Below are 255369 nucleotides of genomic sequence, written 5' to 3' on the forward strand. Positions count from 1 at the left end.
GACCGTGTTGTTGGCCAATAGCGGTTAGCAACGTCTTGACTACTTGGCCTGCCAGAACTGACGCTGACGCTCAATTTGTGGCACTAAATTTTACATCATTATTTTAGTTTATTAGCTGTTTTTCTTTTTCTGTGTAAAAAGCTAAACATACCACTAATGCAGGGACTTAGTGCTTTTATTTTAAAGGCTTTACCAGGAATAGTTTTGTTGTATTATGTTGGCTAATCTAGGAAAGCCATTTTTTGGTGTATCTGACCCTGTACTAAACCATATGGTAAATACATGTGTATATTGTGAGTGCACTTTTGTTTAGTACTCTATGCAAGCAATTTTAGTAATCACACCCAGCCAGCCACCAGTCTCTTCTTGCATTGTGGATGTCTGCGTGTCTCTATTGTGTATGCGCATATTGTGAGGAGTGTGCTCTTCCAGTCAGAAAAAAAGCCATCGATGCAGTCCTCAGAAGTAGCACATCATTAATAACGGAGGGACCTTTGAAGATCCTGCATAAATGTCTAATTAGGTTTGGTAACCTTTAGGAAACTCAAGTGGGTGAATACTAAACAGGCCCGGAGATCTTGTACTGCATGGCAAACTAAGCACTCAACATGTGGGAGAGAGCGCTGACATTGAGTCAGTTTGTTCCCCCGCGTGAAAGGGCATGCAATTTACGCCACATTACAAGCACGTCTGAACTCATTGGCCAATTTCTGGCCAATTTATTGTAGTTAACCATCCTGTGTACACGTCATCATGGAGGTGGAACAAAAATATGCCGTTTTTTTTTTTTTTTTTTGTCATGCCCTTTAAGCTGTGTGGATCATTGTTTTGCATAACTGTGACAAGCCTGCGTGGCATTTAGCAGACCCTAAAGTCTGAGAATTCGAGCCACCAGCCATGTTTGTACCGATGGTGTTAGAAGGATGTGACCTGGAAAATACTACCATGAAAAAAAGCACCTTGGCTGGTTTACACTACACTGTCCTTGTCTCTGTCTTATAACACCTGTATTAAAAGATGACAGCACATGACAATAAGATGCTGCCATGTTGTGTTTTAATACACCTCCCACTGCTAGTTAAGCTTAAATTTTTTAACCGCAGGTTGAAACCTGCTGTCTCACTGTGACTCTGAAGACTAATTACAGTGTAATATTTTTGAACTGAAAGACAGTAAATTGTTGGAAAACTAACATAACAACAGAGTAATACATGAGATTTAAGTGAATGCAAATTACGTCAAATCATTTTTTTTATTATCCTATCTCAATATATTGTAGTCTATCGAAATTTCTATTAGCCTACTTATTTAGTATTATTTATATTGCCATTATACATATGCACATTACTGCTTTTTGCACTTCTAGTTAGGAGCTAAACTGCATTTCCGTTGTCTCAGTACTTGTACTAGATTACAGCACACAAAATACAATATAACTCTTCCCAATTAATAGGGTGCAGGGTTTTTTTAATCAGAAGTAAATCTAGGTTAGTTAGTTAGTCTGTGTCTCCAGTTTTCAGGATGTCCAGATTTATCTAAAATTAAATACAGAATATCCCGGTCTTGATACCTCAAGCTCCCTGCTATAAAGTAATATAAACATACACATCCCAAGACATACATCACAGGCACTCAAACATATTTATTATGTACACACACACACACACACACACACACACACACACAGAGTTGTCAGAGCACAGTGTAAAATCAGAGGGGCTGTTAATGGAGGCGGACAGCTTGGCTGCTGTTTCATCAAAGTGCAGAGGAAATGCAGATCTGTGTCCTGCAGGATGCAGGGAATTGGATCAGCTTCCTTCTGTCTGCTGAATTTGAAATACATACCAGCAGGGATTAGACAGCCTTTACCACCAAACAGTGACTTTCTAATGGCTGTCCACAGGAAATATTTACTCACTGTCTCGCATGTGTTGATACACCCATCAGGAGCCCAAACTCATCCCCTGGCCAGATAGCTTTATTTCGCTGCCAGCTATGGCGCAACCTTGAGGATATTTTCTGTATTTGATTGATACAAGAAGCCCTGAGCGGCTCAAACTTTTCTCTCCGATTGTGTTTTGTATCTGGTTTATGATAATAGCAATACAAGGTAATACTGTAACAATACCACTGGGCCTTAATCTGGCAATGCTTTTTTTTTTGTTACAGGTGATATGAGGACACATACTGTGAGAAGATGTCCTTAAATTGTCCTAATGCCATATTGTTTGCACTAAGCTATCTAGTCTTCTAATATGTTTGCATTATGTTATTGTGGGCAATGTTACAAACAGTGAGCAGGGCTACTCTAAGGTTTTATAAAAATTTGATTTTTACATGACATTTGCATTAATGTAATAAAGCATTGATTTGTGTTTTACTGCACTTGTGTAATTTGCTGCATAAGCCAAATGTCTGTCGAATTCATCTATAAACAGCAGTTTTTCAATCGATTTTCCAGAAAATGTATCATATCACAATATTGAATCAATATATAGGCCCATACCAGTGGTAGATGGAACCTAAATTACATACATTTAAATTAGAAGCACGTATGTTGGTATTTTGTGATCGTATGGTTAAAGATTCAAGGAGTTATTGGTCTCATACTCATATTTCTCAGTATATAATATATCAATTAAATAGCATATACATCATATAATTAGGATATCCCTTATGTCCTGTATTCCAGCATATGTGATATAAGTACCACTTTTACTAATACTACTTCTTTTACATTGAACACTCTTCAAAATAATTTTAAGCCAAAATGGGGGTCAACCTTGAACAAATTGAAACAGAAGCAAACTCAACTGATTTCGCATCTTCAATATGTCCTGAGTAAGGAAAAAAAAGCCCCGAAGAATCCCATTAGGGGAAAGACACAAATGTAGCCTATTCATACACCTATTCATTCTTTTTCTCACGTGAATAGGGTAACATTTTTAACCTTTAGATATCACCATGAAAATTACTGAGTTAATTACTTACATCAAGACAAACAAAAACTGTATTACAAGTTTTTTGAAATTGTTTGTTAACATGGTGCATTATCATTCAATTACGTATGTGCTAATTTGCATAAATACCACGACAGATCTAAACATTGGGTATAGCCAGGTGAAAATGTCTTGTTGAATCTTGTTGTCATATAACAGTGAAAGATTTAATGTTAAGGTCTGAATGGAGCCCATTTAGTTTGCTTCTGTTGCAATTTGTTCAACCTTTTTTTCATAAAATGACTGGACTATTATATGTACAGATGAGAGAAAAACTTAAAATAGACATCAACTAAACCCTATTGACCTTGCAGGCACATTACTTTAACGTCCTAAGGCACCATTCTCCTATTAGAATTATTTGTGGTGTTGCATATTTGTTTTTCAATTTTAACCTCTAATTACCCTGAAGAAGAAAATCTATATAGCAGCTACCCATTTAGTGTGTGAGACGACAACAAAAACAAGTTAGAGTTCACGCCATTATAGGTGTCAAAACCAGGTATTTACGAAGACTAAATGCTGGAGCTACAGCAATTCCATCACAGCGTAGGAGCAATCTACCAGATGTTTTGTCATTAGGTATCAAGGCAGCGCAGTTCATCTCCACCATTCAACAAGGACAGGGTTTTTACAATAGCATTTAAGCGAATCACTTTAAGGCTGATGTTATTTTAGGAGAATCCATGTCAGCCCTCGGGAACCATACATGAAATTTTATCACGTTCCGCAATCTGTCTGAGGCATCTTTTTACTTCAAGGTGAAGGTCAGGCAATAGAGTGTCAATTATCTTGTTTGTTATACATGTATTCCATCAACTGCAGCCACAAATACAAAGTTTTACAAATTAATATAATCACCTGAAATACCATTCTTACTCCCACGCCTCATTTCATTCTGCTTCTCTCTCCAGAGAACAACAAAGAGAAGGTGTCAACTAGTTTTCACATATTGATGGAGTCGGAGGTCTACAGAGACCTCTAATTTTCTGAGTGAACGGTCCCAGAAAGAGCTAATGATATGTTAATGCTGAATGGCAGACTTTAGGGAGGCCAAATGACGGCAATCCCAATTACCTCTGAGGGACGTGCCTTGTGTGGTTTTGTCACGCAAACAAACTCTGTAAATACAAATAACGTGCGGAACATTGGCTGAAAGGATTCCGGGGTGGCTGACAAAATGTCATGGATCTGAGAAAAGAATTGAGGAACCAGATACCATGCGACTTATTCTCTTACAACAATTACGCCTCCACACTTTGTTTAGCTCTGAAAAAAAAAGAAAAGAAAAAACACAAAAAATGTGCACCTCACCGTGAGAGAATTACATCTTTTGTGTCCTATGAGAACAATTATAACCGTGCATTTCTTACCTTCCCAAATATATCACAAAACTTTCTTTAAATATATATTGCAGAAAAGTTTTGATTGTTCCCCTTTCTTTGTAACGTTTCCTCCACTCCGGTTTGGCACGAACACAGCAATGTCATCATGTTTACTTTAGCAGCAGTAGCTGCGTGGGGTGGAAGCAGTGGGAGGAGGTTAGTTTTGAATGGCACAAGATTGAAACATGCCATAGCGGATATTTTGAATTCCCAAGCTCACCTACTTGTACATATCCCCTTGTGTGGGTTTACCTGTGAATGTATCTGTTAGTATGTATGTGTTCCTGTTTGGCTAGGCTTAGCTGGAGATTGCTTTCCCCCCATCTCCTCCTCTAGTGTGTGCAGCATATGGCCATTGTGATGGAGGGTAAAAGGAAATGACAGGCCATTTGAAGATGCTCTAGTCCCTGCATCATGAATAATGCAGAGGGTGCAGCGAGCAGGTTCTCAGCGCAAGCTTCAAAGTTTATCGGCCTCCCGTGTCTCCCTGGGAGAGAGACTACAGTGCTGCGGGGGAGATTAGACCGACTGAGCTGGGACCTGGTCAAACTCAATTAAATACAACCGGGATAATTCCATCCTCTCATTGTGCCATTCGATTTTATTAGAAAAATAAACCCGGCATGCTTACACCTTGAAATGACAATAGAAAGGGGAAACGTCCAATGAATTATTAAGCAGGGTGTCGACTGTGTGCTTTAGTTGCTTCATGCAAAAATATGTAAATAAGTGGATGGCAGAAGACATGATCGATGATTATTTCCATTAATTATGTCAGACAAACACCGTCAGATCAGCAGAGAGAGAAATCTCCCACAGTGGATTTGGACTTAGCGTGCGTTTTTTCTTTTCTTTTTTGGAGCTCAAGGACGTCCGCCTGATTTAAACACAATGGTGGTACTAAAATGCACAGAAGTGGTGTTAAACCTTTGTTGATGGGTTGTAATAGTCCAATTGATAGATGATATATTAGTCACCCTGATTTAAATGTATAATTCAGATGAAGAGGACTAATAACCCCCCCCCCCCCCAACACCTACAGTAAATCCTGCTGTTGTGAAAGTATGCATGTTTCCTTTCACACTTTCCAGAGTCTTTCGAGATCTAATTAGCCCTGAAGCCCCTCCTAATGGCAGATCTAGGCCTACAGAAACACCCCCCTCCACCAAGGCTATTGTTGCATGTAACTATTTTCCGTGTCTACATGATGAACTAACACTTATGCCACCCACCTATTCAGTGCTATATCAAGCCAGGCTTGGCTAATGATGATAAACCTACGTAAAAGTACAAAGTGCTGCTAATTAGGCCTATGTCGATTATGGCTCATTAATGCTGATGTTGCCCTGACATGTTTTTGCCAATCATAGCTGGAGAGGGCTCCAGTGCATCATTTTCTAATTACTTTAATTCTTCGTTGTACTGGTTTTTTAAGCATGTTTGTATCTGCGGTCATGTTTGAATCGAAATCAGGGGGAAATGACCCACAGTGTACAAAAACTGGGCTTGCATTTTGCAGAGATTGGACGGTCCACTTTCTCTTATTGTATTTATTATGAGACCTTGCTCCAAAAGATTTTCTTTCAACCATCCAAGGCGAAGAAATTGGATGATGTAATAAGGTTTTCTTCCAGGGTGAGATTTCAAAGCCCAAAATGTAAAAATTGACAGAAAAGTATAACTAGGATAAAAAAAAAATCTGATATATAATTGTCCTTGGACCAAGAAATAGCAGACTGGAAATAATATGCATGACTTAAACAACTGTGTGTCTATGGTATGTAAAGCCATTAAAGGCAGGGTTGGTAATGTTGAAAAGCTAGCAAGATTTGAAAGTAGCATATCCTGCAATGCTGCGTTGCTGCTTCAGAGCAGAGTGGAGAAAGGACAGCAATTTCACTTATCAAAGTGTTGGGTTGGCCGTGTAGCTCAGTTGATAGAACCTGCACCCATATGGTGAGGGTCATTCCTCGTTGCAGAGGCCAAGGGTTCGACTCTGACCTGGGGTAATTTTCTGCATGTCTTCCCCTCTCTTTCCTCTTTCATGTCTAAGCTGTATTAAAGGCAAAAAGGCCCCAAAAATAATCTTTGACTAGCAATGTGCCGATGACACACATTGAGCTCAGGCTTATACACAATAGGTTGTAGAATATGCTCAGTGGGCCAAGGAGGCATTTTATTGGTTCTTTCTAGCGGCCCGCGAGGCAGTGATTGGTGGGTGTTCTTACAGAATTACAGCAGCTAAAGATGACATTGTTTTTCGCTTTTTTAGAGGCCATAAGTTATTTATCACTGTCAGGGTGTAAAGACCATTTCAAACAATATATTAAAAAGTGTATATTAGAAATAGTCACCAACCCTGCCATTAAATGTGCAGATAAATGTGTATGAAGTGATGTAAAACCTCGCTTCTAATGGAAGAATTTTAAATGCAAGTTCTCAAAATTATCTTGTTGTTTCTGAGACATCTTCATATTTTCTCCAGTCAGATTTTCCTCCACTGGCTCCACTTCATAACTCTGGTCAGTTTCCTTGGACATCATACATGGATCCATTTAGAGTTATTTTCCAGTTATTATCCTACATTTCACTTCTTTTACACCCTATTACCCTAATCTTGCCACTTTGACCTACTTTTCCACTCCTTGTATTCCCCAGGCGCCGCAGGAGCAAGCTGTTGCACTCTCACTCACTCACACACATACATCTCAAGAGAATTATTTATATTGCCCAGGTCTGGGACCAGTCTAATTTGTGTGAAACTATAGAGTACACAAACCTCAGGTCTGACATTTCTCTTGCTGCAGGCAGGCAAACTGTGAGCGCTGCTGAGAGAGACAGAGAATAAAACATGGTGCTGCAACAGCCTTTGATCCTCCTTTCCCCCCTTTTCTCTTTTTCAAAATACCAGTGTGGAGTCGTCCAGTTAATGGCGGTGCAGGGGCCCCATTTCTCTGCCATTACTTATTATTATTTTTGTTCTGCGTATGAGCAAGAAAACGGAGACAGACTTTCTTTGGAGTTTTGTTTCATGCTGCGTAATCGCAGAAATACATATTCACCCGTATGCATTAACATGCAAGGACTTAGTCCCCAGTTGGCTTAGAGTTAAGCTCAATTTTCAACTCATTCCTCAGCCTCTGTGCTAGAAAGTGTGGTATTTTATACTGAAGGTAGAAAGACACACCTATAGCATGTTTTTTCACCTTAATATCTATAACAAATTCCTCTTATGACTGACTGCCTACACATAAAAATGCTTCTGTTTATGGTTGTTAGTGCATTACATTATGGCTTACAAGCAAACATCACACCCCGTGTTAATCTTCTTTTCTTTTTTTTTTTTAAGTTTTACACAAACACATAATTAAAGAGATGATGCTGTTAATAACATTAAAGTAGCAATATTGCTGTTACAAGAGAGTAATTGCATGACAAACGATCTCACACACCTTCGTCGCATGTGGAGCCAAAAGGCTACTGCAATGAATGATTTCTTTAACGGGCAGCCAAGAGGTCAAACTCCATTAGCGATGTTCCAGCAGACAATCTGAGGAAAAGTGTGTTCCTAATCTTGCAGAGAGTCTCTGAAAATGGGCACCTCTCTGTCAGGGCAATTTGTTGATGATGCATGGTTATGATAAGAATTGAGTGAAGTGTCTGTCACTGCCCAGGGCCTCCAGAGCCGAAGCGCCCGGGCCAACACGAGTAATCAACCAAGGTCCAGATTGAGCCCCTGATAGCAGAGGGTCCCTGATTGCTCATAAGTACCCCCAGGCAGCAGCCATTTTAAAATACTTTCTGTTGATTTTGATTGACAGCTGGTCAATCAAAATCAACATCTTGTCGCAGCTTCTATCAGTGCTTGAGTTTACATCAGATGTTTTATCAGTGTTTGAGTCTATCTGCTTAAATAAAAGAAATCTCATCTCTCCATATGTGATATACCAGCTGTATCTTGCTATAATATCACTAACATCTGTATTGGTATATTACTAGTCTTCCCGTTTCCACAACGGTAAGAAAACAAATGGCTTATGAGGAAATAGAAAAGAGTTGTATTTGAGTTTTATCACATTTCTAATGGTAAAGTACAGTATAGAAGTTTTAAAGTGAGCCTATGTAACTGTTGCTGAACAACCACTGTAACTGCAAGTGACAATTATGGGATTCATTTACTCCAACTTGTCAAAAGCTCCACTCCCATTTCTCCCATTTTTAGACGTTTTTCGATTTTTTATTAAATTATTTGAATTATGTATAAACCTTAAACATTCCATGTTTTTAGATCTCATTTGAAGATTAATTTGTATAGCTTGGCAATTTTCCAGGAATGTATTTTATTGTAATTATTGCACCTATTTTATATCTAACATCATTGCCTTTTAGACCTTTATCTCTACTGTAACATTTTAAATGTCCTTATTTTTAATGTCATTACCATTTTATGTATTTTACTATGTGACCACATATCAGCATCCCTTTTACTTTTATACTTTGTAAATCTCTGATTTTTCAAAGATTTTTCAAACATTAGCTAACATTAGCCACCATAAGCAACTCATACCAGACAAAGTAAGCATAGCAGAAAAGCGGTAGAGTGTATTTAACTGAGCGGTGCACGTTATGGCTTATGAATTCAACTTTTTCTGTGATAGGAAAAATGTGTTGTTTGTTCTCCCACATGTAACATAATTTCGTAATTTTAGATTTAATTGTAAAAACATTAAAAAAATTAGCATTTTTCCTTTATTTTTAGGTTTCCGGGTGTTTTTTGTACATTTTACTAACTTAGAAAGTGTTAACAAGCTAAGATTGCAACTTCAACCGATTACAAATGTATTTCGACTACAAATGTTTCCCCAAGAACTCTTCTATTTGCTTCGTCTAGCTCTTACAAGTGTGGTTTTGAATTTGCAATGCAAGAGGCTATCATGTACAGTAACCTGTGGATATGTAACAAAGAACACTCTACACATCTCTTCCTGTAGCTTTGTGTGAACTGCATCATAATAAGCACACACCGTGACCTTGGTTACTCCTGACTCGCACTTAAAGCAATCTCAGATGTTTTTGTTTTTGTCAGGTTCAAAGCTTTGGAAAATATGTCAATACCTGTAAGAAGACGGCATATTTACCAAGCAAAGATGCATAACAAGTTCATTGCAGTCTCTTGCATCACTGTGAATTATACTGTCAGTTGTATTCATGAACCTCGTCAGTGCTTAGATGCAGCAACAGCTATTGAACCCAAAACTACACGGTTGTGGGTCATCAGCTGAGTTCCATTTGCACGCTTGTAAAAAGTTATTGCTGAGATTTAAAAATGAAGAACCAGCGCAATTTGATTCTAATTTTGATATGTACTCTTTTGCGGCAGAAATTTCAGCAGATTATATTCAATAGTACGTTTACAGATATGAAGTAAAAAATGCTGAACAACTGTCATTTCTTCACTACCACCTTCATAGGTGAATACAAGGTAAATACAAGCAGGCCATGGCCCAGTCCGAGCCCAAATATGGTACCATGTCAGTATTGATGGAATGTAACCAAGCACATTTACTCAAGTACTGTGACAGGAACCTTTACCAAATATACTAAATACTATGATTTTTTTATGACTTTTTCAGACGTACTATACTATGACTCTTATACTTTTTTCAACATACTATACTATGATGTTTTTTTTTTACTTTTTTTGACATACTATAATATGAAAATTTTAGGACGTACTATGACTTTTTTCGACATACTATACTATGACGTTTTTCAACTGGGCTCTTTCATTTCCCATGATTTTCGACATACTATACTATGATTTTTTATGAAATTTTTTGACATACTATACTGTGACTTTTTTTGAAATTTTTCGACATACTATACTATGACTTTTTTGTACTTTTTTTTGACATACTATACTATGATGTTTTTTGACATTTTTCAACATACTATACTATGACTTTTTTGTACTTTTTTTTTACATACTATGCTATGACTTTTTCCCGACATACTATACTATGCCTTTTTAAGTCTGTTTTCGACATACTATACTATGACTGGGTGTCTGTCTGTGTGCAAAACTAATGATAGATAACAGGTGAATTGACACCTGAAGAACTAGCTCACCCAGATAAAGTGCTGACTGCTGAAACTTCATAATAAGAGGTTGAAGGATCAAACCCCAGTTCTGTCTGGAGTTTTTTTTTTTTTTCATTTTCTGTCTGACGTTTTTTGGACATACTATACTATGACTTGTTTTACTTTTTTCGACATACTATACCATGACTTTTTTTTTATTTCTACACACTATATTATGACTTTTTTTACTTTTTTGACATACTATAATATGACATTTTTACAACATACTATGAGTTTTTTCGACATGCTATACCATGACTTTTTTTCGACTGGGGTCTTTCATTTCCCACGTTTTTTCGACATACTATACTATGATTTTTTTTGACATTTTTCGACATACTATATTATGACTTTTTTGTACTTTTTTTTGACATACTTTACAATGACTTTTTTTTTTGACATTTTTCGACATACTATACTATGACTTTTTTGTACTTTTTTTTGACATACTATGCTATGACTTTTTTCCGACATACTATACTATGACTTTTTAAGTCTGTTTTTGACATACTATACTATGACTGGGTGTCTGTCTGTGTGCAAAACTAATGATAGATAACAGGTGAATTGACACTAGCTCACCCAGATAAGGTGCTGCTTTTTTTTTTACTTTTTGCGAGATACTATACTATGACTTTTTTTTTTACTTTTTTCGAGATACTATACTATGATTTTTTTTTTACATAAAATACTATTCTGACTTTTTTTTCGACATACTGTATTTTTGACTTTTTTCAACATACTATACCAGACTTAATTTTTTACTTTTTTCGACATACTATAATATGAGATTTTTTCAACATACTATAATATGAGATTTTTTCAACATACTATAATATGAGATTTTTTCAACATACTATTACTTTTTTTTGACATTTTTCGACATACTATGACTTTTTTGTACTTTTTTTCAACATATTATAGTATGACATTCTTTTATTTTTTTCGACATACTATGACTTTTTTGTAGTTTTTTTCAACATACTATACTATGACATTTGTAGGACTTTTTCGAGATACTATACTATGACTTTTTTTTCTTTTTTTCGGCATACTGTACTTTGACTTTTTCAACATACTATACCAGACTTAAACTTTTACTTTTTTCAACATACTATAATATGAGATTTTTCAATGTACTATTACTCTTTTTGACATTTTTCGACATACTATACTATGACTTTTTTTTGACATACTATACTATGACATTCTTTTGACATACTTTACTATGCCTTTTTTGTACTTTTTTTCGACATACTATACTATGACATTCTTTTACTTTTTCTGACATACTATACTATGACTTTTTTTTGACATACTATACTATACTATGACTTTTTTCGACATACTATACTATGACATTTGTAGGACTTTTTCGAGATACTATACTATGACATTCTTTTACTTTTTTCGACATACTATACTATGACTTTTTTTTGACATACTATACTATGCCTTTTTTGTACTTTTTTTCGACATACTATACTATGACATTCTTTTACTTTTTCTGACATACTATACTATGACTTTTTTCCGACATACTATACTATGACATCTGTAGGACTTTTTCGAGATACTATACTATGACATCTATAGGACTTTTTTGAGATACTATACTATGACTTTTTTTTTCTTTTTTTTCGGCATACTGTACTTTGACTTTTTACATTATACCAGACTTAATACATACTATAATATGAGATTTTTTCAATGTACTATTAAATTACTTTTTATGACTTTTTCAACATACTATTACTTTTTATGACATTTTTTGACATACTATACTATGACTTTTTTTCGACATACTATACTATGACATTCTTTTACTTTTTCTGACATACTATACTATGACTTTTTTTTGACATTCTATACTAGGACTTTTTTCAACATACTATACTATGACATTTGTAGGACTTTTTTGAAATACTATACTATGACTTTTTTAGGACTTTTTCGAGATACTATACTATGACTTTTTTTTTACTTTTTTCGGCATACTGTACTTTGACTTTTTATACTATACCAGACTTAATTTTTAACTTTTTTCAACATACTATAATATGAGATTTTTTCAATATACTATTACTTTTTATGAATTTTTTAACACACTATTACTTTTTTTGACATTTTTCGACATACTATACTATGACTTTTCAACATACTATACTATGACTTTTTTGTGCTTTTGTTCGAGATACTATACTACGATGTTATTCGACATAATGTTATATGACTTTTTCATGACTTTTTCAACATACTATGACCTTTTTTGACATTTTCAACATACTATACTATGACTTTTTTGTGCTTTTTTTGCCATACTTATACTATGACATTCTTTTACTTTTTCTGACATACTATACTATGACTTTTTTCCGACATACTATACTATGACATCTGTAGGACTTTTTCGAGATACTATACTATGACATCTATAGGACTTTTTTGAGATACTATACTATGACTTTTTTTTTCTTTTTTTGCCATACTTATACTATGACATTATTCAACATACTATTTTATGACCTTTTTTTTTTTTTTTTTTTGACAAACTATACTATGACTTTCTTTTACTTTTTTCAACATGCTTTACCAGACTTATTTTTTGACTTTTTTCGACATACTATAATATAATATAGGAGGGTTCGGCCGATAGTCAAACCTCGGGTTGAGGAGGAACAATGCGGATTCCGTCCTGGTCGTGGAACAACGGACCAGCTCTTCACTCTCGCAAGGATCCTGGAGGGAGCCTGGGAGTATGCCCAACCGGTCTACATGTGTTTTGTGGATTTGGAGAAGGCGTATGACCGGGTCCCCCGGGAGATACTGTGGGAGGTGCTGCGGGAGTATGGGGTGAGGGGGTCTCTACTCAGAGCCGTCCAATCTCTGTATGACCAAAGTGAGAGCTGTGTCCGGGTTCTCGGTAGTAAGTCGGACTCGTTTCAGGTGAGGGTTGGCCTCCGCCAGGGCTGCGCTTTGTCACCAATCCTGTTTGTAATATTTATGGACAGGATATCGAGGCGTAGTCGGGGTGGGGAGGGTGGTGCGGTTTGGTGGGCTGGGGATCTCATCGCTGCTCTTTGCAGATGATGTGGTCCTGATGGCATCATCGGCCTGCGACCTTCAGCACTCACTGGATCGGTTTGCAACCGAGTGTGAAGCGGTTGGGATGAGGATCAGCACCTCTAAATCTGAGGCCATGGTTCTCAGCAGGAAACCGATGGAATGCCTTCTCCAGGTAGGGAATGAGTCCTTACCCCAAGTGAAGGAGTTCAAGTACCTTGGGGTTGTGTTCGCGAGTGAGGGGACAATGGAGCGGGAGATTGGTCGGAGAATCGGCGCAGCGGGTGCGGTATTGCATTCAATCTATCGCACCGTTGTGACGAAAAGAGAGCTTAGCCAGAAGGCAAAGCTCTCGATCTACCGGTCAGTTTTTGTTCCTACCCTCACCTATGGTCATGAAGGCTGGGTCATGACCGAAAGAACGAGATCCAGGGTACAAGCGGCTGAAATGGGTTTCCTCAGGAGGGTGGCTGGCGTCTCCCTTAGAGATAGGGTGAGAAGCTCAGTCATCCGTGAGGAGCTCGGAGTAGAGCCGCTGCTCCTTTGCGTCGAAAGGAGCCAGTTGAGGTGGTTCGGGCATCTGGTAAGGATGCCCCCTGGGCGCCTCCCTAGGGAGGTGTTCCAGGCACGTCCAGCTGGGAGGAGGCCTCGGGGAAGACCCAGGACGAGGTGGAGGGATTATATCTCCAACCTGGCCTGGGAACGCCGATCCCCAGTCGGAGCTGGTTAATGTTGCTCGGGAAAGGGAAGTTTGGGGTCCCCTGCTGGAGCTGCTCCCCCCGCGACCCGACACCGGATAAGCGGACGAAGATGGATGGATGGATGGATGGATGGATGGATATAATATAATATGACTTTTTAATGAATTTTTTCACATACTACTTTGACTTTTTTCAACATACTATGACTTTTTTTGTACTTTTTTTCAACATACTATTATATGACTTTTTATGACTTTTATACTATTACTTTTTTTGGGAAATTTTTCGACATACTATACTATTCTTTTACTTTTTTGACATTCTATACTAAGATGTTTTTATGCTTTTCTTGGACATATTATCCTATGACTTTTCTTAAAACTTTTTTCAACATACTATATTATGACTTTTTATGCTTTTCTTAGACATACTATTCTGACTTTTTTTTTCCCGACATAGTATACTATGATGTTTTCATGACTTTTTTTGACATACTATACTATGATGTTTTTAGGACTTTTTTAGAACTACTATACTATGACTTTTTTCAGCATAATATATTATCATTTTTTATGACTTTTTTTCGACATACTATACTATGACTTTTTTCAGCATACTATACTATGAATTTTTAGGTATTTTTTTCGACATACTATGCCATTACTTTTTCACAATCTTTTTCGACATACAATACCAGGACTTTTTAATGATTTCTTTCAACATACTAGACTATTACTTTTTTATAACTTTTTCTGACATATGACGTTTTTATGACTTTATTCAACATGCTATAACGTTTTCATTACTTTTTTTGACATACTATACTATGACATTTTCAAGACGTTTTTGGAAATACTATACTATGACGTTGACTTTTTTCAACATACTATACTATGACTTTTTATGACCTTTTATGACCTACTATACTATGACTTTTTTTGACATACTATACTATGACTTTTATCATCTTTTATTACATATACTATGACTTTTTTTAATCATTAGGATTTTTTATGACTTCATGACTTTTTCGACTATACTATGACGTTTTTATGACTTTTCAACATACTATACTTTGAGTTTTTATTGCTTTTTTTAATGACATACTATACTATTACTTTTTATGACATGCTATACTATGACTTTTTGACCTTTTTTTTGACATACTACATTATGACTTTAATGACTGTTTTATGACACACTATACTATAACTTTTCTTGACATACAATACCATGACTTTTTTATATTTTTTACTACATACTAAACATTACATGACATTTTCATGGCATGGCTTATTTAAAAGTGCTGTATTATTATTATTATTATTAGTAGTAGTAGTAGTAGTAGTAGTATTAGTATTAGTATTAGTATTACAGAATATTATTTTATTCACTGACAAATACATGTCATAGCATTACAATTTTATAATTTGTCGATGCTGAGCCAATTTTAGATACTTTGTTTACTAATTGGTAGATTGGTAGTATAGTTCGGGCATTAAATCAGCCAAATATTTCCGTAAAAAGTAACTAGTAAGTATAATTGTCAATTAAATTTAGTGGAGTAGAAGTATAAAGTAGCATAACATGGAAATACTGTGTATATATATATATTTATATATATATATATATATATATATATATATATATATATATATATATATATATAAATTATGTCAAAATTGTACTTGAGGTATAGTACAGAACTACAGTGAGCGTACTTACTTTTCATTACCACCTGCAGGAGATCTCATTTACATAAAACTGTCAAATAAATATATAAAATCTGAAAAATATTATGAACATTTTTAAAACTCTTTTGGCAGTTAGGGGAGATTTTGTTTAGGAGACATTTGGAGTCATGAGCTCGGTATCTCCTGGTTCTATTCAAAAAATGATGAAGATAGTGTCATTCTTACCATACATGCACATTGTTGTACGTGTTTCTATGTCATGAGGTGCAGCATTTGAACACAACTTTAATGGAGCTTTCTTTGACTGCATGACGAAGGCCTGGCTAACTTGTAAAGCTCCTCAGATGGCCGACGGTGAGCCTCACAGTCATCACACATGCCTCTGTGGAGCTTCTCGATCAGGCCTTTCAACTACAAAAGCCTCATCAAAAAGATATGAAAGAAAAAAATCCCCTTCCCTCCCACTCTCTGGTTCCTTGAGCTCCCCAAATGCACAGAGCAAGGTACCATTTTTATTTTAATCATTGATTATTTTTGTTAGTAGTTGTTGTAGTTCATTATCAGCAATAATCTTTATTTACTCTATGTTCAAATGGACTGAAAGAAATCCCTTCAGTCTTTTAAGGAACTGAACTGTCAATTTTATTTTCAGCAAAAAGGATAAAAACATCATTTGCACAATTCTGCCTCTTCAAAATAAATAGTAATACATATTGGTTGTACATGTCAACACCCAATTGTAACATAATTTGTTTAAGCTGGAAAAACAAATTATCATACAATGTGTCCTTTCAACATCAATTAACAAACAAACCAAAGACATTATTGATTTCATTTCTGAATGGCAATATACTGTATGCTGGACTCTGCAAACTACAGAAGCAAAATCCATTTACTTACAAACTTCACCCAGTTAAGGACTGTCACTTCAGAAACAAATTATTTTTTCTAGAGTCTAAAAGGCGTGAATCAAGCACAACAAGGACTGATCCTTCAACATAGCTTCCTCATGTAGCAGATGATCCCCAGAAATCCCCCCTCCCCCCCGCCTCATACAAAAGCAGAACAACCATATCCTGACATTGTATAGCTCAGAAATCATACATTGGACTTGTCAATAGAAAGGTGGAAGAAAAACAGACTCTGACAAACACTACATTGCAACATCTGCAAAATGTATTGTTAGGAGAATAAGAGAAATTATACTTACTATACTCCTGTTTCACCCAGCGGAGCCACAAACTGACGTGTCATTCTTTTTATTATTTGCACAACTTAATGTCTTCACATCACTTCCTTAGCACATCAACTACGTGTTCAAACTGTATGAGTGCAGCTGTACTTTTCATATGTGTTGAGAGATATGAGTCCATGAATAATGTGAAAAATGTTTATGAAAAACAGCTTCTCATCACCCTGATCCCCAACCAAAAAAAACAACAACAAAAAAAACACATAAATTGTGATTAGCCGTCAGGGGACACAGCATTTCATGAGAAACGTTTTTTTTTTTTTTTTCAGCACAAAGATAGCACAAAGGAATGCATCAAAGCCAGAGTGCTGGGCCTGCGCCCATCGCTGGAATGAAAGGACAGGTGCCCCACCGTAAAAATGCTTCAATATGTATGCATTCTGCAGTCAATGTTTGGACTGGAGCCCAAAATCTGAACCCTTTAATGTCTTTTGCACACAAGGTCTCCTCCTCAGTCAAGCCACTTTTGAAGTCTGTGTCAAAACTCACCATGTCACGCTTTTAAAAAAATCCACACAAGGAGGTAAACAAACCAAAAACCTTTTGAAGTCAAAGTGTTTTTTTTTTCAATCTCTCTTGTGTTGTCTTTGAATTTATTTCCTCTGATGCACTAAGGCAGACAAAATCATTTTCTCTGACAATAAATTACTCTTATTTTTTATTTTTTTCCATAAGTCTGAGAAATGTTAAGAGAGACATTTAGGGGCTATGAGAAGACACTGGTGCCGTCACTGTTGCCATACAGGTCAGCCAGCTTTTTGAAGCGTGGTCCCCAGTTGCTGAGATAGTCATAGTTCTGATCTGAGTCTGTACTTAGTGACTCCAAAGAGCTTAGTGACTCTGCAACAGAGCCGCTGCCTTCAAAAGCATATGTCTGCAGAGAGTCATACGGGGGAGCTGACGGGTCCACATCAGCATCCTTAAGTCGCTCCCAAATAAACTCTCGAAACACCACGTTGTCTGGTAGGGATTTATAGGACGGGCGAGTAGTTGATGGGTAATGAAAGAAGGTGGGAGTATCTGGTGTGACGTCGCGCCTAACGTTGGGATCTCTGATGACGTTTAGGTTGCGGAGAGTAACCATGTCAAAGGCCTCTGTGTCCTCCTCGCCCCCACCCTCGTCGTCGTAGCGGACAATGTTCTCTCTGATGTCCCTCTCCTCCTCGAGAATCAGAGGCTCCTTCCTCCTCCGACGCATAGTCACAATTAGCAGAACCATCACTGCAGAGAAAGGGAGAAGAGATGTTGGAGTCAATATTGACTGACAACGTGCACATTTTCTGTGCCAGTCAGCTGGAAAGATACAGGGATATGTAACTTGCTGAATACAGTGTGAAATTGATTTCCAACCAGGGGTGCATGTACACCAGGGGGTACTGCTGTACGTAACGGATAATTGGTTAAAACATCCAGCTTCAATCTCTCCAAATGATACTGGTAAAAATGCAAACTTAAACCACTCAAGCATCGACAGTTAAATTGTATGGTACATTATTGAAGCTTAACAATATCCACTTTTACGTAATTGTCAGTGATAAATAACATCATGTTTAAAATCGAATTTAAAAAAAACTAATTTGAAACATGACGGCGGTGTCAGTGAGCGGGGTATTTGAACTCATTTGGCAGGGCTGTGACAGAACATCTGACTAAAACTGTTAGAAAACCACTGCACTATGAATCCAATTAGAGTTTAAAAAACTAAACCTGCAATGTAATATATTATGACCCTCTGTGGTTTCCACCACCTACACTTTGCTTCTAGACTTCTGCTTCTAGAGTACAAAACTCCAGCAAACTGGAATCTCTGTCCCTCTGAGATCTTACCAGAAGCCTTCCTCCAGTCCCTGTTCCCTCTCCCATACATTATTGCTGAAAATAACTCTACGCCCAAGCAAACTGGCAAATGTCTAATGATGTTCTATCCATCAATGTCAAACTGGTGCCAATGAAATATCGCTCCGTGGGCCCATATTTCTTTTCCTCCTCAACGTCGAGCTCCTGCAGGCAGCCGAGAAAGAGGCCCAGGAACCGAATTCAAACACCACTTCACAACCTCTAATAAGGGAGCAAATGGAAGAGATGGAAGGGAGGGAAGTGTCACATGGAAAGGCTGCAGGAGATGAATGGGTAGCTTCCTGTTGGCTATTTGGTGACTGCTGGTACCATGCTGCAGTTTTTGTCAAAATACTTGGAATGGTCCCTCCAGTCTAACAACCACTGCTAATAACTGTGACATTTTTTCTCAGTGATTTAAGACAGAACGGCAAACATTTCTGTGGAATATTGTTTCCTTTAATTTCAGGAACTCGAGTCATTCTTTTATTCAATTCAGTAGGGCTTCTCCAAAGGAAATTACAAAGTGGCACATTGAAATGGAATATTCTTAGTGCCTTCCAGCAAAGCTCTTTAGGGTTTAATGCCTCGAAGGCAGCCACGATGCATCACGGACTGGAAGCGGGCCAACATCCAATCACGTCCTACTAGGATGAGCAGGTGGATGGCCGGGCATACAATAGTGAGTTTGTGTCAGGTATCAAGGGTCCTTTAAGAAATGATTTCCAGCCCAGACAGCTAAGCAAAGACACAAAACCCTGATACAACTCTTCATACCACATTTACTGATGATGTACACTAAATGAAAAACAGAAGCGAGGGAGATCAATTTAGTGTTACAAAGGCTTTTTGCTGTAATTTAATTGTTTAAAAGATTTACCCGGCCCAATCGATACTGAACAAGGTGAGTTTTCTGTGCTGCCCTTTTCTTACATGCATCATTGAATGCACTTTCTCATTAGAGTATTTTTTTCTCTCTCCATGCTGTGTGATTCTGGTGAAACTGGGACTGATTATTCACTCATTTTGTCTCTGTGCTGCAGTGCAATTTCTAAAAGAGGTATCAATCAGCAATTGTCTAAAAAGAAAAGAGGATTTATTTTAAAACTTTTCTGCAACAGTTGTGGTTATGTTATTTGGTTATGAGCAGTTGGGGAGGATGTATTCAGATCCTTTACTTAAGTAAAAGTACTAATACCACACTGTAAAAAATACTCTTTTATGCATTTAAACTCAGTTGGTACAATGTCACGTACCTCAATGCACTAATCAGGATTTAACAACAGTTGTTTAATTGCTGCTTATGTTGCCAGGGCACTGTCAATAAAATCTGAGTTTATTCACTGTTTAACTCAATTAATATATACAGTGTGTATATATATATATATATATATATATATATATATATATATATATATATACTTTTCTAAACTTAGATTTTTGCATACTTAAACATCATTCCTATTCAATGTCATAAGAAATACTAAAGTTTTCAGGAGCTTTAAAGCACACAGAGGTCGCTGAGGTTGAAAAGGATGTCCCACAATAATTAGGTGTGCTCAGTCAAACTATCAATACAAATAACTTGTCAACTGATTGTTATTGAGAAATTAGTGTAGAGTCAATTGTTTCTTAAGGCCATTCAGAACTCTTTATTTGACTGGACAGAGCATCCTGCCACAGTTAGGTTCTGATTAGTCTCGCATTGCCAGACCTTCCTCCACAGCGCTGTGGAGGAGATCTGAGGAGCAGTTAACCATAGTCCTCAGAAATCCACCGGAGTTTAAAATTCCAACTACGGCTGAATGATTAATTGCATTTGCAATTAACATAACACCACTAACCTCTATCACCACTTTAAAAAAACACCACAAAGCCATGTACAATAATTGCATGGCTAAAAAGCCTAACACCAGTGTGTCAACTGTCAAGTAAGTGAAACACCACCCGACAGGGATCACTGACTGCATAACTCCGTATGAACATACTTCAGTAACAGAACATGGAAATTACTATAATACTACTATAATAGCAGTAATTTTATTGCGAAAGAAAGGATGCACCTCAGTACTGTGACCAAGCCTGGGCTGACGGCTTTGATAAATACACTGGATGAGCGGTACAACATGCCCTCCGCACATATTTTAGCCCGGTGGCCATACCAAAGCTTACACAAAAACTGTAAACAGAGAGTCACAGCGGAGCTGAAAAAAGGAGTATTTTCTGCTGCTACAACTGACGTGGTCAAACTGCAGGATCACTGTGGCTGGCACTGCCATACTCGTTGTGCACATACATATTTAAAGACTGCCCAGTAAAGTTCACAGACAGTGTTTAAAAAGTGCTTTTATGCATGATTACTGACTTTAATATTAACGTTTACACCAGGCTTATTTGTCAGTGCTTTATGTTGTCATGGTAATTATTACATTGTATTACAAGGCTGGACGTTTAACAAATCAGTCACTGTGATTAAAGTAGTTTATAAATAAACAATGTCATTCAAATAAATTCATGCATCGCCTAATTTAATCAATATAATCACAGTAAGGGACAGTTTGTTTAATCCATCTAATAGTGTGTTAGTCATACAATCATTTTTTTGTCTTTGTTAAATAATACAGCAGATAATGAGCTTAAAAAATGATAGCATTTTAAAACGCAATCATAAAATTGGTGAAAAAAATTGGAATTAAGATTATTTTCCAAACTCGTTCAGCCCCAATTCCAACACAAAGAAAGCAGAAGGTAATGGATATCCGGCTGAAAGAAGGACATCCGGCGGAATTACCAGCCAGCACCGGAGCAATCCCGGAAGTGGAACGTTGTGGACATAGACTAGCTTCATTTGAACCATCACTAGCTCTCATGCGACCTCATCAACATGACAGATATCACTCTCCTGCATGGATGACATTGCAATAAAATGCATTATACACCGCAACTTGATGAGGGGCATAGAAACAATCAGAATCCTCAAACACAAATGCTCCAAGTTATTGGCATCTTTATCAGTGCTGCTGTATGTTTGCTGCATGAATCAAACATATTTTATGGTTTCTTTGTTGTCGCTGATGCTATCTGTCACACTGTGTATCTGTCCAGATTATGTGCTTGTGCTTCTTTATTGTCTTGTTTTTATTTTGTTCTATGTATCCTTCTGCAAGCTGTTAACATTTTTGTTCCTCCCAATTCCCTAACACAAGGTCTTTTTAGCTTTTGCCAGGCTGTCATTATGAAGACAAATCTCTTAATTGACTCGCTAAGTAAAAAAAAAAAAAAAAAAAAAAGGCCCGATTACCTTTTCTTCTTTTATTTTTAGCATGTCAACCAGTGTGATATCAAATAATTACACAGTTTAAACACACAAATGTGCAGCTTACAATGTGCACAGTGGAGCTTAAAGATCAGATCTAGAAAAAGAAACTGTCTGCCATCTGAATACAGACACATAAATAGAGACACAGACAGAGGGGCTAACGCGGGAGACAGACGGTAAAATAAAAGACAGATGAATGGACATGAAGATTTATAGAATGAGTCAGATAAGCAATACTCAGACAGAAATAACTGTCTGGAGATTTGGAGTGCTACGTAATGTCCTAATTGGCCCTCTGGAGGATTGAGCCATACCTGACCTGTTCTTGGGGGAAACAGGCACTGGATCTTAACAAGATAATGATCGTATCAGTGGTTTGGATGCATCATCCAAAAGTGACAGTATCATTAAAAAAAGGTTTTAAATGACATTTACAAAAAACAAAAACAGTTGTACCGATGCATTTTCAGAAATATTTCTGCGAGGAGTAGAGGACAAGCTTTGTAATTAAATCTAAAAATATCAACCTATGATTAATGACCACTTAGCTTATGAGTACGTAGAGCCAAAGCTAATGTGCATGCAGCTCCGTGTGGATTAAAGGCAGGCAGGTGGAAACTGCACACTTTGAATCAACTGTTGTGATTGAAGCTAGACACAACTGAAAAATCCTGTGGCGCTCTGAAGCGCTCTCCACTCGCACCATTGTACTGTAGTTATTAGACTGGCGACAGCTAACTAGAATCATTGCTGCAGGTAAGAGTGTGTGATGCAGGAGAAAAAGAAGCAGATTAGGAGTCTGTTCAATTTTGAGGTAATTTTTACTTTTCTTTTTTCAACATTTTAGAGGCAGATACTGTACTTTTCGCTTCCCTATATGTATTGTATGTTACTTTGCAGATTCAGATTATTAATACAAAATATAAATCAACTTATAGCTTACAATATAATATTACACGTTAAGATACCCAGAATTATGTAAAGTAGTTGACATTAGCTCTAGCTTTACCAGCTGTAACATTAACGAGATGAAAACATTAATGTATCACTAATTAGAATCCAGTAATATAATATATGTTTTTCTTAAATGAGCCATTCTGCATCTCAGTACTACTGAAGTATTACTAGTTGTACTTAAGTAAAAGATCTGAATACTCCACCATTATTTAAGACAGCATCTGAGAACGACAGCAGCTTGGGTCTTATTCTGGCTCGTGTCTTATCCAAAACAACACAATCACATGCAATCACAGCCTCAATTGCTACCTACAGATTGAAAGAGGTCTTGATGGAAGAGCATCAAGGAAGATCAGAATAAAGGATCACACATGGGCTGTTAATACAAGGGAAGAAGGAAGGGGGGGAGGGATATGCACAAAGAGGAAACAGAGAAAAGAAGGAAAGAGGCTGATCCAATTGAGCAAAACAGACTGATGGGGACAACTAAGGACACGCACGCACGCACGCTCACACACACACGCGCGCGCAACACACACACACACACACACACACACACAAACGGCGACTTGGAGGTATATTAAACTGGAGGCCATTAGTTCTAAGCCTGTGGCCTCAGGCCATGCCGTGCAGAATAGAGCCAGCTTTCATTAGCGATGCTGAGTTCAGGGTTGCAGCGCCACATATTTCCCCCTGTTGCTCTTTTGAAGTTTTCATTTACCAAGAAAAGTGTTCTCTGTTGCAACACAAGGAGGGCAAACTTCAAGGGATGGAATAAAAAGCAAAGTTGACCCCATCAAAGAACTCATTTCGGTTATGCCGTTTAGATCCTCTTCAGCTTTCAATGAAGATCACCTAAGCGTTAAACTACGACGCTTTGTCTGTGGGTTTTATGAGCAATAATGCAGCCGGGATGTGACGGCTCAGTGCTGCATCATCTTTAAGGTTATGTTAATTAATTCTCATTTACAAGTCTCTTTGCTTACATCTTGGTGTTACACTAGAAAACAGAAGTAGACGAGTGCCTGTCCTTGAAAGTACAGTATTCCATACAGTACTTCTCTCTATGACCTCGATGAAATACTATATACAGTATACTACTACTCTATATAAAATATACTGAAAAGTATCTGGGGGAAGGCCCCATGAGAAGCTACTTTTAGGAGGGAAAATGATTTAAAATCTAAACTCTAATCACTGATTCAGGCTGCCTTCCTTCAGGTACTGCATTCCTCTCAATGAAATTACACTATATTTTTCAGTATAGTGTGCTCAAACGCAAGAGGAGCACTGTCACATAAATTACACATAATCATAACTGCCAAAAAAAGGGTTAAAAAAAACCCTTACTTGATTTTTATACTTACTTACTTGAACCTTATGTTTATTTAAGTGTCCAATCAAGTAAATGTAATACCGTCACATCCAGTCAGACAAATGTCTTTCATTTGTCAAACAGAATTAAATATCTTCAATAAAGTCAAGGTAAAAGCCTTGGGTGACCACGTATTCCATCAGACCCATAGAATATGTTTGTATTATCTACTGGGTACAGATAAAGACTCAGGCAAAAATAGAAATACTCCTCCAAAACCCAGTATGCCGACTCTAGTTAAATGCTCCTGTTGGCAGGATTTCAGTGGTATTTTACTTGTGAACAGCCAGGCTACTATTCAGAGCTGGTTGACCTCAGTCACATGTATCTACCAAAGAGGAAATATGACGGGAAGATATCTCCCTCCAGGTTTGACATGTGCAAGACCTCAAAATGCAACTCTGTTTTTGGCAAAGCTTTCCTCACACATTCACCCGCCTATTATGCATTTTGCATAATAGCGAAGATGAGTCTGAATGGGTTGGTAATACTGAGGTAGTGCAGCACTCTATATCTGACATCTATTTATCTTAAGTCTGAACTTAAATCCAAACTGTAAAGATTGTTGGCTTAAATATATTCCAGCTGCAACAAAGCCTGCAAACTACTTCAGACAGACAACTCGAAAGTAATGCTAGTCTATTTAAGATATCAACGTGCTGCCCACTCTTTTGATTTGCTTAGGGTCTCTACAAAAATTATTATGGGTCAGAGAAAGAGGAGGGCTTGTATTTTTTCTTTCTGCTGAAAGAAGAGTAGTCTGAATTTTATTGGAGAGCATGCAAGGGTTATTATCCCAGACTCATTCCTCTAAGAAATAATGATCATCTGATCTTAACATATCAGGCTATAGCATCATCTGATTCCATTCATATTCTGTTTTATTTCATAGCCTAATATTCAAAAATAAAGTGGCTGGAATATTTGTACATTTGTTATTCTTGTCATTATTATATCATTTTGAGATATTGGAAAGGAGGGTATTGTGTCTGTTTTGTTTTTCCTTTAAAAGTGCCCATATTATGCTTTTTGGCTTTTTCCCTTTCCTTTATTGTGTTATATCTTTTTTGTGCACGTTATAGGTTTACAAAGTGAAAAAGCCCAAAGTCCACCCCAAAGGGACTTACCATCTCCAACAGAAAACACTGTTCACAAACTGTTCCAAACAGCTCTGTTGTAGTCCAGCCTTTACTTCAGAGACAAACGTGCATCACTTTGTAAAACGCGTTGTAATGCTAGCCTAGCTGCTAGCATGGCACTCCCTCATGCTCTGCTTCTGACTGTCTATTAGTCCTTACCTAGCTGCGCATGTGCGAACAGAGAGCTCAACACACAGGGTGAAAAGAGGAGCTGTTTTTGGAAAAGTAAACCTATTTTGGCACAACCTCTAAATACAATTATAAACCTGAAAATGAGCATAATATGAGCACTTTAAGTCAATGGGAAGGTCCAGAGAAGTTATAAGTAACACTGGGTTGGTTCTTGGTTGGTCTGGGTTGTTGTCTGTTATATTAGCTGTTAGGGCTAATCGACTTGGCTACATACACACACTTCAAGCCAAAACTATTGTGTTCCTGCTTTGTTGTTAGAAATGTGAGACTGCAGCAACTCTCTACAAAGGCTACACTGATCACTGCTTCACTTCTCAATGCATAATATTTGCTACAGTAATATTAGGGGTGTTGAAGTGAATCATTGCATCGATGCATCGCGATGCAGACCTGGACGATTCTGCATCGATGCAGTGACAGACCATCGATTATTCTCTAATGATGTTACTTGTTGATTTTCCGGTCGCTGCTTTTTTTGTTTTTGCCTTTTGTCTGTTGTCTGCTGCGTTCAGACTACGCTACAATCAGGAAGTGTATTTTTCAAGAGCAAATACAATGAAAAAGGGGAGTTCATATATATCTGATGCCTGGAATTTGTCGATGAAAACCATGTGTAGCAATATATAATAATATTGAGGAGGTGACGCATCGTGACGCATCGTGATATCGAATTGATTTGAATCGTTGACAGGATAATTGTAGTCGAATCAAACCGTGAGACCAGTGAAGATTCACACCCCTAAGTAATATCTACAGACAGTCGATGCCTTGGCCTTTCAGGTGGAATTTGTATGTTTTGCAACATCAGTAGCTAATAGCTGCTGATACTGCTGGTTGTTTTATTGCTATACTGCAGCTCTACTACTAGTTGTCTTAGCTTTTAGCTTGTTGCTAATTACTTATTATGTGCTGTTGCCATCTACCAATATGTTGTAATTGTATTGACATTAAATGCGAATTAAGGCATTAAACTGAACTGAGGTACATTTTTTTTTGTTGTTTCTTAATAGCTGAGATCTGAGGACAGTGAGCAGTGGTACAAGTATTGTACTTCAGCACAATGTTGAGGTAGGTATACTTTACTTGGGTATTACTATTACAGTATATACTAATTTATACTTCTACTCCACTAAATGTTAGAGATAAATATTGTTTTTCTTGAGGGAATTACTGTAATTGTTGGGGCTTTGTAAATTATAGAGTGTGGTCTAGACCTACTCTATCTGTAAAGTGTCTCGAGATAACTCGTGTTATGATTTGATACTATAAATAAAATTGAATTGAATTGAATTATAGAATGAACTGCCAAACTGTATATAAAACACTTGAAATAAGTTCCAACTTGCCAAAATAAAACAGTAAAATTCTTAAGCATATTGATGAGTAACTACAATTAAATTATTGAATAAAATGTCTTAATATCTGACAGGGTTAGTGGCCAAAGCTGTGAAAAGATCACCTCTACAATAATGATCACTCTGAGCTTAACACTAACCTCTTAAGCTATATAAAAAAGCACATATACAGTAATTGTTACCTCTGACACTGAGGTCGTATAGATCTTACCCAGAAGTGTGATGATGCAGCCTAAAATAGCCAGGAGGGCGCCGGTGCTCAGGCCAGTCGCGGTGTAGGCCACAGCTCCACAAGACAAGGCTACGCCGTCAGAGTCACAGTCACACACTCGCACTGAGAGTGTGTTTGTGCTGCTGAGGGCAGGACTTCCGCTGTCCACAATCAACACCGGCAGCCGATACACAGCTTGCTCCCGTCTCCTGAAACCGCCTCGCTTCGTCAGTATGGACGCTGTGTTGTCTGCAAAGGAGAATAACAACATACATCGGTCACTACTTTTAAGAAAGTAGCCTGGAGAGCTACCGTAATTTGCTTGTTTATTGGTTTCAATTGAACACTGAACTGCATATTATACATCATATATATATATATGACTGGCAGGAGGCTTAGCTTCTATTGTGTAATGATTGCTGTGCAGTTTGAAATGATTTTACAGTATTAAAAGCAGGAATGCCAACAGATGGTGTCATTAACACAATTCATTATATGGCATACTGCAGCGCCTCTCCCGGTCTTGACCACCTGTTGGCTAATAACAGCTTTGGTTTGGTGGAAAAAAATCTTATATGAAATCTTGTCTCCCTTAGCGTTATGAGAGAGAAAGAGGCAGCCAGAGGAGAACAATATGTTATTACACCAGCTAAAAAAAAAAAAAGAGCCATTTCATGACAAATACTTCAATAGATTGAAAAGCACTTTCAAATTGAGCCGTCACACTTGAACTGTAGATTTTGCCTTGAAGGAACAATGTTCAGATTGCTCTTTGAATCTAAGAAAAAGGTAAAAATGAATATAGAGATGGGTTATCTTGTAAATGCCACATTAGACAAATCAACAAAAATGTTCTAACGGGTTAGGAAAAAAACACAGTTGGTTGGTGACAACAGTGATGGGTTTAAAATAGGGCTGTAACGGTTCCTGTATTCGTACCGAACCGTCACAGTACAGGGGTCACGGCCCGGTGCACACAGCTGCACGCAGAATACACGGTATTTAGAATGATGCACGTAATGTGGAACCAGAGTTCACAAGCATGCAAAACTTTTAGCCGTACGCTGTTAGCAACATGTACTGAGGTTAAAACACCAGATCAATGGGCAAGTCAGTCACACTGTAGTCTATGTCCACGATGTTTCAATTCCGGGATTGTTCCGTTGCCGTCGGAAATTCCGCCGGATTTCACTCTTTTCAGCTGGATGTCCAGTACCTTCCGCTGTCTTTGTGTTTGAATTCTAAACTCTGGTGGATTTCTGAGGACTATGGTTAACTGCTCCTCAGATCTCTGCAGGGTAAATCCAGACAGCTATCTAGACTATCTGTAGAATCTGAGTTTTCTGTTGCACGACTAAAACAACTTTTGAACGTACACATGTTACACCACTGTGGCTCTGTCGGGTGCTTAGCGCCGCCCATGACGATTGTGATTGGTTTAATAAAGAAATGCCAATAAACCAGGGCATGTTTTTCTCTCATTCTTTAAATATAGCCAAGATGGAACTGAAACACATTTTTTTTTTCCAGCTGTACTGAACACGCACCGAACCATGACTCCTAAACCGGGGTATAAACCGAACTTGTGACTTTTACTTACCATTACCATGGGGCGTCAGTTTGGTTTGAAATGTGCTGGGGACAGAGACGCATTTGCAAGTGCATTTTCAGAAGTGCTGGGTACAATGACGCATTGATTTTTTTTTTCTCTTTCATGCAGGTCATGTTTTGAAAGACGCTGTCCTGTAGCTTACTAATGTAAATGAATAAAGATGTATACAAAAATGTGATCATGTCCGACACGTTTTATGAAGAAGAAAGCCTTAAGTTTTCCAAAAAAAAAAGTTGTTGCAGTGTTGTGAAAAGAGAAGCGTGTAGCCAGCGCGGCAGCAGAACGGCTGTGTCTGTGCCTGCCCTGTGGGGATAGAGATTTTTGTGGATTTGTTGGCATCTGTCGCTCAAGAATTATATGTGTTATGAACTTTTTTTTTAACTAAATTGAGCTCGAGGTTTTCAAAAAAAGTGGTGAGTACAAAATGACTCATGACGAAATCTGATAGGTACGTGTACCCACCGTCCCCACCTATGACCATTACACCCTTGATATGTATGTAATCTCAACATATTGAAACCAAGGTAAACTTATGTTCACAAAGAACCTTTCTTTATCAAAACTCTCAACTCTCTTCCAGCCAACTAGCTCTTAATCTGCTTAGAGGTTACCATTAAACATCCAGTTCATCATGTAACACAGGGCTGCACTCACATGAACTACTGTGGCACAACGTGGCTGCTGCTGCTACCTCTGAGATGTAACATGGCAGCCTTAGCCAAGCTCAAACAAAACACTCAACGCAGGGCATTTACCTGTATCAGCTCTACATGTTTTTATGATGGAGTCGGGCACAATTCTGATGTGTTTTCAAAGCTATGTGCAAAGTTTTCCTACATGAGCAGCTCCTTTTCTTCATCCGCCCACTGCCTTGCGTGTAGGTGGTAAGCAAATCATTATGGTACAAAGGCAGTTTTCAGCCTGTGTGTTAAGGTTAAAGTTATTCTGTGATATAGTACATGGAGACCTTGATGTGGTGGATTGTGGCACAAATCGCATATGTGCTCCAGTTGCAGAAGGAAGTTTGTTTTTGCATTCAATTTTGATGAACAATTACAAAAAAAGGATAGCGAGGGCATTGTCATGGCAGAATTATGGTTTCATTTGGCACGGCTAGGCACGCTGCAGGGCACCAGTGACTCTGTACTTCTTCTCCAGAGTCAGATTGCAGAGTAGATTATGTCCAGATGCAGGACAGATATAGAGAGCCACAGTGAGCAATGGCCAAAGTGTCAATTGCATTGCTGCCAGGCTCAATTCGAAGGAAGTAGGCAGCAAATAGACCTTACCTAACTTGACCAACACCCTTTACAGACTCCGATGGCCCCCTGGCAATTTTCTCAGTGGAGTTTTTTAATTTATAAGCTGAATGCAAGTGGGTTGATCTGACACGTGGAGCATTGACAAGGACGTAGACGGTTAGTAGTTAAGTTTAAATTGGTGACTGACTCTAGGGTTTCTGCAGCAAGTTAAATTTAAAGGTGGAGTCTGTGATTTTAATCCAATACACTTTTTTTTGGTCATATTCAGCAAATATCCTCACGGTTTCTTGCCATAAACATTCCTTCTGTTGATACGGGCCAATTTAAATATCCCATCCTTACTGAGGTTTAAATTTAATGATGGGGGACAAAATCCACAGTTCTCGTTTGGTGCATAAATGTATGCAAAAATCCACTAAAAGCAGTGTTATTTTGGAAGATATCAATTTGATTAGCCTAACTCAGAAAAGCTTCATATAATATATATTTTTCAGATAAACCAACTTACATTACTGACAGAAAAATATCTGACATTTTACTTTTAATATCTTCTAATGTATTCTTTTGATAAAACAAAATTCAGTGCTTTTTAAAAAAAAGATTTGCAGATAAATAAAGAATACATTTTAACTACAGACAATCACAAAATAACAGTAACACCATGTAATTCTGAGGAACAACAGACCTTTGTTATCTCGCAGGGTGAAGTTGAGGTTGCCGGCAACAGGTGCAGCCAGGGCGAAATAAAAGCGGTGACCACTCAGAGGTTCGTCCTTATCCACTGCACTGATGGTCTGAATCACCTGAGGACAACGACAATATATTCAAGATTAGTTGCCTTGGTGATGTTCATCCGATCTCACTGGCTGATTAGGTGTTAACTGAAGCTGTAAATTGTGTGCATGCAGTATAAGAACTATGGTATCAATTTAAGGAAAGCCTTGTATTTGCATCACTTTTCACTCTGTCTTGGATTTATTTGCATGGAGGCATCAATCTTTCTTAAAAGGCCGAGCAACAGTGAGAGTGAACTGGAGAAAATCAACTTGATTCTGATTGATGGAAGATTTTTTTTATTTATTTATTTTTTTTATGTTTGGCTGCGGTTTTGTGTCATTTATCTCTTTAAGTACAGTAAGTGCTTATTTGGCAAGAGCTTGGCAACCTCTTAGGGAAGTGTTTTCTTTTGGGAAGTGATTTCTTCGGAACAAATCATTGTCTAGCGACTACTACTCTCTGTCCCAGCATCTATCTATGACATACATTTAGCCAAATAACAGTCTGATGCAGGAAAAAAACAATGGCTTTCATAGTTCCTTTGGGCAATAAACAAAACACATTAACTGGCTCTCTATCAAACTGTGGAAATGTCCTTTTATTGTTACAGTTACACATCTATTTTTGGTAGCCATATGTAAAACCCAAGAAATAAAGAATAAAACAAAGTTTTTTTATTTTAAGTAGAATAAATAAAACAATAATAGTCATATTACAATAATAGTCATATAGAAACAATGAAAACTAATATTTTTTTGGGTGATGGTTGATGATTTTCAATAAGCCATCACTTAAAAGTAAGTCCTATACACTTCACTTTGGCACATTCACAACTTGTGGATAAATTTGGCTTTATTGAAACTATATTATCAATGTTTTCGGTATCACCAGTGTGCGATTTGTGAAAAAAGCAGAGGGAGATGTTTTTTGATCATACAGAACAAAACAAAACATGCAAGAATTAAATCCCCATTGCAATACCATGGATATAGTGCTACTCGGCCAGGCATGCCAAAACACTTAAATATGCACTTCAATATTCAATGGAAAACACAGTGCTTTCAAGCCGGAGAGCGGAGTTCACTTCGCGGCGAAAAAAAGAATACTTTCACCCAGGAAACGCTTGTTTGTTCCGCGGGAGTGTTTTAATCCAAACCACGATCTTATTCCTGAACTTAACGAGTTGTTTTAGTGCCTAAACTTAACTTCATCGCCGCATGACGCTCACTTTTTCTGGCTAAACTTAACTACCATGGCCCCTGAAAGGAGCGTCCTCTGGCGGTGCCTGTACCCAGCTGACAGTCACCTATTGGCGGCTAAACAACTGCCGCTGGTACCCGGCGTCCCGGAGCTCTGTAGCAGCTAAATACAACCAGCAACTGAAGCTCAGATTTTATCGCTTTATCGCACTATAGACTGTTCACGTTACAGCGCCTCACTTAGTTTAAAATACTTCTATTTTAGGTATATAATGATCTATTGGTGAAGTAGCACTGATCACTTTGAGAAAAAATAAAAAAATAACTCAGCAGAGGCAGGGATATGTAGACCAGAAAGGGGGTAATCCCATGCATCTGCCCCCCCCCCGGCAAATCGCACCCTGAGTATCACCCTGTATTTACCTCAGTAGTGACCATTTGATAAAGTCTTACTATATATTATAAATACAACAATTACACAATGAAGTAACAAACTTATCATATTGACAGTTTATAATCAGAAAACGTTGTGTTCCTTGACAATTTTCAGGTTTTGTACAGAATTTGTAGCAAAGCTACCTTCACCATTAATGCACATTTCTTTTTTTCTGAAAACTGCGGTGCACCCTGGGAATAATTATTTTTACATACATGTTAACATACTTAAACTAAAGTGCAAGAAATATTTTATTAGGTTGACTCACTTCCCAACAAAATATCACAGGTTAAAATGTTTTTTACCCCTTGAGAAGGGGTAATAAATGTTACACATATTCTTCTTAGTCTATATTATTATTATATCTAAATCACAGTCACATGTTTTCTGCCTGCATAGACCACCATATAATAAATATGTCAGGTACTCAATGTCAAGTCAGTCCTCTGACTGTTACTGTTCAAAATGAATGCATATGCTATGCAGTCAGGCATTCATTATTACAAGTATGAAAATGACTCATGTTAATAACTGCTCTTGCTCGAGGCGATGCAAGAAAAACATTCATATCTGTGAGTAAAACAATTGGATGCTATTTGTTTCAGCCCACTTTATTTTGCCTCTGAACCAGGGACTAAACAGAATCTGCCTCCCTTTTTTATAGACCAGTGTTGACAACTATAAATAATGCAGGAAATCATTATCTTATTACCAAATAAACCAATTTATTTACACCTACCATCATGTACTGTAATGATTTTTTATTCATACAAACATGGTATCTGCAAATAAAATTATCTTTTTTGAGCAAAAAAAAACCACTATGCTTTAATTTCTTCTGTGCAGCAACACTTAGAAGGAAAAAGAAAAGAAAAATCTTCCTCGGTACATGCTGTACAGGAGGAGCATATCACACACAAACATGCCATATGGACGACAAATGATAGCCACCAAGACGGCCATCAAAGTGAGAGTTACTGCAGCAGTGTCCTTATAAATTTAGATCAAGTCTCCTGAATCCTTTGTAGGCAATCTAGAAGCTCAACCCTGTGACAACTCACACCCGTGGATGGGTTCCAAGAGATTCTTAAAAGCAATTCACATTAAATTATCTCATCTTACAGCCACAAACAGCTCTGCGTCAAACATTGAGACAAAAACAAAATTATGAAAGAATAAAAAAACGGGGGGCGAGGAAGAAGACTACTAAACTAAAAGACCAATGATCCATCAGTGCTGAGAAATGGATTATCAGTTGTCAGCTGTGATTAAATGCTGCTGGTTACAAGCTGTCAGGTATTAGGAGTTGGTGTAGGTGGCATACAACATCCTGCCAATTATTAAAACTGGCAGGCTGGGGGAAAATCATGAATATTTTACTCTGTTTCTTAACTAAATTAAAATAGTTTCTCCTTCATCAGCAAAAGTAATCACAAAGTATGCTTTTTCTGTTTACTGTTAGGCATTGCAGCGCAAGGGAAATGTATATGCGGAGCAGAAATGCAAAGAGGTTATCTGCTCTAGGGCAAGAACATTTGGCATATTTGTCTGCATATACAGACAGGAGTGATGTTTGTATAAGCACCACATCAGTGACACAACTTCTGAGCACCTAGACATGCAGTGTGTGTATGCACGGCTGCATATCATGAAAGCTGCTATTGATTCTGGGATCACAATAACTCACATGCCTCTCACTCTGTTATGGAAATTTCACATCTAATAGAAACCTTTCCTTGTGGTTCTGTACCGCCGATGAATCCTATACACAATTTGAAATCTTTGATGTCCTTAGAATATTGCAGATGGATTCGGAGCTTATCTCTAGGAAGGGATTCATTCCCCTCTGCTGAGGAAAAGGACTGTAAATCATCCTTAAATCAAACACTTTGTAATGTATAATGCCTTTCATTAGTGTGGCTCTGATGCAAGGCGTTCCCGAGAACCTTTGGTGGGGAATTCTCTAATGGCTCGAGTAGCAGACAGAAGGAGAGAGGCATGGATGTAGACAAAAATTCTCGCTGAAAGACATTAACGGCAGCGGCAGACTGGTGACTGTGGAAGGCAAGACTGAGGAGGCTTCTGAATCGCAGAATTAAAGGTTTTTGGAGTTTACACATAGCTGCACGTCAGATCACTGATGGATATAAATGGACAAAGGTGTCTCTGTTTGTCGCTTTGGAGGACGAGGGGGAGTAGGAGAATGTGCAAACAACAGAGGCATGCACACACATTTCTGTATTCATATTCATTGCTACCGCAAAGATTGTCGACTTTCAGTGACAGGCATTACATTTTTCATTTTTATCTTAAATACAAAGATATATGCTGTGTGTTGAAAACCTTTGGGACGGTGGGTGTGCGGTCACGGAAGGCTTGTATCCAGTGGACGCACCGACAGTTTTGTTGTCTACTTGTAGTACTTAGAATTCCTCATGGGGGCGTCAGAAACTACGCACTATAGCTTTAAAAATCTGATAAATATGTATGTGTCGATATTATTCTTTTTAACATAAACAGATTTTTTATTTAAATTGTGACCAAGATACATATCGGGCGGAACATTTTACAGTTGAAAAATCTACTTGTGGGGGCTCTGTGGTGGACAAAGTATGTACTTCCCCCCCCCCCCTTACATACCAGCCAACATATATACTGATGCTGATATATCTACAATAAGATAACATTGACCTGGCTGATTTATTGATTTACCTCTAATGTCAACTTGCAACCCCTTATCACAGGTTGCATACTCACAACCAAAGAGGGTGTTGACACAGTTTGATGAATATGTCATAAGAGTAGCGTAGTGCAATGGTTCTTAAAGTGGGGTCCGGGGACCCCCAGGGGTCATGACAGAATGTATGACTGTTTTGGTCATGGCATTTATATACTTTCTGTAATAAAACATCTAAAAGCAAAAATCCTATCAGATGGAGACCCTGGGACAAAATCTAATGAAATGGGGGTCCGTGGTCTAATTTCTGTCAGTTTGGGGGTCCTTGATGTCAAAAAGTTTGAGAACCACTGCCATAGTGTATGGTCGAATGAGAGAGAGAGAGAGAGAGAGAGAGAGAGAGAGAGAGAGAGAGAGAGAAAGAAAGAAAACGTGATGGTTGATGCGCTAAGAGCAGACAGCTGTTGCCGATCAGAGCAGAGGAGAAATTAATAGTTGTCAAGTGGTAGTTAATGTACAGTTTAGGTTTCAGTGTGTCTATGAAGAAATGCTGCTGGAATGAGCAGCAACTTCTGCCTTGGAGGTAAAACAAACTCTCCTCTTTGCTTGCTAACTACAGTCTGGAAGCTGAAGCAGGAAAGTTATCTTATGACTGACATTTGAGGCTGTGCGAATGTTCATAATAGTCATGGGATGTAACCTTGGTCTGGTCTGTTTAACAGGAGCACTAGATTTTTTTTTTTTTATTCTTTTTATTTTCGTACTAACAGCTGTGTTTTTATGCCTTGTGTAAAGCACTTGAATTGCATTGCTGCTGAACTGTGCTATACAAATAAAATTGCCTTGCCTTGCTTAGATGAGATGAGCAATCCAGAACAATAAATTGTTGAAAATAGCATGATTATAATGTTAAAGCAGTCCTCAATTAGTGTGTCAAACATGTTTTCCTATAATTAAAAATCCCCTGACCAATGACCAATGAACACTGTAGCATAGTTTGCTAAATGAAAATGAAATATTTTTTAAGGACTGTTTACGTTTATTCTCCACTCTAATATGAAACTTCAGGTATTATTTCAGCCGGATTATGACACAATGTGCCCCTAGGCACAGACGCGTAAAAGCAGACCAGGTAGATAGCACAGTAACTAAATTCACCGCCCTCTATCAACCAGTTTCTGTTAATCTAATGGGAATGGACATTTGTAGCCAACACAAGCTTTTCTTGCTTAAAAAATGACGATAATACGCTAAACAATATTATATCAGCAATAAAAAGGACATCCATGATTTTTGCAAGAGATGGGCCTCCTATGAAACAAGAAATGCATAGTTCATAACGGCGACATAACACAGAGGCTCTGGCTTAGGGGCCCCCTGAGCCCTTGGGCCGGAACCTGTTAGGCCCTTCCATTGATCCACCCATGGGTATTATACTGATGAGTTTCAGCTATTGTCAAAAAAACACTGCTGTCTTTAATTCCAAACCAAATACAGAATCTGTTTTTTTTTTTTCTTACTTCAGTCTAGTAATTTGGACGCACATTTCTCCAGACATCGTACCACCTGGATGATTGAGCTGAAACGTCACAGACCAAATACTGACTGTTCACTCAGTATATCCACAAATAACATCCTGCCAACTAAAATGTGTGTGTTCTCACCGGTGTGCAGTTCAAACAATCAAGATTTAATTCTCCCAAACAGCTGAAGTATGTTAGTAACTACAATGACCATAATTCATTGCACCTATGACACAAAGCATCTGTGCGGTGTGTCTGTACAACTCTAAATGGAGAGACAGTTAGAAATGTGGCCTCTATAATGAGGAAAGAAATGTCAGCTAATGTAGCATGGCTAGACTGAGAGGCTTTGGTGTGTGAAAAATCTGAGAGATAACAAGCTTGAATAACACTTTTCCCTTTTTGACACCAGCAAAGTAAACACTGTGCTGCATTTTAAAATCTACTCCTTTATTTCTATTAAATCTAGAGTCTAGTTAGAAGTGTTGTGTTGTCTCATTGTCTATAAGTGTAACAATCAACTAGTCACACTGATAAGTCATGAAGTACTGCAAGATCAAGCCAGGCAGTTGAAAAGTTGAACTAAGAGTATAAATAAGCATTGCATCAAAAAGGTTGCACTCGTTGCCATAGTGACAAGACAGCTGTCACCAGGGGGTTGTGTTGGAAGGAAGGAAGAGGTGGGTGAGGTTTTTTACACCCTGCCTATGACATCGACGCCCCAAACATCACCCACATGTGCCACGTGTAACTTTATACACCGACGGATCAACAGCACGCGTTCACACATCCCACCCTGCTTTCATCACATACACAAACGCACAAATAATAAGTAATGGCAATCAATATGTACCATTCAACAAATGTCATCTTTGAATCTCTTTTCATTCTTTATAAGCCATTTTTCTCATTTCACATTGATTATCTGAATCATTTGCTGAGATTTGTTTTAACACGTTTGTTGGCATGATCCTAACAAGCCGAAGCGGCTGAGGCTAAAGTGATCTCCTGGTGAGATCTGATATTAAATTTTCTCCATGTTCTGTCTTTTTATAGAACAGACAGTATGCTGCCAAACGGTGATGTCTTCCACTTCCCTTTGCGCCTTGACATATCTGTTTTCATCTCCCACCTTGATAACACATATAGTAAACTGATAATTTGGATGAAGACTGGAGGTGTGAAGATATTTCTTGTTGTTTGTGTGATTAATGTTGACAGTTAAGGTAATAGTTAAGAGGTGGTAAGTAAAGCAGTTTTGATCTGGGGTTATTCTTGATTCTATAATTATTCTTTGTCTTGGTTTTATTTGAGGGATAATCGTGCACTAAGTTTTGGAACAATAGTTCTTCATTTATGGAATGCAAACAGGAAGTATAGTGTTGCAATGGGCTACAACTTTAGCCTATATTTGTTGAAATAATGGTACAGTAAATGGCACCGTTAAAAGTCATGCTGAATTAGCTATCAGAAGTTCCTGTTTGGAATTTACCCATGGATATACAGACAATTATCACTGGATAATTTTGATACTGAATAAAACTTTAAAAAATCCTAATGATTCGCAGGAAATTCTGGAGTTATAAGGAGCATCTTTTTTCTATGATTTCTAAGCTAATTTATGGAAAATCATTCACATCTGCAAAGGATGTGAATGTGTGTTCAGATTTGACAGTTATGACTCAGAAAAAGTTTAATTGTGATGTTTGATGCATATTGCGACGCAAAACCAACTTTGTTTTAGAACATATGTAGAATGTCTGTTGCACCTCATGCATGATCTTTTCCTCACGCCTCTCCCTCCAAACGCACCTTTCAGCTCTCTCACAGTTTGAAAACCCCTGTTCTTGACCACCCCAACACTCATGAATCTCTGGAGGATGTTGACCCTCCTCAGGGATGCTGCAGGAGCGCAGGGAGGGGCAGAGGAGCAGCACAATGCCAAGTCCACTCATGTATGTAATGGGGACACTGAAGTGATTGTACAACGTGCCCCCCCATAATATCCCCACTCCCCCTGCAACCTCCACCCCATCATAATATCAATTAATATTATGGCAAAAGACAGACGCACCGATGATCCGTAACAAGTGGCATCTCTGGAGAGAGCCAGTGCCACGAGACGGCCTTAATTAGGCCTGAAAAATGGCAGGTTATTCCATCCCTGCACTCCCTGTTAATCTGTGCTACAGAGCCACAGAGTCAACCCCGTCCCCAACTGGCAGTTGTTATTATTTCATCTTTGTCGCAGCTGTGAATAAGCCAATGGGCGTGACAGCTAGTGGGCGGCCTAAGGTTTTTAACAAAGCTTTCCAGGGAAGTAGACAACTGTTTGCTGCTCCAGCCGGACATACAGTACACAACAGGAGCATTTTCAATTAATTAGGAATCAGGGAGATGGCGGAGCGCACATCTGACAGGTTACGAGTCCACCCAGTCTGTCTGCTAGCCGACAGCTAGTTGTAATTCAAACTGGGTTTGCGTTCAAATGTCAACCTCTCTCCTTCCCTTTGCTCTTTATTTGTTTTGGGGTGTAAATTTCCTCATGAAATTTCCATTTTGCCTGACTTCATTATTCAGTCTGAAGGTGCAATCCCACTGGTGCACTTCAGTGTTGCCCAAACAGAAGGCTGTATTTGAATGGGATTAAATAGAAATTGGATTTTGTGAAAAATAAAAATGTGAACAAGCGCTTCTTGTCTGTTGTAGTCATTTACTCTGACAATAGGGTGAAGGAGATGATGAAGCACAGAGGGATAACATCTTGTACCCAGGGCTTGTTTGTATTTTATAATGATGTTTCAGAATTACATTTATCTTTAAAATCCTGTTCTGGATGTCTATCTTCAATTATCTTGTTCTTGTTTTTATGTTACGTGTGGTGAATCCAAGCAAATTTCCTAACTAACTAACTAACTAACTAACTCATGGACGGAATATGAGACAATGGGCCCTTGGGCACAGACATGTAAGGTGCCCGCCACCCTGTCCAAACTCAAATAGTCTCAAAGAGTCTATTTTTAGTAAATTAGCATTTTTTTTGCGTACTTTGTGAGTGTTTTGCATTTGAGTTTAGTCATTTTGAATCTTTTTGTTCTGGTTTTGCATCTATTCTAGACGTTTTACTTTTCTATGTGGTTATTTTGTGTCTCATTGTAGTAATTTGCATCTAGTTTAGACGTTTAATGTTTTTATGTGCTAGTTTTGTGTCTCTTTGTAGTCGTTTTGCATCTATTCTTTAGACATCTTATGTTTCTGTGGTCATTTTGTGTTATTTTAAGTCGTTTGTGTCTCTTAGTGGTTGTTTTCCGTCTATTAGTTTATATTTTATTTTTATTTTATTTAGTCGTCTAGCGTCTTTTTGTTGTAATTTTGTGTCGTTTTTTTTTCCAGCAACATAACTAACAAACTAACTAACTAAGGGACCGTTTGGTATTTATGGAATGGACCACCGGAGGAAAATAGGGGAGGGTCATGTCTTTTTATTATTTGTTGAGGGGAGGGTCATCCAACATTTTTTTGTCCGGGGGGGGTTACTCAACTTTTGTTTTCATAGAAACAGCGACATTTCAAAGTGGCTTATTTGGTGCATATTTTTCCATGTAGCACTTAGTCTCGGCCCTCCTTCGCTACCAGATGGGTCTGACCCATGAGTTTGCTGTGGGGCACGGGGACCACTGCCCCCTTGGTGGCTGAAACAGATAATTGCATTGTTTAAAAAATGACCAGATATTTTATAAATATCTTAGCTAAATAACACAAAACAACTAAATGGTGGTAGGTAATACATCTGATTTCATATACTGCTTTAGTAAAAAAATATTTCCTGGCTGATGATGCAAGCAGCAGGACGCAAAAAACGAATGTTGCTAGTCTGGACATCTTACCATGCCAAGGTTGCAATAAAGGTTTCCTAAATGCCACATTTGATGTCAGCTTACTAATTGATTGCAGGTTTTGTGTAGATTTGGACTTACGTTTATTCCACTTTGTTTAAACGGCGAAGTAGAGGAAGCCTATGAGGAGTCCATAGCAACCAGTTTGTGTGTTGAATGTTACCCAGAGTGCTTTGCTGAATGGTCTCAATGTTTTATTGTTTTATTTCATGTGAATACTAGTTTACTAGAGGAGTAACTTAGTATTTGAAGTAATGCAGTAATGCAGGAAGTGTGCATTTAGTTTCCATGCTTATTGTGTTTCCCCAACAATGTTAGTGAGTAAATCTACTGAAATGGCCACCACACCATAACAGAGGAGTGGGATGCGTCAGATCAGAATGCAGAGGTTAAATCACTATGTTGTTGCTGTAAAAAATCAATGGTAATCTGTATATCTTTGCCAAGTGCAAACCAGTGCAGAAGGTATCAATAAATTGTTGGGGGAGGGTCATGCCTTTTTTCCAAATCATTTTGGAGGGTCATAAAAAAATTAATACTGGCAAGAGGAGGGTCATGTCTATTTTGACTAAAGGTCCCAAAACTCCTCTGGTGGCCCCATAAATAAATAATAAACAGTCACTAACTAACTAACTAATTAACATTCCCACACACAACCCCAGACACACAAAAACCATAAGAATGTCAAAACTTGCTCGTACCTATAGCAGCTCATTTTATGACTGTGCCACTTTAAGACTTAATGGACAGAATTTGAATGCAGCACATCTCTTCGCCAGTTGGATGAGGACATAGGCCTCAGTCACCAACAGCTCCTTGCTGTACAGCAGCGTAGCTCCTAGCTATACCTAGGGGGGACCTCACAGCTCAGCTATCACTGGCATTGAGTAAGCAATCTGTCTGCTTCAGCTGAGTAATTACAGATTTGCTGTACCTTTTCCTGCTGATGATGCTGTCATGGGCCATGGCTGTTGCTATGTCCTGGGGGCCGGTTTGATTGTTGGGGAATTACTTTGTTTCAGTATTGTCATAGGCTCTGTGCCATAATTTATCAGGTGCCAGTGGGGAGAAATGTACAAATTATCTGTTAAATTTGAATTGATATATTGATGGGTGATAGATGGTTGCTAGGGTTGTTCTAAATGTGATATTGCTGAGAAACAACACTCATCTCAAGATAAGTGGCAGCATCATTAACAAAAAATAGACATTCAACTGTGGTAGAAATACATTTTTTAATAATGATGGCAAGCAATGTAGGGGCAATGTTTATTGCAGCAAAATTCTGTACCAAAAGGCTTGTAACTGATTAATGTGATTCAGATTTAGCAACATCTCAAAATACCTTAAGGTAGGTTGAATTGTATGTACTCAACTTCATTTAGTTTTTTGGCGATTTTAAGTCAACAAAACAAATCACAAACACCCAGAAAATACAACACAGCAACAACCCACAAAAGCTTCACCTGTAAGGCTGCACATTGTGGTCAAGCATCATGCACACGGAAAAAATGCACACACGATTTCATTCATTTTTGCAAATGAAGTCATTCGCTATTTTTGTTCAGCCTCCCGTGAGCACGGTGACAAACAACTCAGAAATATGAATGCAAATAGCATATTTAAAAGGGCCTAATAGCCATTTTCCAATATAATGCATCATTCTGATCAATTGTACTTATTCAGGTCTACACGCCTCCTTTACCCTCCGCCTCTGATTGTATTTTCCAAATGCCAAAAGCAGACGAATCGCTGCCACGGACACACAAGTCACTTAGCAACAATGAGGCCAAATGCTAAACACAGGAAAAATGCGATGCATGGCTGACGACTTTTTTTCCCTCCTTCTTATCCCGAATCACCAAATCTTCTAGCTCTCAAATCTCTCTGTTGGTGATTTTGTGATGCATTTTCTGCCCTGCTGCCCTACTGTGGTGATCATCTAATTACACAAAGCCTCACAACGAAAAGTCAAACTGCGGCAGAGCACCAATCCATCCCAGCATGAGGTATCACATTACGGCATGATATTATTGTGGATTAAGACCACAGGCAGAGTCAAGCACTGTCATTAATTTAGTTTGCTTTGAAAAGTATGGAATGAGAGTAACTCTATCTCTAATGAATGATAACACCTACAATACCTGCTATTAGATCTTAAGGATGTGTTTCCTCCTAATGATGCTGTTTCCCTATACAGACCTCGAGCTGAGAGGTGGATATGTGCACAGTGGACTTGTTTTGAGGAACAAGAAAGAGTTTTAATGGCTTTGAGAGTCAGCAGGCTGTTTTTGTGAGTCAAACTTCAAGCGAGCATGGAGAGAAAAAGGAAGGAAAGCTAAACCGACTGCAGAGATCTTCTTGGGTCTTACCTGTCCTGGCATGGCGTTCTCACAGAGGAGGGTTTCATAATCTATTGCAAAGACCGGGGCATTATCATTTATGTCCAGCACTGTAATGAGAGCGATGCCTTTTCCAATTTGGGTTGGGTCCTCTGAAAGAGAAAGAGAGAGAAGAGAGTCCCTGTTCATGTCAGAGCTTTCAGCAAACTTTCTTTTAAATACTTAAATTCTGCCTTAACTTTGCTGTGATCCAGTTGGCCAATTTATGGAATATTGATCTTTCTCATGTGTTTTAATTAATCGCAAAGTAGGAGGGAAAAAAGTGCTGCTGTAATGAAATATGCAGCGTGCCTCCAACAGCTGGCGTCCTTACCCACTCTGCTGTGGATCAGCCAAAGTCATTACACTCGGTGCTGGCTTTTTGTCGGGGAAGGCTGCGTTTGCGGACGAGCCATCTTGCACTGTGGGCTTCACGCCTCTGTCTGCCTGACACACACTGATGGCTAAAGTGCTGCGTCTGAGTGCAAGATGATGATTTAGCCTGGCGTCGCCGCCATCGCGGCCAGAGATGACGCGCTGACATTCTGGCCGGCTGATTTGATGGTGATAGAAAGGACGTGCGAAGCCTCGGGCCACAGGCTTCTTGTCATTGCCGTGGTCTGGCCAGAGTGGATGAAATGTGAGTGACTGCAGTTCAAATGCACAACATCCCTCAACCGAAGAGTCCCTGCACACTCTTCAGTTACAAAGAATCTATTTACTATAAATACTATCATCAGGCGTACAGGGCAGTGGATTCTCTAGCCAGTCTGTGAACTCAAAGATGTTTTCAGCTGGAAACAGCGCCCGAGTGTCACTGTGTGTCAAAAGCCAGTACCTCATGCATGAGGGAGTGTTGTGACATTTCATATGGCTATTATTATATGCTGCCTTCTCTTTGTTGCTATATCAGGAAAGAGCTCACATGCGGAAATCAACCAAATAGTGCGTCTGTGTGCTGTTAGATGTAAATAAAAACACATCTTTGAAGCAATGAGTGATAAAAAGGTTTTGAAGAAAAATGAATACCCTTTTTCAGTGTTGATTTTGAAGATGTGAAAGCAGAGGAACTGCCAGGCTGACAAGCTGGTTGTCTATTTTAACTTACACTGATGTGATGCAGCTGTCAAGAGCGCTCTGTGGATCGTGTGCTGATGATTGTTGTCCATTGCGTTTGCATGACGGTAATGAAATCATACGAAGGTTGGGGGAAAAAAAGACACTTGTGTCCTTCGAGCATTGAGAGATGAACAAAAACGCAGGCGGCACTTCTTCACATCACATTAACATAGTTCACCAGTGGGTGAGATCGCCCAGCCTTAGTCAGCATCTCGTCCCCACGGCTCAGGGACACATGGGGGTCAAAACGACCGTCCTGTGCGTGAATTAACATTCACCGACAGCCCTACAACAACCCCAACAACTGTATTGCCCTCTGCACAGAAGGCTATGGCACATTATAGAGAGGATAACAGGACAGATAGGATCTCAGGTTTCATATAATTTCTTACAGTGACACTAACAAGTAAACTGACCATTCTCTAAACCCCGGTGGCAGATTTACTATCGAAATTCTTAGTATTTCTTGAATGGGTCCTCAATTTTAAACAGAAGTAGAAAAAAGCAAACCACTTATTTCTAGCCAGCAATTTTGTAGGCTGAAATGACAACGGATGCTAGCAGATTTTATCAGCTGTAGCTAGCTAGGTATTTAAGCTAACATTAACTCCATTAGTTGGTTTAAAACTCATGACTTTTACTGTTGTTAGCTTCTATTTAACTTATAAAATGAATCTAAAATATGTACTTGATGGCTACATGCATGATTAAGGTAAAAGACCAAATCTGCATGACCCTGGCCTAGGGTTCGCATCTTCACCAGTTTGTGATTCATGAAGACATACAAAAAAACATTTCTCTTTATTACTACTTAGCTACTTAGTCCTAACGTTAGTATTATGTTATGTACCATTGGCTGGGCTTGCTGGAACTGCTAACGTTACTCTAAACTAACTAACAAAGGATGAGTGGGCAAATGCTAGATTTAAGCAGGGCTTTTATAAACGTGCCTAACCCCACTAATGAATGTAGTTAGCTTATGAAATGCTCCTTGGCCTTGGAAGTAACATTTGGTTACTACTGTGTGTAGTAACTGGACAAGCTAACAATTGTACATTACATTAAAGCAGATGAACATACTGTTTGAACCATTCCCCACACTTTTGTTCTGTTTCTGGTTTTGGCAAGGCTAAAAAAAGACACCACCCCCTCTGAACTCTTAAAATGTTGAGTATCACTCTTACTACAAACCCACCAGAGCTTTAGCAAACCGTCAACTCTGACTGGTACATTTACTGTAAATGACTGGTGGTGTGTGCTGTAAGTAAACTTACGGCTCTCGATGGCAAAGATAGTGAGGTTATGGACCAAGTTGGCCTCTCGGTCCAGAGGCTTGGCTGTGCTGATGACACCACTGAGAGCGTCCACGTTAAAGAAGCGTTCCAAGTCTGTGTTTCTGTCAATGGAGTACCTGGACAAAAAAACACAACCATACAGCCAACATACTTTTAAAAAATTGCTTTTTGATAGTGGTATTGATTTGACATTTTAGTGTTTCCTCTACTTGTGAGAGAAGATTATGATATTTTTCTTCCATCAAACTGTGCAGCAATCACGCTGAAGATTTCCAGTTGATACAGAGAGAACTTCAATCAATCATCAATGAAAAAAAACTTTATATAACATATAAGATGTTTTCCAATATAAAAAGTGCAAATAATTAATATAAGTGTGTACTTTACAAATTCATGAGTAAAACTAAACCATATTAAATTGTGATCAAATTGAGGTCTGTCTGTTTGTCCCTCAGCACACAACACGGATCAAACCATTTCAATACACAGCAACTCATATTTCTAGAAGAAATTACAACTTCAATTAGCCTACATCCAAAGGGTATTATTGCAATGTAATTTGACTCTTGTGGCTGCATTAGTTCCACAATAATTTTAATTTTAACAGATGTAGTGAAATATATTGCAGACGCTGATAACAGTCAGGAGCAAAAAGAGGCAATTTACAGGCACAATGGTGCAGTAATTTGATTTTCTGATTAAGATTACTAACAGTCCTAACAGACCAAGCCTGAATACCATACAATATTCATTCAATTTATGCATAATTGGTTGGGATCTTGAGAGTGACACTGCACAGATTGGCAATGTGAGTCCTTGTTTTGAGTCACAAATGCCACGACACAAGTGTTGAGCCTTGACCCTCCAGCAGGACGCCCTTCTCTCGTTCACGATGGCATTTCACTTTTGCAAATGTTGCACTCCTTGCCCCTTTCACCATCTGGCATTATCTTTACAACAGCCACATGGGGGACCTTAGGGGGTCCACGGATTCTGTGTTTGCAGATAATGTGGATCAGTTAAATGGATTATGAGCACATTATTCTTCTTGATTCTTCTGATTTGGGAGCTTTATTTGGGATTCTAAGAACACATATGTTCTTAAAAAACATCTCTGGGAAATTATTTTTTTATTAAATTTTCTGAATTGAAGCAAATTATGACTGGAAGAGTTACTTGGCTAAGAGATTCATGAAATAGCATGTGGGCAAATCGTTAGTACCTGATGGCATTGTTGGAGGTGTCTGGGTCATGGGCAGAGACTCTCCCGATTGATGTGCCCACTCTGGCGTCTTCCGAAACAACCATCTTGCTAAGCGGTGTGGAAAAGACGGGTGGCTCATTCACATCTTCCACCATCACCTTGACTGATGTTGTGTCGCTAAATGGGCCCAAGCTCAAGAAGTTGGAGTCAATATTCCTGTTTGTGGCCTCGATTCTCAGAAAGAAGCTGCTCTTTGTTTCAAAGTCCAAAGACTGGAGAAGACAGAATATATAAAACGTGAGATGATCAATTTTGTTGTCAAAATAAGAGAGTTGGCAGAAAATGTTCAGTTCTTTGTTTGGAATTGATTTTAAGACAACACCGCTATGGTTACTCCACATTTCTTAGTCAGTCAAGGGTTAAAGAACAGTTCATGTATGTAAATCTGTAAATCATTCATACAATGCTGAGATAACACCGTAGTCCCAGTTAATGTGGATTATTAAGAGCAATTTCAATTTAACACAGTCAGATTTAAACAAAGTAAATTGCTGATGCATTAAAAACACGATTGATATTAAGAAAGGCACACAACATGATGAAAAGGAATTAAAAAAACGCTTGTGAAAAATTTCACCTTTTTGTCTGGCTTATTGAACTCCCATTGCAACATGTAATGTACTGCGGGAGAACATTGATTTGACACTTTCGTTGTCAGTGACTCTCTCTGATGTTGTAATTGTCTGAGTTTGGTGCAAAACAAACAAAGAATCAAATTGGTCCATCTGACAAGGCTGCTAGTGTCCAAAAATGTCTCTCCCTCTCCCACAAAAGAGCTGCAGCAACGAACTGTCACATCCATGTGGCCTGAGGAACACATTTCCAGTCTCTCTTAAAACCATGAAATGTAACGTGTGAGCCATGAGCACTGGAACATCCAAAAGTGAGGCAAGAATGTGCAACGGATTTCCTGCGTAAATTAATAAGTGGTTTTGTTACACATTTAACTTGAGATGTTTTATTTGATTCATGTAGGCGGATATCAATGACATTATTTATAGCATCTTGGTTCCTATGGTGAGAGGAGTATATTTTAAGTGGTAAAGTGTCTGTTTCCTTCATCAATCCTTACAGCGATCCTTATACTGCCTAGTTGTGAAGACTGGAGTTGCTGTGGAAGTAAACCTTTAAGTGACCATGGAATGTTAACTCCGATCAAAGGGGCTGGAGATAATCAATGCTGATTTGTCACTAGTGATTATCACTTAATCCAAAGATGCAGGGGACATTTCACAACAGGGGGAGATGGGTAAAGAGGGAAAGGAAAGGGAAACTAGGAGAGGCAGTTGTCCTCATATTTTCCAGTAAAGAAGCATATGAAATACTGTAATTACATTACACACTGAGTGTACTATCCAATACACTACAGATCCAAAAAGACAAAAGTCCAAAGTTGGAGTTACTCTATATTTCCAAATCCCGTGAAAAGACAAAAAGCAACAATGGTAGTTTCTATCTCTTAATAATTTCTGAGTCCCCCACCATGTCTGTGCACTCAGTCTCATGTCCATTCATTCCAACTAAATACTGTATATACTTATACATATATAGCTTCATTTCTAAATATAAACGCTAAGATAGCTCCTGAAACAGCAGAGCACTCTGGGTCTTAAAATTTTTCAGGAGTCAATAGTGCATTTGTTGGGGACTGTTTTTAGCTGCAGGTGAATAGACATTTGGTGCTTGAGTAAATATTTACAGCTGCATGACAATGTATGTGGGATGAAAATATATTGCAGTGCTCAGGTTAATGGTAATGAAGAAACACATCATCAAGTAGAACAGTGTGGCTCATTAATGTGTTTTTGATAACAATGGAGCTCTATGGCACAGAGGATTTAGCTATGTCGGGCTGCACTGTAACTGTATGTGGAGTAGTCACACCAGTTCAGTCAATATTCCAAGCAATATTCAATGCCACACCAGCTGCTCAAGTACAGGGCTTTACCTAACAGCCGGAAAATTTTTACCCTGTCTCACTGACTTTCAGGAGGGAGGGTGTAGTCCCATTTATGGGCAGAAAGTCACGGTACAAAGGTTTCAGTTTCTGACAAAACCAGAGGCTGTCTTTGTTTTTATCAGTTTTTATATGCAGTACCTTCAGAAGGATGATGACCCCGTCTTGTGTGTTCTCATCTGTTGTTATGTTGAACATGCCAGGCCCGTCGCCGTCCATGATCCTGTAGTCCATCTCTGCGTTGGAGCCTATATCAGCGTCGGCTGCTTTGATTCTGGCCACCACAGATTGCACCGGCAGCGACTCCAGAACCGTGTACTGATAGTTCTCTGAAAGAGGAAGGACAGGAACGGATGCTGGTAATGGATGTGCTTATTTCACCACCAACTCACCTTCAAGCAGCTCAGCTTTTCTTATACCCCTTCAGCTTTGATTCGCCTGTGTTGCTCCGCAATAAATTCATGTTCCATAACACTGACAGGTAGCAGTAGTGACACACATGGAATAAAGCACTCCACTTTCACTTCATACTGCAGCATAGGCAGTGGAGAAGGCAATAGAAAAGTGAAATATACAGTTAAGAAAGCAAAGACCAATTTCAGTTGTCACATTTCTGCAGCTGGAAGAATATATTTAGGGAAGAATATATTTAATAAAAAAAAAATTAAAAAACGTCAGTCGAGTCATGCTTAGATCCCTTTGGTACCTTTCACAGGATGAAATGTCCACTTGAAGATTCTATTACTCTGAAACTCTCCATTGTGTTCCCTGAGCTTTAGTCCGACCCTTCGGATTTAAAGTACTCTTATAAGAATAAAGAAGGGAATCATATTCATAATTATAATCTCCACAATCACCATGGCAGAGCTCATTACCAGACCTTTCTGTGTTCCTCACAGTGTCTCCCTCAGCCACCGTCTAAATGCTAATCTGCCTGACATTGTTTGCCGCCATGTAATCTTTATAATGGCTTTTTAATTTGCCGTGGAATAGCAGCTCTTTTAAAGACCGAAGAATTGCTTTCCTCCCTCCGATTTGCCCCATGCACCTACATCTTTCCCCCCACCCAGCCTGTCTTCTCATGCAGCTAACCTTGGCTTCTGTTCCCCCGTTTCCTCCAAGGACTAGCTATAGCTGCTGGACTCTCTATCATCTCTGAGGCTCCATAATGGTCTATCCATTCTGACCCATGACCCTGCAAGTGCGACAGCAGGAGCAAAACCCCAAACTCCTCCAATGTCTCCTTTTTCTCTGAGTGACAGTACTGGCTTAAAATGGCATTGATGACTTGTTGTGAAAACTTGAACATGTCTTCCCCCCCAGGGGACTGCAAATTGACTCTGCTTCATGGCTTTCCAGTGGTGAGTGCAGCAGCCAGACAGGGCCTGGACTATCAGCGGTAAACCGATTGCCGGCGCTTCGGATTATCATGAGAAGCACTGCATGCCTTTGAATCTTAAAGCTGGGCCTGGAACCCATTTGTAGCCTGTGAAATAGGCTGACAACAAAAAAACGGAGCCTGATTGATCCTGGTATCCAACGCAGAAGCAGCCCCCAGCTCTGATGAAAAGTAAAGCAGGGAGGTGCACACCTTGCAGCACACCTTGTTTTTTTCTTTTTTTTTCGTAAAATATTTACTGAAAATACAAATGCAACCAAGTCACAAAGATAAAGAGAGAACGTTAGGTTAGGTTGGGAATGCTGTTAAGAAAACTGATGGAAGTGTAATGTGTGTTTTGCTTCTAAGATTTCTGAGTACTTTTTGTTCAACTTTATTCTACCACCCATTACAGGAAAAGTGTTCCTACAGATAATATAGCACATTTAATATTTTCCAATGATTTCTGGGTGAGATATCAGCGAAAGCCTTTTTTGTACCACTGCATTCATTGCAAAGTATGCCCTCATTTTGTTCTCTGAGTTCAAGTGGTTTTTAAGCGATAATAGATCTCTAAAAGCCTAACTTAGCTGGAACAAAAAACACGTCTAAATGAAACAAAGAGCTGGTGGTTTGATTCTGATTGCTGAGTAGCTGTTGAACACATGGCATGTACTGTACATGACAAGCTTAATTGACCCTGTACGGACAATCAGGAACAGGAGTCTTACTGTGAGTGAACCGAGGCGGGTTGTCGTTGACATCGGTAAGCGTGACAGTGACAGAGGTGGTGCCAGAGAGGCCACCCATCTGGCCGACCATGTCTTTGGCCTGGATGACAAGCACATACTGGTCCCTCGTCTCCCGGTCCATGTTGGGCAGAGCTGTTCTAATGACACCTGAAGAGAGAGGGAGAGATGGAGAAAAAGATGCTTTAGTCAGACATACTAAACCCACAGATTAACTCAAGTACCCCTCCATCAACATGTTCCAAATGTGTTCATTTAAATTGATTTTAAACAGGATGTTGTCTAACACTTATTTAAGTGTGGATAGCTTCCCAAGGGAACGCCTTGGGATCCCCCAGTCAAATCTGGTTAATGTGGCTCGGGAAAGGGAAGTTTGGGGCCCCCTGCTGGAGCTGCTGGAGTTGCTGGAGCTGCTTGCCCTGCAACCCGACCCCAGATAAGCAAATGACGATGGAGGGATAGCTTACAATAATGTTTTTTTTATACATAACTGTAAATGTTTGGTTGATTTAGTCAATTTAGCATTTATACTACTACCATTTTGAGACAATGCGGCTCCACATATCAATCATTTATCCTTGAGCTAAGTATTTCAACTGTTTATCCATTACTTTTACCTAACTTTTTTAACCATTACTAACAATTAGCTAACAATTTGAAACAATTATCCGTTACTTTTAGCTAACAATTTCTTCCCCTTATCCTTATCCGTTACTTTTACCTAACAGTTTCAACCGTTTATCCACTACATTTAGCTAACAATTTCAACCATTTGTGTCCAGCACATTTAGTCAACTAGTTCAACTGTTTATCTAGTACTTAGTAGACATTTTCTTCTATCTAAGCTAATTTAAAACTTTCAAACATTATCCATTTCAGCTCTAAAATCTTACAAAAATGGGAATCACTGTTTATAATAGTTATGTTTCTGTTATTTTCAAAAGCATAAAAAAGCCACAGTAGCAAACAAAATGTGACTAAAAGACTTCAAAAAAATTACACTTCCTGCCCTGAAATTATTTCAACTACCAAGCTAGGTGACAAGTACAGGAAGGCTCTATTCACGTCAAAATGGATGGTCTAAAAATATAATTTCAGATTGGAAAAACCTGTTCACATCAATCTTTGAAGTAGTGATTACAAGAATACATGACTTGAAGTTAATAGGTGGAAGTCCATCATGGCTAGTACCTTGTTTACACAACAGCAATGAATTGTGACTCTTCCGTGCCTTCAAATGTGCTGTCACACCAAATAGTTTAGTCTGACATATGATGAGGTTAATGTTAAGACTCTGTCAGAAAAGTGAGCACATGCAAGGGGACATTTTAGCTGCCAGGGGAGGCATTATCTGTCTGTCCTCCTGTCATGATTGATCTGTCATCAGAAAAGGATCAGAGATGTGACAACACTGGCATCAAATGACTGGTATTTATCTTCTTGCAAATGAGCTGCTGTATGAAATAGCTACTGCCAAGCCAAGATGTGGTACACATGCATAAACTAATATGCTAAAATGCTTGTAGAGAAACCTTTTCATTAATGACAGTTTTCTAATCTCAACTCCATCTATGGACTACAAAAATGATAATTCCGGAAAAATGAACACTATGCATTAAAAATGCAAAGAAAAAGTGTCCTAATCCCTCAAAAGCAATCACTGTTGCGTCCAAAGTTAATGACTTACCACACAATGTGTTTAATTCATTAAATGGCACTTATTAAAGATTAATACAGAACATGGAAGATTGCAAAACACACAAAGCCACAGCACACAGTTCCTAAATAAATGAATCATTTTTGTGCTTTATCGCATTCCCAGCCTGATGAAGCATATCAAAGCGGAGCTCTTGCTTAGATTTAGTACCTGAAGAATTTCTAATAATCCTTTAAATCACCCAGAAATTTGACGTGTACTTGAGGTCCAATCTCTCGAGGAAGAAATAAAAAAAAAAAACACTATTTATTTGTTCATTACAGGTGTTGTAGAATCTCAATCAGCTCTGCCCTTGACGAGGACTGTGTTGTTTTTGGATGAGAAATCACCAAGAATGGGTTTTTGGAGAAAGATGTCTGATAAACGGCTATCACTAGCATGATTAAGGTCCGCCAGCACTATGTGTATATTAGGTTTTTGTTTTCTGTTGTGACAGACTGTTATGTCTCTGAAAAAGACAGTTGCTGTAAAATGCTACGTAAAACTTTCCTCCCCAACCCAACTGCATGCCTGACTAGGATTGGGCATCGTTTTGATTTCAACAATTCTGATTCCAATTTCCGATTCGTCCTTTCCTTTCCTTTCCATTTCTTATTGATTCTTTTTTTGAGGGGTGGAGTTGAAACGGGTCACATGCTTATTTCACAGATAAGAGGAACATTTTATTTTGATTCAACGGTGGTTTACAATTTTACCAGACTTTTTCAATGTAAATGTATGAGTAAAGCCACACTAGAGTGGCGCTAACTGTTTTCCGTGGCCTAACCCTAACCCTAACACAACAAGCACCTGGAGGTACGATGGTCGCTACGGAAAACAAAACTAACTCATGTTAAACTTGGAACTGATGATCGGATTTGAAACCAAATGTTTCCAAACTTTTCCATTGGAATAGTCATTTTTGAAACGATTCCAAGTTGGAACCGGTTCTCGATGCCCAATCCTATGCCTAACCTAACCGTCATTCTTGTTTTATCATGAGCAAGGATTTCTTAACATTTAAAGTCTGGTTCTCACAAGAATAGTACAAGTACAAGCACACTTACTCACACTCTCTTTTACTTTATCTCTATCTCTCTCTCTCACACACACACACGCACACACACACACACACACACACACACACACACACACACACACACACACACACACACACACACACACACACACACACACAGTATTTGCAATTAAGCTTGATTCAGCAACAAATGAGGAAGGACAAACAAATCAAGAAAAGTGGGTCAAAAGACTTCAAGAGAAAAATGAAGATGCATTTTGACCGTCAACCGCGGGTGTACTTGAAAATAAACAATTCCATTAAGTGTTTAATTTTCTCTCTCTGTCATCCTTTATTAATGTCATTACAGTCCCTCTGGCTGAAAACTGTTATTGGCTGCTCTAAACTAAATGGCTCAGTTAGCGAAATTATAGTGAGCTGTCCACTTTCTTTTCTCCAAAGTCCCTGCCAGTGGGCTTACAGTGGGATGACGGTGGTCAATAAAGCAATAATCTTTGGCTGTTGATCTGCAAAACATGCCATTTCAGTCCTGCATCAAATAATGAACAGTGGTACGTTGTCATGTAGCAGTGGGGTAAAACAAGGCTTCCTTTCTATCCCTTTGGTTAAGCCTTGTCGACAAAGTCAAAACATGTAATCTGTTCCTTTTTTATGCGGAGAATTTAGGCATCTATCTCAGTGCTGTAGATATTCACCCATCTGCTCCGTTTATCCCTTGCATCCATCTTTCATCCATCTTTTCATCACTTTGCTGTTGCTTCTTCCAAAATGTAACTTCGTAGCCAATTAAAGAGCACCACCACTGCTCTGGTGCCTGCTGCAGCGACACCTGTAAACCCTGTTTACTTGAGTTGAGTTCAGAAAAGGTTACTTCAAGCCTTCAATCCAGCGAGGCTCCCATAATACTAGCTAGACACAAAGAGAAAAAAAACGTATCTGTTCTCTGCTCCATACAGTACATCTCCACCATAGGGACAAAGCATGCATGTCTAGACTTAAAAAGAGGCATCTTTTAACATTCTGGGAAGAAAAGCTGAAGCTGGATAATGGTTGGATTATAATAACAGCTGCAACGGATGGCTCCTAAAAGGTGAAATAAACTAGAAAAAGATGTTAAGCTTGTGCAGCCAGCGGTGAGATAAATGAAACTAAACCACAGATAGGCTTCACACACAATTTATATACTTATTTAATATCAGCTTGGTGTGTTGGAGCCTAAAAGATATTGGCTGTGGTTAATGATGCCATGAATCCTGATTTTAGCATCCTAAAAAAACAACAACAGAGACATGTTTCTCCTCCCGCCTGGCCAGAAGCACACATACTTCTCACCGAGCGACACTGCTAATCCACATGCCGATGTTGCGAGACTGTTGTTTGTCTGCTGGGTGCCAGCCCCCTCGCTCTCTATCTCTGTTACCCCGTGCAGTGCTGGTGTCATTCCTGGGGAGAGGCAATGATTAAAATCCTTCTGTCGCTATCACGGCGCGGCTTCGCATTGCGCCGTGACTCCTTGCCTCCGGTGCAAGCCAGACGCATCGTAGCCGTGCATTTATCTAGCTGTCTCCACAACACTGGCGGCAGACGGGTGGGCCATGCTCCCTGCTAAAGCCCAGATACTTGACATTTGTCTTGGGAAGAGGAAATAAAAGTGCAGACTTTGGAGGAACCCTCTGGCTCTGCATGCAGCTATGAGAGGTACTGATAGAGGTGATGAACACTTAAACATAAAGGGTGCAGTATGTGATTTGCAGAACCCTGAGGCAGTCCACTTACAAAGAATAGATCCCATAACACAAAAACAGGCCACACAAACAGGGAATAAAACCTCCAGCCAAGGTAGTTTATTAGTTAGTGACATTCAAGCATCATGCTCTAATCACGGGTCACTATACCTGCTCAGTGGGAGAGGGCCACAACACATCGAAGTGTCTATAGAAACATGTTACAGAACATAGGATCGATTTTTTTTTTATGTTACGCTGAAAGGAAGTGTGTTCATCTGCGCACACATCCAGGTAGTGTGTTGTTGTTGTTTGTGATTAGAATTGAAAAATTGCATCTCCCTCTCCATATTACAGGAGACAGCAAGATTTATATCTAGCCTTCAGCTGTAATGTTCTCGATTTAGTGCAGTCGCCACCACAAGAGTCTCAAACAGAGCCACAACAAGAGACACACTTTTAAAGAAGAGGGTAAAGAAAAAAGCACAGTAGGTTTAAAAAAAGGCAGCGATGGGGACTTTGAGACTCGGACTCGAGTCACACTTAAATCGCACACAGACTTCCGACTTGACCTTAGACTCGTCCTAAGTCTTCAGACTCGACTCTAACTCGAGATGTGGGACTCGTGAACAATTTAAATTTTTAGAAAATGTCTGATGTGCTGAATGTTATTCTCCTCCCTGCTAGCTTTTAACCTACCTAAGTAACAAGTAATACGTAACGTATCTGCTGCGTGCGGCCATGCGTGAGAGAGGACAACAAACACGTCAACCACACCGGCAGCTGCTGTGCCATTCATCAGAAGCTTTGGCTTTAAAACCTTCATATAACAAGGCCCAAACAAAAGAAGCGCTGAATGCAAAATATGTCATATAAAGGATTCTGGCCTCCCCACATCTAATTTGAAACCCTATAGGTTAGCAAACATGTTTAGCTCAGCATTGCCCATCTAACATTTTTAATTGTTATTTATAAAAAAATTTAAGATTAAAGGTGCAGTAGGTAAGCCTTATAAAACTAACTTTCTGTCATATTTGCTGAAACTGCTCCTATGTTCGAGTAGAACTACATGAAGCAGGTAATTAAAAAAAAAAGAAATCCGGCTCCTCTGGCACCACCTACAGCCTGTAGTGCGATTTGCAAAAATCCACGCCCCCTGTTCAGATGCACCAATCAGGGCTAGGGCGGGTGTCTAACTGCGTGTCAATCACTACTCACACACATTCATTCTTCCTTGTGGGGGGAGTGGCTTAGGAGACCGTTTTGGGCTTTAGCAAAAGCGGGGGAGGGACTGAGAAGTTGTCAATGTTAAAATTTTTGGGCTAAATCGTGAATAATGGCAGGGGCGAACCACGGGGCATCTTCTGCATACACAGAGGCTGGACCTCCTGAAATGATGATTGCCCTGTAGCCCTGTTCTCTGATAGCAAAGGCCGGGGTCTCTAAAGGGAGGATCTCAGAGCGTACGCACATCTTCGCAATCCTACTTACGGCACCTTTAAAAGGCACATTAATCAACATGAGCACATAATCAAACATGTAAATGTGCCAGATTTAGCCATACAGGCTAATTTTCATCTGCTGTCCCTATGTTAGCTTGCTTCTTGCTTTAGCTACGGCCTACGTGAGGTTAACGCTGACTGAAGTTCACTTAATGTTATGAAAAGTTGAATGAGCATTTTTATATATAACTATGCAGTGTTCTAAGCACCCTGGATGGAACACAGCATTTGATACAACACTCCTAACTACGAGAGACTTGACTTGGACTGTTAGCTCAGAGACTTGTGAGCATCTCTGTAAAAAGGCCACGCTAATATTTTAATCACAGGAAGCCCGCTGCTCCTGACCTCTGCATCTAGGATTGCACCTGGCCTTTTGTATTTATTTGAGCATTTCCGGTTTAATTAGATTCCCAGGATGAGAAAAAGACAAAGCTCTGTCCGTCCAGGCTTCTCTCACCTGAGTGCCTGTCATATTCAGATGTCGTACTTGTGTCGCTCTGAGAGGCAAGCCGTGTCACATCTTAAACCCCCTTCAGAGTGTAATTAATCCTCTCATTCAGGCACCTGGCATTTTCTACTGACTAAATTCTTCTCTTGTTATTCCAGCCATTGAGGCCTGTGAGCATGCATGCATGCTTAGCAGTGTTAATGTGCGGGGATAATTGTCTCTAAAGGACTTGCCATGTCGCCAAGGTGTACGGAGCTGGAGGCAGCTGTTCAAACCTCCTTGAGCCTGCCATCAATTAGAACAGCATTTATATTTTCAGCTTCACCTTCAAACTAAACTACAAGCTATCAATCAAAATATATAACAACATTTCTGTCTTAACTAAGCACCTTTAGGCGCAGCAACTTATGTATTTTGCCGACATTATGTATTGCTTGGAAGTTATTGGAGCTATTCAGGATTAAGTACTTTTCCCAAGGGCACCTTGTAGATTCAATTTGGGATTAAGAACCAGAGTAAAGAGACTTGTTAGATGAAAGAGAGCCAGGATGCTACCCACCTAACACTGGGTCACACGCATCCTATTCCCCCCGCCCCCCTGACCATTAGCTCTTTGCCACTTAATCGCTAGTGCAGTATTGCAATGTGGAGCTTAGAGTGTATTTCAGCCCAGGCACTTTGTCAAAGTCACCCTCTGCTATGGGCCAGGCGTGTGCTGCAAATGGGACTAATTAGTAACTTGCAAAGACAGACTCATCCCACAACACTCAATCCTGGTCTGCTGTCTAAAAAGCGGGTGTCTCACCCCCAGAGTGTATTCTGTAAGATACATGGTATTGACAATATGTTAAAAACTAACAGTTAACACAAACAATGTGGTCCCTTTCACAACCAATACAGAAAGCGGACACAATATTTACCACCTGTAGAGATTATAAATTTAAAGCGAGACTAATTTTGTAAGAAAAGACTTCTAAAAAAAGAGTCAACTCAATAGGTGTTTTTTCTGTTACAGCCTTGGGTCTGTTCTGACCAGAAGCCTATGGTAGTTAATGGTTAGCTAACTTACTATATTGTGACATTGCTAGGTTAGTTATCTGACTTCATGACTCTATTCTACTTGTACTAGTGTTAGACTATGTTTTTAACATGCAATAGATAAACATTTTAATGGTATTATCACAAAATTAAAAAAAGCAACAGACTCAAGAGAATCTTGGCAAATAAAGGACAATTCAGTGTGTCATTATCTGGTGGCCATAGTGGACGCTGTTCAGCAAAAGTTAGTTTTAGCGTTTTACTGCTTATACAGGTATACATGTAACTTTTCATTTATTTCTTCTTTTAAAATTCGCAAAGTACAGCTTTAAAATACGATCATCTGGGTAGTGAAATACACAAACCTTGGAGTGTATGCTTTAGATAGGAATACAAGATAACAAGTCAACTGTACAAGCACATTTTCTGTTGTTGTTATTAGGGTTGGGCATCGAGAACCGATTCCTACTCGGAATTGTTTCAAAAATTACGATTCCAGTAGAATCGTTTCTTTATTGAAATCGTTTGGAGGATTTGGTTTCAAATCTGATCATAGGTGCCAAATTTAATATGCGCAAGTTTTGGTTTCCGTAGCGGCCAGGCGCTTGTTGTGTTGTAGCCTTGGAGCACAGTAAGCGGAGCTCTAGTGTGGCTTTATTTTACATTGAAAAAGCTGTAAAACTGCAAACCACCATTGAATCAAAACAAAACTTTCCTCTTAATTGTGAAAATAGGCATGTGACCCGTTTCAACTCCACCCCTCAAAGAATCGGAATCGAGAATCGATGAGAACCAGAATCCAAAGGAAGAATCGGAATTGGAATCAGAATCGTTAAAATCCAAACGATGCTAAACTCTAGTTGTTATTGACATTTCTAGAAACCTGTCTAAATTATTATGTGATGGAAAATCTGGAAAAGTAAAACGGCGTCAAGATGCAAACAAATACATGTAAGGGGCCGTCACTCTTAAGATGTTAAGATGCATTGATAGAAGCTTTAAGCACACTGCTCAATTTGAAACAGAACATAGGCAGATTTGACATCTCTGCATCACATCTAATCCACCACGCTGCTTGCTTCCCAGTATGTACACAGTGGACAGAATGGCATGTAAGAGAAGTTAACTGTGATTAGCATCACAATCTATTACAGAATAACACAGGCCACTTACTGTAAGCAATCATAACCCATTAAAGCTTTTGAAATATCAACCTTGGGGTTTAAAGAATCCACTTAGCTTAATGAAAAACACGTCAGCAACTGAGGCTGTGAAAGTATGAGCTCTGGTCATTGAACTGAATGGCTCTAAGAAAAACATGATATGAGAGTAATGGGGACTTTATGGGGTAGACATGCTGTTTGAACATCACTTAAGTAAATGTCTGCTCTTGCTCTAATTGGTATTGGTGTGATGAAGTCTCACTCGAGACTCGTCGATGGGTTCAAGCGTTCTTGCTAACTTTGTTAAAGATCATTGAAGAGCCGGGGGCAAGTAGTCAAGTTTCTTTCAGTCCCTGTTGTAGAAATTACTGCTTGGACACAACATGATAAATGAGGCCCTTTTCATCGTGATCATTTTTAATTCATCTAAAAATAAGAAGTAGCAGAAAGTTGCAGAAAGTTGCATTTGGATAATTTGATATTAGTGCTGTGATTTTTCAGAAAATTTCAAATAAATAAACCACCAATAGACAAATACAAAAGTCGGCAAGTTTTTAAAAGGTGCTACAGAGTAAAAAGTTGATGACACAGCAGGATCTTTTTACAGAAAACCAGCATTTCATAGTGGCATACATTTCTATTTCCCCAAGGTAGTTCTTCCTGAAAGGTAACTAAATTAAGATGAAGACGAAGCTAACCGGGGTGAACACTTCCTAATATTTTTCTCAATTACAGTTGTGTCTCATAATTTAGCAGGGAGCAATACGGGGAATCTAAAAAGAAATCTATCAAAGAAACTTCCACAAACCAACAGAGACTTCCAGACAGTATCAATGCTGCTATAAAAGCCTGCAGGACTCCCCCCTCGACACACAAGTTGCTCTTCCATAAGCCGTGTTCTCACATTATTGGTATTAAGGTTACTCTTGTTAAGCAACATGTCTTCATGCTTCCCCGCATCGAGTTCCACATGGAGTCACACCTCTCTGACAGCCATCCATGCTGTTCAATTCTGACACCAATATTGCCTCTCATAACCATGCCGTGGACGGAAAGACAGCCAAGTATAATCAGCTGTGGTCAGGAAGAGATGGACAGCAGAAAGCCGAAGCGATTGCAGGGGCCCACGAGTTGCGTCTGGGTGCACATTTAGGTGTGTGTATGTGTGTGTGTGTGTGTGTGTGTGTGTCTACCTCTTGTTTGACAGGTTAATAAACCAGCCATTGTCCTACAGAAAGAGTACCAATGTGGGATTTATCTGTGAGCTTCAAGTTTTGTGCTTAAAGCAACATTCTATTCTTACTCCTAAAAAGCAATTGCAAGTCACTCTTGTCCACACATTGGAAGAAAGTTGGGGTTCAGTGTCTTTCTCAAGGACACACTGGGAGCCAGAAATCCATCCACCAACTCTACAATATTGTCTCTACTGCCTGAGCAACTGTATACAATACCCTTTTAATTAGCCTGTGTGGCCTCTGCAAAATGGCAGCAAGAAGGTATAACACTTTACCAATTTGTATTCTAAACTGTAAAAGGAATGAGAGAGGAAGAATATCAAATCTAGCTAAAATGTAATTTGTCCCATCCATCCATCCATCCATCCGAGGTATACAATCTCTCCAGTGCATTCTGGGCCTTCCCTGGGGTCTCTTACAATTTGGACGTGCACCGGAAAATCTCTAATGGTAGGTGCCCAGGAGGGATCCTAATCAGATGCCCAAACCACCTCAATTGGCCCCTTTCAACGTGAAGGAGCAACAACTTGGAGTAGTCCAAGCTCCCACCAGATGTCTTGAAGCACAAATAATTCACAAGTTCCAAACCAAACTCATCTTAAGGAAGGTAATCACAGCCTTCTAACACATTAATTAGCCCACAGAAGTTTTAGCTTCTAAGCAGCCATGAGGAATCACTTCAAATCAAAGATTTACAGCCTCAGAGAAGTCCCAGAGGAACTGTTGGAGCTTAAAGATTATCCATGAGAAACTTTTTCATTTAGAGTGTATAAAACATGTAAATGTGCGCCCCAAAACATGGAAACACGGAAATGTTCCCTAATGAAAGCTTCAGCGGGAGGCTTCATTAGTCGAAGGTCTCTAGAAAGCGAAAAACAACATAGAAATTCTGTGATACTGCGCAGACTTCACAGCTAAGTGTGCTGGAGTCTTCCTCAGACACCACATCCATTACGCCAACACAGTATGAAGTCATTTTCTTTTTTGCGATATACATAAATTTTTTTTGAATGCTCCATTTTCTTTCGGTGGTTAGGCTTATTGAATGTTTACAGTGAACCTTACAGGTCACTGTGGAGTTTTTGTTGTCGAACATCCTTCATATTTCTGTCTGCCCGAGTGTGAAAAATAACTGACATAAATCTCTGCATTGCAGTGGCTTTCACCAGTTCATGAATTAGAACTACATTCATAAAATTCCCGGCATGTGTGTATGTGTTGCTCTCGAAGCAGAGTATGAAGCCTGACATTATGGGATGGCCCATATTTTTCTGTTTTCTTGCAAGAGTGCTCTGCATGAAGTAGCCGAGCCTCGGCAGGGCAGTGGCTAATGAGCCAGCTATGAAGATGTAGCGAGGACTGCCGCTGCACTTCTCAGGATAAAACGCTCCACAAGTCAACAAACTACCTCACATCTTATCTTTTTATTTCAGCCCTTTTCACAGCCTGCTTTATTTAACAGTTTTCTGATTGCTGTTATCTTTATTGCACTAAGTGACGATACTTAATAGAATTAGGTTGTCAGCTGCATTCTTTGAAACTTTAATTTGTTGATGGCAAAAGAAAAGTGTTTCCATTGTCAGTATATTCCACTGGTTGTTTTCAGGGCCTTTAAATGACTCACTGTTGCCACATCTGTGTACTGTATCACCATCATTTTGTCTGACACATGTTGTACCTTACCGGTCTTAGGCTCCACTGAGAAGTATGGCTGTCCGTGGGTGATGCTGTAGACCACCCTGGCACTGTTCCCATATGTTGGGTCATCTGCATCTGTGGCTGCCACTTGCACTACCATGGTTCCTGTGGGCAGACAACCCATCATTAGTTTCCCAGACAGCATCCAGAAGCCAAGTCAAACAGAGCTAAATGTGGAAACAGTGATCATATCAACCGAGCGCGTGACCAATTCCACTTGAAAGTGGGAAAAAAAAAGGGAGAAAGCAATCAAAATGTGACTTCTGAGGCGGTAAATAATCTCATTAGTCAATAACTGTCTTCCTTTGTTGGGGTTGATGTTTACTTTAGTTTTGTTTTAAGTTTCATTTTTTACACAAAATGCCCAGTTTTAAAGCAGTTCTTCAATTCAGCAGGACCAAAAGAACGCAACATGTGCTGGGTTCTGGCTCTCGGCCTCAAAAGCCGCTAAACAAATAACACTTTCAGTTGTTGCCATCGTTTGCAGTGATGCTGCAGCAGGATTAAAGTGTAATTTTGAGCCTTTAGAGATCATTTCACTGCCATTGTTTTCATTTCCCTCCCGCAGATCAGTCAGCAGCATCTTTTCCGGTAACTTCAATCTGTTGATTCTAATTCAGCAGCCAAATGGGTTCTGCAACCAAGCTCTGCTCTGTTAAACAGACACTTCACCCCCACCAAAAAAGAAATTATTATGTATCTCATATCATATATTTTTTTAGAAGAGTCAAAGAGTTTGAACTTGTCCTCCAGCGATGTCATAGGAGGACACTGTATCTTTGTGTTCCACTAATTAGGACTGAAAAAAATCTCTGTAGAATTTTATGAAACAAAGTTTCAGAAAAAGGCACAGTTGGGAAAATCTTTTTTCCTTCCTTTATTCCTTTTTTTTCTTCCATCTTACTATTTTATTTTCCAGGTAAAATATGTGTACATATGCACAGATGGTAAGCCCATTCAGTTACAGATTTTAGGGTCCACAAACTGCTTCTGGAGAAGATGTTGATCTACAGAGAGGAAAATGTAACTATAAAAACAAAATCAAATCTGAAGGCGAGAGCCAGCATAGCAGATTTGTTGCACACACATCTCAAGTGTTATTTGTTTAGAATGACAAATTCTGGTGCTAGTACACAGTGGAAGGCAGATATTCTGGTTAAGATGGCTGAATATGGCTCTTACTACAGTGAAAAAGGGGTAGGGGTCAATGTCATTTAACCAAACCAACGCAAGTTATCTATCCAAAAAGGGTGTACTATGCCTGGAATCCATACAGTAAAACATATATAAGAGAATCCCTTAAATTACCAGAAATGAGTCCTTCATTTACCCCTGAAAACATACACCTTCATTAAAACCTTAGTTGTGGATAAAGGTATTTGGTATGATAGCTAGAGATCCCTTAATATCTGCATTCATTTAAAAAAGGTTAAAAAACCACAAATCCCTTGGAAAAAAAAAACAAGCACTTTATTGACAAATTAAGTATAATTTAAGAGATGTATGACTTTGCCTATAATTCACACAAAAACACCTTCATTTAAAAATCCTCAATTAATAATTAGATAATAATTATAGATAAAGAAACTAATTGATTAATTCATTAAAACACAAGTCCAATAACAAGTACAAATTCCTGTGTTAGTATTATGTAATGCACACATCAGTTAGCCATAAAGCTACCTTTGCTAACACAACAGCATCCACTGAGCCAAGACAGTTAACGACAGTAGCTAAGGTTTTATTGACAGGGAAAGAATTGGACTATTGAATAATGGAAAATATAACATTTATTGTACACTGTAAAGTAACGATTGCCATATAGTTATATCCCCTTAGTCTCAGGAAAAGTGGAGTACTGCAGATAAAGTTATAAAACCCAAGATATAAAGCCGGATTTTGTTTTAGTGCCCTGTAGTGCCCCAGAATCCCCTAACTTCCTCCCAGCTTACAAGAAGGAAATTTGTTTTCAAACTCGACTGTTAACTCGGCTGACAATTGTTGTTTCTGTGTGCAGTACAGTATTGTCCTCTGCCACTCTTCCTCGAGGCAGAGAAGAAGACAGCAGACATGACTCCTTGTGCATTTCTTTTTAAACATACCGACTGAACGCAGTTGATGTGACTTGAGCTGACAGCCGTGGCTAGGAAGGTAAAGGCACAGAAGCGTTTGAAGATTTCCCAGAGAAAACATAGTCAGCGACAATCATTGGCAATCAATTTCAATAGGTCGGTCATAAATTAGCCTTGTTGCTCCAACTGGGCTCATTTAACGGTTGCAGATTTTTCATGTTAAGGAATTGATATCCATCTAATAATAGGGAGGAAAGGCAATTAATTGCTAAATGATCACAATCAACCATTATGGTTAAAGCTATTGTTTGCTGTTAGACTGTACGTCAGGGTTGGACGCCTACTGCACACTTTGCAGCGGTGAAATCATCAACAATAGACATTGTTGAAATAAACTTCAAAATGAAAATACATGCTTGGACAAAAAAAAAAAAAAAAAAAAAAAAAAGCTGCTTGAATATTTCACTTTAACGACTATGTGCACATATTGTAGAATCTGACAGAAATTGCTGTCCTGCAAGTTGGTGATATTTTACTTTGAAGAAAACATCCTAATAAAAATCTCACTTTGGAACATGAGATGTTTTTTACAGGCTTTTTACAGAATGAAAGTGATCATGGAAATTGAAGATTAGAGTCCTCCATTCTGGCCATAAAGCAGAATTAACAGGCTCTGGCCCTGGATGTGAACAATATAATAGAGAAGCTTGGAGAAGTTATCACCAGGACCGGCTGTAGAAGGACACCTAGATTATATCATCACCTCTTAGTCATGACAGGTTATATTACAGGTAGTTTAAAACACCAAGGTCAAAGGATGACTGTATAGAAGAGAGCTCGGGTGACGTCTAAATCTATATTACAGGTTGATAGTTAAAATCACGTCACAGAGTGCTCTGTGGACAAGGCTGTAAATTAACATTCAATATGGACTCAGATAGAGCACAGTTTCTGTTTTTCTTTTTTCTACAGGTAGTGCAACAAACATGTTCTAACAATATTGTCAGAATGAAAGGTAATCTCAGCCGGGTGAGCCGTATGTCAAAAAAACACCCTGAAATTTCAAATTAGTTTTTTCTGCTCCACGAAGCTGTCATCTGCTACTCAATTTGCCCACGTCTGTGTCCCTTCAATATTTGTCCATCCTCATTGATGTGATGGATCTGATCTTCACATTTTTTTCATTTATTCCCCGCAGCTGTGTAGAAAACAGGTTTCCTAATCAATTACGCATCTTGGGTGAGCAACTGTCATCTGCCAGTAATGAAAATAAATGTGGCATGCTTAAATCTGAATGGGCGACAGGTATTCTTCAGCCCCTTGCGCATACAGGCTGCTGCATCCAACTGTCAAGTACAATATGCCTTTCTGAGTGCACACTCTCAATGCAAATTTGAAGAATGTGACCTAGAATGTAACTTTAATATTAATACAAGCCGCATGTGCTTTCAAATAAAGGGCCATCTTCTGCATGTAGAAATACAATGTGACTAAAAGAGAGCAATATGAAACCAAATATTTGACTTGAAAACTGAACTGCAACACAGATACATTAACAAAAATCTATATTCAAAGATTCCGTTTATGCACTGTAATTTTGCAATGCCTTGATAAGTATTCAAAGCTGCCACCGTTGATTAAGTTGATTATATTGGTGCACATTCACACATGCTCCCTGGTGCTTCAGGGATTATTGCTTAGAGTTCAATTCACTTTCATGTATTTGCCAAGAGAAAACGAATTACAGTACTTTTAAGAAGAAAGTTACTAACTACCCAAGGTACCCTCAGTGGCCACTTTATTGCATACGTCTGTACAATCTGATGCAATCAAATACAACTGTTCGGCCATAAAACCTACTTTTATGATACCTTTAATGTTTAGGTCAATGACAAAAGGAGGACAACAAATTAGAAGGTAGTACTAGAGTGCAGAGTGCTGGAACAAGTTTTAAGATCCTTTACTCAAGTAAAAGTACTAATACGAGGACTATGAGTCCTGCAAATATATGTGAAATATTATGAGATAATGTTTTTCCAGCTGATCCAAGAGGGTTTTTCAAAGTTTAGCAAAAGAAGTAGGATAATTTTCTGAACCCACAAAGGAACACTTCATCTGTCAGTTTATCTCAAACATTTATATTCAAAATCCCCAAATTTGGAGCGGGAAGGGGATGAAAAAGTCTAATCGGAAAAGTAATGTAGTTAAGTAAACAGTACAATATTTGTCTATGAGATGTAGTGGAGTAGAAGTTTAACATTTTCATAAAATGTAAGGTAAAGTACAAGTACCTCAAATGTGCACTTAAGTACAGTGCTTGAGTAAATGTACCACCTTTGAATGCGATCTAAGTAATAAGCATTTCATCTCATTTACACATTTCAGATCATGTCAAAAACTGAACATATGAGCTTCGCAAAGATAGATGTTGTGTTGGACTGCTTTAGATTGTACAGGTGTACCTAATAAAGTGTATATATGGCACTGTGGCTCCGTTAGGCGCTTTGCGCCGCCAATGACGGATTGTGATTGGTTTAAAGAAATGCCAATAAACCAGAGCATGTCTTTCTCCCATCCCTGAATGCTGTGTTGACCAGCCAGACCCTCCTCCGCAGCGCTGTGCAGGAAGGTCTGGCAATGTGAGACTAACGTGACCCTAAATAATGAAAAGAAAAGTATTTGGATCAACTTTCCCAAAGTCCTTTTTCATTTCTAGAATGAAATGATTCCTTGATCTCCGCTGGCATGAATTAGACAGGAACAATGACAGCTGGATAAAGACCTGGTGAGTAGTAAATTCAAGAGCTGTGGCCTTGGGTTGACATTACATTCTCTATGCTTGTAATGAGCCCTCAAACTGCTCCTTTGGCCCTTCGCTGGGCAGCTGGAGAGAGCCAGGTCCCGCGATTGTCACACCTCCAACTGTCCTCGAGCTCTCTTGTCGTTTATTTGACATCCCTGCTGTGATTAAGACAAAAGCCTTCAGAGATCCTCGGGCCATAAGGTCTCCGTGTGTATGGACGAGCACTGCCTCTAATTACTTTAATTAATTGAATTCAAGATTTCCTCTAAATTGAACCCATTCATCAGGGGTGCAGAGCTGTGACCATTAATGATTTAAAGACATCTATAAAGGAATTATGAGGACAAGAGGTGCATGGCCCCATTCCTGCTCTTTACTACATTGGTGATTGATTTGAGCAGATATTTACAAAGGGAGGCGATGCATTTTTCTCCTGTTGTTCTCTCAACTTGCGATGAAGACCTTCACAGGAGCTGGCAGAGTCAATAAAGTGGTGAGGGTGACCCTGTGCCTCGGCGCTCGTGGTGTGAACGCATTCCTCCTCTGTGGTTGATGTACCGAGTTGCTGTCTTATCTCGGGTTGGACACGAGACTCCAAGCCCTTGTACTCTAATCCTCTGGTTCCTTAAGCCTGAGCTCTGTACCCCCCGTTGACAGTCGGCTGTGTAATCCTTCAGAGATCTCCCTCCCTGTGTAGTGAGCACAGCATTGCTTCCCTTGGAACGACTCCCACTTCCACTGCATGCCTTCTGACATTTTCATTTTTGACTTTGAAGGTTATAAAAAAAGCCTTTATAAAAACATCTTTCTTTTTTACTAATTTCCATCTGTATGGTGCCATGCATGTTTGAGGTTTCCAGGTGATGCTGATACACACAATGAGGATTTCAGTTCTTGATGTCTACAGGTTTGAGGAATTGCTGTGTGTTTTAATTTACCATGGTGGTAAAACGTTGAAATTAAATTGGCTATAATGGATAATTTTCTATTAACATGCTTACTTAATAACCCACAGAAAATGATCCTGTGCAGTTTCCCTCAGTTCTACGGAGCTTTACAGCCTTATCTGTAATTATTTTGGTTTTTTAGCCCTCTACCCTAATGTTTTGCATTGCTCTCACTGGTCTTGGTTGTTTCTAAATGCAGCAGGCAACTTTTCAACATATCAATTTAAAACGGTGATAATATATTAGCAGGGTGTTTCTAGGATTTAAGGACATTGGGAGCTTAGCCTGGACCTCTGGATGGTCCCCAGGACACATTTAAAAAAGCAAACAAACTCTATTTGCATGCTTTACTATGCACTCTGGCACCTTATTCAAATTCAAAGTACATAATCACTGAAAAATTCATGTGTACCTCAAAAAACTGGTGTTTACTACACCAGATTAATTATGAATTTTCATGTTAAAAATATCAGTGGTTAGTAATTAGTATTGAATAGAAACACTATGACTATCACTATCAATAAACATTTATTGTTGTCTTTCAAATTACCACTGCACGCAATAGGATAGCGCTACAACCAACCAGAGCAATGAAGAAGGTAGCAGAGCTAGTTGATAGATTAAACTTTTGACGTATCCGGTCGGCAAAAATCCGAACACATCTTCCTTTATTAAGAATGATTTCAGTGCCGTTCTTTGTTCTTTTCTCAAAGACTCCAAGTCTTCCAGAGACACGGCCAAAGCCGATTCGAAAGACCGCTGTTTGCCAGCAGCAGCAGCCATAAGCCCCTCCTCCACCGACTCTATACACGATGTGATTGGCCGGGCCAGAGTTTGGTTGTTTCAGATCGCAAGCCAATGGAGAGTTGCTAGACTGACCCTGTCTGCAAATTATATTTGCTGCCGCTAGGGTGCGCCTAGATTTCTAGGCTAGGAATGTAGTGCAAGTACTCTCCTTTCTACAATTTGAAGGTACTTGTACTTGAGTATTTCCATATTGTGTTACTTTATATTTCTACTCCACTACATCTCAATGGGGAAATATTGTACTGCATTTATTTCACAGCTTTAGTTATTTTGCAGATCAGGGTATTTTTACAAAATAAATCAACTAATAAATGATGATCTATTATTATTGATTAAACTACCCAACAGCATCCAGACATCACCAGGAACAACTACTGTCTGTCGCACGGCATGAGAGCTACGTCTGTTTTTATAAAGTCTGGATGAAACCAAAGACTGTATAGCAACATCAGAGATTTTTGTGTGCAGAATTACTCAAGTGTCTCTACAAAAAGGCAAAAAAGAAATGTCATTCAGGTCACCATATAGACTGGTACCAGAATATGTTGAATGTCCTTTTAATTCACTAACTTAAAAAAGATGGGTATAGTCTTAGGGGCCATCCTCACCGCCACACTTTTTGGTTTAAACTCACGTTTTGCATCGTTTTGGCCGATCGTCCAAACAAATTCTGTAAACGCACTGCCTAAAGATGCACTCTTTTGAAACCTGGTCCCAGGGTGAAAAAATTCGAAAACGGCGCCCTTGTGTCTTTGTTTGGATGGTGAAGCCGCACACTTGCGTATCAATGATGTCATTGCCACACCCCTAGACCTCTAGTCTTCAACCTCTTATCACGTGACAACATCTCATAACAACAACAATGGCGGACTACATGCTTGTGTTCCTGCTGGAGAAGATATTGAGGCTATTAGGGTTACTAGCAAGGGGGTAAGTTTCACTTCAGAACTTGAACCTCCTATTGCGCCATTTTGACACTACAAAGAGATCACCTCCCGTTAGCATTCCACTGACTAGCATACATTTTGGTGTCACTTTGACAGTAAATAACTTTAAATCTGAAGCGTTTAAAGACTCTATTTGTCCAATGTTTATTTCTAAAGAAACACGACAATGTATAAAAGGCTCCATTACCTTGTACCTCACGTTATGGCTCCGTAGCAGGCGTTTTTATAAAAATAGGCTAACGATTGTGTCATAACCACGCGACTTACTGTTGCACAGTAGAGGAATTACCGTATAGTACAGGAGAAGCTCACAGGCAGTTTGGACTTACATTAGCTGTTTAGGTTTAATTACTAATGTTAACTAGCATGTTAGTGATCAATAATTAGCCTGTGCCCATGTTATCTCCTTACATATACCTATGCTCTCCGTCTCTATAAGATTGGGAATGATTGATATTTCTCTTGGCACAGCTACCAGAAGACTTACAACTTTCAGACACGTTGCTCACGTCACATTTACGTTGTCTCTGTCAGTTGGAGGCTGCGCAGTAAAGCGATCACCGGAAAAGTGCTTCTAATAGCCTTCACTGGTCTCCGTCCAGATCAACGGGGTCTATTGGTCCATTTTATATATGTCAATGGTTACTAGAGCAAAATATACTGTGGGTCTATACTGCACGCAAGCTTTATGCGCATGCTCCGCCTCTTTGTCTCGGTTTTTTGGTGAATTTCTGTAGCAGAAACAGCGCCACCTATAGGCCTATAGGATCTGTTTGGACGCATATATTCTTGAAACGATGCCAGGGAAGACAGGGAAAAAAAAGATTGTTTTGGTATGTGTGGATGTGGCCTTAAGTTACTCAGGCACTTGCTAAATGATGCTTGTTGATCTAGCAGATTTGAACAAAGTTATGTTGATTGTGTTAACTAACTAATCTACTAATAATCTTCTTAACATTGTGAGAGGACCGGCTCCCATTCTGATAATTATTATTCAGATTGCAGAATTAATTTTGTTTTTGTACAGGTTTCGGTATCAAATATCTAGAATTATTTTACTTTCCTCTCAGAGGATGCATTGTGTCATTGCATTTGAATACATTTTAATAAATGGCTACTATTAATAATAATCAGGAACACCTCAAAAGAAAATACATATAATTTTTCATTCATCTACAGAAGGCATGTCCAAAGTCCAGCCCGGGGGCCAATCACGGCCCGCGGCCAGATTTCATATGGCCCGCAGCCTCGGTTTGTGAAGGACAAGAGCAAGAGTCATATGTTGTAAGCTTACATGTTAACAAACTTTGCATTACTCATAATAAGTCATGTTTAAAATGACCATGAGGTTAAAATATTTATCAACTTCAAGTTTTTTTTAGATTTGATCACGTGTTTACATTGCCATTTAAAAAAAAAAAGATAATTGTGACAATGAAAATAAAAATAGTTATAGATCAGTCCATTTGTATGTAACTGTATGTCAGAAGGGACCATTGGTCCCCGGGCATCTTCACATTTTCAAATCTGGACAGACACCCCTGATCTACAGTAATCTCTAGATTCTAAATTGTGTTTGTATGTTTTAAATCAAATGAATTGCAACATACCACAAATCACAGTTTTTCTACCAACTGACACCCAAGTTCATTCCTGCCTCCATCCCATTACTCATAGTTCACTTGTGATTAGACCAAAGCTCCCAGCATGCCTATGAGCACCTTGGGAACCCCTGGGAGGAGCTGGAGGAAGTTATGGACGTCTGTGCTGCTCTGAAATGCATTTGTCTGCTGACAGGTACCTGTACGTACCGACTAGTATGAACTCTGAGCCCAATTTGTGGAAAACATGCCCATGGCCTTCGAGCCTGATTCAGACCTTAAGTTAGGTTGAGTCATTATTTAAAACATGCGTCAGTCATCAGCATTGCTAAGCCTAGAGGTCTTTCCTGGCATGTGTGAGGTGATAATCATGTAAATTAAGGCACATCAGACTTCATTATAATACACTGACTTAAAAACACCAACAAAAAAAAAATAGCATTTTATGCCCAGCACCATCCATTTCTTATTGACCAAATGTAGTTTAATTAGCATTAAAACTGAAAAATTCATACTAAGAAAGCCCTTAAAAAAAACTGAAGAAGCGTTGGAAAGTGCTATGTTAAGTACCATATAAAGAGCTCATACAACATTGCTTTTCAATATGGAGGTCACTCTCTCTGTTTCTCATACACCTGCTAAGTTAAAAAGCCTCAGGATGTTGTTGTGGCTCATTTGCATTTACTAGCATCTTGAGTTCGAGCATGACCCGTTCTAAACCTTGGAGGAAATCTTGACCATGCAGCAAGAAGCAGTAAGTTAAAGACAGGGTCTGATATGATGGCTTCCTTCAGGACTGTATTTAAAATGGATAGTTAAAATAAATATCTGCAGTAATAAATGCTAATGTGATCTGCGGAATATAAGCTGCTAAGTCCTTAGACAACTTAGACAACTACAACTGTTTAATGTTTTTAGCCATGCTAGCAGAGTGGCTGTGTAAATGGCAATGTTGCTCGGTCGATGCAACACTTTTGTCTAAACAACTATTGGATGGATTGCCATGACATTTTGTACAGACATTTATGGTCCCCAGAGGGTAAATCGGATGAAATGTCAATTTGTTCAATACCTTCGACTCCTGATTTGTTTTTCCTTCTCTTTTTCATGCTGTTATTTTACTCTCAATGTTTTTCATGAAGTATTTTAAATTTCTAAATGCGCTACATTAATCAATTGCCTTGTCTAACATTTCAAGGGTGACTTGGGAGTACAATGCATATTTTTTGTACACCATCAGATGTACAAAAGGTATTCAAAAGCTCAAGACCTCACAAGGAGAAAAGCATTCCTAATTACTTCTGTAGAGTAGGGCTGGGTATTGTTCAAATATTTTTGATAGCAGTACCGATACCAATACTGTGACTTTGATACCAGTTCCTGACAGATACTTTTCTCGACACCAATTTTAATAAAAATCCATTTTAACAATAATAAATTACATTACACATTACAGCACAAATCGTTTTATTTATTTTTCAGCTCCTACAACCAGAGAGTGTGGAACGTAGAGCTTTTCCTGTGTGCCTCTATGACGTAACGTTAGCCAATCACCAGCATTATTAGATCTTGGTAGAAGAATGCTGCATACTTACTGGCTTACTGACGCTGATGAGATTTACTCCTTAGGTATTGAAATTTGGTATTGAATGACAAGGCATTTTTCAATACGCGATACTAAGGAGGCACTTTGGTCGGTGCCTAAAAAGTATTGAATTTGCTACCCAGCATTATGTAGAGTATTCATGAAAAGAACAAAGTCTACCATAAACCTGCATGCTCTGGCTAAGGGATGCAAAAGTCCAAGTAGTTTAACCTGGACCTCAATTGACGTGGATCTCATGCATTAGAACTGCAAGCAGTTTGAATTGGGTCCAATGTGATTAACACAAATTGAGTCTTACAAAGCGAACACGCTGGATTCAAATTAATATTGCAAACTTCCCTATTCCCCCCATGACCTAAAGACTGAGAGAGATGAAGACAAATTCAGTGAGGTGGAAAATTATCAAATGCAGTTGTCTGAGTGAGGGCAAGTCAAAGAGAAAGTGAGAGTATAACAGGGAGTAGAAAAGAGGGATAAAGTAAAAGGATGGGAATAGGGAAGAAATATAAGAGGGAACTATATGGGATTACATATAAGAGAAATGGGGAAGCTTACCTAAGGGTGACATCTCTGGTACCCCTGCCAAGTATGGTCCATCAAGAAACTTTGGCTCATTATCGTTGATGTCCTGGACCTTGACCACAAATTCAGACCTGGGCTCTACGGGTATATTGGTGACTCGGTCTACAGCTTGAGCTTGGAGGGTGTAGTAGGGCTGTGCCTCCCGATCAAGGCGCTTTGTGGCGTGGATGTCCCCTGTGTTCTCATCAATGGTGAAGATGGAGGTGGCGCCCTCGCCAGTTAACACATACTTCACCTTGCCATCTCCTTTGTCCACATCTGAGTGTAGCTGAAAGACAAAAGAACATCAGAATAAGGCGACCATATAAGAAAGTAAACCATCTATTGGAGAAAAAATGATTTCAATATTTTAGTGGTGATGATCGACATAAAGAATGACTTGAGGGCATTTATCTTAAAGGAATGTTCCGCATCTAAATACTGAATAACGATTACACACCTGAGGGTGATACTTCACATTTCCTATTCAGAGATAACAAGCTAAATTGATTGGACTGGGATTTAAACTAATTTCACTCATCTTATTTAATATATTGTAATAATATTTCAAGGTAAATACTACTAAAATATTTACATGCAAAAGTTGTATGAAATACTAATTTACACATTGTGAATTTCACTGCTGATATGCACACACAAGCAAACACACATCATGTTTATTGGACAAACATCCAAATAAAATCAAAAGATCAAAAACATGCGGCATTTATGCATGATTCATTATGTTACAAAATCCCCTCATTTTGCTACAAAATAATTAAGTGAAATGAAATGGGGCCACTTACTGCAATGCCATTGTGACTAGTTAACTAATGTAATGGTCATTATGAATGATCAAACTAGCCATTTTCCATTAAAACCTCCAGCAATAAGTAGCTCATCTCATGTTTAGAAAACTGACATACTTCAGTTCTTACAAAATACAAATACAATACTTTGTATTTCACTTATTTTCTGTCTATAAACCAAAAACAATAGATCATACTTTTTTCCAAAATAACACCTCAGGAAATATTCATGATCTACATTTTGCCAAAGCATAATGCAAAGCGCAAAACATTTTATGCTAAAAAATACTTTTGCATGAGAGGAGACCCTATATTGGCCCTCATTGGCATCTTTGCTTTTACACCAATGTCAGGTGTAGATTTATTTATTTTTGGCCACAAGTAGTCCAATATTCAAACAGCCTTTTGAATATCAGTGAATGAATGCTCTGTTAAGTGAATGCTGGACTCAAAATCTTTCCATTTTGTGCTTCTTTTCATTCATGTTCTACCCTTTTGGAATAAAAGGAGCACAGATGGTTTGGTGGATGTGAATGTTCTCTGTGCAATTTCTCAATGGCATCTGTTTCAAATGACTTCTGGATATTAAAGCTGAAATATTTTCAACAGTTCCCTTTCATTGCCATTGAGAACCACCTACTGTACTACTATTAGCAAAACTGATTATATTTTTTTTCTCCCTCTGAGAATCAATAGCAAGAGCTATTAGCCACATAAAACAACATTGTCTTAAAGGTGCCCTGCCACACAAAAACGTTTTTACTTGTATTTTTTGAAATATTTTAGGTTGATATGTGTTTGTGTTATGTTGTGAATGTGAAAATGAACTGCTACCTCCTCTGTCAGCTCTAGCCACTGAAAAGAAATAAGCGGATAAATCAGGCCAATTACAAAAGCTGGTCAGTATGACGTGGTGTTGCCTGAGCTCATTACTATTCATGAGCTCACCTAGTTGCGCTGGGTAAAGGATGCTGATAGCCAGGCTCTCATTGGCTAGCTGTTAGCCAATCAGAGTCAAGCAGTTTAGCTCGTTGAATATTAATAAGAACTGGCACAAATCAAGTCTTCCTGTAGGCTTTCTATACCACGCTAGAATGGCTTGAAACAAGGTAACCAAGGCATTTTTTACACAAAAGTTTTTACAGAGTCCATGGTAGAACTTCAGACATTACCACAAAGTAATGAAATACGTTTGGCAGGGCACCTTTAAACAAGTGGCACACCAAATAATGGTCAATTTCACATTTTCAAATCAAATCGATTCAACTCAAAACATGTGGGTAACCACTATGAAAAATGAGTTCTGTTTCTTGGAGTAGCTAGAATATTAATAGGAGTTATTATATAGTACTCTAAAAACAGACAGGCAAGATCCTTTTTTATCATTGAACGTGTGCAGTCACTACAACAACCTTCTTTGTATGGCAGAGTTTTAATCTCAGGAGAACAAGTCATGAGTACAAAGATGACCTTAAGACCCCTCCTCAAAGTACAACTCCAACAAAAATAAACCTTGAACAACTCTAAAGAAAGAACACTTGAAGCTTTTCGGAGCATTAAAATTACCATGACAAGTAACCAGCCTTGAATAATCCTGTTTGAAGTCAGAGCTGTCTGATGGCCATCAACCCCTTCAATGTTCTGAACAACAGAGGGATCACAGAAACTGCCATATATGTCACGGGAAGGCCATTGTTGGTGTGTAACGATGGACAGATGGACCATTTTCAACTGTCAGCATTTAGCAGAGTGCATATTTCTGTCTTTACCCCATCACCTACAACATGACAAAACACCTCAATTAACAGCAAAGGATGTAGAGCAAGCTTTAGTGGATTTTTTCAGGGAATGTTTTTCTTGATTTGGTGTTAAAAGTGTACGGAATAAAGCGTCAATTGAAGCTGTAATATCTACACTTCAATAACACAGCTTTTCACCTTGGTTCAGATTTCTCCATTTCAAACTCCAATGAGCACTTTAGTTTCCAATGAAGAGATGATCAACGCTTCCAGGAGCCGGACTAAAACCACATTGCTCCTCATGTATATGAGGTTCGCCATTCAGTTGAAGTCCTTGTCAGACTGGTCTGTTTCCTCAAGGAGCCTGAAGCGTGTTCCTGAACTCAAATTGACACAAAACAGGCGTGCTACCAATGGCAGCCAGAAAACAGCCAGAGGTTTTTGTATTTCAAGGTGAATTTCCTCCGCTGTCGTGCTTTTGGGATAAGGGTAAGGAATAGAACGCGTGCGTCATCATTTGTGTTCCGGAGATCTTCGCTGTATTCCTACCACTGAATGATCCACAGTTGCGTTCAGCAGCTAACTGGTGCAGATGAAAACCATCAAGGTAAAAGCCTGCCCTGACGCCTAGTCGTCTGATGGTTTGTCACATCTCTTTGATGCTACGTGATTTTTAATATCCTTAGCACACCTCAATAGCTCAGGAGCACACAAAAAAGTACAGCTACTGTATTACTCTGTGCAGAAATAGTGAGATTATAATTGAGCAATTCAATTATGTTTTATCATTTTTATTTTTTACTGTCGACAAAAGAAACAAATGAATAAGTATGTGCACACAGTGTACAATGTTTTTCAATTAAGTACTGGCTTCTCTTGTTTTTTTGTGTAGCCTATTATACAAGATTTCTTTTTATAATACAATGTACTCACACACGATTGTTGTTGCAACTCTTCCTTCAATTTATCTGTAAATGTCAACATCTCATTATTGGATAAATAACAATGGTATTTCAGGTTCCATGCCAGCGCTGCAGGGGTGGAGAATGATTAGGTCAATATCATATTGGCGGCACTGAAGGAGTACATGGTGAACAGCGGATACGACACCAAAGGTCTTATATTATATTAATGAAATCCATCAGCCCGCTGATGGATGCTGCGTTAGGGGTATGATGATTGCATTGGTCGTGTCCTCAAGCCTCAGCATACATATGTCACCTCTCTTATAGAGCTCAGCGTGTTTATTCACCATCTCCTGCTGTCAGAAGCAAACTTGAGGTAAACTGTCAGTCGTGGAGAGAGTCAACATTTAATTTTGAGGAAGCCATCCGTGGCCGTTTGTTTCTGGTAAATGCCATGGACAAGAAGGACAAAGCTGACAGGCCACAAAGCATGCAAGCCGGGTCAAGGGTCAAGCAAACTATTTGGTCTTTTCAGTGGACTGTTTGCTCCATTTCCCATTCTCTGCCTGGCAGTGGGACACAGTGCAGCAACTGTCGCCACATATTCCATTTCTAAATCTCATCAACACTGAGGGCTAAATAAAATATGTATAGCTTTGCAGGGCTTATTATAAGCATACCCTGGTCAAATACTTTTCTCTCTCATTAATTTAACCCATTTTAAAAGCTCCACTGCTCATTTTCAGATGGTATTTGAAGTTTCAACTCTCTCTTTTACTGAGCACCATAGTTGCTTCACTTGCAAAAATGTAAAGACTCCTCTGTAATTCTTTTCTTTGCTTCCCTTGAGGTGAGTGCAACACAGCATGCAGCACGGCGGTGTAGCTCAAAGGCACTCCCAGGGATTGCGAGGGAGGGGTGGGATCTGAACACGAACCCTTCTGAAATCATTGCTGACACTTATCATCACTTTGTATGCAGGCAGTTCTCCAGGGACCAGCCTGTTAGCTTTGTGTTTGCTTGTTTACCGTGTAGCGAGAGAGAAGGGTAAAAAGCATAAAAGAACCCATAACAACCCACTGATACATGCCTGTCCTATCAATAGCACTGCTGCACAATGTGTTCAAATTGTTCTTGCATTTGAATTTTTATTTTTGCCATTCTATGCTACATGACAAGTCATGTTGGGAAGTGTGTAATTCTATTTTGTTCCTCTTTACGCCCAATTGGCTTGGCTCTGTGCAGAGCTGCGGGTAGAAAAATATAAATAAAACTAAAAATGCTCAAACCCCAAGATGTATGTTTAAATGCTTTGTATTTGCACCTCCCTTGAGAAAGAACAAATTCTCCTATTCAGTGGACTGTGCTCAATCCAAGATGGATACAAAAGTCCAAACCTACAGGCAACCTGTGAGCAATACTGGATTCGGTACACCAAAACAGCCTCTGCCGCTGCTCAAGAGCCCTTAATCAACAATCGCCCTCAAGATATTTCACAGAGCAGCTGAACGTCGGGGCTTAAAGGGGTCTCTACGAGCAACGTCTGTATTACAAACCCCAAAATAAACTGTGAAACATGGATGACTGCACTCTGACATTGTTTCCTGATGTTGCACAAGAAACCTACACATATGCCTTCCCACAGTGTAAATCATATATCATGTACTATATAATTATAGTTATTATATCCAACAGAAATCGTGAATTTGCCAGCGAATAAAGGTTATTACAGAACACAGCAGGGAGTTCAGACTCATACAATAGAACATATATAAAGCACACATAAAGAAAGACAGCAGACGGATGTAAGAAGGGTCATTCTGCTACAAAAGAAGAGCTGAAAATGTAGATGGGGGCTTTGGTGCAGCTGTCACTGACATGCTTGGCTTTTCATATATTCACTCGGACATGTGCTAGTGAGTAGCCATGGTGCTGTGCTCTCTGAGAGTCTCAGCCACTCAGCCTCGCCTTTTCCTTTCAAGTTGAGATTTGGGGAATAAGCGCTCACCATGGAGAAACTGTTTGCTATCACACATGGGTGTACAGATGCATGGGATCTGTACACATAGGCTTATAGTTATAATGTAATGATTCTTTATGTTTCACTTATTAGTCTTTTCTCCATTACCTTTTATGTTCTTCGTGTTCTATATTTGTATGTTTTTAATTTAAACCTTAATGCTTTTGACAGTGTGTGTGTGTGTGTGTGTGTGTGTGTGTGTGCGTGCCTGCGTGCGTGTTGTCTGATTTCATTGGATTGCAAAGCACTTTGACACTTTGTTTTGAACGATTTGCATTATTGTTATATTTAATTTCCTTATCACTAAACAAACATGATTACATGTACAGTACTTGTTTTGGATTATACCTATTCACAATTTGTGAGGCAATTTAGGAGACTTACTGAAATACAGATATCTCTCAAACTAAAAGAAAAAGAAAAAAGTATTGTACGTATTTTTTTTTTTTTTGAGCAGCCGTATTGCTTTCTGACTCATTTGAAGTCTATTTTCCCAGAATACCTACAGCATAAGTTATTTCCTTTGCCAGATAAAAACCTTCTAAAACACAAAGCTATTGGATGCAGGGGGAGGCATTTTTCTTTTTAGCTTAACTTTCCTACATATCTGATGTTTACATGTCATTTTAGTTGTGGCAGTCTGCCATGCTAAGAATTACACTTAAAGATGTGTTGAATAATCATCAATATTTTTTGTAATTTATTGAACAAAATCAAATAAGGAGAAATTCTATTTTCTGTCTTGAATAAGCTGCTTCTAAATGAATGAAAAAGGCTTTAATAGACTGCTAAATCTACACAAACAGATGTGTTTGATGGCTTGACAGCAGGTACAAAGCAGGCGCAGACAGCTTTTTTTTTTAGAGGATAAATATGAAAATGCAGAGAGGCAGTTTTCGGCGCGGATAAGGCAGGGTTCACTGCTCTCTCTCTCAGACATGGTGACTGTTCACATACGAGGATCGGCTTTCAATCAAAGTCAGAAATGATTTTCTGAATTCTGACTGCCATTTATACACTTTGTCTCCATCCAGCAGCGGCAGCTCATATCTGCACCTGCTGGCTGAGTCATAACACCAGAAAGATTATGGCTCTGTTTCCATGTTGGAAGAATACATTTGGGTTTTCATAGAAATGGGATTGAACAATTTTAGTCAAGATCTCAAAGGCAAAACAATGGTATATACACCCATTTTCAATCCAAGTTCTGATCCGAGTATTTATTGAATTAGTTTCTGTCAGTATTTTCACATTAAATCACATAAATGTGGATGTCAGTTGTATTCATTTGTAGCTTGTGGTGCACAGGTGGCTCTGTTCGACAAACCAAAACAATCAAGTCTGACAAGAAACAATGGAGCAGGCTGTGTTGGTGAAAATAATAGTGTATCTGCAACTCCAAACTTTAAATAAAGATATCTCTAATGACATGACAATGATTTGGTTAAAATCTATTAGAATATATCTTGAATTGTTCTTCTTACCAGCCAGAAAACATGTGCAAATATCTTAAGATATAAATCTAAAAAATGGTCAGATTGTAATTATAAATTAGATGTCCAATATGTTCTCAGAGATGGTAAAGTGAAGTGAAGGTTAAACTTAACAGAGAAAGAAAGCAGATTTGCTACAGCATTAAGGTCTGAAGATTGGACCATGAAAGATGCTTGAGCTGATTATTTAGCTGTTATTTTTATCTGAAAAAGGCAGTTCTCATCCTCTCAAATATGGAGATTTCCTCCTTTTTTATATAAAAATAAACTGAATATTTTTGGGGTTTCGATTAACAAAACAAGGCATTTAAAGACATCACCTTGGACTTTGAGAAACTGGGATTGACATTTTTCTCTATTTTCTTACATTTTATAGACCAAACGATTAATCGAATCAAATTAATTGCAAATTAATCGATTATGAAACTAATGGTTACTTGCAGCCCTACGCATGCTACATATACAGACACATAAAACACAGTTTTACAGCAAGACATGCAGCATCTATCTCATCTAAGCTGCTTACGTGTTGCCCAAAATGAGCTTTCAAATATATTTCAAATGTGACTAAAATATAGTTTAATTTAATTTAGCGCAATACAACAGTGTTTGGAATAGCCCTTGACATACTGTCCACGTTAATTAAAGACATGCAGGAGTGCTTCCCAGGCCCGTCAATCTGGTGCCCCGTTGGCTTTTGTGGTGTGCCAGCCTTGCCCCTGTGCCGATTTGTCATCCAATGACAATGAAAGTAATCAAGCTAGCAATCAGGGCAAGCTTTCACTTATTTGTGTGTGTGTGTGTGTGTGTGTGTGTGTGTGTGTGTGTGCCCTCATCACAGAGATGCACATAAATGGAAGACAGGAATAGGCATCCCTTTCAAAGTATTATGGGAGAGGGAATCAAAGCTCTGTTGTCGCCAAAAGGCTCCTTAGATGCTATCGCTGTAACTGACTATTGAAGGACGAATCAAAATGAAAATGTGAACAGTAAAGAGGAAACTGTATTTCCAATCATGCAGAAAACAACAGAAACCTTCCGGATGCAAACATAATTATTCAACATAAGGTTAAAGTTTGTATCAATGTGAATGAAGCACCTATTTACTACATTATGCTGAAAAAAGCATACTGCATTTAGATTAAAAAATAAATAAATTTAGTAATTCTTCCATGAGCCTCTCAACATAAACTAACTAACTCTCAACTAAATATGGATGTATTGAACATTTTTTCAGAATAACCTGGACTATTTGAAAATAAATATGTATTTGATGTGAATAGTTGAATTCAGGATTTGTGATTGATTATATATACATGTAGAATTTAGGTTTGCCTAGAAAACATTGTTGCAAAATGCCTTTTATCAGAATTTTTAAGTTGTCAAACAGTAATCTAACTAGCAATCAATACATAAAATAGGCTGAACTCTATAAAACAACAAAGATTTACTCAAAGTTACTTTTACTCAGGTTTAGTAAAAGGGGACACAACCAAACTCTGATACTCACACATTGATTGTTTTCCAATGGAAACAAACAAGGAGGAGTTACAAGCAAGCCTGATATAGCTCATTAAGCCTATGAGGACCAGGGTTATTAATTGACAGTGAGATGGGCCAATCGACCAAATTTAAATAGTGGAGAGGATGTCTGTCTGCTGGGACTGAGAATTCAATCTCAGAGTTTATGTTTGCAAAGTATGCTCCACTAAAACAGTAGAGGTTTGGTGACATTGCTACGGGCTTATACATCGCACAATTGCAAAACTACATGCAAAAGTGACAAAAAAAGAGCTGCTAGGGACGAGTGCAGGGCATACATACAGTATTGGAGGCCACAGTGGGCTATAAATATCACTTGACATACTGTTCTGAACCTCTGGTCCCAGGCTCACAGTTTCAGGCTCAAATGCTGGCTCATCCAGTGTTAACAGCCCAGTGAATCCACCGAAAAACTGCCTTCTACAAAATCCCTATTGACTATACCCCTAGGTAATGGTTTATGGATATTTGTTTATTAATATATCACAATTTGACACATTATAGTTTGTATATCAATGGTATGATTTCCTCCTGAAATGTACCTATCTTTAACTTTGAAAAACTTAAAGAGTCAATATTATATTTCTTCTCAGCGTCATAACTGTACTTTTGGGGTCTACTAGAATAAGTTTATATGCTTTTATACATGTGAACATATTATGTTTCTCGTACTGCCCATTGCTGCAGTGCAGTGCCTCCACCTGAAACGCTCTGTCCGAGCTCTTGGCCCGCCTTCCTGAAAAGCCCACTGGTCACTTGGTCCGCTCTGTTGTGATTGGATAACCAAATTCAAACAAGCCACTGGGCGGTCTGTGCTTGCTCAGGCAACACCTATGGGCAGCACATATGAAAAACTGGGCTGGCTTTCTCAATCAATGACATCATTATTGAGGAATTTCAAAGAGGAATGTGGGCGAGGCGTTTTTAGACAATTGGGAAAAAGTCTGTGGGAGAGAAAGCTCCATTTAGAATGAAATGTGTTGTTTTTTTTTTTTACTTTATACATCTAATACATACACAACAAACTATACAGTATAACACACTAAAATATGGGGAAGAAAACACAATAGGGCCCCCTTAACTGCTTTCAAATGTGCTATGATTAAACATGTAATTTAGTGTTTTAGTAGCATTTGAATTTAATGTAAAAAAAAAAAAATGTACTTGGACCAAAGTGCAGCAAGCCAAGACTCAATTAAAACACTGTATTTGTGATATGTTCATGTAAAATGTAGTGAGGTTGCAATAAAAAAGACAGGTGCAATAAAGAATGATAATTAAGTTAGAGTTAAAACAAGAATATAAAGGATATAACATTATAAGTATACTGTATGTAATATAAGGAAATCATATACTGAAGTATAGTGTGTACTCAAGTGTATATTGGTACAGTACACTTACATTTCTATATGCAATAAAATTACTTTTTCTCATTTTGAATCTTAATGGGCTTCTAAGAACTAAAAGGGAACTCGGAGTGGGATTTGGATCCTCTCCATGAATGAGTTTTTCCTTGGGCCATGCTACAACCTTCCACCAAGTTTCATGAAAATCTGGCCAGTAGATTTTCCATAATGCTGCTGACAAACCCAACCGAATACATAACCTCCTTGGTGGTGGTAATGAAACAGGACACTACCTTTAACATCCTACTGTTAAAATTAGATGACAATCTAAATGGGTATCTATACAGTATCTCTATTATATGGAGGCTATAAAAATGTCTTCTAGAGTCTGTTAAATAAGGTGAAAGTAAGAGAGAAACTAAAGATGCAGATTTCAGCTACTTTGGGGGCTACCACTCTCAGATGAAGCCTAATATCCTTGTTCATACAGAATTTGTTGTTCTCATAAAAATAATACATAATTCTATTGAGAGATGTTACAAAAATACAAAAACAAAGCAAAATTTCAGTTTGTGCATGTGTCTCTTTTTGTCAGCCTACATTATATTCTAACCAGATTGTGACGGCTTACTTTATACTCAACTCACTCTTCTCCCCTTCATTGTGCATGGCTCTGAATTGATTCTTTTCTGAGTTCTATTAAGCTTAAGTGTCCTTTTAAAAAATGCTGCACTTGTCTCATTTTTCTGCAGAGCAAACTTTATGTAGGCTAAATGTATTTAAGGTTTATACAAGAAGATCAAATACTTGCTAGAAAGACAGAAATAATATAGAAGAACATGACCATTCATAAATAAATAAAACACCCTCGCTCCAGGTCAAAAATGAAATGCTTTATTCATGAGGCTAATAGTGCTTTGAGTGTAGGTGTTTCATGATTAAGATTTTTTTTAGATTAGAAATATGAGTGAGTACAGTAAGGGTAGCCTCTCTTTTGGCACTCTAGAGAAAACATGTTGTGCAGAAAATAGGACAAAGTGAGTTTCAAAAGATGTTCAGCAGTCAAAGAATCAACACAGCTCCAAAGTAATACAAACTGTATGTTCATATTGTGTCAGCTGTGTAAGGTAAAACCTTGACTTTAGTCTGCTCACAATAACAGCAGTCCACTTTGTGTGGTCACGTCTATGAAGTTATGTTCTACAACTTTGCAAAGAGCTCCATTCTGCCAACAAAAATGACAGGCCTTTCCAAAGTGGCCGCTTCCATCTGTCTTGCAGCCGCTCTACATTGGCTGTCATATGAAAAAGGCTCTGGCAGTTTTTTAGAACGACTTAAAACTGGCCAAAATGAGGAGGGTATTTCCACTGTACCGTATAGTGGAATTCACTCTACTTTTTGTGTAAAGCTGACCTTAAAGCAACTCCAGTTATGAGGGCCTTGTTATATATTTTTCAGATATCTATGTGTCAATTTGATGATGTGCTGAAAAAATAATCCTTATCTTCAAAGGAAACAAATGACACAGACAAAAGGTTATTCATACAAAAGAGAAATTATAAAAATAAAATAATATACGGTATCCTCACCATCATTTAAATGCCTCTACTTCCCATGTTTCCTTTGGTGATTGTGACAGTTTTCATGTCATTTGATATATTTTTTGAATGCTTGGGGAAGCATAATTGCCTGTTTGTTTACTCTTGTTTTTACACACACTCTCCACAGCAAACACATTTCAATTGTGTTTGACACACATTATTTTGATTAAAAACATGTTCAGTGAAGAGTACTCCTCGCTCCCACCACTCAGAGGTGACGGCCTGATGACAGTAACATCAATAAGCTTATTTTAGGCACTATTCACCCACATGGATAAGGATGACAGACAAGGACAATGAACAATCCAAATATTAGAGATGTGGATCAGGTAAATGATAACTGCCTTATTATTACCCATAAATCACACAATTTTAAAATTTGTAGACTGATATTACTTTACCATGTGTTACTCCAACAGACAAAAACCTGGTTCTTAGGGTTTAAGACAATGGTTAGGACACTTTCTGTCAACTGTCTAAAAAAGTGAATGCAGCTTTATTAAAGATAATTTTTATGGGCTTTTCCGCCTTTAATGATAGGACAGAAAGACATGAAAGGGGAGAGAGACGGGGAAGACATGCAGAAAAAGGTCACAGGTCGGACTCAAACCCTGGACCTTCTGCATCAAGGAATAAACCTCCACATATGTGTGCTTGCTCAACCAACTGAGCTAACCGGGCACATAAAGCTGCCCTTTGTAACTGGAGTGAAACAGCGATGGGATGGGGACAGGCTCAACGTTTGGATGAGCGGGACGTGAAATGAAAGGGCAGGCCTCCTCAGTGTTGGGAATAAATACTGTAGTCACCAGTGGGAAATGCGCCATTTGTTTAATGTGCCATTTCCGAAGTGGAACCCTTGTAATAGTACAGACATGGCAACCTCACCGTGTATGCCACCCCTCTGGAATTCGATCAGAGCTAAAACTGTTTACCAATGTTTAGAGTTTGACATTTATTGAAAGTGGCCTTTAGTAAAAGTCATAGTGAAAGCGTGAAGAGGTTTTCTGATGAGCCTGTGAAGCTTCTCCATCTTCTGAGCCAATAAGACAGAAACTGGCTTGTTAATGGAGCAATATATCAGTCAGTCCCATCAGCTGAGGAACAGGTACCCTCAGAGGGCTCAACTTTCAAACACTTATTTACTTAGACATATGCAAATTATTAGTGCAGCAAATTTATTATTAACTATATTTGAATTAAGGCTTGAAAAGTAAGGTTTGGGAATGCACCAAGAAACAAGAACACAAATGTTTGTGGAAGATAAAAAATACATTAAAGTGTTTATGTGCATCTGCATGTGCCTTTGTGTGCTGTCGGCCATGCTAGTGGCATGAGTATACAGTAGGGGAGGTTGTTGGTCAGTTGGGGTGGTCCAGACTGGGATAGGCATTGATTGCCTCTACATTTTGTACAGACATTCATGGTCCCCAGAGGAAGAATCCTACTGACTTTGGTGATCTCTTAACTTTACCTCACCATGAGGTTATAATTTTTCATTATTTATTGAAATCACTACAACTATTGGATGGATTGCTGTGAGATTTGGTACAGACATTCATGTTCCCGTTAGCCTGGGAAATCCCTGACGAACTTCCGGGAAATTTGAGATTTGCTCTGCAGGTCAGTCAGGCCAAGAGCCCATTCAAGCCCATTTCCAATTTTAGCTGCTACATCACCCGGATCGTTGGTCTGATTGGTTGAAGGACTATCCTATTGCGTCCAGAGGCATTTGAGCGGCGTCCATTGGTGATGCCCCTTTGGAAATGAGCTGTGAATGAACCTTCCCCAGACCCACTCTCAGTTACAACTGAGAAGGGTCTGGTGTCAACCAGACTATGTTCCCGTCAGAATTAATTGTAATAACTTTGAACTCCGAACCTGAAAATTTGGCCACTACATTTGGAGGAAACACTGAGCAGTGCAGACACCCTGGACATTCAAGCAGTATGTATGTTTCCTTTGTGGATAAATGTGGTATTATGGGCTACTGTGTTCCATCTATTGCTCACATGACATTTGGGAATCTCGCTGTCAAGAACAAGTCAATTTTGATTTTGTCTGCCGCTTGTGGGAAACCAATGTGTTGTTTCCGTCGCCGTGTCGCTGCCTTAAGTACCCCAGGCAGTACAAGAGCGAGCATGACATCTCTGCTGTATGTGCCACCATCTGCTCAAAAGAACCAGAGGCCAATGAAGAGTCAGCAAAATGACTGCTTGTGGTACATGATTTGTACCTACTTTTCACTTCATCATATTGTTTTTTCATAAAGTGACCACACAATTGTTCAAATATGGGTTTCTACATCTCTCCTTCATCTTTAGTTTAGATGTCCATTTACAGTAAAAGTAAACGTTCAACTATCTGAATGGATTTTCTTCATCAAAGTGAAATACAAGACATTTATTTTTAAATCTAACATCTCTTTTAAGGACAAGAGCTGTCTTTGCGTTTGTGGAAAAAACAAGTACAAGAACAAGTATAGGTCATGCTTTATTCAGCATGACATATATACATATATATATATATATATATATATATATATATATATATATATATATATATATATATATATATATATATATATATATATATATATATATATATATATATATATATATATATATATATATACACATATATATATATATATATATATATATATATATATATATATATATATATATATATATATATATATATATATATATATATATATATATATATATATACATATATATATATATATATATATATACACATATATATATACATATATATATATATATATATATACATATATATACATATACATACATATATATACACATATATATATACACACATATATATACACATATATATATATACATATATATATATATATATATATATATATATATATATATATATATATATATATATATATATATATATATATATATATATATATACATATATACATATATATATACACATATACACATATATATACATATACACATATATATATATATATACATATACACATATATATATAAACATTTATATATATATATACACACATATATATATACACATATATATATACATATATATATACATATACATATATATATATACACATACAGTATATATATATATATATATATATATATATACACAGAGTAAGAGCAAGAGTTTAAGTGTTTTGAGACCAAACTCTTGTGGGTGTATTCTGGTATATTGATTTTATTTTTGCCTGTATGAAACTCTCTTGACATTTATGTTTTCAATCTTTAAAAAAAAAAAAAAAAACGGGATCTGTGAATTAAATCTATGGTAGACTTTTTAAAATGTCTGCATTAACTCATGTCACTATTAAAATCCATGGAGGTTGTAGGTAGAGAATGTCTAGCTCATGACACATGTGATTAAATTCACAACTTAAATTCACACTTTGAAACTTGTATGGGAGGATAGAGAACACTTTCAATTTACATGTAATAAAACCAACATATCTCAACATTCGTGTCTCAGGACAGTACAATTCTGTTACACCACACATGTATTAATCACCTGTACATATCTGCATTTGGCCTTTGTACTCAATGTTTCAAATCAATATGTAAATGCTCCAAGAGCTCCTGGCAAGCACACAGCTTTATGGGATGTACTTTAATTGATGGGATGCCATGTAAAGTAGAACGGATCATCGACAGGAAAATAAAACAGACGTAAATGACCCCACAAAGCATTTACCCATCTGCATTACAGTCCACAGCTAATTATAATGAAAGCATATACTGTAGTTCACAGTCAACATCAGCTGATGCATGTCCACACTTTACTATATCAGTGTGTTGATGCCAGACTCTTAAATAACTACAGCACTACCTCACGCTGTGATATCTTTTCCCAAGATGTAACACTGTTAGATGTGTGAAAAAAAAACTGAAAAATCAAGTCCATCTTTTCCACAGTTTCCGACAGGGGAGGTGTTGCAGACACTTAAAGTTTAAAATGTATAAGCTAAAAGACAATGTAGACAATGCTAGTTTTGTTCTAACATTTCTAACATTCAGTTTGTTTGCTGTAGGCCTTTGTGTGCATATAATTAGATTTCTGAGAATTCTATGACAAAAAAAAAAAAACGTCTCAGGGACAGTAACTCTAACAGTATAACTCTATTTGTCTTAAGAAAGATTTGAGGATTTAAATATTTTAGACTTTTGGATTTTCATAATTTCTTTTGCAGGACTAATGTAACATGGAGCAATGAGCAGTTGACCGCTAACTAAATCCAGTGCAGCAAATACACACTCAGCTATCAGACGTCTGAGGACTGCAGCTATGTTACTTGAGCTTCTTCACTTGATTATCACCTAATGCTTCCTGGACCAACACATTTGAGTTACAGAAGAAAAAAAAAACATATTTACCTTGTAACAACTTTTCATTTCCCTTCCATTCATACCCAATACATAACATACAATAATACAAATCCTGAGCCCTGTGATTCAAGCCTTCCTTTAATTCTTTGGGGAAATAATTAAAAAGTCCACCTGGATTATACAATGTGACCAAAGACGCTAAAAACAGTAAAACACGAGGATAACGCCACACTTCCCACAGTGCCGCTCCGATCCAAAGGGATTATAAACAAGCAGTACTACTTCAAACAATAAAATACCTTATTAAACCCCAACATGAGAGGGCCTTTGGGAAGGAAGACTTTTGATGTGTACACAATCCCTCCAGTAGTGAATATATTTAGTCTTGCACCAAGAGCAAATCACTCTCCTGACTCCATTCTTCATTGTGAGAGATATCAGGAGCCAAATTCAATAACAACTTTAGATCGTAGCCCAATCCATCTCTGAATCATCACATAGTCTTTGCATAGCCTTAGCCCCTCGGCATAATTTAACACTGTCAGACGATGAACTCATCTCCTCCATAGAAAATGATTGGGCTTGGTTCCAAGAACAGGATATCTTCACAGAAAACCCTCAAACTTCTCTGGAGGAACAAAATGGACTAAAATGTGGTCTAAATGGAGGGGAAATAATTTGTCTTGCACCTTTAGTTCACATTGTATATAGGCCCTAACCAATCGTCAGCTTAAGGCCAAGGTCCTTTTGGCTGGAAGTAGTAGTAAGTAGTAGTAGTAAGTTTTATACAGAAATTTTTATAAAAGTAGTACTTTTACAGACATTTGTATGGTAGAAAGACTTTGAATAGGAAGAAAGTTAAATAAGAAGAAAGGGATCACAGACAAGTTTTGTGGCAAGTTAAGAGCATGTCATATTAAAAAGGAAAAATTATCTTTTTATGGGCATTAAAATAACTAGTCGAGTCCAGTGTGAGCAAGAAAAACTACTACACAACATTTTCTGCACCAGCTAAGATCCACTTATCCCTGAAATTGAATTAAAGCTTTTGGGTAAGAGAATGAAAAGAAACCGAATTGATTCAGCCACCAGCTCTTTCCAATACAGTTATTGTGGTTCTGAATTTCATCAATCAGCCGCGGGGCTTCGAAAGCCTGATCCAGACTGGATCAAATTTACAAAATCCGTCATGTGGAGTCAATAATGAGGGAGGTTAGTTTTGTTCAGTGAAGCACCCAAAATCTGAATGGAGCAATTGTGCTTTTACAGCCACGCCTGTATCTCAGATGAAGAGACAGAACGGCAAAGGTCACTTCTTGCATTCAGATTATTTCCTAGATCATTTGCTTGTTGAGCTCAGGCTTTGAAAAGAAATACCTTTGAACAAAGTGACACAACCTAGTTTCCCTCGCTTCACTTTCACGGTCGGAGTCTGTCAGTCCACCACTTTGGTTCAGACCAGTGCTTGAAGTGGAAAAAAAAGGTGCCGGTACTCTCATACATTGGCAAATCATTATGACATTTGAGATTTCTACAGTGAAAAACAAACCTTGGAGATATTGCTGGTTAACAACAATATATTCTTATTTATTAACAACATAAATGTATGCATTTGTATTGTGTGTGTCAGTCAGTCAGTCAGTCAGTCAGTCATTCTCTTGACAGCTTTAGTCCCCTATCTGTCTGGCCGGCAAGTGACGCAAGTGATGCTGCTACATGTTTTGCAGCCCAGTTTATCTTTAAAAATGAGCCAGCTGTTCGTGGAGCAAAAATACATAATTTGTTCCCTTGACCAACAGTCAGGCCATCCATGTGTTTCATTACTCACGTAATTGTTGACGTCGGTGTCACTGACTAAGGTAACGTTAAGGTTGGTAGCTGCAGACTCCTCATTAACGCCTCAGCTCACTTGGAACCTCGACAGAGGTGATACTAAAAAAAGTACATGTTGGCAGGTACCAGGGACTTTTTTTACATAATGGAAAACCCAAAAAGGTGAGTAGAGTCGAGGCGAGTCGAGCAGGTACCATGTAATGGAAAAACGCTATTAGAGACTGGACGTACATGCAAATAACTTTAGTGTTGTGGAGAGAACCATCATCCATTTCTGGTCAAGGAGCTTTGTTTCTGTTAGACATCCCCTCATCATGGGTGTATTATAAGACCTGTAAGACCCACTCCCGTTCCGCGTCTCTGCTGCACCGCCCCCCCCCCCAATCTAGCGATAAAGTCGCCAAGTTGGCAACACTGTCCACAACATTACTGCTGCCACTTCCTGATTTACCTTACTACTGAGCGAAATCACAGAACACGTGGGCGTTAAAAGCACGTTAAAATTGTATATATATATATATATATATATACACACACATACATATCTATAAATATTAGGGCTGCCAAAATTAACACGTTAATAACGATTTTTATATATCTCTGCCCAGATGAAATTTTTTTTTCCCAGTACCACATGATTAATAGTGGAGGCCCATTATTTAGCCAAAATAAAAGCTTGAATTAAAAATTTTATATTCTGTGATGCAATTAGTGACTATGTGCAATTAAATAAGAAAAAAAAAAATAATAAATTAAACACAATGATTCACACACACAAAACAAAGATAAAAATCGTAATTAATGCAACCAAGTGCACTATTTCTTCTTTACCCGTGGCCATTCAAAACAGAAAAACAAAGTGTGCATTATCTCTGTGTTCTCCTGCTGCCAAGTGTATTTTTTTTTCACAATGAACCGGTGACAGCTTCTTGGGCTGCTACCAACGTGGTCTGCAAATGATAAAATACACCTCCAAGAGCAAAAGCTACAGAGGCACCATTGTGAATCACCAACATTAGTCCGATGACTGGCTCATACAATACCCTAATTGCCTGGTGTTACTATGCATGGCTTCTTTCTCCATAGAGCAATGAGCTGCTGCGAGCTGCTGCACATCGTATTGCTATTCAAGTCACAAAACATTAGCTGGAACTAGAACACAAAAAGTAAAAAATAAATAAAAATTGACCGCATTACTAAGAAATACTTGCAAACTGTGACATGACTTGCTTTGTGTCTTTTGAAACTGCTACCTGATTTTGTTAAGGACACCCTGTGTGATATGTATATATAAATGAACAGCACTGATATGGAAATAAGCCAGCCGCATTTACTTTCAACACAGCTCAAAGTGAAGTTTGTCATGCTTTCAGAGCAACTTCCAAGTAAGAAAGATGTAGTAGAAAGGCTATACTAAGAGCTTTTGCAGTACATGTAGGTCATTTCTGCTCCCTGTGGAAATATAGCCTGTTTTAGGATTATGGGCTATGATTCATTATGACTGAATTTAATTACAGTGAGAGGTGGCCAATGCATGCCCAGTTTTAGCATATTAGGGTCCCTTCCTCTATTGGATGGTAAATGTCTAGAGGAGGATATGTGGGGGTTGGGTTGTATAAAGTGTGTGTGTGTGTGTGTGTGTGTGTGTGTGTGTGTAGGGGATGGAGGAGAGGAGGTTTCAGGTTACTTAAGCAGAGCTGCAATTTGAACACGTTTACACACACACACACACACACACACACGCAGATTACTGAGAGTAATCAAGTTAAGGTGAGGAAGTCGGATAACTCGTTTATGTATTTCTTCCTCTTCTACCATTTCCAAAAACCGGTCTGACATCACAATTAACCCTCAGTGCACTATTGTAAACAAAGATGTGCATGCAAATTGTTATTAAGACTTTCTATCATTGATGTAAATCACACAAACCACCATTTTGTTTTAGCAATTAATTATTGTCAATAAGAGATGGGGTGGTGCCATGTCTGTTCATGGCCCTGTCAAACCAGCTCCACCCTGCATCGGCAATTGAATTGATTTTAAACACATTTCACGCTATTAATAATAAAAGTGGATATTGATTTTGAACATTTTTAGCCATGTAAACGGCGCGGCTCCAGGGATGGAACTCTACTTTGGCCCAGACTGAAATAGATCAACAACTATTGGATGGATTGCCATGAAATTTTGTACAAACATTCATTTTCAAATATAACAATTTGTCCCGATACTCCCGAATATCTGCTAAATTAATGACATTCCCATCAGCCTCAGCTGTGCTTTGTGTTTATTTGCATGTTTACATGTCAACAATATTCCTGCCAAAAATGTGCATGTTAGTGTTGTCCCTGTGAGCATGTTAGCATGCTGATGTTAGCATTTAGCAGGCTTAGAGAGATGCTAGTGTGGCTGTAGACTTTTTGTATTGTTTCAGTAGGTTTGGTAAAAATCTGAAGTCATACTTAGTGCTTAAAGTGGCAGAAGGTGGACATTTTGACCAATTTTCCATTACTTTTAGCTAATTTCATCTTCTCTGCTCACTTGCTAGCTTTCCACTGCATTACCGTTGCATTTTATGGTCTTAAAGGTGTTCCTCTGGATAGTCTGGAAGTACAACACATTAGGACTTATTAGTGTAGTGTTCCTTCAATAGTACTTTTACAGCATAACGTTACATGCAACAACTCCAAGAAACACAGATACGGTTATACTGTTCCAAGTTATTGGGTTTCACCTTCACAAATCTACTTCTGTTCATCAAATTATTCTTCCTCCCTTTACATGAAAAAGGAAACCAAGTTTCTCACCTAGATGGGTGTTTCTGAAATTAGACTACAGCTGAAAGTGGGGAATAATCGGATTGCTACGGAGCTTCAATGTTTGTTAAGAGTCGACGCAGGTTTGATAGACTTTAAACCTGGGGTCCCATAAGCAACAGAGGGTAATACATAATAAATCAATCTCCAAACACGCTTGACACAATGAGCAATCCTCTGAAGTATCTGTAGTAATATGAGAGATGAGAAAACTTAAAGTGGCCATATTATGCTCATTTTCAAGTTCATAATTGTATTTTGAGGTTGTACCAGAATAGGTTCACATGGTTTAATTTTCTATAAACACCATATTTTTGTTGTACTGCACATTGCTGCAGCTCCTCTTTTCACCCTGTGTCAGGTCTCTGTTTTAACTACAGAGTCAGGAATCTCAACTTCTGTAACATCTTTGTTGGCAGTGGCACATGTGCAGTAGCTAGGTAAGGGTCACAATTGCTAGCTAGCTGTTTCTCTAACTGCAGTTAGTACAAGGCAGGATTAGCCGGGAGACTTCTTCTAAACGAGAGCGCACTTCCAACTTTGCGTGGAATACCTGCAGAACAGGGACATGTAAGTAGTTCTTTTGTAGATTATGGTGAACTAGTGTGTGTTGTAGCAGTGTTTTGCCATTGAGAACGAGGGGGCTAAGCGCTAGCATGGTTTAGCCCCCTCGTTTTGGCTAGTGATGTAGAAAACCCTGCAGATTTTGAACACCTCACCCGGAGACTGAAGGCAGGTTACATTCAGAAACCGTATGTCACCCAAAATAGCATGGATGTTTTTTTTTTTCAAAGTTTGTATGCATGTGGAAGCACGAAAAAGTGATTTTTTCATTATATGGGCACTTTAATGTAATAATAATATATTTCACAAAAGATAAATGGTCTTCCTGCCTTTACTTTAAACCAGAGATCTTCAACAGGGGGTCCAGGACCCCTAGGGGTCCTTAGAGTTGCTGCAGGGGGGCCACCAAATTATTGTTTGATAGTTTAAATATATATTTATATACATACATACACACAGTATATATATTTTTTTATTTATATTTAAACTGAAAATATACATTAACATGAATCCAACATATTTGTCAGAAATCAGAATCAGCTTTATTGGCCAGGTCTGCGTAAACAAACAAGGAATTTGACTCCGGTTAATCTTTGCTCTGAAAGTAGAACTCTCACTTAACATATAAAGAATAAAAACAGAAATGACAGTAAGAAATATAAAAAAAATACTGTTAAGTGTACAGTATAACAATACAATATAATTTACAATTTTACAAAAAAATATACAAAAGAGAGGGAAGGAACAGTGCAATATCACTATATCAGATACAGTTACTGTTCCACATTTTAACATTAAATAATGATGTATAAATAAACTGTATGAATATGTTAACATTTATTATTTTAACACCTTACTATTGTTTGCCCCATAAAAAGGTATATCTAAAGGCTCTACGTCGCCCTACACATTATTGTAGGTCCAGTTTAATATGCCTCTCAATTCTATACATTTTATATATGGGTCCCTGCTGTGTCTCTTTTTCAGCTAAGGCTGACGTTGAAGACCCCTTCTTTAAACTACAAAATCTTCTCAGAGGAACAAGTGGCAGACATTTAACGGACTTCTTTGCTGCTACTACTTACTGCCTGTAGGTTGTAAGTTGACCCCCTGCCATGCTTACATTACTCAATGACATGGAGAAGAATGCTAAACACCACCATTATACCAAACACAATAGTCTCCAGGCCACCTGTTATCCACTTTGTAGAGTGAAAATAGAGATATCTTAAATCTTAAAACTTAAATTCTGTGTGTATTCATAGTGCGTCAATACTCTCAGCACAGGCGGAGGACCTCTCTTGAATTATTTAAGATTAGACCTGTTGGGGATGTGGAAAATCCAATACATCAGCACTTCAGGAAACTTCAGCAGTCAAAAAAAAAAACACACTTTAAAAGAGGATTCGGATAGAAAACTTAAAATAAAACACAACTTCAAACTATTTCACAACTCCCTCTCTCCCACAATATTCCTTCATATTTAATTAAGTTGCAGTACAAGAAAGAATATTTATCTGATACAGCACATCCAAATGCCACAATGATGTACTTTGTTTTTCATCAAGCCATCAACAGACCACCATAAATGTGAAGAACTGAAGCAGAGAGGTGAGAGGGGGTGAGTGAGTAAATCCAAGCTGTAAATAACAACTTAAGTTTGCCAAAAAAAGACAAACTGCTTCTGTGGTAAGTGCAAACTTATGAGACGTAAATCACAGCACAAGACCAACACCCCTTTTTTCAAAATGTCTTCATCTCCTGCCTACTTTGCCTGGGACAGGTCTTTTTTTTTTTTTTTTTTTTTTTTTTTTTTAGAAAACATGCTGTAAACAAAGAAGAAAATGCTGGGCTGTAGTTCATTTTATGCACAGTGTCTGGTGAACAACCTTTAGTAACACTTTACTTGAAGGTATCAACATAATCGTGACATGACACTGTCATGAACGTGTCAGAAACGTTATAAACAAGTCATAAACGTTTATGACTTCTGTCATTAAGTGTTATTCGGTTTTTGTCATGACAAGTTGACATTGTTTGGGTTGTCTTGATTATTACAAGTTGACATTAATTAAAGTGACATTACCAGACGTTGTCTTGGTCATTACAAGTTGACATTAAATTTGTTTGGGATGTTTTTGTAATGACAACTTGACATTAACCAGGATGACATTACCAGAAGATGTATTTGTCATGACAACTTGACATTACATTTCTTTGGAGTGTCCTTATTGGAGTGTTTAACTTGACATTAAACAGGATGACATTATGTCAAAGACATCCTGGTAATGTCATTCTGGTTAATGTCAAGTTGTCATAATCAAGACAACCAAAAACAATGTCATCTTGTCATGACAAAAACCGAATGACACTTAATGGCAGAAGTCATAAACGTTTATGACTTGTTTATAACGTTTATGACACATTCATGACAGTGTCATGTCACGATTATGTTGATACCTTCAATTAAAGTATTACCCAACCTTTTAATTTGACAGATTAATCAAATTTAGAGTGTGTAAGCTACCCACTGGAGCAAACTCGGCTTTAGAGTTTATGGGTTGAAGCAGCTGTAAGCCCCTGCGGACCCCCAGTCTGCCCACTCAGATGTTTTAAACCTGCCTGTTTAAACCTTTCCCAGGACTGCGTGGGCGTGTTCAAACTGTGCTTGATTGACATCTGTCTCACTCTACTGGCGGTTTTGCTGCAGGAATTAGGGCAAACACATTTACAAAAAATAATGCCCATAACAGGTTCAAATATTAAGGGCAGCCTAATATTCATTTGAATATCATTATTTTTTTTAATATTCCAATTATATTTGAATAACGAAGTTCGGAGTCAAAGCCCTAGAACACTTACACCATTATCAGTGACTATGTTTACATGCACATAATATTCAGTTTTTTGCTCTTATTCCGAAAAAGACAATATTCCGACTAAGCTGTTTACATGGCTAATGAAAGTGAATATTCCACTAATATTCCTGTTTACGAGTCGGGAAATAGTCTGGCATGCAAACCTCTATAAATTGGCAAATTGCAATTTTTACTCTATATGTGCTGACTTCTTCAGACAGAGCCAGGCTAGCGGTTTCCCCCTTTTTCCAGTCTTTATGCTAAGCTAAGCTAGCTGGCTGTAGCTTCATACTTAACAGACAGACTTGAGAGTAGTATTGATTTTTGTATCTGACTCTGCACAGAAAGCAAATCAGCGTATTTCTTAAAATGTCAAATTTTTGCTTTAACTATGATGTCATTAATGTATTCCCAAAAACTGACACTGGATCTGCCATACAGGTAGCCTAGATAATACAATCACATCTCTGCGAAAATCTATTTTGCAACTTTCACTGTGGTTAAAGTGGCAAACCGTCTAGTTTCGTTTCGTGAGGTTTATGGTACAAAATAGGGTTGCTTATACACTGGGATGCATGTGTCTAATGGTGCCAACTTCGTAAATGCTTATACATCCCTGAGTCATGTGGATTTTTTATTTGGTATATTTTCTTTTATTGTCCATATTATTCAGGTGGAGTTGTTATTTTATCATCCTGTTTATGATGTATGTGTATGTTGTGTATGATGTCTTTAAGCTACTGGGACCTTGAATTTCCCCTTGTAGATCAATAAAGTATCTATCTATCTATCTATCTATCTATCTATCTATCTATCTATATCAATGAATGTGCATGTGAATATATATATTTACAGAGACTGGTAACTGAGCTCTTTTTTTACCACAGTATATTCCTTTAGTTGGATGTTGAAGGGTAGATTACATTCTCTGCTGACCCATTAAAGATGCTCATATACTGTGTGTGTGTGTGCGTGTGTGTGTGTGTGTATGTGTGTATGTATATATATATAAATGAATCTCAGAGATGGGGACTTAAGTCTGAGACTCGGACTTGAGTTGCAAAAACAGCTGACTTCAGACTCGACCCTAAAGACTTCAGACTAGGCTATGCCTATGTGCGTGCACTCACCAATCAAAAAATGCATAGAGGATGGCGACACTAAGTCCTCCTGGAGTTTTGCCTTTTGTCATTAGTTTTGTTTTCAATAACTTGGTAAACGGTGGCAGTAAGCCAACAGCTAAGGTGTAAGGTGTGTGGCACCAAGATAAATGATGCCGGATCAACAACGTCGGACTTCATCAGGCATCTCAAAACACACCCAGGCAGGTCAGTCACTTGCTAATGTGAAAGAGACGTTACATTTAGCATATATCGTCACAGGTAACAAGCTAACCATCGCAAAGTGTTGTGCTAATGCTGGGAACAGGTAAATTGTATCTTTATAGTTGTATCCATATGATGTGACAGACTTAGGCTAATGTTTCACCAGGTTGTTGTTAAATAGCAATACGGAAAGTATCAGTTCTCACATGTTTGCACCATGGTTGGTGTATTAACTTTTCAAACTTTGAACACAGAAAAATGTCATGCATGATGAGGTTGGGCTTTACAGCCAGTTAGTAACACAGACAAACATGTATTCTTTGGTGCAGATACCAAAATGTTGAAAAATACAGTTATGAAATTGAAACAGAGTTCTTAATTTGTGTTTCTTCAGATTGTATTGCAATAGACCCCATGAAGTTATCCCAGAACTGATTTTAATACTGTACTGTATGGATGGTAGCTACAGGACATGCTTTGAATTCATAAGATTTAACAATACAGTGTTAGGGACGGATCAGATGGCCAGAGACTTCAGACTTGACTCGGACTCGTGGCAAAAGACTTGAGACTTGACTTGAACTTGCCCCTCAAAGATCTGAGACTTGACTTGGACTCAAGCTCAAATAATTGAGACTCGACTTGGACTTCCAAAAAATGAACATCTGTTGTGAACATCTCTCTCTCTCTCTATATATATATATATATATATATATATATATATATATATATATATATATATATATATATATATATATATACATATCTATCTATCTATCTATCTATAAATATATATATATATATATAGAGAGAGAGAGATGAAAATGTACAGTTTATTGCACATTTTGGTCTTGACTCAGCCTTAGTTTACACAACACTGCCTTGACTTTGCCCTGCCCTGACATTGCTCTGCTGATGTTGACTCCAGTCTTGGCCCCTATATGTGAGAGAGAGTGTAAACAATGCTCCTCTCCTGTCCTTTCCCCAACCCGGCTGATAACTACCCTCTGGTCTAGTTAACATTGCTGTTTTCATCCCCTTTGATTCCCTGGCTCTGATAAAGGCTTTCCCACCATTCCAGAGGCCCCCAGGACGTCTCATGAGCTCCCCCCTCTGTGAGCTCTTGTCCCTTGATACCGTGTGTATGATGTCCCCCCCTGTCAGCTTGAATCACTCTCCTCTCCGGCTTAGCAAGCTGCTCTCACCACTCTCACCACTCCCCAGCCACGACGATGTGTTTGCGGCACCAGCGAGTGTGAGTAGATGCTATTGAGACTGACCTTTGCAGCAGCGCCCTGTGCTCTATGATTCTAACCCATGTGACAGTGAGAGTCTAATAGAATGCTAATGAAGTAGCTTGCATAGTAACACACTATGTAGCTTCCATTGTAATTATCTGTGGGATTATCCCTGATGCCCATGATGCAAATTGTTTGATTGTTAAACTGAATTACTGTCATGCACAACACCAGCCTCTTGCTACCAGGTCAGAAATTACTCATGATGCATGCTTATAAAAATGCTTAATGGTTGTTGCAATAAATACAATCAAACAGTAACACTTGTTGCAAAGAGGAAAATGAAAATGTCCTGTTTCCTGTGTTGCGATGTGTGAGAAAAGTGATTTCCATTCTTTAGTCTCACTTGAAGCTATAAGAGATTCTTCTTTCAAGAGATGCTTTCCATTTTCTCGCTCCTAATTGAGGTTCTATTATTTGTGTTGGAAGTCCTTGTGTGAGTGTGAGCCTGAATAATAACTTGAAATGAGTCCATCCATTACTCTGATGGTTAGCCAGAATAGCAAAAATGAAGACATTTATGAGATACAGCATAAAGGCTGTGTCTGTCACTTAAAACATAAACCAATCCATGAAAAATGCCCTTATCAAAAGTTAATGAATACAAAAGGAGACATTCCAAAGTGTAAAGCAAAAGTGCATTTCCAAAACAAAGATCCAATCGTGTTGTAAAACTGCACGCCTGCTGACATTGCTTATTCAGCAGAAGCTACAGATTGGTAACACTTGGAAATATTTAGTCACATGAACACCCAGCAAAAAAGTGTTAATCACATTATGTTTACGAATAAATGTTTGTTGAGTGGATGAGTTGCTCCAGCGTTTGTTTGTTTTTTCACTTGTTTAAATGTGTGTCACCAATTTGCAGCGGTAGGCTGTGCAGTTTGTTCTTTAATGTATGTTTCCACTGGCTTGATATGACTGCAGCTGATTGCGGGCCAGTACACTTACCCAAGGCAGAGTGCCAAGGCATAATAGGACATTTGGTTGTGAAATTCAGAATCTGACAGAATACATTAAAGCCAGGCAGACTGCAGATGCAAAGGGAACAGCAAGGCCAAAATGATGACTTCCCATTTCCTACTAGATCATATTTCCCTTTGATTCCAGCCATACAAATGACCAAATTGTGCTGCGACTGTGCCATTGTTTGGACACAGACTCCTATTGTTTGTCATATTAGATACCCGCACACATATGACAAAAGCTGTTAATGTCACTCGGTTTCTGCCAATAACCTGCTGGAAATTTTAGAGCTGAGCATGAAGCTTTGGCTGCATGTGTTTTTGTTGTTTTTTTGTTGTTGCAGAAGCTACCTAACAAATTCATTTCTAGTGAGGTCATTCTCTTGACGTGGCAGGACCTTCCATATCGCTCACACTGAGTCACGAGGTCAGGGTGTCCCGCCCAGACTTTTTGCAGCAGCGGCGTGCCCTTGTGATACCAAACAAATGCACACTATGTGACAACTATGATCTCAGGGAACAAATAATGTGACAGCTTCTCAAGCTCCCAGGCAGCCGGCTTTGCCTGGGGGGAGTAAATGAATCTGATTTTTCATATTTCTGAAAGGGTTAGATTGAGCTTGGGCACGAGGTCAGATGTAAAGATGTAGCCAGTCGGGTTTTTTACACGCTGTCTTTGCCCTAGACTGCTATAAATCACATCAATCAGTACATGTATGGAAAAAAATAAAAGGACCACCTCTTAGGGCTGCACGATATCAGGAAAATATGCGATAACGTTGTTGAATATCGCGATAACGATATTACTTGCGATACAGTACATAAACGGATATTAAAGTGTACTCAGTTGCATTTCTGCTGCTTTCAGTATTCTGCTAAAATACAACAAACGTCTTCATGAATTAAAAACAAATGAAAGGAATTAATTCCCAAATGTTCTTTTATTTAAGAAATTGAACATTGAATTGAATAGACATCACTAAAATAAGAATGACAGCTACATTTTAAAGTGCAGTTTTCTGCTGATATTTTCTTTCAACTAACACAATAAATCTCAGAGTGTCTTTCGTGATATGTCGCAGCCTTTCGCGATATTTATATTGCGGCATTTGATATCGCAATGACGATAAAAAAAACAATATATTGTGCAGCCCTACCACCTGTTAAAAAAAGGGTGCAAAAGCATATATTCCAAGCAGATAAGAAGATCTCTACACATCTATGAATAAATAATCACATCTTTCAGGATTTAATAACAAGAAAAGCAATCAGACACAGGCATGTGTAGAGGAAAAGAAGCAATCGAAATTCCTGACTACTGCACTGGGCTCTCTTCTGTAACTTTCAAATAGGAAACACGGGACAAGGGCACATCTGAATCAGACAACAGATGTTCACAAGCAGAAGATGCTAGTCAGATACAGTAGATATCTGGGGGCACACAGATCAGACAAGAGAGGATTTTAAGATACTGTGGACGCTTGGACAAGAAATGACCTAAGGCTGAACTCCAGCAGTGTCACAAATGCACTCATTCTGATTTAGATGCTTTCCTGCAGCATCCCTCTGGCAAAGAATAGAGAGGAGAACAATAGGACAGTCAAATGTATCCTAATTCCAGATGGAGACGCTAATCCAGTTCAGAGACAGCAAGGAAATGGGCTTGTGAGAGCAGACCCGGCAAATACATGCAGATGAGAATGATTATCCTGCAGATGAGCGGAAAGATGAAAACTAATTTAATAATAATACCAGAAAATTCTCTAAGATAACAGGGATCTAGAGACCAATCCAGGACCCATCTGGCCTGCACGGCGGCACGCACACTGGAGCCATTTTCTAGGCAGGAGCTGTCCATTTTCACAGTGGTGCTGAAAGCTTTGTGTACACCAACCACTGTGTAAACCAGCACATTTACAACAGATAACTTCAACATGTTATCATGGACGTTAATTACAACTGGAAAATAATAGAAGGGTACTTTTTGAGGTACTTGTGCCTGTACACTTTAGTATTTCCATTTTATTCTAATTTATATTTTTACTCCACTACATTTCAGAGGAAAATAGTGTACTTTTTTTTTTAAATTACATGTTTTGACAGCTAGAGTAACTAGTTAATTCCAGTAGTGGGCTGTTACTAAGTACTTTTATTCCGGTTCTGCAGTTAAGTACATTTTGAGGTACTTGTGTCTACATTTTAAGTCACAATTTATATTTTATACTGTCCTGTACATCTACTTCACTACATTCAGGAGGAAATTCTGTACTTTTCACTCGGCTACATTTATCTTACATGCATATTTACAAGTTACTTCCAGCGCTGGAATGTAGCTAAGCAAGTTTTTCAAGTTCTGTACTTTACTAACAGTACGTTACATTGCTGATTTATAATCAAAGAATGACAGGCTCATAAAATACAATTACTTGTTATAAATTAAACAACTCAGCAGTATATAAAGCAACTGTTTATATAAGAGTAAAATGCTGCTTACACATTAATGCACCAGTTATTATAATCCAAATATATAATATAAATAGGAATTTTTAAACTGAGTATTTTTCAAATCGTAACTGAACACTTCTGCCACTGGTCTGCATACATTTGTACCGGAGGAAATGTGATCCATAGTAGAATAAAAGTGTTGCCATATCTCATAAATGCATGATTAGTCAATTTGTCTGTGTGTCCTTACGTTAAGTATGCTATTTGGGATGAAGCTTGTGAAGGTTTCATACGTATTTATCTGCCTAAACATTGGCTAAGCATTACCTTGATATATCCGCTTGTACCTTAGCAGAACACCTACTGTACAAAGACACATTTGAGTAATATATATACATATACTGTATGTACCTTTTCTGGGGACTGACTGCGATGCAAATTACCTTTTCACGTCATACACCGGCCTCTAAACTAAAACTGCACATTTGTGCGAGCACATCCTTCAGCCTGGCTGGAGTAAAATGCAGAATACCTTCCTACACCGTCTGTGTTTTGTCTTTTCATTTGTTTAACATTTTATATAGGGCATTGGGAATATGTACGACTCAGTAAAACACTGCTGTGTCCCAGATTTTGCAGGTCGTTATGGTAAGAGGTTATTGATATACAGTACACTTGCACTAAACCTGGTGCCAGATCTGCAAAAATAGGGTATGTGTGATTCAGTTTACCATAATACCATTTTTTGTTACTTTATGTGCATGTAACAACATTGTTAAGCCGTGCTAATACTGACCCATTAAGTCACAGATCACTTACCTTGCCAACATAGAGTGGTTCATTTCCTGTGTACTCCTCCAATACGAAGAACTGGTTCCATACCCAGCTGCGTTTGTGCCTGAGCAGGGCCTCCCAGGGGTCTGGATCAGAGTGTGGGGACTTCTCCAGATCCCCAGAGCTGGGATTCAGCCCCCAGCAGCCCCTCTCTCGCAAGGGAAACAGGAGTGCCAAGAGAGCCAGGGCTCTGCATATGCCTGAGCAACGCCCCCCCATCATCTGGGCCCTTTCCAAAAAGCACCGGGGCCAGAGGAGGAGCAAAAGTATATAAAAAAAAAAAGGCAGTGAGGCTGAAATGTCAAAACCCTCAGGGTTTTATCCACACAGTCCTGACCCTGTTTCACCAGAGAGAAAGAGCAGTCAGACACTGAAAAGAGCGCATGGGTTAAAAAAGAGTCAAGCTCTGCATTTTGCTGTGTTGCTCTTCTTCTTTTCCTGATTGGCGACTAAAAGTGGGGTAATTCCCTCCACTTAGGAGCCAAAGAGTTGACATTAAAGCTGGGTAACAGGGTCAGTGGCGACCGGGCAGGCTTCAACACGCAGGCTGTATAATTGGCACCTATCAGAACAGAGAGAGAGAGAGAAAGAGGGGGAGAGGGAAAAAGAGAGCGAGAGAGACAAATAGAGGAGAGAAGAGAGAAAGTACCATCAGCAAAATTGCCTCTGTGACCGCAGTCACTTCAGACAGCAAGTAATGTGCTTGCTGATGCAATGATAATGATGTTTTTTTACCAATCGTGGAGAAATTGGTCAAAAATGAATAGACAATGATTATTGTACATACAATCACCACAAAGTCCTTCACCTGCACACAGGGCATAGAACGATTGAGACGAGGTCACAATGTTAATAAAGGTAAGATGCGAAGGGAAAATGACCTGCTGGCTGCTTTGAAAAACAATCAAATGCCATTCAGCTAGCTCCCAATTATCCAGGCTTTACCTCACCAAGGTTATTATTTTGTCACATTGTCTTTGTATAGGGAGCGGGGCATAATGGTGGAGGGGCTCGCCACTCCACACTAACAAGCCACATGATCTGTGTGGCAAGCTCTCATCACCGAGATTAAAAATAAATCTGAGCTGTCAGCAGCATGATGGCCCGAGAGCTCCTGACCTCTACCCCATAGCAGTCTGTTCGCCGGCCTGAGCACATGCGAGGGGATCTGTCTCCCTGCCGTCGCCATACCGTGACAGCTACCCCTAAGATGCCAGGACATGAAGACTTGTCAAAGCAGAGAAAAGCATCTGCTGCTGATGGATATTCTTCATGTCACAACATATCCTGGCAGTCCTGAATAGTTGAGCAATTACATGAACTTTAATAGCGCTTGTATTATCTGTCTAATTTGACACCTAACAATGACTTCCCCCCATAAATATTTTGAAGGAGGAGCATGAAAGCGCACAGAAAAGCTCCCTGGCAAATTTATGAAACATATTGGGATGATGTAGACTCTAGAGGTCTTCTGAAAGCAGACGTTTAGAAAACAGAGCTCGACCGCACGTATATTTATTTCCTCGCTGACCTCTCTGTCATTCTCCTCTATGAAGAGTATTGGCAGGGCCCTGGACGAGGAAGGTAATTGCTTTGGCATAAAGTGACCTCTTTCTTCCCACACACAGATTCTTCAGTTCTCATTTTACTTTCCCTCTGCTCCCCCCACCCTTAGCAAAAATAAAAAAAACAACAGCACACCGCACATCCTGTGGAAGTGATATTTTGCCATAGCAAAGTCATTATCCGGTGCTAATAATCAACACGGAAATAAACAACAGCATGACTGTCACCTTTGAAGACACCTAGGTGTTTGTGAGAAACATCCTGAACATTTATTTCAAAAGTGCTTCACTTTTAAATGTCTTAATGGAAGCACCTTGAATTTTCAGCCACCCCCCCCCCACCTCACTTTTCCGGTCAAGGTGCAGAAAGCACACAAATCCCTACAAGGCAAAACTTTCTTCCAGAAGCCATAAATCTGTGGAAACATTCGCCCCTGATCTGCTTTAATATGAACTAGAATACAGAAAGCGCGCAAAGGCTGCAACACATGAACGTGCGCACACACAGACACACACATTTAAAGTCACTGCCTCTGCATGACAATTTAATGGTAGAGGTGGAAAGTGGAGCAGATCTGGCTGCAGGGCAGCACGGGGTTGTGAAGGCAGGTTGCAGCGGTGCTATTGTGGAGGAGAAAATCAGCGCAGGGTCAGTTTGAGCCAGGAGGCCAGGTTAATGCTTCTCATTTCGCTACACCCTGAACACTGGAAGAGGTGGGAGTCAGATACAGACTGGAGATAACACTGATCTAGTCATGGGTGCAGCTGACATATTAAATGCGGTTTTTGCTGATTTACTGTAGGAATTATTAAGCAATTCATGCAGCAGAGAAATCAACCGAGTCAATACATTTCTATTGTTAATCATTTTAAAGATTAAAAGCGTATGGCGTCAGCTCTAGATTGAAATTAGCCGCTCTACTCGCAAACAAATACAGGGAAATGAATGCGACGAGTTTTTCATGAGAGTATTTTCCTCATGACTATGACTATATATATTTTTTCATTTCTTCTTCCTGTTGGTGTTTCAGGTGATTGGCAGTAAAGCAGAGCATATACATTAACTCAGCGTTGATATGAAAACACTCGACTCTGGCACAATGAAGTGACAATGAAGCAGAAAAGCAATAGAAACTTTGGGGCGAAAAGAAAACAAATGAAGGCTTCGTGTCGACTGTGATGGATTATCTCACTCTGCGGAAGTTGTTTTTTTCACACTGTACAGGAGTCAAAACCAGGCCTGATGACTTCAAGTATAAGGACTGACTGTGGAGTTAAAAAACTAAATGTAAAGGAGGAGGACTGGGAAAAATGTAAAAAAAAAAAAAAAAAAAAAAAAGAAGAAGAAGAAAAAAAAAAAAAAGATATCAAACTGCCAATTGTTCTTTTTTTAAGGATTTAGTCATCTGATGAGTAGCTGAGTTCCTGCACTGGTAATGTTTTGGGGTCAAATGCTCTAAATACTGGTGCTTTAAAAAAGCTCTAAAATAATTAATAATTACTCAAAAATCAGCTCAAAATATCATCTTCTGTCAGACTTTAGTCTAACAGCGAGTCAAAAATGGTCCAAAGTCCATGTTTCTCTGTGGAGAATCAGACTTATTGTTGGGCAGAAGAGTCAGAGCAATGATGCCAAATTAAGTAAAAATGTGAGATAAAGCCGTGAATGTAAAGCCTCCTAGTCATCCCCCGGCTCGGTTTCTCTTACACACAGTGTTCTAATCCCATTTGCCAGTCTCACAACAGGATTACCAGCGCTACAGCGCTCAGTAACCAATCACACGCTCCCTCTGATCCATATTCTCCTCAATCATTGAGTGTCTTCTACTCATGGGTCAGAATACAGAGCACACACTGCCGAGAACTTAAGTTAATAATGGTTTCAGACACTTCATAAAAGGCTGTACGTGGTGTCTTTATGGTAAACCAACTTCTAGATCAGGACATTGTTTTGTTTTTTTAAGTGACACTTGAAGTTCTGTTTGTAATTTCAAAAAATGACAGCATATGAGCAGTTTTCAATAATGTGGCACTTTGTTGATTTCTCTCGCACCTTTGCTCTTTCTGTGTCTTCTTTCAAGGAAAAGACAGAGCACAGGGTCAGATACAGAGAGACAGCAACCCTGTAGCTGCTGGGTCTTCAAGGACACCTAACAGTACAGACAAAGTCTTGCTGACGCGGGAACTTGAACCTGGTTGAAGGGTGGTCTCTCCACATTTCCGATACCTCATCTCGCATTCATTTGAATTCCTCTCGCATCCTTCGCTAGTAGAATTGAGGCTGACTGAAAGTCGTGTGTACGTTGCTGCAAGGAAAAGCCCCAATGCAACATCTGTAAAGAGTTCAATAGAGGGCTTTTTAGAGTTCAATACAGTTGCTGTGTTTGCCTTTTCTTGTTATATTGCTCATGAAAAGATGCTATAGGGTTTCGCGATGAAGCACTGCTGGTCTGTCTACCAAACAGCAAGTGGATAACTGACCAATGCAAATGGCAGAGGTGTGACACTGAAATAATCCCATCTTGTGCATTTTAATTCATATTCCCATGATAAAAAAGCAAAAACCATGTCTGTTTAATGAATGAGTATTTTAGAAATGTTTTTTTTTTTTAAAGACTTTAAACTGAGACCCTAACTTCAAGACACAAACATATGCCTTCCTGTCCTTGCAGCAACATGATCAAAATAAATGTGAAATGCTGCTTGTGATACTATATCTCATTGTATATTCCACTCACTGTGGGGACTATACAGGACTTACAGGCAACAAAAGACACATTTGCCGTTTTGCACAGTCAGAGGTCTCATATAAGTAAAAAAAATAAAACTGCACTGCAATAAAGGTCCATCATTGTATATGGATCTATTTTTTGTCCTTTAACAAGTGAAGCATCCTGCCAAATTATTCCTCTTATTCCCACTGCAGTTATTAGTTTCATGAATTTCCTGGAAACGTGGAGGTATATTAATCTGAAATAGTGCAGATCTTTTAATTTAGAAAAGCCTTAATTTGAATGAACTAGCAGTACTGGCTTTTACCCTGCTTGCAGTTTTCATCACCTCTCATTAATAATATGAGATCTTGCAGCTCAGTTGTGCACTCAGCGACTCTTTGACATGGACTCTTTGCAGTGTAAATCAGCAGGTAGCCCTGTGCCCGGCCTTGCGCACCGATGTGACCGGACTGCTTTGACCCTCCTGTTAAGTATCAGTCATTGCGCATTAGCTGTCAACACCTGCACCATGCAGAAAAAAGTTCGCAGGGGCGCACCTGTTCCCGAATCGTTAAAAAGACGTTTTTGTCCGATACAAAAACAGCTCGCATCATTAACACAGATCGATTAAACATCTTAACAACTTAGGGGTTCGGAGAAGCGGTGAGTGGACCGTCAAGGGACGGTGGCAAAAACCCACACATACAAAGCATATGGGGATACAAGCAGCACGGAAACACCGACAGTAAAAAGCTTAGTGAGCGGCCGCCGCAGGAAACCTGTGTCCATGGAATACTAATTACAGAATAAGCCACGGGACAAAAACGCACAGAATACACAAGTAGACCATGGATGAACTGCGATGCATTGTAGGGTGATTAAAACTGTCCTTAATGCGCTTTAAAAATCTATTGGAATCACTCACCAAAAGAAGATGGAATAACTTCACCGACGCACAGATGGTGTCTGGTGCTAAAAGTTGTGTTTCCTTTTCTCTCTCTCTCTCTCCACGCAGCAAATAGACAAAAACAGCTTATGTGAATAAAAAGAGTTTACAAGTTTTTATGATGAAATTAGTCCTGATGGCAGAGCAGGGCTGCCGGAGACCGGCTACTGGATCGCGCGTAAAATGCTCACTCTTGGCAGGGATGTGGCAAGTCTGATCCCTCTCCTTCTCTCTCTCTCTCTCTCTCTCTCTCCCTCTCTCTCTTCGTATCCTGCGCAGTGCTGCCTCTGTGCAGGGAACCCCAGCTGCAGGGTTGTATGTATCTATCGCTCTCTTACATAGGCAACAGGGGACGCGCAGCAGCGAGGAGAGTCGGAGCGCCGGCCGAGACAGGAAACGCTCTCATCTGAGCCAAATCCTCGCCGACTGAAGTGGAGAGAGCCTGTCGAAATAGTTTGACCAAAATAATTTGGCGAGGTGGGAGCCAGAAACACACGCAGTGTTTTGGCCGGAGGGAATGAGGAGCCGAATTTCCAAACCTGCCAGGTTTTTGGCAGCAGATGGCATGCGAACTGCTAAATGATTTCCATGCTGGTGAAGACAAAATCAATACAAAATTATTGACACCTTCCACCAATGAGAGGGATTGAACACCTCCCCCTTCACACTGAGAATGTATTAAATCCTGCAAGTCACATAAAATAATTACACAAAGAAAAGAATTAGGCGACATTACTTTTTTTGTGTGCAAATAAAGTCCATCTTTCCTTCTTTTTACTTGCATTACTCATACTTTACAAATTGACTTCTTAAAGACCCAATTTTTGAAGTGTACTTCCACATCTGGATATCTGGGCTCTACTTTCTATTCAGAGTTTTGTTTTTCATCCAATTAGCTGCCAACTGAGCTCCTGCAGTGACAGAGGAATGCAGCACGAGGCTGGGCTCTCTACTGCACCTCTACACAGACCTTTGAAACCGAACCAGTATTAGTTACATTCCTAATTAGTGATAGTAAACATATAAATATCGCGCCGGCATCTCCAGTTCATAACCCGTGCATTTGCACGGAATATAAAACTATTTTCTTGCAGCCTTGGCAGTGTAAACAGTTTGAACTCAAATTTTTACATGCATTATTTCACAATATTTACACCTGTTCTCACATAAGTCAACATTACATTTCACCTTGAACACAGTCCTGATCATTAGTCACCCAAGAAGTATCTTCTGTGTTTTTCATCATGCTATTTGCATTTTTGAGACAGAATAAATTACAATTGTGCAGCTCTTTTCAGTAATTTAGGAAAAGGAGCACTGGCCCAAACTGATAGAAAGAGCAGCCTCTGTCTGTCATACCAGGAAGGGCAGTTAGCAAAGATGAAATTAGACACATGGGACAATGGACACGTAAAAATAAGCTACAGCACAATGCAGTGGAATGAGAGGAAGAACAATGTTGTTGGAGGCAAAGGGAACAGTAAAGGAGCATAAAGCCAAGAAGATAAAAGTGAGGAAAGCTGGACTAAATAAGACCTCAACTTAAAGAGAGACAGAGTACAGAGGGAGAGTGGGTGTGTGATAATAGAGGGAGAGGTGAAAGGGAGGAGAAGAGGGAGGTGTCTCACAGGAGGGGGTGAGTAGAGGGGGTGGTGGGGGGAGGCTGCAGTTCAGCGGTGAGTTATTTAATTGGAGAGTGACATTGGGAGCCCGGCTCGTCAGCTCTTCCCCATCAATCACTGGCGGTCAGGAGATGCCTGAGGTGATGTGGCCCACGGCCTGCTCCCTCTGGATCCCGCGGCCAGCCCCGGCATTTAACTGCCATGCCTCCATTACATCTCCACCCCCCAACCTCCTCCCCGCACCAGGATGCTCTGACCTCGGCTCACCTGGCCGACTGTTATCTGCTCCCCTGTGACACACCGCTCGATGGGTCTTTTTGTTCACAGACTAACAAGAAAAACAGTGAAGGTTTACTGAAGCGGCTTTTCGAGCATTCATAAAATATGACCTCCGAGGACAATCAAGTTAGGTTTCTCCATAATATTTGTCACTATATAATTAGGGCTGGGTACCGAAAAATGCCTCGTCATTCAATACCAAATTTCAATACCTAAGGAGTAAATCTCATCGGAGTCAGTGAGCCAATAAGCATGCAGCATGCTTCTACCAAGATCTTATAATGCTGGTGATTGGCTGCCTAACTTTACACATTACACAAGCAGGAAAAACTCTACGTTACGAACGTAGAAGGAGCTGATAAATAAATAAAAAGATTTATGCCATGATGTGTAATGTTGTAATTTCTTTTTGTTAAAATGGATTTTATAAAACTGGTACCAAAAAAAGTAGGGTGAGGCTATTTGCACCCCTGGTACAATTAGCAGTGTATGCTATTTGCACCCTGGTGCAATTAGAAGTGTATGCTATTTGCACCCCTGTGCATTTACAGTACCTTGGCATATATTTACACACAGTTATCCATACTACTCATGTATTACACCTTTTTGGAATATTGTCGCCCTGACATTCTTACCTTAACCATAACCAATCCCACTCCTCTTGCCTAAACCTATCCAACCCAACCAGAGCAGGCATATTCATGAGTCTTCCCCTACCACCCTGCAAAAAAAAAAAAAAAAAAAAAAAAAAAAATCGCGTTCGCGGGTCCTGACTTGCGCAATTGCATGCAAATTATCCAATCCAAATTTAAAAAAATAAAATCTCCACACAGGGGAATCAAACTCCAAACTCCCATACCAAAGGTAAGCATACTAACCACTTAGCTAGCAGTTCTTTCAGAATGTTGAACAACTGTTAACCACTTGGTTTCTTTAAGCCTCGGTTGCTAGGTAACCATACTGTATACAAAAAAATAGGTACTACCTAACAAACCAACGGTTGTATGCTTTCACTGAAGACAGAAAGTGCAACTGTAGTATCCATTTTCCGCTAGAAATTCAATTGTTATAAACTTTAGAGACAAAACTTCCCTAATATGCCAGTTTCTGCGGTCATGGAAGATGAACGTCCGCCATGATTTCGGTGCACGCGAGCAACGTTTTTTTGTTGTTACGTCACAGGGTGTAAATAGCTCAGCTGTGTGGCCGTGGCTATTCGTACTGGGGGTGCAAATAGACACACTTTCTATGTCTGTAGCTTTAAATGCTAATGAGGAGGAGAGGGGGGGGTGTGGCCTTGACCAACTGCCACTTTGCTTGTTTGCAAGCCATGATGTCTCTCTCTCATGGGTGGGCCAAATTCTCTGAGCGGGCAAAGCAGAGAAAGAGGAGGTAACCTTGCTCCTTATGACCTCATAAGGAGAAGATTCCAGATCGGCCCATCTGAGCTTTCATTTTCTCAAAGGCAGAGCAGGATACCCAGGGCTCGGTTTACACCTATCGCCTTTTCTAGCCACTGGGGGACCATAGGCAGGCTGGGGGAACTCATATTAATGTTAAAAAACCTCATAAAAAGGGAAATTTTCATTCCATGGGACCTTTAAAAAGCAGTAATAAAAGGCAATCAGGCCTATCCATTTATTTAGTACTTTCTATTGTATTTATACTGTATATGTTCATCTGTTACTTTTAGCTAGGTTTATCTGTTTTAACTTTATATCCATGGCGCCACGTGAGTGGTAGCCTGTTGCAGCAGCTCTGAGCCTTTTCGGTGAAATTTAGTGTATTTCTCTCTATGTCTACTTCATGTGTATTTGTGTTATTCTGTTGTGTGTACATTTTTTTCTTTTGAGCTGCTGTAGCACAGGAATTTCCCCAGTGTGGGATTAATAAAGTCTATCTTATCTTATTTAGCTATATTTCAAAACGTTATCTATTACTTTTAGCTATCTTGACTATTTCTCCATTAGCTAACTGTTTATCCATTACACTTAGTGAAAATAGTTAGCTAATTGTAATGGATAAACAGTTAAAATAGTTAGCTATTTATCCATTACACTTAGCTATTTTAACTGTTTATCCATTACACTTAGCTAACTATTTTAACTGTTTATCCATTACATTTAGCTAACTAATTTACTGGTTTATCCATTACTTTTAGCTGTTTAGACATCTCTGCTCGCTTGCTAACTAGTTTTAACTCTCAACCACAACATGTAGAGTTCAGAGCTACAGCTGACTCAATATACAGGTATATATTTTTTAATCAAATTTCTATTTTTTTAATTAGTTGTATAGGTCTTTCCAGGTACCCCCTGACATATGAAGACGTACCCCTTGTGGTACAAGTACCCCTGGTTGGATATTACTGCTCTAACTGATACATATGAATAAATACTCTAAAACAGTAAGATAAGTAATGATAACTGATGGTCAATCTCTGACCTGCTAAAAGACAACTGACATTATAATTCCAGTAACTGCCTTTCCCTGTCATTGGAAACAGATGATTGGTACATTGACTGGCCAATTTCAGCTGTAAATAAGGTATCGATTTCCCCAGTGGACATTTACAGAAAACATGTCGCTGTGTTCACAGCTAAAGAACTGTCATAACATATGTTTTCTGAGCAGCACTGCAGAGACAAAACACTCAACATGCAGTAAGCCACAGCAAGCAAGAGTTGGAGAATAAGGTTGAAACAGCTGCACATGATCTGGTTCTTCCTATCCTGCAGAAGCACATAAGAAAACCACATTGGAGTTAAAAAAAAATGTCCTTACATTTGCAGTTTAATTAGTTTTGATTCAAGTTTCTAAGTTTGTGAAAATAGAATTTACAGTACTACATTGCGTCGGCCTTTGCGTTCTTTTGTGCTGGCGGAGCAATGATTCACAGCAAGTGACCTTTTTTCACACCGTGATCTTGACAGTGGGGTCGTGATTTATCATCAAACTGCATTCCATTTAGTGGTTGTTCCTATTTATCTCTGACTCCTTCTCTCCTCCATAACTGCACCGAGACAGTTAAAATGCCCCCTTAATTGTTTCTTTATTTTATTCTAATTCTTTTTGTTGATTGATTTTTCGTTCTGTTGAGCTCAGACACTTTCAGCAGCTCTGTTTCTCTCAGAGAGGCTTACCCAGTGTGGGTTTTTCATTGCACACAGTATGTGAACATGTATTTCACTACATGGTGTTCATAAGGCTCCAGAGAGCCAGGGATCAGAGGGAGCAGAGAGGCCTTGATGTTCGAGGGACAAGGCCGGGGAGTTGACGTCCCTCTGACTCCAGCACCATGTAACCGAAATACAAAAGCTGGACTTATTTGCATATGCTGCATCAAAACATTCCTGCTTCTCCTCTTTGAGAAGCAGGGATTTGGACTAATCATTCTGTGAGTATTGAGCAATTACATTTTCATCTAATGCTATGTAAGAGGGTTGAAAGATCAAGTGAACTAATGGATGACCTAATCATGGGGGGATTGGCTGTATCGATTCAGATGGTCATATCCTCATTGTCTGTCAGGCCACTGAAGCTGGAGGCGGATAAAATCCCTCACTGGCTGAAACCACCATATTTGAGAAACCCTCATTGAGATTACACTAATTTAGCCCATACCTCTCCTGTTCCCCTGGGGGTTAAATAGATTACGGGGGAGGAATCGCAATCTTGCTGAGTTGCAGCCTAAGAACTTCGAATAATTTAATGTAACAGGTTTTTATCATCCCTACTCCCTTTTAGGTATTTTATATTTTTGTCATATTTCCTAACGAGGAGATTTTGCAGCGCACACTACGTCTGCTTGCACCTTCCATGTATAAATTGTCTTAATCCTCATTGATATACAGTGTGTTGAAATGTTGTCATGCTTGCAGATGCAATTTTGCGCACAAGCAAAATTATGACTTGGTGGTTGGTGACACGGGCTGCCAACACTGCAGAGACAGTCATTCTTCAAGGACAATCTTCTGCATCTGTGCGAATAATCAATGTTTCTGAAAGTTTATCATGAACTCGTGGCATCTTTCATATCCCATCAGGCAGCATCACTTGTGCAAGGCGAATCTAGATGTAAAGTGACATTCATTCTTTCTCAAGAAGATCGAGACAGCCAACCCTTAAAAGTGAAGAAAAAAAAAAATCGAGGTAAATACTTGAGATAAATAACAGACAGGTACAGAGGTCAGTCTCGGCAATTTCCCTCCAGACGCGTCACAGCAGGTTCTGAAAGAGTAACGTCTCACTGCAGACAGACATGTTCATTCACCTCAGTTTGTGTCGACTGAGACAGCATCCTGATCCGAATCCTAATGACACAGCGACTTGCTAGCATTCAGTGGTCTGTGTGTCACAGAGCCGTGGCAGCTCGGGCTGTGCTCTCAATTCACACTCAAATAAGCACCTACAAAATCTCTGCAAAAGGGAAATAAGACCGTCAGAGGAGATCCTCCTTGTCTACACAACCATTATAATATACTGTAATATACAGTACACTGCCTGTACGACTTTTGAAACCTCGGGTTAAAACTCCAAAATGCATTTGATTTATGGCTTTTTTTTCTTCTGCTGACTGAAAATAATCAGACATGTTTAAAGCCAAACTAATTAAAAATAAATATTCTAAAATTATATATATATATATATATATATATATATATATATATATATATATATATATATATATATATATGTAAGGTGAAGGGGGTTTGCATGGTGTCAGATCCACAGAATTTTTTTAGCCTACTGTATTTTGGCTCAATCTTTTGGTTCTACATCCGGTATATTCAAATTTCATCAACTTCATTTGACCAAAACAAAGCTCAGATAAACCTAGCTAGCTAGTTAGTAAAGAAAGTCAAAACAGCAGCTAAGCAGCTAAATAGATTGTAACATCACGAGTGTGTGGAAGCCGAAACAAGAAATACTGGTCAGAAACACTCCCAAGTAAATGCAAACATTGCTGTGTGTCCTCTGGATGTGTAAATTATATTGATTGGCAACATTAGCCAAAAATAATTTTAGAAGTCAAGTTCAAGCTATACTGTAGATTTGATATCAGTGACCAGAAAATGTCCTAATTCAGCTTTAACCTTAACGACAATGTGGCACATAAGACCCACACACATTAAGTAGCTAGGTTTGTACAGGCTGTTTAAACCAATATATCACCCACAATCTATCATTTAAGTATCAAACACTTACCCAATGTAGTCTAAAGCTTGCTCTTTCATGGAGGGGAACTTAGATTCACAACAGTTAATCCAATGGTGACCCAGTTTTGTGGTGGAAAAAGATGCAAACTTCTTAAATCCTGCAGAACAGTCCGGACTAAATATTTATATTTGGATAGCCAACATGTAGCTAAGTACCCTGCTTTTGTCTTGCGCATAAGTCTTTCCTACTCATTAGCTAGCCTGACACTGCACTAATCACAATGTGGTGACACCGAATTTCGCCGGACGGTTTGTACTAATTTGGTGCAGTAAAAAGTAGGCAGAACTGGAAATGGCGTAGATAGCGGCGTAGATAGCGGCGTAGATAGCGGCGTAGATAGCGGCGTAGATAGCGGTGTTTGCTTAAAGTGCAGGCACTAAGTAGCCTGGGAAAAGCCTGACGCAAATTTGAGATTTGCTCTGCAAGTCAGTCTGGCCAAGAGCCCATTCAATCCCATTTCCAATTTTTACAAATCAAGGCACCAATCACAACCGCTGAGGCGGGCTTTACACGATGACGATAGCGCAGTGACGGCAAGCAGCTTTTTGTTTACATTCAACATGACGGCCACCGAAGTGCAGCAACCCGTTGATGCTGCTGTCGATGCTACGTCACCCAGATCGTTGGTCTGATTGGTTGAAGACATTATCGAATTGCGCCCGGAGGCATCTGAGCAGCGTCTGTTGGTGACGCCCCTTTGGAAATGAGCTGTGAATGAAGCTTGCCCAGACTGTCTGGTGTCAACCAGGCTAGGCACTAAGGTGTCTATCAGGCTTACAACAGCAGTCCAGAAAGAGCAGCGCAATCAAAGGGGGCGACTTTGAAACCTTTTCCTCATTGGCATGAATTTATCCATATAGGCAAAATGGGGAGCTGAGCTCATCAATGGAAGAGCAAAAGGCAGGATCTAATGGAGTCTTCAGAGGATTGCCCATGTGCATTGTAATCAAAGTGAATTTAGCCGCACAGCATTTAGGTCCAACTATTAGTATTAAGCATACAAGATGAAGGGGAGAAGTGGATTTTGCTGCAGGAGTAGTTTGAGAACTTTATATGGATGTTTTAATACTGTAAAAAAAACTGGATTCCTTTTATCCATATTAACTGCAGTAAAACGAAGGTTACTACAGCTGCCACTCTCTGTGAAGGAGCTACAATTTACGAATTCAACATTTCATATCTACAGGCTGCACAGAAGATAGACTTCACAACCAAAAAGTTGCCTCTTAAGCCATTCTTGTGTGGGATCCCCTTGTGGTTGCATATCAGATCGCATCTGTATTCAATTCTAGTTTACACATTTCTACTTTATTTGTTGCACCTCCAGAGCCAGGGTTTTCAATTAGGATTTCCCTGAAAGGTGGCAAATGTACCAAGCTTTTGACAGCAAGCCTTGACTGCATATCACAACCAGATTCTTTTCTTTCCATTTTGAAAAGAGGGGAAATAATGTCACCTTGTGTGTTATATACAATGAGAACGAAAGGAAGAGCCAAACAGAGAGCAAGCACAAATAAGACAGAAATGAGGACAGGATGAGACAGAGACATAGACGAGGAGCAGGAAGGGATAGCTAAAGCCAGAAGAAAAAGCAAAGGCATTGGCTTTGTCATGACAGTCTCCTCTCCCATGGCGGGGAAGATGTGTGTTCACATGCTCCAGTAGTCAGGCTGAAAAACCCGGGCCTGTTGCATTCACTCCAGCAGAGCAATAGCACTCGTGGTTGCCTGGCTGGCAAAGAGCTTGTTATCCCTCCCCATCCCTTCATCTGTTTGGTCCTCTTCTTTCCACATCCCTTTTTCCCACACCACAAGCATCTGCATTCTGTTTGCTTCAACGAGCCCCCGCGTTTCCTGGCCACCATGTAACAAGGAAAAATACAGCGCCTTTTTTATTCTTCTCGCAAGACGCAGGTGAAGACAAACAGCACGGCCAACAGCCCAGGTGGCATTTGCGTCAGGCGATGCGCCCTGATCCTAAAAATCAAGTGCAGTTCTGTCAAGCCGAAATGTGGTGCTCCCGCGGTGCCTGAACCGTCCTGCCGGAGACAAAAGTGAGTCCCCAATCTCAAGAAAAGGAAACGAACAGTGATAATCTAATGGACTCGATCAACCAACAAGTGTCAAATGGGAATACACAGGCACGCATGAGGAGCCGGGCAGACTGAATACACTGGGTAATGAATGCCGGGGGAAAACTCAGGTCTTCTTCTTCTTATCTGGCATATTTCAAATGTTTCTCATTAACTCCAGGAGTTTCTACTCTACCCATTAAATGTTCTCTCTGTCTTTATGTGAATGGGATTGTATGAGCCAAGAACGCTTGCTGAGTCAGTGGGTGGAGGGCGAGCGGAACGAAATACATTACCAATATTCTTTCTTTTTTTCTAGAACACAAAGTGAATATTAAGTAAGGCATTTTTTTAGGCACAAAGTAAAAATAGACTTGAGAGGGGGAGCAGATTGTGTTCAAAAAGGGAAAACGAGGACAAATATTTGCTGTCAAGTGTGGAATACCTCAATTTGTTAAAATGAGTAACACCATAATTAGAAAACTACCCGTGTTGCTTGAGAATCAAGGATGAAACTGCCAAAACTGTTCTTTGCAAATTGTTGATTTCCCTTGTGGCCAGTGGTGACTGTTTGCTAAACACCTCACCCAAACAGCTACTGTCCAATTATAGCTTTGCAACAGTTATTAGGCGTGGCAGGCCTGTCAAGGTTGGGATTTCTCCACTTGCTGAAGTTTCAGTGACAGCGGTAATCTGTATTTTAAGAATTTCCAAAAGGAAACACACAAGAGCAAAAGTGTTAGGAATTGATTAATGTGTGTTTGTCAGCTCGAATGTAATCTGCAAAGGTAAGCATGTCTGGCTAACTTCCAGGGCCAAGAACATGTCATACTTTGTTATATTTTGTGGGGTATGCTACATTAAAGAAAGCCCATACAAAGCATGTCTGCTGTTTAGAAGATGCTTGGTGCTAACGAGTGCCTGGTAATGTTAGCACCTTTGTCCTTCTCAGTTTCGGAGATAGCGTTACTTTTGCCAAACAAATTGCCTATACCAGAAAAGACTTTTCTCTTGTCATGTTAAAAGTGAAACACTCTTTTAAAATACAAACAATGAAGCGTAATTTTCACGTCTGTCTTGCTTGTTCAAGTATGTAAGCTGCCAGGGTGAAGAGAATACTCTGAGTGGACACACAGTGACAGGAGCTGATGTGGTCGTCGGCGTCCGTCACAGCTTTCATTTCCTACGCTATACCATTGATTCCCTGGACGGCTAACATTAGTGACACTCTCTTTTAATCTGTTGCAAAGAGCTTGACCTGTGGAGCACGTCTCCTGAGGATGAGAACAAACTCCAAATGGAAACTATCACTTTTTTCCTGGCTGTTTCAGGAAAAAAAAAAAAAAAAAAAAAAACTCTCCACAGCCAAACTGTTTTGTTGGAATAAATAATCAGTGTTTCCTGATTGTACAAATAATGTTAGGACCAACTCACACTGCACTCCAATACTAGAATAATGCTATTTCTTTATTTACAGGTCATCTGTTGAGTCTCAGTTTCTTTGGTGTTGTATATTTATGTAGTCATTAAAGGTCCCATGGCATGAAAATTTCACTTTTTTAACATTAATATGAGTTCCCCCAGCCTGCCTATGGTCCCCCAGTGGCTTGAAATGGTGATAGGTGTAAACCGAGCCCTGGGTATCCTGCTCTGCCTTTGAGAAAATGAAAGCTCAGATGGGCCAATCTGGAATCTTCTCCTTATGAGGTCATAAGGGGAAAAGTTACCTTCCCTTTCTCTGCTTTGCCTGCCCAGAGAATTTGGCCCACCCATGAGAGAGAGACATCATGGCTTTCAAACAAGCAAAGTGGCAGTTGGTCAAGGCCACACCCCCACCTTCCACCTTGTCCCCCCCCCCTCTCTCCTCCTCAATATCTATAGACACAGAAATGGCACATACTAAGGAAAGCTCATTGTGGGACTTGCTCTAGTGGCTGTAATTCTGCACCAAGGCTGAATTATGGGAAAGAGACTTCAGATACAGTATTAGGGGACCACTAAGGCCTATATAAAAGCATCCAAAGAGCACCATGTCATGGGACCTTTAAGTGCATATTTAAGACTAGCTAGCCAGTCATTTCAGCTGGCCAAATCACTGGTCCCCAACTAGAAATGAGAAACCGGCTTTTGTCTGAAACAAGGACCATTTGTTCAAATTAAAGAATTTCGAGAGCTAAATCTGCCATTGCTCTCATTTTACTGCATGTGTGCGATGTGACAAGCTTGATAGGCCTAGCAACAGTAACTAAGTGTGGGTACATTTAGTACCTATCAGCCTAGTACTATCAGCCTCAGATAGGCTACATTTGAACATTGAAAGGGCTGTGAAATATGAAGCTTTATTTGTCAGTTTGATAAATGACAACAAATGTACACATCTAAAAATGAAAGGGATCCCATGCACACACAGAGGAGATAAAATAAATAAAAGGAGGAGGAAGACAAGCAGTGATTAAATCCCATTGTCTGAAAAATGGGTGCAATCAGTATATTATGGAGAGAAAAAAGATTAAGCAACAATGAGCTCTGTTGATTATCAATGTGACCAGAAAAAAAAAAAGAAAAGGAAAAAAAAAAAGTCTTCGCAAAATAACTGCTTTTTTTTTTCTCCCGGTGACCATTTCCCTCTTTCACTTAATATGTCTATGTTTCTAACTTCTAACACTTTGATTTCTCATGTGGGGACAAATCCCACATTTGAAATGAGAAAAGTTCTCCGCTGGAGCAGAAGCAGAGCTCAGTCCAGAGGGGTACACGTTGATTGAGCTGATGGTGTGAGTGGCTGAAGCCCCGTAAGCCTTTTTCAACAAAGTCCCCAGAGGGCTTTTTCCATGGTTCAGGAGTGTGTTGGGGCCCCGCTGGCTTCAGCTGACAGGGTCCCCCACCCCACCCCACCCCACCCCTCAGGTCCCGGCAGCTGCCAGGGTGAAGAGAATACTCTGAGTGGACACACGGTGACAGGAGCTGATGTGGTCGTCGGCGTCCGTCACAGCTTTCATTTCCTACGCTATACCATTGATTCCCTGGACGGGTGACATTAGTGACACTCTCTTTTAATCTGTTGCAAAGAGCTTGACCTGTGGAGCACGTCTCCTGAGGATGAGAACAAACTCCAAATGGAAACTATCACTTTTTTCCTGGCTGTTTCAGGAAAAAAAAAAAAAAAAAAAAACTCTCCACAGCGACACTTCTGGATCTAGGGGTTGTTTTGCTTTCACAAAGAGAGAATCCCAAGAGGGGGATATAAAAGCTGGGCTACCCGGGAAAAGAGCAAAAGTGAGCAAATTGCAAAAAAAGGAGGGGGGTTAAGATTGGTGATTAGATATAAAAAAAATAAAAATAAAAAAATAATACGGACATCATGACTCTACAGGGAGGCGTTGGCATATCATTTTCTCAAGGATATTTGGAATCCGGGAGCGGCTTCAATTTGAGCTTGAGAAGAACGGTCTGCTTCCTCCGTGTGTTGTCAAAGCCGTTTGACATATTGTTTCAGGAGCGGGAATGGGAGGGTGTGCCGGTGTAGACACAAGCCTGCATTTGGCGAGCGAAATTAAAGGTCATTTTGAGAAAGTGAAAATTAATGTGAGCTATCAATTTCCGCCTTTAAAAAAAAAAAAAAAGTGACATATTTCAGTCTGACACATTTTAATTAGGCCATCAATAGTAAGGCAACAGTGGCTAATGGTGCAGAAGACACAACCAGGATAAGTTGCCTTCACTTTAACTGTTGTGGACACATTTAAATGGCATTTAAAGCGCTATGTTGACACAGACTTTTTAGACTCTTCCTGCAAAATAACATGATTTATGCTGTCAATATATGCTGATTCTGTTGGTAAAAAAATAAAAATGCATATTAATACACACCTATAGCCTCCTAATATATCAATATCAAAACTGAATTGCAATGTAATCTGCACTCTTTGGATTCTGAGAGAAAATTGCGCCATCTGCGCTATCTAGGATACTGTACGTGATTTAATTACGTTTTTTTTTTTTTTTGGAAGAAAAGCAAAACAGTCTTCCATTGGCAGATTAGGAGGAACCTTCTTCATTAGCGACACACTCTTTAAACTGTTCCTGCTTTTGTCCCCCCCCTCCCCCTCCTCTGCCCAGAGAATAAATAAGATAAGGGAGAGCAATGAACGCATCCATCATTCAAAGTGGAAAAGGGTAATTTAGCTCGGCCCTCCTGACAGCTTTACAACTTTGCACGCTATTCTATTTTAATTGGCAATCATGAATTAACTGAATGAAAGCCCTGTTCACTGCCGATGTCTTTCTCATTGCAGCTTTTAATTGGGTTGACTTGATGAGTTCCTGAGATAAAACCAGACAATATATTCTCATGATTGGCAACTCGTTTGTTGCCATATAATTAGGCCGCAGACAAGTCAAGCACACGACTGTTTCCTCCTCAGCCGGGCCTCATCCTTTCATCAGACACAGACTGCTGAAGGAATGCTACACTACAGGACAGTGAAGTGTTGCGTATGACATGATGGATATATATTTGGAGCAAGATTCTGACAGGCTTGTTGCTTCACACTGTAATCTGTCATTGTTCTGTCATGTACCGATTCGTCTCAAGCAATTATTGATCCTTAAGAAAGAGGACAAATGCTCAAGCTGTCACATATCTGTTTTCTCACCCAAGCGTGATCATAATTTTATAGGAAAAAGGGTAAAATCAAATGCTGCAATGATTTGATTTGAATAATATGTAAGTCCGCTCCAATAGAACAAATTCCTAATTTTTTTCCCCTGCTGCTGGTTCTTAATGATTAAAACAATCCCGGAGGCTTCTCAGACTCACCCTACACTTTTACATTTAAGGTCAAATGTTCAAAGCTTTCCTCCATTCTCCCTCCATTTTAAAAACAGGGGGGAAAAAAAGGAATTAAACTTTAATGGGCTGATGAATAAATATTTTGTGTCTCCAGGACTCAGCACTTTCTCCCATTCCTGCAGCTGGCTTAATTAACTCCTCCTGAAGCCTTTTGTAAATTAACACATCTCTTTCGGTGTCCTTCGACATTGTTTTTGTTCTTCTTTTCTTTTTTTTTCTTTCCCGGTCAAAATTTGTTAGACAGGTTTTTTTGTGCAGCGATATGCCACAGAGGGACGCATAATTATTCGAACTTAGAGTCACAGTTTTAACTTACAGTGCAAATTTTTCCCTTCAGATCGTTTGCTTGAGGCTAGAGCGCACATGCCAAAGAGTACGTGAATCACTTCAGAATATAACACTTGTATTTCTGATATTCAGAGTACTGCTCACCTGGAGCTTGGGCTACATTCTGGACAGTTCAGTATCTTGGTCTAGGAATCCTAAATCATTTAGTCTCAGCTGGATACTGATACCCTATGACTATTTCTCTCTGTATTCTCTCAGCCTTCTTGTACAGAGACACAGATATCTTCCTAAAAAGAGCTCCACAGATCTATTGATGAGATTGTTAAATATTCTCTTTATTACTTTTCCCACAGATGGGAGGTTAGGTGAAACACTCCAGCTGCTTGGTCCTAAACTGTCAAAGCATGGGTGAAAACTATTTTAAAATGGTCGAATTCCAAATGCAAATGATTATCCGCTAACTATCCCTTCAGTCACTGTTGCTACGCCTGTCAAGCTTTCCATTCTAGCACAGATCTTGCCTGGGTCTAGAAATTTGTTTCAGCCCAGTCCGCTGAGTTGACTGATTCGTCATGACATGAAACAGCGGTTTCTTGGTTGAAAAAGAGTGCCACGGGTGGTTGGGGGGGGTAACGGTTAGCCAACAGACGGGACTAACGCCATTGTCAAGCTAGACAACATGTCTTCTCAATATCGCCCGATATCATACTTTGTTTGTATACTTCACTCTGCTGCACTCTTAAAGGGTAACTACCGTTTTTTTCAACTTGGACCCTATTTTCCTATGCGTTTGTGTCTAAGTGACTGATGGGAACAACAATCTTTGACATTGGTCCAGTATTATGCAAGATCGCTGCAGTCGGCAGCGGCGAAACAAGCTACAATGTAAGTTAATAGGGCAATTCTACAGCTTGTTAGCCTAGAAATCTAGACTCACCCTAGTGGCAGTAAATTTATTTTGCAGCCAGGGGGGGGTCTAGGCACTCTCCGTTGGCTTGCGAGCTGGAAAAACCAAATTTTGGTCAGGCCAATCACATCGTGTACAGAATTGGTGGGCGGGCTTACGGCTGCTGCTGCTGGGAACAGCGGTCTTCTGGAAGACTTGTGGAGTTAAGCTTTTCTTTGAGAAAAGAACAAAGAACGGCACTGAAATCATTCTTAATAAAGAAAGATGTGTTCAGAGTTTTGCCGACCGGATACGGCAAAAGTTGAATCTATCAACTAGCTTCGCTACCTTCTTCTTTGCTCTGCCTGGTTGTAGCGCTATCCTATTACGTGCAGAGGGAATTTGAAAGACGACTATTTATCCCGCCCCTCGTATTGAGCCCTGACAATGGTGAATTCCCAGACCCAACATCTTGATGTGGGTCTGGCTTGTCAGGCTTACAGCTTGTATTTACCTTCACAAAAGTGCTCGTTTTGCCACTGACAGCCTCAGTTTTATGTTTTATTTAAACATAAAAACATCCGCAAAATTGCATTCGCTAAATAAACAGTAATTTCAGCATTGTAAAATACACGTCATTCAAAGTCGACATAAACAAAATAAAACTATGAAAAGCAGTTTGGGGTCATCTTTCCACTTTTCCAACCATCAAAACTCTCTTTTTGGTTGAAATAAACACATAGTTTACCGATTTACATGTGAAGTCGTGAGTTCGGTGAATTTAGCACTAGCGATCTCAGAGCGGTTTCTCGTTAAATAGAAAGGTCTTAAAGGAGGTTTTAAAAAGGCCTACCTATGTAGTATATACACTACCGGTCAAAAGTTTTAGAACACCCCAATTTATTTTGTTTTTTATTGAAATATTAGAAGTTCAAGTCCAATGAATAGCTTGAAATGGTACAAAGGTAAGTGGTGAACTGCCTGAGGTTAAAAAAAAAAGTAAGGTTACCCAAAACTGAAAAATAATGTACATTTCAGAATTTTACAAAAAGGCCTTTTTCAGGGAACAAGAAATGGGTTAACAATGTAAAGCTGTTCTGCAGCAATGGAGGTTGATCAAGCTTTGAAAGTTGGTGCTACCAATTCCCACAGGTGTTCCAACTTGTCCAAACCCCTCTGTTTGTATAACAGTATTGTTGGAACACACTGTGGTACCGTACCCTCGTGAGCATTAATTTGAACAGTATTTTACTGCAGAAAGTAGCGTGTTGCTATAAAAATGGCGGAAAAAAGGCAATTCAAAAGTCAAGGTGTCAGTGAGTACAGTATTCTTCACCATCAAAAGGCACTTAGAAACTGGTGGAAACTCTGACAGGAAGAGGTCTGGCAGACCCAAAGCCACAACAGAATCAGAAGACAAGTTTCTGAGAGTCAACAGCTTGCGTGATAGGCAGATCACAGGACAACAGCTTCAAGCACAGCTTAATAGTGGTCGTAATAAGCAAGTCTCAGTTTCAACTGTAAAGAGAAGACTTTGAGCTGCAGGTTTGATAGGTCGAGTTGCAGTAAGAAAGCCATTGCTAAGACATCAGAATAAGAAAAAAAGGCTTTCCTGGGCCAAGAAACATCATCAATGGCCTACTGAAGACCGGAAGAAGGTGTTATGGACTGATGAATCAAAATTTGAAATCTTCGGTTCATCACGCAGGATTTTTGTACGCTGTTGAGTAGGCGAAAGGATGGTTCCTCAGTGTGTGACATCAACTGTCAAACATGGAGGAGGAAGCGTGATGGTCTGGGGCTGTTTTGCTGGATCCAGGGTCGGTGATTTGTACAGAGTGAAAGGCACCCTGAACCAAAACGGCTACCACAGCATTTTTCATTTGTTCTATTCTTTCATTTCAGAGTACAATAAGACATTGAACTGCATGAATTTCAATAAAAACCTGGAAAAATTGGGATGTTCTAAAACCCCACGGAATGCAACGGTGTTGCATTAAATGTGGGTCCTTGACTTGACAAGTTCTCCTGAAGGCAAAAAGCAAAAAGCTAATTATCGATGTAGAAATAATAATAATTAAAAGATACTGCCTAAAACGCTGGTATCGGTATCGGAAAGTACTGGAGTTAATGCACCGATCCGATACCGAAAATCTATGTTAAAATAGATTATTTATGTTCTTTTTCTGTTATAACTGACTGTCAAAGTCAGGACAAAGTGGACAATAAAAGAAAGTTCTGTGGCATTCATGGTTTGTGTTTGTTTCACAAAGATAGAAATAATATCACATCCATACAGGGATAGTAGTATACAGCTGTTAAAACATAATAAAATATATGACACACTGGTATCGGATCGGTACTCGGTATCGGGCGATACACAAGTTCAGGTATCGGAATCGGTATCGGGAAGCAAAAAATGGTATCGGGCCATCTCTAAGTACAAGTCAAGGTTCCACTGGGTTTGGCTTTTTCCCCTCAAAATGCTGTCCTGGCTAAATGTGTCCTATCTGTCATTTTGGGGGGCTTTTTCCTGAATTACTCCCACTGTCAGTAAGAGTGCAGCTCCTCTTCATGGCTTACATTTGTTTTTTGCTTTGGCCTATGCTTGCCCCTCAGATGCTGCCCTGTCACAACTGCAGGCAAGTGATAAATGTGACGTTACTCCATCAGAGGATCATTAAATGTCAGGTCCTGCCGTGACAGTGGAACGTCATGGCAGAAAGTCAATGAACTGGGGGAGGAGTTGTGCGAGTGGAGGAATCGCCTGGTGGAAAAGCCTGCAGGGAAGGATCAATGGCTCATCTAACACCCACATGCCCACTCCTGAACCAGGCAAGACCACTCACACCACTCCCCGCCTGGCAATGAGTTTGTCCAGCTGCTTGGAGTGTGCACAGTCAGATGCAACCACTTGGGGTGACTTGTTGATATATTACAAGGAAGGGTTGGTGACAAAATAAGAAAAATCAACTTTGCACTCTCCTATACTTATATTCTGTGTTCTCAAATTAACGCCCACAGGTCTTTTATTTTTTATCCGCCATGTCTCCTTTTGTAAACAAGGCATGGATAAACTCAATCTCTTCATCTTGTTTTCAGAGCAAACTGGGCTATCAGAATGCTGCTGCGATGTCAAATACATCTGTAAACGTATAGCAAAAATACAGAAATGTAATCACAGATATTTATTCAAATTACACATAGCACAATAGTGAACAAGACTTTGTTCTTCTTGGCCTTGGAGATAAGAGAAAAAAACAAGTCCCTATTCAATTTCTGAATAAAAAAAATGTGCCTTTCCTGAAAGCAGTTCCTACATACAATGGTACAGAGGGCCACATCACGCTCCCTGCTCTTCCAAGGCGTAGACCGCTTCACCTGCTTGATCTGCCTGCAGCGCACACAGGTCCACGAGGCCATCCTCCTCCTGCGGCTCCTTATCTTCTGATGTCACTTCTTGCCCATTTCTGTGTCAAGAAGCCAAATAAAAAGTGTAAAAACATAACAAAAACTATATAGATTGCTCCGCCCTGGGCGCACACCTTACAATGTTGTCCAAGGATAATCTACACATTATTTATTGCACACACACACACACACACACACACACACACACACACACACACACACACAATATTCTACTCATTATTTTGGTTGCTGCCCAAATCTACCGATACTAGGATGAGGTGAATGTCATGCGCCGGCTCATCCAGGTGCTCTCCACATTGATTTTACGTTGATATGCTTAGGTGGCTCGCAAAAAACGTATAATGGTAGGGAAAACCCTAATAGTGAAAAATCAAGAGGAAATAGAAAAAGAAACAGCAGAAAGGAAATGGCTCGACCAGAGAAAACTGGACATACCTGGATTAGATTAAATTGTTGCTCTCTCATGCTTCTAGTATCCTTTCATATACTGTATAGCAATGCTTGTTGTCACCATGTGCAGAAAAATGAGCAAATGGGATATTTATCTCACAGAACTTGACTCAGTGGTAAAATGATCATCCTTTGTTGAGTTAAAAATGCAGCGGTGTTCAAGGACAGTTGTAGTAAGATATATTTTCGTTATGAAAGAAAAAAAAAAAAGCAGAAATACAGGATCTCCTGCTACAAGAATCATGTTTCAAAGACAAGAGCAAAATGTTTCTCTGTCCAACTCTTGTATTCAATGTCCCTGAGACCATAAAGAAGACAATAAATAAATGAATAGCTCAACAATTTTTGAAATAGGCTTGTTGTTTTTTTTGCCAAAGGATAGATGAGAAGATCGATACCACTCATGTTTGTAGGCTAAATATGAACCTACAGCTAGCAAACAATTAGCTTAACTTCACGTAAAGACTGAAAACTGGAGGGAAACGGACAAAGAACAAGATATACTGTAGTGCATGAGCTTTAGAGGGGTTTGTAGGCAGATTGGGTTACTTTTGGACAGAGCCAGGCTAGCGGTTTCATGTTTCCAGTCTTTATGTTAAACTTAGCTCACTTGCTTCTGGATGCTAGTTTAGCACAAAGTCTAGAAACAAGCGAAAACAGCTAACCTGGCTAAAGTTGTACTATTATAGGTTATGTGCTGAGCTACTTTTTGACTGATGTCCAAAACTCCAGGACGGCATCAGAAGGCACTTTTGCATTTAGGTTTTTGTACAGTTTAAACATGTAACGTGTTATTTAGTAAGTTTTAGATGTCCTCATAGGCTAATTTTGTTACCTTCTAACAGAGCCAGGCTAAACTGACCATCTCCTGTCTGTAGCTTTATATTTAGCATACAGACATAAGTGTTATCAATTCTGCCATCTAACAATTGGCAAGAAAGCAAATACATGTATTTTCCAAAATCTTGAATTATTGCCCTATAATATTTAAGGCAAATTGGACGCATCTCTCATTTTATTAAATTTACTGGGGTGTTGAGACATGAGATGGCGGTATATTAAATTGAATGCATTATAGTAAAAAGATGAACAGACTTTAGGTTTTTGTTTGATCTACTGATGGTACATGTAGACATAACAATTAATAAGCACGGAAGATGTCAGGCAACCCACGTTTCATTTATCCAGCAGTGCATATTATCATTGTTACCATGGTATCGTACATAGGACAGAAAGGACAATGCTCATTAAAAATAGCGCTGTTTTTTTCATGTGGTAATAGTCTAAAGGCTATTGAAACAGTAATGTTGCTTCGCCTCAAGGAGTGCAAACAGCCAGACAGGCAGAGGAACAATAGGGATTCATCAAGCAGCAGCCTCTAAAGCCCCGGATCGTGACAGAGTTAAATGAATTGGTCTATCAGTGAGACACCTGAGAGACAGTCTTTGGGAGTCTGTCAAGATAAACTCTTGAGGATCTTGCGGAGGGTGCATTGCAGCAAGGTCATCGTCACATTGCATCAAACAGGGTGCTGGGAGGAGAGCTTTTGTTCTCTTGTGTGAAGTCGCATTCGCCAGAGGTAACAATTAAGACTCATCTGTCAGCGCGCGCTAATGTGTTCATTCCTGTTTCCACACCGGAAGACTTCACTTGCTCATTTGCGGTTTCATGGCCATCATTAAAGTCCAAGGTGTTCCAGGCAAATGTTGCTCCCAGATTGCAGCGAAGTCTGTCATTTGGAGCCGATTTTAAACAGCTACAATATTGTTTAAGGTAGGTGTCTGTTGCCTTTGAGGCAGGGACTTCTTTTTTTCCAGCTTAAAATGATCATTGGGTGAAACCTGAGTTAAAGGTTCATTTCAGTGTCACGCGAGTTCGGCACCAACCAATCTCCCGGTCTCCCAGCTGTCCCTGGGTCGCCCACTATGTTACAGTGACATTTATCAGATGTGACAGCTTGGGTCCAATAAAGTGGAGGTCTTTAACAAGTGTTCTTTTAGTTGAATTTGTACAGAGGGGGAATGGAAGATTGTATCTCCCCATCTTGAAGCAATTTCATTCTCAGATTCCTGTGTTGTTTGATGTTTTATCATAGCTGGAGGTCAAAGTGGGCCTTCCAGGGTTATCACAAAGTTAACTTTACAGGCATTTTATCCCTACAGAAAGAAATGTTTAACTGGGATTAAATGGCAGCCCTGTGTATAAATTGTGATGCGTGTGTCACAAGCCAAGGAATATAATAGCAATGTATACTTGAATCAAAGCCTGTTCCAAGCAGTAATGAAGTTGCACTTGAATGTGAGGCAGCTGTTTGTGTTCCAGGCATTTGGGAATAACAGACTGCGAGTCAATTCCAGCAGGTCTGTTGGAGAGTGTGGCGGCGAGATAAAAGGCAAGGCGACATTGTTTAAGTCTTGATCCTGATGCAGCACTCTTCTGCTGGGGGATTGCACATTTACAATGTAGAAATCAGCCTCATCCATTGTCCTCTTAGCCCCACCGCGCAAATGCGGAGAGAATCCAAACATTTTCCCTCCATCTCAAGATTACACTTAGCTTGTTTTCTTGCCCTGCCTCTCCACCCCTCCCCTGGCCTCTTCTCTTTGAAACTCTTTCATTTCACAAACATCTGTTGGCAAAAGGGAATCCCTAATCTCTCAAGGCCTTTCTTTCAAATTTCATTATTGAGACTGAATGCAGATTTGAGTTACTGCAGATGCTGCCATGCTTTTATAATATATATTTTTTTTCATTCTTCACTCTATTTTAATGCATTTATAAAAAAATATATAATAATCTAATGCCCACCATACACTAAATTACTAAAGTTTCGATTCTGCAGTCACAAACAAATCCTGATGATAATTTCACTTGATTGTTGCCTGCTCAGGCTGCCGGTCACCCACCATCATTTGTTTGTAAGGGGAATGTATGTGTTTAATAAGGCTTAAAGGAATAGTTTGACATTTGGGAAATGCACCTATTTGCAGTGGGTTAGAAGAAAAGATCAATACCACTCTCATGTTTGTACACTTGATATGAAGCGAGAGCCAGGTGCCGATTAGCTTAGTTTAGCATTAAGACTGATGAAGATCGCAAACTACTTGAAGGGAGTTGGGCTGTTTTGTGTACTAGAATACAGCTAACTGGGCCATGGTCTGAGATTATTATTGGATGACTTTCAGAGTTATTAATTTGGGATATAATAGGATTACGGACAAAGAATAATCAATATGAGAGTAACTTTGTTGTGGGGGTGAGTAGTAGGAATAAACTTTGTTTAATGGGTTCCTTGATAGCCAACAATCACTGATTATTGGATCTTCCATGTCATAACATTAGAAGAGTGCAATGAGTTCAAATGGAAAGTATGAGGAATGAGTATACGTAAGTATGAACTGACATTCAAAGCAAAAGAATTATAGCGAAAGTGTATTCGAACTTAATCGAATCAAACAACAGCTCTGCTCTACGGTTGTGTTATTAGTTTTGAACCTGTATAGTCCAACGCAAAGCCCTTTATCATTATTCCTTGGAGCTTTTTCTATTCATTTTCAGAAGGAATCAGCAGAAGGCTTTACAGCTTGATGGAATCACCGCTTTGAGTATTAGTGGTTTGACTATTCTATCTTTGGAAAATATAGTAGTTATTCGTCTTATCGTACTGGACTGTCCTAGACAACGTGAAAGACACATTTCAATCTTTAAATAGACTTATATTCCCATTAAATCTCCATGCAAAACTGTCAGACTTTGTATTAAAAAAAGTGAAAGCTCCACTGCCTTTACTGGCCGCCTCATCGACTGCAACAAGGGAACTTGTGACAAGAGGAAGGCGGCTTCAGCCTTTGTAGACCTCACATTCTCCCTTTGGGACTGAACAAAGCTATGGCCTCCCTCCCATATCAACTGCATCGCCTGGACTGGGAACATAAACGGGAAGCAGAATAGAGAGATTGGAAGGATGAATCCCAGAACATTTTATCTTGTTCTTCCACTTCCAACAGAATTATGGGGATTATATTCTCAAAGTATGTGTTGATGTAAAGCATAAAAAAACACTCCTCTGCCAGGATATTTGACTATGTGAAATCGGGTTTTTTTTCAAACTATATCCTCACAAAACCACACCAGAGGAAATTATTTACTGCCAGGGAACATGTGAAATATCTGAAAGATTAACCATTTTGACATCACACATTTTATTTCTCAAAGCGTTGAGAAACATGCTGATGCTATTTACGTGCTGTAAAATAATGGAATAAAAACAAGTTTCCTGTTCATTTGTGTTGATTTGTTCATCTTGCAGCTCTGGACACATTTCCAATGAAATAAGCAGATTCCAAGAATGCAGCCCGCTGATGCCAAGATGGTAACACTTCAGATTCTAATAGCAGTCTTGAATTAATTTTCTTCTTTCATCTGTCAGGACCCATTGTGCCTTCTGTTAATGACTGACAGTGACAGCAGAAGCTCTCTTGCACACACAAATAATAATAAGGAAAAAGACTAACAATAGCAGCAGCTGGAAAATAGCACAACACCTTATTAGGTAAAGTCAAACATGAGGGGTTCTATTTCCAAGGTGCTTTTCAATGCATAATACAACAGACTCAGTGTGAAAGTGTTTTTTTTTTAGCAACCTGACACTTAAAAGAGGAGGATGCAGGTCACTTAAAAAATGTACAGTCAGTATGTTGTCCCGGTGTCCCAGGACAGAAAAAAACATCTTTCTAAAAGATGGAAATCAAAGAGAAAACCTGAGACTGTGCAATCACAAGGACGTACAATCAGCTGCTTCACAGACAATGAATAGGTTGCTGACTTTGTGGAGCCATAAGATGCTCTCTTCACGTATGAAAACAATTATTTCAAATTCGTCAACATTCATTTCTCCTTTCCATTCACCTATGTGGCCAAGTACGATGTGATGGCTAGGGTTGGGTATTGTTTTTGTTTTTTTAGATACTGTAAAGCAATACTTTTACAAAAAGTAAAAAATAAAGTCGGCGAAATTAAAGAACGGCTTGTTTATTGCTAAGGCCATATGGTCAAAATTAAATGATTTATGAATAATGTAATGACAAAAACTTACAACAATAACTGATTTCACCAGTAAATTGCTGTTAAACAACAAAAAAACACCAGATGGGAAAAGATTATTTTACAATAACTTTGAATGCACCACAAGGTTTAGGCTACTGGTTTCAAGTGAACGCACCTCTTGTGTTATTTTTCCAACATCTGCAGACTGTTACGTCCCAGTGTTTGAATCCGCTACAGGGAAATACAGTCACACTCCAGATTTTTGGGGTTTGGCCGAATACTGACTCCACTGGTTAATATTCTGCCGAAACCGAATACCGAATGCTACTCCCAGGGCTAGCAAAGCGGGTAATGGTTGTCTGGTTAAGACAACACAACAGCAGCTATGTTGTGTATTGTTTAGGGTCCTTGTCACCACAAGACAAATCGGCATTGCAAATTGAACATGTAGCTCGACTTGAATTGCCTTCTTTTGACTGAAAGTACTGCCAAACAACACTTTTTCTGCTCACGAGTACCATTTTCACTTTCACACTCGCACAGCCTACTGCATTGAACGGTCCCCCTACGTAAACACCTTCCCGTAATCAACGTCGTCGTTACATTGACCAGAATAGCGCACGTAGTGCAAGTGTAGGGTTCAAAACATCAAGCAGAGCTTTAGCAATGCAAACTACTTTTTTTGTGACGGGCAACCAAAACTATTATTAATACTATTACTATAGCCTACTATTAAAAAATATTTTGTGCTTGACCTAAAGTCTGTCTGGAGGTGCAGGGCAACAATGGCTGCACAAGTTGCTGAGTGCAATCCTGAGATTAACTTAAGTAACTGTGTAATGTTCCTACTATGAGTTTGGGGATCTTCATTTCTTCATTTAAGAACAGACAGACATAAAGTTGTTGAATTTTTGTAAGGAAATAAAAGGTACAACCCTTTGTGAGTTTCAATGGACCTACTGCAAAAAAAAAAATTCTAAATCCCTGCAAGGAGAAAACATGTATCCTCTTATACTGAAACCTCCAGCGTTTCCTCTATGTTGATTTTATAGTGGCGGCCCACCGTGGCAACATTTCTGCCACCACGGTATCAGAAATAGGGCTGTACGAAAAAATGTAGTCGCGGTTGCCTTTTAAATTATTCTGCCGACATAATGCACCCCCCACATTGCAATTTAACAACAAGTAGAACTATTCAGAGGTTATTGGGCCCGTCCAGTTAAACTCCACAAACTGTTGCATCGATGTAGTTTATCGTCAAAACGTTCGCTTTCTTCCAAGTAGACTATTAAAACGAACAGCTCCACCAATAACATCACCGCGGTGGGTCCGTTCTAAGTGTAGACCTGTTGTAGATGTTAAGTGCCCTATAGTTCCTCAAAAAATACAGTTCAATCACAACTGAAAATATGCCTAGGGCTGGGCGATATGGAGAAAATCAGATATCACGATATTCTTGACCAAATACCTCAATATCAATATTCCGTCGATATTCAAGGATTGACAATTGGTGCTTTAACAAAGTATCTTCACACTTAGATTTTTGATAAATAATCATCAGTAATGTGGACATAATGTCTAAATGGGGAAAAGGCAAATAATACAACAGCTAGAACAGTCTGGTAAGTTCAGAAAAGTACATCACTTTACTGTAATGCAGCATTTAAAACCAGGAAAAGACAACACTTATGTCATATCACGATATCCAAAATCTAAGACGATATCTAGTCTCATATCACGATATCGATATAATATTAATATATTGCCCAGCCCTTCCTCATTGTGTGTGAATAAATATATTAGTTTGTGTTGCAGCGAAGTGTCAGTTCCGTTTCATACGTAAAACATTTGGCGGCGGGGTGTGTGGGGTGGGGGGTTGTTGTTCGGACAGACCTGCCCCCCACTGCTAAAAAAAAATCCTAAAAGGAAACACTGAGCTCATATGGCTCTTAGATAATTGTATTGAAATGCAAATCTCTCATCACATTATTATAGTCATTTCAATAAAAGTTTTGCTTACAATTATTAGTGAATGTTTCATAATGTGAGTTTTGCGCCGTTGTCTCACATTCATACACGGCTTCACTGACAAAGTGATTTTGCACAGATTATAAACAAGATTGTTCAAAGAAGTTGATATTATTTCAACTACCCTTATTCTTTAAGCCATTTCCGATTGTTTTAAGTATATATACCATTTGATTTGATCTTGAAAAGTACCACCCCACCGCCACACACTTCGAAAAGTATACCCCTGCTGTATATGTATTTCATAAACATTGAATGTGTGTACTGAAAACAACTTTGTAACAGGTACAATTCTACTAATGCATTATATTAATTGATCGTTCTTGTGCACGTGGTTGGTAATGAGAAGGAAACATGCCCATCTAAACTTGATATTGTAATAGTTATAAAATGGAAGCACAGTGACACACCCATAGCAAATAGTATGACCACAATAGATAATACTGCTTTATCTGTTAATTTACAATTTGAGACACAGTTATCATATTTCTATAATGTCATTACACTTAATTAGTGCTCTATTACTGTGGTCAATGATCCCGGGGTACCAATCTCCTTTGCTATTAGTTTATTACATCATTTTTAATATAGCTAAAAACATTTCTGTTATTAAAATATATGACTGGTCATATGGTCATTAAGATAATTTAGCAAAAATGACATTTTCGGGATGCAGAATGAAAAGCACAGTCTGGAAAATAAACACTGGCTCTTGTATAGATTTTGATACATCACACACACACACACACACACACACACACACACACACACTTAAATAAATACTACTGCTGACTTGTAATTAGCCGTCCACAGTGGTACCATGCAGCTGCTCAGCACAAGCCCAAACACAATGGAGAGGGTGTGTATTTACTGTATTCTTTGAGCAGCGGACCATGGCTGTGCTCATTATACAGTGTCATGCTGCTGATGCCATCATTGTAACCAGGGAGAGGCAGGAGCAGGGGGTGTTGCCTCTCCGTGCTCTGCTAATTCCACCCATGCAAGTCGATGTGCTGGTCGGCTCAAATGAAGGAGCAATGCATTGATTTATGCTGTGTGTATCTTATGGTCAATTGCGAGGACGTTGAGGTAATTGGTGGCCATTCAACACCAAACAACCCAGCTGGGTGGCCTATCCGGTCCCAGAAAGAGAGGAAAAGAAAGTCATAACAAGAAGCAATTGCTTGTAGTTTAAATTGGCTCCGTATAGAGTACAGCCAAAGTTATTTCAACAGTGTCTCACCAGCACAGATTCCCTCTGTAAAGAGGAAAAAAAAAAAAAAAAAAAAAAAAAAAATCACACTTGGTATGGAAATGAAACATAAAATTACAGTAAAAAGGGAGGTATTCATCTCCTAAGGGGCGGGTTTGGCCAGAGGGCTTGGGACAGGGGTGAGGCAGCCAAGCAGTTTAACCCCTCTCCAATTAGCTGTGAAAGTCCTTTGATTTTAATGCAGCGCTACAGACCAGCAGTACACTACATGTCCCTCAACCCTCATTATTCCACAGCCTAATTTTCTGACATAGCTCGCAGTATCTCCCCCGACGTAACGCTGCTGTTAATTACCGCTGCAGAGCCGAAGATGAGCAGTGTGAAGGACGGAGGAGTGAGTGAGAGGGCTGGAGAACGATCCGAGTGAGGAGTCTGAGGGAGCAACTGGACATGTTTTATTGAATCTGTGGTATCAATCTGTGAAAATGTATTGGTCTCCAAATCATCCAAACACCACCAAAGGGATTTGTGCAGTGGGAGAGTATGCTAATCAGGGCTGTGTTCCCACCCAAAAAAGAGCACATAACTTAGAAGATATTTCTTGTTCTACATTAATGGTCATTGGGGAGTGTCTCATCCGACTGCTGCTTAAAGCATGAGTGCCTACAGCGCCTCTCTGTTCACCTGAAGTCAGGAAATATATTTCTTATTGTTAACTGACACCTTACATGACATCAAAGTGCTCAAAACAATACAGCACAGTGACTCCCAGAGAAATCCTGAACTCCATTCTTGTGATTCTATCAAGGTGACATTGCTTGAAAACCTTTCCGTCTTCGTCTTCGCTGTGCAGTTCCTTTGTGACAGCGACTGGTGATCCAAGCACTCTTCTTGTGCAACTATGATGTACAAGAGCACTGCTACAAGGCACAACCACAGGAGTTTCATTATTAAAATCATAGGAATGAAGAGACAAAGTAAAAGGGCAGGGCGAGGGGATGTCTGGCCCAAAGTTACTGAAAAGCTCATAAAATAAAAAACACCACGAAAAGCATTCTTTCCCACACTATCTCTCTCATATCCCCACTTCATAAAAGTGCCAAGTGCAGCTATTCTAGACCCATCTAATAGACCATAACTCTATGCAATTAGGACCAACTTAAATGGGGGACACTTTTCTGATAAGTGCATTGTTATGGGGTTATTACAGGATTTTATTTTATTATTATACAATGTAAGTGAAGATAGTTGCGCTGGACAAGTTCAGGCCATTATTTCATAATTACAAAGGTCATAAAAATAGCAAGATAACTGTGAGGCACATTATGCAAAAAGACTGGAAGTACATAAGTAATGGCCTACAGTATATTCTGTAGAAGAGTAATGTAGGAGATCTGTATTACTGTCTACCGTTTACAGTTATCTTTTTTGTCTTTATAAAAAAGGAAAGTAAACTCCTTGGCCATAATGTCTCACCAAGCAAATGTAACTAAAAAACCCAGTATAATTCTATAAAACATGACCTGTGTTGGTCTTCACAGTCATGGTCTGTTTCCTCTCAGTTCTCTTTACACTCCCAGCTCTGTTTTCTTGCATTAGGAATCGAAATGGATATTTCTGGCATCAAACAGTGTAATTATTCCCTATTCTCTCTGGTGCACTTGTGTGTAGAATAACTTCCTAATGATATATGACACAGTGTTACAGTTTGGAGAGAATATATAAGCCTGCATCAAAAAAACACTGTGCATCATCATCAACACAGTGTATATTTTAAGCTTCTTGTAATGATTTTCCATCTGACCTGCAATGCCAGAGTCAGACTACACCATTTTTTTTTTTTTTTTTTGTGTCAGATTAGGCAATCATAGATTCTTGCAGTAACGTGCCTGAGCGACATGGCAGGATGGCAGACTATTCATGGGATCACAACCTATTGTATCTCGTCATCTTTAGATGACTGGGGCTGAGACATCTTTCAGACTACTGGTTATACAGGTTGACATGTCAAAATAAGCCAACAAAATAATCAATAAAAAAATCACAATGCTCTCATGATGACGACGATATGGTGAACAGAATATTCATTTTGCATCAAGTATATTTTTCTTGTCTATTTTATTTGATAGGTATCATATTTAAACCCCAAAGTCATTCAGAATAAGACTTTATAATTGTCAGGGTCATTTTTATCTAAGAAATCATTCTAAATCAGTGATAAATAATTATCTTACTTGTGCGTTCCACTCTCCATTAAAGATTTATTTTCTTCTCCATCCAATGTGAATTTTGCAGAATAAACGTTCAGGGGCTTCCCCTCCTGCTCGTCCCAATAACTTGCTATTTCACTTCACACCTGAGTAAGAAACAGGAAATGTAAGTACGAAAAAAACACTGTCTACTGTTTACAGTTTATATATATACATATATATAAGCAAATGTAACTAAAAAACCCAGTATAATTCTATAAAACATGACCTGTGTTGGTCTTCACAGTCATGGTCTGTTTCCTCTCAGTTCTCTTTACACTCCCAGCTCTGTTTTCTTGCATTAGGAATCTAAATGGATATTTCTGGCATCAAACAGTGTAATTATTCCCTATTCTCTCTGGTGCACTTGTGTGTAGAATAACTTCCTAATGATATATGACACAGTGTTACAGTTTGGAGAGAATATATAAGCCTGCATCCAAAAAACCACTGTGCATCATTATCAACACAGTGTATATATTAAGCTTCTTATAATGATTTTCCATCTGACCTGCGATGCCGGTGTCAGACTACACAACTTTTTTTGTTTTTTGAGATGATTACAGTGTCAGATTAAGCAATCATAGATTCTTGCAGTGCCTGAGAGACATGGCAGGATGGCAGACTATTCATGGGATCACAACCTATTGTATCTCGTCATCTTTAGAGGATTTTCCGACTACTGGTTACACAGGTTGCCATGTCAAAATAAGCCAATAAAATAATCAATTAAAGAAATCACAATGCTCTCATGATGACGACGACGACAGAATATTCATTTTGCAGCAAGTATATTTTTCCTGTATATTTTATTTGATGTTAGGTATCATACTTAAACTCCAAAGTCATTCAGAATAAGACTTTATAATTCTCAGGGTCATCTTTATCTAAGAAATAATTCTAAATAAGTGATACAAATTCTGTTATTTGTGCGTTCCACTCTCCATTCAAGATTTTTTTTCTTCTCCATCCAATGTGAATTTTGCAGAATAAACGTTCAGGGGCATCCCCTCCTGCTCGTCCCGAAAACTTGCTATTTCACTTCACACCTGAGTAAGAAACAGGAAATGTAAGCCAAGCTTGATGTATATAGGAGAATCCATTTGAGATTTCTTCAAAGCTAGAGGCAGCAGTAAAGACTTGTCAAGTGTCTCAAAGGAATATACCACAAAATACATGATTTAAATGGGTCATCCTTGAAGCAGATTTGTCGAAATCTCAGTAAAACTTGCTGTGTCGAAACTATCTATCTATAAAAGCTTTTATTTTCACAAGGTGCAAAGGTTTGAGGAGGTCATTGCCTCATCTCCAGATGAACAAGCGTGTGGCCTTGCATTTTCTTTCAGTTTCTGGCCTCTCTAACCTAAGGCCACAGTGCCTCGCCTGATAACTCAGAAAGCTATGTAGCAGTTAGGAATAACACACGTCTTCGTAATATATTGTTGTCACTGTCTTCTTACCAGAGCTATTAAAATTATACATTCATTAAGCCAACTGCCCATTATGGCCAGCATGCACGTGTAAAGGTTTTGAAGGCTAAAATTGACGTGAAGAAGGTAAAGACCGTAAATGTACAAGTGGGCGTGTGAGCAATAGAAAAGGTGAGCGTGCAGTGGCAAGGTTACCAGTTTTCAATATCTATGAGAGGCCTGTTCATTTATGTGATATTGAGTTTTCACCGCGAGGCCCATTTGGGTGCTGTTCCACTGCTCATTTTATCTGATTTACTAGGCTGTGTGTGTGCGATGGCATCTATTCATCTGTGTTTAACATCTCCGGGGCCACGGGTTCACCTGCCTCCCCATGTTCCCACCGGAGCTTATTAACCGTTGTCGCTAACGGGAGCACTCCTAGTTAATTACATAAATGGATATGTACACGCCAAAATGTAGCACATCCTGGTTTTATCTTCTAAATCATTTCACATAAATCTGACTCGATGTCCCCCAAGCAATGGCTCCCAAAGATGATTGCATAGTTCACTCCTGCTTATTTCGAGTTATTTTCTCAGACTGGACTCCCTTTCGAAGCTCACATGCTGTGTGTAACACAGTATGGAGCACTGAAACGTTATCAGGGAAGTCTCAAATACAAATGAATATAAAGCAATATATGTTTCCTTCAACCTCTAAGTTGGTAAAACGAAAAAAAAGATTTGTCATGTTTTCTGTTTCCTATTCTACTCTTCTATTTGTTTTTCACTAGCTCATTTTATTTTTTAACTCTTTCATTTTCGTGTTATTTTGGTCAGCACAGACAATGATTGGTCCAGGATCTGAGATAACTGAAAACCCTAAGGGCTATTTACCAGTAGCATTATCTTACCTACCAAGTTAACACAAAGTTAGCTAATGCTAGTCGAAAGTAGGGCTGGGTATCGTTCACAAACTGTCGATACCGGTACCGATACCAATACTGTAACTTTGATACCGGTTCCGATGTATAATTCATAAAACAAAAAGAAATTACAACTTTACAGCCAAGCACCAGCATTATTAGATATTGGCAGAAGCATGCTGCATGCGTATTAGCTCACCAATGGGAAAACAGTCATGACCAGTCGAACGACGAACGCCGTGCTTGAGCTATGTTATTGGTTACTGGTTACACAGCGTTCGTCGTTCCACTGGTCATGACTATTTTCAATGCTTAGGTTTACATGTAGGGACCCTCATTATGCTACAGTGGAAGTGTGGTGCTAGTTTGAGCCTTGTTAGTGACATAGAAATAGCGATTTCTTTTTACTTTAGCAAGCCCTGACGACTAGTGTTACAAGCTAATTACCGTTTTGCACTGAAACTGGTCACATTGGATTAGCCTGAAAACATATCCCAGACAACGGTGGACTCGGTACCCATGTGTTATTAACCCCTAGGTTCATTTTGCATTGCATTAGAAAAATTGGAAATGTGTTAAGTAAAGGAAATGTTGCTTAAGGGAAATTAAATAAATAATCCAATGTGTACCAAGAAATTAAGGAAGAGGTACCCTTTTTACACTCCATTTTAATTATTCACATTCACTAACAATATTATTTATAAATGCAGTGGTATTTTTTCCAATTCTGAAATGATTTTACTACATTTCAAGGTTTACAATCCAGATTAATCGACAGAGATACAGATTTAGTCCAAGGTAGATTTAGGTGAGGTATTTTTAAGTATTAAGATACGTTGATCCAACAGTACTTACTGTACGTTATATAAAACCCAGAGCATTTTCTAGCTCTCTATTTGCTCTACAGGAGTTTAGTAAATGGAAAGGCTTAGATAAAACCAACATTTATTAGACAGAGCTTGATTGCTTTCTGAAGCTGCCCGACGCAACCTGCTTTACAGTACAAACAAAAGGTGAAAAGACGGATGGGCGGACTCGCAATGAGCTGGCTGCATTTACATTAGTTGTGAATCATCCTTTTTAGACATTGATGCTTCACAAAAAAAATGAGAAACTCACCTGAAGCACATGGAGGGAGTCTATTAATGCAGTGCTGCTAGAACAGATGTGTGTTTATCTGCTTACCACTGCATTTGGCTTAGATATCTAGAGGGACTTGCTCAAAGCCCATAACAGCATGCAAAGTGACCAATAGTGGGACAGTTATTAATATTTTCTTTTATGTTCAAAACAGGAAAGCTCTCACTTCCCTCTTTCACATAATGAAATGCACAACCCAATGAAATAATCAAAATTATTTTAAATATGCTGACAAAAGCCTTTGATGCTTAATAATACATGTTGCTAAAAAGTATAAATAGAAGTCACAGGAGATGGCATTGTGAAGAAACATCTCTAATTTCACTAAAAGTCACTCTTGCTTTCGAGGTAAGATACTGAGAGGGAGCTAAAAATATATGTATTTGATGTTAATGCCAAAGGAAAAGAGCAGTTTTAAAGAAAATACGTTTTCTGATTGTGTAAACTTACATTTTTCAGACAAAGAGACCGAAGGTTGAATGTGAAGAGTTTAGTTTAAAATTGATAATCCCCACTAATTTCAGGCAAAGATGCAAGTTCCTGCATGCTTCTTATCAAAACCGTTAATTGGCATACTGCTGGACCTGTGTAGGTTTTCAAAGTTCACTCTTTCTAACCTTGTAGGCAAAAATCATTTATGTCCTTTTAGCCCGGAGTGCTTAACATGTCCTGCACCCTCCCCACAATCAGCAGCTGCATCTGACTGGTTTTCATAACCCCCCAAAAAAAAGTCCAAATAAATTGAGCAAACCCTGTGCCCTTGTGAAGTAGCCAAGGTTCAGACCCAAAGCACCAGGACCGGGTGTGTGGGAGGGGTAAGGATGGAAAACAAACACATCCGTTTGTTACCAAGGATTCATCACAGAAGTTATGGTAAATTCATTTGGGAAGTAATTGGTTATAGGCGATGTTCAAGGTCCTTTTTCTTTCTTAGCAAGACAGAAACTGAAAGAAAAAGAAAAAAATGCATAAATATGAGGAAGATGTTCTTAGACAGTCTCTCAACTGGGCAAGACGGCCAGCTGCTGTTCGTCACCCCGCTCTGTTTCACTCGTTATGGCAGTCTGCAGGGTTACTCATGCAGAAGACCTGGCTGCCTTAGTCACTTTAGGCCTCAACGGCTCAACCATTAATATAATATTAATTTAACATTAATATTAAAATCCACAATAAACTGTATCAGCCAGGATATAATATTGCCCCGTGGTGACTGAATTAAAGCACCACCTGCTCATCTTGCATTCTGCTCTCACTCGCTATCATGTACAAAGCCGGCGCTGTCATTCATCACGTCAAATGTGGTGCAAACATTCAAGCAGGTGCAAAGAGTTTACTGACAGCTTTGTGGAGACAGGATCAGAGAGTTAAATGCAATTCCTGGTGTTGAGAACAACGAGCGTCGAGGAGGGTTTGTGTTTAAATACAACACACACACACACACACACACACACACACACACACACACACACACACACACACACACACACACACACACACACACACACACACACACACACACACACACACACACACACACACACACGCACACGCACACGCACATGTAGCAAAAGGTAAGCAAAAATAGCTGCCTTCTTGCAGAGCTGTTATTCAATATTCAGAGTTACTTGACGCTTTCCACCTCAGAGAATGCATCTATTTACTATTTCATATGCACAGTGGAGAGTATATTGAACCCATACATGCCTGTGTCCAAGCACAGAACACTATGAGCATGAGATCTTCTTGTTCAGGTGCTTTCTGTGAGGTATAAATGCATTCAGAATTCAAATGTTAAAAGCACAAAAATCAAACCCTTTTCCTACCCATCCAAGATAGCCCCCAAAGGGACAAACGAGACATCTAAATCCTTGACGTATAGATTTGTATCATGTCACAGACTTAATGTCTTTCTTTGTAATTGCAAGTTAGTTTGATGCCAAAAGAAAAGCAGTGATCCACTTAAGCCCTGGAGATTTTCTGTATAATTCTGTCAACTGTTTATGAGCCCAGCTCTCAGTGTGAAGGGATTGTCAAAAATGAAATAATAATGATAATAATAATAATAATAATAATAATAATAATAATAATAATAATAATAATAACAACAACAACAACAATGACGGTGAAGTTAAAACCAAAATGAAAACTGCAGCTCCTCACTTTATTGTCACAAATGTTAATTGCTAAGTACAGATCGATGGCTTCATATAAAAGTGACTTCCATAGTTTCTCTTCCTAAATGTCACCTGGATTGTCGTGTTTGTGGATATGGTGGATGAAATTGCACATCTGCTGGAAGCAAAAGCCCTCAAATCCTCATGTGATCAAGCCTATATAAGCTTCATGGTATATGGTAATATATAAAAGGAAATTTTGCTCCTGACATAGCGAGTGGTCTCTTTATAGTCTGCTACCTTTGTTCAGACTTTTTTTTGGGGCGTTTTGGGAGGCTTGGCATTTGCAGTTAACACCTGAAGGAATCTTATTAACAAGCGATCGGAGTATTTAATCACGTCTTACGAGTTTGCAGTGCACCCTGTACTTCATTTATTAAAAGTATTATGATTTTAAATAAAGCCATCATTCACTGTCATGGCTCGGGCATTTTGTGCACACTGAAGGTCTAATCCTTTAGTGTGAAAAGTTTCCATAGCGAGCATGTTGAAGTCTGAACTGTTGGAATAAGCCAAACTCTGCAGGGTAAAACTACTGGGTAAAGGTAACTAAGTATATTTACTCAAGTAATGTTGAGGTACTTTATTTGAATATTTTAATTTTAAGCTACTCTAGACGTCTATGTACTCCACTACATTTGCCTGACAGCTGTATTTCTTTTCTGATTAAGATTTTGCATTAACAAACATTCTATACATTTTGTCAATCACTCACTGCTCAGGCACACACATTTATTCTCCCTTGTGGGGGGAGGGGCTTAGGAGAACATTTTGGGCTTTAGCAGAAAGGGGGGAGGGACTGAGAAGTTGTCTATGTTCAAAGTCCATGATCTTCGCAATCCTACCTATAGAACCTTTAAGTAAGATTTAGAATGCAGTTTATTCACGTGTACTTGTAATTCAGTATTTTTGCTCTATTTAAATAAACAATCTGTGTACTAATTTATCTTGACAATCAGTTTTTCTGAAGCATGACTTCTACATATGTGTATGGAACATGTTGTTGCATATAATTACAATATTTAGGAGGTACAATTCACAGCAGATTGAAATAGATATATGTTATATGCTGCGTCCATTAATTATATCCAGTAGGCTGGTTGTGTGATTAAATTTGATTAGTTAGAGTGGCTCCTGATTTATTCTCTCCTGTTCTTGTACCAGATGTCTAATAATCGCAGCCACGGCAGCTCCAAAGTTTGTAGTGATATAACCGACACACATGCACAAGTCTTCTGCTACGAGATCTGCCGCACAGATGCACGATTCACTTCAGGAATTAGTCTAATCAGTGACACATCTGAATCAAATGTGGCACATAGCTGATGAGACAGTGTTAATTCATACTGACATATCTAGCCTGCTTCTCAGTCTGTAAACATATAGGTTTAAATTCCAAGGATCACTAACTTAACCCATCAAAAAGCTATATGCAAAAAGCAAATATGGCTAATGCAGATGCAGTTTGCATTAGGAAGGGGATCTGCACAAATGAAACCTAAGGTGGAATTTTACTCATTTCGTCCTCATTTTCTTGCCAAATGTGCACACGTTGTAATAGGATGTACTCAACATGTTGTAGAGAGAATGCCATTTGGTGGCTTATAAGAACCAAATGGTAGCATAGCTTGTACATAAGAAAAAAAAATTATAATGGAGAAAAACAGAAGCACATGGTTATATAGTGATTTGGTTGCTTGATTATTGGAAGTGGCAGCAGATTTTCCTTGTACAGTAGATACAACGCTGAGGATTATATAAACAAAAAAATACACTGGAAGAAAATATTATCTTAATTTGCTGAGCTCAAACTATGCACATTTGTGGATGAACAAACAGCAAATACAGCTGGATGTTGTGCAGCACTTGCTTAGAAAAAAGAAGAAAAAAAAAAAAAAAAAGACAAAAGCTAATCAAAACAAATGCCATGCATTAGTTACAAAGGCCCAGGCCTTGGCGGGCATGCAAGAAGTTACAGCCCAAAGACTTCCTCATTTAAATTATATCCGGGGCAGAACAATAACAATCACCCAAGACAGGGCGACAACTGAGACGAATCAGGCCAAAGTCCAAGGCAAAACAATTCACAGAATTTCACAAAATACTGCAGCAGTATATTCTGAAATTCTGTGAATTGTTTTGCCTGTATTACTGTTTCAAGCCTGCTTCAACCTCTTCTTTCTTGAAGGGTCATTTTGTTTCTTTTCAACCTGGACCCTGGATGTTTTTGTGTGTAAGTGACTGATAGAAACAACAATCTTTGAAATTGGTCGAGTATTAAGCGTGAACGCTGTAACCGGCAGCCACAGACCGGGCTGCAATGTAATGGGTAGGGCTGTGCAAATAATTTATTTTTTAATTGTGATTATGATTTCACAAAAACGATTATTTTACAGATTATGTGTTGAAAGTAAACTGTTCTGAATGGAAAAGTTCAAACAGTAAAATTATGAAGGGAAATTTTACAGTTCTAGGTGTTTTCACTGTTGATTTGTTGATCTGTTTTTGTTTTTTTTATTATTATTCAATAATTGCAACATCTTTCCAAAAGTCAATAAGTAATTGTGTTAAATAATCGTGATTGCAATATTGACCAAAATAATCGGAATTATGATTTTTTTCCCCATAATCGAGCAGCCCTAACTATGGGGCATATGGACATCAATTTTGTCCACTAAAAGTGCTGTTTTTGCCACTGACAGGATTAGATTATTATTCTTAGTGTCTGACAACATTATGGAAAGGATCCCTACATAGGCCTCTTTAAGACCTTTCTGTTTAACAGCTCTGAAGTCACTAGCGCTAAACCCACCAGACTCCATTTAAAATAACAATATGTTTAGCGTGTATAGAGCCAACACATTTTCACATGTAAATCGGTAAACTATGTGTTTATTTCAACCAAAACTAGAGTTGTGATGGTTGGAAAAGTGGAAAGATGACCCAAAACGTTTTTTCATAGTTTTATTTTGTTTCTGTCGCCTTTGAATGAAGTGTATTTTACAATGCTAAAATTACTGTTTATTTTAAAAGGAGTCTGGTGGGTTTAGCAAATGCAATTTCACAGATGTTTTTATGTTTAAAAAAAAAAGGATCTTACTCTTTTAATTTTTTTTTTTAACATTTTTTGGGGCTTTTTTCCCTTTATTTCAAAGAATCGAACCCGGGCCGCTGCAAAGGCCTCAGCCTACATGGGGCGACCTCTAGCTCACCCAGTAACAACGTGCGCCCCATGTAGGCTGAAGCCTCACTTATCTTATTTATTATTTGTAGTATATTTCTTGTATTTTTTGTTTGTGAGTGAGTATGTGTACGTACAGTAAGTCCTTGTAACTTGCTACGTCCTGCATGTAACACAGTAATTTCCCAATTTGGGATTATTAAAGTCCATCCATCCATCCATCCATCCATCCATCCAATGGTTGGATTCAGCTAGAATTAGGAATGATCATGGAAAGTTCTATATTTCAGCCCATAAGATGGTCTTGTACAATTACCCAAAGCCACTATGAATGCTGCATGAAAAGAAAGTGAAAGTGGTCTGCAGGAAATAGCCGTTAACAGACTTGAAGTAAAGTGCTACAATTCCACAGAATTCTAAGGGTAAGCGATTTAGTGACTTTCAGCCCTTCTTGCTTTAATCACTTTAAAAATGAAGCTGATTAATAGTGGTGGTAGGAGGCACGTAGTGCAGCAAATCCCTCTCCCTGCACAGCACAGACTATTCTTTGATGTTGTTGTTTTTGTATGTTGCACCGCCCCATCATTTGAATATCACACAGAGAGGGGGCTCCTACTCGGCCACTTGCTGCGCCTTTGTTGCCATGATTAAAGCAGGTGTCGCGCAGGGTTGTGTTTGTTAATGACAGTTTGCATTTAAATAGCTGTCACTCGTCTGTCAAGGGGAGGGGAGGAGGGGAAAATGTTTGTTTCCGGGCCTCCAACGTACTCAGAATGCATCTCGTTTACATAAGCTTAACCTAGCTTTGCAAATGAGCTGGCAAACTTTTGCATGAGTTCACCTGTAAAGACTCTCCACTGACAAGTGAGAAAAGTCCAAACTTTAAAAAGGGAGGGGAAATGAAAGCCATCCCAGTTGAAAGTGTTGACTTGTAAGTGTCTGTGTACAGCATGAAGATCTGAATATATTTTTATGATCACAAAAACTGCAAGGTTAAGGATAGAGTAAGATTGTTATCATGGTTAAAAGAAACCAACATTGAGTGGAGGATCAACAGGAAATTAATTGGCAACTATTTGTTTTATAATTAATTAACAATTTGAGCCACTGTTCAAGCGAAAATGTCCAACTTTCATTGGTTCCAGCTTCTCCAATGTGAGGATTTGCTGCTTTTCTTCGTTTTAAATGATAGTAAATTGAATAGGCTACATTATCTTTGGGTTTAAAACAAGAAGGTACAAAAGCTGGAGTGTCAACTTATCTTTGGCTACATCCCGTTCCAATTTCGCTCCAGCAACACTCACACCATTAATTTGAAGTATACCAGAGCTCGACAAAGAGGGTATTTATGTATTGCGCACTCACACTACAATGCAGCTTTCTTTTTTTTGGAGCAGGCGGTGAGCGATTTCAGTTGCGCGAGGTGAAACCTGAGTTGAGTGCAGAGCGATATTGTGGCTTGGAGCGGGGGGGAACGAACAGCTCCCTGAGCAAGGAATTTTTATTTAGCATTTTTTCATCATTTTCAATCTGAAATGTTTCAGTAATTCAAATAAACGCTCAAATAAACTCTTAGGCATGTGAACAAATACATGTGTGTTTTTTGTGTTGTTCTTTTTCTTTTGACGTCAGTCTTCATTCAACACGCCACTGACATAAAGTTACCTTATAAACAGGGACGGACTGGGGCCAGAAAACAGCCCTGGACTTTCTCCCAAATAGGCCCATCATCCAGCCATTCGCCCCCTAGCCGTGCGCGGCAGACACTAGCCAGGATGTCATGATACCATGCCATAATTAAAAACAAAAAATGTACAATGCCATTACATCTGCATTGAAAATAAAATACAAATAATGAAATGTCACTGGCTACAGAAACCCCAAATTACACAAAGTTGTAATTATAAAACAGTACAGAGTATTACTGACAACACTTTCAGAGATAAAGTAGGCTACTGCTGTACCTGAACATGTGGATTAGATATTCTGTAGGCCTATACCAAAACTACACTGAGTGTTAGTTACTACCCTGTCATCTTTTGTGCTGCAACCATCTTCAACCTGAATAAACAAATGATTTCAAAGATAGGTTATTAGCCATTATTGATTATATAATACAGTATGTGTTGCTTTGTGTTAAAGAATTAGCACTGAATAACCTATTTAATATTTTGTCACTGTCATATTACACTTTTGATTCATATTAAGGCTGTGAAATGATGTCAATGACTTTCATAAATCAACCACCAGGTCTTTGCCTGTTCCACAATAGTAAACGCAAATATGAAAGACGAGGAAAAACTGCACTCTGATGGAAGACAGACAGAAAGTGCAAGCTAGGATTTTTTGGTTAAACTTTTGGTTACATTTGGTGAATTGTTTAGTGCCCTTCCCAGTTTGTTAGCACGCCACGTTTAGAGTGGTACCAATGCATGCCTGATGTTTTCCCGTTTAATTCAATACCATAGTCTTCATCCGAGCAGCAAGTGAGCTCACTACAACCTCTCATATACAACCAAGTGAAATCGCGGTCAACCCGCAATTAACTAACACGTTTAATGTTTCAAATTAACCTAACAGAAATTATTAAACACGTTAAGTTTAATAGCACTAAATGGCACGATCATTTTCATAATCATGATGCTCACCCATGTTGATAGCTGACTATGCAATTTGCTAAGATAGGATAAAGGCAGCCTATTATAATGTGTCCTGCTCCTGGCACTTACCAGTACCTCTTGCAGATGTGAAATTAACTCTGCTGTCTGTCCCTCGTCATTACCAGTCATGTCTAATGATGTAGGCCTACTCTTCTTCCTCAGTTTTTTTTTTTTTTTTTTACGTAGCATATACAGTAAGTGATCGTATTAGCGCCCCCTGCTGTTGGATGTTAATATCGCTTTATTAGACTTTTTTGTTTTGACAGATTGTCATTGTTGTCCCTGCTTATAAAGTTAATATGGTGAAACCGTTTGCACATTTACACATGCAGCAAATACAGAGCCAAATGTATTTATTTGGAGTTGTATTTCAAGAGACCTGATGAATGTAAGTCCAATATTTACTAACTATTAGCTCTTTTTTGGTCTCCACCAACTCCCCTGGGAAATATCTGCTTAATTCTCCATTATGTTCATGTTGCTAATGTTGTAATGGTATCATTTGAAGCTTCTTTGGCTTGTATTTATCCTTAAAAGAGAATTTTTATATTTGCAATGCTTATATCTCTGTATTTTACAATACGTTTGGAAGCCCAAAAGTCTGAGATTTAATGTGCTGTGGGTATATGTCAAGTTTTCCTGTATTTTAATACACTGTCTGAAAACAAAACTTGGCCCACAGGGACTGCATCATGGCACAGAGTAGCATTCTTTCAGAGGAAAGTGACAACCAGGAGGCAAACGTGACATTTTCTCTACACTAATGCAGGTGATGTTCCTGGGTTGTATGTAAAGTGTATTTTGCAGGACACTGGAAGACTGTGGTGTAAAGAAAGGAATTATGAATGTCAACTTAAAATCAAAAGAGATGCCTGGCTGGGGTATTTACTCTAATCAAGGCTAGAATGGTATAGGACCTGTATGTCAAGAACAACTGTATTGTCCTTGAAGAGCAAATTCCTCTTTACAATAATGGCCCTGCAATTGCACTGTTTGACTGTGTTAGCTGCCCTTGATGGGTCAGCAACAAACACCCAGTCATTCATTCAGGAGTCACTTTCATCATAACATCGTTGGTAAAACAAAGTGAAGGTGGGAGGAATTGCCTTCTGGAAGTAATTAGCCATAATCATGCTGTTCCGTAGCTATTGGTGGCATTAGCTTACCTTCGCTCTTAATCACTGTTTGTTTATAAGAACCCAAGGGTCTTAAAAATGTAAATATAAGCACAGGACTGAAACTTCAGAGGTGGCTTTATGGATATACAAGGGATAATTTTAAACAAGAGAACAGAAGGTCCTGAAATGGTTTCTGGGGGAAATTAGTGCACTTTTACTGACATGCTACTAGCTAAAAAAACAACTTTTTTGTGTCACTGTGTGTGCTTTACAGCGATCAGTTAAAAACAGAATATTGAAATCTTTCATCAATTGTACAACAAATATGTATCCAGTATAAATATAATTGTTTTAATGAGCACTGAGAAACCAGGTTGCTCATTACACTCACCTATCGATTGATTCCGCCTGAGAGAAAGGAGATTAGCAGTCAACTTTCAACACCTCAATCAATAATCATCTCCCTAATTGGGTATTAGCAACAAGAAAGTGGACTCACTTGTCACACAAAAAAAAAAAAGGAAAGAAAGGCTAAAAGTCTGCATTTTGAGGCAGCCGGGTTTTGGCCGTTATTCATCCGAAGCTTGCTCTCCTACTTTTAATTTAAAAGTAGGGTGCTATTCCTGTTAAGGATGCACAATTCTTGCTGTCTGAGAAATATCATAATCCAGGATTTACTGAATAATGCTACAAATCCCACAGGACCTTAATTTGCAGACTTTCTTCTATGGGGTTCTGTTCAGGAAATATAGATTTTTTTTAGATATACTGGCCAATTCTGAAAAAAAAAAAAAAAAAAAAAAAAAAAAAAAAAGGACTGCAGTAGAGAAAAATGCTGTGTGACCCTAAAATGACTTTTGCGTGTCGAAACACAAACATTGTTTGGTATTTTTCATATTTCCTCATCACAAGGTCAGTGACACTCAGGCTGTGCCTCTTCGATTGACTCCAAAACTACTAAAAAGAAGCCTTTGCATTCTTTTGGTGCACATAGCATTCATCTGTAATTGATTTGTCTCAGCCACTGTGAATGCCATACACCATGAGTCTCTCTCTCTCTCTCTCTCTCTCTCTCTCTCTCTCTCTCTCTCTCTCTCTCTCTCTCTCTCTCTCTCTCTCTCTCTCTCTCTCAAATCAGAGAAAAGAAATTCAAGGAAAGCAGTTGCACAGCTTCTCGCTCTATCTGGATAATTGAAACAAATGCCAGTTTGAAACCAAGAGTGTCTGCTTAATTTACAGACAATATGATTCTGCGGCAACAACTCTCCATCAGTGTGGCCCATTCATAACCGCTAACAATGTAGCTGTGCTCAAAGCCAGTTTGAAGCGAGTAGAGAGAATAATATAACAGATGAAGATTTTCTCTTTTTTTCTTGACAAACAAATAGAAAACAGGGAACGGAATACATTAGTTTTAACTGAAGTATGGTCTACCCAAATGTTGTGAAATGAGCATGTCTAAAAAAAAAATGCTTTGTGCTTGAGAAGTAGGAAAAAATACATTTCCCACACTAAAGCTCATGATAGAAACAAGCTGTAGTTTGACATTGCTGGTAGACAGTACTGGAGTGATAATTAAGGCTTTGTGATGTAATGAGATGGGTTATTAGAAGTCGCTTAACCTTAGATTTCTAATGTGTACTGACAGTGACAAAAAGCAGACATTTTCATTGTCACGTTAGCCACACAGCATTGTTACAGTAAGAAAAACCTTCCAGAAGATATGCTTTCTGCTTTGTAAAATAATAGCCTAAGCCTTATGCATTTTCCATTAACCCCCTTGCACTTATATTTTATATATCTTATTATATAAAATATCTTTATCTTATCGTATTTATATCTCAGTTTTTCTTTTATAATTTATTTAAAAAAAAAAAAAAAAAAATTGCATGTTGAAGGCCAGCATTTTGAATGGATTTAGCAGCCAAATCAATTAATTAACAAATGAATTAAGGATCACTGGATTCACCCAAAGACTGAAGTTATTCTGCTTAATCTTCCGCGTGAATTTCAACAAAGTTCGGTGAATTTTGACACAAAAGTAAGTGTCATTGACCAGTAGCAAATGGTCTCTACAGTGCTGAGTCCAAACTGGAGGAAGCTATTGTTGCTCATTAGCTGTGTTGCACCATCAACATTTAAAATTCTCTGCCAGAGTCAATGTTCATTGTTATGTCCAGTCCTCTTCTCCATGCTAATGCTACATCCTATACTATCACGTAGAAAGAAATACAATCTTTACATAATTCATGTATGCAATCAGTGGTCCGGAGTTTGTTTTTCTTGCATTTTTCTGGTACTGTTTTGTTCAAGTCACCTAACATGAACTCGGACGAATTTCAATTTTAACTTGAAGTTAAAGCCGCGGTCCCGACCAGGCGCTGCGGGGGACAGTTATAAGGACTAGCGGTCCATGCCGTGAGCCGGCGCTGATGGTTCTAGGGGAGCCGCAGCACCCCTTCCCCTCTACCGGTTCATCTGGCTCCCAGAGGGCCGCTGGTAAACACTGCACGTCAACCCGAGGCCAATTAGCCTGCAAGAGCAGCCTAGTGAGAGGCCTGCTGGAGACGGGAGGGGGACTTAATTCAAAGAACAGACTCTGTGAGAGTTCAGCTATATCCTAATCGCTAAAAGAGCTCCAGTCCCAGGGGCACTATTCAGGCTTTCAGGAAATATAAAAGGAGTTTTATTGTTTGCTAAAAAAAGGTAAAATATTGCACCATGGTGATTTTATATAATCATGTGGTGTTATAATAATATGAAAAATAACAAGCAAGAGAGAGGTCTCTACAGAGAGGTCAGTAGTCCGTGAACCTTAAAGGCAGATCCGCCCACAAACTCAGCTTCTATTCACAAGACAGCGCACGTTCTGTTCTTGCAATACGCGATTTGAGAAATTGAATTTTAAGAGTCCAGGGACCCATTTCAGGAAGGAGGTTTAACAAACTCTGAGTCTAACCCTGATCTACCCTGAGATGGGAAACTTTGAGTTTTCGGTTCCAGAACAGCTGAATAGAGGTGGTTAAATAAACTCAGAGTAGGCTGACTCAGAGTTAAGCGCGTGCACCACCACTATAAAACGGCCGCATGAATGGAGCCATGATATTGTGATTCACCATGGTAACAACCACAAACAAACTGGTCGGCGGAAATACTCATGCACACATACAGCGAGTTTGAACATGTATACTCGCTTTTTAGCGTGTTTATCAACGCCTTTTGGCCTCCATTGACTTATATTACCTTGCGATTGCGTGTGAATTGACGCCGTAGCGAGTAGTATGAAAGGGAGGTTGGTCGGGGTGGAGGATGGGTAAAACAAAAGACTTTCACCCAGGAGAGCGGGGATCGTGTGTGACGTTTCCTTTGTGTCCCGCGTGGGACGTTTCCTTTCCACGTTTGTTCTTTTCCTAAACCCAACTGGTTGTTCATTTCCTAACCCAACCGTAGCCTCACGATAACACGTAGCCTCGCAATAACACGCCACACGTGTGGCGTGTATGTTTACGCTCTGACGTTGCAGACTGCTGTTCACAGTATACAGCGTAGACATACACACGGATAGCTCAAAATGCGTACAGATAACACGCCACTTGGCTTTAGGAAAGTGGCTTGTACGCCGTTGGAGAAAATTGCTGCTAGAGTAAATGCGTAAGTTCCAATATAGTGTATTAATATCATATTTAATCATAAGTATACAATTACTGGTGAAATGGTATTGAACCTATAATCTATTTCATTTAGGTGCAATCCTGCGGGTAAAAAAGTCCTAGGCCTACTAATCCCATTCTGAAGCTGTAGCACCATCATTAACAGAATTATAATTCATAATCTTTTATTTCAAAAGGGTTTACATCATTCACTTGCGATACTGTGGAACTCCTTTTTAATGGCTGTTACTGGTTTGTGTCCAGGGAACACTACAAAAACGTTTAAAACACGTTTCAGAGAGAGTTTCACTCTTCAGGCTACGGTGGCTTTACTAAAATGCTCCGCATCACCAATGTAAAGAAAACTGCCGTTTCCAAAAAAAAACGTAATGCAACACAAAGAATGTGCTAGGATGTAGAGCGTCCACGATGGGTGACGTTAGTGATATGAGGACGGATAAGGTTATGTAGGCTACATAACTGATAGACTGGGAAGAAAAACAATACCGCTCAAACAGGTAGTTATCTGGATATGAATGCATCTATAGTCGGGGCCTCAATATCATCTCCCGACGTACGTTTAACTCCCTGCAAAGTAATACAGCTTCTTCTTAATAATCCACTTAATAAACCAACACTTTTTTTTATTCATGCAGATAACAAAAATGCACCTGATACAGAGTGACTGAATGAATGAATGAGGAAATGAAAGAGCGCTGTGTCAGAGGGAGGAGACTGAGAGAAACTCTAGGTTTACTGAAGAAAACCTGCTCCTGACCAGGTTAGGTTCACAGACTCAGTTACCATATTAACTGACTCTGAGGTTAAGTTCCCTCTCTTTCTGAAACGGGCTGGAGTTCCCCCCCTTCCCTACCTCTCCACCTCTGCCCTAGAAACTTACTCCGTACCCACAATGTTTTACTGCCAGATACTGAGACCATGATGCTACAGCAAGCTGTGTTGTGTGGGCAATGTGTGTGAACAGCTTTACAAGATAGGTGTGGTTTTTTTGTTTTCACACTATTATTTTATGTTTTGTTTCTTAATACGTTGGTTTCCCCCAGCAGAAGACGTAGACTACAACTGGAAAAACACATCAGAGCCACACACACCCAAAGAAAGTTCAAGAAAATACAGAACTAAGGGTTTAAAAATCAAAATTTGTCAGAAGCCGTTATTTCAGAGATCAGATCAGGAACCACAATGTAGATTCAAGAAACCGTGTTTCCCATTTACAGGTTCTACTTGGGCGCCCCGCCCAGTTAGATTTATACCCACCCAAGTAGATAACATCCGAATGACATTTCTTTTCCAATCAACTATGTATTTTTAAAGTGCACACTGACCAGTTGCCTCCAGGCCCTCGTAAAGTCCCAGGCCGCGTGCATGTCAAAGCGTCAACAATTCACTTCAGGCTCAGAGCCAGGCTTACGTTTGTATTAGCATGCTGCTTGTGGCTTCCCCTGGGATTAACTGTACTGATAAACCGTAGAAACACCGCGGCCACACCACTGTGACTATTTTTTTCAATAAATAGTTCATAAACTTTTGTTTGACTAGTTTATTACTGAACCCAGCCATCACACGCCACGCTGTCACATCCTGCACCACCATAAGTAAATTCTCAACCTGTGGGAACACTGACAGAGCATCCAATTATGCAAGATCAATACAGTATTCTCATTTAAGAGCTGCTTAAAACTATACACACATATAAAACTACCCGCCTTACGATACCTTAAATTGATTTGCAATAATTGTATATGCTACATTGTGTCTCTGTAAGTACATTGTTTAAAAGGTCCTATGACATGCCGCTTTTTGGATGCTTTTATATAGGCCTTAGTGGTCCCCTAATACTGTATCTGAAGTCTCTTTCCCGAAATTCAGCCTTCTGAGCTTTCATTTCCTCAAGGGCAGAGCAGGATACCCAGGGCTCGGTTTACACCTATCGCCATTTCAAGCCACTGGGGGACCATAGGCAGACTGGGGGAACTCATATTAATGTTAAACCTCATAAAAGGGAAATGTTCATGCCATGGGACCTTTAACATTGTAATTGACATTTGAAGTACACTATATAGCCAAAGATGTACAAAAGTAACTACACTGCTTTCTGTGAATCCATTGCAATGCCTCTCATTTACATATTTGCACTCAAGCAGGTACAACATTGTTTGTCTTATGACTATGACAATTGTCTATTTTACCTTTCTTTCTTTTACATTTCATGACAACATACATTTTTCTTTTTTATTCCTAGCTTTAATATATCATTTTGTAATAAATCCTTATTTGTGCCCTTATTCTGAATATTATTCTTTATTGTACATTAACCTTTAAGAGTATGCCACAATGCATTTCAATGCACATATTTGTACACATCTTTGAATCTTGAATCATTTGTGCGTTGTTTGGGCTAGACACATGAGTTGCAAAGAAGGCCAATCTTGTGATGGGGGAGCAGGGAATTCGGACCCAAATGCAGAGAGGAGGCAGGCAGGCAGGAGGTGGTCAAACTGAGGTATTTAATATAACAAAGGGCGGCAGTACAAGGACTGGAAACATACAAAATAGAACACTGACGGCAGGAGCAAACAGAACACACAAAGGAACAAACACCATACATGGGCAAGCTCACAAGACGATCGGACAAGAGACAAAGGGAACACAGAGGCTAAATACATGAGGTGACAGGCAAACCATAAACAGGTGAGACAACAGGTGAAGCACATCAGTGCGGGGCAGGACAATCACAACGGAGGGAAAACACAGGAAGTAGAACTAGACATGACAGAAAACAGACTATCAAAATAAAACAGGAAATGGGAACAACTAACAGAAGACATGGAATCTACTAAATACAGAAACTTGACAACACTAAACACAAGGGAGAGCAGAGAACACAGGAAGACACAGGGAACATACATCCACAGTCCAGAATAAAGCAAACAGGATAATACAGAAAAAAGAAAAAAAAATAGCAAGCAAAAATACCGAAACCATAACAAATCTTAATGTTAGAGCATAAAACTATATTTTAGACAAAAGTGTGCTTCCAACTTTTTGGCAACGGTTTGGGGACGGACCTTTCTTGTTGCAAAACGATGTTTGAAATGCACCATCTTAGGCCCATTTAAAAAATGGTTTACCCAATTCTATGTGGAAGAACTTGACTGGCATGCACAGAGCCCTGACCTCAACCGCATCCAACACATTTGGGATGAACTGGAATGCTAGACCTTATCGCACACCTTCAAACTCTGTGGCTGGCCTCACTAATGCTCTTGTGGCTGAACGGGAGCAAATCCCTGCAGCCAGGTTCCAAAATAGTGATAGTGGAGGCTGTTATAACAGCAGATTAATGCCCATGATTTGGAATGAGATGCTCAACAATCAAATATGATATCATTTTGTAGTTCATGACTTGTAAATTAAAACTGTGTTATTCTGGTTTCCTGTTCATTTGTAGTTTTGTTATTTTGTAGCTCTTGTTGTGTATTGTAATCATGTTTATTCACATTGCAATAGAGAGGCGAAGTCCCTCCCCTTCCGGTGGACCGCCATAGGACCTTAAATTTTGAATAATTTTAATGGTAGTGAATGGGGAAAGACAAATTATTTGATTATTCCGTTTGAATTCAATTTCAATTCAATTTTATTTATAGTATCAAATCATAACAAGAGTTATCTCGAGACACTTCACAGATAGATTAGGTCTAGACCACACTATAATTAATATTATAATATTAATATAAATAAGTCCCAACAATTCTAGTAAGAATTGAGCCATGAATTGCATATATGATGTTCTTCAGTTTAAAAGATAATTTTGCTAGTCAAGAAAGTCTCAGTTTATTGTTAAACTGACGTACAAGACTGTAAAAATACGTAATTAGAAAGACAACACTTCAAAGTCGCATGGATTTGACGCAGTGTGTACCGTACCAGGATGTAACGTTACTCACACGAGCTGAGGATCTTGCTTGTTGTTACGCTTCTCTGCTGATAAAACTTTGCTGGATAAAACACAACAGGTAACCCCTAATTTCCACCAGGCACGTCTGCGTTGCGTTCCGGGCACGTCCCGACCCCCGCTAGCAACCGCAGTCATTTAAGTCAATGTTTGATTTTCCACCAGCCGTGTCACGGCGCATCCCAGAAGCACGCGTGAAGCTCTGGCTCTTGCGGTGCTCTACGGTCCGAGAAAGATACGCGCCAGGTCTATTTTCACGCGAGCCGCGGGACGTTCAGGCAGCCGGGCAGGAAGTGAAACAGCGAGTATCCAGTCAAATTTACCATAACACCCCCCCACTATCGTTTATGTCTGCTTTACAACACCACGGACAACCAAAGATTCATCTTAGAGGTTGAAAAATATAATACGACATCACAGATCTTTTTGGACAACGCCATAAAAGACAAGGTATGGAGTTTAACTGCAGGAGTGCCTGGAGTGGAAGGTAGATCATATGGCTTAATAGACAGTGTATTGTTCTTTAAAGTACTTGTAGAGTCAATATAATCTGCGAGTCGGGCAGGCAAGACGCTCTGCATCTGAGACGCTCCCGGTGTGGTATGGCGCAGCAGAAACACAGCGCAGACGTGCCCAGTGGAGAATCGGAGTAAGAGAACGCAACATTTTTCAACTTTCTGCTCAGCTATATGTGAAAGTGCGGCGTATTTGAAAAAATGTGGCCCCCACATAAATAGGCCGACTTTGGCTGATTATGCATTGAATTATGCGATTGCATAATCGCTTTTTTTCTGGAGGAACTGCTTAATGCAACATCTTAATGCTGGGAGTATTTCCCTTATTCAAATTGGGGGTCTAAGGATAGAGTGTATGCTGTACCCACTGCAAAGCCGTCTTGGACAACATTTTGAGTCCAAACTATAAAAATAAATTAACCTAGACTAGAACTGATTTAACTACACACAGTGTCAAGTGAAAATTCAGAGGTCGGGCTGTTATTCTCACCTCCAGCACAGTCCTGATGCTTTGCTCGATGTCATTATACAAAAGTTTTGGGAAGCTCTTCGCACACACTCAAACGCTGCTAAGAGGGTCCATCCAGTGTAACTTTTTTTATTTTTTTTTTTATTTTTATCCTCCGTGTCATGATAGTTGATTGTGGACTTTCTGCTCGACACAGGCCATAAACCTTCACAGACGCAAGCAGCCTAACAAGGCTTAAGCATGTCTGCTCCAAGACACCGAAACCAGTGGCTTCTCTCTCTCACACTCTGTCTCTCTGCTTCGCAAAAAATGCAACTCCATAACAGTAGCCTGTGTGTCCCCAAGGATACTGAGCTAGCATGGTCTGCCAGTCTATCACATAGGAGCACAACGCTTCTGTGACAAACTGGCAGACTAACATATTTCATTCTTGTAGCTCCTCTGTGCTCTTCTTTTTCTTCGCAGACAATCCTCACAATAACCTTGGTGGTGAGTGCATGACTACACAGTGTTCCCCGTTGCTTTCTGTTGATTCAGTGCAGCGCACTGGTGGATATCAGCGCTCAAACACTCCACACTCATTTAAAAAATGTGGTGAATACACAGCAGAGAGCTGTCGAAACATCACAAAAGGTCAGAGTACGGATTTAATTACTTTTTATTGTGCGACATGCATGTGTAAAACACTGAATAACAACACATATTCTCTCTAACCCCCAGATCATTTGCGTGCAGCAGAAAAGTCATGCTTTGTCAAAAGTTTGAGGATGGACTGCTTAAAAAAAAAAAAAAAAAAAAAAAAAAAAAAAGAACAGAAGCTCTATTTTAACAGGTGAGCAGCCTGGCCATCCTTAAATCCTTCAGAGGCTGTATCCATTACAGAATCCATGAGAGGTGGGTAAGAGGCAGAGAGCGTGGAGGGGTTGCTTCACTGCACACCACACAACTCCTCTTTACACTCTAACTGGCAATTGTTAAATTCACACTCGTGTCAGTCTTCTTCACAATTTAGAGCCCTCTCAGGTATCTCCTTGTGGACAAAACTTCCCCGCAGTCACTGATGTCTCCGAATGAAAACAGCAAAGTAATTCTACAGTCTGATGGCGTCGCTTTCTGTTTTTCTTTTTCTTCACAGCGGCCTAAAAAGATTCATGAGGGAACTTGCATTCTAACAAACTTATATCCATCCTGTTTCATACTAGTAACAACACAGTCTGGCGGAGGGAAGTGAATCATATTGCCCCAGTGACTTGGAAGTGCCCAAATATGCAAATGTGTGAGCTGGTGCAATAGATTATTCAAATGCATAGATGCTTTGCCTTTGGGGTAGCCCTGCTGCCGAGCCGTGGTCACTCCCCTGTGCGTAATAACCCCCTTCTCCCCAGAGTCGGGAGGCAGTGGTGACTGTTTTCAGTCACACGGGTGACACAAGGTGACACCGTCTAGCCGGTGGCCTAGGAGGCCACCCACACAAGAGCTGAATGGATGAATGGCTGCTTGATTTTCCTTTTTTTTTTTCAGTATTTCAAAAGACGTCTAGGTTTTTCGGAAACAAAAATATGCCTAAACTAACTAAGGAATGAAATAAGCTGCTAACAGAAATGGTCAAATTGAGGAAATTGGGTGGTTTAAACAATAAAGCTTAAAACCATTTGCAGACCTTGAGAATGCATGATGGTGTCGCTTATTATTCCAAGAAACATCTCTGGTTGACAGTCTCTCTAATTTTGTAATTGGAAGACAGGTTTCTTGAAAGGAGGTTAGAAACTACTGATAAAACATTGTGCACTGAAAGGAATAGTTTGACCTTTTGAGAAATGCTCTTATTTGCTTTCTTGCCAAGAATCAGAAGAGAGGATTGATACCACTCTCATAAGGTCTGTGCAGCAAATATGTAGCTGGAGCCAGGAGCTGGTAAACTTAGCTTAGCACAAAGACCGGAAACAGGGGGAAACAGCTGGCCCTGCTCTGACTGAAAGAAGAAGAAAAAAAAAGACAATATCAAGCCTCATATATATCGATGTCGATATAACAATCGATATATTGCCCAGCCAAATGTATCCATTACTTTTAGCTACAGTAACTGTTAGGAGCTCTCTGCCCACTAGCAAACTAGTTTTGATGCAGTCTCAAACACAACGTGCCGTGTTCAAGTGTTACAGCTTACTCAATATGTGGATACTGCAGTTTGATCTGTCTGCCACTGGTCTGAGGCTGTAGCTGCTAATTGCGTACGCCCACACAAGCACCAGGCAGGGATATCGATTCCTCATCCTCACATCGCAAACATGTTGAATGGCACTGAGAAACCAGTGGCGATAGACCGGCGCATTGTGAGGCATCATGCTGAAAGAGGCAGGTAATTTACTGGGACTGTGTACATGTATGGGCGTACTGCTGCGCCTACACTTAAAAATCTCCTTAGACTGTAACACCTGAAGACAGGTGACAAGCGGTTAGTGAGGAAGAAATGTGCACACATTAGATGAAAAGTATAGCATCAGCAGATGTTATTAAAAGTGTATTTAAAAGCAACGACTGAGTGTGTGTTTAGTGGATCAATAATGAGGGACAGAAAAGACAATGAAGATTAATCAAAGAGCTCGGAAAATACAGCACTTAGGCAAGCAATTAATATGTCAGAGAAACCTCACTGGGACAGAAAATCCGTTAAAATAAATGTAAGAAAGGCTTCAAGGGCAATTACTTAGGATTAGCATCATTGATTTTGTCTATATCTGCGTGTTATGTTAATATCTCTATTGATTCACCACTTTTGAGCAGCTTTTGATAGACACCACTCACACGTTGCATCTCATAAAACTCAGTTTTAGATTTCATTACAATGTTTGGACTGATCCCTCCTTTCCTCAAGGAGGGCGATGAGCATCGATCCGCTCCAGACAGAAAGCATAAGTTCAGCACACGCTTTGATGAAATGTGTCTTAACTTTTTTTATTAGCATAATAGTGCATCAAAAACAGCTGGGACCGGGAGCCCCCTAGTCAATATGGCTGCCGGCCAGCACAAGCTAATTTCTTTGGCTTTGCTTCAGATGTTTTGCATAACATGACTTGAACTGAGTAGGAAAGGGAAAGAAGCACTAATAGGGCTGGACAATATATCAATATTATATCGATTTCGTGATATGAGACTAGATATCGTCTTAGATTTTGGATATCGTAAGTAAGGGATAATGTAGAGCGAGGCGGTTGTTATAGCTAATACAACCCCGACAGGGTGATCAGGACGCTTATTACATGGCTACTTACCAAATAAATCAATAATTTGACTAATAACTTGACAAAATATTGATTTAAATGGGAGTTTATTGATTTAAATACGATTGTATTGCTTCCACTAGAGAAAATAGTCCGTTCCGTCTCTACGGTTGGAATCCTGCGTCCATAGCAACGTAAAAACTCTGTAATGCAATCCTTCGTCTATTAGCTACTCAACACCACCTTACGGGCTGTGGTAGTAGCCGTATATTTTATGGGGTGCTGCCGCTGCTGTTTTAATCACTGCAGGAATTGACACATTAGCTGACGCGTTGTAGTGAGCTAGCGGGCTATCGGCTGCTCTAATTTACATTAAACTGAACATTTGTTGACGGGGAAGTGAAACACGGTGAATGGCTTCTTTGGGAATATTTATGTGGACGTTTATGTCCTCATTCATCTCGTTTCCTTTTTGCAGAGCCGCTGCATGTTGACACACCTGTAAGTTAACGTTAAACAAGTTGCAATGTAAGCTAACTAATTAGCGTTGTTGTCCCTACGGCTGTTACTGCGTAGCTAGCGATCATAGACGGTATAGAAATATACTAGCGATAGACGCTCATCAGATCTGCTGTCATTGCTTGGAGGACAAAAGTTGCTCCACGTTTCCCCACATTTTGCCACAGCTGATAGGCTAAATTATCCGGACTTCTTTCAGCGGATTGATTGATAGCTGTCCTCCAGAGTGAACAGAACTGTGTCCATGGCAACGCTCTGCTTTTGCATGGCAACGGTGTGTTATCCTTAGCAGCGGTCTGTTATCAAGAAATAACAGATCGCATTCTACATTAGAATTCAAGCAAGCCATGTAATAATATCGTGATATGACATAAGTGTTGTCTTTTACTGGTTTTAAAGGCTGCATTGCAGTAAAGTGATGTACTTTTCTGAACTTACCAGACTGTACTAGCTGTTCTATTATTTGCCTTTTCCCCACGTAGACATTATGTCCACATTACTGGTGATTATTTATCTAAAATCTGTGTGAAGAGTGTGAAGATATTTTGTTAAAGCACCAATTGTCAACCCTACAATATCGCCGCAATATCGATATCAAGGTATTTGGTCAAGAATATCGTGATATCTGATTTTCTCCCTATCGCCCAGCCCTAAGCACCAATAGAAGCAGAAATGGAAGTAGAGCTTACTACGTGGAATAATCCCTGAAAATCACCAAAAGGGACCTGAACTGTACTGTATATTACTGGATGTACAGTGAGTGCTGTGCATTATTTTGCTGCACGTACAGCAACCACAGGCCTTGATTACCTAATGATGACATGTAAGGGCTACAAGCACAAATTAAAGGGTTCCTGCCTTTTCCATTTTGATTATGGTCATTGTTGTTTACTGTGGTTTTATATGCTGGACGCAAAGGAACTTGCAGCCTCAATCTCCTGCAGCCTGCTTTGTTTCTGGCTCTGTAGAACCAAAAAAAAAAGATGGACTCACAGTGGATATCTGGGGGCGTTCGTGCTTGTGATGGTCTGTGTGTTCAATTTCATTACACTTAAGGACACACCTCTAGACATTAAATGTATGAAATCAGGAAATCAGGCCGCAATGCTTTCTCAAACCATTTCTTTGCTCTCTTAAACTCCCAGCACTATTGATTGCAGAGTATAATATACACTCAGCACTATTGATTACTGAATACATTACAAATCCAACTGTTGCATCATATATAATTTCTACAGATTAGATGATTGCTTCCTCATTTCCATGAAGACCAGCGTTAAATGATCCTGCCTGGCAAAAACCTAGAGCTTAGAATCACTGCTGCACTTCTCCTAAAACTGATTTGATTGCAAGACGTTATGTAGTTGCAGTGTGAATAACAGCCAGAGCCAGCGTATTGTCATTTCCAGGTTTCAGCTCTAAGTTTTAGTAGTAACTTCTTGGTCTGGCTCCAACCACTGTTTTTCAATTCCCCCCTCTATAAAAAGGTACAGTTTCCTTTGTAAAGGCATACTAACACTTAACAATGAAATATGATGGAGGATCTGTCAACCTGGTCCCTCTTTGCTTGTCAGGATGATGCATGATGCAGCATAAAAAGTGGAGTTGAAATGCTTAGTCACTCACTTAATTAGCTGATCAACAGAAAGTTATTCAGCAACTATTTAAATCATCAATACAATCGATTTCAGTTATTGTTCAAGCAGCAATGCCATACTTATGACCGCCTCAGGTCCTCAAATGTTAGAATTTGCTGCTTCCTATTAGCTTAAATTATAATAAAATGAATATCTTTGGTTGGACAAAACAAGACATATGAGAACATAACATTGTCTTTATTGATTATGTTTATAGGCTACAACAAATTTACAAAAGCAAGGAAATGTAATACTGACTAGATTACATTTTCTATTCAAATGTTGTCAATTGACATATCGGGCGATACACTGACACTAATTTATTCTCCTCCAAAACACTACATATAAATAAATATATGGTTCTGCTGCACTGCTAGCAAAGCATGGACAAGTTTGTTAAAGGACTGCCAGGTAAACGTAAAGCAGACGATGAAGCTATACTAAAATATGAAAATATTTGTATCTACAAAAGGGGGGCCCTGCAAAAAAAGTTTGGGATCCACTGGGTTAGGGAAAGGACATAGTCTGGTTAATTAGACAAAATAGCTGCACTGACTTGAGACATAATGTGTTTATTAAACATGTAACTGAGCCAAGAATGATTTTGTTGCTTAAACAACAGACACTAACTAACTAAACTAGGATTCTGGTATCAAACCTGCTTTCCACCCGACAACCTCACCATGATTTCAGTGCGGTACTCCAGTGCATTTTACAATCTTTTCTGATTATTCATAGAGCAAACAGTTATAAGATTCATCGATAATAAGAAAGATCATCATTTGCAGCCCTAATAGAGAGTAGGGGCGTTGAAAGGAATCATCCGCATCGATCGATTGGGATGCGGACGTAGACGATTCTGCATCGATGCAGTGACAGACCATAACCGATTATTGCCTTCTGATGTTGCTTGTTGACATTCTGGTCGCTGCTTTTTGTTTTTTGGCCTTTTGTCTGTTGTGTTCAGACTCCACTCAGGAAGTTTCTTTTTTTAAGAGCAGATACAATAAAAAGGGGAGTTTATACTGCTTGAATTTGTCAATGAAATCCATGTGTAGCAATGAACCGAAAGATTTAAATATATATGAATAGTATATATATATATATATATAAATATAATGTATATATATATATATATATATATAAATATATATAAATATAAATTATATATATATATATAAAATATAAATTATATATATATATAAATATAAATTATATATATATATATATATATATATATATTTTTTTTTTTTTTTTTTTTTTTTTTTTTTTTAACGACCACCTTGTTCAATTTTTTTTGTCTGTTCAAAAATATAAAACAATAAAAAGTTGATCTAAAAAAAAAAGGGTGAGGCTATTTGCACCCCTGGTACAATTAGCAGTAAATGCTATGTGTACCCTGGTGCAATTAGAAGTGATATTCGTACCCTGGTGCAATTAGAAATGAATGCTATTCATACCCCGCCGGTGCACAAAGCAATGTGTTCTATTAATACCCCGTGTGGTACAAATATCAATGTATGCTAATTGCACCCCTGTGCATTTACAGTACCTTGGCATATATTTACACACAGTTATCCATACTACTCATGTGTTACACCTTTTTGGAATATTATCACCCTGACATTCTTACCCTAACCATAACCAATCCCACTCCTCTTGCCTAAACCTAACCAACCCAACCAGAGCAGGCATATTCATGAGTCTTCCCCTACCACCCTGCAAAATTACATGCAAATTATCCAATCCAAAATTACAAAATCAAGATCACCTCACAGGGGAACCTAGCAGTTCTTTCAGGAAGTTGAACAACTGTTTACCACTTGCTTTCTTCAAGCCTCGGTTGCTAGGTAACCGTACCGTATACAAAAAATAGATACTAACTAACAAACCAACGGTTGTATGCTTTCACTGAAGACAGAAAGCGCAACTGTAGTATCCATTTTCCGCTAGAAATTAAATTGTTTTAAACTTTAGAGACAAAACTTCCCTAATATGCCAGTTTCTGCGGTCATGGAAGATGAACGTCCGCCATGATTTTGGTGCACGCGAGCAACGTGTTTTTGTTGTTACGTCACAGGGTGTAAATAGCTCAGCTGTGTGGCCGTGGCTATTCGTACCGGGGGTGCAAATAGACACACCGGAAAAAAAAAAAAGAGGGAGCACAAAACGTCGGCAACATTAAAGAACGGCTTGTTTATTGCTAAGGCCACAGGGATAAAATTAAATGATTTATTAAAAATGTAATAACAATAACTTATAACAATAACTTATTTCACCAGTAAATTCCTGTTAACGACAAAAACAACCAATGGATGGGAAAAGGGTATTTTACAATAACTTTAAATGCAGCACTACCTACTCCAGCTGCCAGCTAACGTTACCTGCTCTCGAGTGTAGTGTTAACTAGCGTCCCGTGCGGCGATGTTTCAGTTGCCTCTAACGTCCGTTTTCGGAAGCATCAGAGAGAAGCGCAGGCATTTAAGTGGCACCTAAATAAGGCACCGAAATCCCCTTTGCTATTCGGTCCGGTAGCTAACGGTCGTTAAGGCAACTGCTTAACCCCCCCCAATAAAAACTCTTCGGATCCACACGATTCACGTGGATGACATTTTCCCATTCAAAATGGCGATTTTCGCCAAAAAGCGACTAGTTTGCAGGTATGCCTAATAGAGAGGTACATTTCAGCTGTATCCAGAGAAAGCTCCAGTGCTCTGAATGCTTTACGTTGGCCTCAGTCATAGAACGAAAGCATCAACAGGCGATGCAGCATCCTCAATACTCATGGCACCAACTCTGCTTAAATGCTTTAATATTAGGCTAGGTCCACACAGTATCACCTCTGTACACCTCAGCTGCTCAGCTGGCTGAAGGAGTAAAGAATAGAAAAAAGGATGGGCGGACCTCCAGACAGATCAAACCTGCTGTTGACTCAATCTAACAAAGAGCACTAAGGGATTAAAACGTATAAAAAGGCCTTTCTTTAACTTTTTCGGTTCAGTTTTAATAACAATTCAAATATGAATATATGTTTATCTGTGTATCAGGTTGATTTGCAGAAGTGATAAAAAAAAACGTATAAGTTCTATTTCTGTTTAATCCTCGCCTGGTCCAACTTAAACTGCTACAGGTCAGAGGCATGTTCAAGATTTTGATTGAATCCGACAGGACCTAAAAGAACCTGAAAAGCACCTGATAACATGAGCCTCACAAACTGAACCTTCAGCCAGGCAATCAAAACACCAATAAAATACTCACTTGGCTTAATCTTGGTAGAGATTGTAGCGGTTACAGTATTTGGGCAAGGACAGCTATGCCTGCTACTGATTTTTAGCCAGACTCCGTAGACAACATGTGCCGGGGGAGAAAAGTTCCTGCAAGTAACAACATTCTTGGGATAATCAAACAAACTTGACAATGGGAGTACAGTTGAATGCAATTTACTGATCACTATAAGTTTTAACTACTTTGTCTCGGACATGGTTTCTGATCACATTTCCTAAAATGAGTGTCTGTGCCTAGTTTCTGTTCAGACTTTTGTGTGTGCATTTCTTTGGCATCTTGAATTAGTGTTAGATAGGTCCTTCAGTTCAGGCACTCATTTCTACTTTTTAGTTGCACTTATACCTGCCGTTTTATTTCTGTGCTAACGCTGTTCTCAGTTGTACATGCAATAAAAAAAAAAATGTGACTGTGCAATACGGTCAATACATTTTATTATTTTAATATTTATTCTCTTTAATTATATGCACTATTGTGCGTTTATCTGTGTCTTCTACTTTTCCTCTCATCCCTTGCTGCTGCAACAGTGTAAATGTCCACATTGTGGGATTAATAAAGGATTTTGATCTTGAAATAGCCATTTCAAACCTGATGCTCTGTGAACTCAAATAATTCATCTGTATGTTGTAATAAATGTAAATACTGTTTAGACTCGTTTAGGTTGGCTGGCCCTCTGGCATGTCCTCTATTGGTTATTTAATATGCGTAAAGACTTGAGAGAAGGTTTTTGACACTATACAAATATCTCTTACAATCTTTGGTAACAGGTAAAACGTTACTTTAACCATTCCATGCCATCAATAATTACAGCAGGGACCTGCTCAAATAATTCAGTGTACACAGTGGTATTTTTGGATGGAAAAAAATGGTGGTTGCATCTCAACCAACGTCACTTTGGAGAGATGCAAAACCGGAAATTACACAATTTGACATAATGCGCTACTTCACATTTCCCACACAGTTTAACACAGGTGAAAATCCGACTGGGCACATACCTGTTGGTATGCGCTGTCAGTTTGGGTAGTTGGTTTTGCTGAGCAAGTAGAACTTTACCGCGTTGTCTTGCTGCTTTTCTGTTTGGTCAGCTCTCTCAGAAGGATGCTTGGTCCTGAAATCCTGTTCGTAACCAGTTACCATCCTCTTTTTGATTATTGACACACACGGGAAGCGAAATGCGTCTTCTTTGACAAGCTAACGTTAGCAGTTAGCCGTTTTGTTCTGGAGAACACTCCACGTTAGCTAAATCAATTATATTATGTTTACCAAAGGTTTGCCTTATAACAATATCCCGCTGCTGATATGCACCGAGGTTTTTAATCTTTAAATTGTCTTTAAAAGACGGATTTAAAACGTGTGCTGTAGAATATGGCTAGCTAGATAATCCAAATCGTTAACGGTGGCCGCACTTAACGTTACTAACTTCTCTAACGAACGAAAGACAACTACGAGAGCAGCCCGTGGCAAACAGCCAATCAGCTTGCAGCTTGACAAAAGGCAATCACCTTTGAGCATGCGTATTGTTGTTTTCCCACACTCACTTGAGCAAGCCTGGGGAAATCAAAACGCGATTTTAAAACACTGATTTAAATCGTAGCATAATGATAAATAACCGCAGCAACCTAGTTTTTTTTATGTCATGCAATAATCCAGAATTATATTAATTTCTAAATTACTCAGTAGCTAGTCAGTAGCCTACCACTGAACCCCATTTTTCGGCTGCCAGCCCAGCAGGTGAAACTGTCCACAAGGATGCACAGTGTTTATTAATATACAATATTTGTCAATGATTATGACTTCATTAAAGATTCATCCTAACTGATGTGTATTATCAATTAATGAATGATTAAAAACACATACTTTTACATTTAATTATGAGCAGATCCTGTACCCATACAATGTGTTAAAACATGTATTAAAAGTTTTTTTAAGTCTTTTTTTTATATTATATTGTCAGTCACTCATCCATTCATCCATCATTTGCTTGACATGGGGAGAAATGCATTAATAAACATTTGAAAATGTCCATTAATAGGATTACAACTGTAATATGGTTTTGAGCCAGTGTTATTAATTAATGATTTATACATTGCTTATAAATACATAATCAGAGATTGAAATAACGTGTTGCTATTTAATATCAAAAATAGTGGAATGTTTTCTATAAAAAAAATATTATTCGGTAGTATATAAAACCATCTGTTTTGTTTTGGGAAGCTATGTTGCTATGCTAATGTTATCAAAATACAAGTCTTAACTACACTCTCACTTTGCATCCCTTCACAATAAAACGAGCGTGAGAACTGGTACACGTTAAATTACGTATTTACTATTGAGATAGTTAAAAAGAGTAGCCTGACGTGGTCATACCATGGATGTATTAAGAGATCATACTCAGCTTCTGGTCAGAATATGAACTTCCCGACCTTGAATGTTGTGGGCGGGGCTAAATTCGGCTGGCATCCAGGCTAAGTAAATTCACTCAGTAAATTCAACTGTTTAACTATCACGTTCAAATGTCTTTGGATTATAAAATGGTTAGGATTAAGGGAAAAGAAAACACTGATAGTTCCGAATAAATATGCTGCATTGACTTTTATGAACTTGTGTGTTGTCTGTGGCATTTACTGTATTGTCCTACAAGGCAAATTTCAGCCATCTGGTACTCCGGGCAAGTTCAAGCAAATGTTAAGATGTAGCTACTGTATTTGCAACTATTATCTGGCCCCGTTCTACTGCAACACATTATTTCATCCCATTCCCTGTACATTATAATAAAAAAGAGCTTCAGATTACTCAATGTGCTCAGATGCTCAAAGTGCTGTGGAATTACAATTAGAATTAGACAAACATCTCTTTTAGGACATCACACAAATCATCATACACTACAGCAGCGGCAGGTGTATAGTGAGATAATTGTACAATGAAATTGCAGTTATTTATGTTTCAAAGGCACCAGTTCAAACACTCCTCATCCCCCCCCACCCCAACCTCCTGCTGTTTATTGCTGCTGCTGTTGTTGTTGTTCCTGCTGTTTGTGTTGCAGCTGCTCCGCGGTTGCTGTTCGCTTTCGCTCACAAGCTTGTTCCTCCACCTTTGGGTTCTTCATCATCGACCGATCTCATAGCCAGCAGTTAATTTACAGATCAGATTAACAAGAGCAGACATGAAAAATGACCTCATCTCTTGGGTGGGTTCCTATTGTGACGCTAGAAAAGGTGTTGATAAATAATGAAAAGACTTCGGAGCATGCAGTCGATCTCTAATACAGTCCACAATACAAACTTCTAATACTTCTTCTAAAAAGAATACTGCATGCTCAACCAACCAATGTAAAATGAGAGAGCATCCTGAACATCCCATCTAATTGCTGATGCATTACTGGCCTCTAGTGGTGGACAGTAATATGAGAGTAATAAATTGAGTAAACAGCAATAATGCTGAAATAGAGGCTCTCGGGCAATATGGTGATGTTGATCACTTCAACGTTGAATTCACTATGTGCCAAAGACTGTGGCCTCTAATGAGGGTAATCACCCCGGCAGAATTCCACTCCATTCCGTCTGATAATTACACATTAGCAGTGTTTGGAACGTTACTTTACTACTTGTTCAAAAAAGTAACTGAGTTAGTAACTGAATTACTCTATAATAAAAGTAACTCGTTACCAGGGAAAGTAACTATTTGCGTTACTTTAAAAAAAAAAAAAAAGTTGCTATATGTCAAAGAATTTGGATTTTTTTTTAGCAGTTTTCACAAGTCAGTTGAAATGAGTAGAACAGACAGGTGTTTAACGTACATAACTTTCGATATTTATTGCACGTCGACAGACAGCAAGAGATTTATCCTGCACTTCAAGTATTATCTTTGTAAGTAAAGTAAACAGTTACACCATATAAACTTATATGACACATATGCTTTTAACACCTGCCTGTCATGCGGTTGACTTCAGCCTGTGTCATAGGTTTTTGTTGTGAGGCAGAAAGATCTAGCTTTTGCTGCTTGGAGGACTTTGCTCCGAGTCCTTGCTAGTGGATGGCGAGCTATCATCTGTGGTGGAGGTATCGCTGGTTTCGGCCACTTTGTAGATGCGTGTGTCGTTGTGAGATGCTTCATTAAATTAGAGTTGCTTATAACGGATGTCGACAAAGTCTTCGCTCCTGAACATAATGTACACATGCACGTTCTTGCCTTTGACCACAATTAATTTGAAGTAGTGCATATCTCCACCTGGAAAATGCCAACTTTTCATCGGATTGCTCCTGACTCGCCATCTCTGCCTAATCTGTTTACCTGTTGTGTGTGTGGCGCGTGTGCTGGCATGTGTGTAAAAACACTGGCTCTGATTGGCTACCATGAAACATGACTCTGCCTTAGCCAATCATAAACGCTTACCTCGTTATTAACCCACCTCCTCAGTAGCTGTTAGCAAGGGATGCGTTCGGATTACACAGTTTATTCAATCAATGCATAGTAACGCACCGCATTTAACGTCCAGTAACGTTAACGGCGTTGTAACGACGGGAAAAGTAATTAGTTAGATTACCCAGTTACTGAAAAAATAACTCCGTTTCCTAACGTCGTTCTTTTAAACGGCGTTATTCCAAACACTGCACATTAGAGTCACATCAGACAGGAGGAGAGATACCTTCAGTGATTGGGAATCCAGTCAAAATAATCATCTGTCTCAGAACAGCTTCATTCTAAAACAGAGTTCAAAATTGGGTAAAATTAAACCAAAACAAACATCTGGATGTGGGTCTACATACTGAATGATTCATATCTAATGCAAGGTTAAATACTTAGCTACAGACAAGAATGTGAGCAAAATTACAATATGCTGGTATAAAAAAGTGTAAAATTTGCAGCCGTTTCCCACCTCAATCAGTATTTTTGATCACAAAATAAATCACAGAAGAGTAATCAAATGTAACCTGGAGGTCTAGCCTGGTTGACACCAGACGTCTCAGTTGTAATGGAGAAGGGTCTGGGCAAGCTTCATTCACAACCCATTTCCAAAGGGGCGTCACCAACGCACGCCGCTCAAATGCCTCTGGGCCAATTGGATAGTCCTTCAACCAATCAGACCAACGATCCGGGTGATGTAGCGGGTTGCTGCGCTTTGGTGGCCGTCATGTTGAATGTAAACAAAAAGCTGCTTGCTGTCGCTGCGCTAACGTCATCGTGTAAAGCCCGCCTCAACGGTTGTGATTGGTGCCTCGATTTGGAAAAATTGGAAATCGGCTTGAATGGGCTCTTTGCCAGACTTCTCAAATTTGCCCAAAGTTCATCAGGGTTTTCCCAGGCTAGTGGAGGTCGCTGAAATTGGAGACTGAATTGAAATGATTTCCTTTGGTTAAAAAAGTGCAGCCGATGGGGCGGCCTTTACTTCCCCCAGTAAGAGCGTTCACCCCATGAGTCCTGCAGCAGTGCAAGGTTCGAATCCGACTTGCTGCCCTTTGCTGCGTGTCATCCCCCATCTCTCTCCCCCTTTCATGTCTATCTACTTTCAGATAAAGGGAAAAGCCCCAAAAAATAATCTTTATTAAAAAAATAAATGCAAATTCAAAGACAATCAGTAGTAATTACAGCACAGAAACTTTATATTTCAACATACAGCAACTGGCTGGACTAGACTCCTCTTGTACTCATAAAAAAAAATTTAAAAAATAAAACACATTTGGATATTGTCATTTCTTCTGTATCGGAGCGTCGTCCCTCACCACTTGGAATATTTCAATTTCCTTGATGATCCGATCAGCAATAACCTTGTTGTTTGCTGAAACCATCCTTCGAGACATCAAATCAAACGGCCCCCCCTAAATTGCCAAACAAAGCCTTTATTAGGAGGGGTTTCACCCAAAAACAAACCCTGCTTTTAGTATTTATCACCTCCTTCCTTTATTTAGGTTTGCAAGACTTTGCACTCAGGTTAATGCTGCATAATCACTTGATGTTCATGTGATCAGATTTGAAAGCATACACACCATCAACATCCAGCACTAGTCCGCCGGCTTCTTTGACTATAACCGCTCCAGCAGCAACGTCCCAGCAATGGATCCCAATCTCAAAGAAGGCCTCCGACGCCCCCGACGCCACCAGACACATGTTAGTGGCAGCTGTCCCTGACCCACGCAGCCTGTCGGGACACAGCAGTTGGAGATGAATGAATACAAATAGGCAACACTGTCCTACAGAAAGGCAGCAAACAGTAACTATAGATGGAGGGTGGTGGACAAAAAAGGGTTTAAAATGTCCAGGCTGGCCAGAAAAGGGAGCATATGTTCCCAGGGTCCTATGTTTCCCTGCTCAATAACCTCCTAATATGACATATTAAATGTAAATGGACTAGATTTATATAGCGCTTTAAGTCTCAACGACTACTCAATGCGCCTTAATGGAGAAATCCGGCGCAAAATGAACCTAGGGGTAAATAACAAGTGTACGGAGTTGACCGTTCTCTGCGATATTTTTTCATGCTAATCAAATGTGACCAGTTTTAGCGCAAACTGCTAATTAGCTTATAACGCTAGTCGTCGGGGCACGGGTAAAGTAAAAAGAAATCTCTATTTCTGTACCACTAACAAGGCTCAAAATAGCACCACACTTCCACGGTAGAACAAGGAGGGTCCCTACATGTAAACCGAAGCATTGAGAACTTTGTAAGTGTACAGACAGTTTATTAAAAAGATAGTTTACAAAGACAGTACCGTTCGCATATACAGGCAGGTGCCATCTTGGGAAAACAGTCACGACCAGTCGATTGATGAACGCCGTGTAACCAGTAACATAGCTCAAGCACGGCGTTCGTCGTTCAACTGGTCATGACTGTCTTTTTACTTTACCCTTGCCCCGACGACTAGCTTTATGAGCTAATTAGCAGTATGCGCTAAAACTGGTCACATTTGATTAGCATGAAAACATATCCCAGAGAACGGTTGACTCGGTTATTAACCCCTAGGTTCATTTTGCGCCGGCTTTCTCCTTCAACAGAGTACAGGAACCATTCACACACATTAATACACTGTGGCCGAGGCTGCGATACAAGGTGCCACCTGCTCATCAGATAAACATTCACACACATTTTCACGCAGCATCGGGAGCAATTCAGGGTTCAGTGTTTTGACCAAGGACACTTCGACCGACAGGGACTGCAGGGCCAGGGATCAAACCACCCAACCTTCCAATGGACCTTTTTCACAGCAGACATTTTGACTTGTCATAGTAGGAAAAGCACAGCTGAAACTGATAACCTTAACGATGGCTCAATTCCATTAAGTGTCCCAGTAAGCTATTCCAGTGAGTCAGCATGAACAATACCAGGGCCTGTCCTAAGTGGAATGCCGCCATCATTAATGGTTTCGAATACATCTGTTCTTTTCCCACTATGGCATGTCAACATGTCTGCCGTGAAAAAGGTCTATTGGTAGGCGACCACTCCACCAGAGCCACAGTCGCTTTCAATGGGTTTTATGTTCTCAGCAATGTTTATTTTTTTCCCTAATTCAAATATTCAATGTATGTTTCCCTGGGTCAATATGTTGAAATCACCCAACTACAGCTTATAGCCAGTTATGTTATACTTGTTGAAACCTACGCCCCCAAGTTTGTGGGCAAGATATTTTTCTTGACTTTAGATACTGGTAACGCCACAGCAGCTGAGATTTTTACCACTCAAACTGCATTTGAAACATCCATATTCCTTTGCTCTTTTGCAATTAGAATGCTGAAGCTAGCCCTTACCAAACGCTGATAATCTTAGTTCATTTCAAGAGACATAGGATCCTGGGCACATAAGGATTCAGCTTTCTAGTTGGCAGTTTCTCTGTAAACAAAACAACAGCTTCTAATGCAAATTTTACGTGCTGTTTAAAAGAAATTAAACATTTCCAAGGCATGATCATTTTCAATATGGTAAAACGAATGCCAAAAAGTCAGATTCGGGACAAAAACATATTTGGTTGCTCTGTTTTGGCTTTGTAGGCCAGCACACAGCGTAATAACGAGTCAGTGTATGCATGTCAAGACCACTCACCCATGCACTGGGATGCGGAGGATCTTCTGCATGGTTGAGAAGATCTTGGTTACCTTTTCTATGCTCCTGTCAGTTCCATGCTCAGAGATGATAATGGACTTATTGATGTCTGCAATGACAGCATGCCAAAAGGGGTTATTATTATGAATAATTATAGGTGTGAGAGGGACTGTAAAGGTGCGCACACACACACACAAAAAAACAAACATGCACACACACACACACACACACACACACTCACACTCACACATACAGTTTCAGTCACCTCCACATTGAATGTGTATAACCTTTTTAATCTAGAGGATTCTGCTTGAATGCAGAAAAGTAAGTAGCCCTGAGGTTCTTGATGTGAAAGTGATGATTCTGTATGAATATGTTTCCACATACTAAATTTCAAAAGCAAAGCCAAGGATGACACACATTTGTGGTCAATGTAAAGCTTGCCTTGTGTTTATTCCTACTTTTTTTATTCATTCAAATATGCAAATAGTCCGAACTTCTGACTAGTATTGCACAGAAATATGACAGTGTTACCGTTTACATCGGACACCTTAATCGGTTCATCATTGCAGAAAGCTCCCTTCCCTTTCCTTGCTTTATACATCTTGTCTTCCAAGCAGCTGTACACCACACCAAACTCCAACTGAAAACAGACGTCATTATTTCAGCTTTCACATATTGTTCAGTGTGGATAAACTTCTTTTATTGACCCACTTGTTGGATTTGACATACCTCCTTATTGACAGCAAAGGCAATAGACACAGCCACGAACGGGAATCTGTGAATAAGTAGATTCATGTCCATCAGAACAGAGATGTGTGATTACATACTTTTTTCTTACCCTGTGCATCTAGGTATTTAAAAGCATTTAATAAATGATGGTTAAAACTATTCCTTGAGGTTTTAGGAAATAAGATTATTTGTTTTCTTGCCGAGATGAGAAAATCAATACCACTCTCAAGTCTGTCCCTTCAAAATAAATATGTAAGTGGAGCAAGCTAGCCTTGGCTGGCTGTTTCAACCCTGATTCCAGTCTTTATGATAAGCTAAGCTAACTGTCTCCTGGCTGTAGCTTCATATTAAGTAATAATAATAATAATAATAATGATAATGCTTCTTGTAATATCACAGCCGTTGAGTTTGGCCTGTTGGGTTTGATCAGGTTAAAGTAAATCCATAAACACAATTGTCCTTTAGCAACACTGACAACTTACCCATGCACGAAGTTGGTGGTGCCGTCCACAGGGACTATAATCCATGTAGGTTTGTCAGTTAAGATACATGGCTCCCCCTCTGCGACTGACTCTTCTCCAATGAAACTGCAGCACAGAAAAACCAATGACAAATATCAAAATATGACACAAACGGTACAAAAATGCATATGCAGGTGTGTGTGTGTTTGTGTGTGTGTCTCACCAGTGTGTGCCATTTCCAAATTGTTCTTTAAGAGACCCGATGATGATTTTCTCCACCCTCTCATCAGTCTGAGTGACAAGGTCTACAGCGCAGCTCTTTGTCTGGACCTTTATTTCATCCTCCCCGGCGTTCCTGATCACCTAAACAAATGGAATATTATTGGCACATGGTTAGGGATCATGATAAAGCAGGGCATAGTTCATGTTTTGATCATCACAATATCATCAAAAATATTCAAGACAATGTTGCAAACACCAGAGGAGAAATACATTCATAGATGGCTTTTACATACCGCTCCAGCAGCTCTTGCCACTTGAACAGCAAAGTCATATGCATTCTGCCATGGGTCAGCCATTATGTTTGTATGGGGTGGTTGCCTGTAAAATGAATAAAGCTTGTAAAAGTGTCATATGCCATTCGTGAGAAATGCAATAAACTTAAATAAATACAGAAGAATTAAAAGCTTTAATAAAAAAAAAAAGTCTCGTGTAAAAGGTGTTAACGGTGACTCTCTGAGGCACCCCGAAACAATACTGCTAATCCTGCATTCTTAACACACTACAACTTAATTTCATTAAAAAAACTATTTGTTATGTCATGCTTTAAAAACCAATGGCAGCCTATGTGATGAAAGAATAATTCAGATCCTTAACATAAGTAAAAGTACAAATACCACACTGTGAAAATACTCCAGTACCAGTATGTAAGTATTATCAGCAAAATGTACTTAAAGCAGTGGTAGGCACTTCATTTTTGGCATCGTTGGGCAGAAATTCCATAATATTCTTTCAGCATACTGTAATTCAAGAAGTCTGAGAGAAAACTAGACTTCCCTACCTCCTCTTGGCTCGGTTTTCAGGCTTCACAAAATCTAGCCGTCATGGGAGACTTTGGCCAATCACAGGTCATTTCAAAGACAGAGCGTTCCTATTGGCTGTTCTGCGCATGCATTGCCTGTGCGACAAAGAGGGGAGAGCTGCAGGAAGAGATCCCACTCTACTTCAAGTTCTGTGGATCTTTTTTTAACGATCTAAGCGCACGGTGTGAAGCGCCTGGCGCAGGTGCGTTTAGGGCGTGTCCAAATCCACTTTTGCAAGTTTGAAAAAAGAAAAAAGGGCCTGTGCGCCGTGCGCATGGTTTAAAAGGGTTGTACTTAGTGTCTTCATTAATTCATAGGTGTGTTTTGGGCGTAACATGAAGTAAACCAATCAGAGTGTCATCTCCCATTCCCTTTAAAAGCCAGGCGCGTTTTTACCTTGGTGCATTGCTATTATGATTGCGGATTTGCACCGTAATATTTTTATTTGTAATCTTTTGCATGTTTGTGTGCTGCTGCTGCGCTTCCCTGTGTGTGTGTGTGTGTGTGTGTGTACCAAGCATAGTGTCCATTTTACTAATTTGCTGTTAAAATAACAATGAAATGCTGCGTTATTGACTTTAGACCAGGTTTTTGTTGGTCAATGGCGCGATCACTTCCCGCTGCCTCAAGATAGCAATACGCCAAGAATGCACCTGAACACACCTCCCTGTAAGACCAGCACGCCCATGGGCGCAAAGATGGGTGCAGGTGCATTTGCTATTTAAACGACGTGGGCGCTGGACAGGAAATTGACAACTGCGTCGGTCTTAAAGTAGCAAAGACACTCGCGTCGGGCTTTGCGCTGCGCCGTGTGCAAGATAGGGCCCTTAAAGTATTTGTTTTGCTAATTTTAACAAATTTTCTCTCCCTATTGTTGGGTAGTTTAATCTACAGCAATGCATCATATTCTTTAAGATCATAAGTTTGTAGCGTTGCTGTCCTGTGAGAACCAGGTATCTCTAAGTCAACTTTTCATGGTGTCAGATAAACAGCCGTTTTCAGATTGGTGATGATTCATTTCCCAGCTGATCCAAGAGGGTTTTTAGAGTATTTCAAGTGTTTGTTTTTTTTGTTTTTTTTTAGCTAAAGAAGAAGGATAATTTTCATAACACATAAATGAGCATCCTTCAGTTTATCACAAACACACCTGAAGATACATGGTTTTCACTGGACAGGAAGGGTATGAGAAATTGCAATCTGAAAAGTACTAAAGCTGTCAGACAAATGTCAAAAGTAACAAACAATATTGCTTCTAAGATGGAGTAGAAGTATAACACTGCATAGAAAGGAAATACTCAAGTAGATTACATGTACCTAGAATTTGTACTTACAGTAAGTACAGTACTTGAGTGAATGTACTTTGCTTAATTCCACCACAGGTTAGTCTAATAGAAATAAAAAAAATACTGTTAAAATCACATTTAGTGTTTGTTGATGCTTTGTTGTTGTACATATTCAGTACATTACACCATATGCATTATCTCTGATATTACAAATGACGTGTGTCAGGGAAGTTGCTTATTTAAAAAAAAAAATACTTCATAATAATAATGTATACTTTATTAATCCTGCAAGGGGAAATTACAATGTTTACACACATGCTCAGTACTTATACGTGCACTAAAGTAGAGATGTCAGAGTGAGGGACCTGCTACTCTGACTTTGGTCCATATGGGGACTTAAACCAACAATCCTCTACTTCTAAACCCAACTCCCTACTGACTGAGCTACTGCCACCCCAATTCACTGGAGATGAATTACACAATAATGAGTTATCAGACAATTATTCATCCCCTATGATGATAAGCACACACCTGTACACCTTTCATGCACACACGTATCATCCATGCACTGCTATATGATAGAATGAAAAAAAACCTTACCTTGTCAAGTCAGCTGGGGCTGTCAAAGGCTTCTGCTGTTTCCTTTAAGAAACTTAACTTTAAATTCCCTCGGAGAGATGAAGCAAACTAAAAAAACAAAAGCTGACATGACAGAGTGGGAAATGTACTAGGAACGCCCTCACGTGTTTATAGCAACCTGAGGGCAAAAAAAAAACAAACAATCTCTGTCTAGGAAGGCACACCTGCAACCACATGATGCCACATTTATTTTACAGTGAGCGCATCGAAGGGCATCGGTGTCAGCAAGTGGAACATTTTAGATTTTCTTTGTGATTAAAAAAGACACACCCTGCTGCTGTGTCATGTCTGTGTCACATATGGACATTGAAATAGAGTGCAGCATGGAAAATCCCACAGTGTTGACGTCAGCTCACAAACCTCATAAATCAGATTTTGTGATGGCCAAACTCTTACATTTTTTGGAGACACAGGTGTAAATTACAGCTCCTGGCTTAGTTTTAACATGGGATCTGGCATGACTAACACTAGCTCCTGTGAGTTTTATATTTCCAGACAGTTTCACAGCTATTGAGCTTTGCTTTTATGTTCTTTTATTGTCTTCCACAAGTGAAAAATACTTTGAACGCTCCCCCTGGTGAGTCGCGTAGCATATGTGTGCATGGCATGCCTGTTTCTCACTGTGCAGGTCTTTGGGAAGATCCTAATGAACTTGATGAAAGTACATACTGTAGATACGAAGATCTAGATGTGTCTGTATCGACATTTATACATCAAAATGCTCATCATACAGACTGATCTCATAAAGTGGCAATTTGTATGCCAATTTGGCGTGTTATCAAGATGCACAATCGCTTTTTAGCGTGTTTATCAACGCCGTTTGGCCTCCATTGACCTACATTACGTGTGAATTATCGCCGTAGCGAGTAGTATGAAAGGACGTTTTAAACGTTTTTTTCGTGCAACGTTGTTCTTGCGATAGTACGGCACGTTCTCGCATATGCTTACATCTGCTGTATACAGCGTAGACATACACGTGGATAGCTCAAAATGCGTACAGATAACACACCATTTAGCTTTAGGAAAGTGGCGTGTATGTTTACGCAAAGTCATGATGCCATGTTGCATCATAACTGTTCATACATAAAAGAGTGCAGGTATCACATTTCAGTGTAAGGTGAGGTAACTTAAATGCTAATTATGTCTCGTTCTATGTGAGAGAATCAGGAGTTACTACAACTAATATCAAATAACAAGCCTGTGATAGCAGTTAAAAGTAGCCATTTTCACAGTTCAGGTCTAGGACACCACTACCAAAGATGCAGTACATGCGCAAATGTTTTGGCCCAAAAGTGACATATTTCTAGTTTTCTTTTTTATTCAAATGCACGCTGCACTTTAATCCTGAGAGTGTAAAATACTGTTCTTTGAAATCGTCAAGCTACTTCTCTTCAAAAGACCAAAAGTGCCTTGCTGCCAGACAGATTATTGGTAAATGCTGCACGTCTCAAGGAAATTACATTATTTATGTAATATTCATGTTTAATATACTTTATTGCATACTTGTTTACAACCTGAAATGTGACGATAGTGGTGATCTGTGGCTTATTTAGGTGTTGCTTTTATGTTGGGTGTGAAAAAGGGCAACAGCACTTGACCACGGTGAACTATAATACCTCTTTCAGACTCTCTTTGACAGTTTTGAATACACCTAATCACAGATGGACATCAACATATGCATTGGGTTCTACATTACCCGATATCCTTGTTTGGGTTATTAAAAATAGCTGAATGTCTGGAGGGTTTTCCCAGGGCTCGTCCGGACATGATGTTCATTATAATGCCACCCCTTGCATAACTTAAGCTGATGTGTGCTGGAATACCTGTTTAGATTGTTTGCTATTGCACTAGAACAGAAACAGGATGACTCCTTAAGCAAATGTTTGATTATTACTGCATTTGATCATCTTGAATCAAGTTAGAAATCGGATATGGATTTGCGTGTGGTAACAGTTTTAAGCAACATCAGTAAACATTGTCATCCTGCTCTCCAAGTTGCTGGATGTACTAGAAATCCTGATTCACAAACCGTGCTGCTAAAATAAACAGGCCTCTGTTGAACTTAAGAGATCAGTATGTGGTATGATTCAGAGCTGGTTTGTTGAAAGTTTGTGTTTGACCGCGAGCAGCAGGAGAGCAGTTGTCACCCTGCTGTCCCTGTTGTGCACTAAATATAAGAAATGCTCCAGAATGTTGGGAGGCAGGCTGAGGGAAGTGATAGGACAAGCAAAACAAATACATCAGTCCTGCTGTCTCGCTGGCAGTTCCGTTATGAATAATTTATCCAGGATGACGGATGTTGGGGATGTTTGGTTCCCTGGAATTACAGCTGAAACTGAGGCCTGCCATGATGCTGCAGTTGCTGAAGGTCAATGGTGCACACTGAAAGATGAGCAGGGAGCTTCAGGCATATTGTTCCCTGTCTAGAGTCCTTTATAAGTCTCTTTTGAGTTTTGAATTGTCCAATACATAAAGTATTGAAAAATGAAAACTGAAATGTTGACCTGATGGTGGTGCTGGATAAAAAAAAGTCAGGGGATCACTAAAGTTATTTCAATTCATCTTTTGGGGGAACATGGATGTCTGTATCCTGTATGTGAATCTATTCAAGAGTTGTTATATAATAATAATTATACTTAAAACCAAAACTGTCAACCCGCTGTTGGGGCTAGAGGAGAACTCAGGGGATCATTGAAGTCATTAGGCTTCTTCCTCTGGGCCCATTTTTTCAAATTTTTTTATCTGGATCAATTTGATACGAGTTTCAAAATACCATGTTTTGCTAACCATGATCCATCTTCTTGGATCAGGTGTCCGCGCTATTCTGGCACATGTAGGGAACCTCGTGAATTAACCTGCAACATGTCAGCTGTTATCTTCAGCTCTTGTGCAGAAGATAACAAGTTTGCAATATGCAACACCTGCAAGGAAAAAGTAGGGACGACACCAAAAATCAAATTTTTTTAGTTGGATATTGGATGTGAAAAGAAGGAAATGGTTCTAACATTGCACTTTAGATGTGTGTGAATTTCCCACAGCAGGAGTAATTCATATAGTTCTATTTTATAGTGATCCATTATCTGTTCAAAAAATTTTCTATGTTCGGTGCAAAATGGTCTATTAAAGAAAAGATAGAAAATAAATATTTGTGTGTGCTGTAAAGTGGTTAGAAAAAATGAAATTGTAATCGGCTAAAATAGGTATCGGCTGGCCTAACTCAAAGAAAATTGGCCTAGAAAGATGTAATCGGTGCATCTCTAAATAAAAAATTAACTTGCAGATTTGTCTGGTTTCCAAGCTAAGATATTTCAGTTCAAACCAAGGTTGTGGACCGCCCGACATTGATAGAACCACACCGGTAGCGTGGCTAAAATAAATAAATGCTTGATAACATGATGGCACGAAGCTAAAGGCAGAGCAGGGAATACATATTGGGGTATAGAAACAAAACCTAAAACCTAACAGAAAGCTACTGTAACATTGTTTAAACGTGTGAACAGAGCCTGACTCTCAAATATCCAGGGGGGGGAACATTCTTAGGATGTAGCAGAAATACAGCGCCGCCAGCTTTTCAAAGAGCAACGGTTTGACTTCCTTACGACAACCTAGAAAAGAAACAACAACAAAAGATGGCAAAGTGACAATATGAGCGTGTTGGTGTAAAGGTGGAGTTGACAGAGGAGGACTAGGCTTTTAGCTGACTGACTCTGGAAATCATTCCCAACACTGGTGATTACGTCTGAACCCCCCTGCTGCAGACTAACATGGACCATTGATTTCTGAGGAGGGGGCCGCAGCGGTTTGAGACCAGGGTTTGCTCAAATAACGTGTTTTAAAACCATTTGTTAGTCATCAGCAAACACAGGCTGGGAAAAAAAACAGAGACAACAGTCCGTGGAGAGCAAAACTCTGGGCTATTTCAGAGCACATCAGCCCGGGGGGGCAGTCGACCGCTCGGCATGTGCAGTATCTGCAGCACTGACTGAAAGAGCAGGGGAAACGCAGCAGAGAATTTTTACATGGTGTAATGGCTGTGAATGCTTTTATCTCTCTACTAAATCTCAATGGTAGCAGTTGGTGTTTCTTTTCCCCTAGTATTTTATAGAGTGTCAGACGCCTGTTTTTTTATTTATTTGGTTTGCAGTTTGCCACAAGAGACACTTTCTTTCTTCATACTTTCTAAAATGTTTAAAAAAGGAGAAAAGACAGTTTATCATTTTCTAGGTCAGAGCAAATAAGGACATTTATTTATGTTCCAAACACACGGCTGATTCAGGTCACTGTCAGGATGTCAGGAAGGTGTTTAGGAGCCTATAGCTTAAGATGGGTTTATCCATTCTCCGATGTATCTTTACATAATGTCGGATTTCAGGCGATACAGGCTGGTGTAACAGCTTTTGTTTTCACAGTGAAGGCAGCCCGGGAGCAGTCTTGGCAGATATGACTGCATATTGTTTTTTCTTGTCTTTGGTTTTTATTTGTGGGTTTCAGAGGGAACAAGTCAGGATACCTCCCAACTCCCAAATTTAGTCCAAAAAGAATTTATAAAAATATTCTGCCCAAATGTTCATACTCAGGTTTAAGTTTTTGAGTATAGCCAACATGTGGGTGCATGCTGACACCTGTCTCCGTAGGGTTATATTGACATGAATGTATCAATCTGTGGTGTGTCAGAAAGAGACAGAGATGTTTATAGTGCTCTTTATTACATCCAAAATTTACTTAAATATTAAAAACACCTTTAACATGTTTTCAATAACATCAGGGTATTTTAATCTGGACATGATAAAAAAAATAAACTAACATTAAACAGTACAGTAATTATATGTACACAATATTTGGTGTACATATTCCTGAATTGACTATAGTGCAAAATAGTGATGGCACTGACATTCATTTACTTACTGTGTAAACAACACATGAAATATTAAATAAATCTAACTAAATACAATAACCAAAGATAAAACCCTACATGGAAAAGAAATACTAATGGTCAAAACCTGAACATATAGGCTACTAAAATTACCCAATCACAATGTTTGTTTACAATAACGTCCAGGTAGAAAACTCCTGCGTCCCGTACACAACTTAATGGCGCTGAACAAACGGGTGCAAGGAACAACTGGATGTACTCTCACCTTAATCATCTAAAATTCATACACATACTACACCCTGAGGAAGGCTCAAGCCGACACGCGTTGGGGGTATTTTTAACGTCTTGCCCTATTTATTAAAAAGCTTTATTAAAAGTGCCTGGACAGGATTTTTTTAGGACTTTCTTGGACATTATCATTCTTCCTTTTGTGCATCTGAAACTCATGTTTGATTCTTTCATATGTCAACACTTTCACCAACATTAGCTTGGAGACCTAGTTTAAGTCCTGGGGGATAGGACAATGTGTATCGTGATCCATCGTATGTATTTTTCTATATCGTTTCTATATGTCGAAGAAAAAAAAAAAACAAACACAGCGGCTGGATGGCGTAACGGCAATATTTACGTCATTTGGACAGCGCTTTACGCTTGGATCCTTGCAGATTATGTTAATTTTGCACTAAAGTTCCTAATAAAATGGGAAAATACTTGAAGTATATAATTTACATGGGAGTATACAAAAATAGGCTTTGCCATGTGGTTATTTCATATCGACTATTTATTTATTTATTGAATTAACAGAAAACATGCTCGTGATATATATCGTTATCAAGATATCAAATGATCGGGATTGAAGATTTTGGACATTACACCCAGTCCTAATATAAAGAATAAATAATGGCTAAAAACAGGTGTAAAGTCAGACACGCATGGCATATTACCCTCATCACAAGCAATATCATCGAGTTACAGCAGAACAAAAAGTCTGAATCTACTTTGCGTAAATATACACGCCACTTTCATAAAGCCAAATGGTGTGTTATTGTACCCATTTTCAGCTATCCACGTGTATGCCTTCGCTGTATACAGCTGATGTAAACATAACCACCACGTGGCCTCGCCACGTTGCGTGTTATCGCGAGAACGCAACGTACTATCGCGAGAACAATGTCACACAGAATCACAACAATGACGTGTAAAGAAAGCAGAAAGAAGGCTGAAAGTCTTAAAGGGCTGACTAACAAACTGCAGAGTATAGTTCTTCAGAGGTAAGTTCATCGTTTTGGTTCTTATTTCATCATCATCATCATCATCATCATCATCATCATCATCATCATCATCATCATCATCGTGACTTGTTACAGTAATGCAGTGAGTCAGGTGATTTAATAACTGAAAGTTGGTAGAGGAAATGATGGAAATTTACTCGCAATCTGTGTCGTCCCTCCCGACATGAAACTCTGTTATCTCCTTAGCGATGCGTTCTGCTATTGCTCTGCTGCTGGCGATGATCAGCCTCCGGGACATCAGATCAAACGGTCCACCTGGATGAAAGAGAGAAGAAAAGAAAGGAAGTTCTTTTTTGAAATAAAGTTGAACTTCACATTTTGTTAGTACACGACTGTGAAATACACTACAGGGTCAAAAATTTGGGGTAACTTAGAAATTTCCATTCCACTCCATTACAGACCAGTTGCATTGTTTTTTGTTTTTTTTTAACCAGGGCAGCAGTTTCCAGATTACATTATGTGCTTACATAATTGCAAAAGGGTTCTAGACTGTTGTAGAAAGAAGTGACTGATCTTTAATGCAATATCTACATTGCCCATTATCAGCAACCATTCATCCAATGTTCCAAAGGCACATTCTGTTTACTAATCTGATATCATTTTAAAAGGCTAACTGAGAAAACATTGGAGAACCCTTTTGCAATTATGTAAGCACATAATGTAATCTGAAAACTGCTGCCCTGGTTAAAAAACAAACAATGCAACTGATCTCAGCTGGTATTCTGTCTATAATGGAGTGGAATGGAAATTTCTAAGTGACCCCAAACTTTTCACCAGTAGTGTATGTCTGTACAAATGTGCGTTGTGTTAATCTGAATAAACCAGCTGACGGCTCCCAAAGTTACTGCTCCTGATGTGGCCACTTTTTCAGTGCAGAAAAATTGAATTTTAATTCCTCATTGACTTGTAGAGATCAGGTTACACCTTCCTCTCATTTCCTGATAGAATGAAATCAAAATGTCAGTGTAAGCAGCTGAACCACAGCACCGATGATGAAGCACCTAATGTGGCCTGTGGGAAGCCGTTTCACCCTTAATGCTGTTGGTACGCACTGACTGACCAGGTAATGTAAGGGCAAACATATTTCAAAACTAAGTCAAAGAGTTCCTACTCGAGTAATAAGATTTAATTAATTACTTGTCAAAGATAGAGCAAGACAATACTAGTCATTATGGCAACAGTTGAGCACATATATGCCAGTGGAAATGTCCTCCTACATGGGTTTGGCTTATTGCACCACCCAATCGATCAAACAAGCACAATGCATTCCTTTTGAGATGCTCATGTTTAGAAGAACAACTGCTAAGTACTATGCTGGTCACAAGGGGAAAAGCAATTATAAATCAGATAGTGAAGGCATGGGCGATGAATTTCCAAGATCACGATCCCACTCATTTTAAAATTTGACACTGCGTAGGATCAGAATTTAAGCTGGAGAGCTGATCAGTAAGTTATAACCATAGACTGTTAAAACTAGGTTATAACCTCCAGTTATCGTCCAAGGAGTAAAAGACTGTGCTGGTAGAAAGTCGTCTCCATACAAGCTTGCTCCACCACATGCCATGCACTCCTCCACTCCTTACTTTTTAAATAAATAAAAAGGAGTGTTGCGGCTGTAAGCAGTCCAACAAAGTGCTGCCGCGAGGGACTGAACACTGAGAGATGCCTAAACACACTGGGACGCGCTCGAGATTGTATCGCAAGGATTTATTTCTCCACGCATAAAATACAACTAGCACTGCAGTTACCAAATGTAAAGGTACTTTGTGAGTCGAAATAAGTGCGTTGGTCAACAGAAAGTGTTCGCTCCCAGGCTCACCCCATCGCTGTCAAATCCCCCAAAAAACAAACAAAAACAAAACAGGTGAACAGGTGAAGCAAACAAATGTTATCACTTCCGCTCAAACCATGATGAAAACGCCCACCATCTACAATATAATAATCAATAAATAATATAAATGAGACCATAAACAACATACAATATGTGGCTCCTACAGGGAGTGTGAAGGTAGAAGCTGCTTACTCTTTTAATAGCACTGCCATTGTCTTCTGTGCAGCAGGTCGGAGTCAAACCCGCAGCGTCGAGGAGTAAGGGCAAACATTTGGTTCATCCCACATGGGATTACAAGACACCACAAACTTATTTAGCGAACATCTTCTGGTCACATACACAAATCACTTGGAACAGACACACGCACGCTACCCAGGCGCCCCCCTCATTCAACTTTAAGTTGTTCTTGGATACATTTTGTGTATGTATGCATCATATTTTTTTATATTTATAGCAAGATAACATAAATTATATATGAACGCTTCCTTGGCCTTCCTAAATCTTAGTGGTTGTGGTACTGCTGCCCAAACTGAACACACCATTTCTCAAACCCTGTTGCTTCCTGCTTCAAGTGCAAAGCCACCAGCTGCACTGCTGTGCCCATCTTTGACTGGGTTTCACAGGCATTTGTTAGCAGAAAGAGGGGAAAAAAAATAAAAATAAGAACGAGAATTGGTAACAGTAAAAATGAAAATAATTCATAAACATAATAACTTCTGTTGTGTTTGCGCTGAAAGACCGGCAGCCCTTTCTCGCCGCTTTGTTCCGTGCAGCAATGTCCTTCGACAGTTTTTCCACAAGAAAAATCACTACCTTGCCCGCTTCCTAGATTTCAATGAGTGAGTCCTCAGGAGCCTCTCAAAAGTTTAGCAAAAAGAGCTCAAGTTGTTTTTTTCCAGCGACTCACCTGAAATGTCCATGATAACTCCTCCAGCTTCTGTAACCACCGCCGCCCCTCCGGCCATGTCCCAGCAGTGGATGCCCATGTGGTAGTACGCATCAGCCGATCCGCACGCTACCAAACACATGTTGACAGCTGCACTGCCCGGGGAGCGGATACTGGGGATCGAAATGGGAAGTCTGATCAGCATTTGACTCTACATGACACACCGTTAACCTCCAGATGGTTTTGTGAATGTTTAGTGAAAGTGTAGTTTGTTAAGTTAGTGAAACATGGGGGCAGCCAAAAGGAAACAATGTATCAATTTATGTCACCGAGGTTAGCCTTGACCACTATCACTCACTGAAAAAGTGTCTATAAAAAAACATAACAATGGTAATTTTCAGCATTTTTAATGAGTAGATCATCTGTAAGTGTGTAACAGCAGGACAAAGAGCAGCCACAGAGAGCTGAAGGCGACAGGCAGCACACCTCCAAAGTGCCTTGCTGTTGTGTGCGACACTACTCGCGCCGTGTACAACATAAAATCAAGATGCGGTTGCAATTATTTCTAACCGACTTCTTTATCAAAACAACATTTTGTTTGTTTGGATGCACTGTAAAGAGATACAACAGTTACTGTTTTGTATTTCTGATAAAAGTAGCTGCTCAAGGAACGTTTGCTTGAAGTACTACTCACAGGAGTCAACAGATCAAACAAGACTGAAAAGGTTTAAGAATTACAACTTGTGCACACGTGTATATATTTACCCATGCACAGGGATGGTGAGGATGGTCTTGAGGTTGGCCAACATTGTTTTGAAATGCTCAGGATTCTTCCTGAAGCCCATTTCTGTCAGTACCAGAGATTGGCTTATATCTTGGATGAAAACACAACAAAAATATCAGTCAACAAATGACAGCTTGTGTACTCTGATATTCACAGAATCAGTTGGCACCGTCTCTGAGGTTTCACTGTGTAGAGCTGTAACAAGCTGTTATTCTGGCTGGGATATTGCCTCCGCCTGCTGGATTGGTTAAAAACTGCAACACTGAAGCCTAATGTCGTTATCAATATTTGCCTTCTTGTCCAGACACTTTAATCGGGTCTCCGTTGCAGAATGCCCCTTTCCCTTTCCGTGCTGTGTACATTTTGTCCTCGATGCAGCTGTAGACAATCCCAAACTCTATCTGAGACCGAGAGAAATATAAGATATTAAGAATAGCCATATAAAAAGAGAAAAACTACTGTACTACTCATCAGAAATTCACTGGGTTATCAGGGCAATTGCTATGTTAATGATTCCTTTAGTTAAGATGTTACAAAAAAAACTGATTCACAAACAATAAAAACCTACCTCTTTCTTCACAGTGAAGCCAATTGATACGGACACAAATGGGAACCTGCACAAAAGACATTTACGATATAAAAACAGTCCTTTAATGAACTCCCTTTAGGTTTAAGCTCAGGGGAATCAATTTCTATGATCAGTTCAGTTTCATCTACGTGGTCTAATTATCCCTGACAGAGAGGACACTCCAAGAGAGAACCTAATTAAAAGATAAGAATAGATGAGGAGCGACAAAGATCAAACAAATCCAGTGCCGCATCAGGTTTCTCAACGGTTTATACAGTACCTGTGAACAAAGTTGGTGGTACCATCAATAGGGTCGATGATCCACGTGGGATCGTCAGTTAGAACACTGGGAGCGCCTGCTGCTACGGACTCCTCACCTATGAAGCTTCAAAAATCACACAAGACAGAACAGAAAATAAACTATTAATGTATGCATCATACGACTGCAATCTCAACTGCAAATGTAATAAGCAGACATGTTGACATGTCACAGTAGGAAAAGCACAGGTGTATTCAAAACCATTAATGATGGCTGCATTCCACTTAGGAGAGGCCCTGGTAGTGTTCATGCTGACTCACTGAAATAGCTTACTGGGACACTTGATGGAATTGAGCCATGGTTAAGGTTATCACTTTCAGCTGTGCTTCTCCTACTATGACTAGTCAAAATGTCTGCTGTGAAAAAGGGCCATACAATTGCACTTGATACCTGCTGTGTTTTATTTCACTGTTCTACTAGAGGCTATACTATGTGATAGTTTCCCTTGTAGCCGTAGCTACCACTGAGGTCATGTCCAAAGTATTTTTATTTTTTTTTTCTTCGATTTTAACCAATTTTTGCATCCTGGAGCAAGTTAACATTCTGCAATACTTCTTGGTAGATATACGACTGGCTGATTCCAGTATTTTAAGACTGATTAGATTTCATTTTGACTACTTTTAGTCTAACAAAAATAAATAAAATAACAAATAAAGAAAAGGATTCAGTATTTCGGGCATTGTAGAGAAGGCTTTGCAACAGCATTAAGATCTTTATATTGACAGTAAACTGAATAAATAAAAAGGTTTAAAATCTAATTTTTTTCTAATATTTAAATACTTTTTCTATGGGTTTAATCATTTGTTTTTGTGACTCATGACATCACTACTTTTAAAAATGGGATATTGGGACTTTGGGTTATTCAACGAGTTAGATAAGTATATACAAACTAGGGCTGGGCGATATATCGATATAAAAAATATATCGATATATTTTTAAATGAGATATGGAATTAGACCATATCGCATATATCGATATAGTTCAAATGTGATCCTTGCTCCCATAGATATATACACAGATGTCGCCTTGAGGTTCTAAACATACGTCAAAACCGCCGCCATCTTGGAACAGGGGTCCGAAGCATTCAGATCAACGCTAAAGATGCCGGACTTTTGTACTTCTTAATTATGTTCGATAGAGGAAATGAAAAGAACAAACAGCAATGAATAACATTTAACAGGTGACAATGTGTTTTATGATTATGTATGCCGCCTTCGACCAGCAACCTGAGCTCCGGCGGCAGCGGGAGGCTGAGAGCTCCGTGGCCGGCCGCAGCGTCTCTTCCCCCGGGAAAAACACAGCTTTGCCTCGCTGCTGCGCCGGTCCCCGCTGATCCAGATCGGACCAGCCAAAGACAGAGTGGTGATCGGTAGGATCTTACACGTAGTCCAGGACGACCTGTATGTCGATATCGGGCGAAAGTTCCACTAAGTTTGCCGGGCGGCAGGCGGACGGAGAGAAGCTACAGCGGGGCAGCAGAGACCGTCTGCAGCTGCAGGATCTGGAGCTCAGTGCCCGTTAAAATTACATGTAACGCATAAATACATACAGAAATAAATAGTGGAGGAATGAGCCTGGACATTTCAGTCTGTTTTAAACTTCACCTTGAAGCAGAAACTCTTAGTTCAGAAGGGTGAAGTTTCCGTTTGGACTCTGGATCTGTGAACCGATCATAATAAATATTCTTTGTATTAACACATTAATTAGTTTCTTTGTTTTGTAGTCGATAGTTCATCTTTTAGTTTACTTAAGTGGAAGCAGTATCAAGTGGAAGAATGGGACTATAAACCTAGGCTTACAGGCATGAGGCATTACATTTTGAACAAAGTAGATTATATTAATATCAAAAGCTTAATTGACCTTTGGAACAAATCACAAATATGGAGCTTTGATTTCAAAAAAGGTACTCCTGTTATACAGTATTTAGGTTTACATTTTATTATTTGAACAGCTGAGCATTTAATCATGAACCAGGTCAAGAAACCGGTTTATTATTTATTTGATTTTGCAACTGTTTCTATGAAACTACTTGTGACATGTCATATTTGATTTTGGCTTTGACTGAACATTTGCTCTCACTTTGCGGAAAAAAATATCGGGATATATATTGTATATCGATATTCAGCCAAAATATATCGGGATATGACTTTTGGTCCATATCGCCCAGCCCTAATACATACCCTTCTCATCTCTGTGTGTGTGTCGTAACTCTGTCTGACACACCCACCGCTAGCCTAGCTTAGCCCAGATCCTGGAGGTAACTGGCTCCATCTAGCCTACTGCTCCCAATAAGTGACAAAATCACGCCAACATGTTCCTATTTACATGTTGTGAGTCACAGCTTGTACAAATAACAAGGTCACATGAGACACAGCTATCTTCTAACCGTATACATACTGGGAACTATATTCTCAGAAGGTGAAGCACTGCTACTTCTGCTACTTGGGTGGCGTGATTTGCTCGCAGAACTCAAGGCGAACTCTCAGCTCCTCTCTCAGGTGCTGCGAGCAAATCACTCCGCCCAAGTAGCAGAGAGTAGCAGTGCTTTGCCTATCTGAGAATATAGTTCCCAGTATGTATAGAAAACCATCATTCACAATGCAAACCAGATTAACAAAGGGAATGAAGCATTAAATGCCATGATAAAGTTAAAAATAAAATAGCATGAAAATAACCAAACTTTGAGAGACTAAATAAAAATACACAGGTAAAATACTCTTCGCTTCACATCCTACAGTACTGAAACACAGTTCATATACAGTCCATATTTGCTGGGTCAATACCTATGAGTGGGGTACTTTTCCTTGATGGAGGATATAATGAGCCGTTCCACTTTCTGGTCCGTCTCAGTCACCAGGTCAACTGGTGAGCTCTTGTGCATGACGGTGATGTCTTTCTGGAGCGCCTCGCGGATCATCTGGCAGAATCACAACAGTAACAAACTCAGCAAGGGGATTCTTTGGATGACTAACCACATCTGCTGCTTTAGTTAAGCATAACGTGTTGTGTGTAATGGTGACATACGGTTGGCAGTGATGGGTCAGAGATGATTAGGTGTGTTATGACCGTGGTCATATTTTGTTGGTCTGCTGTGTGTGTGTGCCCTGTGTGTGTGTGCCCCGTGTTTTTTTCTTGTCTTTCCATTTCGTATGCAAATAGGTGTGTGCCATTGCCCGGAGGTTATTGGTGGAGAAGTTCAGGCCCATCCCAGTGATTGGCTGCAGCTGAGGATACTACCCTCATATAATAAGATGGCGGCCGTCAGTGGGCAGCAGGCATTTCCTCATCCTCCTAATCTCCCAACCGGCCACTCTTTGGTTTAGATTGGATACCGTTTTTGTTTGTTAAGTAAGGGTGGACCTCCAGGTGTGTAGATCTTGTTTTCTCATGTTTTTGTTAGTTTAGGGAGGTAAGTCTTTTGTTTTGCCCATTTGTTTGTTAGGTTAGTTTCTAAACTCTGTTAGGATTGTTTTGTTTGTTACTTTTAAGGTAGGCCACCCTGAAGCTTTATACATTTGATAGATATATATAAAATATCTTTTTCTATGTAAAATAAATTCATTTGTTGATCTAACCACGTAACGGTTTGTGGCTACTTGGGAGATAGGGCCTTTCCATGTTGCGTCCTAGGCACCCCTAGACTGGGGCGTAACATGAATGGGGGCTCGTTCCGTCTTCTTGTCGCGCTTTGTTTCCGGGTCTGTTCGGTCGGTGAGTGTTGGTTTGTTCTGGTTGGCAGTTTTTTGGTGGGTGTGGGGAATTATGGAGTTTTCACTGGGTGATTTTGTGGCTAGTCCTTCTTTGGTTAAAATTGAAACATGCAAGAAAAAAGACCTGTTGGTGTTGGCAAAGTTTTACGATGTACATGTGTCTTACAGTACCAATAAAGCGGAGCTTAAACAGTTGCTGTGTGCAGAGTTGGTGGAGCAGGGCGTCCTACCTGACCCTGCTGCTGACGTGGCTGTTGCTGCTGCGGGTGACGCGGCGGGTGACGCACCGACGGCGGAGGTGAAAGCAGCGGGGGTTGCTAGCATGTTCGCTGCTGGTGTTGAACATCAGACGGTCACGGATCCTATCCTGGGTAACATGACCACAGAGGATCTCCGCATAGCCCTCCAAATAAAAGGAGGTAGAGACCAAAAACAGACAGCTAGAGGTGCAAGCCATGCATCTGCGCATCAGGGCTCTTGAGCTGGAAAGAGGAGCTCCTGTAGTCTCCGCCCCGACGTCTCCTCTTGACCGCAGTGCTGTTTCTGCTCCAGCTTTTGATATCAGTCAGCACATTGCTTTAGTCCCTCCATTTCGTGAGTCCGAGGTTGACTCATATTTCAGCGCTTTCGAGCGGATAGCTGCCGCCCTAAGTTGGCCCAAAGAGTTCTGGTCCCTTCTCCTCCAGTGTAAATTAGTAGGGAAAGCTCAAGAGGTATGTGCCAGTCTATCTATTGAGGATAGTCTTGACTATAAAATCTTGAAAAAGACTGTGTTGCAGGCCTACGAGTTAGTCCCCGAAGCATATCGACAAAAATTCAGAAACAGTGAGAAAACTGCTAACCAGACGTATGTTGAGTTTGTGCGTGACAAGAGCGTTTTATTTGATAAATGGTGCCAAGCATGTAATGTTAAAACTATGGCGGAACTCAGAAAGCTTATTTTACTCGAGGAGTTCAAAAAGTGTTTACCGGAACGAATCGTTGTCTATTTGAATGAACAAAAAGAATTGTCGGTAACAAAAGCGGCTGTGTTGGCTGATGAATTAATTTTGACTCATAAAAAGCGTTTTTTCTATGCCATCACCACGTGTTACACAGGCAATGCCTGAGCGCAGAAATCGGTCACCAAAGCTGACGCGTAAAAGCACTTCACCAGCTGCGGGTGAGGGCCGCGAGTGTTATTATTGCCATGAGCCAGGCCATTTGATCGCTATCTGTCCGGTTCTTAGAAGAAAAAGGACCTCACAAAAGCGCTAAACCTCCTGCAGGTGTGGGTTTCATAAACGCAGCGTCCCCACCTCTAAAACACACTGAGCTTTTACCTAAAGAGGCGGAGGTTGACCCTCGTTTTCAGCCGTTCGTTTCTCGCGGATTTGTTTCTGTAACTGGCGAAGACTCCGATAAAGTACTTGAAACTATTCTTCGAGATACCGCCGCCTATCATTCGTTCATGTTGGCTAGTGTTTTGCCTCTCTCAAATGAAACGTCGTGTTCCTCCGATTTGATAGTGTGGGGAATTAAAATGAGTGAACTTAATGCCCCACTTCATGTGATCCACTTGCATTCAGCGCTTGTGTCGGGACGTGTGAAAGTTGCTGTGCTCCCACGGTTTCCGATTAGTGGTATTTCGTTTATTTTGGGTAACGATTTGGCCGGAGGAAAGGGGTTTCCTCTGCCCGAAGTAGTTAATGATCCCATTTTGGTTGCGTCTGTTTGCTGTCCCGCCTCGGTGTCTTCTGCTGTGTCTGTGTCAAATCTGTTTCCCGTGTGCGCAATTACGCGCGCACAGGCTCGTAAAGTGGGTGAAGTTGTGGATTTGTCTGAGTTGTTTATGGCTACATTAGGTGAGGGTGAGCCCTCCTTTTCAGTGTCTCCTGTTATTGAGTGTGAAAAAGTAACTAAATGTGTCAATGAGTTTGATCTCTTTCCTGCTGACTCAGACCTGAGTTTAAACGTAACCCGAGAAATGTTGATTGGTGCTCAGATAAACGATCCGTCTTTAACGTTGTGTCTGTCCTCTGCCCGCCGAGGAAGACAGCAAGCCTGGTGTGTTTTATTTGGACAACGGTGTCTTGATGAGACGGTGGAGTCCAGACTCCAGTGAGATACGCGTTGTTAATCAGGTGGTTGTGCCAAAAGACTATCGAGCGCAAATTTTGAGTCTTGCACATGACTCCAGTTTAGCTAGTCACCTGGGTGTTAAAAAAAAAAAAAAAACGTACAATCGAGTGTTGCATAATTTCTTTTGGCCCGGATTAAAATCTGAAGTAGCGAAGTACTGCGGTAGTGAAAGCTCTCACTAAATTCTTTTCAACTTTTGGCTTGCCTAAGACCATACAGAGTGACCAAGGCACAAATGTTATGTCCAAACTGTTTGCACAGGTAATGAGGGAGCTGAAAGTTAAACACGTAACGTCAAGTCCTTACCATCCAGAGTCCCAAGGCGCACTTGAGAGGTTCCACCAAACATTAAAGTCCATGTTACGTAAGTATTGTCTCGCGTCAAACAGAGAGTGGGATGAGAGCCTCCTTCTTGTTTGCTGTGCGTGAAACTCCTCAAGAGTCTTTAGGTTTTAGCCCTTGTGATTTGGTCTTTGGCCATACTGTGCGCGGTCCCCTTTGACTCCTTAAAGAAAAGTGGTTCTCAGAGTCGCCAAAAACTGAGCATAACGTGTTGGATTATGTCCATTCTTTTCGTGAACGTCTCCATCATGTATGTCAGTTAGCCCGTGACAACTTGGCACAAAGCCAAACTAAAATGAAGCGTCGTTATGATAAAAAGTCTGTGTTCCGTGTGTTCCAACCAGGGGAACAAGTTTTGGTTCTGCTTCAGTTACTTGGATCCAGTTTTGCAGTCTCGGTTATCGGGTCCATATACGGTGGAGAGTAAAATTAGTGACACAGACTATGTCAACAGCTCTCTGTCCCGATTATTAAAATGTTTAACCTTCAGTGTTGCCGGAGTCTGTTTTGAACTTGGCAAAACTGCACTTTCGTTCTACAAAGACTTGTCTTAGAATCATTTAAACGACAAACATCATTGGAAACATTCGCAATTAATGTTAAATGGAAAACTGACCTTGACTTCCATCTCCAATCCCTAGTCATTACACTTTGCACTACCTTCATCCTGGACTATACATCTGCCCATTGCATACTATATTCATATTCTGCACTGAACCCATTCAGCCTCTTTTTTTTCTTTTCTTATGTAACAGTTATGTTGTATGTATACATTTGTTTATTTCATATTAATGTTTAATATGTTTTATGTTTGCACCATCCACCAAGGCAAATTGTACATAAGTGGATTTATTGTGGCAATAACAGTTTTCTGATTCTGATTTCTGAAAACAACTGTTTGAAACAGTCAAACTTTACACCTTTGTTATTTTACTACATGTTGTAAATAATTATCTTAACATGACCATGTGCAACATTAGACTTTAAATGGTATATACCTGCAAGGTTGGTTTTAAATGTGCTCTATAAATACATTGACTTGATTTGACTTGCAAGATATAGGCTACTGCTTTGTATGCAATAAAGATAAAACCGGAAGCAAAAGTTATTTCCAGACCATAGAATTAAAAGAAGAAGCAATAACAGTAGCTAGGATCTACTCACCCTCCCAGCCTTTTTGGTGACCTCCACACAGTGATCCATACACTCTTGCCAAGGATCATTCATGTTGATTGGGGACTAAAGTTAAGGATGAGGAGTGACGTTAAATGTTATATTCGCAGATAACGTTGGTTACAGATTGTAACCTTAGGTTCCTGTTAAGGAAAAGCGACAGAGAATGTTAATTCACATTCAGAGTAGCGGTTACATTTACAACCGATGGGCTACAGGCTGGAAAAGGTCAGAAGCAAGACACGTTAAATCTGTTTTAACAGTGCGAAAGTTGTTAGCTAAGTTAACGTTAGCTAGCTAGCTCTTTTACACGAATAAACTGGCGCAGAGCGTAATAATAAGTAACGTTAAGTTAGGGCTAAAATTAACATTAACGGTGTAGGTTACAGTAGTAGGGGTTCCAATAAGCTAGCTAGCTAACGTTACAGTAGTAGAGGGTCCAAAGCTAGCTAACTCAACCCGCCTCCTCCAGTTGCACTGACTTCACTTCGGTTGAATTTTAGCCAGTTTATAGGAGGGTGGGACTATAGGCAGCTCTCACTCTTATTGGTCAATAAATGCCGCTGGATGTGAAGTCACCGTTGTCATTGGCTAGCAAATGCCGTCAATCCTCCTTACAGGAAATTGATAAGCCTTTTTTTAAATCACACTTAAAATATTACAAAATATTGTGCATAAAGTACAAATATCAGATGATCACATTGAAAAATTATCATTATAACACTTTGTTATCATACATAAAAAAAACGATATGACAAAAAAGACAGATACAGATACAGAACAGAGGAGTTGTGTGAACACCAATAAACACACATTAACCTTATACAACTTCAGTCATTTTGTTAATTTTATTCCAGAGTATTTTAAAACATTCTGTCAGGAGAGGCAGCAACAATGTATGATTTCCACAATTATGAGTTTTTATATCTCTGCCTGTCTATATTTGATATAGTGTGCCTATATTAAAGTTCATCTATGACACATAGGCCTACTTTACATCAGAGATCTTCAACAGGGGGTCCGGGACCCCTAGGGGGTCCTCAGAGTCACTGCAGGGGGGGCCTCCGAATTATTGTCAAAAAGTTTTTTTTTTTCATGAATTAAAATGTCTTAACATAATTCGAACATATTATTAGCAAATATAAATCACTACTGATGATAGGCTCACTGGCCTATAGGTAAGGTAGTCACTAAGATAGCCATCCACAGATACAGTTAATCCTAAGATTCTTGTGCCACATGTATGTTTAACATTAAAAAATGATTTATACAGTCATTGCCAACAATGATTGTTTTAATAGCTTGGTATTCTATGCAAAAAAGATTAAAAAAAAACATTGAAGACCCCTGCTTTACAACAACTTTGTTTGTGTGTTTTTGGGGCGTTTAAAATGAATCCTCGAAGGTATCTTTTGTACTTTGGACCATTTCTTACGTGTCTGAAATAAAGCAAATAATAATAATAATATCTATGAAGGTAATTTTAGTTTAAACTGTTGCATGGAGGATATCACTATTGCTTGCTTTAAAAGGTTTGGGTACCACCAGCATAGATATACCCTCTTTAGGCCAGAAGGTGGCAGCAGAAGCAGATGTGGGATAATGCACAAATGTATTGACTGCCTTGGTAGAGACCTATATTGCTGAAGACATTAGAGGCCTGTACTACGAATAAAGATCAACATAGCCTGGAATTCTTTCAGTAATCCGGCTTCACTAACCCTAACAACTGCGGTCCCGGATAACCGGTGTCACGATTCACTGAGCATAATCTTATTGCAATTGTAAGGAAAAGTTCCTAAATCGGGTCCAAAAGTAATAATGAAAAGGTCATTTAGAAGATTCAATCTATTACAATATGAAGATGATGTCAGAAATGCAAACTGGTCAGAGGTATTTCTACAAAAGGATCCAGAGAAAGCATTTCAGCTTTTTGATCAAACTTTAATGACATTGGTAGAAAATCATGCACCAATAAAAAAGTTTACTGTTCGAAATGTCAACACCCCGTGGTTAGATCAAGAATTAAAAGATCTTAGCTAAAACAAGAGATTTAGCTAAACAAGCAGCAATCATATCTAAATTCAAATCGGACTGGCAAATATATTGTAAACTTTTTGTAACTAAGTTAAATAAGAAGAACATTTTTTTATTATAGAAATAAAACATGATAGTAAACAATTATGGAATACATTGAATAATATATTAAGAGGAAATAATAAATCAACTCCAGCTTATTTAGAAAATGAAGGTGAATTTTTTACTAAACCAAGTGATATGGCAAATAATCTTAACGATTATTTCATAAATAAAATAAATAATCTTAAAAATACTACACAGCCACACAAGACAGATTGATCAAATACATTGATAAATAAGATGATGGAAGGTAAAACATTTAGCTTTAAATTCAAGAGTGTAAGTGGCTCTAAAGTGGAATTACTTCTGGTGAATTGTAAAAACAAACCACCTGGTGTTGACTATCTTGAACATCAGTTGCTTAAGACAATAGTTTCAATCATTGCTCCTACTATTGCTCATATAATTAATATGTGTTTTATGGATAATGTATGTTTGCAAGCATGGAAAATGTAAAGTTGTGCCAATACCTAAAAATAAGAAAATGCCTTTTTCTGGATCAAACAGTAGACCAATAAGTTTAATACCAATTCTCGGTAAAATAATTATATAAGAATTGTTTATGAACAGATTCAGTCTTATTTTTTAAATAATTATTTAATTACACATTTTCAGCATGCATATAGAGGGAAAACACTCAACAGCCACTGCCCTGACTCAGATGGTTAACTGGTTCAAAGATATGGAGAAGAGGAAAATAATAGGTGTTGTAATGCTTGATTTCACTAAAGCATTTGATATAATTGACCACGACTTACTGTTAAAAAAACTGGAATATTATGGTTTTTCACGAACCGCATTATTATGGATGAAAAGTTATTTGACAGACAGAAGACAATTAGTTTACTTTAATGGAAGCTTTTCAAAGGTTGTGGAACATGGCGTGCCTCAAGCAAGTTGTTTTGGGCCGCTCCTCTACACAATCTTTACCAATGATCTTCCATCTGTTTTAGATAAAGCTAGCATTTCAATGTTTGCTGATGATTCCACTATATATTTAGCAGGAACTGATATTGGTGATTTAAATATAAAACTACAGAGAGAGAGTACCCAAATATTATCAAACAACAAAACACTCACTATGGTTTTAAAAAATCACTTAAATATTACCTTGAAAGAGATTTCAATATATTTTATTTTAAATAGATCTATTCGGAGTAGTGTAATATTGTATATATATATATATATATATATATATATATATATATATATATTTTTTTTTTTTTTTTTTATTATGTTAACTGTAAAATATGATTTGTATTTTCAAATGTTGTGTAATGTGAAGTAATGTCTTTGTGCGTATGGTGTGTAATGTGATGTTGTAAATTATATTGTCACATGATAAATTGTAGGACCCCAGGAAGAATAGCTTTTAGCTTATGAAGCTAGCTGAAGCTAATGGGGATCCAAATAAAACAAACAAACAAAACAAATGCAGTTCTTCAATTTTCAGTCTAATTAATTTTGTTCTTGTGTTCAAAAGATGCAATCACCAGACGATGAAGGGGTACATGCTGCTCAACAGAGCAAGGCCCAAGGGTTCTACAAGTTGGTGACAGATGCACTTAAGTTCAGCAGCTTCCTGCATGATACGCATCTTAGCAACCTGTCAATGAAATTGCAGCAGTCATGTTTAACAGTAGCTGACGTCCACAGTTGCCTGACCTCCACCCAGACTGTGATCCTCAAATACAAATACAGGTACATAGATTGATTACTGTTCATAGTTTAACAAGTGTTATTAATCGTTGCTTCAGTTTAAGGTTTTCCAGTCATTGTGATTGTATTGTAATGATTAGGACTGTAAAGTCTTGATGTGCAAATGCTTTTGAAAAAAGTAATCTAAAACGTATTTTTTGACTACAGACCTGGACCGATGCTGAGGAAGGCGTTGGATTCCAACACCTACCAGGGTGTTAACCTGAGAGACATAGTGACACCAGCCACATGATGGCGAACGAAGACAAACTTCTGGACAAGCTGTCCGACAGCATACTGCCCTACAAAGCCAAAGAGCAGTATCAGCAAAAACGCCAAACTGAGAAAAACGATTAACGTATTGCTTTTATTTCAGTTTGGGAATAAGTCTTCACATGTAATTACAAACAGTTTAAGTTTAATCATTCAGGGAATGAACTCCTCCCCTTGAGTCTGGGCTGGGGGCGGGGGAGATGTCTCTCTCCAGTATTTTAAATTTGTACTGCAGTAACTTTTTTTAAACACTACCTGTCAGTATTACATGTTAATTTTGACCTTTTTAAAGGTAATTTCTCTAAGGTATTCCCCAAGGTATCGTTGCTATCCTAATGCTGTAAAAAAGCTAATGCTAGCTAGAAAGAGTTAAACAGACACAACTGACAAAAAAAAGGGTTAAGAGGCTTAAAACTTACCAATTTTGGGTACCTTGTTGTTTAAGGCAAGTTTCACCAGCATTTTTCCACGTAAAAGTGAAACCATTTTGACAGTTCCTTTCTTCTCTGAGAGAGGTTTTTATAGCATACAGTAACTGTATGTTATAAAACCTGACTCATGCCACTTAGCTAGTTGTAACAATGTTCATACTGATACAAAGGCAAACTGCAGTATCATAGTGAAACCAAGGCAGACTGCAGTACGGGCAGATACTGCATTCTGCAACTGCAAACTAAAAATGTAAATTTATATAAGAAATTTATTAGGTAGCCATATGAAATTTTAACAGATTGAAGATCAGGTCCTCCACTTGTTATTTGTGCAAAAAAATGTTTTTTGAAAAATTGGAGATACTGCTCTTAGCCTTTGTAGGGCAGCATAGACAACAGATTTGGGGATGTGGGGTCTGGAATCCTGAGCGATACAAAGATAGTGAGCTTCCAACAATGGCCTGATCCAGAAAACAGTGCAGGTTAGCATCTCAAAGCAACTTGCATCAACTTTATGTAAACAAAATGTATAATGCCGAGAGTGTTTTGATTTTCTATTATTAAAGAACAACTTTAATATTTGTGAAAATATTAAACTCAAAACAACATACACTTCTACTACAAACTGTAAAACTTTACTTTTTATGTAATTTCAGACTTTGGTGACTCAGAAGTAGACAGGCTCACAAGTCACTTCAAGCTGATATTGATGTCTCCTGGAGTTGAGTGGACCATCATCAAGTCCTGCCTCTACAAGGAGCCACAGACACTGGAGAAAATCACCTGGACTGAAGTTAACAGGATGCTGAGGGAGACATGGCCTGACTTCCTGGACCTTGTGGATCTGGTGTTATGCATGCCTGCATCAACAGCAGACTGTGAGGGTGGGTTTAATGTAATGAAGATGGTGAAGTCTGATTGGCGGTCCAGTCTCAAGTGTGAGACACTGTCTGACCTGCTCTCTGTCCATTTGTCCTCCCCCTCAATCAAAGACTTAGCCCAGCAGTTGAGATGTGGCATGCCTGCAGCATACGGTCAAGGAGACCAGACCTCATGGAAGATGCAGCTGCATCAGAGGAGGAGGAAGAGGAATGGAGCTGCTCCTTTTTTCTGGACTCAGATTAGCAGCAGTCAGTCCTCACTAATAAATGAACACTCTGTGGAAGATCTGTCATTATGAGTATAAAACTCTGTTGCTTGAAAGGCTCTCTGAAAATGTATAAGCTTGTTCTTTTTGTAAACAGTGTTTCCTCTTTTTTAGCATTGGGGGCAGATCTGTCAATGAGGCATATTTTCATTTTGTTTTGATTGAACTGTATTTTTGAGAAACTGTAGGTCTACAAATTAATTTTACAAGAAATTCGAAATAGTAGGCTATAGTATGAAACCATTCATAATGAAACTACAGTAACTGCATATTTGCCTCAGTGGCAAAGTTAGCAGCCTTGCTGTGTGCATTTGACTTTTCTTGGCTTTTGGAAAAGTAACTCCAAGGCTGGGGTTATAGGGGAATTCAAAGAGGCGTGGATGGACTCGGTTCTGAATCAGAAGAAAAGCACCGGGCGATTGCTCTGTGAAAGGCGCGGTACACGTAGATGGCCGGTAGCTGTCTACGTGTTCATATAACTTTATACATGCTACAACTGGCTGGAATCATTGCACACATCCTCTCCAAGGAGTGCACCAGTTGTAAAATGTCCCGGAGGAAGTTCATGCAGCAACTGGCAGAGGAGCTGAGAGCGGAGTTTATGGAGGAAAAAAAGGGCAGCGGCGCAGGGTCCGAACTGCGCTGCACACCACAGCAGACACCAAAACGGAGGCAGTGTCAAGTTAGGTTAGGTTATAAATGTTCAAATAACATACTTTTAATTGTTATTTGGCTGTGAATTATGGTGAATGAATTTCCCCCAATATGTTTCGGGACATGAATGTATGAAATAATCACGGTTTAGCCTACTATTCCATGATATGATATCAAGGGCGTTGTATTGAATCAACAGCCACGTGCAATTACAGCTAGCAGGTGACTATATTATATTATATTATATTGACCGTGCCAATATTAGTTTGGCAAGAACAATACAAATTTCCGTTTGTGACACGGGAAATTAATTATTAAAAAGATTATATATATTCTAAGACAGTGGTTCCCAACCTGGGGTCCGGGCACCCCCAGGGGGGGCGGCGAAGATCACAGGGGGGGCGCGAGTCTTTATCTGGTTTGAGGTTGAGGTAAAAAAAAATGTTTTGCACATGTTAAACAAATTATAATACACTAGAATATCTAATGTATACAAAAGTCTGTATGAAAACTATATATTTTGTTGTATCCTCAATTTTCCTGCCGCCACGGCATCACTATTTTATGAATGAAACATGCCGGAGAAACAGTGCTGATAACTCCTCTGTATCAAAAAAGAAAGAGAGGCTCTATCTCGAGAGTTACCTCAACTTCGGTTTTGGGTGGGGGCTCAGCTTTTCTTAGACATGAGTAGGGGGTGCGCCAAGGAAAAAAGGTTGGGAACCACTGTTCTAAGAGTTATTATTACTTATATTGATTTAGTTAATAACTTGAAAGCACTTAAATATGTATTCTTACAAAGAACAATGTTTGTGCAATTCCTGTTTTTTTATGAGACAAAAGAAAAAAGTGGCTGCTAAAAAGTCACTTTGGCAGGTGGATTTTTAAATGAGTGAAGAATGTATGAGTGCTTAAGTCTCTGAATCAGATTTTGGTTTCCTTTTCTTTGAGGCTACATTCGGTTATTAACCTCTCGGAGACACTCTGTCCTCCTGTGCAAAGAGCTAACAACGCAATTAGCTTTGAAAACACGAGGGCACTATCTCACCCACGCTGTCTTACAGATTTAACCTCAGACGGCCCTTATCTCGCAAAGAGGTGGCAGAAATTTTAAAATCATCATAAGCATTTAATGAGAAGTCTGGTAATGGTTAGGCATACATTAAATCTAATTCCTCCAACATAGGGCAATGTTTTTTTGTATGTTTTAAGACAAGGCAGCATAACGAGAATCCCATTCAGCCAATTCACACTTTCTGTATATCGGCTGACAAACGACATGAGATGAAACTATCTATGGTCTCTCTTTGATACCCTACAATTTTTACGTGAATACTGCACGAAACAAAAATATAAAGTCCTTTACGCTTAGCAGTGTACAAGGTCAGATCAGGCCATTTCATATGAATAATTTCATTCACACTTTAGCATTCACACTTTAACAATCTGAAATAATCTGTAATCATTAGTAGCTAGAGAAGATAGAAATGAAAGTGTCAGATGCAGGATGAAGTCCCCTCACAGCCAAATACTGTATGGCGCTACTTTTGACAGTTAAGTGCATCATGCCTCTTTGGCAAATCTGTGATATTTAGAAAACACAAGATGCTAGTGATGAAATGTATCCTTTCATCAATTTTGTCACAACCCGATAAGTAGTTCCACAGTTATTCTGAACAGGATTTAGCAATCTGCAGTCATGCTTTAGCTCTGTGATGATGCAAATCAGCAACAAGCAGGTGTAATGTTAACCAGAGTGTCTAACCTGCTAACATTTGCCAATTGGCACTAAACACAAATTGAAGCTGAGATATCATTGTCATTGGGAAGTACTGCATAAAATGAAATTTTTACCTAATTATATTCACTTGATGAAAAGTGAGGGGATCAAAGTTATTACAGTTCATCCTCTGGGGATCGGGAAAGTCCTGACTGACCATTTAGACTCACGTCTAGCTGGACAACGCAGATGCTTTCATCTAATCAAATTATTATAAAATGCAATTAGTTGGTTCTCAAGATTGTAATCACAGTAGCAGATGCACAAATGACTACAGGTAGCATGAATAGCTTCAGTCTGCTTTAAAATGTAATAGAAGAGTTACTACAGAAATATTTCTATAATCTAGATGTGTTATCAACATTTATATTAACATATTCTAATTGCTAGTTGTAATCATTACGATGGTCATTCGTTCCAGGAAGGACACACTTGTATTTCCCTTGGTTTTAAACGTTTCTGTGTAAGTAAAAGCCAGGAAATGGGTGTTATCGAAAAAGGTTTGAGAAGCAAGAAGAGGAAGTGAACATAATTCTAAGAAGAATGCCCGGAGACAGAAGGACATTAGTGAAGGCTTCTTTTACACGAGTCGGTTCAGCTGGACGGTCGTTGACTAACTCACCGACTTGCCCTCTGTAGGGGGTGGGGTGGGGTCGTGAACCTTTTACTTCCCCGCGGACAAGACACCGCTTGAATATTAGACTCGAAAGGGTTGCACGGTTACAGGTCTCGAGCTGACACTAGACTCACGCACTGGCCACGGGTACATTCGGTAGCCTGGTGCGCGGTCTACCATGTAGCAACATTCACTTCTAACATTTACCTTAACATAACTACCTAGATAACATTACGTGTATTCGTATGAAACATAATACTTTCCCCTTGGTAATGTAGCCTATGAATTTCCATGAACATAATTCTAAGATGTATCGGTTGATAACTCAACATTTGAATATAGACTGGGTGCAGTAGCCTACCCTCGATTCACGGTCCTAACAGCCTTAACTTCACTTCTCTAACATTTAACTTAACTACCAAGATAACGTGACGTGTATTTGTATGGAATGTACTTCCCCATTGATAATGTGTGAATTGCTATGAATGCAATCATCTAAGATGCACCTGAAACAAGGCTTGGTTAATAACTCAACGTTGCCGAGAACCAAGACACCGCCTTGATTACATTAAACTTGAGCGGTTACATAGTTACTTTCGGTCTCGTTCAGTAGCCTGGTGCGCACAACAGCACGAATGAGGTAAAAAAACAGGAGTGAGTCGGTTCATTGACGTATGGCACTCAATTCTCCCGGTTCAGTGACACGACTCGGGTGCTCTTCGGTCAGTTCATCAACCCTATACCCCATCAAGGAAAAGGAAGAAGAGAGGGACAGTTAGATTCGAGGCTCATTATTTTACAGAGACTGAGTGGACCTGAGCTCCGTGTACTTAGTGTAATTTTGTGAACCCACCTATGTGCTGTAAAACTTAACTGCTAGACTTCAGTAAACTTGCTGAACTTGAATCTATGGTCTCAGATTTGATCTATGAGTGCTGGTATCACAAGTCTCATCAACAGACGCGTGGGAATTAGAGCGGGTAATTGGAGTCAGATCTTTTCTGGCCTTTGGGCCTTGTATTTTTCCAAGAATCCCCTTCATTACTAAAACCATTCCCAGTGATGAAAAAATTAAAGTAGTAAGTAAGTAGTAAGAAGTAAAAGTATCAGTAGTCCTAGGCCTACCACAATGGAATAATACTCAGTACTTAAGCATTGCAATAGAAGTATTAACTGTGAAGAATGAAGGAAAATGGCCCAGTGTTGCATTATTTTTTGCATTACCTGTATGAACTAACAATCTCATGTTCTCACTGTATTTTCTTCTGAAACCTAAACCTAAGTACTACTTCACAAAATACCATTTACTGTCTTCCACCTAATACTGTGGGCTCATTTTGATGCACACTGTAGAAATTGCCCTACTAAATTTCATAATTCAGTGTGTCCAGTAACGAAAATAACAACGCATTTTTTCTCCTCCAGCCCATCACATAATGACCCAAAGAACAGGGAACACTCTGTGTGGGGAGATTCTTATTGGTACCATAATGGGAGTCATGTGGATCTACTCTTTGTGACAGGAGGCTGGGGGAAATAAACAGTGCATCTGTCCCTAAATCACTTAGCTGTGGGCTGACTAGGAGCTGTGTGTGTCCAGATATGAAGACGAGTCTCTCGGGCATGTCCACCATTAGCCCTGAGGGGAGGGTACACATCACATTACACCACAACGGGACTCAATTTGTGCCGAATTCTTACCTGAGCAAAGCTTTTAACATCACCACAACGAAGCCATTTGTTGCAATTTAACCTTCTACATGGAAAAAGGTGAGCATTTACTTCTGTTTCCTTATAGGGTTGCAAAACCTGGCATGTTTGTGTGCTAGCCACTGTAACTTAAAACAAAAATGTGTATCTTTTGTGTATCTCCTTGATATGCTCGGATGTGTATTGTTTTCTAAAGGTCAGCTATCATTATGTGTTGAAATCACCTGCAGGGTATTTGATCAGCTGCCAGGTTTGACAGTTTGAGACAAAAAGAAAACTGTGGGAGGAAGTTTTGTACATGTCATGAGAAAATTTGACTTTAGCCACCAGGAAAAGCACCTGCTGGCCTGGAATCAAATTCAAAATTGATAGAACATGTTTTGTTGCTGTTGATCTACAGTGAGGCGGATTAAGGCATGCATAAACACGAGGCTGGGGCGCTCCAGGGTATCTCCCCTAAAACATCTGTGCCCTTTGTAATGAGCAGCATGACAGTATGTAAGTAACTTTCCCACATTTTCTTCTATCCCTTTCTTCCTTCTGATGCATCCATCCCAAATGTTATACATAATGTATTCATCCATCTTTGTGTCCACTTTCCAAAAGGGTTTATTATGTTCCTGCTCTGCCCCGGTCAACTGAGAGCACAGCTGGGGACTACAGCCAACATTAAACACATTGTGATTGGAAGGTGTTACGATTACATCACACTAGTTAACCCCAGCTTGAGGTACTGTACGGTGACTTAAACTCATGTCCTAACATTTCCAATTTTGGGTGGGACTCAAATTGAGCCTCTAAACTTGAAAGATTTCCTCCTAAAGCATTAGAATCTTTGCTGTCAAATGATCAGGGTAACAGCGACATCTTTAAATGTCTTGTTTTGTCTGACCAACAGTCCAAAACACAAAGATAACTCAGTTTACCATTGTAAATAAACTAATTAAACTAGCAAATATTCACATTTAAAGAGCTGAAATTAGAAAATGTTGGCATATTTTAGGATAAATCAATTATTGTAAAATAAAAATCTGAATTTAAGGTGACATAATCGAATGTCTTGTTTAGTCCGACCAGCCTTCAAAAACACAAAGATATTGGATAGGAGAAAAACAGCAAATCTTCACATTTGAGAAGCTGCAGGCACAACATATTTGCAATTTTTTTGCTTGATTAAGCGTGTAAGTGTAACAGCTAATTATCATGAAAGACACTTAATCGCTGCAGCCCTAAAGTAAAATAAAGATACATTTCATTTTCATGTGTAGGTTGGACTGTGAGGAGATCTGGAGACAGTTTGAAGAGGCGGTTGTCCGTCAGTCCTCTTGTAATGTGACGGTGGAGCATTATCGTCACATGTTTTACGCCATGCCACAGACCTGGCCCTGTGATAGGGTGAGGAAGAGCTGTGTCTTTTCCCTTTTTTTTTTCAATACTTTTTATTACAATTTACACTCTATTGGTATTACACAATACACCAGTGGTTCTCAACCTTTTCGAGTCGCGACCCCCAGAATAATTTTAAGACTTAGGGCCCTATCTTGCACTCAGCGCAATTGCCTTTGTACACCGACGCATGTATCATTCCTATTTTGCACCCGACGCACAGCGGACTTTTCCCTCCACACACGCACGTCGGTAAATTAGGGAATGTATTAGCGCTCCCGGGGGTGGTCCAGCGAAAAGAAGAGGCGTGGTCCGCCGCAAAAGTTCCCTGGTGCTATTTTGCTGTTTCAGAAAACAAATCCGCCACTGACCAGTGGTGCTAGTCTAAAGTCAGTAGTGCGTTATTCAGATGCTATTTTAGGGGCGCATGCTTGGCCATAATGTAGCGTGAAAAAGAAAAATATTACTGAAAATGCGCTTTAGGCGCAGGTGCATTTGCTATTTAAACAAAGTGGGCACTGGACGGTCTTAAAATAGCAAAGCCACTTGCGTCGGACTTTGCGCCGGGTACAAGATAGGGCCTTCAAGCTGCTTTATCACATTCCCCTTTCTTTCTGTTCAGTTCCTCTTCTGGAGTAAAACCAGAATGCTGATGCACAGCTATGCAGCTGTTGTACGTCACTTCTGGACCCTGGAGGACACGCTGGCTGGCTACATGTTCAACGACCTCATCTGGTGTGGACAAGAGGAAGACTGCGGTAGATCTTTTCTAGTTTTAACAAGACAGAGATGACTGAATGACAAGAAAAGAGGCACTGTCTCTTCAGAAACATTCACATGATAACAAGCACAGTTTAGAGAAAATTCCTGGTAGTAGCAGAAGGACAGTTTTCTTCTCTCCTGTTCAATTAATTATTACACAAACCCTCCCATTTATCTTGTGATCCCATGATATAGCATTTCCTGTAACTGAATTTTGGACGCATAAGGTACCAAAAGAACACAATCAGATCCATTATTTAAAAACGAGGACATAAAACTGAACAATTAATGTAATAAAATATGAATTAGTTATTAACTAATGACTATAGATTTTATTATTTTCGGCTAATTTGAGCAGTCACTAGTAAAGCCTACTAGTCATCTGATATTCCATTTCACAGTTGTAAACATAAACATTCTAAATGGCCCCAAGTTGATTTCCTGTTGCAATGGATGTGAATGACATCAACTCAAGTTAACAAGAGGCCTGGCTGTTGCCTAGCAATGGAATTCCATTGAAAAGGTCATACACAATGTGTGTATGTATGTATATATATGTATGTATATACAGTATATATATATATATATACATACATTGTTTCTTTTTTCTTGCATTTAATGTTATAATGAACCACTAATAGTTCTATATCAACATAATTGAGGCCTTTGAAATGAAACTGTAAGGTCACACTTGTTGCACTATATTGCATAATGCCACAAACAACACAGAGTAGATATTTGCATTTACAATCCATATTTTTATACTAACAATCTATTATGAGAATCTGCAATTCCCTTTCATTATTTATTCATTTATAATGTTTCTTCGTAACTGCTGGATTTGTAAATTAGCAAACAGTTTGCCATCTCAACTTAAAAGTTAAAAACATGTCAGTGTTGTGTTTCAGCTTGTTTCGGTTTCCCTCAAAAAATCACTTAATGAATATTTCAATTGTTTAACATAATCTACCAAAGTACCAAAACTATACCAATGTATTTCCTTAATTCTTTAAAAGTTGGCAGAGCAGCATATATTAGTGCACATATATTAGTGCACATATATAGAGGTGTATGCCTTGACACAGAAGGTCCAGGGTTCAAGTCCAACCTACCGACATAATTTCCTGCATGTCATCCCACTAACTCTCCCATTTCATATATATCTGTTCTTTCCAATAAAGGCTGAAATACCCCACCCCCCCCAAAAAAAAAAAGTGGAATCAATTTTGCTTTCATTCGTGTGCTTTTAGAATTAGGAAAAGTAGAAGAGATCTTGGTAGCACTGGGATTTGAGTGTTTCCACGTTTTTTAATAGGTGTAGTGCTGAGTGACTAACTACATGTCATCACATCAACACTTCACCTAATGTAAACTTGTTTTTCTCACTATTCATTCAGGTCTCATTTAAAGCTGGTTTTAACTGATAGCTGTGGATTTGACACACAGGTTTTGATTTCAGCTCTTGTCCAGAGTGGTCGGCATGTACGAATCATCCGGTGTATTCCTTGTGGAGGCAAGCCTCGCAGAATGTGAGTTTAATGTCCAACACACAGCGGTGTTGTTTATCATTCATATGCAACATATTGCTCCCAAACCAGTAGTGGAATAATTACTCTCATGCTTCACCCGTTTGTTAGTTTGCAGAAATGGCATGTGGCAACATCACAGTCTTACTGAATGGGTCTATTGTCAACGCCTTCAGTAGGAAAAGGTAAAAAGAAATTGATAAACATTTTACCAATGGTGTTTGTTGAGTCTGTATAAAATAACTTTTTTTTTTTTTTTTTTATCTCACAGCATGTTTGGAAGTGTTGAACTGGACAGTCTGAACCCACACAGGGTGAATTATGTCAACATAAAGGTGGTGACCAATCTAGAGGGACCGTTTATGTGAGAATAAAAACAGTTGATATTTTGTATTATAGTAAAATGTTACTTTCACCTAAAACAGTACCACTTTCTATAATAAGTCACCCTTTATGAAGTGTTTTTTTAAAAGTTGTAACTAATGACTTATCGCTTCATGTCAATGCTTTATAGGTTAGTTATAAGCAGTGAATATTAACCAGGTTGTGAAAAATTCCTCTGCCAGGTTCAAATGTCTCTTTTTAGCTCTTTAATTCACCGGGAAGACCGTCTAATGTAAAATTTCTGGAAAAACTTGTGGAAATCAAAAATTATTTATTACATCACTAACATTTATAACGGCAAATTTTATTTCTTATAGTTTAAAGTCCACAAATACCTAGTATGATCAACATTTATGACTCGCTATATTGGAATAACAAGACTATGCTTCCTTACCAATTTTTTGATTAATGGATTGATAAGCCATTAATGGCTTATAACTGATCTATAAAGATTTATTATCAACCATCCATACGGCAGTAAGTAAAAGCTTTAAAAATGGTGACTTATCAGTAAGTGCTAACTATTTATATCCACATATCAAGTCTCTGGTTTTTCTTCTTTTACAGAGAAACATGTAGTGAAGGATCCATTGTGGACCTGATCCAGATCCTCCAGTCCAGAGGTTTCCGCTGGACTTGCACAGACAAGGACCAGTAAGTGACGGCCAAAGAGTCCTGCAAATTAAACGTCAAAATATGTCCTTTGCCCTAGAATGACACAGACAGACAGATTTATAGACAAACAGAGAGTACCAAAGTACCCTGGAGTAACACAAATCATATTTCTTCCCAGGACCCTGAGGATCCTTCAGTGTATCCAGAACCCCCAACAGTCCTCCTGCCAAACATGTGCAAACAGCCTCTCACACAGAAAGAGCCTCACATTTCAGTGAATAACATGTATTCTGATATTTTTATTTGAAGGTGGCTACAATTAAACTGGCTGCTCAAAAGATTTCCTGATTTTTTATTTTTTTTTATTTAAACCACACACTTGTCATTGATCACATTTCATTAACACATTAGGTCAGAGAGTGTCTTGGAGTGCAAAATGTATCTACTTCCAAATTCAAAAGCTTCTGCTTTACTATTGACTGGATTATGTTAATCGAATGTGACTGTGTGTGGGAGAAGCACCGCTAAAGCAAAAATATCAGCCCAACCTAATGGCCTCAAAGTGTGTCGTTACCAATTCTGAAGCCCTGTCTATGTCAAAAACTAGTTTTTATGCTTTTGATGCATTTTCCTAAATCAGTGTGTTTAATCAAATTACCACACAGCCAATGGGATGAAGAAGGGATGAATTGGGGTCTAGCAGCTCATATTCAACCTGCCATATAAGGCCTGCACTATTTTTATGACTTCAGCTTAATCTTCTGTGCATCAAGAGGTTGGAGTGCTTTTAACCACTTCCTCAATTTGACTGCAAGCACAGCTCTTCAACTTATCACATACACACCCACTCTTAATAAAATATTCCTACAATAGCTTGAACATATAGTTGAAGTACCAAAGGTAAAATTACTCAATATGCAGAAGGGCCCCATATAAAAATAATGTTTATTCACTGGATTATAATTATTGCATTCATGTGTTCAATTGTTGCTTGTAAAAGTGAAGCTAATTGCAATTAATGTACATACTGCTAAGTAGCTTGAGAGTTTACTCCCAGAGATCAATAAAGTCTAATCTTTAATAATATCCTACATCATAATGTATGTCCTAATAAATAAATTAAACAATTAAAAATCTGTCTTTAATTTAATTAAAAGTTAATTAAGAGTTAAAAGTACTATATTTGCCTTTGAAATGTATGAAGTAGAAAGTAGCATGAAATGCAGATACCGAAGTGAAGTACAATGACCTTGATATTATAAAATAGGGGTGTACAATGAGTGGGGCAGATTCAGTGTTTACTTTTTTTATGTATTCATATTGTATATAAGTAAGTATTTTTCAGTGTTTTAATTTGACTTTAGTATTTCTAAATTAGGTCTACTGGATACAGCCTGACGCGCACCCCCACATATTAAAGCTATTATCAAGCGAGTATATTAAAAGTGGAATAGTTAAATATTTATTTTGGTTTGTGAATACCACACTCTATAATACTATATTATATATTACAAGTCATGCAAAAGTAAAATTACAGAAGTAGGTTATGCGACAGAGTAATACATCACAATGTATTTGTCAATCATATTTTATATTATTGATCTGGATGAATCTGTAAAATAACGTTAGTAACCAAAGATATCAAATAAATGTGGAGGAGTAAAAAGTATAATATAGCCTCTGAGATGTACAGTGGAGTAGGAGCAGAAAGTAAATGGAAATACTCAAGTAGAGTACAAGTATCTCAAAAGTGTAGGCTACTTAACTTTAAATTTAAATGTGCCTACTATTTTCCTCCACTGCTCAACGGTCTCTTTGTGATCCTTGGACCTCAGTTTGGGTAGCTCCACCTCAACAGACATCCTTCCTGATTGGAGCAGAGCCAGCGCATGTGCTCCTCCATAAATAGAAGCCAGAGTGTGAGTGACGTAAAAACAGTTTGACAGCCAAACTTCCACTGTTATATCTTACATTAAAATGGAGAAGAAATTGATTATTTTAGGTGTGGGTGTCGTCGCTGTGCTGATTCTGATTGTTGCAGTTCCGTTGGGAGTGATGTTCTGGCCACTGAAGCCAACTTTCATTGATAGATGTAAAGAGCTCAATGGGTAAGTGTTTTTTAAATTTATTTTTAAAGTTCATGAACAGAATATTATGTAAGCCCGGCAATAAACCGGGATTTCTGAATAATTACATTAGGAATACCATTTAAGATATGCTAAATATATGGTGCAGTAAGCATATCCTACTCTCAGTTGTCTGTTTAATAGGCACACTTAGCTAAAACTGATGCAGTCTAATACAACTCTATGGTCATTTTGAAAGAGAATGTAGTTTGTGGTGCTTTATTGTATTGCATTATATTGACAGGTGTTTCTTTTTTTTGTCCATCCAATTCATATCAGAAAGGGTAGGCTAAATAACAGAACACCTCTTTGTATAATGCAATAGGCTACAGGTCAACAGCACCACAATCCCAGATCAAACGTACGTTTAAGGGTCTTAAATTCTTCTTCTGTTGCTGTAATGTTATGTTAAATGTAGGCTATCTATCCTTGTTTCTTGTTTACATTTTTGTCTTCAGTATTGGGCAAGTTACTTCCAAAATGTAATACATTATAGATTACTAGTTACTGTTAGTGCTGGGCGGTATGACCAAACATTTGTATCATGGTATTTTTTAAGAGTCTTGCGGTTTCACAGTATATCAGGGTATTTTCTTTCTTTTGCTTGACTGGGCCTTTATATTGTATAGGTTTATAATGACTTACTCTACTGTCAGGAGTACATAGAATATCAGAAAAACATTTTAATGTCCACCTGTTTACTAAAAGCTTTGATTACTAAAGGGTTTGTTTGGCTCCACAACATTATACAATAACGTTATATGAAGGAGAATACATGAAACAGTTACATAATCTAAACTATTTTTATTGTGCAAACTGCAAGAAGTAAAATAAACTTAAATTGAATGAATACACATACAAACAAATTTAAAGGTCCCATGACATGGTGCTGGTGCGGACATATTTCAGTGAGGCAAGACATCTTAAATCCAGTGTTTTAATCAGTGCTCTGAGTTATAAAGTTATTACACACTACAAACTCCTAGGTTATTTCTTCAACCCAGTTTCTGGGTTATTTGTGTTGGGTTAAAATTATGGGTTATTTTTTCAGAGAGTAACCATTTTCTGGGTTATAGGGCTAATATTTTGACCCAATTCCTGGGTTGTTTGGGTTGCTGTGTTATTTTTCTAAGAGTAACCCATGTTCTGGGTTATAGGGTTGTTCTCTCTCTCTATCTCTCTCTCTCTCTCTCTCTCTCTCTCTCTCTCTCTCTCCATATATATATATATATATATATATATATACACAGTACAGGCCAAAAGTTTGGACACACCTTCTCATTCAAATGCGTTTCCTTTTATTTTCATGACTATTTACATTGTAGATTCTGTTGTTTTTAAAACAAACTTCATGTAGGGTTTATTTCACTCTTTTATTAGACTGCATTAGTAGGTGTAGCTAATAAACTGGCAACTGAGTGTATGTTGAATTTGAAATTGAAATGCAGAAATATTGAATTCATCTGGCTGTGTGGCGTGAGCATGTCAGCTGTGTGGCGTGTCCGTTTTTTTATTTCGGCTCCCATGTTAACATGTTAGAGTGTTCACACTGCCTGCATGACACGCATGTCTCAGGCGCGGCTCAACGCGTGCATGCTAGAAAAAGGACCGACGCCTATTTTTCACACGACACACAAGCGTGTTGGAAGCATTTCCATTCAAAATAGAATACGAAAAGATGTTTATATGTCATTTTGACAGGAATACATCTAATAAATGACATTTTGATGTTTGAAAGTCTCTAGATTTAGACATAAATGCAGATATAAATGTAATTTAAAAAAATAATAAATCATTATTGATTTTCAAATATTGCACCTGTCAATACAGAACGGAATATTCTGTAGCCTATTTTGCCGTCAACACTGCCGACGTTGTCTTTGCCGTAATCAAATCAGTATATATTTATGTTTAACATGAAGTATACTACTGTTTGAGTGCAATAAATCAATGGGAAACATACATGTGTACAGAGGCTAGCAGCAGCAGCGCTGCGTCAGACACGTTTCTGGTGTGCAAAGACATCGAAAACGCCACGCTGCCACAACTGACACGCAACAGAAACGCCACGCTCACGCCATGCAGCCAGTGTACAGGAGGCCTTAAGCAATCTTGGCATGGACCAATGATTGACATTTGTATTAAGTAAAGAGGGAGGTGTGTAAAAGGAAGTGCTATCCAGAAAGAGTAAAAGTGAATGTAATGCTAAAGTTGGAGTTCAGCCATGGCCTGTTTGGTACTCTGATCAATGATTACTTGTCTAACTACCTACTTTCTGTCTTTTTTTACTGTAATAAGCCAATATTGACAGGAAATGTGAATTTGACATGACTGTTTAGGGTGCTTTTTTAACCATGACACAGTTTTGACATAGTTTTTTTATTATTATGATAATATTCTTTTTTTATATCCCTTTAAAAAAACAAGTTACAAAGTGCTTCACAAAACACATAAAACCAACAGGTGTAAAGTGAAATAAATATTTTTATAAATAAAGATTCAAATGAGGGAGGGAGTAAATGCCCTCTGTCAAATAAATAAACTGTACTTCGAACATATGCATCCTACTGCACCAAATTTGGTCTTTCGCTATAGCAGGCTGACCCACAAGCACTGTATATGTCTACATTATTACACTTTTTTTTATCAGAATGAGGCTGATGCAGATTCCTGAAACTAAGCAGCACTTTTATTTATTTTTCAGATACGACTGTGAAACGTGGTGGGGTGCATTTGAACAAGCCTATGTGGGGAAGGACCCTCGTAAAGTTCACATGGAAGACTATGACAATTTCATTAAAGCAGTCAACTTCAGTGCTGAACCCAACAAAGTAAACACTGCTCATCACTAAACAGTTTGTCTGTCTGTTTATATCCACTCAAGACTCCTTTTTATAATGCATAATCATCTAACAACTGTTTTTTGGGTTTAGCTGATGTTCTGGAGCAAAACGAAGGATGTGGTCCATGCCTTCACTAAGAAGAAGAAAGATTGTTTTCTCACGGTGGAGGACACTGCGTTGGGATATATGCTGGATGGTCTGATGAGCTGGTGTGGAAAGGAGGGTTGCACCAGTAAGACTCTTCATGCAATAACAACCTCAGAACTGGGAAAATTTTAATTCAGATTGGTTTATTATTTGCAAAATAGATTCAAAGATAAAGTCATTTAACTATATATGTAAAGTATTTGGAATCAGTCTTACATGCTGATGTAATATGCCAGAGGTGTTATTTCCACACTGTCTACCCCTTAGGTCATTTGTACCAGCATTGAATGTGCTCTAAAGGATGTGACGTGTTTTTTAGGCTACAACATTTTTTGTCACATACCAGACTGATCTCATTAAGTGGCGTATGTATGACACGCCAATTCGTATGCCATTTTGGTGTGTTATAAAGACACCTAATCGCTATTTAGCGTGTTTTTCAACGCCGTTTGGCCTCCATTGACATACATCATGTGTGAGTTATCGCCGTTGCGAGAAGTATGATAGGACGGAAGTCGGCAGAGGGACATTGGTTTGGGGGGGGGGTGGGACAGGGCTTTCACCCAGGAGAGCCGGGATTGCGTCCTGCGTGTGGTATTTATCAACCATGTTTTTTTTTGTTTTTTTTAATAAAGCCTTCCCCAATGTTCTTTTCCTAAACCCACGCTTTTCTGTTGTTCGGACTCGTTGGTTTTTGGGCTCTGACTTGTCTCGGACTCGGCCATTGGACTCGCCAAATATTCTAGTTGGTCTCGACCGAGTCCAGCACTATATGCTTTTGTTATACAGTAACTTCCTCCTTCAAAACAAAGCCATTGATGAAGTGCGCTCGTTCAGAAAACAGGTATTAGTTGAATTCAAAATCCATCTAGAACAGGCATCGAGATTGCTTTTTGATAATAAAATTATTATCTTAACAAACGATATACTGTCCCTCACATCACATAAATTATGAAAAGGTAAGTAAATGGTCTTGAAGAGGATTCTTTTTTTTCTGTCTCGGTATTGACTGTCTCTCATTTGGACTCGTCTTGACTCAGACTTGAACCTCTTTGGACTCGGTCTTGACTCGTTCTCGACTAGTCCTGGTCTTGGACTTGACAAAGGTGGACTTGACTACAGCCCTGTGAGCAGCTCACCAAAGCAAGTTCTTATCAGCTACACTGATCTGCAGGAAGTATTGACTCTGTGTTTGTTTGTTCTAGAAACATTCCGTAAAATCGGCTGCCCAGGATGGAAAGAGAACAACGCTGTTGGTTCATTCTGGAACAGAGTCTCAGCTGCTGTAAGTTATCAACAAGAATTTACTAGTTCTGCCAAAAATAAGACAGTCGTGGGATTAAGCAGTGGTTAAAACAACACATATGTGAAGCATAAGGTAGGATCTCTCCGGTGCATAAGTGGTCATGAAGGAAAGGAGGAGAGGAAAAGTATACTCAGCCGGGTATTTCATCAATCAGGCTTTGTGTCCGTCTCCATGGAGCCACATTGCGTAGATCTCTCCTGAGCGAGCAGTGGCAACCCACACATTCAGAGGAGCCCTGGTTTGGTTTGTCTGGCTTTTATCCTGTCAAAAAACTACCAACACATAACACCCTTTTCCACATATTCACACAATCAACAAAGATTCAATCCATCAAAAAACATGGACATGCAGAAACAAAACAAACGGCATGTAAAACAAACAAAGTGCATAAAATTGAAGCAGGACACAGGACAAAAAACACTAAAAGTTTAAATTAAAGCTGCGAGAAGCGATGGACGGGCCTTCGCGCCTCTGCGCGCGTCTGGGTTACCGGCGGACGCCGCTCCTTGCGAACGTGCATTTGCGTGGAACTCAGACGTCGCAAATTGTCACAAATGAAAAGGGAACTCCCTGCCGAGTTCAATGGTACCTCACACAAGACTCTACGTCATACGGTTCATTAGCTGTGAAAGGGGGTGTGGCTAAAGCATAGGGGGCGGGTCAAACCACCACCAATTAAAAAGGAACTCTCTGCTGAGTTAAATGATACCTCTCACAAGACTCTACCTTAGATTGGTCAGGTTTTATGAAAGGGGCGTGGCTTAAGCATAGGGGGCGGGCCAAACCATCACCAATGAATAAGGAAGTCTTGAAACCCTTAAAATACGTAACTTTTCACCAGACCTGATGCGACCGCCAAATTTGGTGAGTTTTTGAATATCTTAAGGCACTCAAAAAGGCAATTCATTTGACGGGAAAAACAATAATTCCTTCAGTTTCAATAGGGCCTTCGCCGCTGTCAGCGATCGGGCCCTAATAACTCAACACAAATTCCCCTTAGCTGCAGCAGCCATCTTTAAGAACGTATAGCAGCTACACGGTTGGTGTGATGTGAGGCAAACCCAAGCTTACATCACCTTGGAAAGTTTTAAGTGACAAAAAGTCAAATCATGGATTTTTTTTCTCTTCAGCAAGCTGTGCCTACAACCGATATTTCAAACGATGACATGGAAAACAATGTGGAAGGGGTCGTTTGTTGTTATGAACCTACAGAGAATGATTGCCTAAATCTGCAGCTCTCCTCCTTCCTCTCCTGTCTGTTACACCTGTAAGCACACCTTACGCTGGGTTTCCACAGGCAGTTTTCAACTGCAACTTTTTGACAATTTGAAGCGGAATTGTGTCACCACAACATGGTGCCGACGACGGTGTACACGTTTTGCAGACCATGAGTCGTTGGTATTAATATACGTTTTCTATAATTTTATATCTGGCCTATAACAACTGTTTGGTAAGATTTATAATCAAGCCACACAATTTGCTGCCTATAAAGTTGTGTTTAGTTTTGTTTGCATAACGTTATATTACTAGCAACAAGCTAGTTGTCATTGCTACAATGCAAACGTTAGTACAATGCTACTACTACTAAAACAAATATATATAAAAATCCACCAGGAGTACCAACTGCGTGGACAACCTTTTGCCAAGCTAGTTGTTAACATCCATCATCATACAGAGATGTATCATAAAGTAAGCTATAGGAAAATCATGATCTTTTAGTTTCCACGTATAGCAGGTGTGTATACGTAGTAGAATATATTGGAGGCACATTTGCGAGTCTGCCCTCTCATTGGCTACCGCTGTGCAAATGTTGACTCTGAGTCATCTTTGGCAGAGCGGGGAACATCCGGGCACTTTCGCCGCCGTCAGCGGATTTCGCTCGTACCGCTGTTCTCATAGGGAATGAATCAAATCGCTCCGCTCAGCCGTTATTTACGCTGCCTGTAGAAACCCAGCGTTACAGTGATGTGAGGGAACAAGACGACAACTTCAACAACTGGAGGTCAGCAAAAACGAGATGTTCAGCTGTTGAGAAAACTGTAGTACCACAAAGTGAAAGAAAGATGTACACAGCCCCAACCAGCTGGTGAAGTGTCTGTAGAGCAGAGAGACCTCGAATTGTTGCTATGTTTGGAATAAAACAATAATAAGTAGTAGATGACAGAATAGTTTGATATTGCACTATTCCTTCCCTCTCTTCAATTTTTATTGTATATTTTTTTTGTAAATTTCTAAATTCTATTGTATTGTTATACTGCATACTTAACAGTATTTTTTTTTATATTTCTTACTGTCCTTTCTGTTTTTATTCTTATATGTTAAGTGAGTGTTGTACTTTGAGAGCAAAAATTTACCGGAGTGACATTCCTTGTTTGTTTGTGAAAACCTGGCCAATAAACCTGATTCTAATTCTACATGGAAACACTTGGACAACTCAGGGTGGATCATAGAGTAGCAAATTAGGAGAAGAAAATCACTGAACTACTATAGCCATTTTGAAAAAGTGATTGCTGCAATATTGGCAACATTTTCACAATTAAACTATAAGGGAATGTGACCCTTGTATCATAATGCCAAAAGTAGAATAATGGTGTCTCTTAGTGATATTTTGTATCCACTCTTTTCCTGTCAAAGACACATAGCCCTTTATTAAAAGGGATTCTTGGTTATTCCATTTTTCAGTGTAACATCAATAGTGACTGTTAATATTAATGCATTAGGTTAATTCTGATAGGTATAGTTGCTACAATGACAAAGAAGAAAAATTTGATAAAAAGTGTAACACAGCCTCTTTCTCTTGTGTAATAATAAATTATTTGACCTTATTTCAAGATTAGGACAACTGGGGATAAGAAAAGTTCAGTTGATTGTATGGTTGTATATCAGTTCATCAGTATATATGCACTGCTGCATTACTGTAATCATCAATGTGTAATCATCAATGCTACAGTCAGAGTGTGTTTTAGATAATGTGTTTCCTCAAAATCTTTACTATGTTTTCTTTAACGTCATCTCCATGTCTGTAGTTTGCAGATGCTGCCCGTGGTGATGTCACAGCAATGCTAAACGGAGACATCGACACACCATTCAATCCTAACAGGTGAGTTGCTCTGTACCTTTCTTTTGGTTGAAAGGATTATGACTTTTTACATACCCGTACTTTATATTAATATCTTACTATTAGATGCTCAACAGTCTCGTACTAAATCAGCCCTGAATCATAACGGGTCTGCTCTGCATCACTTAAATGTGTGTGGATTTCTTTGGGATTTAATTATTTCCCTTTTTAAAATGACTTGAGTGTCTCAAATATAAATGTGCTCTAAAGCAAGATAATACATCTCTGAGATGACCTCACATTCTTTAATTACCCACAATACAAACAGGGACAAACTGAAATGAAACAGGTGCAGTATTAGTTAAGGAATTGTAATGGCTATGGCTACGACCCAGAACACGCAGTACCACACACAGACACGGAGGAAATAGTTTAGAATGTCTTTAATGAATGTCGTAAACAAAAACACAACAGCCTGAGACAGTCAGCTGCGCTGGTGGAGGAGACAGGACTGAGCGGCATGGGCAGAGCGTGGCGTGTCCAAAAACCACTCTCACAGGGATCCAAACGAGGTGATGAAACGTATGAGGAGCTAAAGGCTGGCGGCACAGCAGTCGTAGGCACAGGTTCGAGTGGTGTAGGTCTGGATGAGAAGACAAAAAACAAACATAAGTAAGCGGAGCACGAAAAAACAAGAGGCAAGAAACTTGAGAGCACGATTCGCTTGGGGCCAAGTTACCACTTAGGTAGCTGTACGATCTGGCGCCGAAGACAGGTTCCAACCAGGTCTAAATACTGCAGCCGTGATGAGATGATCAGCAACAGCTGAGCAGAAGGAGATTGCAGGATAGCCAGCAGCCGTGCAGGTAGGTGGATCGCCCGGCCACGCCCCTTGACCTACTTTCAGCCACGCCAGCACATGGACAGACACACAGGACAAGGAAAACAAACAAACCCAGCCGCTCCCATAACAGTAATATGTAGTCTCACATTGCCAGACCTTCCTCCACAGCGCTGTGGAGGAAGGTCTGGCTAGTCCACACAGCATTCCAGGATGGGAGAAAAATGTGCTCTGGTTTATTGGCATTTCTTTAAACAGACTAAGGAATATGTAGTGTGTAGTGGTGGCTGCATGTGGGGACTTCATGTCCAATAGTTAAGCCTTTGAATAACATAAAGTCAATTTGGTGAGACAATGTACAAGAAACATCTGTAAGTTTTTAGTTCTTTTATATCAACGATATCCCATCCTGTATGTTATTTATTTATTTCACCTTGCCAGGTAAATTGTGCTGTTTTTATTTTTGTAACAGTACTTTTGCAACCATCGAGGTGAAGAGGTTCGACTCCCCCAAGGTGAAAAGCCTGACTGTTGTTCTGGTCACAGGAAAGAGCGCTGTGTACGTTTTCTCCTTATATACAAGACTTCTGCAACACTATTGTCCCTGTTGTGTTCATTATTATTGTGTGATTGTTCTGTATGTTCTTGCAAAGTGGTTAAACCGTAATGTACCACACACAAATGCAGAAAGACAAAGTTATACTGATGATATTGATCTTAATGTCATGTCATTTTTTGCATCCTCTTCAGGACAAACTGCAAAAATGCATCTTTAAAGGATTTACAGAGAGAGCTGAAAAAAGGAATTGCATATAACTGCAAGGAAGTGACTGAGTAAGTACAGCATGTTTGTGCGAGAGGATGTCACCACCATGTTTGTATGTTTCTGTCCTCATAGTATGTTGGTCTCTCTCTCTCTCTCTCTCTCTCTCTCTCTCTCTCTGCAGAGCTCAGCTCGAGGAGTGTAGCTCCAATCCTGAGAGACCCTGTGGAGCCTGTTGGTGAAGACATGTGAAATAATTATCAGATTATATGAGACACAATAATAACCAGCTGTTAAAAAAGAAGAAGAAAGATATAAGAAATATGCTATTGCAGAATATTCTTTTTGTACCTGTGGGCCAGTTTGACTTAATGTGAAATGTTTTGTTTTTTTTATAGAAATTTCACTGATACATTTTTTTACAATATGACAACGCACCTTTTTATCTTTAGCTTTTTATTGAATCTAAAAGATCTGTGGTAACATGCCATGTACTGTAGGCCAGGGTAAAGTACCAGTGTTGCTATCTAGTTATATTCAAGTGACCGACCATCACTCCCACCTACTGGCACAATGAAATGTTTTTAAATGAAATGTGAAAATATGAGGTTGTGAAATTGTCTTTGGATTCTCAAAGAGTGATTATCTGGGTAAAATAACTATGTTAAATGTTTTTGATTTATTTTTGATTTACAGCTTAAAAAACTGGACCTTTGACACTTAATTACCCTCTTACATAACTTAATTAAATATTAAATTGTTATCCAAGTTATCCATTTGTACAACAACAACACCACTGAGGGTTCCATATTCAGGGATTGCACGTTATGGATCAACTTAATTTATTAATGAGATAACAAAATATGAACAAGACCATTATATCCTCAGATAACTCGTTGTGATTTTGATACTATAAATAAAATTGAAGTATACATTATTCTGTTTTTATTTTGTATTTTTGCCATTTTGCCAGGTATTGGAATTCAAATAGAACATCATGTCACTGCTGCTGTGCTCCCAAATGTTTGAATATTGGCCCTGCCTTTATTCTTTGTGTGAGTTTAATGACAGAAAAACAGCACATGCATGTTGCTTTCTTCATCCATTTGTTAGTTTGCAGAATCAGCATGTGGCATCATCACTGTGTTACTAAATAATTGTATTGGAAACACCATTAAAAAGCAAATACAGTAGTGTAGGTTTTGAGAGCTTATATAGCCTTTCCAACTCATGTCCAATCAATTGAATTCACCACAGGTGGACTCCAATCAAGGTGTGATTAAGAGCAATGGTCGGCACCTGAGCTACATTTCATATGAACACCCACGCTGGTGTTTTCAGTTAATCTGGCTACCTCTTCCCAGGACTGTGTGGGTGTGTACTCTATAGACGGATTGACTGACACCTTCCAGAGTCTCTTGTTAACAGACGGACCTGACCAAAAGTTATCAAAAGAATTTTGCGACGTCAAAAAAACGTGCAATTTAGGAACGAACAAAAATCCCATTGCAAGCTATACCCACAGTGACAAAGTATGAACAGGATTATAGAACTCTTTAGCAAATGTTTTAAAAAAAAAAAAAAAAAAAAAGGTACCCTTTGCTATGACACTTAAATCCTCTGAACACCCACACAGTCCTGAAAAGAGGTCTAATCAGCCAGATCAACTAAAAAACACCCATAAAGGTGTTTCAGGGCCTTTAATTATTTTGGTTAAGCTTGCTTATTCTTGATTCCTGGCAGATTACGTGTATAGTAAATCAAATTGTGTCTGTCGTCTTGTTTATAGACAACAATAAACAATTCTTTTTTTTAAATAGTTTGAAACAAATGGTGTCTTCCCTCTTTGGCCTTTTTGCATTGATTATGGATAATGTTTAGCATTGTACAGCCATTTGCTAATTTTTCCCCCGGGGGCCTCAAAACACCCAGCCAGGTATGAAGTTTACTACTCGATTACTCAACTAATGAACTGTTTTAGACAACACACATGCTTGTGTAGCATTGATGTGTGTGTGTGATATCAATACATATGGCAATACTACTTTGAGTATTACCATAAGTGAATTTCATGAGGGCAAAAGCATCTGGACTGTTTTTGTTGTTGAAGAAATGAAGATATTTGGTGAATTCTTACCTGAGCAACGCTTTTAACATCACAACAACGAAGCCATTTGTTGCAATTTAACCTCCTACATGGAGAAAGGTGAGCATTTACTATATGTTTCCTCGTAGGGTTGCAAAACCTGGCATGTTTGTTCACATATTTTATAACTGCATGTGCTAGCCACTGTAACTTAAAACAAAAATGTGTATCTTTTGTGTATCTCCTTGATATGCTCGGATGTGTATTGTTTTCTAAAGGTCAGCTATCATTATGTGTTGAAATCACCTGCAGGGTATTTGATCAGCTGCCAGGTTTGACAGTTTGAGACAAAAAGAAAACTGTGGGAGGAAGTTTCGTACATGCCATGAGAAAATTTGATTTTATTCACCAGGAAAAGCACCTGCTGGCCTGAAATCAAATTCAAAATTGATAGAACATGTTTTGTTGCTGTTGATCTACAGTGAGGCGGATTAAGGCATGCATAAACACGAGGCTGGGGCGCTCCACGGTATCGCCCCTAAGATCATTGTGACAGTATCTAAGTAACTTTCCCACATTTTCTTCTATCCCTTTCTTCCTTCTGATGGTGTCCACTTTCCAAAAGGGTTTATTATGTTCCTGCTCTGCCCCGGTCAACTGAGAGCACAGCTGGGGACTACAGCCAACATTAAACACATTGTGGTTGGAAGGTGCTAAAATTACATCAAACTAGTTAACCCCAGCTTGAGGTACTATACGGTGACTTTAAACTCATGTGCTAACATTTCCAATTTTGAGTGGGAGTTAAATTGAGCCTCTTGAAAGATTTTCTTCCAAAGCAGAAGAATCTTTGCTGGCAAATGATCAGGCCACGTCAAAGCCCACATGAAAGGCAGTAATACTTGTTTTTATGTGATTTTGAATGAGCTTTTTTCTTCTCTGTGCTTCTGTAGAAAAAAAGAAACTGAGTCACAGAAGGTAACTGTTGAATCAAGCGTTACACTTTCCTATGAAAAGAAAATATATTTCATGGGAAATGTTCGCTGTTTACGTGACTTAATTCACTTCAGTGGAATTTGCATGGTTTGCTTTTGTTGAACAGTAATCACTTTTGTTGGATCACAAAGGGTGTGAGTCTTTCATGTAGGCCCTTCTACTAACCATTATCCTGTTGGTGTTTACATTTTGATATACCATTCAATTTACTAAAGACCATATTATGACTTGTTTAGGTCTGGAAATCAAAATTTCAGGTCTTGGGATCTGACTTGGGAGTTGAATGAAACATACTGGTAATTTCAATAATTTTCCCCACCCCTGGCATGCATGCATCAAAAACATTAGAGCTTTAATGATTATTAACATTATCGATTAATCTTTTGGGCTATAAAATAAGACAGACGGACCTGACCAAAAGTTATCAAAAGAATTTTGCTACGTCAAAAAAACATGCAATTTAGGAACTAACAAAAATCCCATTGCAAGCTATACCCACAGTGAAAGATAACTCAGTTTACCATCATAACTAAACTAGCAAATATTCACATTTAAGGAGCTGAAACTTGAATTTGGGCATATTTTATGATGAATTGATTCATTATTTAGTCTATGACATGTAAAATAAAAATCTGAATTTAAGGTGACGTAATCGAATGTTTTGTTTAGTCCGACCAGCCTTCAAAAACACAAAGATATTGGATAGGAGAAAAACAGCAAATCTTCACATTTGAGAAGCTGCAGGTACAACATATATGCCATTTTTTTTGCTTGATTAAGCGTGTAAGTGTAACAACTAACTATCAGAAAGGACACTTAATCGCTGCAGCCCTAAAGTAAAATAAAGATACATTTCATTTTCATGTGTAGGTTGGACTGTGAGGAGATCTGGAGACAGTTTGAAGAGGCGGTTGTCCGTCAGTCCTCTTGTAATGTGACGGTGGAGCATTATCGTCACATGTTTTACGCCATGCCACAGACCTGGCCCTGTGACAGGGTGAGGAAAAGCTGTTTCTTTTTTCTTTTCCTTTTTTTTAATACTTTAAAAAAAACCTTTTTGAGTTGCGACCCCCAGAATAATGAGGTTCGACCCCCAGAATAATGAGGTTTGTGTTCGCGATATAACACGTGAAATGTATCACTCGCACAGTAATGTAAACACCATTCCCCAGTTTCAAATGTTATTACATTTTTGTCTCCCCAACCACCTGTCGACCCCCAGAAATGATCTTGCAACCCCCAGGTTGAGTACCACTACACTACAGACAGGCCTGAAATACATACACACACACACACTCAGGTCCTATACATGCACAATTGGAGAGATGTCAGAATGAGTGGGTTGCAACTGCTGGACATGCCCTCAGGGGTGTGTGTGTGTGTGTTTGTGTGTGTGTGTGTGTGGGGTGGGGGGGGGGTGGTTTTGTGCCATGCTCAAGAACACCTTGGCAGTGCCCAGGAGGACGGAGGACAGGGACTTGAACCAGTGACCCTCCGGCTCCCAACCCAACCCAACTCCCTACTGACTGGACTACTTCCACCATACCTTTCGAAATGAAATACACGTTCATCACGTGGTCCTTTGAAGAGGTCTTGACCTCCAGGTTAGGAAACGCTGCAGTGACCCAACCATGATATAGCATTTCCTGGAACTGAATTTTGGTGGCATAAGGTAGCAAAAGAACACAATCAGATCCATTATTTAAAAACAAGGACATAAAACTGAACAATTAAGTATAATGTAAGAAAATATGAATTAGTTATTAACTAATGACTATTGATTTTATTATTTTCGGCTAATTTGAGCAGTCACTAGTAAAGCCTACTAGTCATCTGATATTCCATTTCACAGTTGTAAACATAAACATTCTAAATGGCCCCAAGTTGATTTTCTGTTGCTATGGATGTGAATGACATCAACTCAAGTTAACGTTAAGTAAGTGGCCTGGCTGCTGCCTAGCAATGCAATTCCATTGTAATGGTGTAAATATATATATATATATATATATATATATATATATATATATATATATATATATATATATATACATATACTTGCATTTAATGTTATAATGAACTACTAATAGTTCTCTATCAAAACAATTGAGGCCTTTTAAAGGCATACTATGCAGTTTGAATTTTTGAACAGCCACCCCTATAGTCGCTGTGGAGTATTTATATTTAACGTTACCTTTGCTGTTGTTTAGCTCTCGGCAACAAGTGAAAGCCTCTTGTCTGTTTTACTCATGCGGTCAGTTTCTCGTTTTTTTTTCCTTGACTCTTCCGACCGCGCTTTCTTCGTTTTCTTGCTGGTTTTGCCAGCGGCGTCCCACCCTGCTTTGCTATCGGGATGATTCGTCCTACTACGAGTTCGTTTACCATCAAAATGACTTTGAAGCTGTTATATTTAGGTACAAATCTTTATAGTATGATTTTAAATGAAACTGTAAGGTCACACTTGTTGTACTATATTGCATCATGTTATATGAATCCCACAAACAACACAGAGTAGATATTTGCATTTACAATCCATATTTGTATATTAACAATCTATTATGAGAATCTGCAATGCCCTTTCATTATTTACCAGAAAAAGATTAAGATAAAATTCAGAAACTGGAAGATACAATGATACATGTAAGTTCCTTAAAGCTGCACTAATCAATGGTTTTATATTGACAATGGATCAAATGAACATTTGTCTGTAATATGGGGTCACTCATATTAACTCGACTTGAAAGGAATTATAAAGTTTCTCCGTAACTGCTGGATGTGTAAATTAGCAAACAGTTTGCCATCTCAACATAAAAGTTAAAAACATGTCATTGTTGTGTTTCCCTCAGCTGGCCAAAAAGTCACTTAATGCATCTTTCAATTGTTTAAAATAATCTACCAAAGTATCAACAATATACCAATGTAATTCCTTAACAATTCTTTTAAAATCTTAAAGTGCTCATATTATGCTCATTTTCAGGTTCATAATTGTATTTAGAGGTTATATCAGAATAGGTTTACATGGTTTAATTTTCAAAAAACACCATATTTTTGTTGTACTGCACATTGCTGCAGCTCCTCTTTTCACCCTGTATGTTGAGCTCTCTCTTTCAGCTACAGAGTGAGACATCTCACTTCTGTTCCATCTTTGTTGGGAGTCGCACATGCACAGTAGCTAGGTAAGGATTACTAGCCAGTCAGAAACAGAGTATGAGGGAGTGTCACGCTAGCAGCTAGGCGAGCATTATAACGTGTGTTACAAACTGACGCACGTTTGTCACAGAAGTAAAGGCTGGACTACAATGGAGCTGTTTGTGAACAGTGTTTTCTGTTGGAGATGGTAAGTCAATTTGGGGTGGGCTTTGGGCTTTTTCACTTTGTAAACCTATAACATGCACAAAAAGATATATAACACAATAAAGGAAAGGGAAAAAACCAAGAAGCAGAATATGAGGACTTTAACAACAAAAAGTGTAATCAATTTTGCTTTCATTCATTTTGATTTCAGCTCTTGTCCAGAGTGGTCAGCATGTAGGAATCATCCGGTGTATTCCTTGTGGAGGCAAGCCTCGCAGAAAGTGAGTTTAATGTCCAACACACAGCGGTGTTGTTTATCATTCATATGCAACACATTGCTCCAAAACCAGCAGTGGAATAATTACTCTCATGCGACTTTCTTCACCTGTTTGTTATTTTGCAGAAAAGGCATGTGGCAACATCACAGTGTTACTGAATGGGTCTATTGTCAACGCCTTCAGTAGGAAAAGGTAAAAAGAAATTGATAAACATTTTTAGCAATGGTGTTTGTTGAGTCTGTATAAAATAATCTTTTTTTTTTTTTTTCTCACAGCATGTTTGGAAGTACTGAATTGGACAGTCTGAACCCACACAGGGTGAATTATGTCAACATTAAGGTGGTGACCAATCTAGAGGAACCGTTTATGTGAGGATAAAAACAGCTGATATTTTGTATTATAGTAAATTGTTACTTTCACCTAAAACGGTACCACTTTCTAATAAGTCAAATTTTTTTTTTAAGTTGTAACTAATGACTTATCACTTCATGTCAATGCAGACTGTCTAATGTAAAACATCTGGAAAAACCTGTGGAGAATCTGGATCAAAATTAATTTATTACATTATTAACATTTATAACGGCAAATTTTATTTCTTATAGTTTAAAGTCCACAAATACCTAGTATGATCAACATTTATGACTCGCTATATTGGAATAACAAGACTATGCTTTCTGGTATAACTGATCTATAAAGATTTATTATCAACCATCCATACTGCAGTAAGTAAAAGCTTTAAAAATGGTGACTAATCATTAAGTGCTAACTATTTATATCCACAAATCAAGTCTCTTGTTTTTCTTTTTTTACAGAGAAACATGTAGTGAAGGATCCATTGTGGACCTGATCCAGATCCTCCAGTCCAGAGGTTTCCGCTGGACTTGCACAGACAAGGACCAGTAAGTGACGGCCAAAGAGTCCTGCAAATTAAACGTCAAAATATGTCCTTTGCCCTAGAATGACACAGACAGACAGATTTATAGACAGAGAGGTTTCTGACCGAAGTACCCTGGACTAACACAAATCATATTTCTTCCCAGGACCCTGAGGATCCTTCAGTGTATCCAGAACCCCCAACAGTCCTCCTGCCAAACATGTGCAAACAGCCTCTCACACAGAAAGAGCCTCACATTTAAATGAATAGCATGTATTCTGATATTTTTATTTCAAAGTGGCTACAATGGCCTCAAGGTGGGTTGTTACCAATTCTGTAGCCCTCTCTATGTCAAAAACTAGTTTTTATGCTTTTGATGCATTTTCCTAAATCAGTGTGTTTAATCAAATTACCACACAGCCAATCTGTCGGATGAAGAAGGGGTTAATTTGAGTCCAGCAGCTCATATTCGCCCTGAGTCCCACAGCAGTCTGGGCCATGTTTGTCCTGCTGTCTGCTATGATTATGGGACCAAATGTCACAAGAGAAATACTGCACAACCTGAACGTCTTGTATTATCTAGAGTTAAGAGTTTCAAGTGTTTTATTTAGTGTCCTCAGTTTTCACAAGTATACACCATCAGGCTCTGACACACCCATATACAGTGTGCAACCTGAACTATTTGCATGTTTCAATTTCACAATGGGAACATCCTGGTAGTATCAAAACCACAGTTTTGAGTTTGATTTGAACTTTGAGCCATTCTTATCACTATCAGTGGTGGAAGAATGAGGCTATGATTTTTAGAGCTACGCACTCTGTGATTGTGTATCTGTGAAAGTTCCTATTTAAATAAACAGATATTTTACTTAAGTAGAAGAAGCAATACTATGGGGTATAAAAACTCGGTTAAAAGTCCTGCATTCAAATTTTACCTTATGTAAAAGTACAAAAGTATACATAACTTGAACATATACTTGAAGTACCGAAGGTAAAATTATTCAATATGCAGAAGGGCCCCATATCAAAATAATGTTTATTCACTGGATTATAATTATTGATGCATTCATGTGTTCAATGTTGCTTGTAAAAGTGAGGCTAATTTCAATTAATGTACATTCTGCTAAGTATGTCTGATCTTTAATAATATCCTACATTATAATGTTTGTGTTAATTGTATTTTGTCTGTTATTATTAATCAAAATCTGCAATAAAGACATGCATGCTAGGTAACTAGGACAACAGCTGAAAATTAGCCGTCTGGCTAACACTGGCGCATGCAGAAATGTTGATTAATGTGCTTTGTCCTAATAAATAAATTTAAAAAGTTGTCAAATGAATGAAGTGGAGTAAAAAGTACAAAATTTGCCTTTGAAATGTATGAAGTAGAAAGTAGCATGAAATGCAGATACTCAAGTGAAGTACAACTACCTCGATATTATATTTAGCTACAGTTACTTGAGTACTTAGTTATTTTACACCACTGATCATCATGCATGTCATACAAGCTTATTAGCGCAGGAAGCATCCACCAAATAATAAGCCTGTATTATTGGATATTTAAAGGATCTTTTGTATTATTAATCTGAATGAATCTGTAAAATAACGTTAGTAACCAAAGATATCAAATAAATGTGGAGGAGTAAAAAAGTATAGCCTCTGAGATGTACAGTGGAGTAGAAGGAGAAAGTAAATGGAATTACTCAAGTAGAGTACTCAAAAAAAGTAGCTCAAAAGTGTAGGCTAACTTGAGTAAATGTGCTCCACCTCAACAGATATCATTGCTGATTGGAGCAGAGCCTACATGGCCACGAGCCAGCGCACGTGCGCGCGCACAGTGAGTTCGCTCCTCCATAAATAGAAGCCCGAGCGCGAGCGACGTAAAAAACAAGAGTTTGACAGCCAAACTTCCACTGTTATATCTTACATTTAAATGGAACGTGAAGCGTACCGTCCTCAGGAGAAGAGCGGAAGGAAACGCTGTATTATTTTCGGTGTCGTCGCTGGGCTGATTCTGATTGTTGTTGTCGCAGTTGTGTTGGGACTGGCGCTGCGGCCGAACACAGACACGCTGAAGGCTACTTTCATTGCAAGGTGTAAGGAGTTCAAGGGGTAAGCGTTTTTTTTGTTTTGTTTTTTAAAAGTTCATGAACAGAATATCATATAAGCCCGGCGATAAACAGGGCTTTCTGAAACAAAAAGAATAATTACATTACCAATACCATTTAAGATATGTTAAATATACGGTGCAGTAAGCATATCCTACTCTCAGTTGTCTGTTTAATAGGCACACTTAGCTAAAACTAATGCAGTCTAATATAACTCTATGGTCATTTTATGCAATATGTTTATTAAGTGTTTTCCAAGTAGTATAATACAAAGGGACAAAGATTAGGAGTAAATAAAAATATGCCAATATGAAAAAGAAAAGAGGAAAAACAAAAAGAGGAAGAAAAACGAAAACCTAAAAAAACCCAGGTGTATTACTCAAGACAATGAAATGTACTGTTGCATCATGGTACAATGAGTTATAACAGAATTTATTAAAGAAGAGGTGAGCGACCTATTGTGAATCTCACAACTGTCCGTCAAATTGAGCAAGATGGTCTATGGTCATTTTGGAAGAGAATGTAGTTTGTGGTGCTTAATTGTATTGCATTATATTGACAGGTGTTTCTTTTTTTGTCCATCCAATTCATATCAGAAAGGGTAGGCTAAATAACAGAACACCTCTTTGTATAATGCAATAGGCTACAGCTCAACAGCACCACAATCCCAGATCAAACATACGTTTAAGGGTCTTAAATTCTTCTTCTGTCGCTGTAATGTTATGTTAAATCTAGGCTATCTATCCTTGTTTCTTGTTTACATTTTTGTCTTTGTTGGTGTTGCAAATGGAGCTGCTGGGATACTAGACACGTTTCAGACTTGTTCTGACAACAAAGTATTACCATTGTTAGCATCTCCACAAACTGCATCCTTAAACATGATCATATCAACACCTCTAAAACAGTTTTTAAAACAAACTTCATGTAGGGTTTATTGCACTCTATTATTAGACCGCATTAGTAGGTATAGCTAATAAACTGGCAACTGAGTGTATGTTAATATTGAACAAATTGAAATGCAGAAATATTGAATTCATCAGTAACAGTTGAAGTGTGTGCATGCTTGTTTGCAAGCTTAAGCAATCTTGGCATGGACCAATGATTGACATTTGGATTAAGTAAAGAGGGAGGAGTGTAAAAGGAAGTGCTATCCAGAAAGAGTAAGTGTATGTAAAGTAAATGTAATGCTAAAGTTGGAGTTCAGCCTATAGGTGTGGCCTGTACTCTAATCAATGATTACTTGTCTGGCCTCCTTTCTGCACTGTAAGCGCCATTTGTGTCTGTTCACTGTACATACAGTGTAATGACAATGCAGTTTCTTTCTTAACTACCTACTTTGTCTTTTTTACTGTAATAAGCCAATATTGACAGGAAATATGAATTTGACATGACTGTTTAGGGTGCTTTTTTCACCATGACACAGTTTTGACATACTGTATGCTTTTTTTTATTATAATAACTTTTTTTTTTATATCCCTTTAAAAAACAAGTGAAAAAGTGCTTCACAAAACACATAAAACCAAAAGGTGTAAAGTGAAATAAATATTTAAGATTCAAATGAGGGAGGGAGTAAATGCCCTCTGTCAAATAAACTGTACTTCGAACATATGCATCCCTACTGCACCAAATTTGGCCTTTCGCTATAGTAGGCTGATCCACAAGCACTGTAATATATGTCTACATTATGCATCAAAATTAAGCAAATATTGACTGATAATATGGACTTACTGCTTTTTCACCATGACCCTGTATTTGTACTTACAGATTGATTATTTATGTTAAAGAAAGGGAGGAAATGCTCTGTTTCCCTACCCAAATGCAAACTAATCTAATAAATAAACAAACTGTAATTCATACACAGCATGCTACAAATCTAGTCTCACGTTCCTGAAACTAAGCAGCACTTTTATTTATTTTACAGATACGACTGTGAAAAGCTGTGGGGTGCATTCGAACAAGCCTATGTGGGGCGGGACCCTTGTGCAGTTCCCCCGGAAGCCTATGACCCTTTCATTGCTGCAGCCGACTTCAAACCTGCATGCAACAGAGTAAATACTGTTCATCACTAGACTGTCTGTCTGTCTGTCTGTCTGTCTGTCTCCACTTAAGACTCCTTTTTATAATTCATAATAATTCATCTAACAACTTTGTTTTGGGGGTTTAGCTGATGTTCTGGAGCAAAACGAAGGATGTGGTCCATGACTTCACTGAGAAGAAGAGAGATTGTTTTCTCACGGTGGAGGACACTGTGTTGGGATCTGTGCTGAATGGTCTGACCTGGTGTGGAAAGGAGGGTAGCACCGGTAAGACTCCTCATGCAATAGACAACCTCTAAACTGGGAAACTTTTAGCTCAAATTGGTTTATTATTTGCAAAATAGATTCAAAGATAACAGGCACAGAAAGAGTTGCAGCAGTCATTGAACTATGTATTTAAAGTATTTGGCATCCAATGATTTTTTTTTTTATGATTTGTGGCAACAACCTTTTAGCAAAATACCTCTTCACGCCCTTTGGGTGTGTTGCATGCCTCTGCGACATGAGAACATAGGAATAAAACCTGATATCAGTCATACATACTAATGTAATATGCCAGAGGTATTATTTCCACACTGTCTTAAAAAAAAAAAAAAGACCCCTTAGGTCGTTTGTACCAGCATTAATTACGACCCATATTTATGTTTTATTGTTAGGCGGTACCCTCTAGTGGCCGTAGTAGTTATGACGGGGGCAACTTGAGTCACTCAGACGCTTTTCTGTTGTCCCGGATTCATTAGTTTTTGGACTCTGACTAGTCTCGGACTCGGCCATTGGACTCGCCAAATATTCTAGTTGGTCTCGACCAGGTCCAGCACTATATGCTTTTGATATAAAGTAACTTCCTCCTTCAAAACAAAACCATTGATGAAGTGCGCTCATTCAGAAAACAGGTATTAGTTGAATTCAAAATCCATCTAGAACAGGCATCGAGATTGCTTTTTGATTATCATGATGAAGCAAAATTATTATCTCAATAGACTATATACTGTCCCTCACATCACATAAATTATGAACAGGTAAGTAAATGGTCTTGAAGAGGATTCTTTTTTCTTTTTTTGTGTTGACTGTCTCTCATTTGGACTTGACTACAGCCCTGTGAGTATTGACTCTGTGTTTGTTGTTCTAGAAACATTCACTACCGACTGCCCAGGATGGAGAGACTGTGTGAACAACACTGTTGGTTCATTCTGGAACAGAGTCTCAGCTGCTGTAAGTTATCAACAAGAATTCACTAGTTTTGCCAAAAATATGCGGTTAAGCAGTGGTTAAAACAACACATATGTGAAGCATAAGGTAGGATCTCTCCGGTGCATAAGTGGTCATGAAGGAAAGGAGGAGAGGAAAAGGTCACTCAGCCGGGTATTTCATCAATCAGGCTTTGTGTCCGTCTCCATGGAGCCACATTGCGTAGCTCTCTCCTGAGCGAGCAGTGGCAACCCACACATTCAGAGGAGCCCTGGTTTGGTTTGTCTGGCTTTTATCCTGTCAAAAAACTACCAACACATAACACCCTTTTCCACATATTCACACAATCAACAAAGATTCAATCTATCATAAAACATGGACATGTAAAAACAAACAAAGTGCATAAAATTGAAGCAGGACACAGGACAGAAAACACTAAAAGTTTAAATAACTCCTCTTAGCTGCAGCAGCCATCATTAAGAACGTATAGCAGCTACACGGTTGGTGTGATATGAGGCAAACCCAAGCTTACATCACCTTGGAAAGTTTTAAGTGACAAAAAGTCAAATCATGGATTTTTTTTCTCCTCAGCAAGCTGTGACTACAACCAATATTTTTGCAATAAAAATGCATCAGATGACAACATGGAAAACAACGTGAAAGGTTGTTTGTTGTTATGAACCTACAGAGAATGATCGCCCATGATTTGACAATTTGAAGCGGAATTGTGTCACCACAGCATGATGCCAACGGTGTACACATTTTTCAGACCATGAGTCGTTGGTGTTGATATACGTTTTCTATCATTTTATATCTGGCCTATAAGGGTGAGTCCCGACTGCCCTGCCGCCGACCGAACATGTCAGGTCGGACAAAATGAACGCCGACAGCCCCTCAGACTGACAACAGACTCGAGTCACTGACCTCGCCAGACTGTCCAACGGCCGATAATCTCCTTGGTGTGTCAGCACCTATGCCACATCAGGGGGCGTGGCTATCTCTCACATTCAGAACAGAGCCGTGTGCAAAAAAAAGGCTGGCGAAGTGAGAGTGCAACACGACGCAGTTCGCGATGCTGTGTGCCCAGCCCACAGTCATCTATTCTGGGGTAACTAGACCACCAACTAGCACTGACCTGACAGAGCACCACAACAGGCAGCTCATGGTAGGCCTACTCTGTCCACTGCTGAAGCGTTGTTAAGTGAGCTAGTGGGCAAACGACTGCTCTAATTCACATTAAACTGAACATTTCCGTTGAAGGTGAAGTGAGACAAGGTGAATGGGAATTTTTCTCGAAGAGAAACAGTTATCTCTCTCTCTCCCCCCGCCTGTGCTTGCTGCGCTTTGGCTGTGTGTGTGTGTGTGTGTGTGTGTGTGTGTGTGTGTGTGTGTTTGTGTGACTGAATGTGATTTGCATATAAGAACTTGAAATAAATAGAAAGTGAAATAAATAAATAAATGTGGCATTAGGAAAATAAAAGTCTCTTGAAATAAATAAATGTGGACTTATGAAATAAAAGTCTCTTGAAATAAATAAATATGGACTTATGAAATAAAAGTACCATGAAATAATTAAAAATATATATATATATATATATATATAAAATAAAATGTAATTATTTATGTATTTATTGCCTCATTTATTTATTTTATGATGTATTTCAAAGGCATACTTATTTATGTATTCATGTATTCATGTATTTATGTATTTATTCATTTATTTATGTATTTATTCATTTATTTATGTATTTATTTGTTTATTTAATTCTGAATAAAACGGCATTCCATACAAAAGTAGAATAAAGGTGTCTCTTACTGATATTTTGTATCCATTCTCATACTTCCTGACAAAGACAAGCAGCCCTTTATTAAAAGGGATTCTTGGTTATTCCATTTTTCTAGTAATAGTGACTGAGCTACAATGACAAAGAAGAAAAATTAGATAAAAAATGTAACACAGCCTCTTTCTCTTGTGTAATAATAACAGCAGATTATTTGACTTTATTTCAAGATTAGGACTACAGGGGATTAGAAAAGATTAACCAAATTCAGTTGATTGTATGGTTTTCAGTATTGCAGGGCATCAGTATATATGCACTACTGCATTACATGTAATCATCAATGTGTAATCATCAATGTTACAGTCAGTGTGTTTTAGATAATGTGTTTCCTCAAAATCTTTACTATGTTTTCTTTAACGTCATCTCCATGTCTGTAGTTTGCAGATGCTGCCTGTGGTGATGTCACAGCAATGCTAAACGGAGACATCGACACACCATTCAATCCTACAAGGTGAGTTGCTCTGTACCTTTCTTTTGGTTGAAAGGATTATGACTTTTTACATACACATACTTTATCTTAATATTTTACTATTGGATGCTCAACAGTCTCGTATTAAATCAGCCCTGAATCATAACGGGTCTGCTCTGCATCACTTAAATGTGTGTGGATTTCTTTGGGATTTAATTATTTCCCTTTTTAAAATGGAGTGTCTCAAATATAAAGGTGCTCTAAAGCCAGAGAATACATCTCTGAGATGACCTCACATTCTTTAATTACCCACAATACAAACAGGGACAAACTGAAATGAAACAGGTGCAGTATTTATTAAGGAATATGTAGTCTCACATTGCCAGACCTTCCTCCACAGCGCTGTGGAGGAAGGTCTGGCTAGTCCACACAGCATTCCAGGATGGGAGAAAAACGTGCTCTGGTTTATTGGCATTTCGTTAAACAAATTAGAATCATCTTGGCAGCGCTGAGCCTCGGACACAATGACTGTGCCTCAGCAAAAAAAGGCTCGGAATGGTATTTGTTTTTGTGGAATGTGTGTGTGCAGAGGTTGTTTTAGACAGATAGTCTAGCTAGCTGTCTGGATTTACGCTGCAGAGATCTGAGGAGCAGTTAACCATAGTCCTCATAGATCCACCGGAGTTTGAAATGCCAACACAAAGAAAGAGGAAGGTGTGGGACATCCTGCAGAATTTACGGCGGCACCTGAACTATCCAGAGGCATATACTATGAATCAAGATCAACATGCCCTGGATTTATTGCAGTTACCTGGCTTCACCTAACCTAACAACCACGGTCCCACATAAGCTGTGTCACGACGGTGGTTAACAACTAGTTCAATCAACCCAGGGTTTCCCAATCCAGCGATGTGCTTATTCACATAAGAGGCGCTGTTTGCACAGCATGACCAATCACAAACATCTACCAGAGCCACATATTTTACATGAGGATTGGTCAGTAGGCGGTGCTTTTACACCGTTTGATCTCTAATCTCCAACCTGTGTTCAGCATAAGTTACCACGGCGATTTAACCCGGTAACAAGTGATCCACCGTCATGATACACAAAACCCTGGGTTGAGCCTGAAGTTACCTCGTTAACGCAAAATCTTCCTTCATAGTACAGACCTCTGGAAATGTAACGTCGCCGATATAGACTAAGGAATATGTAGTGTGTAGTGGTGGCTGCATGTGGGGACTTCATGTCCAATAGTTAAGCCAATAAAATAAAACGTACAAGAAACATCTGTAAGATTTTAGTTCTTTTATATCAATGATATCCCATCCTGTATGTTATTTATTTATTTCACCTTGCCAGGTAAATTGTGCTGTTTTTATTTTTGTTGGCAGTATTTTTGCGACCATCGAGGTGAAGAGGTTCGACTCCTCCAAGGTGAAAAGCCTGACTGTTGTTCTGGTCACAAAGAAGAGTGCTGTGTACGTTTTCTCCTTATATACAGAGAAATATCCTTATAGACTTCTGCAACACTGTTGTCCCTGTTGTGTTCATTGTTAATGTGTGAATGTTCTGTATGTTCTTCAAAAGTGGTTAGACGTTAATGGTACCACACACAAATGCAGAAAGAAAAACTTATACTGAGGATATTGATCCTAATGTGATGTCATGTTTTGCATCCTCTTCAGGACAAACTGTACAAATGCATCTTTAGAGGATTTACAGAGAGAGCTGAAACAAGGAATTACATATAATTGCAAGGACGTGACTGAGTAAGTACAGCATGTTTGTGCGAGAGGATGTCACCACCATGTTTGTATGTTTCTGTCCTCATAGTATGTTGGTCTCTCTCTCTTTCTCTCTCTCTCTGCAGAGTTCAGCTCCAGGAGTGTAGCTCCAATCCTGAGAGACCCTGTGGAGCCTGTTGGTGAAGACATGTGAACTAATTATCAAATTATATGAGACACAATAATAACCAGCTGTTAAAAAAGAAGAAGAAAGAAATAAGAAATAATATGCTATTGCAGAATATTCTTTTTGTACCTGTGGGCCAGTTTGACTTAATGTGAAATGTTTTTTGTTTGTTTTTTATATAGAAATGTCACTGATAATTTTTTTTACAATATGACAATGCACCTTTTTATTGAATCTAAAAAATCTGTGGTAACATGCCATGTACTGTAGGCCAGGGTAAAGTACCAGTGCTGCTATCTAGTTATATTCAACTGAACGACCATCACTCCCACCTGCTGGCACAATGAAATGTTTTGAAATGAAATGTGACAATATGAGGTTGTGAAATTGCCTTTGGATTCTCAAGGAGTGATTGTCTGGTTGAAATAACGTTTTTTTTATTTTTTTTTGGTTTACAGCTTAAAAAACTGGACCTTTGACACTTGATTACCATCTTACATAACTTAATTAAATGTTAAATAGTTATCCAAGTTATCTATTTGTACAACAACAACACCACTGAGGGTTCCATATTCAAGGATTGCACGTTATGGAACACTTTGTACCAGTTGATTTTGAGATTAAAAAAAAATATGAACAAGACCATTTTATCCTGAGATAACCCTTGTTATGATTTTAATACTATAAATAAAATTTAATTGAAGTATGCATTATTCTGTTTTTATTTTGTATGGTATTGGAATTCAAATAGAACATCATGTCACTGCTGCTGTGCTCCCAAATTTTTGAATATTGGCCCTGCCTTTATTCTTTGTGTGAGTTTAATGACAGAAAAACAGCACATGCATGTTGCTTTCTTCATCCATTTGTTAGTTTTCAGAATCAGCACGTGGCATCATCACTGTGTTACTAAATAATTGTATTGAAAACACTATTAAAAAGCAAATATGGTAGTGCAGGTTTTGAGAGCTTATATATCCTTTCCAACTCAGGTCCAATCAATTGAATTCACCACAGGTGGACTCCAATCAAGGTGTGATCAAGAGCAATGGTCGGCACCTGAGCTACATTTCATATGAACACCCACGCTGGTGTTTTCAGTTAATCTGGCTACCTCTTCCCAGGACTGTGTGGGTGTGTACTCTATAGACGGATTGACTGACGTCTTCCAGAGTCTCTTGTTAACAGACAGACCTGACCAAAAAATTTTCAATTTACAAACCAACAAAAATGCCATTGCTAACTACTAAAAACAAACTTTAGCATATCTCGGCCGAATGTAATGCTATCAGTGCATTATTGTTCGACATCCGACTCTGACGTTCTGTTCCAAATTTGGCAAAGATCGACCTTTTAGGGGGCGCTATACTCAAAGCTGACGCGTTTTGCCAATAACTCAATGCATTTAAATGGTAAATTTGCATTTGCAAATTCTCTGCCACAGTAAATGCTATCAACATGAAACTTGTGATGATTGTTCGGCATGCTGATTCTTTACCGAATTTGGCGAAGATCGGCCATAAGGGTGCGATATAATCGAGGTAGATGGGTTTGGCCTATGGGAAATTTGCTATTGCAATTTACTACAGGCCTTGCAACTCGCACGTTGCGATATTTCCTGACATTTGCCTCGTCGCCATTACGCTTTGGGTTCCACTTTCGCAGGCAGGGGCGACTTGCGCAAAGGGGGGACCCGCCCCGGGGAGGCTTGGACCCCGTCATAACTGCTTGCCGTTCTAGTTAACTTTGTTGCACTTAGGGCAGGACACGTGACAGCTTTATCATTATTATTGGTAAAAGATTTGTGACCTAATAAATTCCCATCTGAGCTCCGGCCAACCTTCAACCTGAGCAGAGGTCTAATCAGCCAGAATAACTAAAATCACGTCTTCTTCTTCTTCTTCTGTGTATTTTAATGGCGGTTTGCATCCATTGCGTTGCACTACCGCCAACTACTGGTGTCACATTTCACCTACGGTTGCCAGCTAGTTACTCAGATTCTGTCCAACAACTCAGCTACCATTACAAAACTAATCAGATACCTCCTGCCTTGTTCACCTCCTTCACTTTCCAGTATGTTTCCCAATCCAGTTCCCCTCTGTCCTGCTCTTCTCATTCCCTCCATCATGATCCTTCTCTCTAACATATATTTCCTACATTTAGTTAAAACATGTTGCACAGTTTCTGGTTTTTGACATCTATTACACAACCCTGTTAGATTTTTCCCCTTGATGAAAAGCGTACTGTTTAAATAAGTATGCCCAATTCTCAGTTTGGTGATGACTGTCTTCTCTTTCCTATTTCCTCCTCCTCTCCTTACACTACCAACACTATTTTGGATGTTATATAAATGTCTTCCCTTTTGTTGTTGTTCCCAGTGCTGTTGCCACTTTTTGTTTATTTCCTTCCACGTGAAATCACGTGTGGTTGTACAGAGGCTTTAAACAAACCAAAATAAATTAATTGTGTTATTATCAATAAATATTGCAATACTATTTTGAGTATTGGCATAAGTGAATTTCATAAGGGCAAAAACTTTGAAGAAATGAAGATATTTTGTCCACTATAAATTGTGTATAATGTATAAATTATAATGTTCACATCATGTTTCACTGTATGACTCGCTCGATGGTGTTTTATGCCCCCACCGTCGACTTCAAGGCACCTAACCCTAACCTTAACCCTAACCCTAACCGTAAACCTTGCCTAACCCTAGTGCCTTCCATGCAGCGCTGCCTGGAAGACTACGTTGAGGGCTTAAAAACACCAAACACCATATGATTCCTAAGACATAGGAGAATTGTTTTAGACAACAGAATTGCTTGTGTAGCATTGCTGTGTGTGTGATATCAATAAATATCTGTGAGATTAAATTTTTTTTTTTCATTTGTCTATATGGTCCCTTATCTTTTTTTTTTTTTCATTTGAGTAACATCACTGCAGCACAAATATTCTAATAGTCCAAGTTGTCCTGAAAGAAATGATGTTTATAGATTGACTGTGCACAACAGTGTTTATGTTTTACAAGCTTTTTTTTTTTTTTTTAAATAAAACCAGGCGGACCATAAGTTGTCAGAAATACCCTAGGGCTTAATATGTGTACACTTAGCAAACATGCTAAGCTGATTGTCTTAGTTGTGTTTCCATTTTTTCTTTCTCTTTCGATTCACGTGGAACTGGAACCTATGGTTAGACAAAGGGGTATGCAAATACACTAAACCACTAAACCATACCGAACAGAGTAGAAAGTGCTCATAAAAAAAAAAAACGACACCCGCTTTTGTAGGTGTAGGCCACAATATGTCTTATCTATTATATGTGTGAACCGAAAGCGTGTTCATCATGGCAACAGACAGGAACTTAAAGTGTTAATCTTTTAAAGTAAGATTTTTGTGGCAGGAAGAAGTAGCCCAGTAATAACCTCCTCTTTCCTTTCTACTGACTTTGCTGCTGTGTCACACGTTCCGTAAACAGGCGGCTGCCGGTGCTGGGAACACACTGCACAGGTGTTACATAAAGAAAGGCCCCCTCTGTAAAACCACAACATGGGGTACTGTGACAGGGACTGAGCTGTCGGTAAACGTCGTCACAGTTTTAGTCACTGCTGCTGCCACCAACACTACACTACTACTAGTAATCTTTATGTAGCACGCTAAAGACAATAAAGTGTTGATGTGGTTACTGGAAGACATATGTTTTGACATTTACACGCAGTTATCTATCAAGGACTTTGAATTAAAGTGAACTTAAACTGTTACTTCCCTTGACATTCATCATTTGACAAGAAGGTTAATGTTAAAAGCTGAAATAATTCACACAGTTCTGTCTGTCTGTCTGTTTGTATGACCACCATGGTTGGGGTTCTCTGTTTCAAGTACAAAAAGGCTTCATTTTTAGTATTTTTTAACCCTCCTGTTAACCAAATTTTCAAAAATAAGTAACGTGGATGGTTTGCTGCAACACTCTTCACAAGTAAAATAAATGAGCAGTTCACTTCTTTCGTTGACTTTGGGTGTTTTATTCAATATAATAGCATTTGAAGGAAAAACAAATCATAAAAGAACGTTGAAAAAAAGTGTCAAAAATGTCGGAAAAAGGGGGGGTGGGGAGGGGGGGGGGGGATCAGTGACTTCTTGGATTCTTGGTCGCCGGCAAGTGCCAAACCAACTGTTTCCCCCTTCTTTCAGTCTTTCAGCCATAAGCTCTTCTGGTTATAGCTTAGCATACAGATCTTGTCATCTAACTTTCAGGAAGAAAGCGAATAAGAACATTTCCTAAAATGTTGGACTTTTTCTTTAAGATTTTTCTGAATTACCTGCAATTAAACTACAAATATAGCCTACAAATAAAATAGGCCTAAAACTGAAACTGCCTCTGATCAAAAGTAGCCCACACAAACCTACACAGGATTGTACTTTAAGCATAGGACATCTTCTCAGTGAAACCACATTTTCTTGAAAGACACACATCAGATTAAATGCAGAAAAATGATGTAGACTATCCAGTTAAATCATGCAGGGATTTGCAAATAAAGACATCTGCGTTGGTCTCGGCACGGAAATATCTTGAAGATATGGCATATAAAAAAAATCCTTATTGGGGAGGGACTATCTCGTTTATTTTTTACTTTAAAAGAAGCAAATTGCCCACTTGGTGAAGTGGGATATCCCACAATACCCCGTTGAAACCTTACCAATGGAAGCTCCCACTTAAAAAAACCAAAAAAAAAAAAAACCAAACCCCCCCTAAAAAAAGTAAGTGTGAAGGGGAATTCTGTATCTTAATTTGGGCATCAGGTTGTTTTAATGTTTATATATGTATATTTAACGAGTATCTAAACAAAAAAAGGTCTTACATATTTAAATGTGAAGAAATAAGCAACACGTTTCTAGAAAGAATAAAAGAGCACCCATGGGCCGACTCCCCTGCATTGGGTGCCGGTTACTGGAGGAGGAGCGGCGGCGTGTATTCCCCCTCTCTCTCTTTCCTGAAACAAGTTCTCTCTGACTCAGCGGATTGAGTAACATGATAAACCTGCGAGACGTGTGATTTTCCCACAATTCGCAGCACGTTAGTTTTATTTTGTGTGAGTGTGTGTGTGTGTGTGTGTGTGTGTGTGTGTGTGTGTGTGTGTGTCTTTTGGAGACATTAATGTCTTTTAAAAAACGTTTTCCGATTTCTGAGTGTGAGCAGTTCACCCATCCAGGAAGAAAACACGCTGAGTGCTCTCACAAGAAGTGCACTGTAAAAAATTACGATCTTTCCAAAAACAAAAGCAGAGTAGCCTAATATCTCTCACTCTGGTATTTTATTTAAATCTTACTATCTTCCAGTGAAAGGCGAGTTTTCCTATAAAAGTAGCTTAAAAAATAAAATAGCCCTAAAAAAAAGGTAATTTTTTTTATATAGTTTTATAGTTTTATAGTTTATATATATATATATATATATATATAGCCCACGTCGTGTCATTTCTTGCAGTGTAGAGTCAGGTATTTCTCTTAGTCATCGATCCGTACCATAACCTCCATCGATAATTACCGCTCGAGCTACTGATCAAGTACTTGTACTTTCCTTTCCTTCAACAAAGTCCGTCAGCGGCTCTGCCCTGCGATTACACCACGGCCACGCGAGGGAATCCCGGCAGCTGATTGGACGATGTTGGTTTTATCACGTCACACGGAATGTTCAGCAGCGCCAGTAGTGCCAGCTTATATAACGCGCGGAGAGAATCGCTGCTTCTAATCACAGCTGTTGTGGGATCTGCGCATGTCGAGGACCCAAACACATAATAATATGGTGAGATATATTTTTTTAAATTATTTTATTGTTTAATGTGGTTCTGTGCATAATTTAGAAAGTTGAAGTTACTTAAAAGTGTGTATTATTACTAGGTTTAGAGAACTCTTCTTAACATTATGTCTGTATGTTTTTATGGTGTGTGTATCCTTCTTGTAATATGTTATGTGTACTTTTATATCTGGACCTTGAGTCTGTATATATATATATATATATATATATATATATATATATATATATATATATTAACACAACAACAACATGTAGGCTTGCTTGATCCCTAGAGTACAGGCTACATTTGTTTTTTATTGTAAAATGAAGTGACATGATGAAGATATCTGAGAGCTTTACTGCAGCCTGAGTTTAGGTGATGGCGTAACTGTGTGGAGATAATTCACACATCCTCTGTGTGGGTTTTGAGTCAGCTGTCTCCACGTGCCATTTTTTAGCACGCCTGCCTTGCATTATAGCACAGCATCTCCAAAATGTAGGCTACTGTGTAGACAGTGGCAGGGCTTGCAACAAAACTGTTATCCTTTTGAAGGAATCCATCTACTGTTATTGTGTGCCCATCACAAGTGCTGAGAGCTGAAGGTGACATCTTCAAAATACTAAAGCCTATTGTATAGTAGGCTATGAAAAACAAGTTGAACTAGAAAATTTTTGCCATAGACCACCAGGCCACCCCAGTAGTACTAATTGTAATCTACAGAGAGAATTAGCTTAGAATGTTAAAAATAAGAATTAAAAAAATGGGTTTTAACTACAATGTACGTTTTAAAAGTCCCTACATTATTATATTATTATTATTTTCACATGTTTAATTTCATTTATTTATAGATTATAGATATCCGCTGGTTTACAATTGTATTCATTATTATTTATTTGTAATTATTTTCGGCAGTTGTTGTTTTACATATGTGTTTATGAATTTAAATGAATATTTAGGAATCTATTCAGGGGGGTAGCACAAAATTCTGGGCCCTGTAGAAAGACATTTTCTATGGGCCCTTCCCCTCATCCACAGCTATTCATTCTAGCATCTTTTGCCCCCAGTCCGACGCCCTTGATGTATTGGTAATAGCAGCTCAAAGTTTCCCTAACAAAAAATTAAAAAAGGTGTTATAAGGAGACAACTATGTTAAACATAACATAAAAATATTGCGATAAAAACTCCTGTGATCCCCGCAGGCAGATGTTTCTCTCATCGATTCGTACCATATGAATGTTAGAAGCGAGGATTTTAAAAATGGCTGTTATGTATAATTCATGTCCTCGTGTGTGTTTTGACAGTCACTACATGAAAACACAATGGACAGGCTGCCTGCGGAGAGATCAGAAAGCACAGACAACAGACAGAGCCACAGACTGTATCCATCACTGCCCAACATAGACAGGTATCAGATATTATTACTTCATGCAGAGTTCTTCCTACGGTGTACTGGCTAAAGTAAAAGTCCTGAATCAAAATGGTAATCAAACAGTACACAAGTGTTATCATCACTTAAAGTATCAAAAGTAAAGGTACTCATGAAGCAGATAGCTTTTTAAAAAAAGCTTTAAAAGTGTTCGACTATGGGGCTGGGTTAGCTCAGTTGGTGGAGAGGGCACACATATGTAGATGTTTACTCCTTGACGCAGCAAGTCGAGGGTTCGACTCCGACCTGCAGCCCTTTGCTGCATGTCATTCCCCCCCTCTCTCTCCCCTTTTATGCCTTCATCTGTCCTGTAAAAATCTAAAAAAATAGAATAAAAAAAAGTGTTAGAATATTATAGTCTTTTTTTATCACTTGCAGTTTGTCCATGTGGAGCCAAGTTTAGATACTTTGTAATAATCTTGGGTAGATTAGTATTATAGTACAGCATCATATACTAGTATTTGTTTTCTAATTTGTCAAATTTAGAAAAATTTAGAAAATTTCTAATAATGTCAAATAAATGTAGTGGAGTAAAAAGTACAATATTTGCATCTGAGATGTAGTAGAGTAGAAGTATAAAGTAGCACAAAATGTACGTGTGAGTTACATCCCACCACTGCTGGCTTGGTGCTATTAATAAATGGCTAAATAATACCAAATGTTCATTTTTTTGTTCATGTGATCAAATGTTTTCAGTTACGAGGTTTGTGTGGCTGACCCCCCCACTGGAGAAAAGTGTCCCACAGCTGCAGTTTATCATCCCGACAGTCTGCTGGAAGTCACACAGGTAATATTAACAGCTGCAACATTGGAAGATACGTCCGATTCCCTGACCGCAAAGAAATGACCGTGTTGTTCTTTGTGTTACTGGAAACACTACAAAGCAAAAACTTCCAAAAATGTGTAAGAGGAAGTTAGTGGATACAGTCATATTGCATAATTGCCCGTGCAGTCATAGAAGTACATACCGTGTGCCAGATTTGAATACTTCCTCTTTTTGTCTCTTTTGTGTGCTACAGTCGGAAGCTGCCAGCGGTGACGACCGAATGAAAGCACAGATACTTATCTTGGAGGAGCAAAGGCAGGAGGTGAGTACATTTCAGAAGTGAGATTTGTATTCATCCAAGAACACACATGTACCATTTCAGTACTTAAAATATTAATGTTCTTTCTTTTTTACTCAGCTTCTTTGCATTAATGAGAGATGGGCAAAAGAGTACCACACCATGTTACAGTTCTACAAAGAAAAGGTAAAGGCCACAGTGCTGTCTTTTATTCAGCACTTGTCAGCTTGTTTGCTCACATGTCATTTCAGTGCTTTCATGCCATGTGTCATGTCTCCTTTTGTCTCCCTCAGGTCCGAGGTTTAAAAGCATTACTGCGACATGATCACTCTGAAGAGGAGATGTGTGAAAGAGGGAAAAAGACACCTTGTACAAGAAAGTCAAAAGATAAAGAGAGCACACAGGTAAATCCAGCGTGTATTTTCTTTTTATTCCAGCTACAATTCCAGGCATTTTAAAGGATTACATCTGGGGAAATACGTTTATTAATTTGATTCTCGTGGGAAAATTCTCACAGACTGTTGACGGGTTACAAAAAGCAGAAAAGGAGGCAAAGGAGCTGCGAGCAAAAAATGACACTTTGACCCGAAGAGGGCAGCATCAGCATGAGGAGATCAGACGGCTAAACAAGGTGAGTCCTGAAATATTACATATCAGCTAGGGCGTTATTTCCACTGGGGACAGGGGGCACAAGTCACCCCCACTTTTCAAAATCCAGTTTGTGCCATTTTTCTTTTTTGCAGAGGACCCCCAGACCCCTTGTTTTGTGTCTCGTCCAAACACCCCCCCACCCCCACCACCACTACCACATTAGAGCTGTAATCGGGCCTTTAAAGTTAGGCCCAACACGGCCTGAGCCCGACAAGTACATTTTGATTGACAGCTTTTTAAAAGCCCGAACCCGTCTACAGCCCGACATTATTCAAATGTGCGCACGCACACAGCTCTTTTGCCTTTTGACAAGAATGAGTCATTCATACATTTTTTAACATCATTTATTCATGACTAACGTGGGCTATAGGCCACTTGGAAGTTGTAACAAAGAAATAAAATAAGTCCTCCAGAGGCCAGCCTCCGTTTCACCTCGTCAGCATCCATTTTTGCGCTAATCGAAACACATCACTTGACCGCCTACTTACCGCACAACCCGGAGAGCAAGCCCGAGCCCGGCCAGAGCCCATGTAAAATGATAGAAATTAAGATTAAGGTCTTCAGCTCCACCCCACTTCTCAAACCAGTGTTACACGCTTGCATATCAGAATGCGTTTTATTTCTGTTTGTTCCCTGCAACAACAGTGGTATTATAGCTGCTTTGATATGTTTGTCCAGGCTCTAGATGAGGCACTTCAGACTCAACCTCTCGATGTGAGCAGTGAGACACTACAGGTCTGGAAACAGCAGGTGAGCTTTATATACAGTATATCGTATTTGTACATTTTCATATAAACGCTTATTCGCTTTTATTTGAGTTGGGTGAGAAGAGTGATACTACTCTCGGTATCACTCTTCTCTTCTTACTCTCTGCAAGAAAGTGACTATGGGTATTTCCCAAACGACTGTCGGATTATTCCCCTATTCTAATCCTCATATGATGTTTCCCTGTTGTCTATTTTTCAGGCCGAAGTCTACAAGGAAGACTTTTTGAAGGAGCGGAAAGACCGGGTGAAGCTTAAGGAGAAGTATCTGGAACAGGAGAAGAAGTTTCAGAAAGTTCACAGTGAGCTACATGTCCTCAAATCTCAGGTACAACTCAACATCCGGAGTTATATGTGATTGTATTCTGCCATGTTCACTACAGTGAATATAGAATTAAGGCCTAATGACTTTAATGTTGTGTCTCTGTTTTTACAGTTGACTCGGACACCGCGGCCTGCACCCGAATGCACCTGCACAAATCGAGCGACAAACTGGGAGGTCCGCCAGATTAACCAGCACCTTATCCATCTACAAAGACGTTAACAAAGAGTAAAACACGACGACACCCTTGCTCTTTGTGTGATAACGCATGTCGCCTGTCTCACATCACGGTTCACCATTAGCGGGGCGAGACTTTGCTAGTTTGTCACGCAGGACAACATCGAGGAAGTTAGCTCTGTTCTGTTTCAGTCCATGGCCGACTGTCTGCTGCAGGTTCAGCTTCATGTAACGAAGCCAATCCACCAGCCTGGGCCCATTAGGAGACTTAGGAAGCGAACACGTAAAAAGACACTTAAACAGCCTGCGAAAAAGAAATGCGACCCTATCGTATAAACACGTCCCGAGAGGAGCAAAGCAGCAAAGAGAGAAATAAATAACTCTACCTATCGTGTGTAAAAAAGTTTGCAGTGTAAGCCATTGCGAGCTTGCTCAGTTCCTCCCATTCTTGTGTCCGTAGAGAGAAACAGAGATATTATTGCACTGCCCATAACACTATTTACTTTATCAAAGGCGCGACATGAATGAGGGATCTTCTTCCTGTTTCAAGTACCTGTAACCACAGTGTGCCCGGTACAGAAGGGAGATAGATCCAAGAAAATAAAACAAAGCATCATCATAGCGGTCCCGCTGTGCATCACAGCCGAATTCTGAAACTCATAGTCAGGAAGAACGAGCACCATGTCGCCAAGTATCTCTGGGACAGTGTCCCCTACGTTCTTTGGAGAATCATCCTGTTGTAGGAATTCATTCAGGATTAGTTCAATTGCGCCTGAGGTCTGTCAGAGAAAAAAAAAAAAGAGGTTTTGAGAAGAAAAAAAAATGTATAGGAGCATTTATTTTTTTAACTGTATATGCATGAATGTTTGAAGGAAGTTTTTAATTTGTTTTTCTGTTTCTTGTTTATTTATCATGAAAATAAAGCATCACTGTGATATCAAGTCTTCCCTATTCATCCCTTGACCCCAGCCAGGAGGTCCTAGGATCTAATCACAAGTACATGCAGTATGTCAACTAAAAAGAAAATAATGAGACATTTCAGGCACAAGAATACTATACTATAACATTAAAAAATACTTTATTATCAAGGTGTCACTTATACTCTTCCATGCATTGTAAGATCTGACAATACACTTATTAACTGGTCAAATGCATGCAACTGTTAAAATAGCACTGCCAGTTCTTCTAACTCAATATACTGCAGGTTAGTACCAGACCATAAAAACATTGAGTCCTGAGAGTTAACCTATGGGAAAAGCCATCCAAACTCATGATTGGTCACTGCTATCCAACTTCTGGGTTCTGTTTTACAAGTAGAAAAACTTCATTCTAAATCCTATTCACATTTGTAATCACAGTATGTCTCTTCATATGAGTAGATAAGGACTGCAATTCTTTCTAATATTGATGTTTATTCCATGTTTCAATTTTGGGCGAACACAATTTCCCATAAGCCACAAAGAGGCGAGTCCACTGAAGAGTCGAGGGGTGGGGTCTAGTTCATTTTTTGTAATAACACAAACAGCAGAGGGTACAGCTGAAAAATTGGGATCATTACTTCAGAAGAGAGTGCTGATGAAATTTATGGTTATGAATGTAACCAAGTTACAATGACCTAAATAACTGCGCTGGTAAAATTTCATTGGAGCTGTCCTTTTTTTTGTATGTTTAACTTTCAATAAAATTGGAAATGTTTCAACTTCTTATAGCAACTGCTGGAGTGGATGACAATTAGTCTTAGAACATGGAAAGTAAACTTCAGGAACACGCTTCATTTTTTAAAAAGAAATGTTGAATGACAAGGGGAACAAAGGGGAACAGAGGCTAGCCTGCATGCAAAATTAATACTCAAAATGATGATCTCATGAGGAAATATTAAGGGCTCACCAAAGTCATTCTAATTCATCCTGAGGTTCACTTGGAATTATGGATTTCCTGAAATACTATTGCTTTGGATTGTTGAAAAACTCATACATCCTCCTGTCATATACTTGCCTGCTTGAGCCGAGGAATGCTGCAGGACCACAGCCATCAAGAACAGGTGGAGGAGAAGGTTTCCCATAGCTGACAGATGCCTGATACAGAAACTCTAGCAATAATGACTTACAGACAATGGCACAACTCTGTCCCAAATTGCAAGGTATATACAGTCGTGCTCATAAGTTTACATACCCATGCTAAACTTGACTAAAAAGAGGAATTAAAAAACATGTTTTGGAAATTGATCTTAAAGCCTTAATTAAAAAAAATAAGGAAAAATACAACTTTTTAAGGACACCAATTTTC

At 39.1% G+C, this 255369-nt stretch overlaps 8 protein-coding genes across 17 annotated transcripts; 5 read left to right on the forward strand and 3 right to left on the reverse strand.

Annotated features, from left to right (window-relative positions):
• Positions 1–17081: 17081 nt before the first annotated feature.
• LOC114549038 (cadherin-7) lies at positions 17082–171030 on the reverse strand. Of its 6 annotated transcripts, XM_028569146.1 has the most exons (14): positions 170536–171030; positions 169517–169632; positions 139647–139768; positions 104786–105362; positions 74029–74323; positions 62676–62795; positions 51127–51294; positions 49159–49346; positions 47019–47272; positions 45776–45912; positions 43374–43495; positions 31179–31296; positions 27620–27868; positions 17082–18456 (listed from the first exon to the last, which is right to left on the reverse strand). In XM_028569146.1, the coding sequence occupies exons 4-14, from the start codon at positions 105020–105022 to the stop codon at positions 17942–17944; spliced, it is 2403 nt and encodes an 800-aa protein (XP_028424947.1). In that variant the 5' UTR covers positions 105023–105362; positions 139647–139768; positions 169517–169632; positions 170536–171030; the 3' UTR covers positions 17082–17941. The 6 variants fall into 6 exon arrangements, with proteins under 6 accessions (XP_028424947.1, XP_028424949.1, XP_028424948.1 ...); XM_028569148.1 differs by lacking the exon at positions 169517–169632; XM_028569147.1 differs by lacking the exon at positions 139647–139768.
• Positions 171031–175227: 4197 nt separating this feature from the next.
• Positions 175228–181894, reverse strand: LOC114549444 (inositol monophosphatase 1). Of its 3 annotated transcripts, XM_028569756.1 has the most exons (10): positions 181731–181894; positions 181179–181232; positions 179281–179365; positions 178989–179128; positions 178787–178891; positions 178305–178350; positions 178107–178215; positions 177573–177681; positions 175523–175676; positions 175228–175356 (listed from the first exon to the last, which is right to left on the reverse strand). In XM_028569756.1, exons 3-10 carry the CDS (start codon positions 179341–179343, stop codon positions 175228–175230), a joined length of 855 nt encoding a protein of 284 aa, XP_028425557.1. In that variant the 5' UTR covers positions 179344–179365; positions 181179–181232; positions 181731–181894. The 3 variants fall into 3 exon arrangements, with proteins under 3 accessions (XP_028425557.1, XP_028425556.1, XP_028425555.1); XM_028569755.1 differs by lacking the exon at positions 181731–181894 and having other exon boundaries at positions 175290–175356; positions 175525–175676; positions 181179–181243; XM_028569754.1 differs by lacking the exons at positions 181179–181232; positions 181731–181894 and adding an exon at positions 179826–179906 and having other exon boundaries at positions 175290–175356; positions 175525–175676.
• A 5843-nt stretch (positions 181895–187737) lies between these two features.
• On the reverse strand, positions 187738–200169 carry LOC114549513 (inositol monophosphatase 1). Its single transcript, XM_028569854.1, has 9 exons — positions 199838–200169; positions 199660–199749; positions 195106–195239; positions 192284–192388; positions 192004–192049; positions 191728–191836; positions 191417–191525; positions 190673–190824; positions 187738–188189 (listed from the first exon to the last, which is right to left on the reverse strand). Exons 2-9 carry the CDS (start codon positions 199720–199722, stop codon positions 188068–188070), a joined length of 840 nt encoding a protein of 279 aa, XP_028425655.1. The 5' UTR covers positions 199723–199749; positions 199838–200169; the 3' UTR covers positions 187738–188067.
• Positions 200170–205946: 5777 nt separating this feature from the next.
• LOC114549480 (ADP-ribosyl cyclase/cyclic ADP-ribose hydrolase 1) lies at positions 205947–215808 on the forward strand. Of its 3 annotated transcripts, none has more exons than XM_028569805.1 (11): positions 205947–206043; positions 209832–210176; positions 210517–210614; positions 210723–210846; positions 211385–211511; positions 212125–212260; positions 213711–213793; positions 213902–213975; positions 214062–214154; positions 214742–214828; positions 214968–215808. In XM_028569805.1, the coding sequence occupies exons 3-11, from the start codon at positions 210533–210535 to the stop codon at positions 215065–215067; spliced, it is 906 nt and encodes a 301-aa protein (XP_028425606.1). In that variant the 5' UTR covers positions 205947–206043; positions 209832–210176; positions 210517–210532; the 3' UTR covers positions 215068–215808. The 3 variants fall into 3 exon arrangements, with proteins under 3 accessions (XP_028425606.1, XP_028425608.1, XP_028425607.1); XM_028569807.1 differs by having other exon boundaries at positions 210007–210176; XM_028569806.1 differs by lacking the exon at positions 205947–206043 and adding an exon at positions 206197–206232.
• A 934-nt stretch (positions 215809–216742) lies between these two features.
• On the forward strand, positions 216743–226754 carry LOC114549422 (ADP-ribosyl cyclase/cyclic ADP-ribose hydrolase 1-like). The gene is made up of 8 exons (XM_028569724.1): positions 216743–216897; positions 219620–219746; positions 219849–219990; positions 221111–221190; positions 224238–224311; positions 225583–225669; positions 225861–225944; positions 226058–226754. The coding sequence occupies exons 1-8, from the start codon at positions 216767–216769 to the stop codon at positions 226113–226115; spliced, it is 783 nt and encodes a 260-aa protein (XP_028425525.1). The 5' UTR covers positions 216743–216766; the 3' UTR covers positions 226116–226754.
• A 5644-nt stretch (positions 226755–232398) lies between these two features.
• On the forward strand, positions 232399–233664 carry LOC114549609 (ADP-ribosyl cyclase/cyclic ADP-ribose hydrolase 1-like). Its single transcript, XM_028569990.1, has 5 exons — positions 232399–232525; positions 232641–232716; positions 232800–232892; positions 233337–233423; positions 233565–233664. The coding sequence occupies exons 1-5, from the start codon at positions 232399–232401 to the stop codon at positions 233662–233664; spliced, it is 483 nt and encodes a 160-aa protein (XP_028425791.1).
• A 1581-nt stretch (positions 233665–235245) lies between these two features.
• On the forward strand, positions 235246–243547 carry LOC114549402 (ADP-ribosyl cyclase/cyclic ADP-ribose hydrolase 1). The gene is made up of 8 exons (XM_028569698.1): positions 235246–235510; positions 237428–237554; positions 237671–237809; positions 238672–238754; positions 240949–241022; positions 242372–242458; positions 242666–242749; positions 242851–243547. The coding sequence occupies exons 1-8, from the start codon at positions 235332–235334 to the stop codon at positions 242906–242908; spliced, it is 831 nt and encodes a 276-aa protein (XP_028425499.1). The 5' UTR covers positions 235246–235331; the 3' UTR covers positions 242909–243547.
• A 4932-nt stretch (positions 243548–248479) lies between these two features.
• Positions 248480–253949, forward strand: LOC114549512 (TNFAIP3-interacting protein 3). The gene is made up of 10 exons (XM_028569853.1): positions 248480–248687; positions 249981–250084; positions 250802–250892; positions 251125–251193; positions 251290–251355; positions 251463–251573; positions 251687–251800; positions 252499–252570; positions 252787–252912; positions 253021–253949. The coding sequence occupies exons 1-10, from the start codon at positions 248658–248660 to the stop codon at positions 253126–253128; spliced, it is 891 nt and encodes a 296-aa protein (XP_028425654.1). The 5' UTR covers positions 248480–248657; the 3' UTR covers positions 253129–253949.
• The last annotated feature ends 1420 nt before the right edge of the window (positions 253950–255369 follow it).

The sequence above is a fragment of the Perca flavescens genome, chromosome 22 (assembly GCF_004354835.1).
Source record: "Perca flavescens isolate YP-PL-M2 chromosome 22, PFLA_1.0, whole genome shotgun sequence".
Classification (NCBI taxonomy): domain Eukaryota; kingdom Metazoa; phylum Chordata; class Actinopteri; order Perciformes; family Percidae; genus Perca; species Perca flavescens.

Bases quoted from the DNA above. Each gene is read 5' to 3' on its own strand.
- LOC114549512 (XM_028569853.1), top strand. From the start codon at position 248,658: ATGTCGAGGACCCAAACACATAATAATATG. The intron at 250,085-250,801 runs GTATCAGATATT...AAATGTTTTCAG, and splicing joins TCACTGCCCAACATAGACAG to TTACGAGGTTTGTGTGGCTG. The intron at 251,574-251,686 runs GTAAATCCAGCG...AAATTCTCACAG, and splicing joins AAGATAAAGAGAGCACACAG to ACTGTTGACGGGTTACAAAA.
- LOC114549480 (XM_028569805.1), top strand. From the start codon at position 210,533: ATGCATAAACACGAGGCTGGGGCGCTCCAGGGTATCTCCCCTAAAACA. The intron at 211,512-212,124 runs GTGAGGAAGAGC...CTTTCTGTTCAG, and splicing joins AGACCTGGCCCTGTGATAGG to TTCCTCTTCTGGAGTAAAAC. The intron at 214,155-214,741 runs GTGAGAATAAAA...CTTCTTTTACAG, and splicing joins AATCTAGAGGGACCGTTTAT to AGAAACATGTAGTGAAGGAT.
- LOC114549422 (XM_028569724.1), top strand. From the start codon at position 216,767: ATGGAGAAGAAATTGATTATTTTAGGTGTGGGTGTCGTCGCTGTGCTG. The intron at 219,991-221,110 runs GTAAGACTCTTC...TGTTTGTTCTAG, and splicing joins TGGAAAGGAGGGTTGCACCA to AAACATTCCGTAAAATCGGC. The intron at 225,945-226,057 runs GTAAGTACAGCA...CTCTCTCTGCAG, and splicing joins AACTGCAAGGAAGTGACTGA to AGCTCAGCTCGAGGAGTGTA.
- LOC114549513 (XM_028569854.1), bottom strand. From the start codon at position 199,722: ATGAATGATCCTTGGCAAGAGTGTATGGATCACTGTGTGGAGGTCACC. The intron at 191,837-192,003 runs GTAGGTTTTTAT...TCTCGGTCTCAG, and splicing joins GCTTCACTGTGAAGAAAGAG to ATAGAGTTTGGGATTGTCTA. The intron at 191,526-191,727 runs GCAAATATTGAT...TTTTCATCCAAG, and splicing joins TAAAGTGTCTGGACAAGAAG to ATATAAGCCAATCTCTGGTA.
- LOC114549444 (XM_028569756.1), bottom strand. From the start codon at position 179,343: ATGGCTGACCCATGGCAGAATGCATATGACTTTGCTGTTCAAGTGGCA. The intron at 178,216-178,304 runs GTATGTCAAATC...GTCTGTTTTCAG, and splicing joins CCTTTGCTGTCAATAAGGAG to TTGGAGTTTGGTGTGGTGTA. The intron at 175,677-177,572 runs GTGAGTGGTCTT...GTGTCCCGACAG, and splicing joins CTCCGCATCCCAGTGCATGG to GCTGCGTGGGTCAGGGACAG.
- LOC114549038 (XM_028569149.1), bottom strand. From the start codon at position 105,022: ATGATGGGGGGGCGTTGCTCAGGCATATGCAGAGCCCTGGCTCTCTTG. The intron at 51,295-62,675 runs GTAAGGTACAAC...CTCTCTCTTCAG, and splicing joins CTCAGTGGAGCCTAAGACCG to GTGTCATTAGAACAGCTCTG. The intron at 45,913-47,018 runs GTACTAACGATT...TTTTTTGTCCAG, and splicing joins ACCTCCAACAATGCCATCAG to GTACTCCATTGACAGAAACA.
- LOC114549609 (XM_028569990.1), top strand. From the start codon at position 232,399: ATGAGGACTTTAACAACAAAAAGTGTAATCAATTTTGCTTTCATTCAT. The intron at 232,526-232,640 runs AAGTGAGTTTAA...CACCTGTTTGTT, and splicing joins GTGGAGGCAAGCCTCGCAGA to ATTTTGCAGAAAAGGCATGT. The intron at 232,893-233,336 runs GTGAGGATAAAA...CTTTTTTTACAG, and splicing joins AATCTAGAGGAACCGTTTAT to AGAAACATGTAGTGAAGGAT.
- LOC114549402 (XM_028569698.1), top strand. From the start codon at position 235,332: ATGGAACGTGAAGCGTACCGTCCTCAGGAGAAGAGCGGAAGGAAACGC. The intron at 235,511-237,427 runs GTAAGCGTTTTT...TTTATTTTACAG, and splicing joins AGGTGTAAGGAGTTCAAGGG to ATACGACTGTGAAAAGCTGT. The intron at 238,755-240,948 runs GTAAGTTATCAA...CCATGTCTGTAG, and splicing joins GGAACAGAGTCTCAGCTGCT to TTTGCAGATGCTGCCTGTGG.